Source organism: Melospiza georgiana, chromosome W (assembly GCF_028018845.1).
Source record: "Melospiza georgiana isolate bMelGeo1 chromosome W, bMelGeo1.pri, whole genome shotgun sequence".
Classification (NCBI taxonomy): domain Eukaryota; kingdom Metazoa; phylum Chordata; class Aves; order Passeriformes; family Passerellidae; genus Melospiza; species Melospiza georgiana.
In genome coordinates this window covers 10,434,394-10,722,751 of record NC_080464.1, presented here as the reverse complement: position 1 = coordinate 10,722,751, position 288,358 = coordinate 10,434,394, and positions in this window count along the sequence as shown.

Below are 288,358 nucleotides of genomic sequence, written 5' to 3'. Positions count from 1 at the left end.
AACAGCAACCCGAGACCACACCTCCTGAGAAATGGAATAGGAGGAGTGTAATGGTTTTGGTTCGCCAATTTGAGATTTTCCAGCCAATGCACCAATCAGTGTGGTGGGTGCAGTGTTGGCCAACCACCAGTGCACTCCCTAGAATGTACTCACTCCCCTCCTGCTGTGAGACAGGATTAAGAGAAAGGCAAAGCAGGCTCAAAACTTTAGAAGGGTATTGTTACATGACTTGTGAGGGTTCCTCAGGGTGAAAGATAGACGAGAATCTTGCTTCATGATCAGAAGGCTGGATTTATTATGATATATAATACATTAAGACTATACTAAAAGGAATTGATAGAAAAGTTCAGAAGCTGCTAAGCTAAGAATAGAATAGGAATCTCCAACAAAGTTCTGTGTCCAGGCAGAAAGCAAGCAAGCAAGCTCTCCTGTGAATGGTCAGTAAATCCAAACACTCACAGAAGACCAATCACAGCTGTACCTGTTGCATTCCACACCAGCCGATAACAATTGTTTACATTCTTCTTCTGGGGCCCCAGCTTCCCAGAAGAGGAAAAATCCTAAAAGAAAGGATTTTCCACAAAAGATGTCTGTGACAGGGTATAAAGAAAAAATTATTAATAGTAACTAAAAGAAAGAGGAATAAGAATTAGAATAAAACTTTCAGGACACTTCTCCCCCTACAACCTTTTCTTCCTAATGATAATGTAAAGAGACAAAACCTAAATTTTTTTGTCAGTTTACCACTTCTAGCATAGTCTTTTTTTAATTGACTTAGGGAGACAAGTCTCTTTTATTAATATTATGGTGACTTCCCCACAAGAAAATAGTTCTCTCGTGGCTCTTAATTTCTACAAATAGCAGCTGCCCAGGGAAATCTGCAATTGTGAAATCCCTCCCATTTTCTACAAGCTTTTTCCCATAGTTGTGTTTATGGGCTATGTTAACTTATGGGGTACTGTTTTAAAGATGAGCTGTTCAGAGGTAAAGGTTCTCATTTGTAGCAGGCCCAGAGCCTGCAAGGGATCCCTGGCGGCCAGCAGCCTAAGATAGGAAATGCCAAGTCATGATGACTGGACCTTAGATGCCCCTTTCTTCTGCCTTCAAACCCTTGCTTATCTCTCTGTAAGACTATAGGTCACTTTCCTTTGACCCTTACTATTGGACAATTTCCAAAACCCCTGTACCCTATATAAAGAGTTACTTTTGCCCAGCTCAGCAGAAGACCTGTCCCTGAGACCTTCACAGAAGACTTAAATTAAGACATCGCTGTGGAGCATCATACATCCTTCTCCTCTCTCTCCCTGCCTCTTCCTGCCTGCAGCACCTAGCAAGCTAAGAGCTGAAATCACAATGAGCTGATAATCACTAAAGGAGCTGATATCACTTAAGCTTGCTAAGGTTGCCTGCAGCTAAGAACTGCTTGTGAACTCAGACAGGCGGACAGGCCTGTGCCAAGCAGGACTTCGCTATCCGGACCCCGTTGCAACCTGCTGGGGACCCCCCAAAACCCAGCTAAGGCTGCATTACTTATTGTCTATTTCTGAAATTATCTTCATCTCTAGGAATGGAGATCTTCTTCTCTTTCTGGGAGTATAGGATCTTCATCACTCTTCTCTCATTCTTTATTCAAACTTGTCACAGGATCACAGCTACTTTAATATCTGCTTACTTTAGCATAGAGACCTTTGCTCATTTTCTACAATTTGAGCACTTTCATCTCCCCATACCTTCATGCATTTTAGGGAAAAAAGAGTCTTTCTTCATATCTTTACAAGAGGATTTTAGCTTAAAACTAAAGACATCTCATCCCTCCCATCTGGGATTTGACTTTTTCCTTCATTGACCTCGGTGTTTTCATGTTGGTCCTCTATATGCCTGCATTTTATTCCTTTCTCTCACTCAAGGGAGGATTGAAGCACTGAAAGAGTTAACATCTTGCCTGGGCCTTGTAGATGGTCACCTGATCCCTACTGGACCAGGCTCAGTACCTCGTGGGTGGGAGTTGTGGCTGGTGGGGTGGTGGTTAGGATCTCAGCATCCAGGCCAGAACTCAGCAGTGGCACGCCAAGGGGGGTGCTGATGGCTTCTCCTCTCCCCTGCCCAGTGGTTGCGGGCAAATCTCAATGATGGTAGAATTTTGGCCGAGCTGGCTCTGTGCCTGGGCTGCTCCTGGGGCCCAGTGGACCCGGCTCAGCCACAGGCTGGTGGCGGGGCAGGGCTTAGCAGCAGCAAGATGTTGGAAATTGCAGCCATGGCCCACCTGGCCTGGCCCAGCCTCGGCCCCACAGTACTCCCCTCTCCCTGCCCGGCAGCCGACTGGGGCGGGAGGGGGCCCAGGCCTGCAGCAGAGATCGCCCAGCCCGGCCCCTGCTACCACTTTGCCAACCAGAAAACAAAGAGAGATTTCCCAGGATTTTTTGTTTTTTACATGGGTGTTCACAGAGGTGTATCAGCTTTCTCTTTGCATCTCTTCCCTGAGTGCCTCTCATGCAAAACCACTACAAGGAGGAAGAGGGAGGCTGGAGAATTTTCAGGGTTCTGTTTACAGGCTTGTTTCCTGTGGTGGATAGACCATATCTTGTCACAGCAAATAACAAGAAAGAAACCAGTTCCCTGCAAACCTTGTGTCAGGATCCGTCCTAGTGGACAGATGACCTGATGGTTCGTAGGAATGATCTCAGAGTGCAAAAACCAACACGGTACAAGGGGGTTTGCAGTGATAATCAAATCAAATGTGGTTTTATTGAAATAACTACAGCAAAAATGCGATAGAGGGATTAAGGGAGAGAAAAAGATAGAGAAAGAGAGAGAGAGAGAGGGGATATAGCTACCAATGCAGAGACGAAGTCCTTTGGTCCAGTCCAGCCAAGGGTCTGCCTGCTACGCTGGGGAGATCTCAAAAACCTCTGGCTAACTCAGAGGTTTTTATTACTGAAAATTGTGAGGGAGGGGGAAACAGATACAATAGGGAAAAGATGTAACAGGTAGTCTATGTTCTCAGCAGTAAATGAGCTTGATAGATGTAACAGGTAGTCTATGTTCTCAGCAGTAAGCGAGAGCCATTGTTTTCTTGCTCCAGTGGTCACAATCTGCAGGCAAACATCTCGCTTCGGTCAGCTTGTCTCCCCACACACCTCCCCCGGGCTGGGGGTTTCAGTCCCAGTCCTTGGAAGGAGCAGAGGGGCCTTTTAGGAGTTTCATGTCTCAGTCCTTGGTGGAGAATCTTCTCACATCTCCGTCTGTCTGTCACGGTGGTTGTAAAAGAGGCGAGAGTCTTCTGTGGGAGACCACCTGAGACTCAGGAGAAGTCCAGCCAGGCCGAGAGTGGGACAGCTTCCAGAGCTGCTATTGTTGCAAATGGGGCATGGTGCCCTCTTCTTAGCATACAGCAAACACTCCTGTGAAAACAATAGCTCAACACTGAGCTTTCAGGTCTCAGGGCCCATGGCACGTGACTTTTCTCCTTCAGAGCCAGATAAAGACAGGGAGGGGTCTTCTCTTCTGTGGTCTCCCCAGGACGATCGTGAGGCAGATGAGGGAAAATTCTGACAGACTCTCACACCTTGCAAATCAGAATTATATTTCACTCTCATCTAGAGGAGAAAAGCAGGAACACAAAGCAGATTTTTTCAGGAGAACCAGCTTCTACATGAGGAGAATCTGAGTTGGAGCTGTCTTTGCTCCACTCTGGCATTATCCCATCACTTGTGCCTTCTCTGGTTTCCCATTGCTTTCACCCTCTGCTGCTGTACCAACACATCCAAAAGAGGAAATACAGCTGTGCTATCTGGGATCCATCCCTTGGGAGGCGGGGCTTGGAGCAAAGGAGCAAGGCTGGGAAAATTCTGCACTACCACAGTCCCTCAATCTGAGGCTACAAATCAACCCCAGCTGGTGAAACGCTGTTTTCTTTCAGCACAAGCATAACCTGCTTTTTACGATATAAAATGTACTGCAGGCTTAATTTTCATTTTGAAAAACTACAAGCAAGCTAATGCAAATTCTTCTTCTTTTTTTTTTTTGTAATGATTTCTTTCTGATAAAAAAGCAGTTATATGCTGCGTAATGCTGAGCCTTTAAAATTATGAAAACTAGAGCAGTGACTGTTTTAAGTCCAGTTATGGTGTCTACTTAAAATGAAACTTGTAATCCAACCAACCTAATGCTTGCCAAAAGCTAAGGATCAGACAATTCAATAGTAGAATAAATTGCTTGATAGTGCCTGCATGGCTTGGAAGAAGATAAAAAAAAAATAATAAGGAAGAGGGTTTTGTTTTCCTCCCTTTGAGAGATAACAGGCATTTGCAGTAATGTTCACAGGACTCTGTGATCCCGTATAACCAAACAGGTGGAATTTGCACTTGTTCCAGTGGGTCTATAGAGCATGTTGTATATTGAAAGAAGACAGTTGGGCAGGTGGGACTGATTATATGATGTTGTACAGTGTAGTTATACAGCACAATTATATTATTAAATTTCACAAGGTGATAACATTTATGGCAGAGCAGGAATGTCCAGTCAGCCACACTTATACCCTACAATCCCAAGCTAAGGTTATGTAACTCTGCATAAATAAAAATAAGTAAATATTCCCAGTGCCTCATGATGTGGGAGTTCAATTTGATTTCTTTTTCAAAGGCCATCAAGCAGCACTGACTGAAATTGTAAGAGACCCAAGAGAGGTACTTCTTACAGCAGCTTTGGAAGGGCCACCCTTGTATTTTAGTGTCCCGCTTTAGTGTACATGGCCACAACTTAGGAAGCCTCCCAAATGTGCTGATTAATGCTGCAGCTGACTCTGTGTAATTAACCATTGCCTAATTGTTTTCTGTGCTGCTTTTGTTTATCTTGAAACTTTCCTTAAAGGCAGAGAGAATAGGGTTTGTTCAGCCTCGAGAAGAGAAGCTTTGGAGTGACCTCATTGTGGCCTTGCAATGCCTGAAGGAGCTGCAGGAAAGATGGAGAGAGACAATTGACAAGGGATGGAGGGACAGGACACAGGAAATGGCCTCCCACTTCCAGAGGGCAGGGATTAATGGGATTTTGGGAAGGAATTTTCTGTGTGGGTGAGGAGGCCCTGGCACAGGTTCCTCAGAGCAGCTGTGGCTGCCCCTAGATCCCTGGCAGTGTCCAAGGCCAGGTTGGACATTGGGGCTTGGAGCAGCCTGGGACAGTGGAAGGGTGTCCCTGCCCATGGCAGAGGGTGGCACTGGATGGGCTTTAAGGTCCCTTCCCATTGCAGCAGCTCTCTGGTCACAGACAGCAACAGACAAATTTCCCAGGCATCGTTTTGGGAAAGGCTGTGAGAAGATTAGAGAAAAGAATGAGAAACAATTCTTATCTTGCTGTACCTGGTGTTGTGAACATGTGGAATGTGTTTTGGAGATTTGTTTACCAAAGGGCGGTTTCTTAATTAGCCAATGGTGATGATGTTTTAATTAAAAGACCAATCAGGTTCACTTGTAGTGAAGTAGGGCATAAAAACATGGGTTTCATAATAGAGATTATTAGCTTTCTGTGAATATCTTGAGAGTCTATGTCACTTGTTGCCAGGTCCAGACCCGTTGCACTGACATCTGGTGGACCCTGAACATGTTTGCAGCCGAGACTGACGAACCAGGGGTCAGGTGGACCTCGATTCTCAGTGCATCCTGGGCTGAAGAAACAGGAACACACTTGTCCTGGTTTAGAGCAAATTTGGGAGAGAATCCCCAAAGGGGCTCTGGTAGGAAAGCAGATTAAATCGGCCCCTCCCCCCAACTGGTCCGGGAGAAAATACCTCCTTGGAGAAAAGTGGAATAAAACTGTTTATTAAACAATAAAACCTAAACAATATCAAACAATAAAACCCCTTGCCACTCCAAAAGAGATGACAAACTGAGAAAACCCCGTCCCCGGGTTGCAGCTCAGCTCACTCAGTCTCTTATCAGTCCCTCTGGTGCTGGAAATGTCGCAGGCCAGGCCCAGCCCGGTGGGCCACAGATGTGAGCTGCCGGTGCTCCCCTGGGTGTTCAGTCCAGGGCAGGTTTAAACAGGTCAAAGAAAAGGGAAAAAACCACAGTCCAGGAAACTTCTTTGCCTCAGCTAGCTAAACTAACTAAAAACAAAAAAGAGCTCTGTCCCGCTGTCTGTCCATTCGCAGACAACACAGTCCAGGAGCAGGAATGTGTAGGAGTGAGAGCAGTGTCTGAAAAAAAACTGTTTGCTTCTTGTCTCCCCCCGTTCACTCTCTGGAACAAGTCTTAACGGTGCAAAACTTATTATTCAGCATAAACAAAACGAGATGATTTGGGATTAAAGCATCATATAGTCAACCCAGGACATGCTCACAGACAAGGCTGAAGACGAGGGGGTCTGGTGACCACTCATGGAAATTGCATCCGGCAACCCTTTGTGGAGTTGCAGGATGGGTGGGGATGCCTTGGACCCTCGCCAGGACTCTGCAGGGCCACACATCCCTCTCACATCTGGACACCTTCTGTTCTCCTGGAAAGGTAACAGTGACCTTTCCCCACGTCTTCCTGGAGAAGATATGTTCCTTCGGGACAACGAGTTTGCCCTCATAGCCTACGAGCTGGAGTGGGGAAGAGATATCCCAACATAACACTGCCTGCATCCTGGGGTAGGTTTGCAGTAGTTGGCAAAAGTTGCCTTCAAAATGGGCAACCGAATTTCTATGCCAGAACATGTAACCCTTACAGTGTAGGGACAAATGATCCTTCATAAGGGACTTCCTGTGTCAGAAGATGCTCTCCACAAGCTTTTAAGTTGAGCCAAAATTTATGGCTTCCCCGTAGATGTGTAAACTGCCTTGAACCCCCGGGCCTGGGACACCTAGGTTACCGTCTGTGGGAGGAACTTAATAGGGGAGATGTGATCGTGCCTCGACTAATACTGATTTGGAGAGTCCTTTCCAGAGCAATACGGGGCTGGACCCCAAGGGAAAGCAAATCCACCTCAGTAGGCACGTCCCAATCAGACATGGAGGAGCGCCTCCCACTGCACAGGTGGGCCCTGGCCTCTCCTGCACTGCAGAGAGCAGCAGGAGTACCCCTGCCACAGCCAGTGGATCGGGCTTTCCCTGCTGCATACGTAGTTGCTGGCGAGCCTTTGCCACAGTTGGCACTGCTCCGGTCACTGGTGATACCCTTCTCTGCTCCCCGAGCAGTGGCAGGCGAGCCTTTGTCTCAGCTGGTCCTGGTCCGATTGCCGATGCTGGCGTTCCCTGTTCCATAAGCCGATTGGCCCTGCATGCCGACCCCACTCCCCTCTCTGCTGCGGCCAGCCACGGAGCGACCTTCTTCCAGACAGCCACTGCTGGTTCCTTCTCCCCCGCAGCGGGGTGAGGAGGGCATCACCCAGAGGGCAACCAGCAGCGCTCTCGCCCAGCTTCCCGACACATATGCAAGAAGGACCAACAGATCCTTCATTGCCAGTCATGGAGTCCCTGCCGGTTGCATCCCCCTTGTCAGAAACAGCTGCTCCTACAACCGTCGCGCCAGGGCCCAGCCCCCCCGTGTCACCGACATCTTTTCATAAAAATCCTTTCTTTAGGATTTTCCCTTCTGGGAAGCTGAGGCCTCAGAAAAAGGATGTAAACAATGGTTATCTTCTGCTGTGGAATGTAACAGGTGCACCTGTGATTGGCCCATGTTGGATGTGTATAGTTAGTGGCCAATCCAGGACCGAGCTCTCTCTGGGACAGAATCAGAGAGAGCTTCTTTGTTATTTCATTCCTTTTCTATTCTTAGCTTAGCTAGCTTCTGAGAACTTTCTCTCTATTCTTTTTAGTATAGATATAATGTAATATATATCATAAAATAATAAATCAAGCCTTCTGAACATGAGGTCAACATTCTCGTCTCTCTCTTCACCCTGAAAACCCTTGCAAGCTCTGTAACACCCCTTGTGCTGGAGCTTGCAACTAGCCCCTTTGTTCTGCAGCATGCAGCCAGTTCCGCGCCAGCAACACTTGCAGGGCCGACCAGGGATGACCCCCACTGGCACCACTGCCTCCAGCCGGCCCTGGTCCCATCCCAGACACAAGCTGTAATGATGAAGAACATCCACAGCCCGCCTTGCCGCTCCCAGCTGGCCCACCCTCACTGCTTCCCTTAGGTTGTCATGGGACACGGACAGGGACAGCAGAGAACACCAACATCCTGTCCCTCAGTGGGGGCATGCCCTCGCAGCTGAGCCCTGGCACAGCCCTGCTGCAAAATCTGAAGATCAGCACTTTTCTGGGATTAGCGCCTTCCCTGAGACAGGGTCCCCCTTGCTCTGTGGGGTCCCCACCATGCCTCAGAGAGCCCCGTGTGGCTCACTCTCATCCACGGGGCGGAAGGAGTGGGGTCCCAGAAGGCTGCGTCTTGTTCTATGCCCGAGAGGGGTGGGGGATAGCCAGAACGCCGAGGAGATGTCTGAGACATCGGCTGCGTGGTGAGGGCAGGCAGTGAAGGAGAAAGTGGGAGTCACTTGCTCATCCTGGGATGGGCGCAGGCCGTCCCAGGGACCCCAGATCCAGGGCTCCACATGATACCAGTGCAAAACTGGGGGAATGGACCAAACCACAGGGATCTGGGCTCAGCGGGACGGAGCAGTGGCATCTGCGTCACCACCCTGCTGCTTGTCTTAAAAAAAAAAAAAAAATAGGATAGAAGTGATAGAGGTACAAAGACTCACTGTTTCACTAATGGCTCAAAGTACTGGAAGGCCACGAGTCAGGCTCAGCCCAATTGGTTGAGTTAAAAGCTATGGCTATGGCATTCCAGAGATTTTCTCAGGTACCTCTGCATTTGGGCACAGGTTTACACAGAAACACAGGCAGAAAAGGTAATCCTGCAAATCCAACCAGCAGGAAGCCCAGAGGGCACATATACAGAAATAAGATAAAGGATATCTGAACCATTTATTCACTTAAAACAGTTATTCTTAAGAGCCTTGTTTAAAATGTGTTAAGTGACACCGACCAATTAGAGCTTGGACTGTGGCCAGGCCCTGACTCTACCTGGATGTGGGATGATTGACAATCAACACAGATGTTTTCTGTATCCAAAGTATTCAAGTCATTTTGGCTTGGCAATTTGACCATACATGACGTATCGCCCTGGTCGCGGGAAATGACTGGCATGCCCGCCAGGAGGGCCTGCGCCCCATCTTAGCCGCCGGCAGGCGGTACGGTCACAGTACGGTTGGGGTCCCTAAAACTGCCAGACGCGGCTGTTAAGTGTGGACCTTATGCCGAAGGATTGAGGTAAAGGAAAAAAGGAAAGATTCTCTGCTTGTTTCTCTGAGCTGCTTTATTTCTTTCCCACGTGGAAACAGTGTTGGGGTGGCACCACTTGGAACCAGTAGCGTGGTACAGGAGTTATTCTTTCCCGCGGCAGGAACAGCACCAGAGTGAGGCAGATGACGCAACACTCACGGGCAGCGACAGCGGCAGTGGCGGCAGGAGTGTCACCCCTCACGTGGCGGGACTGCGCGGGCACCGGCAGCAGCCGCGCGGTCTCTCTCTCTTGGCTGAAGCAGCATCTGCGCGGGCAGCACTGGAGGAGTGCTGGGGAAGGTGTGCAGGAGTGACGGCAGCTCCGGCAGAGTGGGCAGGAGCAGCGCCAGTGCCGCAGGGTGGTGGGTGCTGCAGATTGCGGGTGCCAGCCAGGGTGTGGGAGCCACAGCACCCACGCCCCACTGGGGCTCGAAGGGGGGGGGCAGTGGCAGACAACAGTGTAATATATGTTAGAAATAATTAATGCTATAAAAAAATGTATTTTATAAAGATTGTGAAATCCAAACAAGTCTCTGACCACAAGCAGCCCAGGGACAGATGTCTACTTTGGAATGTTGAAATTCCTGAAGGCAGCAAGAGAACAATACTCCTTTTACCTATGAATAGATGTGGCCAGCAAGATGATGATCCATGATCATTGTCCTCCAGGGTAATCAGGAGTAATCATTGCTCGACTGATACCATCAATCAAGTTAACAGAAGTCGCCAGAAGGATACATCTGAATATGCGACTTCCCCTGACATGATCAGCACCTGCCACTGCTCAGGAAATAGAAATTGTCCAGCCCAGCACAGTGAAAGAAACTCTCATGCATATGCAGGGTTACAAAGGAAAGCAGGGCACCTCTGCCTCAGGCATAAAAAACTGTATAAAATAGCCTCACTGCAAACAGCATGTGTGAACAGAGGGGGATCCAATGTGATAGAGGTCAGATCTGTGTTCACCCAGCGCCGATCCTGGGCTCGACGCTGTCTCTTTGGCTGTGGTGGTTTTGAGGACCATATTTTGGTCACAGAAAAAAGATAAATAAAATATTTTTGCATTTTTTATAATTTGGCTTTTCAATTGATCATTTATAAAAACAGGAAAAAGAGGAAAACAGAGGCTTTTATGCAGGAGGGGGGGTGGCCGACTAACTGTAAACATAACCTGAAGTGGGAAGGACCTAGACCAATAGCAGAAAGGAAAAATCACAACTGACACCGAACTCTCCAGACAAAGGGGTTTCTACAGGGGCAAGACCTTCAAGGATAGACAGGGAGAAATCTGGAATTATTAATTGCCACGGTTAGACAGGGGGCAAGCAACCCCAGACAGAGACCAAACATCTTAAAACCACTAACCTCACAGGCAGGGAGACACTAAACATCAAATACTCACTGTGACACATACATATATGGCAGGTGAGCCTACTTTCAAAGGGAGTTTGGTAACCCATGATCTGGACATGATTTCCAACTCTCTGCTAATTTGAGGTTTATCAGCTGTTGAAGACTCTGGCATGACAGTGAGTGCTATAGTGCCTGATAACTATAAGTGAAAAATGCGTATTTTATGATTAGCTTTTCCCAAATATTAAAATGAATATTATATATGTTATGTTAGAAAGTAATGCTGTGTTAATTCTCTTAAGTAGTGTGTTAAATATAGTTTTAGGTTATAACATAATGTTAAAATAGAAACTATGCTATGTAGGATACTGTTTTTTCTAAAGAAAGGACTCGCACCCAGATAGTGGTCACAGGACACCTAAATCTTTCATAGAAAGAGAATTTATTGCCCCATTATCAGGGGAAACGAACTTCTTCCCACCTTGCTCAGCCAGGACGACGCCGTTAGGATTATGAGGAAGAAGTTGACAAGCAGACAGAATTCGGTGTTTGAATGGAATTTATGTGTCGCACATCCTGGCTAGATGGTGACAGTGGGGGGGGCGACAGTCCCCCTCTTTCAGGGCTCAACAGAATCCCAGCTACCAGCAGAGGTGCAGCACGGAACAAAAAGGCACAGCACAGGCCTGGGTGGCACTGGGTTACTTTATTTGATGTTACACTCCCCAAGTCTCGGGGTCCCAGGCGATAAGCTGGGGGCAAACAACAGCTTATAAAGGGGGGGCAGGTCTCAAGGGAGGATACAATGTTCAACTAATCAAAAGCACTGGGGGTGGAACACAAGGGCGAGGGATACAAGGGAGGAAAACTGCTTGGGACAGGAAGGGTTAACAAGTGGATGTGGGAGGAAGGGGTTTGAAACTTGGCATAAAAGTAGCTAAGTAGCAAAGAGATGAACCGACACCTGGCTCAACTGAATAACAAAGACAAGTCTGTGTCACTCTAAAAGCAGGGGGGAGAAAAGCCCAAAAAACTACCAAACAACAAATCAAACAATAACCTGCAAAATAAAAACACACTGCAACATTTATGCATCATGTATGAGGTGTATTGTTCTGGTCTCTGAGTACTGCCGAGTCCCTCTGAGTGCCACTGAGGGAACCCCAGCCAGCCCTGAGATGGTGAACAGCGGGGGGGAGGGGGGCGAGGGCACTCTCTCATGCCCCAGAGGGTAAAGAAGGCAGCTAGGCTGATCACCTGCATCAGAGGAGACACTGGAACAACAGCGGAAGATGAAGAGGTCGACTCTTAGCAGAGGTTAATCCAAGGTTTATTTCAGGAGCTCCAGGGAGCCCCTACCACCTCAGGGGCCTCCTGCTGAGAGCCCAGGGAGATGTGTCAAGGTTACATTTAAAGGGAGGTGGAAACCGAAAGTAGAAAACATTTTACTAACCAATAAGTGGCTCTAAGGGATGGATACTGGGGCATAGATATATAGGACAGCATATGGGGTAACACTTGGGGGGTTGACCACTAGTCTCTGGCTAATCACTTGATGTCCTGGACCAAAGCTTCTAGATGGAGGGGATGGGATGCTGAGCGATTGACAGAGAGCCAGGGGGGGATTTGGGGATGATCTCAGCAAAGGAAAGGGATTGCACAAGTAAAGGGAGGGGGTAAAATCTGGGGTAAACCATTTGGGAAAAATACAGGGATACAAAAACAAAACTATTACAAAATATTACAAAGTATAAAAAACACACGACAACCTCTCCCTCTTTTAATTTAAATAAAAAGGGAGAGGCACTTAGATCTAAAAAATTTAAAACTCAGCTTGGGCTGGTCTCAAGCATCGGCAAACCAAGGCTGTTTTATGAACACTGCAGGGGTTCCTGTTTCTTCCTCGGGAGCGGTGGGAACAGCCACCTGATTGATCTCTAAAGGAGAAGTAGCTTTCGATAATTATTTGGCCAAGATGTGCTTGATGATCCCAGAGTTGATCAAAATAACAAAAAAGAACAAGCAAAACTGAAAATACAGACTTTAGTATGGATCTGACCCAGCCTGAGAGTTCCCATCCTTGGAAAAGTCCGTCTATCCAGTCTGCTGTTTCCTGCTTGATGTCCTGGACCATCTGTTGCATCTTTCCAACGATTTTGTGGACATCCTCAGTCTTGGATGACCGGTTCAGTGAACAAAGAGCCTCAAACTCCTCACACCAATGATTATGTAGTATGTCATGGACATATTTTATGAAAAATACTTTTGCTAGGATTTTTCTCCTGAGAAGCTGGAGGCCTCAGAAATGAAATGTAAACAATAATTATCTGCTGTTGGGGAATGCAACAGGTGCATCTTTGATTGGACTCATGTGGTTGTTTTTATTAATGGCCAATCATGGTCCAGCTGTCTTGGATTCTCTGGTCAGTCACAAGATTTTATCATCATTCCTTTCTATTCCTTTCAAGCCTTCTGATGAAATCTTTTCTTCTATTCGTTAGTATAGTTTTAATATATCATTGTCTTTCAATATAATATATATCATAAAATAATAATCAACCTTCTGAAACATGGAATCAAGATTCTCATCTCTTCCCATGTCGGGGTTGCCTTCAAATTCCACATTACTATGAGAAAAAAAATCAATTGCGGCACGATTTTGTAGAGTGTCTTGCCTTGTTGTTTGGTTGTCTGCAAGGAGGTCAGAAAGTGCAGCTGATGTAATATTGGCCTGTTTAGCAACCTATTACTCTAGGTGTGATAATTCACCTACAGCCTTGGCTGCAGACACCCATGGCAAAAATACAGTGATTGCAACACCTTTTGGTTTTGACCAATGTACAATTTCAGAATCACAATTTGGGTCTAAATTCCTTAAATCTCTCTTTTTGCAGGTCGAATTGTGGGTGTTGGTTTTGGTTTGCCAATCCATGATTTGGGTCTTGTTGGGTGTAAACAGGCTCAGCTTTCCAATGGTGCATGGACCTCTGGTTAGAGGAGAGGGGATGCCTGCCCATGCTCTGTCACCACAAATGAGGAAAACCCCTTCAGGGAGGGCACGGGGCTTATTATCGGAGGTGGACGACATCTCCACGTGGGAAATTTTCTTACACCAAATTTTTGCTGTGTAGTTTTCTTTAACCTGTTTGACTTTCTGATGCTAATTTACCTGGCCTTTCGGTTTAAACATAAACTGAACACAATAGAATGCTTTTGCAGAACCGAGGAGCTCGGATTCTTGGGGTTCCTTTTCTGTTATTGCTTGTCTATCAATTAATTTTGACCAAGAGGTTAACGGATTATATACTGGAAAAATGGGGGTTACCAATGTTGCTGGAAATTCACTATATTTAGATGGGATCCCCACAAGGCAAGTAGACATTGGGTCAGACACAGAGGAGGCGGACAGGCAAATGTGATCTTGGTTGAGGACTCTGGCAAGGGTGGTCCATACATTTGCCTGAGGCTGAGAAATGATCCACAGCTGACTTGGATGGACGGCTGACAACAGGGCCAGCAGAAGGATGGGCCTCATTCTGATGGTACGGGGACTGAGTTCAGATCAAGGGGAAACACTGAAAAAACTGAAGATAAAAAAATTTAAGAATAAGGTTCAATTAATAGCAACTTTACTTTAAAGAGTCTGACGATGCTTCCTCCTCCAGCAGACCTCGGCTACCTGTTCCGTGGCTTTATCTTTCGTCACTCTCGGAATGTATGGTCTTACCCACTTGGAGGGGATCCATCTCAAGCCTGAGGGAGTGGTTACGCACCCATATCGCCTACCCCAGCTCATGAGCTCATAGGACCCCTCTGTTTTTCAAGTCTCAGGGTCTTTTATGAGCACGGGTGGCTGGGATTTCAGGTTGTGCTGACCGTTCTCTTTAAAGTGCCTTATGAAGGGTGGTTTAAGGTTTTCATAGGTGCAATTTAAAAACTTCAGTGTTAACAATGCTTTGGACCGCTGGAATTGAGGGGACTCCACCTTCATGGCCTGTTATTGTTGGTGTAGAAGCTTTTTTAGGCTCTGGTGGGCCCTCTCCACCATGGCTTGGCCTTTTGGGGAATAGGGAATGCCTGTCTTATGTTCTATTCCCCATTGCTGCAGGTAGCTCTGAAACTCTTTGGACTTGTACGCTGGGCCATTATCTGTTCTGATGACCTTAGGGATTCCTAATGTGGAGAAGGCTTGCACGAGATTTTTTTCATGATGGAGACCTTCTCCCCTGTGTGGGCAGAAGTGTAGATGGCACCAGAGAAAGTATCCACGGAGACATGGACATATTTAAATTTGCCGAATGATGGGATGTGGGCTACATCTGTCTGCCACACCGCTCAGCTAAGCAAATCCCTAGGGTTTGCCCCTGTACTTGAGGAGGGTAGTGAGGGGTGTTGACAAGAAGGGCACGTGGCTACGATGGCTTGGGCTTGTTCGCGCGTTGTGACGGTGGTCACAGGGGTCTTAGGATGAGGGAAGCGATGAGCATCTGAATCCATATTTCAGAAGGCTTGATTTATTATTTTATGATATATATTACATTAAAACTATACTGAAAGAATAGAAGAAAAGGTTTCATCTCAGAAGGCTAGCTAAGTTAAGAAGATAAAGGAATGAATAACAAAGGTTTGTGGCTCAGACACTGTGTGCAAGCCAGCTGGACTGTAATTAGCCATTATTTCCAAACATCCACATGAGACCAATCACAGATGCACCTGCTACATTTCACAGCAGCAGACAATCATTGTTTACATTCTGTCCCTGAGGCCTCTCAGCTTCTCAGGAGGAAAAAATCCTAAGGAAAGGATTTTCATAAAAAGATGCCTGCGACAGCACGTCAGGTGGAATTGCTGAACCAAGCCGGGTGCATTTTGATGGAAAACCTGGTGACTGATCTTTGCCTGTTGGAATATGTCTGGGAGCGGAGCCATCTCAGCTGGTGCCAGAAGGGCATCAGCCCTACGGTTACCTTCTGGAATGAACCTCGGCAGGTCTGTGTATGACCTGACATGCATCACATAAAAGGGTTGTTCCCAGTGGGAGATTATTTTTACTAATTTTGAGAGCCATTCATACAAAGGAATGTTGGAGACTTCTTGCCACACAACATTCTCTGCTCTGGACACTACACCTGCCACATAAGCTGAATCAGTAACTAAATTAAAAGGCTCGTAGAACCACTCAAAGACTCTGACGATGGCGGCCAACTCAGCAATTTGGGGTGATCGCTCCACCTTGGCAATATCTGCCTCCCACTGCTGAGTTTGAGGATCTTTCCAAGTCACCACTGAGTTGTGCGACGCTCCAGACGCATCAGTGAAAACTGTCAGTGCCTTTAGAGGCGTCCTGCTCTGAATACTTGTCAATGATAAAGAAAACTGAATGTCCAAAATAAAAATTTTGTGGGCTGGTTGCTGGATCGAAATTTGGCCTGTGTAGCTGTCTAGCGCAAATTGCAGGGCTTCATTCTCTTGAAGCAATGGTTCTTACATTACTTTAGTTAGTTGGCCCAATTTCAAATCTAAGGAGATGTGGATGCAGTCCAAGTCACACCCTGCCAATTCCCTGATCTGAATCCTTGTTTTCCGGATCAGTTCTGCCATCAGGTCCTGTGGCCTTGTCATCCTTTTGGACCTGTTGTGACTGAGGAAGACCCATTCTATGATTAAAAGTGGGTCCTTCTTGTCCTGGTCGCTTTTCCCTGCCTGGGCAGTTTCCCACTGGAAGGTCACCCCACGGAGGTGTGGCAATTTACCCAAGATGATGAACTTGAAGGGCAGGCCCTGCTGGCACCTGTGGGCCTGCCTGGCAGACATAGTCTCCTGAACTTTCTCCAGTGCAGTTCTCGCCTCCTGGGTGAGGGTCCTAGGTGAACTAAGGTCCTCTCCAGCTTTCAACAAATTGAAAAGAGGGGCTAGGTCCTCGGTGGAAATGCCTAGCCAAGGTCTTACCCAGTTTAAAGACCCACACAGTTGATGGAGATCTGCTAAGGTTTTGATGTTGTTCTTGATAGCTAATTTTTGCGGCACAATGGTCCGCTTTCCAATTTCGAGACCCAGGTACTTCCAAGGTGGCATCTTTTGAATCTTTTCTTCCTGGAGCTCGAACCCTGCAGCAACCAATGCGTTGATTGTCAGGTCAAGTGTGTGAGTAAGCATGTCATCGGTTGAGGCATGCACCAGGATGTCATCCATGTAGTGTAGGATGATGGAATCTCTTGCAGCTACATGGACTGGGGACAGCAAGGAAGAGACATACCGCTGGCAAATCACAGGACTCACTTTGAGACCCTGTGGGAATACTTTCCAGTGGTATCTCTTCATTGTACTACAAAGTAGAAAAAACACACTACAACAGTGTATGAATATGCAACACGTTATTTATTTTAAGGGTTAATCCTCTGTTAACATGTGTCCTTTTTCGTGCTTATGCTGCCCAGGAAAAGGTACCCGGACATCCAGAAATCTTTGTTTCTATTGTCTCATATTGTCCTAATTCAAATTGTCCAATGTCGCTGCTGGCTATTTGTCTCAGTGCAGGGAAGGCTTGTGACCCTCAATATGAGTGTTTAGCAAGCTTCGTTTATTGCAAAGAGCATCAAACTTTTATACACAACAAGTAATAAGCTCATGCATATTCTGTAATTAGCAGTCTATTGGTTATATATAGATATCAGCTTCTTCATTCCAAAGGAGTTACATTTGCTTTTTCTCATGTCTCTAGTCTCTCAACTACAGCACTTGTTATGGTAACACAGCTATGCTCAAGGACAGTGTCCTTTCAGGTGCAGAACTTAGATTAGCTGGGTTCTTATCATGTAGCTATTTCTCTACAGTCCAAAATTTTTATTACTCTAATTATATTGCTATTTTTATAACCATTTTATTACTATTAAACTATTAATATTTTAAAAACAAGTGATTGGCATTTTTCACAAATATAATATCACATGTGTTATTGATTATGTGCATTATCTGATTAATTCCCAAGTGCATGGTTTTGCTCTGAGGTTTCCTCATGCTCATAACCGAGACACACCTGTGTCTGGAAACGTATAGAAACAATTAATCAAAGACACTTTTGTCATCACCATAGTGTGATGTCCCTATTAACCTTCTTCAGCTGTTTCCTGCTTCAGGATAAGAAAGACCTTCAGTGATGTTGTCCTGGTTTGGAATTTGTTATAAATGATCAAATCGCGAGCCAAAATTATCATAAATTTCAAAAATATTTATTAATCTATCTGCGCGACCCAATTTCTGTCTCTGAGACCACCATAGCCAGAGAGACAGCGGATCGGCACTGGGTGAACCTGGACCCGACCCTTAGAGTGTCAGAGCCTCCCCCATTCACAAATGCTGCTTCTTGCAACCAGATTTTATACAGTTTATTGTGCCAGAGGCAAAGATGTCCAAATTGCCTTTGTAACTTCACATGCATCACTGTTCCTTTCAATGTGCAGAGCTGGACAAAAGCCGGTTCCAGGTGTGTAGTCAGCATCAATGGGCTCCTAGGAAGCCATGTATTCAGATGTATCAGGTTGGCGCTGCTGACTATCTTGATAGATGCAATCGGCAAGGTGATAATCGGTCTTGGGTGGCTCCCAACAACTCGGGATACGGTGATCATTGCCCTGGAAGCTTCTATTCTTACATTAAGGTGTCGATCGTTATCTTAACTTGTGTCTGGGAATTTGTTGTAATCTGAATAGACAGCTGCTCCCAGCCGGGATGGTCAGAGACATAGTTTGGATTTTACAATATTTTATACCATACATTCATAGCATGGATTATCCCTACCATATATTACAGAATGGGAGGAAATTCAGGGAAGTGATGCAAAGCTTTTTGTGTAACTGACAGTCTGTGGAACCACTGAGAAGCTGGACACACCTCTGTGAAACACACATGTTAAAAATGGAAAACCCTGGGAACTCCCTCTTTCCTTTCCGGTCGGTGAGGAGGTGGCGGCCGGGCCGGGCTGGAGGGTCCTGCGGCGGGCCGGGGCCCTTCTCCCTCCCTGGGCTGCCCACCGGCCACCCCCCCTCCCGCCCCCCCCCCATTGGCGCCGGGTCTAGCCAAGACAGGCTCCAGCAGCTGCTGAGCAGGAAGGTGGGGGAGGCTGCAGAGCCCAGGCCGGAGCAGGTCTGACTGTGGCTGTGAAGATCTTATTATCAAATCCCTTTCCCCAAGCACGGCTGAGACCAGAGACCTCTGCAGACTGTGCAAAAATCCAAAGACCAACCATGAGGCCGATCCTGACACAGCCCAGCCGCAGCTCCAGGCCACAAGTTACTGGCGGGTCAGTGTCCTGGTTCAGGAGAGACATCCCAAAGGGGCTCCTCTAGGAAAGCAGATTCAATCAGCCCCTCCCCTCAACTGGTCCGGGAGAAAATACCTCCTGGGAGAAAAGTGGAATAAAACTGTTTATTAAACAAAAAACCCTAAGCAATATTAAACAATAAAACCCCTTGCTGCTCCAAAAGAAATTACAAACTCAGAAAGTGCCCTCCCCAGGTTGCAGTTCAGCTCACTCAGTCTCTTATCAGTCCCTCTGGTGCTGGAAATTATGCGGCCCAGGCCCAGCCCAGTGGGCCACAGATGTGAGCTGCTAGTGTTCCCCTGGGTGTTCAGTCCAGGGCAGGTTTAAACAGGTCAAAGAAAAGGGAAAAAAAACCCACAGTCCAGGGAACTTCTTTGCCTCAGCTAGCTAAACTAACTAAAAGCAAAGGAGAGCTCTGTCTCGCTGTCTGTCCATCCGCAGACAATACGGTCCAGGAGCAGAAATGTGTAGGAGTGAGTGCAGTTTATGAAAACAAACTGTGTGCTTCTTCTCTCCCCCGTTCACTCTCTGGAACAAGTCTTAAAGGTGCAAAAATTATTATTCAGCATAAACAGAACAAGATGATTTGGGATAAAAGCATCATATAGTCAACCTAAGACAGTCAGGTAGGCCTCCAGCATGATGTTAACTTTTTCAGTGCTTCAATCCTCCTTCGAGTGAGAGAAAGGAACAAGATGCAAGCATGTAAAGGAACAGCATGAAGACATTGAAGTCAGTAAGGAAGAAGTCAAGTCCCAGATGGGAGGGGGAGGAGATGCCTTGTTTTTGGAGCTGAAATCCTCTTGTAAGCTTTGGAGAAAAGACTTTTTCTTTATAACACATGAAACTATGGGGAGATGAAAGTGTTCAAATTGATATCAAGCAAAAGCCTCCATGCTGAGATAAGCAGATGTTGAAATAGCTGTGAACCCATGAAAAGTTTGAACAGAGGAAGAGAGAAGAGTAGTCCTGTGCTTCTAGGAGAAGAAGAGGATCTCTGTTCGCAGGGATGAAGATGATTTTAGAAATAGATAATGAAAACTTTTGCCTTTGAACAGCTCATCTTTAAAACAATACCCCATAAGTCGACATGGCCCATCGACAAGCTGTGGGAAGGCTTGTGGAAATGGGAAGGATTTCACAATGGCAGGGTTCCCCAGATGGCTGCTACTGAAGCCCCAAAACAGATAGTCTTCAAGAAATAATGAGTTAAAACATAGAATGTGAGGCATTTGAAGAAAGCATAGTATTAGGAAACACATAGAGCAATTAATCAGCTAAAACATGGAACACAATGACAGGAAAGAGATAGGGATAAGAAGAACTGGTGGGCTAAGCATGTTCAGAGCCAACAATGTCAAACTGACCCTAAGGACTTTGCCAAGCCATAGAGACCAAGCCAAGTACACCGGGAATTGACCAAATTAGGAAAGGAGTTCAAAAGTTTAAGGAGGAAGACTCATCAGGAGACCCCAGCCTATGATGAAGGCAACCGGAATGACCACCAAGATGATCCTCAAAAGAGGTGTCCCCGCCCACGCTCCACCTACACCACACCCCCTATGAATATGCATGCAAAGATATGATTATGTATATGATCTGATGTAATCCTATATTCAAAACTGTATAAAAGGCTTGCTTTGTTACGGGAAACTCAGAAATCCACTTTGTGATTTCTCCGACGCGTCGCAATAAAATACCTCCTGCTTATCTGACTTAGACTGAGTCTCTTAAGCAGTTATTCTCGCCTTTTTGGGGCAAAATTCGGCATCATTTCTGGCGACCCAGATGGGACCAGACAGGAGATCCAGGACTTGAGGGGTCCTCCCCGAGCCGGGTCCGGGGTCGGGACCCTCGGGCGCCCCTGACTAACTTTTGTCAGAAGAGACTCCCCCCCCCCGGACCAGTGCTTTCGGTGGATGAAGAGTACCCTGCATCTCCTGCTCCAATTAAGATGTATTTAAATTCTTTATTGGTTTTGGAATAAAGCGCTTTTATTGGGAAACGGGGGTCAGACGTGACCGCCCGAAGGGAAAGCTGGGGGACGCCCCAGTAAAGAATCCCAGCTGGGTTGAAATCCTAGCATTGGTTAGCTAGCATTGGTTTGCTAGCATTGGTTTTGCTGGGGTTAAAAATCCCACCTTCGGTTAAAATTGATTGGTTATTTGTTTATCTTGGTATCTTCGATCTGTTTTTTTTCTGTGTGGAAACTGTTTTGGTCTGTCAGCCGGAGATCCTTTTGTGTCTGTTCTATGTGCCTGTTGCGAAATCTTACAGGAAATATCTTGTCGCTCTCTCTGTAATCTTTTAGAAGAGAATAAGTTGATAGACGTCCGGCAAGAAATTTGTCACCTCCTGCAATTGTTATACCGTCTACAGTTGTGATTGCATGAGTCTGGCAAACCGGTATCTCGCGGTCAGTAGGCGACCTCTCGTGACCAAACCTGGTAAAACAGTCCGTTCTGATATAGACCATAAGGTAGGAACTATTTCGTAAAGGTGTGGGTATGAGTGAGAGTGAATGAGACGCAGCATCGCTGCGAAGCGAGAGGGAGTCCCACTCCGCATTTCCTGTTCTTCGCGAGAAGCCAGGTCGGAAAAGGACGAAGCGTTTGTAGATTGTGTGTATGAAGTGTTAAAATAAATTAGTAACAGTACATACGAGACAACAGAGACTGATCTGGTTAGACAAACACAGGGAATAGCAATGGGAGGCCAACAGAGTAAGGACATAAATATGAAAACCCCCTTAGGATGTATCCTAAAGCACTGGAAGGACTTGGGAGGGATCCCGGGGGGAAACATAAGTAAAAAGGCACTCCTTAAATATTGTACACAGTGGTGGCCATTGTACAAGTTAGATGACAATGAGAAATGGCCGCCGGAGGGAACAACTAATTATAACACTATTTTGCAATTGATGCTTTTCCTCCGCCGATTTAATAAATGGGACGAAGTGATGTATGCTGACATGTTCTTTACCCTAAGAAATAAACCGGAGTGGCAAAAAGAGTGCGGGGTAAACGTAGCACCTCAGGACCCCTTAGTACTAGCCCTGGAAAAAGATAAAGGTTCAAAGCCTAAAGAACGTTGCTGTGATGCATGTAGCATTGGGCAACAATGTCTTAAATTAACAAGAAGGGATAGTGGAAAGGAGAGCGAAATAAGCCTATGGGAATACCATCCATTCGCCCCAGGACGGGAAGGGCCTCTTCCCAGGCCAAAGGAGGAACAAGGGGACCCTAGCCCATTAAAGGAGCTGGAACGATGGTGGAAATCTAAGTTTGGGCACAGCCCTCAGAAACTAGACAACACTTGGGAGGAGGATAGCCCATTAAAATCGGGGATTGACAAGAGGGAAAGCAGTCCACAGGGACCAGATAGTCCACAGGGGTTGGGGACATATAGGGATGCTGACAGCCCACCTAGACTAGAAGTGGAAAGGGAAGAAGACAGTCCACACGAAGCAGAGAGTCGAGGGGAGACACGCAGCCTGCCCGAACTAAGTCCATATGGGGATAGTAGCACACCCAGAAATGGGGGTTTTAGGAAATCAGGTACCTGTAGAATAGAAACCAGCACACCGAGGACTGGGGATAAAAGTAACTCACTAGGTGGCGACATCTCTAAGTTGAAGTATAGTGAGAAGAATGACAATGAGATATGTGAAAGGGAGGCAGAGAGTAACTCACAAAAGCTGAATATAGTAATTCAGATAGAGGATAAGAGAGATGGAAGGGGAATAGAAGATGAGGACAGTAGCCCGGAACAGGATAGGCGCCGGCAAATGCAGGAAGAGAGGCGACAGATACAGAGTGAGAGGCGGTTGGACTGTGTAAACCATGTTAGGGGAGTAGTAGGAAAAGAATTAACAGAAATAGAAGGAGAAGATGAAGAACAGGGAAAGGGAAAGAGAAAGGAGAAGAGAAAGAATAGAGAAGACATTGAGGCACAGGAGGAAGATCCCGGGGAAGGGACCAGTCATTCGTATTATACCAGATCTGTGGCACAGAGGGAAGCAAAGCAAAAAGAAGGGAATCATACAATAGCTCCTCTCCGACAACTTATGCCAATGGTAGGAGAAAGGACTAGGGTAAAGGTGCCGTTCTCCACGAGTGATCTGAACAATTGGAGGGACGAGGCAAGGAACTTCAGGAGGAATCCAGAGGGAGTAGCGAAGAGGTTTGAGTTAATGGCGAAGAATTTAGATATTGATTGGGAAGATATAGAGGTGATGCTGTCAGAACTGACAGATACAGAAAGGGAACTCGTATTGGAAACAGGAAAACGACATGCTCAAGTATTGTCAGGGAGACTAGAGGATAATTTCCCCAGCAGTAAACCAGAATGGGACCCGGGCAACGAAGAACACTATCGACGACTGGTGCAGTATAGAAAGCTGATCGCGATGGGCTTGCGTAATGCGATCCCTAAGGCTATCAATTGGTCGATGCTATATGACATTAGGCAGGGAAAGGATGAGACCCCGTCAGAGTTTTTGGATAGACTTAGGGCAGCCATGAGACAATACACACCCCTGGACCCAGCAACGGAAGAAGGAAAACAACACCTGTTGGGATTAATGATGGGACAGAGTAACCCAGACATTAGGAAGAAATTGCAAAAACTTGAACATCCAGAAAATAAAAACCTGGAGGCCTTGCTGAATGAGGCATGGAAGGTATATAATAATAGAGAAGTTGAGGAGAAGAAAAGAGAGGACAGGAGGATAGCTCGAGTAGTGGCTGTGGCAGTAGCAGCTCAGAAGACAGGTTACCCAGAACCTGGAGCCAGGGGTAGGGGCAGAGGTTACCCAGTGAGAGGGGGAGGGAGGTTCCAACCCCACCCAGCTAGAGTAGGGCCAGATCAATGTGCATACTGCCTACAGACTGGGCACTGGAAACAAGAATGCCCCCAGTTAAAGAAAAGGCTAATGGCCACTACTACCACCACACAGCAAGAAAGTGAATGAGGGGGACCGGTGGGCCGTACCCTAGCAGACCCACTGGTTAAAATGGAGCTAGGGGAAGGTAAACAGGAATTGGACTTTTTGATTGATACGGGAGCAACTTTTTCGGTTTTAAATCAACAACTGGTACCTAAAAGTGATGAATTTGTACAAGTTGTGGGAGCAACAGGCCAACCAGAAAAAGCTTACTTTTTGAAACCTATCAAATACAAAATTGGGAAACAAATGGGAATTCACCAGTTCCTGTATTTGCCAAATTCACCAAAGCCTCTATTAGGGAGAGATTTATTGGAGAACTTGGGAGCCACAATAAAATTCAATAAGGACAGATTGGAATTTCAAGTAAAAGAAGAACAACTGATTACAGCCTTAAGCCTAACAATCAGTTGTGTGGAACCTAAATTTGAGAATCACAATTCTGAGCGAATCATGAGCGAGGCATACCCATTAGTATGGGCTACTGATGTACCTGGAAAATCAAAACAAGCAGCACCGATTGTTGTGGAACTTAAAAACGGGGCAAGACCAGTGGTAAGAAAACAATACCCTTTGAGAATAGAAGACAGGAAGGGGATTGAGCCCATAATCAAAAGGTTTCTGGAACTGGGGTTATTGGTAGAATGTGAATCAGATTTTAATACACCAATCCTGCCAGTAAAGAAACCTAATGGAACATATAGGCTAGTCCAGGATTTGAGAGCAGTAAACGAAATAACCAAGACATTACATCCTTTAGTTGCTAATCCATACACGCTTTTAACTAGACTCAAAGATAATTTGGCCTGGTTCACCGTATTAGATTTGAAAGACGCATTCTTCTGCCTTCCCTTAGCTCCCGAGAGTCAAAAGATTTTTGCCTTTGAATGGGAATCTGTAGATAGAGGAAGAAAGACCCAACTTACCTGGACGGTACTCCCCCAAGGATGGACAAATTCTCCTACAATATTTGGGAATCAGTTAGCCAAAGAATTAGAACAGTGGGAAAGGCCGCTGGGAGATGGCACCCTTCTGCAATACGTAGACGACCTCCTAATAGCAACAGTGACAGAGGAAGAATGCATTGAATGGACTATTTCCTTGCTAAATTTCCTGGGTTTAAGTGGATATCGAGTCTCTCAACAGAAGGCACAGCTGGTGCAGAAAGAAGTGGTGTACCTGGGATACGAAGTCTCCAGAGGACAGCGTTCCCTGGGAGCAGCTAGAAAAGAGGCCATCTGTCAGATGCCTAAACCAGAAACAGTGAGAGATCTGCGCGCCTTTCTGGGGATGACAGGTTGGTGTCGGCTATGGATCTATCAGTACGGGATACTCGCTAAACCACTGTATGATTTGTTGAAAGAAACTAAGGACATTCTAGTTTGGACCCCCGAGGCAGAAGGGGCCTTCAAAAAGTTGAAGCTGGAGCTAATGAGAGCACCGGCCTTAGGTCTTCCAGATGTATCAAAACCATTCTGGCTGTTCTCCCATGAACGACAAGGGATGGCCCTGGGAGTCCTAGCACAGCAGTTGGGAACACACAAGAGAGCTGTGGCCTACTTCTCCAAGCGATTGGATGAAGTAAGTAAAGGATGGCCAGGCTGTCTGAGGGCAGTGGCTGCAGTGATAATTAACATAGAAGAGGCCAGAAAGCTCACGCTGGGCCAAAAGATGACTGTGTTAGTATCTCACACTGTATCGGCCGTGCTGGAACAGAAAGGCAACCACTGGTTGTCGCCTTCCAGATTCTTAAAATACCAGGCCATCCTGGCCGAATCAGATGATGTAACCATTCAAGTAACTAACATTGTGAATCCAGCTTCATTTTTAGAAGGGAGAGCCCCGTCAGAACCCATCGAACACGACTGCCTGGAAACAATTGAAGCCGTCTACTCCAGTCGCCCAGATCTCAAAGAAGAGCCGCTCGAAGGTGCGGACAACTGGTTTTCAGATGGCAGCAGCTTCGTGAAGCAAGGAGTAAGAATGGCTGGCTATGCAGTCACTACTACAGAAAGGGTAATTGAGTCAAACCCCTTGCCTGCAGGGACTTCAGCCCAAAAGGCAGAGCTGATAGCTCTGACTCGAGCCCTGGAATTGGCGGAAAACATGCAAATTAATATATGGACAGACTCTAAATATGCCTTCTCCGTTGTACATGCTCATGGGGCCATCTGGAAAGAAAGAGGACTATTGACTACACAAGGAAAAACAGTCAAACATGCTGAAGAGATTCTGCGATTGCTAGAGGCGGTCCAACTCCCAGCACAAGTGGCCATAATGCATTGTAAAGGACATCTGAAAGGTAACACTATCCCAGAAATAGGGAACAGGAAGGCAGATACGGAAGCTAAATTGGCTGCCACTAGGACTAGAGAAGTAGAAATAGTAGCCCTAATACCAGGAGAGCTGGATACTGATATCAAGCCAGAATACCAGGAATCAGATCACAGATGGATCCAAAGGAATAAAGGTAAACTGTTAGACAGTGGATGGGGACAATTAGAGACAGGACAATTGATAATACCAGGGAACCTAATGTGGCAGATTGTGAAAACAGAGCATGAAAAGGCCCATTGGGGCCTAGATCCACTTTACCAACATTTGCGAGCTAGGATAGCAGGACCAAAATTATTTACTACTGTAAAACACGTTACATCCCAGTGCGAGCGGTGTCTGAAAAATAACCCGAATACGGGAACCAAGGTACACCAAGGAGCCATAAATCGAGGTAAATTTCCAGGTGAAGTATGGCAAATTGATTTTTCTGAGCTCCCAAGAAAAGGGGGGTTTCGGTATTTGTTGGTATTAACTGATACATTTTCTGGGTGGCCTGAAGCATTCCCTTGTAGGACAAATAAGGAAAGAGAGGTGACTAAAGTACTGTTGAATGAAATTATTCCACGGTTTGGGGTACCGAAAAGCATTTCTTCGGATAGAGGTACACATTTTTGTGCAAAAGTGGTGAGAGCAATAAGCAAAGCATTACAAATCAAATGGCAACTACACACACCTTATCGTCCACAGGCCAGTGGGCAAGTGGAAAAGATGAATCATCTCATCAAACAGCAAATTGCCAAAATATGCCAGGAGACTAATTTGCAGTGGTATCAGGCTTTGCCTATTGCTCTGCTCAGACTGAGAGTCAAACCAAGATCAAAAGAAAAGTTAAGTCCATTTGAAATTCTGTATGGTAGACCCTATGCTATGCAAGTTGTAAATGGGGACGCAATAGACCAAATCGGTAATCAGTACATTTATGATTATATAATTACGGTGGGGAAACAGTTCGATAAGAATGCTACTGTGGTGATAGGGCACCAACCTAAACAACCTGATTGTAAGTTGCATCCGTTTAATCCCGGTGATTGGGTGTATGTTAAGAATCTTTTAGGAAAACCCCTACAAGAAAAGTGGGACGGACCTTTCCAAGTGCTGCTGACTACCTTCACCGCGGTTCGGATCAAGGAGCGACCTACGTGGATCCACTATTCACGGGTCAAGAAAGCTCCGGAGAACAAACAAGAGGAGCAGACATCATGATCCTGACTCCGCCTCAAACCTTCACAACTCTGATCATTGGACTCTCGATAAGTATAGCTCTTCCCCAAGACTCTTCCCCAATAGACCCATGGTCTCATGCACACCAGTGTATCCACCCGGAGTTGGGAATGAGCGGACCCTATTTCGAGGTTTATGCCTTACGTAATAATCAGCCATACGCAAGTGAAGTATGGGATCAGCCCTCCATGATAGCATACAAGGGAGACCAAATCCAAATTGGGTGTCGAGAGCTTGACCCAGTAGAAGGAAGAGAAGGAAAAACAAGGCGGCTGGTATTAACAATTCAACCCTCGATGCCAGCCTCCGAACATAACCTAATTACCTTTAGTCTAGTGAAAATGGGCAAGCTCACTGCCTGGACACAGCAAAAGGGCCCAATTTCATGTCAGTGGAGTGACTTCAGGGAAGATCCACCTGGATCACAACCCCGAAACTCGGTGATTTATAGAAAAGATTCGCTTGGGGAGCTACACCCTCAAAACATAACCTATAACCCTCACCCCCTTCTCTACCCTGCGGGAAAGATCGTAGCATCTAGTGGTCCTGAGGAAGGAAAAGCACAGTGTGAGATGGCATTTAGATTGGATCAGTCAGTGACGTTCACATGTGAAAGGGAGTTGAAAACACTGGGACGGGGTTTTAGCTTCCCCGGGCGTGCTGTCGAATATAGGATAGAATTACCAGGAGACGTGATCCCATTGTATCCAGATCTAGACTTGCCCCAAGAAACCACCCTACCAGTGGAATGTAAAGCAGTACATAACCTAACCTTTATAGGGCCTCAGGTGATAAGAAAATCTAACGAACTAAAATTATTGTTAGACCCCACTTATTCCCTGAAAAAGGTGCAAATGAACATTCACACCGATATTACTTATTTGCAAAAGGATTGCCGACCATTTATACAGCAAAGCCTTAAGGGATGGAATGCATGGCTAGCGACAAGGTCTCATCACAGAAGAACAAAAAGAGATCTAAGTGGGTGGATTGGCACCGGATTTGGCATAGTAAACACAATAGATCAAGAGGTATTAGTAAACAAATAAGGTACCGTCACGTCGAGCTTAGGAAAGCTTAAGATGCCCCTCAGTTCATCCATGCTTACATTAGCTGAAACACAATCGCTAGTGGTGAAATTACTAACCATGGTAGCAAACCATACTGCAGAGGATTTTGTAAAGCTCACTGACTACACAGGGGAACTTAGCAGAGACATTGCACTCGCTATCCAATGCTCTCAGACGCAACAATGGGTACAATCAGCAGCGGCAGGAATAATGAGAGAAGGAACGTCAGGTATATTACCTCAAGAAATAAGGGAAACAATATTAAAGGACAATCATACTACACAATTTGAGAGGGACCATCAGGCTTGGTGGCAATTAGTGAACTTCACTTATGAGCCTCAACAAGAACACATTGAAGCTTATGTCCTCACCATTAGTGCGGCAGAGGAAAGAGCTATCTTTCCCATCCTCACTCTAGGGACAATACACCAAGATGTCATTGTCAGGCCAATAGACCATAACGTCTGGGCCAGTTATGATTGCACCAAAAATAGGTGGCAATCGGTTAGCACAGAAGCATGTATCCCTAGAGGACAATTAGGCTATGTTTGCGAAAATGCTGTGGTAGAAGCCGAAGATTTATGCTTAGATGCTGAAAATAGTGTATGTACCTTAGAAATGCTTCCGCATGATAGAACACAATCACAAGTTTACTATATAGGAAATGGGTGTGCTTGCGTAAGGACAGCTTGTGACAACGTCACTATAGATAATTGCCAAGAAGAGACTAACAATACTAACTTTTGTGTATGCAACTTTACCAAGATCGTAGGTTGTGATTTTCATTACACTGTCCCAATAACTACCCAACAGCTAATTAACGCAAATTTCAACCTATATCAAGAGATACCGAAATTACAAATAGGGATGGACGTCAAGATTCTCAAAGCAATGCTCGCACATCCCAAAGTAAAGGAATTGGTGCAAAAGGTAAATCAAACAACTAAACGAATGGTATGGCAGGTAGAACATAATTCAGAAAAGATAAAGAGTGTCCTGACCAAAGTAGAACAAGTGGGCCAGCATCATTGGTGGGATATCTTTACAGGATACTCCCCAACAGCTACACAGGTCTTCAACTACCTGGTGCACCCAATGCTAATAGTAATAGTAGTTCTGTTACTATTAACTTTCACAAATATTTGTATGTGGTGGAAACTAAGAGTCATAATGAAAAGGACCCAAATGGTTTGGGCTATGGTACGAGCGTATCAGCGTCCTATAGGATCAGAACTTGACGAAAGAATTCGTAAGTTATAAGAAAAAGGGGGGAATGAAGCCCCAAAACAGATAGTCTTCAAGAAATAATGAGTTAAAACATAGAATGTGAGGCATTTGAAGAAAGCATAGTATTAGGAAACACATAGAGCAATTAATCAGCTAAAACATGGAACACAATGACAGGAAAGAGATAGGGATAAGAAGAACTGGTGGGCTAAGCATGTTCAGAGCCAACAATGTCAAACTGACCCTAAGGACTTTGCCAAGCCATAGAGACCAAGCCAAGTACACCGGGAATTGACCAAATTAGGAAAGGAGTTCAAAAGTTTAAGGAGGAAGACTCATCAGGAGACCCCAGCCTATGATGAAGGCAACCGGAACGACCACCAAGATGATCCTCAAAAGAGGTGTCCCCGCCCACGCTCCACCTACACCACACCCCCTATGAATATGCATGCAAAGATATGATTATGTATATGATCTGATGTAATCCTATATTCAAAACTGTATAAAAGGCTTGCTTTGTTACGGGAAACTCAGAAATCCACTTTGTGATTTCTCCGACGCGTCGCAATAAAATACCTCCTGCTTATCTGACTTAGACTGAGTCTCTTAAGCAGTTATTCTCGCCTTTTTGGGGCAAAATTCGGCATCACTACTCATGATGAAATTGAGAGCCACAAGAGAACTGTTTTTTTCTTCCTGTGGAGAAGTCTCCATAATCTTAACAAGAGGGACTTCTCTCCCTCAGTGAACTGAAGAAAGACTATTTTAGAAGTGGTAAACTGACTGAAAATCTTGGGTGTGGTTTCTTTACATTGTCAGTCGGAAAGACAAGGTTGTGGGGGGAGAAGTGTTCTAAAGGGTTTGTTTTGATTCTTACTACTTTTTTTTCCCCTTCTAGTTACTTTTAATAAAATCTTCTTTACACCCTTTTAAAGTTTTGAGCCTGCTTTGCCTTGCTCCTAATCCTATCTCATAGCAGGGAGTGTATTGGTGATTGGCCAGCACTGAACCTGCCACATTCTTTGGTGCGTTGTCCGGGAAAATCTCAAAATTAGGGAAATCTTAAATTGGCAAACCAAAACCACTACAGATGTAAAGATCAACATTTCCAGCTAATGGACCTTCTCCTGAGATTCAGCTGTTTGGACTTTAAAACAATGGTCACTCATTGTGTTTTCCTAAGAGACATTAGACATTGTTATTTGGTTTTCTCATACTGTAAACCCTGTATCAATGATATGATAGAGATTTCTATTCTACAGGTAGAGAATCTCTCTGACTATCCTAAGCTAGCATCTGATTGACAACCAGCAAGTTGCTAAGGAAACCTCTTGAGCTGTGTTTGTTCTCCTTCCTGCAAAGGGCCCTGCAGGGGACTACAAATGCTGGCTTCTTCTTTAAACACAAAAGGAGGACCTGTGGTGGCAGCTCCCTGGTCCGAGTGAGAGAAGCTAGATAAGCTTTCCCATGAGTCAGCCTGGGAAGCTTTAGGGAGCTGGAGAGAAAGAATTCTAAACAATCTACACCTGGTGTTTTGTAATAAGCTGTTTTGCCCATAAGGTTGTTTACCAAAGGGTGGTTTCTTTTCTTAATTAGCCAATGGTGATGGTGTTTTAATTAAAGGACCAATCAGGTCAGGTCCACCTGTAGCAAACTAGGGTATAAAAAGCAATGGGTTTCTTAATAAAGTGAATTAGCCTTCTGTGAATGCCTTGGGAGTTTATGTCATTTATTGCCTGGTCTTGACCCGTTACACCAACACAGGGTGGTGGTAGCAGTCCCATTAAATGGTGGCTGCAATCCTCTTGAAGTGATAAATGGGGTTTTCTTGAAATGGTGATCTTGTTGAAGGGTCTGGTCTTCCTCTGAAGGTCCAGTAGTAGTTATGTAGCTCTTGTCCTCTGGGAATCCAGTAGTGTTTCAAACCTCAGATTATATCCAGGTAAGAAAGCTTGGTTCCTCCCACTGGATGGAGCATCTCACAATGGGATGATGTAATTGTACGAGTCATGCAGTGAGACTTGATGGCCCATTAACAGAAGATATTCCCCTGGAGGGAGTTATCAGGGATGGGGCATGGAAGAGATAAAGAACACTGCCTCACTTGGTTTTAACAGCTTATGGAGATGGTAATAGAATACATACTTTTGGTTACCTTACACTGTAACCTAAGACACCCTATTAAATGGTCTTTATCTCAACCCATGAGTTTTCTCACTTTTACCCTTCCAAATTGCTCCATTATCCTACTGGTGGTGGAGTGAACAAGCGGCTATAAGGGGCATGGCTGCTGGCTAGGGTTAAACCACAACACCCGGTTAGTCCTGGAATTGGAAAGAAATCACTGACACTCTTTGTGTTGGGGCATTACAGCTTGTGATTCATGGCCCCACTCCAGCAGCTGACACCAAGACCCTCACTCACTTTACTCACCCTGGCTCCCCAATGTGATGGTGGTCACAAGGGTTGCAGGTGAAGAGAGAGAGACGAGAATGTTTACCTCATGTTCAGAAGGCTGGATTTATTAATTTATGATATATATACTACATTATAACTATACTAAAAGAATAGAAGGAAAAGTTCTCAGAAGGCTAGCTAAGCTAAGAATAGAAAAGAATGAATAACAAACATCTGTGTCTCAGAAGAGAGCGAGAGCCAGCTCTGTCGTGAGTGGTCAGTAAATCCAAACATCCACAGGAGACGAATCACGGATCCACCTGTTGCATTCCACAGCAGCAGATAACCATTGTTTACATTTGTTGCTGAAACTTCTCAGCTTCAGCAGGAAAAATCCTAACGAAAGGATTTTAATGAAAAGATGTCTGTGACATCACCTTTTTAATTTAATTAAAAAGAAAAGTGCTTTTCTCTGCTGTGCACATGCAGAGGAAAGAACAAACACTTGACAGGTTATCTGTTGCCAATCAAAATCTCACTCAAGTTCTGGTGGGGAATGAACAGGGAATTTCTTCACCTGTAGAACATAAAATTGTATCATATCACTAAAACAAGCTTACAATATAAGAAAATGCAAAAACAATGCAAAGAAAGTCCAAGTCCAAACAGCTGAGTTTCAGGAAAAAGTCCATGGACTGAAGATGTTCCTCTTTTCCATCTCTGAAAGTCCTTTTTGGTCCTGCAACAAGCTTGCTGCAGAAAAGTCCATCAATAGTCCATAGTCCATTGACAGTCACAAAACAATTTCAAAAAATTTTGAGACAACTTCTGGAATGTCCTGGCCACAGCCCTTTTGAACAACTTGGGCTGAAGCTAATTTTTGGCCCTTCAATGATTCAGAGCTGCTGCCAGCTATTTCAACTCTTTTTATTTAATTTAATTTTTTTTTCTTCGATCTAAAAGAGCAGCAGCAGCAGAGCAGCCCAAGACCCAAGAGAGGCCCTGGGGGGCCCTGGCCCACAGAAAGGCGGCCCAGGGCTGGAAGGGGAAAGCAAAACCCTCAAAGCCATCAGGAGGCCGGGAGGTGGCCCTAGCCCAGAGACCAGAGCCAAACAGTCCAGACCCAACCTGCCAGGCAGGCTTTGCATTCCCATAGCCTGGCACCACCCTGCCAGCACAATGGCAGAACAGGTAACCAAACACTTCCTTTCCACAAAATCACCAAGGCATGCCAGCAGCAGGGAAATAGAAGACATCCTAAGAACCCTCATCTCGGGTCTAGGAATGTTCGTTCTCCACAGCAAGCAAGCCATGATCGCTTCCCACTGTGCCCTCTGTCTCTGCAATGCAAATGCAGAAGATGTCTCCCATCTGCCTCACGGCACCACCCCCTCCGGGCTGGGGACCAAAGGCAGAACTCTCGGGACCCACCTGCCCCTCGCTGCTGGGGCGTGTGAGGGGCGGCAGAGATGGCAACCTCCAAGGGGCAATCCCCGACCAAACACCCCCCAACCCACCGAGAACGCTGATTTTGAATGCAGGCAGACGGGCTGTACCCACAGCCAGCTGGCGAGCCACGCCTCCTCCATGGGAAGAGAGGTCAGCCACCGGGGCCACTGCTGCAAGGGCAAACGGCTAGGGATGGTCCAAGCTCGAACATGCCGCCGGTTCCAGGGCAGCCTCTGACGCAGACACGGAGGACAAAGTCCCCGACGGCAGTAGAACTGCCGGGGCAGCTGGTGGAGGCAGCAGGGTTGGAGAGAATGTGTCCCCCGCTGAGCGGGAAGCAGCAGCCGCGTTGTTGTCGCCTAGCAACAGCTGCTCAGCAGCGGGAAACAGTGTTTCTGAGCTCGCAGGTGGGGAAGCTGCGCCCACAGGCTCTGCTGGAGGGACCGCCACGGGAGAGGCCGCACGAAGAAGTGCCCGCACCGGCGGGGCGGGTTGAGGCGGTGCTCGCAGTGCTCGCGGGGCTGGCCGGGGCGGTGCTCGTGGTGCAGGCTGGGGTGGCACCGCCCACTCTTCACTCCCCGGAGAGAGAGAAGGGGTAGAGAAAGACTGCTCCATCTGAGCATGCTCTGAAGACACAGAGAAAAAACTTTTTCGGCTCCGGGCAAAATTTTGCCCCCCCGCCCGGATGCAGGGGGGCTGGAAAGCAGCAGATTGTCCCCCTCCAAAGGGTCTTCTCCCGCGGGAGTCAGGGGAAATGGGGCGAGCCCGTTGCAGTTAGCAATCCAGGGAAAAACAGCTGCTCTCCGCTTCAAGACTGGAAAGAGCATTCTAAATGCTGGATAAATCCGGAGGTATCCAAACCCACGGTCCAAAATGAATTGAAAAATGGAGTCCATGCACTCCCATACGAACACATCCAGGGCATACAGCACATTTGTAAAGAACCCAAAAAGCTTTGCCCATCAAAAAAACTAATACAAATCTTTCTCCAACAGGAGAATTCTGTCCTCTTCACCCCATTTTTGCCAGAGGGCAATAAGCTTCTCCTCTGAAGGGGAGAATGGAGCCTCTTCCTCTATGGGGGAAGTCCTCCACATCCGCAGCCACAAACTACCAAGAGCCACATTTTCAGGAAGGGAAAAGCCAACAGTACCTGACATAGTCCAGCATGCTCTGGCCATCTGTACAGTGCTGCTAGGCTCTCCGAACATCTTCCTGGAGGCTTTTCAGAAGGTTCTCTTTGTGGTCAGCCTTGCTGTGAACTCTGTCCAAATCAGGATCTTCAGTTCTTCACCTCCTGGCTAGAATCCACTTCTGTGGTCACTTGTGAAGCAATCATCAATGCCACACATTTGGGGTTTACCCAGTGCAGCACATGCTCCTCTGGACGTCTCACCAAGTGATGATTTGCTCTTCTGATGAGGGGTCACCAATTGATGATTTGTCCTCCTCAGTCACTCGGGGTTCACCAATTGTGACGGTGGTCACAAGGGTTGCAGGTGAAGAGAGAAACGAGAATGCTGACCTCATGTTCAGAAGGCTGGATTTATTATTTTATGATATATATACTACATTATAACTATACTAAAATGAATAGAAGGAAAAGTTCTGAGAAGGCTAGCTAAGCTAAGAATAGAAAAGAATGAATAAAAAAGGTCTATGTCTCAGCAGAGAGCAAGAGCCAGCTCTGCCCTGAGTGGTCAGTAAATCCAAACATCCACAGGAGACCAGTCACAGATCCACCTGTTGCATTCCACAGCAGCAGATAACCATTGTTTACACTTTGTTGCTGAAACTTCTCAGCTTCAGCAGGAAAAATCCTAATGAAAGGATTTTAATGAAAAGATGTCTCTGACATCCCCAACACACACTGGACTTGTTCCAGTGTCTGGAATTGAGATCCTCACCTGCTCTAGTTGCCAGTACCATCACCCCCCTTCTGAGTTCAATTGCTGGCCCTGAATGCACTTGCACCAGTCTCCCCTCCTCCAGTATCTGGAATCCCAGACACACACTCCTAAGATCCAAGGATACACAGGCCTAAGACCCATGGCCCCTCAAAATCCTAATTCTGAGAGTTCCATCCACTCCAGTTGCTAAACCTAAGACTCCCACTCATTTCAGCTGCTGACACCACAGGCCATGGGGTGCCTACACCCCTGGTCTGACTCCATTTGCTGGCACCAAACTCACTCATGTCCATCTCACCAGTAGCTAGCACTTAGTCCTTGCAGCACAATACATGCAAAGTAGACAGAGAGATAGCTAAGAAAGGACTTAATAAGAAAATAATACAGACTGGTGATCAGACACAGGGCTTTTCAGACAAGTGCACTGACCAACAATGGTTTACATGTGACTGGCCCTCTTATATCCCTTGCTCTCTATTTCTCCCCTTTGTTCTTTTCCTAACCCTTTCCCTTAAACATTCTTTAATAAGTTGTGCATAGTCCCACAAGACTCTCTAAAAATATCCCATCAATCAGTGATTGAAAACTTCTTTTGGTCTTTGGTGTGGTCTCTGTTATCCCTTTTCTATCAGATTTGTTTCTGTGTGATCTTTACCTCTTTCCCCTTAATTATCATCTGGTTAGCATTGTAAAGGTCCTTGTTTGGGTAACCTTAATAAAACAGATGCTCTTATGTTCCACATAGCCTTACACACATCTCCTCATTTCAAAAAACAAACATCTAATGGTGGATAAGCATAATCTTACTAAGAGAAAGTTATTGTCCTTTTTAAGATGAGGTGAGACAGAGTGGAAATTTTCCAGAGTAGAAATCCATTTTGATTTATGTGAAGTGTACATCTTTAAGTCTGTAGCTTGCTGTTTAGTCTGACTGCCTGTTCTTGCAAAAAACCCATGCTCGGAGAAACTGCTTCAGCCAAAGGACAAGAGATAACGGGGGGGGGGGGGCAGACAGAGCAGGGGGGCAACCTGACCCAGGAGTTCTTTCTGATAAAGAAGAATTAGCGGTCAATGTCATGCGAAATCAGTAGAATATGTATGAACCTATTGTGAAATTGCATGCATATGTATTTGAGAGGGAGATAAAAAAGGATTGTGAGTTCCCAGAGGTACGCATGTCATGTTAGGGGAATTGTCCCCTACATGCATCCAGCGCTGTAATAAACATACTGGCTTTACAACTTTCACAAAAGTTGTGGAGTTTGTTTGCTTCCGCAAATCGGGGAAAACCCCTCCTTTTAAAGGCTACTTCTTCCACATGTCAAACTATTTTACTTACTAGGAAGTGATATTTTTGAGTGCAGTATCCTCACAAAATTACATTATGAAAGTTGGAGATTACTGGACGTTAGGTTATAGCACAGATTCCCTTTTAACCCTACAAGCAACATGTCAGAGACCCACAAAATCAATTCCTACTTATGTATTCAGACTAGGACTTGTTTAGATGGCAAAAGAGCTGTTACAACTTAGAAAATACCTCACATCTGAGATATATTGTGCTGAAAAATTATTTTTAAGACTTGGTTTAACCTCCTGGTTAAATTCTAAAAGGAATTCACATCTGTAGTGAAGTACTTCAACTGTTTTGTCAATGTTTTGAGGAGACACCGCTTTTCAAAGAGGTCTGAGAAACTGTTTAAAGTAAACCATACTGCTTGCATGGATGTATATGACCTGAAATTGCTCTTCTCTGACAACCTGTGCTTTTGATGGATGAAAATATAATGCCAGAGATTACTATATTTGATATTTTTAAATCAAACCAAGCCATTTTACCTATAAATGCTTTAGTTTTATATTTTATTACTCTTCTCACCATTCTGGGGTATGTTAAATATTATAATTTGGGTTCTGTTATGGTCTCAACAATTCTGTCATTTCATTAACATCTTCATTAAAAACACTTTGTGTTGGAAGGGACCTTAAAGGTCATCCAGTTTCAATTTCCCTGCTGTGGGCAGGGACACTTTTCACTAGACCAGATTGTTCAAAGCCCCATCCAACCTGGCCTTGAACACTTCCAGGGATGAGACAGACATGACTTCTTTGGGAAACGTGTGACAGTGTCTCACCACCCTCACAGGGAAGAATTTCTTTATAGAATCACACAATCAATTAGATTGAAAAAGACCTCTGAGATCACTGAGTCCAACCTAAGACCTAACATCACCTTGTCAACTAGACAATGGCATTAGTGCCACATCCAGTCTTTTCTTAAACACCTCCAGGGATGATGACTCCACTGATGCCTTGGAGACGCTACCTAGAACAGAGACTAGACAGTTAGAAAATAAAGTCAGTATTTATTGAAAGGTCTTCAAAGGGTACACCTTGGGCGGTGCAGGAGCCTCGCAGAAGCTACACCCAAGATGAACAATAGTCACCAATTTTTCAGACATATAAGCTTGGTCTCTTTCTATATCAGAGGTTAATTGTTCAATTACAGCTTCAGATAATGAAGTCACATTCATTTGATTCACTTGTTTATACTTTTTGGGCCTGAGGCTGAGATGACCTTGGCTCCCATCTGGGAAAGGATTGTTTGGTCTGACCAAAATATGAAGAGAACTTAGTAACACTCTATATGAAGTTCAGAGTTATACACTAATGCAGTACAGGATCTGAAAAATATAAAAGCTAAAACTTAAGGCATCATTCCCCCCCTTCAGAGGCTTGACAAGGCCTCTACCTTGTTGAGTCTCTATTCTAAATGGTTACTAATAATATGTATTTAATAATAGCAAATATCTAACAACAGTAGTGTTTTGCAGTCAGCTATCATGCAAAGAAGAATTATTATAACTATTATGAACAGTTTTTTAGGCACAGAAGAAGAATCATTTAAATCACGTTCTTGTCCGCGTCAGTCTGTTTTTACATTTGTTTCAGGAGCAGAAGCCTTCTTAACTCTGGTGTTTTGTGGAGATAGCCAAAAACTCCACAACTTTGTGAAAGTTGTAAAGCCGATATGTTTATTATTACAGCACTGGACGCATTCGGAGATCACTCTCCTTAAAAGACATGCATACCTCTGGGAACTTCAGGTCCCTTTTTATCTCCCTCTCAAATACATATGCATACAATTTCACAATAGGTTCATACATATTCATTTTTACTAATTTTGCGTGACATTTGCCGCTAGTTCTTCTTTATCACAAAGAATTCCTAGGACAGGTTGACCGTCTCTCACAGCAGTATCTCTGTCTCTCGCTCTCACCCTCTGTCTCCCCTTCCCTTATCTCTGTCCTTCATTGAATCAGTATCCCTGAGCCTAGGCCTTGCAGTCAGGCTAAAGAGCTATGTTTTCTTAACCACAGACTCAAAGATGTACATTTCACCTAAATCAAAATGGATTTCTACTCTGGAGAATTTCTACTAAGTCTCATTTGCCCACTTTTGTAGAAAATAAGTAAATTCTTTTTACTTATTGCAAACCCCTATGACAAGAAGTGCCTCTTAATGCTTTACCATGTATGTTTGATAAGGAGGTTAGCACAGCTACTCGGTGTAGTATTCTCCAATTCCAAATTAGCAATATAAAGGACAACCCGAAACTTATTCCAACTAATGTTAATAAAACCACAATGGGATGACACAACTTATTAAAGATTCCATTTGCTGTTGGTGACCACCCAAAGATCACATCCCACCAGTGATGATCCACATTTTGTTGAATTCTTTGTAGAACTCCGGTTATTCCTTTTGTATCATGTTGGACAGTAATTAAGGTTTTCTTTCCACTTTCTTGGATTTCCTTCAAGATCTCCAGTAGGTCTTGGTGCTTAATTAATTGTTTTACTAATGTAAGCGTCATCCCAATAGGGGTAGGTGATAGTCTGTGATACATTGTATAATTTGTTTTAATCAGCTGGTGGGATGTCACTGGTGCCGAGTACGAAAAATCACACCCGATAATCTTAAGAAAATTACAAATACAGAAATTAGAACGATTTCTACTAGACAGAATAACATCATTGCTATCAATTTTTACAGCAGCACAGGCAGTTCTCAGGCACACACAACCTTTTCCAGTATATACGAGCACAGTTTTCTGGTCAGTGACTGGATGAATTTCAAAGTGGCAAATACTCTGTTCAGTGTCTAGACACACATCTTGGGCATTAATAGCATTGCTTTCACAAATGAATACCATCGGTTCTCTAGTAATGCAGGCTTCTAAGTTTACTGTTTGCCACTTTTCATTCATCTTTCGTGCCCACACTCTATGTTCTGAAGGGTAGAGTACTGTTTTTTCATGGTTTAATCCTAGGGCAATGATGGGATGGATAACATAAACAGTGGCATTACGTATGGTAAGCACAAAGGCAGTGGCCACATTAGAAGCAGGATCATAGGTGAAATTCACCATAGTCCACCAGGACTGAAACTTCCTTTCAAAATCAGTTGCATTATCCCACACAATTTTCTGAATTTCAGCTGGAAAATTACCTTCACCCCCTTCCCGTATGATCAGAGCTGCTGTTGCCTGCATCCATAACTGTGCTTGTATACAACTGAAAGCTAAAGACACATTATCTTGAACTGTACTAAGTGCTTCTACTATTAACTTGTGGTCTTGGTCCCCGGCCGTTTCCCACTTTGGCAGTACTTTTGAAATCTGCCACTGGCTAGTTCCTAATGCCAGTAGAGATGACTGTAAAGGCTGCTTCAATTTCATTAGGTTACCTGCTGCAGTGGCCAGTTTATTCATCAGTATTTCTGATTAAATTCTATTTAAAACTCCTAATCCTGTCCCTAATATCCCAGTTAGACCCTTTCTTATTCTGCTCCTGAGGAATACTTGTCTTTGTAACCACGTTGTCCAGCCCTCAAAGGATGATCTTAGGAAAGAGGAGCAGGTTGGTTGGATTTTTGAGATGTTAATTTGCATTAGCAACTCAACACGTTTGAGAGACCATTCTGGATTGAACAATAATTGTTGTTCACCCACATTCCTCACTATGTAGGGGCCTATTTCATACACCTCAGGTTCAAGTTTGGGTTGAGTCTGAACTATTTGAGTACCAGTGTGGGTTATATAAGGTCCTGCAGTGGTGAAAAGTGTAGTGTCTACTTTGAATTTAAATGAAAGTCCGATAGCATCCTGAGCCCAAAGGCAAGTCACTTGTACAGGCTGTATCAAGGTGAAATTACACCAACAGTCTGATTCACTTAGGCTATCACAAACTTCCTGGTGTTCGTATACACCAGGAGAGGTTACAACACTAATTTCATCTGGTCTCTCATAAGCCGTCTCATTTATCATCCGGCACCCTACCTTGATTTCTTCTCCTCTGATCCCTTGAAGTGTCCACAGTTCCCGTTCCTGCCATTCCTGCTCCTCATATACTTGATCCCCATTAATTACTACAGTGCATAGGTTTAAATATTTTATCTCAGAAAGTTCTCCCATGGATCCAGTATACCGATTAAATGCCTGGGACCAAGGCCATTCAGCATTGCTTTGGATAGAGGTACTCTACTTCTAAAACTTCAGTTATATTTACATACAAAACAATTCTGTAAGTGAAAGTATGAACTACTCCTGGCTGCAATATACTCATTTTCCTCGAGTAAGTTTTAATCTCAGTTCATTGTCTCCTGGTCTCGCTCTCCAAGGGGCTTCTGGGGCCTTCTTCACTGGAGAGTGCTGGATCCAAGCATTCTGCTCCTTGATTTTGATTGCAGTGAAGGTGATGAGAAGCACATGCAGTGGTACATCCCACTGTGGTTCCAAAGTCTTTTCTGCAAGAGGCTTAACATATACATAATCTCCAGGCTGCATGTTATGTACTGGTCCATCTAACTCCCTGTTTCGAGTTCCAGCCAAGTGTTTCTCTGTTTCTCTGAGCTGTTTGCTTAAAGCCACCATGTAGGTGGCCAGTGTTACCTCTCCAATGTGGGTGGACATTCCTTTTTGTATTCCATATGGTCTTCTGCAGAAAGCATGGTTCCCTGGGCTTTATATAAGTCCAACCCGCCTAGTTTGAACCCTTAGCCCACACGAACTGCATAGACGGAGGATAAAAGACCAGAAGCGCTCTTTGCCATGTGGATACGAGTATCCAGTTTATTAGCTTGTGACCGGAAACTTCTGTGGCAGAGACCACCCAAGTAGCAAAGAGGGTATGGCCCTTACCTGCTGGGGTTTTATACCCAGGGGAAAGGGGGTGGGGAAAGAGGACTGTGGCCAATGAGATGTCATTAGGGTGGGGCGAGAGGAGGGGCCACCTGTGGGACAGACCACCAAGGAAAGGGGGGTATGGGGACAAACCATGTGATGGAAAAAAGGGAATAAATCAGGGTAAAACCACCAACTAAATAAGCTATTTAGTGCACTACAGCACCTCCATCTTTTCTGTTAACTAAAATTAGAAGGAAATGCATTGGACTGTTTCTGCTGCTGATTATGAATTTGTCCACCACTCATGGTTTGCAGGCCTGCCAATTTGCTTTAGTTCCACAAACTCTGAGCGGTTGACTTCAGCAGTACTGGGACCAACCCGTTGATAGCCTTTAGAAGTATGCGATGTAGAATCCCAAATGCTAACATGACTATGAAAAGAACAACAAAAACCAGCAAAATTGTCCTAATAATAGAGGTCGACTACCCAGAGAGTCCCCAGTCCTTGAACAGTCTGCTGAACCAGTCCTCAGATTCCTGCTTGACTCGTCCTATCAGGCTTTTCACTCGGAGAGCTGCGTGGACGTTGGGTGCTTTTGATGTTAGGTTCATGCAGCACAGTTTCTCAAATTCCTGGCACTCGTGTTCATGCAGCAGCAGGAGGAAATCTATGGCTACACGATTTCGGAATGTGGCCTGCCTGGTAATCTCCTCGTCCTCTAGGAGGGAGCTGATGGCCGTGGATGTCAAGTTTGCCTGTTTGACTACCCAGCCCTCTAGGTGACCCAATTCACCTAGAGCTTTGGCTGCTGCAACCCATGGAAGGAACAGGGATACAGCAATTCTTTTTACTTGGCCCAATGAAAGATTTCTGCATCACAATTTGGGTCCAAATTGTCTATGCTTCTCTTATGAATTTTGCTGACTGAATTGTTCCTTTAAGTCCATTCGCCAATCATGGTTTGGTTGGATGCCAACAGAGACAACCACTCGATTGTACATGGCCCTCCTAAAAGCCGAGAAGGGATTCCTGCCCATGCCCAGTCCCCACAAATTAAAAACAGACCTTTTGGGAGGCTTTTGGGATGTGAATGGTATGGATTGTCTGCTACAACATGGCTTAAAACCTTACACCACCTTTTGGCAGTGAAGTCCTCTCGATATTGTTTAATGTTGTTAAAAGGTTTGGTGTTGGAACGTGGGATGATGAAGAAGTGTATGCAGTATGGTGCAGGGGAGGAGCCTAACAGCTCTAACTCTTGAGGCTCCTGAGCAGCTCTGGGTAACTTTGGAAGCCACTCCTCTATGGGGTTTTTAATCGTTGCAGCTCACTGGTGACGGATATTGTGTGGTTGTATGTGATTTGGTTTGGGACTTGGGTGAGGTATAGGCATATCTAATTTGTCTGTGAACTCTCCAGCTTGCAATGGAATCCCTACCAGGCAGGTAGACATTGGGTCTTTCGCTGCTGCTGTGGACAGGCATATATTTTCCTGTTGGAGCGTCTGTGCCAGGGTCACCCAGATGTTTTGACGTGGCTGAGGAATGATCCACGCAGCTGTCAGACTGCTCAGCGCGAACAGGATGACAACTCGGACAGGGCTCATCGTGAGGTTAGTTGGGAGGTAGATTTTCTTTTCTACAAAGGAAAACAAACTTTTTTTAAAAAAACACATACAAGTTCATGGGTCTGCCGGAATGCAGCTAACTTTCTTAGGAAGATTCGTCCTTTTTCCAGTGGCGTCTTGTCTTGGAGGCGACAGTTGCTTGCTTCTTATCCCTGTCTGCTGGAGCTGGATTTTTGGGGACGAAAGGTTTTACCCACTTTTGGGGTATTCATCGAGGGCCTGAAGGGGTGGATACACACGCATAACCACACCCCCAGGTGACCATGATCATAACGACCCTTGGTTTCCCAAGTTTCTGGGTCGCTAATGAGAACTGGCAGACGCTGTGACAACTTAAATCGATTGTTATTGTTGAAATGACATATTACTGGAGGATTCACATTTTCAAATTAACAATTCAGAAAATTAATGGTAAACAAGGCTTTTCAGAGCTTTTGTTGTGGAGCCATCCACTCCGCGGAATTGCCCTGCCTAGCCAGGACTTCTTTGAGTGTGTGATGGGCATGCTCGATCACAGCTTGACCTGTGGGGGAATGGGGAATGCCTGTCTTATGCTCCATTCCCCACTGCTGGACAAACTCTAGGAACTCCTTGGAGGCATACGCTGGGCCATTGTCAGTTTTAATTTCCCTAGGGACCCCCAATACTGAAAAGGCTTGCAGCAAGTGTTGTTTGGCATGCACAGCCCTTTCCCCTGTGTGGGCAGAGGCATAAACTGCACCTGAGCATGTATCTATGCTGACATGCACATATTTCATGTGACCAAAACTGGGAATGTGTGTGTCTGTCTGCCACACTTCACAGCTCCCAAGGCCTCGGGGGTTAACCCCAACACCCAGGGATGGCACTGCCTGAAGCTGGCAATTGGGACAGGTGGCCACAATGGCTCGAGCCTGACTGCGTGTTAACTGGAACTGACGGATTAGACCTGGAACGTTTTAATGGTATTGCTGGTGACTTAGCTTTGCCTGTTGAAAGATGTCTGGAAGGTGGGCCATTTCTGCTGGAGCAGCAAGGGAATCTGTTTTGCGATTACCTTCTGCGATCTCGCCTGGCAAATCAGTGTGTGACCTCACGTGCATCACATAGAAAGGGTGCTCCCACTGTGAAATCAAATGAATTAGTCTTGAGAGCAACCTGTGGAGATGTCCATCCTTGATCTCTTTGAGAACTGCCTGCTCCGCCCTGGACACTACTCCCACCACATAGGCTGAATGGGTAAGCAAATTAATTGGCTCCGAAAACTTCTCAAAGGCTCTTACGACTGCAGCTAGTTCAGCAATCTGGGGCGACCCCTCACCAAACTCAACATTAGCTTCCCAATGTTGGGTCTGGGGATTTCTCCAAGTCATCACCAACTTGTGGGATGCTCCGGATGCGTCAGTGTACACTGTAAGTGCCTTGAGTGGCCTATGACTCCTTTTCTCAGGAGCAACGAGGTGGAATTCCTCGTTGAACAGCTTGTGTGATGGGGCCTGGACTGATACCTGTCCAGTGTAGCTGTCCAGGGATAGCTGGAGACTGGCATTGCTCTGGAGCAGGTCGTTGAACCTCTTGTTGGTCAACCTCTCGGGAGAGCTCTTTCCCTCCTTAGCAAGGTGGACTGGAAGGTGAATACACTGAAAGTCACAACCGGCCAGCTCACGCAATCTTAACCTGGCCTTCCAGATCAGCTGAGCTATTAGCTCCTGTGGCTGTGTGATGGTTTTGGATTGCTGATGGGAGAGGAAAACCCACTCTATGATTAGAAGTGGATCTTTTAGTACTTCCAACCACTGGAATATCAACCGGTGTATGTGTGGTAACTTCCCCAAAACAATGAATTCAAAAGGCAGCTGGGGCTTATAACGATGAGCCAGCCTCTCAGCCAAAGCCTTCTGCACTTTTTGGAGGGTGATTTTTGCCTCTGGGGTCAGTTCCCTGGGAGAGGCTAGCTCTCTCTCTCCCTTCAGTAAATTGAGAAGGGGAGCTAGGTCCCTGTTGGTGAGACCCAGCCAAGGCCTGACCCAGTTCAAAGACCCACACAAGGAATGAAGATCTGCTAGGGTTTTGGGATCAGTCTTAATTTTTAATTTTTGCGGAACGATTGTCTGCCCAGTGATTTGCAAGCCCAAGTAATTCCAATGTGGCATCCTCTGAACCTTGTCTTCCTGCAGTTGGAATCCAGCAGTGGTTACAAATTTAACCACTAGGTCAAGTGTGTCTTGGAGTATTATGTCATCGGGGATACACGCAAGCACATCATCCATGTAGTGTAGGGTGATTGCCTCTTTTTTCTAGGCGCGCACTGGGGACAGCAATGAAGCCACATACCACTGGCAGATGGATGGACTGCATTTCATTCCCTGAGGCAATACCTTCCAGTGGTAGTGCTTCATTGGGGCTTTTCGATTGGTGGTAGGAACCGAGAAGGCAAACCGTGGTGCATCTTCCGGGTGTAGGGGATTATGGAAGGAACAGTCCTTGATGTCTAGGACAGCCAATTGCCAATTTTGGGGGATCATCATCGGGGAGGGCATCCCTGGTTGGAGAGACCCCATGTCTACAATTCTCTTGTTTATTTCTCTTAAATCATGGAGGAGCCGCCACTTATCCTTCCCTGGCTTTTTTATTACAAAGACTGGGGAATTCCAGCAGCTAGTTGACTCTTCAATGTGTCCTTTAGCCAATTGTTCTGCCACAAGCTCCTCGAGTGCCTCTGTCTTTTCATGACTTAGTGGCCACTGTTTTACCCAGACTGGGTCATTTTTCACCCATGTTAACTTGTGGGCGAGGTGCTCGACAGTGGTCGCTTCTAAAAATCCTGGGGTGTCTTAGGGATGACCAATTTGACTCTCCACTGGGACATGGTGTCTCTACCCCACAAGGGAGCTTTGTAATTAGTAACAAATGGACAGACACTGGCCAATTTAACGTCTGGTCCCTCAATTTGCACGATGCTCTTTGATATCTTTGCCAATGTGAATCCTCCTACACCTTGAATTTGGCCAGCCACGAGCTGCAAATCCCAATGTGACGGCCACAACTTTTCAGGTATGATTGTCACATCTGCCCCTGTGTCAAGCAACCCTTCCACGTGGAGATGTTCTGTTCCACACTTTAGGTTGCATCCCATAATGGGTTTGTCCTCGTCAACCACTTCTGCTCAGTATACACCTGGTGTCTTGTCATCTACTGAAATTTCTGCTGGAACAGGAATGGCCTGGGTGATGATTTGCCCCTTGGCCAAATAGAAGGGTGGCTGTGGACAGTGTGCCAGGAGAATGAGGTTAGGTATGTCCTCTTTGATGGTCATGGGAGCCACCTCAATCTCCATGGGTGTGTATGCAGTGTCCCCAATAACAAAGTACTCACTGTCCAATTGTGTGGGATCTTTTATCAAGTTCTGCCAGCCCTCTGGCAGGTCCACTCCAATGACCGTCCACTGGGTAGACCTGAAAGCAAAATCTTTGGTGATCACAAGCTTGAAACGTTTGTGAGACCACCAGATTTTATCCTTTAAATGCTTATTTTGTGTCCCTGCATGCCGCTTCCCTTCCTCCCCCTTTTGTTTTGAGGGAGGTTTCCCCTTCAGGGAAGCCCGCTGCATTTATGTCATGGTGCCGGGCGGGTGGGCGCTGGCATTGGGGTTTTTTTGGTGTGAATGGTGCCTTTTGTTGCTGGCTTTGGGGGCAGTTCCAGGCAAAGTGTCCTGGTTTTTTGCATATGAAGCAAATGACATGTTGAAGTTGTTCTGGTGACATCTGTTCCCTCCTGACTCCTGGAGATACAGCTGCCACTGTCTCTGGGTTTGTCGGCCTTGACCACGCCTCCCGTGCAGCAAACAGTTCCGCCTTCCTAGCACAGGCTTCCATCATCTCTGTCAGTGTAGGTGGGGGGTTGAGAGGCAGTCCCAGGAGCACCCTGCTGCAGACTTCATTTGCAATCCTCTGCGCCATCTCTTTCACTATCTCCATCTGTGTCTTCGGATCCCGTACTTGTCTTTCAACCTGTGCACGGAGCCGGTCAACAAACTGCAAGAAACTTTCTGAAGGAGACTGTTTAATGTCAAGGAAACTACCACTAGTTTCAGCAGTTGGTAGCTGGTTAAAAGCCTTATCTGCAGCATTTGAAAACTGATCTAGAATGAATTTTGACAACACCTGAGCTTGGTCCTCAGGCTTAGCCCACTCCCCCTCACTGCACAAATGTTCATAAGTAATGTTAGCATTTTCTAAATCTTTGGCACCTTGAGGGGTTTGTTAAAGTTCTTCCACGAGATCTCTGAGAGATCTTTTCCAGGAGCTTTCCCATAGATCAAACTCTGACTGGGTAAGCAGGCACCGGAAAAGATCTACAATGTCAGTAGGGAGAAATTCAAGGGATGTTAATGTAGCTTTCATCATGTTTCTAAAAATTTCACTATTTCTGCCAAATTCCAATTGACTTTTACATAACTCACGCTTTGAGTGATATGAGAAGGGCTGATAGGTTCTAGGACCAGTCCTACCACCTGTGTATTGAACAGGGGCTACCAAGGGGATGACTTCTTCCTCCCGGTTTTGGACTCCAGGATTTCTCCCTTCAGCCCCATCCCCGTGGGACCCAGCAGGGGGACCACCCCCTCCCCCAGCCCCACTGCCTTGGGAAGCAGGTGGGGAAACACCCCTCACCCCATCGCCATGGAGGCTGGGAGGGAGTACACCCCCTGCCTCTGCCCCTCCCACTCCAGCGCCTTGGTAACTGGGAGGAGGGACATCCCCTCCCCCTGCCCCACCCCGTGGGAACTGGGCAGGGGCCCATCCCCCCAGACCTCGGCACCATCCTCCCAGCCCTCTGCCCCATCCTCTTGTGACCCAGGCAAGGGGGCGTGGGGAGCAGGCAGGGAGGCAGGGGGGCGGGGCAACCGTGGCAACCAGGGGCGGGGTCACAGGATGACTAAACGGGGGGGGGGGGGGGGGACGACGGGGGACACAAAGGGAGGGGGAGGAGTGTCCAAGGGAAGGAAGGGGTTGTGAGACCAGAAGGGGTCAGGGGAGGAGACAGGTGGGCGAAAGGGATTGTGGGGAGAAGAAGGGTAAGTGGAGGGCTGAAACACATGGATGCCACCATTTTGGGCTCCGGCCATGCGGTCAGCAGTATCCTGGATGCAAACCATGTGGTCGCAGCCATTTTGGGAATGAGGGGAGTCAACACGGAAACAGGGTAATAGGGATCAGGTTAGAGGGGTGCAGGGAAGATGCTCTGTCAGCCTGCGCACAACTGCCAGGGCCAGGGTACTGGGAGAGAGGTGGGGGGCCAGGGAAGCAGTGACAGGTACCCTGAAATGGCCAGGAAGCCTCACTCCTCTCTCTCAGTTCAGGGGCAGAGGGTTTGAGGGGGAGGGTAGGGGAAGCCACAGGAGGTGAGATTTGCTCTGGCTGTCCTTTCAAATCCCTCTTCAGGACTGCTTAATGAATCACCAGGAACACAGGAAAAAACTGAGATGCTGTCCCATCTCCCTGTTCCGCTTTAGCTGTTAACAAGGTAGCAATTTTGTCCCAGGCAGAGACAGAATTAACATTCTGCTGGGTAAACTGAGGGAAATGAAAAGATATCCAGCGAACAAATAGTTTCAAAACTGCTTTGGAGACCGTAACGTTTACACTACTTTGGGTTTCTCAAATTAGGGTATAAATGCTTCTCTGTGCCGCAGAAAACTTAGCAGGCATGTTTGTTCTCTGCAGCACTCAATCTACTTTCCTTACAGCTAGTACAAACAAAAACTGAAATCACTTAGTCCACAGCCAGTTCTGGAAAAGAAACCGGGCAGCCTCCGCTCCCCCCCCCTCCAGGGGAAACGAAAGTGCTTGTGTAAGACTGCGCAGTTTTTAAAATGGCAGGCAGCAGCTGCCGGCCTCCCCAATGCCACGTGGCTGCTCAGAGCCACTCTCCGCTGCCTGCCGCGTGCTGCCTCTGCACAGGCACGTCCACTCCCTGCAAAAAGCAAGTCACAGACACTCTGCCCATGCTGCCGCAGTGCCGGAACCCACGCGCAGCACAGAGTTTGCCATAAAACCCGCCTGCGCCGCTGAATCGCGCTGCGTGTAAGCCTGCCGCCACTCCCGGCAAAAGCGTGAGCCGCAGGAACACGCTGCTGGCCCTGAACTAGCGCACAGGCAGTGCCAAAGCTCTGCTGTGCAGAAAATGCAAACCATCTTTAGGACCGGATTTTCCATTCACCAGGAGCTACCCCCACCCTCTGAGGCCCCCCCCAGGGTGCCACTAAGTCGTGCGGGGAAGACTCACCCCGCTTTGGGGACCTGGCTGGCTGGAACAAATGTAAAGAAGTCCTCGTCTGGGAATCGGTCCGCCAGGTGCTGGCGGGGTTCCGATCCCACCCTCTAGGCGTCCTTGCTGACTAAAACACAATGAAGAAGTCAGAGGAAGGTGGAAGTCCAAAAGCTAACTTAATCCATGCATGGAAATACCAGCTCCTTCGTGGCCGTCGTGGGAGACAAACACTTGGGCGCCACCTGCAGAAAGCCTGGTTCTCTGGGCTTTATATAAGTCCGACCCGGCTAGTTTGAACCCTTAGCCCACACGAACTGCATAGACGGAGGATAAAAGACCAGAAGCGCTCTTTGCCATGTGGAGACACGTATCCAGTTCATTAGCTTGTGACAGGACATTTCTGTGGCAGAGACCAACCAAGTAGCAAAGAGGGTATGGCCCTTACCTGCTGGGGGTTTTATACCCAGGGGAAAAGGGGGAAGGGAAAGAGGACTGTGGCCAATGAGATGTCATTAGGGTGGGGCGAGGGGAGGGGCCACCCGTGGGAAGGACCACCAAGGAAAGGCGGATATGGGGACAAACCATGTGACGCGAAAAGGGGAATAAACCAGGGTAAAAACACCAACTAAATAAGCTATTTAGTGCACTACAACAGCCTTCCATAAAGTATTTCAAAAGGACTCAGCTTTTCCTTAGCTCAAGGTTTAGTTCAAATTTGCAATAGTGGCAGTGGAAGAGCTTGGGGCCAGGGTAGATTAACTTCCTGACCCAGTCTTACAATTTGCTGCTTAATCAAATGATTCATTTTCTCCACCTGGCCACTTAATTGCAGGCGATATGGGGTGTGAAGTTCCCAGTCTATGTCCAGGTGGCTAGTAATCTGTTGCACTATTTTGGAAATGAAATGTGATCTTCTATCCGAGGATATTGTGGCTGGAACTCCGAAGCGTGGTATTATTTCTTGTAATAACACCCTGGTCACTTCTCTAGCTTTGACAGTTCTGGTGGGGAATGCTTCTGGCCACCCTGAAAATGTATCTGTCAATACCAGTAAATACCAATAGCCCCCTTTCCTTGGGAGTTCTGAAAAGTCAATTTGCCATTGCTGTCCAGGCCCATGGCCTCTCCCAATCTGACCGAGTTTTGGCCTGGGATTATTTTTGGGGTTAGTCTGGAGGCAAAGATCACACTGTTGGGTCACTTGAGTAATAGTGGCATATAAATCCCTAGCAACGATTGTTTCAATCAAGTAGGTGTATAGGGCATCTATTCCCCAGTATGCTTTCTGGTGTTCTTCCCTTACTAGTGACCACAATAAATGAGAAGGGATTACCAGCTTCTTTTCAATGGTAGCCCACACTTCTTGGTTATACATCTCTCTTTGATCTTCAATTAATTTTATGTCTCTCTTATTATATTCTGGCTCACCTTCAAGGGAAATTTGTCCATCTGGAATTAGGGGTCCTTCAGTAGTTACTTCACCTTTTGAGGCTTCTTTTGCCTCTCTATTCGCCAGCTAGTTTCTTTCTTCCAATTCTGAGCTCACTCTTTGGTGTGCCTTAATATGCATAATTGCTACCTTTTCAGGCAGCTGAACTGCTTCCAGCAGCTGGATTATCTCTTGTGCATGTTTGATGTTCTTTCCCCGTGAGGTCAGCAGTCCCCTCTCTTTCCAGATGGCCCCATGTGCATGTATGACTCCGAATGCATACCTCAAGTCTGTATAGATGTTTATTCTCTTTCCTTTTGCCATTTCCAAGGCACGGGTCAAGGCAATTATCTCAGCCTTCTGCACAGAGGTACCTGTTGGTAAGGGTCCAGATTCTATTACGTTTCTGCAGGTGGTCACTGCATACCCAGCATGTCGCTTTCCATTGGCAATGTAGCAACTCCTGTCAGTGAACTAGGTCTCTGCATCATCCAAAGGAGTGTCCTTTTAAGTCTGGGCGACTGGAGTAAGTGACTTCAATGGTCTCCAGGCAATTGTGGTGTACTGCTTCTCCTTGATTTCCACTGAGAAAAGAAGCTGGGTTGACAATATTAGTTACCACTATTTCTACATCATCTTGCTCTACCATGATGGCCTGGCATTTCAGGAACCTCTGTGGTGAAAGCCAGTGGCCACCCTTTACTTCCAGTACTGCAGACACTGTGTGGGACACTAGCACGGTCATTTTTTCTCCCAGGGTAAACTTGTGTGCCTCTTGAATATTCAGCACAACTGCTGCTACAGCTCTGAGGCAACCTGGCTATCTTTTTGGCTGTTGCATCTAGTTTCTTGGAGAAGTAAGCAACTGCTCTCTGGTATGGACCCAAGTCATGAGCCAGTATTCCCAGGGCAATTCCCTGTCTTTCATGGGAAAATAGGAAGAATGGTTTACTCACATCTGGAAGTCCCAAAGCTGGAGCTGACATGAGGGCACTCTTTAGCTGGTGAAAGGCCTGTGAGGCTTCCTTTGTCCACTGGAGATTTCTGTTTCCATTGGCAATAGGAGCATAGAGGAGTCTGACAAGCAGTCCATAATTATAAACCCAGAGCCGGCACCACCTTGCCATGCCTAAGAAGGTTCAGAGTTCCTTTATTGTCTGGGGTTTTGGGATTTGGCATATGGCTTCCTTGCAAGCCTGCCCTAAAGTCCATTGACCAGCACTCACCTCATACCCCAGGTAGATTACTTTCTGTTTCACTACTTGTGCCTTTTTCTTTGATACTCTGTACCCTTGCAGTCCTAGGAAATTCTAAAGGCTTACTGTCCAGGCCACACAAGCTTTCCTCGTCCGAGTGGCTACTAGAAGATCATCCAGGTACTGCAATAACCTTCCTTCTTCCTGTGGAGCTTCTCAGGACTCCAGAACTTTTTCAAGTTGCTCCCCAAACACAGTGGGGGAATTTTTGAAACTTTGGGGCAATGTTGACCATGTGAGCTGGGGTTTGTGCCCACTTTTAGGGCTTTCCCATTCAAATGCAAAAATTTCTGGCTGTCTTTGTGGATAGGGAGGCAAAAGAAGGCATCTCTCAGGTCTGAAACAGTAAACCAGGTGATTATAATGGGACTGTAAAGAGAGAAAAAAAAAGTTGAAGGGTACCCTAAAAAATGAGTGACGGCAGCAGGGACACTGCGAAGGTCCAGACCTAATTCAGACGTCTGATTTGAGGTGAGCAATTGGGAAAAATAATGGGAAATAATTTATCAAAGGTGGAAATGACTGTTTTGTCCGCGTGGAAAACTTTATTGAAAAGAAAAAATGCTCAAACTTCAGATTATGCGCTTCGAAGTTTACTGATATGGTGCAAATCACAGGACTTTGAAGCTGATGTCGACACTGCCTTCAGTGTCCAGGCATGGAAAAAAGTTGGGAAGAGACTATGGGAAGTGATATCGAAGGGGGATAAGACCGTTGTTTATTTGGCTGCTACTTGGAGGCTGTTGTATGAGGCATTGAAGGAATGGAAAGTAGAACAAGATAGAGAGGAGGAGTTGGAGGAGCAGGAATTGGAGCAAGAAACTGGAGTAGAGGAACAGGAGGAAGATGAGGCTGAGCCTGTCGATGTATTACCCCTGAGGAGGTTGCGGCAGCTGCTGTGGAGCTTCCCCCAGGGTTTGCTATCGTGAGAATTAAACGGCAGGCTGGGACTGTTCCTCAGTATTTATCTCCTAAAGACTGAAATAAACAGGGCAGGAGACTTTTTCTCCTTTTAATGCCTTTATTAAAAGTGATCAGCTCAGGATTGGAAACTCGACGGGGCTGCAGTCTCCGTCGTCTCTCCCAGGGTGACTCAGAGGAAGAGGATATGCATAGCTTTGTCCACTAGGGGCAGAGCTAGGGGTCCAGTCCTCGTGGGAGCTGGTTTGGGCGTGACCCAGATGTTGATGACCGCTCCATTTCTCTCCGGGTCCCAGTTTCGGGATGACTTTCGTGCTCAGGGTGAGGGACCACAAAGGTTTTCAGCACCTCTGCAGGCTCAGCACCCTGTTCCTCACATTCAGACATCACTCCAATTTCCCAACTCTATATTAGCTCGTTGTTTTGGGGGTCTTTTCAGTACGTTTGGAGTAGTTGCCTCTCATGGCATGCTGGTCCTGAGGCTATTTTGAATGGCCCCCTCCTATGTCTTGTCCCTTCTCCTCACTGTCTGGGGAGGTCCCTGCCCTTCACTGTCTCGGGAGAAGAGCCATAAAGTAGCCCCAGCCAGGGCCTTTACTAATACAAAAAAAGAACCATTAACAACAACTACTTGTAATTATCATAACAAACAGGTAGCACTTTAGCAGCAACAGTGGTCTGATTAGTTTTTGTAACCTTTTTCTTAACAAAAAAAAATTGGCCGCTTTTTGTTTAGAACAAAGACTATGTTGGACCTGTGTGTACTTCGCCTGCTCAACAGTTGGCAGAGTTGAGTGCTAGACCAAAATATCTCACACCTGCACAGCAACTAGCAAAAATGAAGTCACAGAAGAAGCAACATGAAAAACAGGCTGGGTCACCAGCCCTTCCGTCTCTTCCTGGGCTCTTTGCTCCCCCCTCCCCCTCTGGTCGGCTGCTCCCCCCTCCCCCTCCACTTGGTTGCCTGCTGCCCCCTTCCCCTCCCCTCGGTCGGCTGCTCCCCCCGCACCTTCCCACGGGTCAGCTGCCCCTTCCGTGCCCATCCCTGGGTCGCCTGTTCCTCCCTCACCCTCCCGTGGATCGGCTGCTCCCCCCCCCACCGCTTTCCCTTGAGCCGTCTGCCCCGCCCCTGCCCTCCTTCCAGTCATCTGCATTCTCCTCATGTTCCCTTGAGTCAACCACCCCCTCTCTGCCCCCCTTTGAGCTCTCTGCCTCCGCTCCACTCCCCGTTGAGCCATCTGCGCCCCCCCTCCTTCCTGAACTAGTCAAACAAATGCAATCCTTTACATTGTGTCCTGCCCTGTCTAGTGACAGCTCTGATGATGAACTGCCAGTTATGAGTACATCTAAAAAGACACAGGAGTTCGTTTCTGTTAAACCTTGTAGGAGATCCAGGCCTGCTGTTTCTTGGACTCTGCCTCCCTGCCAGGTGGCTGTGACTCCTCGACATCCTCTGAACTTTTGGGAGCACGTAAGAATGAAAGCAGCTGACGTAGGAGATTGGAATTTGTTAGAAAAAATAGGTCCACCTAGAAGGATGGGGATGACTGCTGCTGCTTCTGGTGGGCCTGTGGCTTTTCCTGTTTTCAAAGCTACTCCTAATTCAGGACAAGAAGACAGCCATCAGATTTTTTCATGGAGGGTTGTACAGGACCTTCAGTCCAAAGTAGACCAGTATGGTGCTAACTCTTAGCAGGTGATGCAAGTGATTAGTGTTTTAAATGCTGATGTACTTGCACCTTATGATATTGTTCACCTTGCTATGGTTCTGTTTCAACCAGTGCAGTATGGTGTGTTTCAAGCTACCTGGAAGCAAATGGTTGAAAGGGTAGCTTTGGACAATATGCAGGTTCCTCAGCAGGATCTATGTCACGCTGTGGGAGTTGATGCCTTGCTGGGCAATGGACCATTTTCTAACCTGGATTTGCAAGCAAGATGGGACCCCCTGGTTCTTGCACAGGCCCAGCAGCTGGGTATGAGTGCCTTGCTTAAGACAATGGAAATGGCAGCTCCTAAACCAAGGTATATTACCATCCAGCAAGGGGTGAAGGAACCTTTTCCACAGTTTGTGGAGAGGGTTGCTGCAGCCCTTGAGAAGCAAGTAGAAGATGATAAGTTGAGGCAAATTTTATGCAGACAGCTAGCACCAGAAAATGCGAATGACGATTGTAGGAGAATTATTGATTTATTGATTCTTTACCAGGAGAACCCTCGCTGTCTGATCTTGTAGTTGCTTGCTCAAAGGTTGGTTCGGTTGAACATAAAATGGCTGCTTTAGCAAGAGTCATGAAGTCCTAACCTTGATGTTCTGCTTGTGAAGAATCAGGACATGTGAAGACCCAATGCCCTCAAACTGCTGGACGATGTGCACACTCTAGGGTAGTTTGGGCCAGTAGAGTGCCTTGTTATCGTTGTGGTAACTCTGGCCATATTGCTAAATTTTGTAAGTTAAGATCTTTTTCAGGTGGTCGACAAGCGCAGGGAAACTGGAAGCAGAACGTGAAGGGGCGCGTGGAGACACAAATACCCCGACGACAATCACGAGCCCTGCCAGCGCTGCAAAGCTCTCCAATTGTGACCGACACACAGGGGCCACAAGAGGCTCAGCAGGGATTGATATACCGGTAGCTGAAACAGTGACTATTTTGACAAGAGGTATATGTAAAGTGTCACAGACATCTTTTCATTAAAATCCTTTCGTTAGGATTTTTCCTGCTGAAGCTGAGAAGTTTCAGCAACAAATGTAAACAATGGTTATCTGCTGCTGTGGAATGCAACAGGTGGATCCGTGATTCGTCTCCTGTGGATGTTTGGATTTACTGACCACTCACTGCAGAGCTGTTCCCGCTTTCTGCTGGGACACAGAACTTTGTTATTCATTCCTTTTCTATTCTTTGCTTAGCTAGCCTTCTGAGAACTTTCTCTCTATTCTTTTTAGTATAGTTATAATGTAATATATATATCATAAAATAATAAATCAAGCCTTCTGAACATGAGGTCAACATTCTTGTCTCTCTCTTCATCCTGCAACCCTTGCAAGCCCTGTGACAATTGGTGACCCCCAAGTGAGAAGGACAAAAACCATCAGTTGGTGACCCCCCAGAGGAGCATGTGCTGCAGTGGGTAAATCCCGAATGTGTGGCATTGGTGGTTGCTTCACAGGTGACCACAGAAGTGGATTCTAGCCAGGAGCTGAAGAACTGAAGATCTTGATTTGGACAGAGTTCACAGCAAGGCTGACCACAAGGAGAACCTTCTGAAAAGCCTCCAGGAAGATGTTCGGACAGCCTAGCAGCACCATGGAGCTGGCCAGAGCATGCTGGACTCTTTCAAAAGGTACTGTTGGCTTTTCCCTTCCTGACGATCCTGGCCTTCGCAGGTTATGGCTGCAAAGGTGGTGGGGCATTCCCACCGGGGCCGAGGTTCCTTTCTCCCCTTCAGAGGAGAAGCTTATTGTCCTCTGGCAAAAATGGGGTGAAGAGGATGAAATTCTTGGAATTTTCCTGTCAGAAAGACATTTCTATGAGTTTTTTCGATGGGCAAAGCTTTTTGGGTTCTTTACAAATATGCTATATGCCCTAGATGTTTTTGTATGGGAGTGCATGGAATCCATTTTCCAAGTCCTTTTGGACCGTGGATTCGCCCCCCCCCTAATTTACCTAACATTTAAGGCACTCTTTCCGGTCTTGGAACAAAGAGCAGTTGTTTTTCCCTGGATTGCTAACTGCAGTGGGCTTGCTCCATTTCCCCCAACTTCAGCGGGGGAAGACCATTTGGAGGAAGACGATCCGTTGTTTCCCAGCCCCCCTGCATCCCGGCAGGGGGGCAAAGTTTCAACTGGAGCCGAAGTTTTTTTCTCTGTGTCTTCTGAGCATGCTCAGATGGAGCCATCTCTTCCCCCCTTCTCTCTCTCCGGGGGGATGGGAGTGGCCTGCACTGCCCCTGGCAGCCCTGTTGGCCCCGCCTCAGCCGGCCTCCTGGACCCTGCTCCGCTCAGAGATGGGGGCAGCACTTGTCTCTGAGGCCCCCCTTGCTGGGCCGGTGCGGCCGCCTCCCGGACGGGCCCCGCGGCCGCCTCCCCGGGCGGTCCCGCTGGTGGCTCCGCCGGCTTCCATGCCTGCGCCTGAGAGCTCAGAAACACTGCTCCCTGTAGCTGCGCCTGGGTTGCTGGGAGACGCCCTCGGCGACAGCAGCGACTCGGCGCCGCCCCCCCGTCTGTACTGCCACCTCCGCTAGCCCCCTCTTCGGCCTTGCCGGCTCCACAGCTGATTCCGGAGCCGGCAGAAGACGTTGCCAACCCTGCGCCATGCTCGGCACGCTCTCCCGCAAAGGCAGAGCAGCCTGCGATCCCGCTGCTCCCGGCAGCAGCTGCCGCAGCGGCTCCTGCACCCAGCGCGATTTTTCCCCCTAGTTTTTCGGGTTGTCCCGGGGCTGCCCCTGCGGGGGGAGCTGGGACATGGGAAGAGGACGCCAGTCTCTCCTTCCGTGGAGGAGGTGGGGCTCGCCAGCTGGCTGTGGGTGCAGCCCGTCTGCCTGCGTTCAAAATCAGCGTTCTTGGTGGGCTGGGGCTGTTTGGTCAGTTGCTGCCCCTTGGAGGTTGCCATCTCTGCCGCCCCTCATGTGCCCCAGCGGCGAGGGGCAGGTGGGTCCCGAGAGTTCTGCCTTTGGTCCCCAGCCCGGAGGGGGTGGTGCCATGAGGCAGATGGGAGACACACCTGTTGCATTTGCATTGTAGAGGCAGAGGGCACAGCTGGAAGAGATCATGGCTTGTTTGCTGTGGGGAAGAAACATTCCTAGACCCGAGATGAGGGTTCTTGGGGCTGCTTCTATTCCATCACTGCTGGAATGCCTCGGTGATTTTGGGGAAAAGAAGCATCTCACCATCCATTCTGCCATTGTACTGGCAGCAGGGTGCAGGCCTGTGGCAAGGCATAGCCTGCCTCGTGGGTTGGGCCTGGGCTGTTGGGCTGAGGTCCCTGGACAAGGGCCAACCCCCGGCCTCCTGATGGGTTTGGGGGTTTTGCTTTCCCCTACCAGTCCTGGCCCGCCTTTTTGTGGGCCAGATCTGGGGTTCCTGGTCCCTCTCCATGGGCTAGGGCCCCCCAGGGCCTTTCTCTGGCTGCTCTGCTGCTGCTGCTCTTTTTGATCACAAAAAAAAAAAAAAAAAATTATTTAAATAAAGAGAGTTGAAATAGCTGGCAGCAGCTCTGAAGCATTAAAGGGACAAAAATTAGCTTCAGCCCAAAGTTGTTCAATAAAGGGCTGTGGCCAGGACATTCCAGAAGTTTTCTCAAATTGTTTGAAATTGTTTGATGACTGTCAATGGCTTTTGATAACTATTGATGGACTTTTCTGCAGCAAGCCTGTTTCAGGACCAAAAGGGGCTTTCAGAGATGGAAAAGAGGAAGATCTTCAGCCAGTGGACTGTTCCTGAAACTCAGCTGCTTGGACTTGGACTTTCTTTGCATTGTTTTTTGCATTTTCTTATATTGTAAGCTTGTTTTAGTGTTATGTTAGTATTGTATGTTCTACAGGTGAAGAAATTCTCTGTTCATTTCACACCAGCATTTGATTGAGATTTGGATTGGCAACAGATAACCTTTCAAGTGTTTGTTCTTTCCTCTGCATGTGCACGGCAGAGAAAATTACAAACACTTTTCTTTCTAATTTAAATAAATAAAAGGAAGGTGACATGTCACAGACATCTTTTCATTAAAATCCTTTCGTTAGGATTTTTCCTGCTGAAGCTGAGAAGTTTCAGCAACAAATGTAAACAATGGTTATCTGCTACTGTGGAATGCAACAGGTGGATCCATGATTGGTCCCCTGTGGATGTTTGGATTTACTGACCACTCACGGCAGAGCTGTTCTCGCTTTCTGCTGGGACACAGAACTTTGTTATTCATTCCTTTTCTATTCTTTGCTTAGCTAGCCTTCTGAGAACTTTCTCTCTATTCTTTTTAGTATAGTTATAATGTAATATATATATCATAAAATAATAAATCAAGCCTTCTGAACATGAGGTCAACATTCTTGTCTCTCTTCATCCTGCAACCCTTGCAAGCCCTGTAACAGTAAAGTGCCTCTTGATCCTTATGGTCCTATAGGTCAAGGTTTGAGTGCTTTTTGATGGGAAGATTTAATAGCACTATTCAAGGTATTAATGTCCATTTGGGTCTTATCGATTCTGATTATGTGGGACAAAGTCAGGCTATGGTATCTGTTAGTGAACCTCCTGTTGTTATTCAAAAAGGTACTTGTATTGCTCAACTTGTTCCCTTTATGGGTTCTGTTCTAACTGTAGTGGACCGGAGTCGTGGCACTGGAGGTTTTGCACCTCCAGGACCACTTCAGGTTCTCTGGACTCAAAAGGTGACAGATGAGCATCCGGTAATACGTTTGGTTACTACTAAGGGATATGACCCAGAAACTACAACAATATCAGGCTTACTTGACACAGGAGCAGATGTAACTATAATTTCACAGCTTGTTTGGCCTCCAACATGGCCCCTCACTCAATCAACCTTTGGAGTTGTTGGGTTAGGTGGGTCAACTGCTGGTGCTTTATCTGCAATCGCAATCACTGTAACACATCCGGAAGGCCAACAAGCTTCCATCAGACCATATGTTACTAATGCTCAGCCTAATTTATGGGGACATGATTGCTTAACCCAATGGAGTGTTAAAATTACCACGGATTTTAGTGGGGGCCACTGGGATGCAGGGCTTTAAATGTCTGGTTGTGTCCCTGACACCGCTGACAGATAAGCCTGTCTGGATTGATCAGTGGCCCCTGCCTACTGAAAAGCTTCTTGCCCTGAAAAGCTTAGTGAAAGAACAATTACTAGCTGGACATATTGAAAACTCATTTAGCCCATGGAATACACCTGTGTTTGTAATAAAAAAGAAATCTGGTAAATGGAGACTTTTGCACAATTTGCAGTGGATAAACGCTGTGATGGCCGCAATGGGTGCTTTACAATCAGGTCTCCCAACACCTACAATGATTCCACAAGGATGGGAAATAATTATCATTGATCTGAAAGATTGCTTTTTTACAATTCCATTGGCTGATCAGGATAAGGAAAAATTTGCCTTTACCGTGCCTTCTTTAAATCATGAGGAACCAGCCCAAAGATATCAGTGGACAGTTTTGCCTTAATGAATGAAAAATTCTCAGAATATTTGTCAATGGTTTGTGGCACCAGCTTTATCTAAGGTCTGAGACCAATTTAGCAATTGTTATTGCTATCATTATATGGATGATATCTTGTTGGCGTCCGAAAATAAACATCAATTGTTGGCTCTCGAACAACGTGCTGTGAAAAATTTAGAAGCCTTTGGTTTGGTTATGGCCCCGGAGAAAGTTCAAAGACAGATGCCTTGGAGATATTTGGGGTTGATAATCACCAATACACAAATTGTGCCTCAACCTATAAAATTGGACATTGATATTAAAACTGCTGTTGACGTGCGGAAATTGGTTGTTGCAATATGTTGACTTAGGCCATACTTGGGGATAGCCAATCATCAGCTGCAAACTTTGCATGACTTATTATCGGGGATAATTTCCTCTACCGATGAGAGACATTTGACTGCTGCAGCAAAAAAGGCTGTAGAAGAAATTGAGTTGGCCTTAACATCTAAATTTGTTCTAAGGATAGATGTTTCTGTTGGTGTGCAATTATTAATTTTGAGAGATAATGAAATACCATGCGGATTGTTATGTCAATGGAATGACAAATGGGAAGATAAATTGCATATTTTGGAGTGGATGATTTTGTCTTTCAGGTCCCGAAAAACCACTCCAGGTCTGTATGAGCTTTTTGCAGACATCATTATCAAAGGTCGCAGACGCTGCCATGAAATCTTAGATCGTGGTCCAGTAACTATTGTCATACCAGTACAACAATGGTATTTTGAGTGGTGTTTTCGAAATAATCATGAGCTGCAATCTGCTTTATCTTCTTTTACAGGTGAAATAGCATATAATTTACCATCTCATCCTATTTTGAATTTCACTAAGGAGATTCCTTTTCAGGGGAAACAACTTTGCTCTTCAGCACCAGTGGAAGGCACAACAGTTTTTACAGATGGATATGGAAGAACTGGAAAGGCTGCTGTAGCCTGGAAGAAAGATGGCCGCCGGGAACATGAAGTAATGGTTCAACAAGGGTGTCCTCAGTTAACTGAACTTTCTGCTGTATTTTTGGCATTTACCTTATTTCCTAGTTCCGTAAATATAGTTACTGACTGTTTATGTTATTAATTTAGTGAAGCAGTTGGATCAAGCTGTGTTGTATCATGTAAAGGAGAAACCATTATTTGTCATCTTGTTGAAATTGTGGACTGTTATTAGTAACCAAAAGCATTCTTATTTTATTATGCATATTCGTAGCCATACATCACTACCTGGATTCTTTGTTTAAGGTAACACCTATGTGGATTCCCTTGTGGCTGCCTCAGCTGTAAAAACGGTGCCTAATGTGTTACAGCAATCTGTTCTATCTCACCAATTTTTTCATCAGGGTGCTCAGGCACTATGGCAGCAATTTAAATTATCACATAGTGAAGCAAAGTCATTTTATTCTTCTTGCCCTGATTGTCATATGTTTCATGTTTCACAATATTAGCGCACTAATCCTAGAGACTTACTCCTTTTGCAAGAATGGCAAACAGATGTTACAAAAATGCCTGAATTTGGCCATTTAAAGTATGTTCACATCACAATTGACACCTTTTCTCATGCCATGGTTGCCTCAGCATTGGCAGGTGAAACAGTCCGGGATGTTATTCATCATTTTTGCCTCGCCTTTTCCATCTTAGGCGTTCCATCACATGTAAAGACGGATAACGGCCCGGCATATGTTTCAAAGAGATTGCAAGTGTTTTTTTGTGCCTGAGGTGTTGGTCATTCTACTGGTATCCCTCATGCTTCCACAGGCCAAGCAATTATTAAACGTGCTCATGGTGTGTTGAAGCACCAGGTAGAAAGACAAAATGGGGGAATGCAGAGGGAGTCACTGCAAGTGAGATTAGACAAAGTCATTTATGTCTTAAACTTTTTGTGTCCTTTACCTGACTTACAAGTCTCTCCTATATTCTACCATTTTTCATCTTTGAATTCAAACCAGTCAAACTTTAAGAAAGGTATTAAGGTTTGGCTAAAAGATTTAATTACAGGAAAATGGACTGGCCCAGTAGAATTAGTAACATGGGGAAGAGGATATGCATGTGTTTTAACAGAAAATGGCCCTCGATGGGTCTCTGCCCATTGTGTCAAACCTTATTTGGAGCAGAAAGAAAAGGACAGGATGAGTGGTTCTACAGTGAGAGCAAAATGAATAGGTAATTGCATTGGTTATTAGGTAGATGGAAGCATGGACCCTCAAGGAATGTGTGGTAAAGATGGTAATTCAAGACAGAGTAAAGGTAGTTATAGGCTTACACTGAAATTCCAGAAGTTAGTGGATGTTACTTTTGCTTCGTTCCCTTGAACTCTCTTATAGAGAGGTTGGTAGTACTGAGAAGTGTGTCTTGTACCATCTCCTTTTGCAGGGCACCGACGGTCCCAAAATAGGGGAAGTTGATGTACCTAAGGGAGAAGTGTTGCCTTTGCATAGGAGTTGAACTAGTAGCTGAAGTCCATACTTTGAGCAACTAGGTTGGTTGCCCATTATGATAGCAGCAACCCGTTCCAAGGTTAAGTGGATGCTACTTAGTTCTGAGTGGTGACTAGGCAGATGACTTGGTCTCTGATTCTGTGTGGAAGAAAGTTAATTGATTAGAGGTGAAGGTATCATTCTGCTACAAATGTGTCATCTGGAAATTGCGAGGTCCATAACGGTGTTTGAAGATCTGTCTTTATGTGCTTTGTTTGTATATGAACCTTAAGATTGTGAGGGTGTGTGTGTGTTGTGGAGTTGGTAGAAGTTGGTTATCTGTAAGTGAATGAAGAATGGATCCTCCATCTGCTTGGATTTTTGCAAGGGCCCTGCAGAAGTCCTTAGCAGATGTATTTGCTGGTCAAATACAAAAAGGGGGAATAGTGGAAAAGACATTCTGTGCTGTCCCTGTGAGCTAGCAAAGGCTTCCTGAAGATAAGAAGCCCCATATCTCTCCTGAAGGAACACCAAGGTCGTTACCATGGAGACCAGAGGAAGGAGAGAAAGTTGGGAGATATGGACTCTCACTGGCTCAAGAGTGACGTGGCTCCCTGGTTGTCTGCTGGAAACTTTGTTTCTCTTTTATGGCCAATGGACACTGTATATGTGTTAGATGGATGCCAATACCTGGAAAAACTATAAAAGCTACGTTGGTTTAATAAAAATCTCTCTCTTGCACCCTTCTGACGGAGTTGTGTATTATTGTACTGTGTCAAGCTCTATAGCGACACCCTGGTACATCAGAGGCCAATACCCCAGGAAATACCTGACTTACTATTTCTTCATCAATTTCTTCCTTGATTTCAATAGCTGCTAAGGTTAAACTTAATAACTCTATGTACTTTTGATCATTCACCTCCAGAGTAACCTCTCAATTTTTTAATGTAATGGTTGCTTGCAACTGCTCTAATAAATCTCTTCCTAAAAATGCCTTTGGTGAATTTGGCATGTACAAGAATTTATGAATACCCCATTGTTTTCCCAATTTATACCTCAAAGGTTTGCAAAAATATGCCCTTTCAGACTGGCCAGTTGCCCCCTTGCACTACAACATAATCATTTTCCACAGGTACTAAAGCTTTATTTAAAACTGAATATGTAGCCCCTGTATCAACCAAAAATTCCACCCTTTTCCTTTCTTCCCCAAGGCTCATTGTTATAACCAGTGGATCTGCTGGGGCAGAATCCCTCGTTCCTCCTCAGTTGTTTTGTATGTGTGCAGCCACTTGTTGGTGTCGTGGTTTCACTGACAGGAAGTAGGGGTTTTTTTGGGATATGCTGTGGTTACCAATAGGTGCTCAGATTTTAATATTGGCACCTGATGTAGCCACTGAGGTTCAGACATGCCTCTGAGAACACACAGGGGTTAAAAGCAGAGCTGCTCCCCTGGGAAGGTCTCTTTGGATTTCTGGCAGGAAAGGCTTTGGATCTCTCCCCCTGTCCCAGCTGCCGGCTGGGCGGGGGAGGGGAAAAGCCACATGGCCATGAGGTAGGCCCGGCCCAAGGGTGGAGGAGAGGGAGAAGCACAGGGAGTTTTTACAGCCATGTACCAGGCAGTTCCCCCTCAGAGAGAGAGAGAGGAGAGAGCCATGCTGGGGACTGTTATCTCGAAATTTGATATCCTGTGCTGGTCGCACAGCCCACCAGCAGAGAAGGGGGGGGGATGCCGCTTGGAGGAGTTTTTAACCATTTTGTGGATAATGAAAACTTATCAGAGCATTAACCTTCCCCTGGAGAAGATATGAATTTAGAGGATGAAGAAGGAACTGAGTAAAGGAGAGGAAGGTCTGAGCAAGAGAGAGAGAAAGAAGAACCCCAGGGGGTGGAAAGGGTGATGGAGTAGCATGTTGCTGGACGCTTTTTGTATAGCTATGGACTGTTTCCGTGCGATGCAGAGACTGTATTCGAGGGGGAGCCCGGGCCTCAGAACCAGAAGGAGTGCAGTGTGGATACCCCTCGGCCCCAGGGGGTGCTAAAAATATGGGAGGGACAGATGTCCCAAAAGGAGAGACTGTGCCTTTTGGAGTGGGACGATGCATCCTTAAAAGACAACCCTCGAGACAGTTTGGTTCCAAGTTCGGTGGTGAGAGCACTGAACATGGAAAGGAAGAAGACACCATGGCTACAAGAAGGACTCCTCCCTTTTGGATGAACTGAGAATTGGGCATTTTAAAGGATGCTGCCAGACTAAGAGTTAGTGATTTTGGAAGATGTATGGTATTGGGAATTTCGTGGGGGGAGGAGGAGAATGCTTTTGTAAGGTTTTCATTTTTCCTTGTGTGTTTTTCTTTCACTTGTAGTCTGGTTAATAAACTTTTTCTTTCTTTTTAATCAAGCGCCTGTGTTTCTTATTCCTGGTCAGGTCACATCTCACAGAGGATACCAGGGAGAAGGTATTTTCATGGGGGCACTGGCATTGTGCCAGGGTCAAACCATGACAGTTGGTAACCCAGTCTCCGTTCTGGGCATTGATCTTTCCAATGACCAGTTCTTTTGCAGATTGCACACTGCTTCCTGCACAGCTGAGGTGATCCTTGTCTCGGTGGTCCCTGGTTGTGTTATCTTTGCTTTTACTCCTGTACCACTGCCACAAACTTTTTCATTCCTTGTTTATATGCTTCTTCCCAGTTACTAAATAACCTCCAGGCTTCCTCTAGCAAGGCTTCGAGATTTCTCCCTTCCGGTCCCCAAATTTTCTGAAGTTTATGTCTAATATCTCCAGCAGACTGCCCCAAGAATGAATTAACTAGTTGATTCATCCCTATCTCAGACCACGGATCCAATGATGTATGATGTCACATAGCATCCCTTAAATGCTCTAGAAATTCAGATGGAGTCTCAGAAGGCCCCTGCTTAAGGGAATATAAGGCAGACCAATTTATGGTTTTTGGAATAGCTCTTTCCACCCCTGTTGCTATCCACTCTTGATACTCTGCTAATTTCTTTACCCCTGCTGATACATTAGGATCCCATTCTGGGTCTTGGAGGGGGAAATATTCATTTAAATCTAGCTGCTTGCTCTTGCAGTAATCCTCTGCCAAAGCCCCTGCTGTCTTTAAGACCATCTGTTTTTCCATTTCAGTCAAAGCATCCAGTAGTAACTGGATGTCAGGCCAATCTAGGTTGTGTTGCTTGATAACATATCGCAGACGTTTGACAGTAAGTATCGGATCAATACAATAATTCCTAGCAATCCTTTCCCATGGCTCTAAATCAAGAGTGGTAAATGGCACTTTAATCATTAATCTCCCTCCTTCTGGTCCCACTGCCTCTCACAAAGGTGACTGTAGCACTGCTTGCCTCCTAGTTCTAGATGCAACTGGACTGTCGGGGGGGTGTATTGTACTGGATGTGCCTTCCCAGCCTGAGTGCTCCTCCTTTTTGGAGAAGTCCCTCTTCATTCTCATCCTCAACCTACCTCCTCCTAGGAGGAGTTTTCATATATTCAAATGTATCTCTTTCTTGCCCCTCAGAATGATAAACCTTGTCTGATCTCATACACTGCTGTCTTATACTGCATGCTCAACAACAACATTTGATTTGCCCTCTCTTTGCTTTGTTTTCCTTTTCAAGGGCTAACATCCATGGGTGAGAGGGAGCTCTGAGCCCACAGTCCCTTTGCCATTCTTGGTGATTTCTTAAAACAAAAAACATATCAGCCTACAAAACCTCATCCCATTTACCTTCCCGTCTTAAAAACAACATTGACTGCAGTAAGGTGTCATAATCTAGGGTTCCAGTGGGCGACCATTTGTCTACGTCCTCTAACCTGTATAATGGCTGCCAGCGCGTGCAATATTGGATTAGATCTTTTTTATTCTCAGAGCCCCCCCTACTGGTGACTTCCTTCCAGTGGGCCAAGATGCACCCCAAGGGGCTAGTCCGAAGAACTTCCTTGCTTTGGTTAGTTCCTATTGTCTCCTTCTCCTTGCTATATCTCACTTCCACCCAAACTTCTCTTCACAGAGCTTCACAGTCATTTCTCAGTCTTCCTCCCACACACAGCTCCAGGTGGCAGGTATCAGATGTGATTTCCCACACACAAGCTTTAAGATCTTAGGTTCTGAATCACCTTGATCAGGAAACTTTACATTTGGGGCATGTGCCCTGACACTTATTTGAACAGCAATACCAGCGTCTCTCACAAACTCTGCACTGCGATAATACCTACGCTGCGTGCCAGCCTCTTGATGCATCAAAGGCTCTCAGGTATTGCCCGCAGAGGCTGGCTGTTCTGTTTATCACTCCAGGGAATTCTAAATCGTCTACGGCAGATTGTTCCAAATCCAGACTTAGATTACCAGGTGAAGTCTGGTAAAGCCCCTCTAAATGAACTCGTCCATCTCCTCTATCTATCCAATAATTCACAGGATTCACAAACTCCCAGGGGTCGAGTCCAAATCACCGGGGCAGAGGAACCCCTTGGGTTCATCTAGCCATGGTGAAAGTGTGCACAATTTACACCACAATTCACCACCTTTACTTAATGAACATCCTCACCACGCTTCTCCACTACTTGCTCTACTTCTCTTCCGTGCACACCCTGCCTCCACAGTCTGCCCTGGCCGGTGCCTCAGGCCTCACTGGGCCCCTTCAGTCGTGGGTAGAACCCTCCCCCCCACACTGTAGATATACTCTTTTTTATACACCATGCACTTGCACGATTACAAACACAATGCATTAACCACACAATGCATTAACCACACAATGATATAGTGTCCGGACACCACACACACACACACACACACACAGGTTCACTCGACCCACCCCCAGGGTCGCTGGCAGCTGCTTTATCAGACAGTTTACCCCTGTCCCTAGTTTAGCCGCTTGATCAGCTGCAACCACAGGCCAAGCACTCAGACATCTCTGAGTGACTTAGCCATCCTATCTCTCTTTTCCCCCAGTGGCCCCTCAGTACATACCGTATCCTCCACAGGCCAGCAGGTCCTTGTCTGTCTTCGCAGGAGGCAAGCCTAGACTAGCGGAGCCCCTCCAGGAAAATCCCGGGGTGCACCTAGGAGTCCGTCTGTTCTCCCCTGCCTCTGCGGGGACAGAGATGGTTCCTCCTGGCTGGCTCACCAGAATGTTTTGCGGAGATAGCCAAAAACTCCACAACTTTGTGAAAGTTGTAAAGCCGGTATGTTTATTATTACAGCACTGGACACATGCGGAGATTACTCTCCTTAAAAGACATGCGTACCTCTGGGAACTTCAGGTCCCTTTTTATCCCCCTCTGAAATACATATGCATACAATTTCACAATAGGTTCATACATATTCATTTTTATGAATTTCGCAGGACATTTGCTGCTAATTCTTCTTTATCAGAAAGAATTCCTAGGTCAGCTTGACCTGCTTTCATAGCAGTCTCTCTGTCTCTCTCTCTCACCCTCTGTCTTCCCTCCCCTTATCTCTGTCCTTCATTGAATCAGTATCCCTGAGCCTAGGCCTTGCAGTCAGGCTAAATAGCTATGTTTTCTAACCACAGACTCAAAGATGTACATTTCACCTAAATCAAAATGGATTTCTACTCTGGAGAATTTCTACTCTGTCTCACTGGAGTAGTGAATCCAGGGTCCTTTGCTAGTGACTTTGACAATGGTGAGGGTAGTCAGCAGGACTTGGAATGGTCCTCTCCACTTGGCTTGCAGAGGATCACTGTCCCACCACTTAACATAGACCCAGTCTCCAGGTCAGAACAGATATGCACATGTGCCGAGTCCTATAGGTCTGGATAGCACGATGTAATTCTGGAGCTTCTGCAAAGTGGAACCTAAAGCCATTAGATCTCTCTGTGAATCAAGTTTCCCTTTCATCTGAATTTCTCCTCGAACATGCAGAATCTGATATGGTCTGCCATACAATATTTCATAGGGGCTGATGTAATCCCTCTGCCTTGGCTGTATGTGGATCCTCAGAAAAGCTATAGGCAAGGCCTGAACCCATGTCATGGATGTTTCTTGACAAATATTGCTAATTTGTGTTTTAAGGGATCCATTCATACGTTCTACTTTGCCACTTGCTTAGGGTCTATAAAGGTGTATGCAAATCCCAAGTAATTCCCAAAATCCGACTAACTTCCTTAACCACTGTTGAAACAAAATCTGATGACATCCCCAAGGGAACCCCAAACCTTGGAATTATATGATTGAGCAAAACTTTCACCACTTCCTTGGCTGTGCTAGTGCGACAGGGGTAAGCTTCAGGCCATCCACTGAAGGTGTCGAATGATACCAGTATGTACCGGTATCACTCTTTGCGTGATAACTCAGCAAAGTAATCTCCAGTAATTTGCCAGTAATCTCCAGGAAGAAACCCTGCCTTTGTGTCCTGGGGCGACTGTATGGTCCAGTGTCCCCATCATCTGGGGGGGGATGTTTTTTGCAGCTTGTATTCAAAACAGAGATAAGAGTTCGGTTCTCTCAGAGCTCGCAGCAATGCAGAGCGAGAGAGACACTGGGAGATTTTCTTTACTTTTTTTGCTGGTTTTCCTCATTAGTCAAGGCAAGAAAAGTTTTCCCAGGACTGTGGGTTTGGTTTTTTTTCTTCTGGAACTGTTCAGTTTTCCTCTGGTCCGGGACACCAGGACAGTTGCCAGGGGCCACCCCCCGTGAAGCTGCATGCTGGGCCTGGACACCAGGTCGAGCCCCGGAGAGACTGAGCCACAACCACAGGACTCTCTCTGAACCACAGGAGGACTCTGAATTTGCCATGCCTTCAGAGTAATGAGAGGCTTCATTGTTTATTATTATTCTTTTTTTTTTTCATGTTTTTGAATACTTTGCTTGTGAAATAAAATGTTTTTCCACTTTTCTCCAAGGAAATTATGTCCTGAAGCAGTTAGGGGAGGGGCTGCTGGAATCTGCTTTTAGAGAAGACCTCTTCAGGAAGTTTTCTCCTAAATTTTGTCTCAAACTGGGACACTGTTACTCCTAACCCAACTCTTTTCCTCGTATCAGGGTTGTTTTTACAGCAGATTTCATATTTGCTCACTACTGATTCTACAATATCAGTCATTCCCTTTCCTATTACTACCTGTTTTAGATGTTTCAGAAGATTTTCAACCCTGAAATGTGTGTTTTCATGTTCTCTCTGAGCTAGCTCCTGAAGGATCAGGGGTGGGACTAGAACTTGGTTCGCTGGCATAACAGCCCATACAGTTTCTGTGATCTCAACCTTAAGGAACTTAATTAGCTTGTGATCTGCCCAATCATACTTTGAGATAAACCCCGACAAATCAATCTCCTTTTCGTGGAATTACTGCGAGAAGACCTTTTTCTGCAATTCCTCTTGCTGCTTTATCAGCAAAGCGATTTCTCAATTATGGAGTAGTTTTCCCTTTTTGGTGACTCCTACAAAGCATGATACTTACTTCTGTAGATTTTTTTAATGCTCTCTAAGAGGGCAAGTATTTGTTCAGCATGTTTGATTTGATTACCCTCAGCATTCAGAAGTCCCCTCTCCTTCCAGACGGCTCCATGGGTGTGGACAACACTAAATGTATATTGTGGAGAGCCTGGTTCAAGCATGGCTTAAAGAAAGAGGCCATGAAGGTATACAGCTGATGGGAAAGTAAAAGGTAGCTGTAAAGCAGCAGTTCCCAGGCTTGATTCTGTAAATAACTAGGTTCTCAGGCACCTTTTCTATAAACAGCAGGATTCTCAGACAGTCTTCTCATAACAATCCTTGGCTGATCTGGGAACAGATATGAAGGTTTTGAGAACTTTTCATATCACAGTGAGAACACTAATTTTGGTTTCAATAAACAACCACAGGTATTGTAAAACAAAAGGAGGGGTTAGAGTTTTCTCTGTAGCCCATCGTGAGCTCAGATTTTGCAATATGCATGAAGTTAATTAACACTATTATAAAGTGGCTGATTTGATCAATAAATCGGAGTCGATGCTAATCAACAACAAGATGGGTTGTCTCCCTTCGCTTTCAACAGTATATTTAGAGTCAGTCCATATAATTACCTTCTTTCCCTTGCTCATGTCTAGGGCTCTCATCAGTGCAATCTGTTCAGCTTTCTGTGATGACACATCTGCTGTCAGGGCCTTTGCCTTGATCACTTTGCCGTGGATGGTCACTGCATAGACTGTCATTCTTTTACCATTTCTCATGAAGTTACTCCCATCTGTAAAAAGCTCCCAATCTGGATTTTCTAGGTGCACGTCCTTCAGGCCTGGTCAGCTGGAATAGACTTCCTCAATTGTCTGCAAACAGTCATGCTCAGGCACATCATCAATTAAGATGGAGGACAGAAACATGGCAGGGTTAACAACAGAAGTTGTTTTCAAGGTAGCATCATCTTGTTCTAACAACCATGATTGATATTTAAGCATCCAGTTGTTGGACAGCTATTACCGCACCTGAGTGGGTCGCAGCTGGTGATAGAGAGACGGTGAATCTTGTATCTTGATCAGAAGGCTTGATTTATTAAGATATTATATATAATACATTATGACTATACTAAATAGAATATAGAGAGAGGTTTGCAGAGCTGCTAGCTAAGCTAAGAATAGAGAAGAAAGAAATCTATAACAAAGTTGTGGCCAAGGACTCAGTCCCCTGGCTTGCACTGGTGATTGGCCCTTAATTATAAACATAGGAAATGAGCCAATCAAGGTGTCCCTGTTGCATTCCACAGCAGCTGATAATAATTGTTTACCTTCTCTTCGGAGGCCTCTGGCCTCCTGAAGATGCAGAAATCCGAAAGAAAGATTTCTGTGGAGAAATGTCTGCGACATCTCACCTTTCTAAATTGTATAAAATAAAAAAAATGTTGATGTGGAATGAGCAGGAAATTCCTTCACCTATAAAATATAGAATACTAACAATTCACTAAAACAATCCTACAATATAAGAAAATTGCAAGAAACAATGCAAAGAGAATTCAAGTCCATGCAGCTGAGTTTCAGGAACAGTCCAAGAGCTGAAGTTGTTTCCCTTGGAATATCTGAGAGTCCTTTTGGTCCTGAAACAGACTTCTGCAAAAGAGTTCCATCAATAGTTATCAAAAACCATTGACAGTCTTAATACAATTTTAAACAATTTAAAACAATTTAGAACAACTTGAACAATTTTGGAATGTCCTTTCTGGCCCTTCAGTGTTTCAGCGCTTCAGAGCTGCTGCCCGCTATTTTCAATCTTTTTTATTTAATTTTTTTTTTTTTTTTTTGATTGAAAGCAAAAGAGCAGCAGCCAGGCAGAGCAGTGCCAGAGAAGGAAAGGCCCTGGGGGCCCTGGCCCATGCTGGACCAGGAACCCCAAAACTGGCTCACAAAGGCGGACCAGCACCAGTAGGAAAAACCAGAATCCCCAAAAACATCAGGAGGCCTCGCAGTGGGCCCGGACCAGAAATTTCCTGAGCCAAACGGCCCAGGCCAAACCCATAAGGAAGGCTCTGCATATCCACAGGCCTGAACCCTGCTGCCAGCACAATGGCAGCACGGGTAGTGAGACGCTTCCTTTCCCCTAAACCACTGAGGCATGCCAGCAGCAGGGAAATAGAAGCCTTCCCCAGCAATCCCATCTAGGGTCTGGAGATGTTTGTTTCCCACAGCAAACCAGCTATGGTCTCCTCCAACTGTGCCCTCTCCCTCTGCAATGCATCGGGTTTGTCTCTCATCCGCCCCGTGGCATCATCCCCATCCCCTCCGGGCTGGGGATCAGAGGCAGAACTCTCTGGATGCACCTGCCCCCCCATGCCACTAGGGCACAAGAGAGGCAGCGGCCTCCATGGCACAATCCCCGAAAAACCACCCCCCAAACCTCAGAGAATGCTGATCTTAAAAACAGGCAGCTGGACTGCCTCCACAGAGAGCTGGCGGGCAGCCCCCGCTCCACGGAAGGAGATACCCCCCGCCAGGGCGGCTGCTGGGGCAGCCGGTCCGGGATGGTCCGAGTTCAAACAAGCCGCCGGTTCCAGGGCAGTGTCTGACGCCGACACGGAGGGCAGAGCCTCTGACAACGGCAGAGCCGCTGGGACGGCCAGTGAAAGCAGCGGGGGGGAGCCGGAACTAGGGAGGGAACCGCGTTGTACGTGGGATCCGCCCCGGGCTGCTCCGAGGGTCCCGCGGATTCAGTGGCGTTTTCTGCCGCTGACTCCGGGGTCCGCTGCGGAGGCGCATTCGCAGTCTCCGTCGCAGCGCAAATAGGCAGCAGCGGAGCTTGGAGAAGCGGCGGAGCGTCGCTGTTGCTTAGCAACAGGTCAATCGCCGAAAGTGCTGTCTCTTCTGCCTTCTCCGACACAGGCTCTGGCGGGGGCGGGGAGGCCGGTGAAACCGCGGGCAGGACCTCCTGGAGAGGCGGAGACGGGATCTCCTGGAGTGACGGCTCTGGCAGGGGCGTGGAGGAAGCCTCAGAGACTGGTCCCGCCCCCATGTCTGAAGGCAGAGTCTGAGAGGCCGGCGCTGGCTTGAGCGGCCACTCCCATCCTCCCGGAGAGAGAGAAGGGGGGAAAGGAGAAAACTCCATCTGAGCATGCTCTGGAGCAAGAGTAAAAAAAACTTCTTCGCGCCGCGAAGTTTCAGCCCCCCCCGCCGCGAAGCAGGGGGGGGAAAAAACCCAAAGTCATCACCCACGGGGTCTTCTGCCAAAGGTGGTGGAAACGGAGCTTGGCCATAACAGTTAGAGATCCATTGAAAACAAGCTGCTCTGCGTTTCAGGACTGGGAAAAGCTTTATAAATGCTGGGTAGATAGAAGGCAGGACACGTCCCTGGCTCCCGACGAACTGGAGAATGGAGTCCATGCACTCCCAGACAAAAACATCTAAAGCGTACAGGACATCAGTAAAGAACCCAAAAAGTTTTGCCCATCGAAAGAATCCATAGATATCTTTTTCTGACAAAAGGAAACCGTCTTCCCTGCACCAATGTTTCCAGAGGGCCATAACGTTCTCCTCTGAAGGGGAGAATTGAATCTCTTCTGGCAAGGCATGGGTCTGCCATACGAACAGCCACAAGCTACGAAGGGCTGGTTCATCAGGGATAGAAAAGTGAAGAGTACCTTTTGAAAGAGTCCAGCTTGCTCTGGCAAGCTACACAGGTCTGCTGCGCTTTTCCATCATCTTTCCTGATGGTTTTCCAGAAGAAGGTTCTGTTGTGGTCAGCCTTGGCTGTGAACTCTGTCCAAATCAGGATCTTCAGTTCTTCAGCTCCTGGCTTGAATTCACTTTTGTGGTCACTTCAAAGCAACCATCAAATGCTACACATACAGGATTTTTACCCAGTGCAGCAATTTGCTCCTCTGGTCTTATTACATTAATTTTTGCTCTTACACGAGGGGTCACCAGATATTACAGCGACCTGAGTGGGTCGCAGCTGGTGATAGAGAGACGGTGAATCTTGTATCTTGATCAGAAGGCTTGATTTATTAAGATATTATATATAATACACTATGACTATACTAAATAGAATATAGAGAGAGGTTTGCAGAGCTGCTAGCTAAGCTAAGAATAGAGAAGAAAGAAATCTATAACAAAGTTGTGGCCAAGGACTCAGTCCCCTGGCTTGCACTGGTGATTGGCCCTTAATTATAAACATAGGAAATGAGCCAATCAAGGTGTCCCTGTTGCATTCCACAGCAGCTGATAATAATTGTTTACCTTCTCTTCGGAGGCCTCTGGCCTCCTGAAGATGCAGAAATCCGAAAGAAAGGATTTCTGTGGAGAAATGTCTGCGACAGACAGCCAATGTCCTTTTTGGTCGAGTATGGCTACTACAGCATGGGGTATGTACACTACAATGTGTTGCCCAAGGGTGAGTTTTCGGGCTTCCTGGATCAAGATGACAGTGGCTGCCGGAGCCTTCAGGCACCCTGGCCAGCCTTGGACAACACTGTCTAGCTGTTTGGAAAAGTAGGCCACAGCCCTCCATTGGTTCCCAAGATGCTGAGCTGGTACTCCCAAAGCCATATTCAGTCTCCTGTAAAGACTTCAAAAGGTTTAGTGAAGTCTGGCATTCTCAGTGCTGGAGTTGTCATTAGAGAGTGTTTCAGCTGTTTAAAAGCTGCTCTAGTGTTTTCAGTCCATATGATAATTCCTTTTTCCGCTGCTTTTAATGCTCCATATAGGGGTTTTACCAGCAGTCCATAATTTGCTATCCACAAATGACAGCAACCTACCATTCCCAGGAAGGCTTGCATCTCTCTCAGGGTGTGGGGCTCTGGGAGTCAACAGATGGCTTCTTTCCATTCCTTGCTAAACTGTCAGTGTCCAGGGAAGATCTCAAGCCCCCAGTAAACTATTCCTTCTTTGGCAATCTGTGCCTTGTCTTTAGAAACTCTGTATCCTCTCAGTCCGAAGAAGTTTAATAAACTTAGGGTAAATTTTATACAGCCACCTCTGGCTCTAGCTGCAATCAGGATGCTATCCACATACTGAAGAATAACTCATTCTGGCTCTTGTCTCCTCCAATCTTCCAATTTCTTTGCTATCTGGTTTCCAAATATTGAGGGGCTATTCTTGAAACCTTGGGGAAAAACTGTCCAAGCAAGTTGACTTTTCCTCCCTGCCTCAGGATTTTCCCACTCAAAAGCAAAGAGCTCTTGGCTGTTTTTGTGCACAGGAATGCAGAAAAAGGCATCTTTCAGGTCTACAACAGTAAACCACCCTAATTCGTCTGCCAGCGTGGTCAAAAGGGTGTGGGGATTGGCTAACACTGCATGTAGGTCCTCTGTAATTTTGTTAATTGCTCTTAAATCTTGCACTAATCAATAACTCTTATCATCTGCTTTCTCAACAGCAAGTATGGGGGTGCTGTATTTGGACTCGCACTGCACCAATAAACTATGTTTTAGGAATTTTTCAATTAGAGATGCCAATCCCTTACAGTTCTCTAATTTCAAAGGGTATTGGTTTTGCCTTACTGGTGTGGGTCCTGGTTTGAGTGCAAGTCTCAGTGGTTCTGCTCGTTTGGATCTTACTGGGATATCACTGGCCCAAACTATTGGGTTCACAGCATTTTCAACTTCATTGGGGATTTCACCACATTTGTCCTATATAAAAAAATGCAGCAACTTGGACAAATTTAGATTCAGGAATTACAACTCCTGCACTCCTTCCCTTTTTAAATTTAATCTCTGCTTTCAATTTTTCTAGGAAAACTCTCCCTAGAAATAGTTTGGGGCAATTAGGCATATAGAGGAATTGATGAGTTACCTAGTGCTTCTCCAGTTTTAATTTTAAAGGTTGGAAGAAACACTGTGTTTCACTTACCCCTTTTGCTCCAATAACATGTGCAGTATCTTGACTCAGTTTTCCTTCAAAAGTATTTAATAGAGAAAATGATACTCTGGTGTCATCTTTCCTCAGCTTAGCTATACCGAAGGCCCTGCTGGGGGAAAAGCCTTCAGTCCCCATCATTCTGAGCATGAGTCTTGTCCCACTGTGAGTTGGGGAACTGGGGATTTCTTCTTCAGCAGTGGGCTATCATTTTTCCAACGTCCCCATTTCTTACAATGGACACACTGATCTTTCTACGTAGGGTACATTTTCTGGAATGACTTCTCCTGAGTAGCCTTCTTACTAGGTTGGCGTCTAACTCTGTCACTTGGGCCTCTGTCCCAATATACCTATCAGGCCACTTCTAGTAATATATCTATATCTCAAACCCTGTCTAGCTTTTGCACCTTTCTTCTTATATAATTTTTATATCATTTGTAGCTAGAGCCATGAACAACAGAACTAGATGTGCTTTCCCATCAGCTGATTCAGGATCTAGTTGTGTATATTTGATGGCAGTTTCTTGTAATCTATTTTAAAAAATCAGTGGGTCATTAATCATAATTTTGCTTTACTTTGTAAAGCTTTGACCAATTTAGAGCTTTAGGGACACCATATCTTAACACATACACTATGAAATTCTGATAGTGTTTAACCTTGTGTCCTGGTTCAGGGCAAATTTGGCAGAGAACCCAGAAGGGGCTCCTCTAGGAAAGCAGATTCAATTGGCCCCTCTCCCCAACTGGTCCAGGAGAAAATACCTCCTTGGAGAAAAGTGGAAAAAAACTGTCTATTAAACAATACAACCTAGACAATATTAAACAATAAAACCCCTTGCCACTCCAAAAGAGATGACAAACTGACAAAGTCCCCTCCCCAGGTTGCAGCTCAGCTGACTCAGTCTCTTATCAGTCCCTCCGGTGCTGGAAATGACGTGGCCCAGGCCTGGCCCGGTGGGCCACAGGTACAAGCTGCTGGTGTTCTTCTGGGTGTTCAGTCCAGAGCAGGTTTAAACAGGTCCAAAGAAAAAGGAAAAAAACCCACAGTCCAGGGAACTTCTTCGCGTCAGCTAGCTAAAACTAAAAGCAAAGGAGAGCTCTGTCCCACTGTCTGTCCATCCACAGACAACACAGTCCAGGAGCAGGAATGTGGAGGAGTGAATGCAGTGTCTGAAAAAAAACTGCGCACTTCTCTCCCCCCGTTCACTCTCTGGAACAAGTCTTAAAGGTGCAAAACTTATTATTCAGCATAAACAGAACACGATGATTGAGGATAAAAGCATCATATAGTCAACCTAGGACACCTTGCCATCTGTTCTGGCACATTAGGGTCACACCCAGGGTTATCTAATGGAGATAACTCCACTAAATCAGCCTCCTCCTGGGTTCAAGGTGTTCCCAGCAGGCTGCACGGGTCTGGATAGCGCAGTCCTATTCATGACAGACTGACCGAATTCCTAAGCAGTTCTCAGCTGCAGGCAACCTTAGCAAGCTTAAGTGATATCAGCTCTTTAGTGATTATCAGCTCATTGTGATTTCAGCTCTTAGCTTGCTATGTGCCTAGGAAGGCAGATGGAGGGAGAGAGAGGAGAAGGCCATTTGGAGTTCCACAGCGATGTCTTTATTGAATCTTCTGAGAAGGGTTCCAGTGACAACTCGTCTACTAGAACTGGGCTAAAAGAGCCCTTTATATAGGTAACAGAGGGATCAGAAATGGTCCAATGGCAAGGCTTAAAGGAAAGTGACCTATAGGGTTACAGAGAGATAAGCAGGGGTCCAAAGGAGAAATAGGGGCTTCTAGCCTATTCACCAGGACTTTGTTGCCCGATTGATAAATGACACAAAACTCGGATAAGTTTTGTGGGTGCTTTATTAAGGGTCCGGGGAACCGGGGGACTCACGTCTCAAAATCCGAGTCCCTAAATTCACGTATGGGTGCTTCCCTCTTATACATGCGATTCACAACAAAGTCTCCAAAAAACAGTTTCCCGTTCCCCTTGCCTAGTCTCTAAGAAACAGTTCCCCGTTCCCCTTGCCTGGTCACAGACCCCTTATGATACATTCCTTGGTTCACAAACAAGATCATTAATCCTCTGCTTATCTTATTCTAAGAGCATTGTATGCTGCCTCTAGACAGGTTAGCATTCTTACTTTCCTGCACCTAGTTTAATTATTTATTAAATCCCTAAGACTACCTGCTAGGTTACACACAAAACTCAACACACTTTTCAACGGCTACAAAACTACTTTTTAACAAACCAGTTCACACACAACTCACTATAATTAAATATTTTGCTAAATTTCATTTCTTTTCCAACATTTCCCCCCTTTTGAGCATCCTTCAGTCCTGCTGCAAGGATGCTCAATCAACAGTATTGACAGTAACATCTTCATAACGAGGTGGGGAGTGTTCTTCATTCTGCCGCACGCGGGTCATCACCTTCAGCAGCCGGAGAGATCGCCTCTTTTCCTATTCCATCACACCTAAGAGGCATCTATATACAATCCATATAGTCACTAGAAATACTAAAAACATTAGTACATATTGTATAGCAGACATAATCCAGCCAGACAGGTGAAGCCCCAAAGAATCAAATACTGCTCCTATCCAATTATGCTGTGCTTCCTTTTCAATTTCCTTGGTTTTTGTTTCCACTTCTGCCAGTTGAGAAATATCTTTCTCAGCTTCAAGTGTAACATTTGGAATGTTTACACAGCAATGATCTATTCTCCTACTCAGGTAACCACAAACTCCATGTTCTTTTAACAGTAGCAAATCCAATGCCATTCTATTTTGTAGGGTCATTCTTGATGTAGCTTGCAATTGCAAATTTAGATCTTTAAATCCCTTCTTAGTAGCTGCTGCCAACCTTTCTGTCTGTCCTAACAAATTGTTGAGCATTTCCCTGTTTCGATATGTCGCTACCGGAGGGAATAATGACTCCAATATCCATCCAAATTGTACTCCTGAGCCAGGTTCATGCCACTGCGCCTCTAGGGATTCTTCCCTCTTTCTGAGTCCTTTCCTTTGGATCAATCTATTCTGTTTCCAGTATGGACACAATGTGGGAACCCCTAGGGTGATTTGTGTTACTGATCCATCTAGAGGTAAATGTGTGGTCCACTGTCTGTGTCTCAACACTCAGACTAGATTTCCAGGACTGTGCACAGTAGTATATCTGCAATCTATAGGTCCATCCATGGACTCTCTGCTAACTGTGTGATCATACCCCCTACACTCGCATCCCCACTTTAATGCCATTTTCACCGGTACCAATCCGATTCGGTCTTCCAGTGTATCACATGTAAAAACCTCAGTACAATTCCAATCCTCCTTCTGCAGTCTGAACTCTCGGGAAGATGTAGACATGATAAGGGCCCTATAATATGACTGATTCTTTACTCCTGACCATTGGATGCACCATTGTACTTCCCCAAGGTAATTATAGTGTTCCAAAACACTAGGTCCCCATAATGTCTTCCAACTATTCCAGGTGTCAAAATTCTGTGTGACATTCTGACAACTCATCTCATTTCGTTGGGATTTCGTTCTTATTCGTACTGTATTGCATGGCTCATCTATTGGGGTTGCAATTAAACACCTCCTGGTATTTTGAATCCAACCATAATGACTGGATTTCTTTTCACATTCCTCTCTAGTCATAGCCCGAATGGTCATACACAAATCCCTCCATACATCTACTGGTTTGGGAACTGACTGGCAGGACCATGAAACATTCTTGAATGTTTCAGGCATTTTGGTTACCGGTATTATTCCCCAGGGAATTGGTTCACCTGCAGCCTGTGGTAATGGCAGGCAAGCTATTATTTCAGTCACATTCTGCATGATCCCAAAATCTGATTAATCCTACCACTAAGTTTTCCTGCTCAGTATTTCGTTCTATTGTATCATTAACCTCCCGTCTACTCCTTCTACCGTGTCTCTGTAAGGATAACATCATTCTGTCATGCCTCCACCATGCATTTCCTATTCTAGGATTAGTGACACTCGACCACCCACAACCTTTGCCTTCTTTCCCCCACCAACTGGTCCCGTCCTCTATTCTGTCCCAGGTCAGTTCCCTATTTTGCTTCCACCATTTGACCCAAAGGTTCCTTTGATATCTTGATCTTACTAGGAAGGAACAATTTACTCTGAGAGGTGGCCCATCCCACATGTCCAGTGCCGTTGATACTGGATTAACCTTTATGTTTTCAGCACGATCCCCTGTCCATGGAAAAACCCTCATACTCACTCTTTTGTAATGAAAACTATCCCGTATTTTGACCAAACATGTATATTCTCCCGTATCATTTGTGGTTACCTTGGTAAGATTCAGTACCGTGTTTCCTTGTTGTTTATCCTGATCCCAACCGACTCCTATCTTGCCTCGGCTTCTTTCAGCCCCCCGTTGCCATATTGCAATAACTTCACCGGCCTCAACTCTCTGGCTGTCAAAGATAACACAAGTTAATTGAACATCTATCTCTTCCATGACTGTAACCTTTGTTTCTTCAACCTGTACAAGAGTAGACCCTTGAACGGGTACTAGTCTCATGATCACTAGCAGTAATATAATTAAGAAGGCGGCTTTGCGCGGAAGATCATCCGGGTTGGAGACACTATCTGGGTTTCCCACTGGAACGGTGCCTTCTTTACCCTGGTGTAATGGATCCAAGCATCCATCCCCTGGACCTTCACCGCCGTGTAGGTCGTCATCATCACCTGGTGGGGTCCGCTCCATGATTCCCGTAGCGGATCCGTGATCCACTTCTTGACATACACCTGGTCCCCAGGCTGGATGTCGTGGACAGAATTCTCCAGCGTGAGCGGTCTATTCCACTGTAACGTATTTCTTAAAGAATTCAAGATCTTATTAAGTGACATAACATACTCTGCAATCGCCTGGTCCCCACTCACATGTACCTCCCCTTTTAATACAGTTGCATGATATGGTTTGCCATATAATATCTCATATGGACTTACGCCTACCTTTTCCCTTGGTTTAATTCGAATCCTGAGTAGGGCCAAAGGCAAAGCTTGAGGCCAGTGCAGTTTAGCTTCCTGGCAAATCTTTTTGATTTGTCCTTTCAGGGTTTGATTCATCCTTTCCACCTGCTCACTAGACTGAGGTCTCCAGGGGGTATGCAAATTCCAGGTTATATCTAACCTTCGTGCTAATTCCTGCACTACCCCAGCTATAAAATGCGGACCCCTATCTGATGACAATCCTAAAGGTACTCCAAATCTTGGTATTATTTCTTTTAACAAGGTTTTTACCACCTCCTTAGCCTGATTAGTTCTACATGGAAAAGCTTCCGGCCACCCTGAGAATGTACATACGTACACTAACAAGTATCTGTATCCCTGTGCCCTAGGCAGTTCAGAAAAATCAACTTGCCAGTAATCTCCTGGTTGTGGCCCGACTTGCAACTTTCCCATTTGTATTTGTCTCCTAACTACTGGATTATTTTTCAAACATACCGGGCACATTGCATTAACTCTTTTTGCCATTGTTAACATCTGATTAGAGATTATCTCATTCTTCAAAAATTTTACCAATACTTCTGCCCCCCAATGACATTTATTATGTTCTGATTCCAAAATAAATTTCATTATGTGGGTAGGTACCACTATTTGTCCCACTGGTGTAACGTACCACCCAAGTTGATTCTTCTGTGCCCCTAGCAAGTTTATTAGTTTTCCATCTTCTATTGAATATTTGGGCTCCTGATTCAGGTATGGGGTAGCTGGATTTGTTCTTACCGGTACCAATGCCATTTGAGTCCATACTTCCCGTGCCACTTGCCGTGCTGTAACATCAGCAAATCGATTTCCTCTGTAAACGTCTCCTTCCGCAGTCTGATGTCCTCTAACATGCATTACTGCAACTGCTTTGGGACTGTGTATCACATCCAGTAGCTGTAGCACTTCTTCCCAGTGCTTGATGTTGGTTCCCTGTGAATTCAAAAGCCCCCTTTCCTTCCATAACGCCCCATGTACATGAACCACACCAAAGGCATATTTAGAATCTGTCCAGATATTAACCCTTTTCTCCTTGCTCAAATACAGGGCTCTGGTGAGTCCAATCACCTCTGCCTTCTGGGCCGAAGTTCCAGGTAACAAAGCCTTTGCTTCTATTACCCGATCCAATGTTACCACTGCATACCTGGCATAGCGAGTCCCATTCTCGACAAAACTGGATCCATCAGTGTATAGTTCCCATTCAGGTTCTTCCAATGGTTCATCCTTTAGGTCGGGTCTGCTGGCATATACTTGTTCAATTACCTCTACACAATCGTGCACCAGTCCCCCAGCCTCCTGGTCACTGCGTAAAAACTCTGCTGGATTAACATGATTAGTAGTCCTTATTTCAATATCATCCTGTTCTCTCAGGATGGCCTGGTATTGCAACATTCGACTGGATGATAGCCAGTGACCCCCCTTTTGCTCCAAAACGGCCATGACCATATGGGGAACAAACACTTTCATTTTTGCCCCCAAAGTCAATTTCCGGGCCTCTTGAATAAGAATTATTGTTGCCGCCACAGCTTGCAAACACGAGGGCCACCCGGAACTTACCGAATCCAGTTGTTTAGAGAAGTATCCCACTGGCCTCTTCCAGGATCCCACCTCCTGGGTGAGGACCCCCAATGCCAGTTTTTGCCTCTCATTCACGTACAACTGCAATTCCTTGGTCAGGTCAGGGAGTCCTAGGGCTGGGGCCTCCTTTAGTGCCTGCTTCAATTCCTGGAAGGCCTTCTTTTGCTGTGTCGTCCACTCCAACCGATGCTGCTTCAAGGCCTCATACAGTGGCTTGGCTAGGAGACCGAAATTCATGATCCACAGTCGATACCATCCCACCATTCCTAGAAAAGATCTCAATTCCTGATGGCTACGAGGCAAAGGAATAGCACATATTGCCTCTATTCGGTTTACTCCCAAATGTCTCTGCCCTTGTGTGATCTCACAACCGAGGTAAATAACGCTATTTTTGACCAATTGAGCTTTTTCCTTAGAAACCCGATACCCTGCTTGGCCAAGCATGTTGAGTAATTTAATTGTTAATTCCACACACATTTCCGTTTCCTTAGTAGCCAGAAAAATGTCGTCCACGTACTGCAGGACTACATACAAGGATGGGGATATTGTTACCTGGGTTATCTTCCATTCCTCCAGCTCCTTGGCCAGTTGGTTTCCAAAAATAGTAGGGGAGTTTTTAAATCCCTATGGGATTCTGGTCCACATAAGCTGCTTCTTTCTCCCAAAATCAGGACTCTCCCACTCGAAGGCAAAATATTTCCTACTCTCTACTGCCAGTGGGATGCAGAAGAAGGCATCTTTAAGGTCAATCACTGAGAACCATTTAAACTCCTCCGATACAGATGTTAACAAGGTATAAGGATTAGCAACAACTGGATGTATGTCTTTCACTATTTCATTAATAGCCCTTAAGTCCTGTACCAAACGGTACTTACCATTAGGTTTCTTTACTGGAAAAATTGGAGTATTATACTCTGATTCACATTCCTGTAATATTCCTTGAGCCAAAAATTGTTTAATTAACAGGGCTACTCCCCTCCTTGCCTCAAGCTTCAAGGGGTATTGCTTTATCCTCACTGGTCGGGCCCCTTCCTTTAGTTCCACCTTTACTGGCTGCGCAGCTTTAGATTTTCCGGGGACCCCTGACTCCCATACCCAGGGTACTACAGCCTGCTCAATTTCTTCTGCAATAGGAGAGGCATCTACTTCCTTGATCACAAAAATGCCTGCTATTTGTTCCTCAGGTGTCGCCCTGGTTTTTTGAGATTTTCTAAGCCTTCTGATGTTGACATTCTTGTAGTGAACTTTCTCACACTCTTTATGTAAATAACTCATTGTTTTTCATTCCTTTATGGAGGAGGAGAGAGTTGATGGACTGTTGGTTTGACCTGTGTCATTGCAGAGGTGTTACTGTCACCTTCCAATCCACTGTCACTTTTGTAAAACTATAAATATTGGAGTCAGAGAATAAAACTTCCCTTTTTTCCTTCACCTTGAGAGAGGTGGTGTGCTTGTGTTCTTTTGTGTCTTTCAGCGACATCTGGTGACCGCCGAAGTGTATTGCAGCCTAGGCTGAAACACTGACAGCGGATTGCGGTGAGGTTTTCCCCTCCTCCTTTTGGTGCTTTGCCTGCTGTTCTCGGGCAATGGAAACCTCTGTGGCTTTCTGGGACGATTCCCTCATTTTGGATCTCTGGAGGGTGGTTCTGGAGTGGAAACAGGTGTCTGTTTCCTGGGATGGTTTGGAGAGATTGATTCTGTGGGCCCGAGAGCGAGGTTTTTTTTCGGACATTGCGAAGGTGTTCGATAGGCAGGAGTGGTCTCGCTTGGGGGACCACCTTATGGAGGCCCTCTTTGATGATTGCACTGTAGATGTGGGACCGCTGCTGCTGCAGTGGAGGCAATGTGAGGAGCTTTGGCGGGGGTCCAGTTCTTGTACCCCTCGGAGCTCCCAGGGAAGCCCTTCTATTTCAGATGTGGATGAGGAGGAGATTGAGCTCCTGTATGATGTGGACCCCCCCTCCCCGCCTCATGACGGTGTGCTGGGGAGTGGCCATTATCCGCCTGGGGTGGATTGGGCTCACAGCCAAGCTGTCCCGGGTCCAGGGGGCTCTCTGGATTCGGCGGGCCGTCCTCGCCCCGCCTCGCCCTGTGTGGGTGGCGGGGCGGGGGACGGGTTGCCCTCTCTGTGTGCCTTCCCGGCCTTTAAGGGTCAGCCTCCGCCCCGACTTGAGGCTGCTGCGGTGACTACCTGTTGTCCGAACTGCGGTGTGTCCACCACGTTTCCCCTGAGCGAGGTGGGGGTGGGTTCTCCCACCTCCGAATCGGGTTCCTCAGCGGGGGGAGCGATTTCGCCCTCCTCCGCGTCTGTGCAGCCTGCTGGGCATGCTCAGCCGGTGGAGGCAGTCGGGGGCGGGACGTTGCCCGCCTCTGGATCTGCGCAGCCAGTGAAGGCAGTCGGGGGCGGGACGTTGCCCGCCTCTGTGTCTGCGCAGCCGGTGAAGGCAGCTGGGGGCGGGGCGTTGGTCGGTGCTCCGCCCAGCCCCGCTCCGGTGGGCGGGCAGCCCGTCCCTCTCCGTTCGGTGGGGGCCGTGCCCGCTACGGGATCTTGCAGATTGGGGCGGGCTCTCATAGGGGGCCTGCCCGGCTCCCTTGTGCCGCCCCACAGTGACGCGGCTCCGCGGGCTGGGCCTCCCTCGGCATTCCACCCCGCCCCCGTATCGGGGGATGGGGGCCCCGCGCCGGCTGCGTCTGGCGCTGTGCCAGATGTGCGGGCCGTGCCGGCAGCTGCGGCTGCCGAGGCGGCCCCTGCCAGAGCTGCAGCACAGCAGGGGACTGGGGTGTTTACCTTTAGTGCAACTGCTGACACGATCGGAGGGAGGCCGGCGGGTGCCCGGGGCCATGGCCCTTTCTCGTCAGGTCTTTGGACGCTTCCTGCGTGCCAGGTGACTGTGCGTCCGAGGCACCCTGAATGTTTCTGGCCAGAGGCAAAAACCAACACTGACGAGATGAATGAACATCTCTCCTAAAGGCATCTGCAGGGTTGGGGGGTGGATTCCTTTGGCTCTGCCGGTGCTGCAGGGGGCGCAGGGATGAGTGGTGTTGCCCCGGCTCCCAGTCAATCAATCCCTCCTGTCTCTGGGGGGCCCAAGGATCGGGGCACAGCAGGTGCGGTGGCTTTGCCAGGGGGTCCCCAGGCTTTCCCTGTGCTCAGGGGCGTCACTCATAACACTTATGAACCCCTTGTGTATAAGCTGGAGAAGGAACTCCGTGAAGCGGTTGCTCAGCATGGTTTGGGGTCTGCTGAGGTTATGCACATTCTTCGGAGGCTTGATCAGGATGTGCTGACACCTCACGATGTCCGTTGTGTGGCACATTCTCTTTTTGACCCTGTGCAATTTGGTGTTTTTGAGACCAAGTGGGCTCATCTGGCAGCCCAAGCGGTGAGGCAGAATGCTGAGCTGGCGCCGGAGGACCCCAGGCGTGGAGTTGTTGTTGACATGCTGATGGGGACAGGGCATTATGAGAATGTTCAGGGGCAGGTTGGATATGATCCCCTTGTGCTTCAGCAATGCAACACTCTGGGCATGGGAGCGATTGTGCAGACCCTGGAAATGGCTGCTCCGAAGCAGCCGTTCTCAACTGTTGTCCAGGGGGATGATGAGCCTTTTATGGTATTTGCGGCGAGGTTGATTGCGTCTGTGGAGAGGCAGGTGCCTGATCCTGTGGCGAGGGACGTTACAATTGCAAACCTTGTCAAGTGCAATTGTAATGACGCTTGTAATAAGGTTATAGCGGCTATGCCTGGTGATCCTAGTATCTGGGAGATGGCAGAAGCCTGTGCGAACATCATTCCCTCACGTCGGAAGTTGGCCGCTGTGGCTGCCGCTGTGCAGCCCGTCTGGGCAGCACCGCAGGGCGGGCAGCCGCAGCAGACGAATGCACAGACTAGCAGGAAGCGGGGGAAGAAGGTTCAGAAGGTCAAATTCCCCATGTTCTTGTGCGGTCGGTGTGGTAGGCCGAATCACATGGCTAACGTTTGTAAGGCGACTGTTGATGCTAATGGCCAGGCGTTGCCAGGTTCGGGAAACGTGAGACGGAGCGCGCAGCAGGAGGGGCGCGCTCAGACACAAGCTTCCCTCCAGACCCAGGTGCCGATGGAGGTCTCCTTTGCCGGCTTGCAGCCAGCACCCGCGGATCAGCAGGCGTGGACGTCTGCACCGCAGCAACAGTTGTCTTAGATTCGTCTGAGATACGCAAGGTTCCCCTGGATGCCTTTGGTCCCTTGGGTGGGGGCATGAGTGCTCTCCTTATGGGGAGGTCCAGTGCCACCCTTCAGGGCATCATTGTGCACCTGGGGCTCATTGATGCAGATTTTACAGGGTAGATTTGTGCCATGGTCTCCACACTCACTCCCCCTGTCACAATCCCAAAAGGGACACGGCTTGCTCAACTTGTGCCTTTTAAGTCTTCTGTTCGCAGGACAGCTGACCGGTCACGTGGAGCTGGTGGCTTTGGATCCACTGGGCCGCCTCAGGTTCACTGGACTGCTGTCCTGACCAAGGACCGGCCCGAGATGCTGTGTACCCTGTCTGTTCCTGGTGCGACACCGTCGGAAATCCACCTCTGCGGGCTTCTCGACAGCGGTGCTGACATCACTGTTCTCTCCCTTGCCGCCTGGCCCTCGGAGTGGCCCCTGGATCCAGTGGGGACATCTGTCGCGGGCCTGGGAGGGACGGCACAATGCTACGTGGCCCAGCAGCCCGTGCTGGTCACCAACCCGGAGGGACAGATGGCCTGGGTTAGGCCTCATGTTACTTCTACTCCTGTCAACCTTTGGGGGAGGGATGTTCTGTCTGCCTGGGGGGTGCGTATCGGGACAGATTTTTAATGCGGGCCACTGCAGTGAAGGGCGCAGAGTGTCTTACGCCTCCTATATGGTGGCTGGTGGACAAACCCGTTTGGGAGAAGCAGTGGTCCCTCCCTGATGATAAATTAGTCGCCCTTCGGAATTTGGTGCAGGAGCAGTTGGACCAGGGTCATCTGGAGCCTTCTAACAGTCCTTGGAACACTCCTGTCTTCTGTATCAAAAAGAAATCTGGGAAATGGAGGTTGTTGCAAGACCTCCGGAAGGTCAATGCCGTGATGGAAAGCATGGGACCATTGCAGGGGGGCATGCCATCGCCTACCATGCTTCCTGCAGGCTGGCCGGTCCTCATTGTGGATCTGAAGGATTGTTTCTTTTCAATTCCTTTGCATCCCGATGACAGACCGAAGTTTGCCTTCTCGGTGCCAGCGATTAACAAGGCTGAGCCCGCACAGAGATATCAATGGAGGACATTGCCTCAGGGCATGCGCAATTCCCCTGCCATATGCCAGTGGTATGTGGCCCGTGCCTTGTCTGGAGTTCGCAAGCAGTTTCCTGATGCGCGTCTGTATCATTATATGGACGACATTTTGGTGGCCGCATCCACCCAGGATGAGCTGCTGAGGATTCAGCCTCGGTTGCTCGATGCTTTGCATGCTCATGGACTGCAGGTGGCTGCAGAAAAGGTTCAACAAAAACCACCCTGGAAGTACTTGGGGGTCAAAATTTTGGAACGGACAATCTGTCACCAGGAGGTGCAATTTGTGCATTCTGTGAAGACACTGAATGATGCTCAGAAATTGATAGGTGTCATCACTTGGTTACGTCCTTATTTGGGACTAACCAACGCACAGCTGTCTCCTCTGTATGATTTGTTGAAAGGAGACTCTGATCTGAAGTCGCCTCGCACACTGACCCCTGAGGCGCGTAAGGCGTTGGAGGTGGTTCAGCAAGCTGTTTCAACTTGTCAGGTTTATCGCATTGATCCCTCCGTTGATGTCACTGTGTTCATTACCACTCCAGATTCGCATCCCACAGGTATCATTGGTCAATGGAGTGACAAATGGTCTGATTCCTTGCACGTTCTGGAATAGGTTTTCCTGCCCCATCAGCCGCAGAAGACGGCAACTACATTGCTTGAGCTGATTGCTCGCTTGATAATCAAATGCCGACAACGGTGTTTGCAATTGATGGGTGCGGATCCTGCAAAGATCATACTCCCGGTGCAACGGGAGGATTTTGACTGGAGCTTTGCAAACAGTGTGTCTCTGCAGAGTGCTCTGGAAAATTTTTCAGGGCAGATCACTTATCTGCCCAGCCATAGGCTGTTGCATATGGCGAAATCCACACAAATTTCTTTGCGGCCCAAGAATAGTCAGGAACCCGTGCAAGGACCCACCGTCTTCACTGACGGTTCAGGAAGGACAGGAAAGGCCATTGTTACCTGGAGGGATGGGTCTGAGTGGCAGGTTCTGGAAGGCCATGAGAATGGGTCAGCTCAATTGGTTGAACTGAGGGCTGCTGTCATGGCATTTGAGAAATTTTCCCAGGAACCTTTCAACTTGGTCACGGATCCCGCCTATGTGGCTGATATCGCACAGTGGTTGGGTCATTCGGTTTTGAAGGAGGTCAGTAATCCTGCCTTGTTTCATTTACTGAAGACCTTGTGGTGTGCCATTCAGGCCTGAGTTCATCCATTTTATGTTCTACATGTGAGGAGTCACACCAATTTGCCAGGTTTTATAGTGGAAGGTAATGCGAGGGCTGACAAGTTGGCTAACCCAGCATGGGTAGCGCCTCAGCCTGATACACTCGCACAGGCCAAGGCATCGCATGGGTTTTTCCACCAGAACGCACATACCTTGCAGAAGCAGTTTCAGCTGACGCCAACTGAGGCTCGTGACATTGTCGAGTCATGTGATGACTGCCATGCACTTGCTCCGCCTCTGCCAGCAAGGGTAAATCCCAGAGGCCTTAGGGCCTTGGAGCTTTGGCAGACCGATGTCACCCAGGTTGCCGAGTTTGGCCGGTTCAAGTATGTGCATGTCACTGTGGACACGTTCTCTTCTGCGATGTGGGCTTTGGCTCACACTGGGGAGAAGGCCCGTGATGTCCTTGCCCACTGGAGGCAGACCTTTGCCGTTCTGGGCATACCTTCTGCTGTGAAAACCGACAATGGTCCTGCTTACGCATCGCAAAAGGTGCGGCAGTTCCTGCAGTTGTGGGGTGTCTCGCACAAGTTTGGTATCCCTCATTCTCCGACTGGTCAAGCTATTGTAGAACGCGCTCATGGTACTCTGAAGCAGGTTCTTCAAAAACAAAAACGGGGAATGCAGGGTGAAACCCCGCACAGTCGGTTGGCAAAAGCTTTGTGCACAATCAATCATCTCACTGTGCCACAGAACTCAAATAACCCTGTCATTTTGAATCACCATCTCTCATTGCAGGCGGCAGACGAGGCACATCAGCCTCGAGCGAAGGTTCGGGTGCAGAATTTAGTCACCAAACAGTGGGAAGGCCCCTATGACCTTATCGCTTCGGGGCGCGGGTATGCTTGTGTATCCACAGATACTGGGGTACGTTGGGTACCTTCCAAATGTGTTCACCCTGATCTGCGACCGCAGAGACAGAATCCAGCTAATGAGCAAGATGGAAACTGTGACCAACCTGAACGGCATCAAGCGGGGGAATCATTGAGTGATGATTCGGATGCAGACGTTGAGAGTGATCACTCCAATGATTCCTCTGCAAGTGGACACTGAGTGTTGTTCCTATTTTCCTTTTCACATTGTTCATTTTTCCTTTTTTCTTTTTTTAAACGGAAAAGGGTGAGATGTTGCCCTGGTTTTTTGAGATTTTCTAAGCCTTCTGATGTTGACATTCTTGTAGTGAACTTTCTCACACACTTTCTGTAAATAACTCATTGTTTTTCATTCCTTTATGGAGGAGGAGAGAGTTGATGGACTGTTGGTATGACCTGTGTCATTGCAGAGGTGTTACTGTCACCTTCCAATCCACTGTCACTTTTGTAAAACTATAAATATTGGAGTCAGAGAATAAAACTTCTCTTTTTTCCTTCACCTTGAGAGAGGTGGTGTGCTTGTGTTCTTTTGTGTCTGTCAGCGACACTCAGGTATTTCCAATTTCACCCTTCCCCCTTCAAATATTATTTTCACATTAAGTCGGGACAACAAATCTCTGCCAAGAAGGGGTGTGGGGCAGTTTGGCATATACAAAAATTGGTGATCTAATTCCTTCCCCCCAAACCTAAGATTTAAAGGTTGTAAAAATGGTTGTTCCTCTAGCTTCCCTGTTGCCCCCACCACCTGTACCATTGTGTCACTCAAAGGTCCCAATCATCTATTGAGTACAGAATAAGTAGCTCCAGTGTCTACCATAAATTCTTGATCCTTTCCATCTATCTCTAAAACTACCCTTAAATCCTTTTCTAGTCAGCTTTGATTCTGATAGTTTCCCAAAACTAGTGCTTGAGCGACTTCTGCTGGTCCTCCCGTGAATCCTCCCACAGGAGCATTCCCCATTGGACCTGTCCTTAATCCCATGTTTCCCATGCCCATACCTCCTCTAACCGGGCATTCATTTTTCCAGTGTCCCAATTGTCGGCAAAACGCACACTGGTTTAGATCCAACCTCCCCATGTTAGGTGCAAACCCAAATCCTCCCCGACCTCTTGCCAACCCCCTTTGTCCGCGATTAGTTCCTCCCCGACCTCGACCCCTAATGGGTCTTCCTCCTGCCCCTGTCTGTTGCATTACAGCCAGAATACTAGCTTGTTGTCTTTTTGCAGTTTCTTTTTCACTCTTGTTGTATACCTTCCACGCTACCTCCAGCATTTTATCCAAACTCCTAGTATCCTCTCCTTCCAGCTTTTGTAACTTTTTCCTAATATCCTCTTGTGATTGCCCCATAAACAACAATGCCAATTGAAGTTTTCCTGATTGATCCTCTACATCTAAATTAGTAAACTTCCGAGCCATGTCTTTTAATCGTTCTAAAGAGGCAGACGGAGAATCATTCTTGTCCTGCTTGACCGAATACAACTTAGACCAGTTCATAGTCTTAGGTATTCCTGTCCTAATTCCTTCCACCAACAATTCCTGATATCGTTTTACAGCCCTTATTCCTCCCGTAGAGTTTGGGTCCCACTTAGGTTCTTCACTTGGTACCAATTCATCAACTGTCTCATTTAGTTGTCTCAACCGAATTTCCTCACGAGCCTTTTCTCTAGTGGCTCTAATAACCACTTCCTTTTCTGTGGAATCCATTATAGTATCTAATAATACCTGTAAATCATTCCAGTCCGGATTCTGAGTCTTTATTACCATTTTAACCACCCTTGCCACCCTTTCAGGATCCTCCCGATAACTCCCCGCTGATTGCTTCCATATTACCAAGTCCCCGGGGGAGAAAGGCACCTTTATAAGTATCCTTTCTCCCTGTGGTCCCACAGCTTCCCTTAACGGCGCAATTAACTGTGGCCCCTTCTGCCCCTTCCTTCCCTTGCGAGTCCGCCCTGCTAACGGAGTTCTTTTAACACTCTCATTCTTTTCACCATCACCACCATCACTATCACTCTCACTAGATCCCGTTTTTATAGCTATATCCGCAGGGGGAGCAGGGGGCACATTAGGAGCAACCGGAACCCTCGGAGGTGCTATACAATAAGACAAATCTTCCTCGACTGAAGGATACAAATTACGCTCCTTTCTTTCTTTACATCCCACACACTCCCTTTCATCATTCACTTCTAAAACCAAGATACCACATTCCTTTTGCCATTCCTCTTTCCGATATAAAATGAAAAACAAATCCAAATATGGTATTTCATCCCATTTCTCATTTCTCCTTAAAAATCGCATCAAAGATTCCATTATCCCCAATTCCAGTGTACCATTCACCGGCCATCCCGCTTCCCCAATCTCATATTCAGGCCACCAATGATTACAATAATCTATCATTTTGCTTTTATCCAATTCTTGATAATAATACCCCTCACTTTTCCACCGTTTCAATATACAACCTAATGGTGTATTTCCAGGTATTTTACCATTGGCTTGCACTAAGGTTTTAAAAGTTTTAAAAGACATCATATTACAACCTTTAATTCCACCTTTAATCCCAATAAACCAATATACCTTAAACCAATATACCTTCTCGCCGTCCTTCCCTAAAACAAACAGGAGGCGAGTTGCGGTCCTGCGTCCTTAGACGTCCTATGGCCGGAGTCTAGGCTTTTTTTACCAACCACCAAATCCAAATCCAATTATCACCTTTTTCCAATATAAAGCACCTTCGGGCTTACCTTGGCAGTTGTCCAACAGGCGCGGGGTGTCGGGCACGACCGATTACTCCCCGAGAAGTGCTCGGTGCCGGCTTGGAGTGGATCAGGACGCGAACCGCCCCAGCAGCCCTTGGAGTCCTGCCGCGGTCGTCAGAAAACTGTTGCCCAATTGATAAATGACACAAAACTCGGATAAGTTTTGTGGGTGCTTTATTAAGGGCCCGGGGAACTGGGGGACTCACGTCCCAAAATCCGAGTCCCTAAATTCACGTATGGGTGCTTCCCTCTTATACATGCGATTCACAACAAAGTCTCCAAGAAACAGTTTCCCATTCCCCTTGCCTAGTCTCTAAGAAACAGTTCCCCGTTCCCCTTGCCTGGTCACAGACCCCTTATGATACATTCCTTGGTTCACAAACAAGATCATTAATCCTCTGCTTATCTTATTCTAAGAGCATTGTATGCTGCCTCCAGACAGGTTAGCATTCTTACTTTCCTGCACTAGTTTAATTATTTATTAAATCCCTAAGACTACCTGCTAGGTTACACACAAAACTCAACACACTTTTCAACGGCTACAAAACTACTTTTTAACAAACCAGTTCACACACAACTCACTATAATTAAATATTTTGCTAAATTTCATTTCTTTTCCAACAACTTGGCATTTCCTATCTTTAGGCTTCTGCTTGCCATGGGGGCCTTGCAGGCCCAGGGCTCGCTACACTCCGCAACTGTGCCCTGGATTAAACCACCTGCTGTCAGTTTTTCTACAGAAGTTATAAGAGTCTTATTAACTATCTGTCTCTCAGTGGTTTCAAGCAATGTGTTCATCATAGATTTCAAATAAGCCCAGTCAGGGTTTTGTGTGTTAATTGCCCTTTCTACTAAATTTGTTATTTATTTGAGTTTTCTTTATATTTTCCCACAGTGGTGTTTCACTGTTCTAACTTGACAAGGGAGTATGGAACTTTTATATATATTGGCCCCTGATTGCCAACTCTTTTCCCTAACAGGGCTTGCAGAACCAGTTCTTCCCTTTTTTGTGGATGGTAATAGTAGAGTTGAGTGATTATGGGTAAGAATCAGGGGAAGGCCAACAGGGCAGTCTCATTGACTGCTGGGAGCTAAGATTGTCTAGGAACTGAATTTAGACATCTAAGTTGGACAGAAAGTGTGTATTCATAATGCGGCTGTGCTGGGGTTCAGGGTGTCCCCAGCAGGCTGCAATGGGGTCCGGATAGCTCTGACCTGCTTGGCACAGCTGTCCAAGCAGTTCTTAGCCGCAGGCCACCTCAGCAAGCTTAAGTGATATCAGCTCTTTAGTGATTATCAGCTCATAGTGATTTCAGCTCTCAGCTTGCTAGGGGCCGCAGGCAGGCAGATGCAGGGAGAGAGAGGAAAAGGCCATATGGGGTTCCACAGCGATGTCTTTATTGAATCTTCTGCAAAGCTTCCCAGTGACAGCTCTTCTGCCGAGCTGGGCAAAAGCAGCTCTTTATATAGGGTTCTGGGGTTTTGGAAATTGTTCAATAGCAAGGGTTAAAGGAAGGTGACCTATAGTCTTACAGACAGATAAGCAAGGGGTACGAAGTCAGAAGAGAGGGCCTTCTAAGGTTTCAGTCACCATGACTTGGCATTTCCTATCTTAGGCTTCTGAATGCTAGGGAATTCTTGCAGGCTCTGGGCCTGCTACATATTCACACTGTTTATATTCCTGATTAATTAGAAGATCTGGGAAATTAAAGTCTATATTTTGCGTATTTCAGAGTTGCAAAGCATTTAATGGGGCATAGCCTTTTCTCTGTTTTAGGATCACGTAAGATAAAACTTTAAAGAGATTGTTTGCCATAGGCAAGAAGATATTCTTAGCTTTATTACAGGGAAAAATGCGAGTGAGAAAGAGCACCAAAAAGAAACTTTTATATACTGTGCCTTTTCAGTGGGAGGAAGAGTCTGGAGTAAAGAAGGAAAGCTGGGCATGAGAAAGGGGGAAGGAAAGGTGGTGTTTTAATGTTTGTCATTGTTCCTCATGACCTGAATTAATTTTAATTGGCAATACAGTAAATTTAATTAATTTTCCCCAATTTGAGTTAGTTTTGCCTGTGACCATAACTGGTAAGCAATCTCCCTGTCTTTACCTTAGTGCAGGAGTTTGCTCATCCTAGTTTCTCCCTGTGTCATGATGTGAAAGGGGAGGGAGTGAATGAGGGAGTGACTGGGTAAGCATTTGGTTCTTAACAAAGGTTAACATACCACAGTATTTTTGGGAGAAGAGTTCTTTATTTCATCTGCCAGTAGAGATAGTGCTTTTCATCTAAGTGTCCTAGGTTACAATATAAAAATGTATTCTATTCCCATCCTCAAGAGCTGCTGAAACCAGGAGACGCATTGTTTTTTCTTCATCTCCTGTTAATGGGCCCATCAATGTCTTACCACATGGTTCAGAAATAACTCCCTTCAGGAGCCATTTCTGTTTAATGGGTAATCAAGGACCCAACGCATGACTCAGAATGATATCAGTCCATTGTGAGATGCTCCGCCCAGGGGAGAGGAGCTAAGCATCCCCATCTGGATATAATCTGGGTTTTGAGACACAGCAGTCAGTCTTTCCACTGGATTCCCAGATGAATAGCCACCCTTACCCAGTGGTTTCCAGAGGACAAGACCTACCAGATCATTTCTACAGGATCACCATGTCAACAAGACCATTTCATCTGGATTGCTACCACCACCCTAACTAGCCGGGTGTCAGGTTGTATTCTGACTCTGTCAGTGGTTTTTCTTTTGTATTATTGTATGTATCTGGGGGGGGTTTCCTTTTTCCTAATAAATTGTATTTCTGACTTGGAAGCTCTCACTGGTTTTGCTTTCACACCAGAACACTAAGCTGTGCCTCAAAGAAGGTGGCATTCTAGGCTTCAAATGACTTCTTTATTCTACAGGGGCACAACTTTTATCTGTATTCATCTATGATTTTTAACACAATGTCTGAAAATTGTTTAAATCTGAACTACTAGTTTTCTAAGCTTTCTTCATAAAATCATATCCAAGAAGGTAAATAACTTTACAAAGATGTCACCTTTGCACCCCTGAGGAATGGACTCATACTTGATGCATCCTGTGCTGCCAGCCCAGTAGCTGGATGCAGACTAATCACAGAGGAGGCTGCTTTACTAGGAGTAGATGGAGGTTTTGATGCCTGCAGGGCCACTTCTTAGCAGCATCAAACCCAGTTTCACTGTTTCTCTCTTGCCATTTATTTTTCCAGATTTGCAAAATTTTACTGCTTCATTTTTACATCTTGAAATAAGCCCCCTCTTTCTGCCAAGTCTGTTTTGTAATTTCCTGGTTGCTGTTTAATCCAGCTGATGGTCATCATCCTCTTAATTGTAATCAGTTTGGGGCAAATGCCCTCTCAGAGAGGTGTGGGTGTCCCATTCACACCCACTGTTACACTCAAATCCCTATCCTATCAGTGTTTGTTATCCTGGCCTTGTTGCCAGGAGGATGCCTTACAGACAGGCCCACAGTAGTATTATTCTTTGGGTTATGTTGTTATCTAGATTTCCTCAAGAGCCTAGTAGAAGACAAACAGTGGGGTGTGTGTGGGGGGGAGTGTTTAGAATGTTTATACAATTATATTATTTGACTTATATTGTTTTTGTTGTCCCAAACGTGGGCTCATTACCCAGTGCACAGTGCCTATTCACACACTGAGGAGAGGTATTTCTAGTTTTTTATTCTAGTTTGTGCAAAGTAGGGAGCCAGGTGGTAACCCCTGAAAGGCTGGCTCACTGATCATCAGAATTTTACACAATTTATTCATTTTAACAAAGGCATCAGCATTCATTGGTTACAAATTGCATAGCTTTTGCATTAATTAGTACTTAAACCCCTATTTTCTAGTTATAGATCTGGCTTCTCATGCTAATTAGTGTACAGGCACAGTTATTCTCTTCAGTTGAGTCGAGGGTCTGTTTTAAATAGATGGTCAATGGATTGGTGGTTGTGATCTCCAACTTCTGCAATTACCTTTCCCCCAGTTACTGCTCAGTCCTGCTGACTTCATTCCTGGTGGTTCTTGCCCAGACAGCCCATTCATCTTGGGCTTTTGTTTCCTTTTCCTTAAAACCAAAGATTAGCCAAGACTACAAGGTTCACAATGCAATTGCTTAATCATAACTGCCTGGATATAGCTACCGATTAACAACTAAATTTTAAAAAATTCCAACATTTGGTTCAAATCTTGAGTGGCAGGATATCATTTTGACACTGGCCAAATAGAGATGTAGGTTTTTAGAATTTGATGCTCTGGAGGTGTTGGAGGTTAGGGATTTTTCCTGTTGTTTTTCTTTCCCTTAGGAATTTTTTCCCCATTTTGTTGCTAAGGGACAATAACAACCGGGTACTAAAGAGAGACAAAAGAAGTAGCCACAGCTCGGGGGAAGGGTCCAGCTGGCTACTCTATTTTTACCTGGGGTTTTCTGGGAAGGTCAGAGATGCCATGAGAATTGGGATAGGGAAAAGGGGTTGGGTGCAGCTCCTACCCTCTTGCGGCATTCGAAGGAGAAGGAGGCTGTAGTTGCTGTGGGAAGAATTCATCACCACTGTGGGATTCTGTCTTCTGCTGCCTTCTACTGTGAGTGGAGCTCTGCTCATAAGAGCAGCCATTGCACTGGGACCTTATTAACACCCTACCTCACTAAAAAAGGTACTTTTCACCATCTGCTCATGTGACAGCTGCAGCTGGTCTGTAAACTGCACAGATAAAATTTGCTATAACAGACCCCCAACTCGACTATCCTAGTTCATTAAAAAGTAGAAGTAAACGAATCCCCGGATATGATAATGATAGGTTGGATTGGAACTCACATGGGGTACCCCAGCCAATCCAAATCAATCCTGAATGCAGACATCTAATTGGCCAGTGAGCTGGACGGTGTTGAGACCTTGACCAATGAGGTGTTCAAGTGTGGGAATTTTGAAGCCCCTATAAAAGGGGGCGCCCATCAATAAATGTGGGCTGTTGTCACATGAACTCGGTGTGTTCAGTCATGTGCCTGTCTCCAAAACTGCATAAAGTGCGACATGCTCGGGTGCCTCAGGGGAAAACCCTGGGATCCTGAGCCCTCTCCCCCTCCCATGGAGCCTTTTCCCTGCCCTGCTCTGAGCCGAGCTGCCGCTGCCCCCACCCCGCCATTTGGTTTTTTTTACCACTGCTCCAGGTTTTCACTACACTGTAGCTCTGCACTCCCTGCCCCTCTGCCCTGCTGGAATACCCTGCCATTCCAGCTATATTTGCAGGGTATCTGCCACCTCTTGCTTGGGAGCCCGCCCTTCCATTCCAGCCACTGCTCCAAAGATCCTGGTGGAGCCCATCTTTGCCATTCAGCCCGTCCGCCATTACCATGTAGTCCCTGAGCTCACACCGGAGTGCCCACTGGGACCCTGACAGCAACCCTGCCAGCTCTGACCATAACTACACCAAAGGGGAAAGTGCCTGACAGACGAGAAGGCTGTTACTGGGTTTCTGGTTCTGTTTGTTTTTGCTGCCATAGTTGTTGTTTGCCTTGTTATACATACCAGTAAAGAACTATTATACCTTTTCCCATATTTTTGCCTGAAAGTCCTTTGATTTTAAAGGTATAATAATTCAGAGAGAGAGGGGTCATATTTGCCCTTCCAAGGGAGGTTCCTGCCTTCCTTAGCAGATGTCTGTCTTTCAAACCAAGACAGAAGGGTAGATTAGTGGTTCACCTCTTGTAAACACTGTTCTCAGTATTTTGCACTATATGTTTCTGGTTTTAAAATACACTTTTTGTCTGTGGTGTTTCTGAAATTTTTTGCTGCTGGATAAGGTTTGTAGGAATGTGTCCTAAAAAATGTGACTGTTCATAAACAAAGTTGTAGTATATTTGCAATTGACAATTTTGACAATTATTGTTTTGTAAAGAGAATAAGAAAAGGAATTTGGACAAATCATTTCAAAGTATGATTAAGTAGATGAAAGCACAGAAAGAGATGTTAATTTCAGCTTAGGCTATCTACACCTATTGGATACCGTATTTTCATTTTATCATCACAACTGCTCTATTTTTTGTTGTTGTTGTTATATAAATATCCTGAAGCCATATTGACTACTCTTGATTAATTTTATGTCTTTATTGTGCCTGGAAATGGTTTCCAGGATTAGCTGCTCTATCACCTTCACAGGGATCAAGGTCAGGCTGACCAGTCCATAGTTCCCTGGGTCCTCCTTCCTGCCCTTCTTGAAGATAAGAGGAACATTTTTTTTTCTCCAGTCATCATGTGCCTCTTCCAGTCACCATGATAAATCAAAGATTATAAAGAATGGTCTCATAATGACATCATCCAGGTCCCTCAGCCCTTGAGTGTGTATCCCATTGATGCCCATGAACTTATGTATGCAGAGTTTGCTTAAGTAGGCCCTGACCTGATCATCTTCCACCAAACTTACATCTTCCTTGCTCCAGATTTCCCCCCAGTCTCTGAGAAATGGGATTCCTGAAATCCCTTAGTTATAAATATGCTATAGTTAAGTGTAGGTGAGTTTGCAATGGTTTTGGTTGCAAAAATAAAGCTATTAAGCAATGTTCTGCCCAGCAGAAAATGACCTGGAGGTGCTGGTCAATAGCAGCTGAACATGAGCTAGCAGTGTGACCAAGTGAGCGAGAAAGCCAATGGCATCCTGGTTTGTGTCAGAAATACTGTGTCCAGCAGGACCAGGGAAGTGATTCTTCTCCTTTACTCAGCACTGGTGAGGCCACACCTTGAGTACTGTATCCAGTTCTGGGCCTCTAAGTTGAGGAAGGTCATTGATGTGTTGGAATGAGTCCAGAGAAGGGCAACAAAGCTGGTGAAGGGTCTAGAGGATAGGTCCTGTGAGAAGAAGCTGAGGGAGCTTGGGTTGTTTAGACTGGAGAAGAGGAGGCTCTGGGGAGACCTTACCACTCTCTACAACTACCTGAAAGGAGGTTGTAGCTGGATGGGGGTCAGCCTCTTCTCCCAGGCAGCATGTGACAGGATGAGAAGACATAGCTCAAGCTGCACTAGGGGAAGTTTAGGCTGCATATTAGGAGCAATTTGTTCACAGAAAGGGTGATTAAACATTGAAATGGGCTGCCCAAGGAGGTGGTAGACTAACTGTCCCTGGAGGTATTTAAGAAAAGACTGGACATAGCACTTAGTGCCATGGTCTAGTTTACAAGGTAGTGTTAGGTCTTAGGTTGGACTCAATGATCTCAGAGGTCTTTTCCAACCTAATTGGTTCTGTGATTCTGTCTCCAGTTTGTTTTGCTGATTGCTATTAAATCTAAGACTTTCTACCTCTCTACTTATACAATAAATGTGCATTTTTTAATTCTAAATAAAAACAACAACAAAAAAAGAACAAAAATATTTTCAAAAGTAAAAGAAGAAAATAACTTTCTTTCTCTCCTTCCTCTTAATGAGTGTTAGAGAAGAGAGCAAATACTGAACAGGCATCAAATAGAACTCTGAAACTGGAGCTATTCTTTCCAGGTCATGTTGTGGTTGTATTAGTAGGGCAACATGGAGAATGTGGATCAAACAATAAAACTTGTGTGAGAAGGGAGCAAGGCAAAAAGCAGGATCACAGCCCTGGACTTCAAGAGAGCAGACTTGGACCTCTTCAGGGATCTGCTTGGAAGAATCACATTGAATAAGATCCCAAAGCGAAGGGGAATCTAGGAGAGCTTGTTGGGGTTTTTTTCAGGAATCACTCCCTCCAAGGTCAAGAATGGTCCATTCCAATGAGCAGGAAATTGAGGAAAGGTGGCAAAAGGCCTGCATGGATGAACAAGGAGCTCTTGACTAAACTCAAGGATGAAAAGTTGTATCAGGGAAAGGAGACTTAAGAGGAAAATGGAATCACTGTTTGAGTGTTCAGGGATGAGGTTAGGAAAGCCAAAGCCTGCTTGGAGTTGAATCTGGCAAGGCATGTGAAGGATAAACGTCACTGATGGAGTGACATGCTTCACTTGTAAGAGAAAAGTAGTAATATGTTTATTGATATAAACCAGGGATTTAACAAAGTTTGATGTAGGAGTAAAAAAAGTAGCATATGCAACAGTTGTTTAACAAGATTTGATGGCAAGATGCACTTAATTATTTACTGCATAGAGGACAGAGTAAGACAAAACTGTCAGGGAACCCCTCCTGTTAAATCATGAGGTTTGGAAAGGGCCTCCTTGCATTCTAAACTCCTTTCTCAGGGTAGTTTAGGTGTGACTGGATCCAGACTTAGTCCAAGACTTGGTCAATGGTTTATGTCTAAAAGATTATATGTGCACAATCAGCCCTTTATATCACTTAACAAAGTTTATAAAGTTTCAGCACACTTATTCACAGTTCCAAGTATCTGATGCAATAAGGATTCTCTCAGGCTTAAGGAGTAACCCTGAGAGGTGTCCCTACACAAGGGGACATCCTGGCATGCATCCTGCTGTCATGCAGGAGAGCTCAATAGGCCCTGGGCTGTCCACTATTTTTGGAGTAAGATGATTGACTTATAGTCATATTTACATGGTAGTCACCTCTTGCCTCTATGCCATAAATAGCATATTAATAGTTTCTGCATTTGTAGATTGACAGTAAGTAGATAGCGAAGCATTGCTATTTGTTAATTTGTATGTTTTGGGTGGTCGAATTGAGGTTATTTATAAGCAATAGACACATTAGAGTTAATAAAATCATAACTGGGTGAAGCATAAGATTAAACATTCTGTTGCTGTTCGTGACCATCTACAAAGACTTTCCTGCCAATGGTGTTCTCCAGCCTTCTTCAATCTTTCCAAGACATGGCATATCTCCTCTGTATCATGATGAGCAGTGATTAGGGTTTTATGTCCATGGGTTTGGATACATTCTAGTAGTTGACACAGGTTACTGCCCTGAATCAGTCTCTTCACCAATGAAAGATTTATTCCAATGTGTGGCAGCAGCTCTCTGGCTACAGGGAGCAACACAACTTTCCCAGGCATTGTCCCAGGAAAGGCTGTGAGAAGAGCAGAGAAAAGAATGAGAAAAAATTCTTATCTTCACTTGCTGCACCTGTTGTTGTGAACACATGGAATGTGTTATGGAGATTTGTTTACCAAAGAGTGGTTTCTTAATTAGCCAATGGTGATGGTGTTTGGACTGGAGGACCAATTAGGTCCACCTGTATCGTAACTGTCTATAAAAGCAATGGGTTTCTTAATAAGTATAGTATAATAAAGTCATTGATCAGCCTTCTGTGAATCATGGAGTCAATGCTAATTATTACCTGGCTGGGGGCCTGTGATGGCACCAATGGAAGCAGGAAACAGATCTTGACTCAATGTATAATTAAACTGTAACAACTGATAAGACGTTACAGGGGCTGAATAATTAAAGTTGCATCCCATAATTTCAGTAAAGTTAAAAACACAAGTGTTTGAATGATTACTTGTATCCATAGTAATGTTATCTACAAATATAAAATCTCAAAGGGTTCTCATACAAACACATCCTTTTCCAATATCTTGAAGTAGTTTCAGGGGTTTCATTGGGATCTACTTCAGAATGTAAAGACAAATGTCAGTGTCACACTCACAAACAAACCCTTGCTCTTCCCGTATAATGCATATACCAGCATCAACAGTTTGCCATTTGTTTCTGCCATCTTAGGCCCACACTCTGTGTTCCAATGGATAGAACATTATTGTGATTTAATCCCAGTGCTATGATTTTGCATATGGTGTATAATAAAGCATTGTGCATTGTAGAGACAAAAGCTATTGGTCCTATTGTTGATAGGGTCATAAGTAAAATGTACTAAATAGCACCAGAATTGGAATTCTTTTTCACATTTAGTTGCATTATCCCAAATCACCTTTTGAATTTCAGTGGGCTAGGTGCCATCTTCACCCTCTCTTATGATGCTGCTACCATAGATGGCATCCACAGTTGAGCCTGGACACAACCAAGAGTTAGAAAAATATTATTTTGGGCTGCACCAAGTGCATCCACAATCAATTGGTGGTCCCTTTCATTAATTCTTTCCCTCTGAGGCAGTATATCAGATAAGGGCCATTGTTCAGTTCTCGGTGTTAACAGAGAAGACCACAATGGGTGTTCTAATTTGTTTAAACCACTTGTACTCAGTTTATAGTAATATGAATACAGCATTTTCTTTTGCCATCCTGTGGGGTGCTGTAAGAGAAAAATAGGGACTTGTTTTAGCATGGACAGATTGTGGGAGGACATCCCCCCTACCACAGAAGAGCTTATCTGCAGCTGGTGCGACAGCTCCAGGCATTCTCCACCCCACATGAAATGATGAGATAACCCAGGCCAGCTCTCTGACTAGTAAATTGTCACAAGCTAGTGAGTCATTTCTTCCTCTGTCACCAGAACTCCCAATAAACACCTGGGGGTGAGAACAGAAGTGGGGAGATAAGCTAGGGATTCTGGACTGAGAGACATTACTTTTACAACTATAAAAGCTACACAAAATTCCACTGACGAAAAAAGCCTCTTACACTCACCCAGGAAACATGCAGGGGACTTCTCCCTGGAGTTTGGATGCAAATTCCATGGTTACTTTTCTGGGAATTGAGAGGCAGAATTTTATGTGTACCTGGTCATCAATTTGGTGGTAAGTTACATTGAATCCTTATCTATACTATTTCTTTGATAGCTGTAATATAGGTACCTTTATCGTGCACTGTATTTTATCTACTAGTAGTTATTTTTTGTTTTATGCCTGTGTAGTAAGTAGTCTGTTGAAATCTCATGTCTGTTAAATTCCTTTTGTAATAGACCTAATTGGCCATTATTAAGAACTTGTGAGCGAGCGAGAGCAATCTGGGGTGCAGGCCACCCCAAACAGAGCTACTGCCAGAAATCTGAGTTCAAGGCAGGACTTGTCTAAGCTCTTCCCTTCCCATTCGTAACAACAGGACAGAATGTGAAGAATGTGCTCTACACTGCAGCTGGGGAGAATGGTCCTTCCTGGAGCCTCTGGCAAAAAGTACCTGGGCAGACTCAAGTATGAGCACTGGGGTTCTGGAGTTGGGGATACAAAGGATCTAAGGCCTGTTACACCCCAACCAAAAAAGAGATCCTGTCACCTTATGAAGGGGTTCGAGCTGCCTCAGAAGTGACTGGCACCAAAGCATAGCTCCTCCTGGGACTTTGACTATCAGTGCTGGGCTGGATGTTCAAAGGGAAAGTTCCTTCTACACATCATGCCACTGATGCTACGTGGAGTAAGTGGACTGTGCTGATCATACAGCAAGCTAAAATAGGAAACCCCAATTATCACCATTGAGTTAGAAATTACATGGATAAAGAGTGACACACTCCATGCATTTTCAGAAGGCTAATAACAATTTTGTTAGGAACCCATTCCTTTTTATACTCTATTGTGATACAGGTGGACCTGATTGGTCCTTTACTCAAAACACCATCACCATTGGCTAATTAAGAAACCACCCTTTTGGTAAAACATCCTTATGGGAAAACAGCTTGTTAAAAACACCACCTGAGGATTGTTTCCATTTGATTATCATTATCTCTCTCCAGCTCCCTAAAGCCTCCCAGACCAACACATGGAAAAGCCTATCTAGCTTTCTCTCTCTCTGACCAGACTGTCACATCCACACCCAATCACCCAGGGATCTTGGAAGTCATCATGAACTGGCCTCAAGGTGATAATTTTGGACTATCATGAGAAAGGGAAGAGGACCAGGTGACATGCTGAGAAGGCCCCACCATGTAATCAACTACCAGAAAATGAAAATCAGCATGTGCTCTTCAATTATGGTTCTGGCTGTATTGTAGGGAAAAATAGAAAATGGAAAGCTGCCATATGGAGTCCTACGCTGTGAGTTGCAGAAGTGATTGAGAGATGAGGTGGATCAAGTCAGGTTGCAGTTAGACAGAGTGGAAATTTTCCAGAGTAGAAATCCATTTTGATTTAGGTGAAGTGTACATCTTTGAGTTAAGTCTGTAGCTTGAAAACATAGCTGTTTAGTCTGACTGCCTGTTCTCGTAAAAAGCCTGTACTCGGAGAAACTGCTGCCACCGAAGGACCAGAGATAAGGGGGGGCAGACAGAGAGACTGTTACAGAGAGAGGGCAACCTGACCCAGGAATTCTTTCTGATAAAGAAGAATTAGTGGCAAATGTCAAGAGAAAACAGTAGAATGAATATGTATGAACCTACTGTGAAATTGCATGCATATGTATTTGAGAGAGAGATAAAAAGGATCTGGAGTTCCCAGAGGTACGCATGTATTTTGAGGGGAGTAGTCCCCACATTCATCCAGCACTGCAATAAACATACCGGCTTTATAACTTTCACAAAAGTTGTGCAGTTTGTTTGCTTCCACAAATCATTTTGGTAAAGCCAGCCAGGAGACTGTCTCTGTCCCCGCAGGGGCAGAGGGAAGACGGACCTCCTGAGGTGCACCCTGGGATTTTCCTGAAGGAGCTCTGCTCGTCTCGAATTGCCTCTTACGGAGACAGACAAGGACCTGCTGGTGTGCAGAGATAAACGGTATGTATTGAGGGGCCCTGGGGGAGAGAGAGAAATAGGACTGCTGAAAAAGTCACTCAGAGATGTCTGAGTGGACAGCCTCGTTCCTGTACCTGCAGGCAGACCTGTTGATAGATTGAATAGACTAGAAACGGGGGTTCAGTGTTTGATAGAGCGACCGGTAGTGACTCTGGGGGTGGGTCGAGTGAACCCGTGTGTGTATTTGTGGTGTCCAGATATTGTATGGTTAATGCATTGCATGGTTAATGTTAGTGTGACTGCGTGGTGTATAAAAGAGAGCGAGCGAGTGAGTATACCTACAGTGCAGGGGGGTTTCTACCCACGACTGAAGCGGCCAAGTGAGGCCTGAGGTGCCAACTGAGGCAGGCTGTGGGGGCAGGGACTGCCCGGCAGAGAAGTGGAGCAAGTGGAGAAGTGTGGGTGAGGACATGTTTTGTGTTCAAAGGTGGTGATTTGTGTAGATTGTGCACACTTTACCCATGGCTAGACGAACTCAAGGGATTCCTCTGCCCCAGTAGTTTGAACTCGACCCCTGGGAGTTTGTGAGTCCTGTGAATTATTGGATAGATAGAGGAGATGGACGAGTTCATTTAGAGGGGCTTTACCAGACTTCAGCTGGTAATCTAGTAAGTCTGGATTGGGAACAACCTGCTGTAGATGATTTAGAATTCCCTGGAGTGATAAACAGAACAGCCTGCCTCTGCGGGCAATTCCTGAGAGCCTTTGGTGCATTGAGAGGCTGGCACCGTGCGTGGGCATTATTGCAGTGCGGAGTTTGTGAGAGACGCTGGTATTGCTGTTCTAATAAGCGTCAGGGCATATGCCCCGAGTGTAAATTAAAGTTTCCTGATCAAGCTGATTCAGAACCTAAGATCTTAAAGCTTGTGTGTGGAAGATCACAACTGATACCTACCACCTGGGGGTGTGTGTGGGAGGAAGACTGGGAAATGACTGTGAAGCTCTGTGAAGAGAAGTTTGGGTGGAAGCGAGATAGAGCAAGGAGAAGGAGATAATAGGAACTAACCAAAACAAGGAAGTCTCTCGGGCTAGCCCCTTGGGGTGCATCTTGGCCCACTGGAAGGAAGTCACCAGTAGGGGGGGCTCTGAGAATAAAAAAGATCTAATCCAGTACTGCACACGCCATTACACAGGTTAGAGGACGGAACAAAATGGTCACCCACTGGAACTTTAGATTATGATACCTTACTGCAGTTAATGTTGTTTTTAAGACGAGAAGGTAAATGGGATGAGGTTTTGTATGCTGATATGTTTTTTGTTTTAAGAAATCACCAAGAATGGCAAAGGGACTGTGGGCTCAGAGCTCCCTCTCACCCATGGATGTTAGCCCTTGAAAAGGAAAACAAAGCAAAGAGAGGGCAAATCTAACGTTGTTGTTCAGCATGCAGTATAGGACAGCAGTGTATGAGATCAGACAAGGTTTATCATTCTGAGGGACAAGAACAAGATACATTTGATTTGATAAAAGCTCCTCCTAGGAGAAGGGAGGTTGAGAATGAGGATGATGAGGAAGGGGACTTCCCCAACAAGGAGGAGGACTCAGGCTGGGAAGGCACATCCACTAGAACCCACCCCCCTCCTGACAGTCCAGTTGCATCTAGAACTAGGAGACAAGCAGTGTTACAGGCCCCTCTGCGAGAGGCAGTGGGACCAGAAGGAGGGAAATTAATGATTAAAGTGCCATTTACCACTCTTGATTTAGAGGCATGGGAAAGGATTGCTAGGAATTATTGTATTGATCTGATACTTACTGTCAAACGTCTGTGATGTGTTATCAAGCAACACAACCTAGATTGGCCTGACATCCAGTTACTACTGGATGCTTTGACTGAAACGGAAAAACAGATGGTCTTAAAGACAGCAGGGGCTTTGGCAGAGGATTACTGCAAGAGCAAGCAGCTAGATTTAAATGAATATTTCCCCCTCCAAGACCCAGAATGGGATCCTAATATATCAGCAGGGGTAAAGAAATTAGCAGAGTATCAAGAGTGGATAGCAACAGGGGTGGAAAGAGCTATTCCAAAAACCATAAATTGGTCTGCCTTATATTCCCTTAAGCAGGGGCCTTCTGAGACTCCATCTGAGTTTCTAGAGCGTTTAAGGGACGCTATGTGTCGTCATACATCATTGGATCCGTGGTCTGAGATAGGGATGAATCAACTAGTTAATTAATTTTTGGGACAGTCTGCTGGAGATACTAGACTTAAACTTCAGAAAATCCAGGGGCCGGAAGGGAGAAACCTCGAAGTCTTGCTAGAAGAGGCCTGGAGGGTATGTAGTAACCAAGAAGAAGGATATAAACAAGGAATGAAAAAGTTGGTTGCAGTGGCACAGGAAGAAAGGCAAGGAAAACGCAATCAGGGACCACCCAGACAAGGACCACCTTGGCTGGGCAGAAACTAGTGTGCAATCTGCAAAAGAACTGGTCACTGGAAAAATCAATGCCCAGAACGGAGATGAGGTGACTGACAAGCGGCTGCACACGTACAAAACAACTGAGGAGGAACGAGGGATTCTGCCCCAGCAGATCCACTGGTTATAACAATGAGGCTGGGGGAAGAAAGGAAAAAGGCGGAATTTTTGGTTGATACAGGAGCCACGTATTCAGTTTTAAATAAAGCTTTAGTACCTGTGGAAAATGATTATATTGTAGTGCAAGGGGCAACTGGCCAGTCTGAAAAGGAATATTTTTGCAAACCTTTGAGATACAAATTGGGAAAACAATGGGATATTCATAAATTCTTGTATATGCCCAATTCGCCAAAGGCACTTTTAGGCAGAGATTTATTAGAGCAGTTACAAGCAACCATTACATTCAAACATGGAGAGGTTACTCTGGAGGTGAATGATCAAAAGTACATAGAGGTATTAAGTTTAACCTTAACAGCTATTCAAATCAAGGACGAAATTGATGAAGAGATATTAAGTCAAGTATTTCCTGGGGTATGGGCCGCTGATGTACCAGGAAGGGCGAGAAAGGCCTCCCTCATAATAATTAAGCTTAAGGAAGGGACACAACCAGTGAGAATTAAGCAGTACCCCTTAAAAAAAAAGACAGGGAAGGAATCAGCCAAAAAGTAGAAAATTTTCTGTGGTTAGGATTACTGAAAGAATGCCAATCTGATTTCAATACTCCCATTTTACCCGTTCAGAAATGTGATGGGTCATACCAGATAGTACAGGATTTGAGGGCTGTGAATAAAGTAACAGAAGATTTGTATCCTGTGGTAGCAAATCCATATACTTTATTAACTTGTCTAACACCTGAGCTAAACTGGTTTACCATTTTATCCCTGAAAGATGCCTTCTTTTGCCTCCCTATCCACAAAGACAGCCAGAAAATTTTTGCAATCCAATGAGAAAGCCCTAAAAGCAGGTGCAAAACCCAACTCACATGGTCCGTGCTTCCTCAAGCTTCAAAAATTTCCCCATTCTGTTTGGGGAGCAACTTGCAAAAGATCTGGAGTCCTGGGAAGCTCCACAGGAAGAAGGAAGGTTATGGCAGTACGTGGATAATCTTCTAGTAGCCACTCGGACAAGGGAAGCATGTGTGGCCTGGATGATAAGCCTTTTGAATTTCCTTGGACTCCAAGGATATAGACTATCTAAGAAAAAGGCACAGGTAGTGAAACAGAAGGTAGTCTACCTGGGGTATGAGGTGAGTGCTGGTCAATGGACTTTAGGGCAGGCTCGCAAAGAAAGCCATATGCCAAACCCCAAAACCCCAGAAAATAAAGGAACTCTGAACCTTCTTAGGCATGGCAGGGTGGTGCCACCTGTGGGTTTATAATTATGGACTGCTTGTCAGACCCCTCTATGCTCTTATTGCCAATGGAAACAGAGATCTCCAGTGCACAAAAGAAGCCTCACAGGCCTTTCACTAGCTACAGAGTGCCCTCATGTCACCTCCAGCTTTGGGACTTCCAGATGTAAGTAAACCATTCTTTATATTTTCCCATGAAAGACAGGGAATTGCCCTGGGAATACTGGCTCAGGACTTGGGTCCACACCGGAGGGCAGTTGCTTACTTCTCCAAGAAACTAAATGCAACCACCAAGGGATGGCCAGGTTGCCTCAGAGCCGTAGCAGCAGTCGTGCTGAATATTCAAGAGGCACGCAAGTTTACCCTGGGACAAAAAATGACTGTACTAGTGTACCACACAGTGTCCGCAGTACTGGAAGTAAAGGGTGGCCACTGGCTTTCACCACAGAGGTTCCTGAAATGCCAGGCCATCATGGTAGAGAAAGATGATGTAGAAATAGTGGTAACTAATATTGTCAACCCAGCTTTTTTTCTCAGTGGAAATCAAGGAGAAGCAGTACACCATGATTGCCTAGAGACCATTGAAGCCACCTACTCCAGCCACCCAGACTTAAAGGACACTCCTTTGGATGATGCAGAGACCTGGTACACTGACGGGAGTAGCTATGTTGCCAATGGAAATATGCAGTGACTACATGCAGAGAGGTAATCGAATCTGGACTCTTATCAACAGGCATCTCTGCGCAGAAGGCCAAGATAATTGCACTGACCCGTGTCTTGGAAATGGCAAAAGGAAAGAGAATAAACATCTATACAGACTCGAGGTATGCATTCGGAGTCGTACATGCACATGGAGCCATCGGGAAAGAGAGGGGACTGCTGACCTCACAAGGAAAGAATATCAAACATGCACAAGAGATAATCTGGCTGCTGGAAGCAGTTTAGCTCCCTGAAAAGGTAGCAATTATGCATATTAAGATACACCAGAGAGTGAGCTCAGAATTGGAAGAAGGAAATGAGCTAGCAGATAGAGAGGCAAAAGAAGCAGCAAAAGGTGAGGTAACTACTGAAGGACCCCTAATTCCAGATGGACAAATTTCCCTTGAATGTGAGCCAGAATATAATCTGAGTGATAGAAAACTAATTGAAGATCAAAAAGGAACATATAACCAAGAAGGCTGGGCTACCACTGAAGGGAATCTGGTAGTCCCTTCCCATTTGTTGTGGTCACTAGTAAGGGAAGAACACCAGAAAGCACACTGGGGAATATATGCCCTAAACACCTGCTTGATTGCCAGGAATTTATATGCCACTATTACTCAAGTGACCCGACAGTGTGATCTTTGCCTCCAGACTAACCCCAAAAATACTCCCAGGCCGAAACTCGGTCAGATTGGGAGAGGCCATGGGCCTGGACAGCAATGGCAAATTGACTTTTCAGAACTCCCAAGGAAAGGAGGGTATCGGTATTTGCTGGTATTGACAGATACATTTTCAGGGTGGCCAGAAGCATTCCCCCACCAGAACTGTCAAGGCTCGAGAGGTGACCAGGGTATTATTACAAGAAATAATACCACGCTTCGGAGTTGCAGCCACAGTATCCTCAGATAGAGGATCACATTTCATTTCCAAAATAGTGCAACGGATTAGTTGCCACCTGGGCATAGATTGGGAACGTCATACTCCATACTGCCCTCAATCTAGCGGCCAGGTGGAGAAAATGAATCATTTGATTAAGCAGCAGATTCTAAGACTGGGGCAGGAAGTTAATCTACCCTGGGCCCGAGCTCTTCCACTGGCACTACTGCAAATTCAAACTAAACCTTCGGCTAAAGAAAAGCATGGTCCCTTTGAAATGCTTTATGGAAGACCATATGAAATACAAAAGAGAATGTCCACGCACATTGGGGAGGTAACATTGGCCACCTACATGGTGGCTTTAAGCAAAGAGCTGAGAGAAATTGAGAAACGTGGCTGGAACTCGGAGCAGGGAGCTAGATGGGCCAGTGCATAACATTCAGCCTGGGCATTATGCATATGTTGAGTGTCTTTCAGAAAAGACTTTGGAACCGCAGTGGGAAGAACCATTCCAGGTGCTTTTCACCACCTTCAGTGCAATCAAGATCAAGGAGCAGAATGCCTGGATCCAGCACTCTCAAGTGAAGAAGGCCCCAGAAGCCCTTTGGAGAGTGACACCAAGAGACAATGAACTGAGACTAAAACTTACTCAGGCAAAATGAGTATATTGCAGCCGGAGGTAGTTTGTAATTTCATTTCCAGAATTATTTTGTATATAATTATAACTGCAGTCTTAGTATTAGAGAGTACCGCTATTCAAAGCGATGCTGAATGGCCTTGGTCCCAGGCTTTTAATCAGTATACTGGATCCATGGAATAACCTTCTGAGATAAAAGATTTAAACCTATCCACTGTAGTGATCCACGGGGATCAGGTATATGAGGAGCAGGAATGGCAAGAACGGGAACTGTGGACACTTCAAGGGATCAGGGCAGAAGAAATCAAAATAGGGTGCCGGGTGGTCAATGGGGTGGCTCATGAGAGACCAGATGCAATTAGTGTCTCAACATCTCCTGTATACAAACACCAGGAAGTTTGTGATGGCCCAAGCAAATCAGGCTGTTGTGTCATTTCACCTTAAAACAGCCTGTAGAAGTTACTTGCCTGTTGCCTTCTGGATCAAGGCAGGCGACCTGGTTCTGAGGTACAGCTCGACAGCCCTCTCTCTAGGGCCGTTCGGGCCAATGACATACGCAGACACCAATGTGGTGGACGGTCAAAAGGCGTTTATTACTTCTTCTCATGGGGTCTTATAGTCTTAGGGGTCTCTACGTCAAAAAGGGGTTTGTCCTTCTTACCTATGGTTAGTAGGGGATGGAAAAGTACTGGGTAAGGGATGGAAAGTTACTGGCTTCAGTGGGGCAACATTCCTATTGTTAGTGGGACCACATTCCTATGTTAATTTCTTATCTATGAGTACCTGAGGGTCTTATCTATGGGGAACCGAAGGTCCTAGCTTCCCGTGACATCGCGAAATCTTCCGCAGCGCCTCTTCCCTAGCTACCACATCTCCCCCTCCCTTTTCACAAATGAATGAGGTAGTCGTGTACATAGATACTGAATTGAGGTATAAAGTTGTGACTTGACAAGGGAAAGGGATTTTGGGAAACTTGAGTAAGCTTTTGCCAGACAAGTTTTGAAAATCTTGTGACTGGCAGTGTTCTTTGGTTGAATTCTCTGGTTGAATTCACAGCAGTTGTCGTCGCCTTATGAACAGGATGTTGGTCCGTTCCAGGCGGCTCTGAACGAATGAGACCAGCTTGTTCAGCAGGCATGGTCCGAAGGTGACTGTTAGAAACAGCATCGCCAATGGACTTATCAGGGCAGAAATCAGAGTGGTTAGCCAAGGTGATTGATTGAACCAGGACTCGTACCAGCTCTGTTGGGCCTCCCTGTCTTTCTGCCTCTGAGCCAGTCTGTTCCGGAGTTCTGCCATGGAGTCTCTCACGACTCTCGTGTGGTCTGCATAGAAACAGCACTCCTCTTTCAAGGCGGCACACAGGCTCCCTTGCTGCATGAACAGGAGGTCCAGGCCTCGCCTGTTCTGCAAGACCCCTTCTGAGAGTGAGGAGACCGACTTCTCTAGATAGGAGATGGATTTCTCAATCCTCTGCAGGTCCTCGTCAATCGTTGCCTGCAGTTGGGACAGTCCTTGGTGCTGGGTCGCTAGGGCTGAGACACCCGTGGCCGTTCCTGCTGCTCCCAGGCCGAGCAGCATTGCGATAGTTATACCTGTCATTATTTCTCTTTTGTGGATCCAGCTGGGTCCCTCAAGAAGATGGTACATCTCTTCGTCTGAGTGGTACAAGACCCTAGGAACAATCAGAACTTGGACACAGAAGTCGTTAGAGTCATTGAATTTGGGAAGGAACACACAAGGACTCACTCCGGATCGCTGGCAAACCCACATCCCCGATGCGGATGGGACTGCCCACTTATTGTTTTTCCTGTTCAGCCTGCCAATTTTGGTGCAGATGTTACCTCCCCGCTTAGCTAGGGTTGAATTGCCAAAGCATCTGCCTCGGCCTGTGACTTGACTCAGGGTGATTCCTTTGCGAGGGGTGTCCCATCTGCACTGGTGAGGGGCGTCGGCTGTGGAATAACTGAAGGGAGTGTCTAAAGCGACTCCTTCGTAAAAGGGAGGTTTGACGTCGTAACAAAGCCAGCAGGATTCGGTTAGGTTAGGGTTGGATTCGTTCAGGGATACAAAGGTAGCCTCTAACATACGAAGGATTGGGTCTGCGTCTGACCCGGTTAAGCGACTCATCTGAAAGGTTTCCGCTTGACCGGTCGGGACATTGCTGACTCCTGTGGGTAAGGTTTTGGGGTAGGTTATGTTTCTCCCTTTCGGCACGCTTTTAATCACTTTGTTGGGTCCGACTGCTCGGGGTGCTGACGGTTGGAGCCTGATAATTTGCACATTCACCCTCTCTTTTGACCCTTGAAGGACCACTGTCCATGTTCTGCCTGTGGCCCAGCTAGGGTGGTCTGGCTGCAGGACCGTCATGTTGTAATCAGTGCATGCCCGAAAGTTAGGGATTTTAATTTGGTTTCGATGGGGGTTTTTGCGAAAGAAGAAGGGTATTTTGCAGCCGATGGGTGCCCAGGTGAACTGTAAGAATTTGTCTGGCTCTTGTGGATCCCACCCAGGCCCCGACGGTCTGGCATCTGTAACTATGGTTTCGCAGCCCCAGTGCCCACAATATCCCCACCCTGGGTGATTGCAGTAGCTTTTCCCAGGGTTTGAAGCTGGGCGCCAGTAGGATAGGTACGAGTGTTTGGCGTGTAGGGAATAGGGGTTTGCCCTAGGCTGTCCTGGAAACAGATCGGTGATGCGGAGCACGAAGGATGGGGTGTTCGGTGTGGTGATTTCTCTGAGTGCTCTGCCACTACCAAGGTGTCGCATGACCCACCTGAAGGGCCGATGGGGGTAGTGATCTGGGCTGGCTTGCCCTCTGGTGACAAGCCCCAACAGCAAAATCACACAGAAATACCCTTGGTGCTTGGGTCTCACCCGTGCGGGTCTCTCGGGTGCTGCCTGACGGCTTGGTGGTCTGTCACTTTCGTCTGGAACCGGGATGTACGCGTCACGAGGACGTCCCACGAGCAGGTCCTGTAAACAAAGACTCGCAATTCTCGTCGGTCTCATTCTGCTCGCTATGAAGGTCCGGTTTAATCGACTTAAGTGGACACCACCTGATTTTGCCGTCCTTTTTGACAGCCGCGTACCCTCGCCCCGTGAGCATCAGCCTCCAACCCCGTTCCCACTCGCCTAGCTCGTTTCTGATTACCACCTGTGGGCCCTCTTCTAGCGCTCGAGTGGCCCAGTGTTTTTGGACGGGACTGTTTGTTTCGTCTCCCCTAGGGAATTGATTCAGTGCCAGCAAAGAGGTTGCCAGCATACGTGCCTGATCTCTTGGGGGAATGGCATTGGCAAAGCCCTCTGCTTTTGCCAATACTTCTATCTTGGTTTTCAGGGTTTGGTTTGCTCTCTCAAATATGGCCTGCCCGGTACTGTTATATGGGATGCCTTGCACTAACGTGATGCCCCATTTCGCAGCGAATTCCTGTACTTGTTTAGAGATGAAATTGGAGCCATTGTCCGTTTTGATCTGCTTGGGGATACCCAGACAAGCCATGGCTGTCAGCCAGTGCTGAATTGTGTTTTTGGAGTTGGCTTTGGGGTGCTGTGTGGCTATGATCGTCCCGCTATAAATGTCTACCGTCACTGCAAGCCATGCTCGGGGCTTCAGATGTTGACATAAGGTGAAGTCCGACTGCCAGATTTCTGAGGGTTTGAGACCTCTTGGGTTGACTCCGTAGGTCCAAAGGGGTGACTTCTGGCAGTAAGGGCAAGTGGCTACCACATGTTTCGCGTCTGCCGTCGGGATTCCGCATCTCTTCGCCAGTGCTTTGACTCCGATGTGGAGCGACTCGTGCAGTTGACGAGCTCTTTGCAGGGTCCAAACGCCTTTCGCTGCGGCGTCCGCTTTATCATTGCTGGTCTGGAAGTAACCTTTGACTGGGTCATGGCTGTTGATGTGGATGACTGACACGGTGCCCTGTCGCGAGGAAAGCGCTTCTTCCAGCATTAGGGCTGCTGCTGATGTCGACACTCCTGGTCCTGCCATGGCTAGGCAGAGCCTTGCCACGAATATAGAGTCCGTTACGATGTTGAGGTGTTCTTCTTGGAAGAGTCCGCACGCCAAAACCACTGCTGCTGCCTCCAGTTGTTGCACTGACAGTGTGGGGTCACACGCTTTGACGCAGTGCCATTGCTCTCCTGCCTGCCACACTGCTGCTGCGGTTGAAGTCGTGGAGGAAGCGTCTGTGAAGACCGTTGGTCCCGGCTGCGGTCTGTCCTTGACCTTCGGTGGCATGTCCATGTCGACTATGGTCAGCAGCTTCGTCCAGGGTGGTTTGGAGGAGTAGGAGATTTCTCCTCCGAAGCCGGAGAGAGCAAGGGCCAGGTACTCCGATATTGTGGCTGACTCCGAGGTCGGCTGCTTGTGAAACGGAAGGTGGATGCTTGTCGGCTCTGTCCCTAGGTGTTTCAAGGCGAGTTTCCTGCCTTTCATGATGAGGCTGGCGGTGCATTCGATTCCCGAGGAAAATGCACGAGCGGGTCTTCCGAGGACCACCCATTGGATTGGTCGGGCCTTTTCAGAAGGCCCTTGGGCCAGTGCTCCCACTCCCCCCTTCAGTGTAAAGTGGACATACAGGTCCAGTGGCATGGCTGGGTTCCACCTGGCAAGTCTGCCAGTGGACATCTGGTTTTCGATGAAGTCGAGGGAGCTCGTTGCCTGCGGCGTCAGCTCCTTGGGTTCCCAGGGGTTCTTCCCTTTCAGGAGGTCGTACAGAGGGTCCATGACCTCGGGGGGAATCAGGACAATGTTGCGAAGCCACTGCAGCGATCCCACCAGGCGTTGCACGTCGTGGAGCGTCTTGACGTCTCGGTTGACTTTCATCTCGGGGGGTGTCACGTAGGAGCTTGTGATTCCTACTCCCAGGAAGGTCACGCAGGGTCCTCTCTTGATCTTTGCGCTCGCGATCTCGAAGCCGTTGGCCTGAAGGGTCTCCGTGATTGTGGTCACCAGGTCATCTACTTGGCTTGTTGATGGTGCTGCAACCAGGATGTCGTCCATGTACTGGATGATGGTTGCGGTGGGATTGGAGTGTCGGACCGGCGTCAGTGCTTTGTCCACGGTGATCTGGCATATGGTCGGGCTGTCGACTAGGCCTTGTGGAAGCACTCTCCATTGGAAGCGAAGGTTGGGCCGCTCGCCGTTCCGAAACGCCACGGAAAAGGCAAATCGTTCTCTGTCCTCAGGGTGCAGGGGTATTGAAAAGAAACAGTCCTTGATGTCCAGTACTGCGCACGGCTGCCCTTCGGGGATGGCTGAATTCGCGGGTAGCAGTGTCTGGACTGGACCCAGGGGTCGGATCGTCTTGTTCACCTCTCTCAGGTCGTGGACGAGACGATAGCCTTGTCCGGACCTCTTGGGGATCATGAAAACAGGGGTGTTCCATGGGCTGGTGGAGGGTTCTATGTGACCCTTTTGCAGTTCGCGGTCGACCAGTTCCAGCAAGGCTGCCATTCGAGGCTCTGTCAGGGGCCACTGCTCAACCCATACAGGGTCTGATGACTTCCAAGTCAATTTGATTGGCAGCAGAGGGTGTACGGCAGTGGTCTTCATGATAAATTTTTAATCCGAAATCCGAGCATGGAAAGGACGTCCCGTTTCCCCGGGGCCGGGATGCTTGGAGTGAGGGTGCTGCCAGGGAAAGCTGTGCCGGCTGGGGACAGCTCGCTGAGTTGTTGCCCTTCCTCGGAAGCCTGGACTAACGCGGTCGTCCTGCCATTCCTGCTTAAATACAGTCCGCCCCGCCCCATCAAAAAGCATGCGGCTTATTTGCGTAATATCAAAAGTGAGCAGATCGTTATTGCTAGAAAGGTCATCCTCAAGAGTGTGTACTACAGCTGAGTTGATCCCTATTTCTGAAATCGCTTTGGCTTCTTTTGGGTTAACCGGAGTATATGCCCTTTGTTGGTTCCCCCGCGCGCCGGCAACCCCCCCCGGGAAAGCGTGCATGGAGGCTGCCGGTGCCCGGTCCCCACAGGCTGCTTTTATTTTTCCCCAATCGCTGAGTTTGTGTTGCGATTGTTTCTCGATATTGTTTAAAGCTTTATTCGGTTTCGCTCGAAACCGCATTAATTCTGCTCTCTCGGTTTCCGAGTCCCAGCCGGACTCGGTCAGCTCTTCCGAGCTGTCTGAGCAGCTGTTACTTGGCTCTGAGGCGGAAGCTGACTGCCGGTACACTTCCGGCGCTCCGTGCCGTTTTGTGCGGCTTCGACCTCGCTCCTCCCTTCGGGGGTGGTGCTGCTCCCTCCCCCTGGGCTCCCCCCTCCTCCTGCCGGGGGAGGTCCTTACCCTACAAGGACCTAATTTGAATAGAGCGCTCTGGTTGTTCTTACGCTCCTCTGCGGGGGCCGCCCCGTCTCCCCGCTCGCCCGCGCATGCGTTGTTAAGCAGGCTGACTCCGTTTCCGCCCCCCGCCTCCTCCCTTCCGCCCTCGCCATGTGGTTCGGCGCCATTTTTAAACGCACATGGCGGGGACGAGTTTTTACCGATCCCGGCGGGGTCCGACAATCCGGCCTTGTTCCGCGCCTCCTCCGCGAGTCCCTGCCAGAAGCATCGCGCGCGCTGCTCTGCTTCTTGCGCCGGACCGGCGGCCGGCGGGGAAGAGACGGATAGAGAAACCGCGGCTTTTTCGGACGGTTCCGCGGGGGGGCTAGGACCCGGCGGGCTCCGCGGGAAGGTCGGGGGGTCCCCTGGGGGTTCCGGGGGGTCTCCTGGGGGCTCTGGGGGGTCTGGGCTTGGGCTCGGGAAGGGGTGGAACGCGCCCGGCCCCCGAGTATTCCCGCCTTCAATCCGATCGCTCTCAGAGGCGGTCTGCGTCGCGGCCCCCACTCCCGGCTTTGGTGTAGCTAATAAACGTGTACACGCGGCTTTCCGCGTCTCCTGTTCTTCTAACGTCTTGCGTAGGGCCTTTTCTACTTTCCCCCACGCTTTCAGGTTTTTACCACTGCCTGCGGACTTAGAGTCCTCTGCTGAGGCGGCAGTGCACTTCTCCCGCGCTTCCCAATATAATATATTTACCGGACGTTCGATCGTCCCCAGCTCTAGGAGCCTTGCAATAGCAAGATTAGAGTTCCTGAGCTCACCTTTAATTCCCCATTGCTCATGAGCCTGACTTACGACCTTCGCTGTGGATTCCATTGTCCAAGCTGGTCCGGGGGGCGTCCCCCCCCCCCCGCTGCGGTCAGTCCTGCTGCCGCAGCCGCCGTCCTCGTTCCAGGAGTGTTCCCCGTTCCCCGGGCGCAAGCCGCTGTCCCGGGTTTCCGGCACCAAATGTTGCCTTCTGGATCAAGGCAGGCGACCTGGTTCTGAGGTACAGCTCGACAGCCCTCTCTCTAGGGCCGTTCGGGCCAATGACATACGCAGACACCAATGTGGTGGACGGTCAAAAGGCGTTTATTACTTCTTCTCATGGGGTCTTATAGTCTTAGGGGTCTCTACGTCAAAAAGGGGTTTGTCCTTCTTACCTATGGTTAGTAGGGGATGGAAAAGTACTGGGTAAGGGATGGAAAGTTACTGGCTTCAGTGGGGCAACATTCCTATTGTTAGTGGGACCACATTCCTATGTTAATTTCTTATCTATGAGTACCTGAGGGTCTTATCTATGGGGAACCGAAGGTCCTAGCTTCCCGTGACATCGCGAAATCTTCCGCAGCGCCTCTTCCCTAGCTACCACACTTGCCTTCGGGCTTGTGATGCTATCGGGCTCTCATTTAAATTTAAAATAGATACTACACTTTTTACAATGGCTGGACCTTATACAACTCACACTAGTACTCAAGCAGTTCTGATCCAACCCAAGCTTAAACCTGAAGTGTATGAAATAAGCCCATACATAGTGAGGAATGTGAGTGAACAACTGTGATTCAATCCAGAATGGTCTCTCAAACATGTTGAGTTGTTTATGCAAATTAACATCTCAAAAATCCAACCAGCCTGCTCCTCTTTCCTAAGAACATCCTTTGAGGGCTGGACAACATGGTTACAAAGACAGGTATATGTTGTATTGCACTAGGTATTTAGTTGGTTGCACTGGGTGTTGGGAAAAAATGTTATTGGGTCACGTGGATGGTATGTTCCTTCCTCACACCCCTGGTCTCTGTATCCCTGGTGGTCTGTCCCACGGATGGTCCCTCCCCTCACCCCTCCCGGATGTGGTCCTCTTTCCCCACCCCCACCACCGGGGCATAAAACCCCACCGCAGGTGAGGCACGCCCTCTTTGCTGCCCGGGTGGTCGCCTGCACCAGAGGTGATCTGTCCCCCACGAATAAACGGGACACTTTGACCCACATGGCAGGGAGCGCTTTTCGTCTTTTATCTCGTTCATGCGTTTCTGTGTGGGCTTGGGTCCTGAGTGAGCCGAGTTTGGACTCATATAAGCCCAGAGAACACGGATACTGCAGGTATACCTCAGGAGCAGAATAAGAAAGTGTCTAACTGGGATATTAGGGACAGGATTGGGAGTTTTAAATGGAATTGATTCAGAAATACGGATGAATAAGCTGGCCACTGCAGCAGGTGGCCTAACAAAATGGGAGCAGCCTTTGCAGTCATCTCTATTGGCATTAGGAACTAGCCAGTGGCAGATTTCAAAAGTACAGCTGTAGTGAAACCATCAACTTTAGCCAGGGCCCCGTGGAGAATCTGAATGCTGACACAGCAGCAAAGAAGCTTCCTGACTCCAGGGACATCCGTCCTATAACCTATCCCTACAGCCATGTAAGGCAATATCTTGTTAACCCTACTACTGGTCACTTATGGTCCTTCTAACCTCTTGCCATTGGTCAGGATTGGAACCGGGCCAAGGGTATAAAAGTAGCATACTGTACCCCTACTAACTCAGAAGAAGAAGTGCCGAGACCCTTCACAGACCCCTCCAATAAAACCATACTCGTGGAACAGCCAGCGTCTGCTCCTCTCTCTACCGTCTGCTGGAGCCTCAAGCCAAGGGAAAGCTACCTAGCAAGCAAAGCTGAAATCATAAGAGCTGGCTAATCACTAAGAGCTGAATATTCCCTGCTTGCTAGGGGCTGACCCGTGGCCTTGGTCTGAGCGAGCTGGCTTATGGCACTCAGTTGCCTTGGGGGCTGAGCTCTGGATCTGTAATAGCTTGCCCTAGGATAAGACCAATTATGGCTCATTTATACAGCCAAAGTGGGAAAAGGCCAGGGACCAAGACCACAAGCTAATAGTAGAAGCACTTAGTACAGTTCAACATAATGTGTCTTTAGCTTTCAGTTGTATACAAGCACAGTTATGGATGCAGGCAACAGCATTTTTGATCATATGGGAAGGAGGTAAAGGTGATTTTCCAGCTGAAATTGGGAAGTGTGATAAAGAAATTCACTGAATTTAAGAATAGCATAATTATCTTTATTATTATGCAAGCGAGAGTAAGCAAGGTTCAGCACTGGGCGGCCAGGAGTCTCCGCTCCGCAACTTTTCCTCCCCAAGGTTTGCCTTTTATTGACTTCTTCTCCCGGATTCCTGGATGACATGGTCTGTCTTCTGTGCTTGCTCCTCCAGTTGCTAGGGGGTCTTTTTTCTGCCTTTTGGTGGTCGTGGGATGAAGGCTCCAAGTCTTCCTCTTTGGCCGCTGGGTGAACCTTTCTTTATAAGGCATATCTATAAGGCGAAATTTTACAAGCCAAGCAATTCTTGCGAGGTTAAGGATTGTTACCATATGTGGCTGTATCTAGTTACATAGGGTATCCTATACCTATAAAGTGGAATTTGCACGCCAAGCAATTCTTGCAAAGTTAAGGATTGTTACCATATGTGACTGCACATAGGTACATATTATATCCTGCTGAACAAGCGGTTTTAGCTGTTTAGCTATTGCTTTTATAAATTAAATTATCTAACTATTGATTTAACTAATGAACAAACGTATTGCTACTTATTACAATCCCCCATTTCTCTTTCTTTACCAATTTTGTTCATTAAATCTTTTTAGTTCCTTCCTAGCAAGCGTTAAATGAGCTGCTTCATCAGTTAAGCTCTGTGCACTAATTATAGATGCTAATTTCTTTAGCCTTTTCATCATATTCCAATTCATAATGAATTGGACTGCTGACAAAATAAACCCTAGCACAATCAGAATTAAAAGAACAACAGTGGGATGGCATATACTGTTTAGGACACCTGTGGCAGTAGGTGAGCACCCAAACAGGGTATCCCACCACCTATGCTTGCTATCTTGCTTTACCCTTTCTATAACCTGGTGTATTTTCCCTACGTCATGATGAACAGTCACTAGGGTCTTCTGTCCACTTTTCTTGATTTTCTCAAGAATTTTGATCAGGTCCTGATTGTTCCAATTGGGATTTTGCAAGGGCCATTTCACATCAGCCGCAGGACCTTGAACATGTTGGGTGTCCCAAATCCTCGTTCCTGCCCTTCTAATCATCCCTCTCTCCTCTGTTGTAAATAGCATGCCTAGAATAGACTGTATCTCTACCCAAGTATATATGTTTGGTCCTAGGAACTGATCCACCCTTTCTGCTACTCCTATAGGGTCTTCTAATAATTTTCCGATCTCTTTCTTAAACTCACAGACATCTCCTGAGTTTAAGGGGACAGTGACAAACCCCATCCCAGCTTGAGGTCCCCCTAATGCTATTTCCCTGAGAGGGAACAACCCACTGCTCTCTCCTTCCTCAATTACTGTCCTCATCTGACTCCAAGTATGCCTCCTGTAATCCGAGGAGTCCGTGACCTGCTGTCTATCAGGGGCTGATGCCGGAGGTACGTTTGGAAGGGGTACAGGAGGGGCTGGTGCTGGTACATACGGGGGAGGATAAATAGGAATCTCTTCCTCCAACTGAGACTTTTTCTTTCTGTCTTCCTCCCCTTGACTTCCCTTAAGGGGGAACAATCTAGTCATTTGCTCATTACTTCCTACCAACCATAATTAAGCATAAGCACGCTCTTCCAGGTTCTCTGGCTCTTTGGAATTCACATAGATATTCAGGGCTTGACAGACCCAATCCTCGGAGGATCCGAAAACGGGCCAATATATATTTCCTGAATCCAGTTTCTTACCCCCCCATACTACCATGCAATACTTTATCATTTTTGCCTTATCCTTCCCCTTTCTGGAGGGAAAATCATCCCAATACTTAATCATTAATCCTAACGGACTATCCTTAGGTATTGGGGGTAACCGGGGGCCCTCCCCCATAGGATCAGAAGGCTTGCTTTCCTTCTGCCCCATCTTCCAAGGCACCTCCACACACACACACACACACACACACACAAAACCCCTTGGTCGTGGCTCGCTCCCTCGCGGGCTACCAGAACCGCACTACTAGAGGGTCCCTTTTGCTTCGTCCGCAGTTGGATGTCTCATTCACTGTGCCCTGGGATTCCAACCCTAACCGAGCAGTTCACCCGTATACTCACGCATCCTGCGTCGTCGCTCGGATCTTTGTGCACAAAGTTTACAGGGTTACCGGTGTTTTCCTTGCTTATTCTCGATTTTAGGTTCGTCGGTCCAGATGAAGGGGTCGGGTGAGAAGACCAGGGCCACCTAAGGGGTGGGGCACCTCCCCCGAATTCTCAAACCAACCCTGTTTTCTGGATCCGAGTCAAGGCACCAAATTGTGATAAACGAATTCACTGAATTTAAGAATCGCATAATTATCATTATTATAATGCAAGCGAGAGTAAGCAAAGTTCAGCGCTGGGCGGCCAGGAGTCTCCGCTCCTCTTAGGCGTGCAACTTTTCTCCCCCAAGGTTTGCCTTTTATTGACTTCTTCTCCCGGATTTCTGGATGACGTGGTCTGTCTTCTGCGCTTGCTCCTCCAGTCGCTAGGGGGGTCTTTTTTCTGCCTTCTGGTGGTTGTGGGATGAAGGCTCCAAGTCTTCCTCTTTGGCCACTGGGTGAACCTTTCCTTATAAGGCATATCTATAAGGCGAAATTTTACAAGCCAAGCAATTCTTGCGAGGTTAAGGATTGTTACCATATGTGGCTGTATCTAGTTACATAGGGTATCCTATACCTATAAAGTGGAATTTGCACGCCAAGCAATTCTTGCAAAGTTAAGGATTGTTACCATATGTGACTGCACATAGGTACATATTATATCCTGCTGAACAAGCGGTTTTAGCTGTTTAGCTATTGCTTTTATAAATTAAATTATCTAACTGTTCATTTAATTAATGAACAAACGTATTGCTACTTATTAAAGGAAGGTTGTCTGATGTGGTATTCACATGCCTTCTGAACAGAGAGAAGCTGTGAAACAAGCAGAGAAGAAGGAAAACACAATTCTTATCTCGCTTGCTGTGCCTGTGTATTACAGCGCCCTGTATGGGGTCGCTGGAGGTGGTGAGAGAGAGACAAGAATCTTGTTTCTTGATCAGAAGGCTGGATTTATTGATATATGATATATAATACATTATGACTATACTAAATAGGATAAAGAGAGAAGTTGCAGAGCTGCTAGCTAAGCTAAGAATAGAAAGAAAGAATCTATAACAAAGTTGTGTCCAGGGACTCTGTCCCCAGCTTGCTTCTGTGATTGGCCGTTAATTATAAACAAGCACATGAGACCAATCACTGAGGCCCCTTTTGCATTCCACAGCAGCTGATAATAATTGTTTACATTCTTTTTCTGAGGCACTTACTTCCCAGAAAATGCAGAAATCTGAAAGAAAAGATTTCTGTGAAAAAATGTCTGCAACACCTGTGTTGTGCTAAAGTAGAATGCAATATGGAGATTGTTTACCCAAAGTGAGGATGTTTTGTTCCCTTGGCCTATCAGGGCCAAGAAGTGTGTGTGTGTCAGACTGTCATGGGACAGTCATGAGAGAATCAGAGATGAGTGCAGTGTGAGGAGATGTGAGCAAGAGTGAGTGCATTGAAGATTCAGTTTAGATACAATGTACATAGTATAATAAAGTAATTCTTTAGCCTTCTGATGATGGAGTCATGCATCATTGTCTCTCCCCTTTTTCCGAGTCGCCTTTGATTTACAATAATCTGGGATAATGCAGTTGATTTTGAAAGGAAGTTTCAATCCTGGTGGACTATGGTAAATTTCAGCTATGGTTCTGCTTCTAATGTGGCCACTGCCTTTGTGCTTACCATACGTAATGCCACTCTTTATGTTATCCACCCCATCATTGCACTAGGATTAAATAATGAAAAAACAGTGCTCTGCCCTTCAGAACATAGGGTGTGGGCACAAAAGGTGAATGAAAAGTGGCAAACAGCAAAGCTAGAATCCTGTATTACTAGAGAACAACTAGGATTCATTTGTGAAAGCAATACCATTAATGCCCAAGATGTGTGTTTAGACACTGAACAGAGTATTTGCCACTTCGAGATTCATCCAGTCACTGATAAGAAAACTGTGCTTGTATATACTGGTAAACGTTGTGTGTGCTTGAGAACTGCTTGTGCTACTGTAAAAATTGATAACAACGATTTTATTTTGTCTAGTAGAAATAATTCTAATTTTTGTATTTTTAATTTTGTTAAGATTATCGAGTGAGATTTTTCGAACACGGCCCCAGTGACATCCCACCAGTTAATTAAAACCAGTTACACAATGTATCACAGACTATCACCTACTCCTATTAGAATAGACCTTACATTAGTAAAACAATTAATTAAGCACCAAGATCTACTGGAAATCCTGAAGAAAATTCAAGAAAGTGGAGAGAAAATCCCAATTACTGTCCAACATGATACAAAAGAAATAACCAGAATTCTGCAAAGAATAAAACAAAATGCAGATCATCACTGATGGAATGTAATCTTTGGGTGGTCACCAACTTCAAATGGGATCTTTAATAACTTGTTTCATCCCATTGTAGTTTTATTAATATTAGTTGGAGTAAGTTTTGGGTTATCCTTTATATTGCTAATTTGGAATTGGAGAATACTACAGCAAGTAGCTGTGTTAACCTCCTTATCAAACGTACATGGTAAAACACTAAGAAACACTTATTGTCATAGGGATTTGCATTAAGTAAAAGAATTTACTTATTTTTAGGAAAGGGGGAGAAATGAGATGTAGTGGAAATTTTCCAGAGTAGAAATCCATGTTGATTTAGGTGAAATGTACATCTTTGAGTTAAGTCTGTAGCTTGCAAACATAGCTGTTTAGTCTGACTGCCTGTTCTCGTAAAAAGCCTATGCTCGGAGAAACTGCTGCCGCCAAAGGACCAGAGATAAGGGGGGGCAGACAGAGGGATTGTTACAGAGAGAGGGCAACCTGACCCAGGAATTCTTTCTGATGAAGAAGAATTAGTGGCAAATGTCATGCGACAACAGTAGAATGAATATGTATGAACCTATTGTGAAATTGCATGCATATGTATTTGAGAGAGAGATAAAAAAGGATTGTGAGATCCCAGAAGTAGGCATGTATTTTGAGGGGAGTGACCCCACATGCGTTCAGTGCTATAATATACATATCAGCTTTATAACTCACAAAAGTTGTGGAGTTTGTTTCCTCAAGTCAGCAGAGCTGAAAGCCATCCAGCTGGCTTTATATATCACTGAATGTTAGAAATGGCCAGCACTCTACCTCCACACTTACTTGTGGATGGTAGCAAATGCTCTGTGAGGGTGGCTGGACTGATGAAAAAAGGCTAATTGGCAGCACAGAGGGAAATCCATCTGGACTTCTGAATTGTGGCAAGACATCACTGCCCAGTGTCTGGAATGAGTGTGCTTGAGATCGCTCAAAAAATCACCAGCAAGGGTATGAGCAAAAATCAGATCTAATATTAAACTACCAAGCACAAGAGATGCATTAGCAAGATTCACTCTACTTTCAAAGGGCAACTAAGGCACAACAGAGAAAGCAAGCAACAACAAAACCAAACAAAATCCAGGCAATCAAAGCAAAAATTAATTTAAACTACCTAGGTAGGGGTGTGTGTGTGTGTGTGTGTGTCTGTGCAAAGACAGCGTAAACCATGATGAAAAGGAATGTGGCCTAAAGTTTTACAACACTTAAACTTAACAGTACTTTATATTAACTTTTACCATTATTTATAGCTTAAGCTTAACAATCTAACAGAGAAATAACACTTAACAGCATTTAGCCTAAATTATAACTAGAACTTAGCCTAACTTCCAGATTTGCTTTAGCATATGCTCAAAGGGTATGCACACAGACAAAAATAGTCAGTGCAAGATAAGGTACATGTGGAAAAATTTCCCTCAGAGGTCAGTGAAAATAGTCACATTGGATGCTTTTGCATCTTCTAACAGGCAAAGGATCGGGCCTCGAGGAGTAAGGGTATCAGCCCAGGACACATCAGGGTTCAGCAATCCTCTGGGTATGGCAGACCTGAGGGTTTGCTGACTCTGAGAGGCATCCCACTCAGAGGGAGGTTGCTGGTTGCAGGTCTGCTGCAGTCCAGGAGAGCTCAAAGGACCCTATTTTGGACCGCGGTTTATAGGGTTGCAAGAGAATGAGCTTTAGTCATAATGGTGTTTCATGCTGGCCACAATTAGGGTTGGCCCTTTCTTTGAAAGTGTGAGAATAGGAATGTTATGCCATTCAGGCCAGAGAAATACTTTTCAAGGCTGATCATGAGAAAAAGAGGAGCTCGTTAGGAATTCCTGAGAGCAGACAGCAATTTTTGATAAGCTCAGAAAGAGCTGAGCCCAGGTGGTGTTTTCAAGGACCAGGCCCAATAAACATTTTCTCAGATCACACTGCAGCCTGGAAAGGAGTGGGGGGCGAGGGGGGGGAGGATGCACCACCACACCTAAGCAGAGAATCTGGTGGCAAAAATACGTCATGTAAATGTAGATGTACCCAAGAGTTGGGCTACCAAAGAGCGTCGCAACAATGGACAGGTAGATCAAGTTGCCAAGATTAAAGTGGCACTGGTAGATATGGACTGGCAACACAAGGGTGAGTTATTTCTGGCTCAATAGACCCATGAGGCCTCAGGTCATAAGGGAAAAAGTGCAACATACAGACGGGCTCATAATCAAGGGGTGGACTTAACTATGGACACTACATCCCAGATTATCCATAACTGTGAAACATGTTCTGCATTTAAGCAGGCCAAGTGCGTAAAGCCCCTGTGGTATGGGGGTCAATGGTCAAAATATAAGTATGGGGATGCCTGGCAGATTAATCACATCACACTCCTACAAATACACCAAGGCAAGTGCTATGTACTGACAATGGTGGAAACAACCACTGAACAGCTGGAGACATACTCTGTGCCTCATGCCACCGCCTGGAACACCATCCTGGGCCTTGACAAGCAAGTCCTGCGGTGACACAGCACCCACCCCTGAAAGAATTGAATCAGACAATGGGACTAATTTAATAAATAACCTCATAGACGCCTGGGCCAAAGAGCACGGGATTAGGTTGGGTCTATCACGTGAGAAACAACTGCTCACTTTAAAATTTCAAAGGTTTATTAAACCTTAACAAATACAACAAAGGACTGAATAAGGAAAAAGAGCAGTGCTGGGAGTTTGTGACAGTCTACCATGTGCTTGCCCACAAAATGACTGCTCCACCTTTTATACCCCTGGTGTTTCATCAGGCAACTCTGGCCCCTCCCAAAGTCTGTCAGTCAACTTCTTCGCCGTCCATTGGTGGAGACTACTTTCTTGCAACTTGATTGGAGGCCAGGTATTGCTATGCCGTGCCTCTCTAGTAACAAGCCTTCCCCAACAACTAATGCTGTCCAATGGCAACAATACAGAGGGGGAAAGGGAACTATGGGGAGAATGGAGGATGTCTAAACAACAAACAATAACATAACCATACATCAATGTCATGGTTTAGGCCTGGCAAAGCCAGAACCCCCATGAAAATACACTTTCCCTGGTGTCTGCTGTGAGATGTGACCAGGAATAAGCAAAGCAAGCTCCAGCTTAAACATAAAGAAAAGTTTATTAACTAAACTACACAAACAATTACTAAACTAGACACAAAAGAAAAAAGGAAAACACAAGGAAAATGAAAACCTCACAAAAACACTCTCCTCCTCCTCCCCCCTAAATTCCCAATACAATACATCTTCCAAAATCACCAGTTCTGGGTCCAGCACCACCCTTTAGAATGCTCAACTTTCAGTTCCTCAAGAGGAGAGGGAGTCCTTCCATGTGTCGTGGTGGCCTTTTCCGTCCTTGTTCCGGTGCTCTCACCACCGAACACGGATCAGGACTGCTTCCAGGGTTGTCTGTTTAAGGATGCTTTGTCCAGTTCCAGAAAAGCACAGTATCTCACCTTCCCACCTTTGGGACATCTTTCCCCCCCATATTTTATATACCCCCTGGGGCCGAGGGGTACCCACACTGAATCTTCTTTGGCTCTGGGACATTTCTCCCCCTGGACTCAGTCTCTGTATCACATGGAAACATGGCTCTGTCCATGACTACACAAAAGAGTCCAGCATAAAATGCCACTCCATCTTCTCCATCTTTCCAACATCTCTCACTCTCTCTCTCTCTCGTCCAGACCTTCATCACTCATCTAGGAAGGGTTAATGTTCTGTAAGGTTTTCATTGTCCAAAAAGGGTTAAAAACTCCTCCAGGCAGCTGGACTCCTGGCTGCACCCCCCCATCTCCTCAGCCGGGCTGCCTGCTGCCAGCACATGTTTACTGAATTTTCAAGGTAACGGCACACAAACACAGGCTGCACTCTCTCTCTCTCTGTCTGTCACCAAGGGGGGGGGGGGGGGGGATGGCTGCCCGATGTCTCTTGGGGCTCCTCCACCCTTCCATCCTCCAAGGCCTCCTCACCTCCCATCTCTGTCCAGGCCCAGGCCTACCACATGGCTGCCCCTCCCCCGCCCAGCAGCAGCGGCTGGACGGGGGAAGGGAGATCCAACCTCCGTCCCTCGAAGTCCCAAGAGACCCTCCCAGGGCCGAAGCTCTGCTTTTAACCCCTGTGTGTTCTCGGAGGTGTGTCCAAAACCCCACTGGCTACACCAGGTGCCAATATCAAAATCCAAGCACCCATTGGTTTGACCACAGCATCTCAGAATTCCCACTTGTTCCTGGTCAAACCACCACAATCAATAAACTTCTCTTAACATACACACAATATTCATCCCTTAATTGCAAGAGCCAATTATCACATTACCCATCTATAACAATCATATTCCCTATCATGGACCGGCCTCTGGGAAAATGAAATGGTACAGTGGACTGTAAAAAACCACATTGAAAGCAATGGGTGATGGGACCTTCAAACATTGGGATCTGCATTTAGTGTAGACCACCTGGTTAGTTAACACTAGATGTTCTTACAATTGAGCTTGCCTTGCCCAATCAGAACCCCTGTATACCACAGAAGGAGATAAAGTCCCCATGGTGCATTTGTGAAGTGTGTTATGGAAGACAGTTTAGATTAGTCCTGCCACAAGCAAGAGTAAACCCATCTGCAGGATTGTTTTTGCTCAAGGACTCGGGTGTACTTGGTAGGCAATGCAGAGATATGAGAAAATATGTGTATCTCAAAGGGATTTGATTTTTTGGGTGAAAACAGTCTGTAATGTCGAATTACATATGAAATATTATTTGCTTAATGTCAGTGTCCTGGTTTAGGGGAAATTTGTCAGAAAACCTCCAAAAGGGTTCCCCCCAGAAAGCAAACCCACACGGCCCCTCCCCCCAACCGGTTCGGGAAAAATTTCCTCAGAGAGAAGTGGAAAAAACCTGTTTATTTAACAGGCAAAGCACTCCCCAGCACAAAAAATGAACAATACCAGATGACAAAACTCATTCACTGCTCTGAAGAGATGACAAATTCAGAAAATCTCTCTGATGGGTGATCACTCTGTTATCAGTCCATCCATCACTGGGAAAGGCTGCTGCCCAGAGTAGGCCCCCGTGGGCCACAAAGTGCAAGCTCTCGGTGCTCCCTCCGGGTCCCAGTCCGGAGCAGGTTCTAACCATTCCAAGAAAAGCGAAAGAAAAAAACAGTCTAGGGAAAACTTCTCTGCCTCAGCTAACTAAACTAATTAAAAAGTAAAGGAGCGCTCTGTTCTGCTCTGTCCGTGCCCAGACAGCAGAGTCCCCGGGCAGAAAGTGGAGGAGTGAGTGCAGTCTCTCATAACAAACTCCATGCTTTTTCTTCTCCCTGCCTTCTCTCTCAGAACCAGTCTTGAAGGCACAGAATATAATATCCAGCATAAAGGGAACAGATGATTGGGGATACAAGCATCATAATGTCACCCTAAGACACACTGCCATTGTATATCATAAATACCAGAGGCAATGAGTATGGACTGCTTCAGATAAACCAGTCATAGACTAAATGAACTCAATAAACATCTTGGGGGGATTACCAGTGACTATTGAAATAATAGCTGTGCTTCAGCATAGGTACGTGTGTATGTATTTGTATATGTATATAGTTGAAAGGTATAAAATCTGGGCATGGATAGATGGTATAGAATAAGGGGTGGGAATGTCATGGTTATAGAGAAAAGGGGCAGAGTTTCTAGCACTGCTTACTTCCATACACCCACATCATGGTAGAGGTGTGGTTTCAGCAGGAAGAAGTTGGGGTGGAAACGGAAGGGTTGCCATCTTTTGCTGAGGCCTGGGGAGGAGGGGTATACAAACATCAGGTCACCTGGGCAGAGCTAGACCCTTTCTGCCACCGGCAGTTCTTTTTCCCATTCCTCTGAGCCACAGCTTTTCTGGTTTGGTGCTGAAAGACATTGCCAGTGAGTCCAAGATGCCACTTAAAGAAAAAGAAAAGAGAGAGAGCAGCGGTGACACAGAGTAGAGCACAGCTGAGCTGCATGGACCCCAATCCACAGCTGCAGTGAATGCAGAACCCACTGTAGCCGCAGCCAGAACCACCAGGCATTTCAGTCCCACTCCTGCAAAGTCAGGCCCAGGAGAAGGGTCCACTGACCTGTTCCAAAACCTTGTCAAGTCCTACTAGGTTTTATGTTGTCCCTGTTGTACATAAAATCACACTATGAAAAACCAGTGTCCATGAAGGAGACAGAGGAGTCCTTCAACTTGATTGTAATAAAGGGACAGAGTCCACTGGGGCACACGCCCATGGGGTTTTCTTTCTCAAGGTTTTGGAGGGCGCAGCCTCCTTTTATCCTAAACTCCTGGCTGCATGTTGCCTTCTTCCTTTCCCCATTGGCTGAGATACTAGTGAAACCTAACTGGTGTGTAACAAAAGGTTAACCACAAGTAACATTGTAACAAGATGTGCAGGTAAAACAAGCAAGATAGCAAAGAAAGCAAGACAGAAGGGCAAGTGAGATAAGTGCCATCAAGAGCAAGATGGCAAGTTTTAATGAATCATACAAACTGCAAAATTAGCTACAAACAAGTTAGACTGAAAAACAGGAAGCACCAGGCATGTGCTGAAGGCAGAGCTAAAAAGTTCAAACATGAGGAAGACTGCAGAAGTCTTCATCAAAAGACCACCAGAAGACTGATGACCACCACAGAAGGAACTGACGCTTGAGTGAAAGCAATAAACGTTGTAAAACCATGATACAGCTTTATGCAAATATTAGTATGCTAATGATATGTTGTAATTGTGTCATTGTGTTGAGGGAGGACTTTTAAAATGCAACTGAAGGCTAAAGATGATTGAGTTTTTGGCGGAGAGATCCCCCTCACTCCCAGTGCTGAATAAACAAATACCTGCTCTGTAGCCCTCTGACTATAGAGTTTTATTTTCTTGCCCAGTTTTGGACATCACTGGGAAGGTACAGCCTTCCCAAACCACCTACCATATATCCCCCCTGAAACCCGTGATTTTACAAAGTTTGAAAACACTTTGGGGTGAAAAATGAAAACCCCAAACTTTTTCAGTAGTTGCCAGTCCTGTTTGTCACCTTTCTCAGTCACCCTCTTCCATCCTATGTGTAGCCCAAGGTGTAAATGTGGCAGTGTCCTCCATTGGTAACAGCAATAACCAGATCAGTGACAGCTGCTACTTGTGCCTTTCACTTGCCAGCACAAAACCGCAGCATTTTCTCTTGTCAGGAGAGAAGCCCATGCTACTGGCACATCTCCACAGACTAGAGGGGCAGACACCCAAGTCTTGCCAGCGCCAACAAGCCTGGAGCATCCTGGAGACACTGAGAACCAAAAATTGGTGGGGGATGTGTCTAAGCTGGTGAACATTGCTGCTGCAAGAAATCAGAGCCTGGATAAATCCACCTGTTTATTGGAGAAAAACTACTTGTGCTTTTGGAGTTTTTTATGCTGATGGCTTTCTTTTTTCATGTAAGCTCAACCAGGATAACTGCAGTGTCGCTGCCAGATGTGATGGCCAGGTGACACCTGCCTGCAATGGTCCATAAGCCAGCATTGCAGTTCTGGCCAGGCCAGCAAGAAGACTGCCTGACCTCTGCTGCTTCTCCTCTTCAGAATACTCTCTAAGACAGAATTAAGAAGCCCAGTGAAAAAAAAAAACCCAAAGAATAAACCATAACATCCAAACTGGGTGAGAGGTAACCAGAAAAGCCCCCAAGATGTCCAAAAAGTAGACTCAAGCTTCTGCCATCCAACTCAAAGATTTTTAAGTAACACTTTGGGCAGGGTATCTAAATCCTATTGATTATTGATGTTATTTTCCTATTTTAATGGATGAGGATTGCAAGTGTCAGTTGAGGGGAAGTACACGGGGAACAGAGAGAAGTGCTGGGGTGGTTCGCTTGGGAATTGACAAGTAGAGTAAGACAGGAACTAGAGGGCAAGACTGAGTTGTCCCCTGTGCTTGCCACCCAGAAAATTTTATAGCCCTGCTGTGGGCAGCAACCCCTTAGGCATGGTAAGGTGGGAACAAGGAAGCTATATCGGACCTCTATCATTCCTCAATTGTCTTTTCCCTCTAGAATCCAATATGGGTACAACTGACAAGGGGAGTACAACAGGGACTAGAGGGCCAGACTGAGTTGGCCTCTGTACTCATCACCAAGATACACCTACTATGGGTAGCAACAATATGGGCGTGGTAGATGGGGGTAAAAAGTAGTCAGTATAGTAGTTAATAAGTAGTTAATATATATCTAGAACTACCTGTTTTCAAAGATGGGTTTTTTAAATATTTCATTAGAAGTTTCAAGTAAGAGACAAATATATATTGTAGGAAACCCAAATAAGTCCAATAACTTAGTAGTGGGAGAAAAAAGATGGATTTTTTTAATGGAAGCTCTGAAGAAACAGTTATTTTACTGAAAGAACAAATATAGAAATCTGAAGATTTTGCACATAACTTTTCCTGTAAAAAAGTGAAACATCAATTATTTATAAAAATAATAAATGCTGTCCTCTGTATACTTTGCTTTAAAGAAATCTTTGCAATTGCAAATAGTGTCAACAGTCCTGGTTGCTTTAGAATAAATTTAAAAATCTTTACGTATTTTGTGTTGACATAAAACAAGAAAAAATAAATGGTAGTTATAATCCAACATTTAAAATAGCATATTCACAAGTTTTCTGAAATATGACTATCACTGTTACAAGTCTAATAAGAAATTGGATGCTGTTTCTTTCTTCAAGATTTTAAAATTATTCCTCTCTTACCTGTCAAAGTAGAAAAGAAGTTTATCACATAGATGGTAAGTAAGCTTAGTAAATTCTGTAAGAAGTGAAGAGTTTTATTAAAATTGCCTGCAAATTCTTTGATGGAGCACTTGGCAGAGAAAAACAGGATTATGGCATATTGAGTTGGGATGTTCATCAATCATCAACTTGTGCAATTTGCCTCATGGAGTGCAATTCTCATTTACTTCATAACATGTCAGCAATTGTAAAGTGTCATTGTTCTTTTGTTAGCTTTTTTTAAACTGAGTAGATCAAGGACTGGTCAGAATTGGGATCTAAAAAAACAATACTATGCCTTGATTGTATATGAAAATAAAGCTTTGTGGCGATTTAACCACAGCCAGCAGCTAAGTACCATGCAGCCACTCGCTCGCTCCTCCCCGCCTCCTCAGTGGGGAGAAGAATTGGAAACAAAAAGTAAATTCAGTGGGTTAAAAACAATTTAAAAATTGAAACAAAATATACTCATGATAGTAATGGTAATAATATACTGTCTTGGTTTAAGACAATATAGAGAACAACACTCTAAAATGAGTTCTCCCCCTTTGTTTTAACCAATCCCTTTCCACCAATAAGGAGAAATGAAATACGAGTAGATATAAGTGAAAAAATAACAATTTACTAACAAGTGTAACTGCAACAGGCTAAAAAAATAATAGTAAATAATTGCTAGGGACAAAATTGCTAAATCTCACAAACCCCCCAAGAACAAAGACACACCCAAATGATGGAAATACTTTTTCCAAGATGGCACCTGCCAGGAGTGACCACCTGTAGGGAGACAAAGAGAAAGGCTGGTGGTAAACCAAGCAGTGATAAGCATTTAGAGGTAACTCTCACAGTTTATATACTGATGTTGTGGTTTAACCCCAGCCAGCAACTGAGCCTCATGCAGCCACTTGTTTACTTCCCCACCAGTAAGATCAGAGAGAGAATTGGAAGGGTAAAAGCAAGAGAACTCATAGGTTGAGATAAAAACAGTTTAAAAGTGAAAACAAAACCTGAGCACACAAGCAAAGCAAAACAAGGAATTAATTCACTGCTTCCCATGGGCAGGCAGGTGTTCACACATCTCTAGGAGAGCATGGCCCCCATCACGCATAATGGTTACTTGGGAAGACAAACACCATCACTCCAAATGTTGCCCCTTCCTCCTTCTTCCCCCTATCTGTATACTGAGCATGATATCGTATGGCCTGAAAAATCTCTTTGGTCAGTTTGGGTCACCTGTCCCGGCTGTGTCCCCTCCCAAGCTCCCATGCACCCTCAACTTCCTTGCTAGCATGGCAGTATGAAAAGCAAAAAAGGACTTGGCTCTCTGTAAGCCCTGCTCAGGTATAACAGAAAAATCTCTATATTATCAACCCTATGTTCAGCACAAATCCAAAACACAGCCCCATAGCAGCCCCTGGGAAGAAAATGAACTCTACCCCAGCTAAAATGAGCACAACTGAACATGATGTTCTGTGGTATGACCTTTGACATTTCAGGTCACCTTTTCTGGCTGTGCTCCCTCCCAGCTTCTCATGCATCTGTCAGAGCATGAAACACTGCAAAGTCCTTGACTCAGGGTAAGCACTGCTAAGCAACAGCCAAAACATCCGTGTGTTATCAACACTATTCTTGTACTGAATACAAAACACAGCAGCTGTACCATCTACTAAGAATAAAATTAACCCTGTCCCAGTTGAAATCAGGACAAACTTAAATAACAGATCTCAATAATCTTACTGATAGTATTTTTAACTTTTAACCTATTACTGGTGACTTGGGATGCTGCGCCCTGCCCCCCTTCCCCCCCAAGTAAGCAAGGAAATAAACTCTTTTCAACTGTGATTTCAAGTTATTTCTTAAAAAGAAAAGTATGTATCACACAAATATTGTTTTTCTATAGCAGCTGTGATGGGCACAAATTTTTGGACAAAATTTTCTGTGTCTACCTTGATTGCTTCATTAGAGTACAGAAGATGGAAAATCCTTTAAAGAAGGGTAATGGCAAATCTTGTTGTGAAGAATTGCTATGAAGAAATATTCAGAAAAAACCTGTGAGGTTTGATAGAAAGTATAACGACTAAGTGTGTTCTCAGTGGCAAATACTTAATTCTAGTGTTGTAGCGAATGAGGGCACAGACACTTGTTTCCAGTGAAGAGAATTGTTTATTACAATCATGCAAGGCCTTTTATACTGTACAGCTATGCAAGGCTTTTTTGTACTATGCTAAAAATACTCAGCCTATTCTTGTTAACTAAACAAATACACACTGGGCACATGCCACATCCATTATCACCTCCTGTGTTGCTGTTCACACACTCCCTTGGCCAATTAGCACTCTGATCTGGCATTGTCCTCTTGAAAGCTTACATAACTTGTTCTTGTCTACATGTCGGCTGTACATTTCCCAAAATGCTTTTTGTGAATCATCAGTGAACAGAAGTTGTTAAAAGTAAAAATCTGCCAATTTAAAAAAAAAAAAAGAAGTTACAGAGTGAACAAGTTAAACCAGTTGCTGCCAAAGTGGAGTTCTACCTGTTTGTTATTGTAATCATCAGTCGTTTTCGTTAATGACTCCTTTTGTATCAGGACCGTCTGTTACATGGCTTTGCAAGGGTTCCTCAGGGTGAGAGAGATAGACGAGAATCTTGCTTCATGATCAGAAGGCTGGATTTATTATTTTATGATATATAATACATTATGACTATACTAATAGAAAATAGAGAGAAAAGTTCAGAAGCTGCTAAGCTAAGAATAGAATAGGAATCTAAAAACAAGAGAGCTCTCTGTGAATCTGTCCCAGAGAAAGCTCAGTCTCTGATTGGCCCTTAATTGTAAACATGGAACATGGGCCAATCACAGATGCACCTGTTACATTCCACAGCAGCAGATAATAATTGTTTACATTCTTCTTCTGGGGCCTCAGCTTCCCAGAGGGGAAAAAATCCCAAAGAAAGGATTTTCCACAAAAGATGTCTGTGACAACTGTCCTGCCTAAAAGCCAGGTTGATAACCCTTCTCACAGTGAAAGGAGGGGACATGAAGGGGGGACATCAGAGGGCATGCAAAATAGCTTCGGAACCAGCATGCCATGGGGAAGTCACCCCATCAAACTTACCAAAAGACCCCCAAAACAATGAGCCAACACAGAATTAAGAGAGCAGAGTGATGTCTGGACATGAGGAACAAAGTACCAAGCCTGCAGAGATGCTGAGAACCTTTGTTGCCCCTTGCCCTGAGCAAAGACATCAGCTGGAGCCAAGACCCCGAGACTGCATGACCCGAAAGTTGTAACAGGATATATCCCCACTGCTCTCGTGAGGACAGGACCCCCAGCTCTGCCCCCTAGGGGACAAAGCTGCACATTCGTCCTCCTCCGAGTCGCCCTGGGAGCCAGGTGTCCACTCAGACGCTCTATCACTCCCTTTCCTACTGGTACAGGGGAGAGAATAAGATGGAGAATGACCAGCAGGGTGAGATAAGGCAGTTTTATTACAGCAAAAAGAAAGAAACAAGCAGAGATCTGTGCCCACAAGAGCTAAAGAGGAAAAAAAGATCAGTCTTTACTTCCCATAAGCTGCGATGTTCGGACACTTCCTGGGAAGCAGGGCTTCAGCACGCGTCAAGATTCCTCCAGAAGGCAAACGTTGAAAACTCACTAATGCCCCCCCTTCCTCCTCTCTCCCTTAGCTTATATATGTTTTAGTTCTTACAGACTTATGAACATCAGTGGCTTAATATAGAAGATGCAAAAATAAAAGCATTATGATGAAAAGGTAGGGAGGACTGCTGTTGTATAGGGTTTGGCCAACAGACTTGCCAGTATTGTACGTTGAGGAATACATTTAATGCAAGTAGCTCAGTCTACGGCTGCAGTGTGAGCTGCAGATTGACCTCTGAATGGTGGGAAATGGTGGAAGCTGGAGGCAAGAGGCTGTGAACTCGCACTGTCCCTTTGCTCAGCAAAGAGACCTGTGGTGCTAGCCAGGTGACTGGATGCTGAGAGACACAACAGGAGCCGAGGACTCAAGAAGAAGAGCCAAGACTTGCACACTCTTAGAATGTGAGGGTATAAAAACTCAAGGGTTCCTTTGTTCAGGGTCCCTCCTCGGAGTCACCAGCTTGAGCTGTTATTATGTTGCTGTACCATGATTAAATTAATTAAAAGAACCATATGTCTGAGACTCTGCTATGGGGAACTGAGGGTCAAGCCAGTAAGGAAACCTGGTTTGACTGTGAGTGAGGTGTGCAGGGAGTCAAGCAGGGCACCCATCAGCTCACTGGAGCTGCCCCTTTTGATGGGGCTTTAGTCGCAGCAGTGAAAGTCTCTGGTGGTTGGGAGCATGATGACCAGAGTGTCTCCTGAATGGTCTGACAGAAAAGTTTCTTTAACATGTACACTGCCTGACAAGTCACGTGTAACTCTGGACTTATGTATAGTATGTACTGTCTCTTGTGTGAAAAATGTGTATTTTATGATTGGCTTTTCGCAAATATTAAAATGCATATTATATGTGTTATGTTAAAAAGTTGTATTAATCATTTTCAGTAGTGTGTTAAATATAGACTATAACACAATATTAAAATAAAAATTATACAATGTAAGATACTTTTTCTAACTAGCTCAAGAAATTTGTCGCACAGAGATAACAGCAACAAGACACCAAAATCCCCAAGAGGCCTCCTTATCAGAAAAGACACTTTATTCCACCTCCTTCTCGTCTTTGAGGGCCAACAGGATTAAGGAGGAAAGTTGACAATAATCAGAGAAATCCCTAGTTTGAAAGGAATGTATGCATCATGTATGAGATATATGAATATGCAACAGGCTATTGCTTTTAAGGGTTAATCCTTTGTTGGCGAGCCATGCTTTTCAAGAGGAAAGCATTCGAGCGTTCATAATTCTTTGCTTTTATTGTCCTTTGTTGGCCTAACTGATTGTCCAAATTCTTATTAGTCTCATTTGTATTACTATTTTTATAACCATTTTATTGCTATTAAACTTTTAAAGTTTTAAAACAAGTGATTAGCATATTTCACACTTGACTAATGGAGTTGCCAGCAGAAGTGAGGAAAACTGATGAGGCAGGATGGGTGGGCCCCACAGGGGACCCACACTAAAGCAGTCCATATCTGAAGGACTGCAACCTGTGGAATGTGCCTATGCTGGAGCAGTTGTTGAAGAACTACATCCTGCAGGAAGGACCCACGTTTGAGAAGTTCATGAAGGACTGTATCCCATGGATGGGACCCCATGCTGGGGCAGGAGAAGAGTGTGAGGAGGAAGCAGCGGCAGAGATGAAGCATTATGATCTCACTGCAACCTCCTATTTCCCATCCGCCTGGGCTGCTTGGGCAGAGCAGTTAGAGAAGTTGGGAGTCAAGTTGAGCTTGGGAAAATAGGAGGAATAAGGGGAAGATATGTATAGTCTCCTGATTTATTAAGTCTGGACCTTTTCAGTGTGTTGGGGGTTAGGTTTCTTCAGGGAATTTTCTTCCCATTTGTCGTCATGGAAATGGCAAATGGGCCTCGATGAGACAAAAGATGCAGGCAATGCCTTGGCATACCTTTGGAATGGTTCTGGGGAAGGAGGGGAGGGAAGAGGACTGGTTTTGGCAGTTTCTTAGCTAGATGTGGGAGATGCTTGTGGTGCTTCGTGCTGGACTTCTCCTGCCCAGAGGACTCGCTGCTGCAGAAATTTCCTTGATGTTTCTCCTTACTGTTGGCAAGCCACTGCTTGCAAAAGTAGCTGGTAGAATGGGACTTTTCAGCACCTGGGAGAGACCCTCACCATCTGCATGGATGTTTCAAGGTAAAATCGGGCCTCCACCTCTGCCCTCTCTCTGGAGAGAGCCCCTCTCAGCGGCAGATTGGAACCTTGGCTGCTGCCATCACTAGGACACTGCACTGGACACGAGAGCCAGGGTGTCACCCTGTTTTTTTAAGATTTTCTAAGCCTTCTGATGTTGACATTCTTGTAGTGAACTTTCTCACACACTTTCTGTAAATAACTCATTGTTTTGCATTCCTTTATGGAGGAGGAGAGAGTTGATGGACTGTTGGTTTGACCAGTGTCATTGGAGAGGTGGCACTGTCACCCTCCAATCTGCTGTCACTTTTGGAAAACTATAAATGTTGGAGTCAGAAAATAAACTTCCCTTTTTTCCTTCACCTTGAGAACAGTGGTGTGTGCTTGTGTTCTTTCGTGTCCTAGAGTGACACCAGAGGAAAACTTCAACCCCCCCCCTCCACTATCTATCTCTCTCCCCGAGGCTGCCATTACCCTCTGGGGAAGCTCAGGGCTTGCATTGGCCACCTTCTGAAGCCACCTAATCAATAGCCATTGGGGGAGTCACTGCAGCCTCTGTGCCTTGACATGAGCCAACAGTGCCCTCCTTCCAGTTGTGATTGCAACTACACCAGAGGAAATTGCTTGATGGGCAGGCTGTTATTCAGTTTTCTGGGAGTTGTTGTTGGTCTTTCTTGTTTAATCTATATATATATATATATATATTCTAGTAAAGAACTGCTGTTTTTTTTCCCATACCTTTTCCTGAAAACCCCATAATTTCAAAGATATAATAATTTTTAGGGAAGGGGTCATCTTTTCCATTCCAGGAAGGTTCCTCCCTTGCCTTAGCAGACACCTGTCTTTTAAACTAGGACAGCCCCACTTTGTCAGATGGATCCTTTACCTGCTCAGCAGTTGTTGTTCCTTAAAGTGAGTCTCATGGTCCTAAAAATGAAAGCCCTACAACAGCATCCATTTATACTGGAGTCATCTTCCTTCACTGGAGGAATTGAGGAGAATACCTCTGTTTCTCACAGAGACCTAAGTCTCTGGCAAGCGCTGAAACCTCCCTCGTGGGTCCCCCTGATGGGGAGACCCCTAAAAAGTTCTGTGCCAGGAATGAGAGATGGACGGGACTCTTGGTTTTTGGGTCTTCAGGTTGTTGTTTATTTTTTCTCTTATCAGAAGTTCAGCACGCTGTCTACATGCTAGACTTAGCGTACAAAGAGAATGCAACAGTCAGCAGCCTTAAAATAATGTCCGTCCGGCTAGCAGGGCGGCCACTGCCCTACTGCATAGGTGGGGAGCTAATCCTGGTGGCAGGGCCCCAGGATCACTCCTACGGATGCCCCTCAGTGGCAGAAGGCTTCGGGCTGCGTCAGTGTGGACGAGATCACGCTGAGTAGGTAGGCAGGCTGCGAGAAGACGGTGAGACCAAGAGACGGACACTCTCTGGGGACGGTCAGGTTTATTGCCTAGATGGAGGCCAGCCAGGGAGTGACAATCTGGCTTGCACCTAACATAAGTCCAACAGGGAGTGACCACGAACAAGGAGTGCAACAGAGTTATAAAGGGGGGAGGAATCCAGGGGAGGGGTTCAAGCAGAACCAATCCAGGGCATAGAGGGAGTGAACTTATGATAATAGACAGTAAAGGGAGACCAATCGATACATAACAAAGGAGGGGCCCCGGTCCCACAGCCAATCATAACTCCCAAAGTGAGGAACCTTCTAGAAAATAAGGTGGAGTAGGGAGTGACTGGCAGGGCCCAGGGTGGGAGGAGTATGCTCTATGTAAGGAAACAAGGGGAGGGGAACTGGGAGTTACCCAGGGGATTGACATAACTCAAGGCGGGAGTAACCAAGGCAACAGAATGACTGGCAACACAGTGGCGGGAAAAACAGTTGAGGGCAGAACCATCATACAAAATGGGGGAGCAATTAAACAAACTAACCTAACACACTACAACAAGAGAAGGCATCAAAAATCACAAGACACACAGATTCAACGTCTTTTAAAGCTATTTTGTCCAAATAACTCTTAGAACATACTTTATTTCTACCTTTCTACCAATAACTAATCATTTTTCTGTCCACGCAACATCTGCATTGCAGTTCTTTCTAACCAATCACCCTGTGCTCCCAACACTGCAGAAAGTGGAATAGATGATGAACAAGAAGGAGATCAGACAATGCTCAAAATCCTCCATCTTTTCTCTTATCTACCTCCATACTAAAACCCCAAAATTCTACATTTTTCACCCTGTGATAAACTATACTACTATCTATTTCACACACTCATAGATTTCAATTCATCCCAAAGTCTTCGAAGCTTTCTCCATGGATGAAGGTTAAACACAGTGTTCTCCTGGTGATCAGGACATCTCAGGACAGGCAAAGAAATATTCTCTGTGCCCTGGGTTTCAACAGGCAAGCAACAAAACTGCCAAGACATCAAGTCAGATCTACAAATAGTCACCTTCATCCCCTGCAGAAAGACAGCCTCCAGCAATTACCACCCTCTGATCTATGTGTGGACAGTTGATTAAAGCTCAGCTGCCTTCCCTGAAGGTGTTGCCATTTTCTTAACCTGGAAATGAAACTCGAGATAATTTTAGTAAGGAGGTAGTATAAAAGGGAATCTTTAGTTGAAGGCCTGCAGAGGCAGTTATGGAAAGATGTCCACAAAGCCCCTCCCCCCCCCCCCTCACCCCCTGGGGTGATTACATTTTATAGGTTTTATAAAATTAGCATAATTGATAAAAAGCACCAGTTAGCAGGACAAGTGGTGATGCAATTCCCCCCAGGTAAAGACCCTTCTCTGGAGCCCCCCCTTCAGCACTAGTTGTACTTTGTCCATGAAAATGTATCTCAAATAGTTGTTCTTGGCCTTGGTTCCCAGGAAGAACCAAGGTAGTATGGAGCCTGGTACGTCCCTGGTCTTGGAGCTCTGGAATTTGTTTTGTCTTTTTACTTAAGGAAAGGCCATGGAAATGAACTGGGAAAACTAGCTACTAATACAATAGACTACAGAGCTACAAATATATGTGTGAAGAATACAGAGAACATATTAAAAAAAAAAAAGGTAAAACCTAAATGGCATCAAAGGGAGGTGATCTTCCTCACTTGTTTCTCATGCAAATATTCTGTCAGAGCTTCCACAGTAGTCTGATATTTAAATGTTGTTTAGTTTTTCAGTATGTGTCCTTATACTCGCATGAGTGCTAAAAGTCTGTAACTACTTTGACTATTAATTTAAAGTTTAAAAGGATTTTTCATTATAATCTTTTGGAATATATTTTTTCTTTGAAGAATACTAAAGAACAGTTAATAGCTTCTGAATTAATCAATACTGATACATTACAATAAAATCATTCTGTCATAGAATGTCAGTATGCCTATGACAATGTGACAGCAGCTCCTTTTTATCTAGTTGGTATATATGACTGTTAGGTGTCTGATATGACAACTTTATTACTGTACTAAGTCAACAAGTAACAGGTGATAATGCCTCATTTACTAAATTATACTAATATCAATTACATCTATAAACGTGCTATGTATGACATAGACACATGTGCACTTCCTGCTTGGAGTGATGATTTTAGCAACAGCAGAGATTTTGCTACTAGCCCCATTTATACTTTTGTTACCAGGATCTTCCCTCTTCCTCTGGCAAAGCCCTTTTACACACTATAGGTGAGAAAAATACTTGGATTTTACTTCGTGCAGCTAAAAACTTTGAAAAGTTTTTAATGACAATTCATTTCATTTTAGAGAAACATCATTCGTTGCTTTCAAGAGAACAGTCTCCCAGTAGCTGTATTAGACTGGTTGTCTTGTCTATTATAATATGGAAGAACAAAAGCTAAAGGACCCTGTAATCTTGCTGATTTGGAATGCAAACTTCCATTCTTTCTGTAAAATGTCATTCTATTTTTTTTCCTCAAATAAATGAAGGGGGTCTGTTTTAGTCACACTGCCTACTTTCTCTTCCTAGGTCTCACTCCCCTTTTCTCTTTCTCACTTTGTCTCCCCTCTTTCTTGCCTTCCCTCTCTCACTTCTTGCTTTCCCTTAGTCTACTTCTCACCCCTTCTCTCACCTATTTTTGCCCTCTCTCTTCCCTGCCTTCTCTCCCTTACCATGTCTCTCAGTTTGGCTGTCTTGCCATCCCCACCTCTCTCACTCTCACGGTTCCCCCCAAAGGCCTGCACGAGTACCATTTTTTCCCTTACACTCTCATGCTTTCTTTCCCTTAATTCTGTTTTTATTTACATTTTCTCTCTTTAATTGGATGCTGTATCACTACATCAGGTCCTTTTCTCATGAATGAAAAATTAGTTGTTTTGATTCTGGACACAATAAGGATCCTTAGATAAGACCTACAAATCTGTTAGACCAAATGTTTTAGAAACTGAGATTTGTTATCCATTCATGTCAGATGATTGTTATTGAAGTAAATAATTTACATTTTGACTTTGTAATGCTATGATTTGGAAACTCAAATTTATTCCAGATTAAAAGCTTTTAGAAATTAGATTTTTTTTAATGAACAAAATAAATAAAAATAATTAATTCATCAAGTGCTGTTGCTCAGGTTTTTGAGGCCTACCTACATTACCTTTCCTTACCTGGAAGAACTAATCTTGGTTTTGATAAGTTTGAAATTAATACTTTGTTAGTACTTGAGACAGCTTTTCAAAGTACAATTTCTGTCAAGTGATAAAGGATGGTTTTACATTTTGAAACATGTATATGAGCTGGTACAGATTTTTTTAGCTTGTTTTAAAGATGGATTTGAAAACTATGCCAAATTAGGGTGCTTCCTATTGCCTCTGAATTATCTTTGTATTTCATAATGAATGTGTATATAAATATAGTGATATACATATAAATGTGGATTCTAGGGCAACAGATTAAAGACTTGACTCTTCCTGATGTTAACCTGATTGGAGAGCATTCTGATACTGCAGAGCTTGGGAGAATGCTTCAGCTTATTTTGGAATGTACTATGAATTGTGAACAGAAGCAAGGTATTAAATTTTGAAAGTATGTTTTGCTTACAGGGCAGTTAATGAAAATCGAAATTGGTTTTTAAATCATTGAGAGAGATATGAAAGGCGACTATGAGAGACAAATTTACTTTTTCTAAATCATAACACTATTTCATAGACAGTAAGTTCTATTATAGGCTTTAATAAGTTTGCAGGCCAAAAATGTGGAATGATTTTTGCTATCAACCTGCATATTTTTAGTTTGGGTTCCCTGATCTGAAAACGGGTTTCACAAATGAAAATTCTTGTCCCCAAAATTTAACTGTTCATGTGTGGATATGTGTGTGGGGAAAGTGAACTCCATCCCAGCCAGACCAAATACAGGTATGTTGCTGGCTCATGTTCAACCCGGTGTCCACCAGGACCCCCAGGCCCTTTCTGCCATGCTGCTTTCCAGCATGTTGGCCCCCAGCATGTACGGGTGCATGGGGTTGTTTCTTCCCAGGTGCAGGACTCTGCTCTTCCCTTGTTGAATTGCATGAGGTTCCTGTCAGCCCATTCCTCCACCTTGTTGAAGTCCCTCTGGATGACAGCATGACCTCTGGCATATTGGCCACTTCTGTGCCATCAGCAAACTTGCTGAGGTACACTCTGCCCCATCATCCAGATCATTAATGAAGATGTTGAACACGACTGGATCCAGTATTAACCCCTGGGGTACACAGCTAATCATTGGTGTCCAACTGCACTTTGTGACAGTGATCACCACCCTCTGGGCCCAGTCATTCAGCCAGTTTTCAATCCACTTCACTGTCTGCTCATCCAGCCCATAAAGTTTCTTTACAAGATCCATACAGGATCTTGTGGGAGACAGTGTCAAAAGCCTTACTCAAGTCAAGGTAGTCAATATCCACTGGTCACCCTTCATCTACCAGGCCAGTCATTTCATCACAGATATTTATGAAGTTGGTGAAGCCATGCTGACAAATCCTGATGATCTTTTTGTCCTTCACATGCCTGGAATTGGTTTCCAGGATTAGCTGCTCCATCACCTTCACAGGGATCAAGGTGAGGCTGACCAATCCAAAGTTCCCTGGGTCCTCCTTCCTGCCTTTCTTGGAGATAAGAGGGACATTTGTTTTCCTCCAGTTCTCAGGTGCTTCTCCCAATCACCATGATTGGTCAAGGATTATCAAGAGTGGTCTTGTAATGATGTCATCTGAGTCTCTCAACCCTTGTGGGTGCATGCCATTGATGCCCATGGACTTATTTATGTTCTGTATGCTTAAGTAGTCCCTGATCTGCTCCTCTTCCTCACAGGGTACATCTTCCTTGTTCCAGATTTCCCCTCTGGTCTCTGGGAAATGGGATTCCTGAAGTCTAGTCTTGCTGTAAAAGACTAAGGGAAAGAAGGCATTCAGTATCTCCACCTTTCTTATGTCCACTGTCACTTGGTCTCCTGCCCCATTAAGCAGTGGTTCCATAATTTCTCGTCTTCCTTTTGCCACTAGATTCTTTGAGAACCCCTTCTTTTTGCCTTTGCCATCCATTGCCAGGTTCAAATCCATTTGGACTTCAGTTTTTCTGCCCTCATTCCTGGATGTTCAGACAATATCTCTGTATTCCTCCCAAGATACCTGTCTCTTCTTTTACCTTCTGTGTATTTTGGTTTTGTGTTTGTTTTCTCAGGAGCTCCTCATTCATCCATACAGTCCTCCTGGAATTTTTGCTTGACTTCATATTCATTGGGATGAAGCTCTTTTGACCTTGTAGGAAACAATCAGTATCAACCAACTTTCTTGGCCCCTGTTTCCTTCCATATTACATGGGACTCAACCAAGCAGATCCCTGAAGAGGCCATAGTCTGCTCTCATGAAGTCCAGTATTGTAATCTTGTTTTTTACCCTTCTCTGTCCTTAATTCCACCATCTCATGATCACTTCAGCTATGGCTGTCTTTAACCTACATCCTCCACAAGCCCATCCTTGTTTTTGAGTATGAGATATAGCAGAGCATCTCTCATTGTTTCTTCTATCACTGGAGTCAGGAAGTTGTCATCAATGCACTCCAGGAACCTCCTGGATTGCTTATGTCCTGTTGTGTTGTCCCTCCAGCAGATATTGGGGTAAGCTGCAAGAATCTTCATAAAAGATGTAGGTGGAAAGAAAAAGTAAAAGAAAAAGCTATGCTTACTGTATTTACACTAAGGTTCTATCAAAGGCTGTCTCTCCCTAATACATCTTACTATTGTAAATCAAAGGCAACTCCGATGAAGGGGAGAGAGAATGATGCATCTGACTCCATTATCAGAAGGCTAAAGAATAACTTTATTATACTATACTATGTACATTTCATCTAAAATGAATCTGCCATGAACTCACTCTTGCTCACAACTACTCACAATGCACTCATCTCTGATTCTCTCGTGACAGTCCGACACACACATACTTCTTGGCCCTGATAGGCCAAGGGAACAAAACATCCTCACTATGGGTAAATGTGGAGAGCTTTGTTCAGACATGGCTTATAGAAAAAGGCCATGATCATATACAGCTGGTTAAAAAGTAAAAGGCAGCTGTAAGCAGCAAGTTCTCAGGCTTTTTCCTTAAACAGTAAATACCATGTCCTTGGCTAAGTGATGAGAAAAACATGGTGAAAAAAATTGAGTCCTTGAAAGGGTGCTCAATAACAAGTCAACAACGGGATGAGAAAAACAAGTATTAGCCTCAACAAGAAACCGCAGGTATTGACAACAAAGGAGGGGTTGGCGTGTAATCTGTAACCAATGATGAGCTCGGGTTTTGCAATATATATGAACTTAATTAACATTACTATAAAAGTGTGTAAGCTGGATCAATAAATCTGAGATCGATGCTCATCAATCGGATGTGTGCTCATTCTCCCTTCACTTTCATCAAATGGTGAACCCCGATCGTGATACTGCGACCCACCACGGAGAAGTGAAGAACCGGGTTGGGTCCTGAAGCAGCCGGGACGGCAGAAAAGGGCAGAGAAAAAAAAAAGGGGAGAAAAAAGAAGCTGAGACGCATCGTGCCTCGGGCGATCGTAAAGGCGAGCCTGACCGAATACGTGCTGCCGCGACTTTGCAGAGCTGCAATCAGCGCTGACGATTTAGGTATGGAAAGGCAAGCAGCATATGATTTCTTTACTGCCTTTTTACAAAAAAGACAGGTTAAGGGAATAGATTTTCAAAAGGATTTACCAGGGCTATTGGCTTATGGCTACGATAGGGGAGTTTTTATTAACCCCCATATGGTTCACGAGTTAACGGAGTGGCGTAAATTCGGTGATTTATTGTGGGACGTCACTTTAGAGGACGATAAAACTGCCAAGAAGTTAGGTAAATTATGGAGGGTGATTCATAATGAATTACTGCAGCACCAGGCCGAGAGAAAGGCTGCCGAGCAGGCAACAGCTGCTAATGGGCGTAATAAAGATTACGATCAGGAGACGGGAACACCACTAGCTCCTGCAATGAGGACGGTTTTCTTACCTGCTTCTCCGCCCTGCTCTGCTTCAGCAAGCCAGGCTATACAGCGCGCTTCTGAGGCTTCCGCACCCCCTGAACAACAGGAGCCGTGGCCAAGACCACCCGATAGGCTCCCGCAAAGTAATGAGCTGATCCCTGGGGCGGAAAAAGACCTAGCAGAGGCTATTGCGAGGGGGCGATGGGAGGCGTGTGCTGCGCTTGCAAGAGAAGCTGTGGAAAAGGGGGATGAGGAAGTTATGAGCGCTGCTACCCAGCTGGCTTGTCCTGCTGTATTCAATCCGCAGGAGGGAGGGGGCATGCAGGCTACCATTACAGCCCTTGATTGGAAATTGTTGTCTCAGCTGAGGTCTACTGTTAGTCAATTTGGAGTGAAAAGTGAGCCAGCCAAACAGATGTTAGACTATATTTTTGATACCAGTCTTCTTTTGGTGAATGATTGTCATGGGATAGCTAAATTGATCTTTACCCAACATCAGCAGTTGTTATTTAATGCTCATTGGCAAGGGCTTGTGAATGAATGTGTGGCAGTACAGAGGCAGCCGGGAGACCGTCTCCATGGTATAACTGTTAATGAGCTTATGGGCCTGGGACCTTTTCTTCGTACCGAGGCACAAGCTTTGCTAGGGCAAGAGAAGTGCCGAGAGGCTTTGAGGTTGGTCAGGCTCGCTATAGAGAGGGTAAAAGAGCCGGGAGGAGTACCCATGTATATGGGAATAAAGCAAGGGAGAGAAGAATCATTCGGCTCATTTATTGATAAAGCTGCTGCTGCAATCAAAAGGGCCGAGGTGCCAGAATATATGAGGGGGGCTTTACTTAAGCAGTGCAGCCTTCAAAATTGTAATTCTACTACTAGGATCGTGCTTAATACTCTGGGTGCCAATTGGACTATGGAGGAGGCATTAGAGAGTATGGCTTTGATGCCAATACAACCGCAAGCTTTTGTAGTAGATGCGATCAAACAATTAGGAATAGGCTTACAAGAACAGGCAAAGTCCTCTCAAAGTCAGGTGTTAGCTGCTCTTGCACCGCCTAAAGCATCAGCTGCACTGGCACCAACAAGTAGAGGGAACCGCATGAAATGTTATCGATGCGGAGGCATGGGTCATATGCGCCGGGAATGCCAAGCCACAGGACTTTGGTGCCAAAAATGTCGCTCGGATACTCACAATACAGGCGCTTGCAGACGGAAATCGGGAAACTTCCCCAGGAGCGCGCACCGCAGCGACAGCGCCCCGACACAAGTCGTTGCTGCAGCAGCGACAGCACCCCCTCCTGCCTCCAACCCGCCACAACAAGGAGCCTCGTCCTGGACCTGGCAGCCGCAGTAGATGTTATGTTGATGACCCCGCACCACGCAAAAAATTCCGACAGGGATTCATGGACCTATTGTTATACAGGATAAAGAGGTGGGTGCGTTGCTTTTCGGAAGATCATCTGCATCTATGTTGGGATTATTTGTTTTGCCTAAGGGATTGCAGCCTATAAAAGGACAAGAGAGGGGGGAAAGTGGTTTTGGTTCTACTGCAGGACTTACCTTGTTGACTTTAAACCTTTCTGAGAGACCCAAGAAAAGGGTAGAAGTAGAATTCAAAGGCCAAAAAAGGTCATTGTCAGGTCTGCTGGATGCTGGAGCAGATTCCAGCATCATTAGCCCTAGCTGCTGGCCTCAACACTGGCCTTTGCAGCCAGCAGCCACCACAGTGACCGGGGTTGGAGGATTTACCCTGGCTAGCCGTTCGCCCCCTCTACAGGTTCACATAGATGGAAAACAGCTGACAGCTATTTTTTCAGTATTCCAATTACCACCTGCCATGCAAAGCCTTATAGGGCAGGACATTATGGCTCAGTTGGGGGTGGTCTTATCTAATGAACACCCTTTGGAGTAAAAGCCATTGCTTGGACTTTCCCAATTCCCATTACCTGGATTGTTGACACCCCGGTATGGGTTAAGCAATGGCCCTTGAAAGATGAAAGTCTTCAACACGCACATCAGCTGATATCGGAACAATTTCAACAGGGACACCTGCGGTTATCTACCAGTCCTTGGAATACTCCAATTTTTGTAATAAAGAAAAAATCTGGGAAGTACAGGTTGCTTGGTTGCTCCACAATTTGTGTGCTGTTAATGATCAAATGGAGCCTATGGGCGCATTACAACCTGGATTACCTAACCCTTCCATGATTCCAATGGATTGGCCTCTGCTAATCATTGACCTGAAGGATTGTTTTTTCACTATTGTCCTTTATGCACAGGATATGCGATGGTTTGCCTTTACATTGCCTGCGATTAACAGAAACGGGCCTGATCAAAGGTTCGAGTGGACCGTACTTCCGCGGGGAATGCGCAACAGCCCCACCTTGTGTCAGCTTTATGTTAATGCAGCATTGCAGCCGCTTAGGAAACAATGGCCAAGCACAGTGATATATCATTACATGGATGATGTCTTGTTTGCTCAGCCCGTGCCTTTTACAGAACAACAAATCCAGAAAAAAAGGACCACGCTGGCACAGTATTCTTTGGTAATAGCTCCTGAGAAAATTCAAACAGCCCCCTGGAAATATCTCGGAAGGTCCATGTCAGAGCAAACCGTAAAACCTCAGAAATTGCAGTTGAAAACAAAGGTGGCAACTTTAAATGATGCTCAAAAACTTTTAGGTGATTTGCAGTGGTTAAAACCAATAGTGGGAATACCCAACGAACTACTAAATGAGTTGCGCCCGCTACTAAAAGGAACTGACCCAACCTGCCTGGTGCGAGTCACTGACAAACAACAGCGGGTCATCCAGCAAATTCTGGACTATGTTACACATGGACAAGTTTATCGAAGGGATCCAGAACTACACATAGACTTGACCATTTGGAATGGTCCACAATATCTTCTTGGAGCGCTAACGCAATTTAAAAAGAAAACGAGGGAGACACGGATACTAGATTGGATTTCCCCTCCGCTACAGCAAACTAAAACTCTTTTTCAAAAAGTTGAAATGCTAGCTGATCTAATAAAAAAAGGCTGAGAAAGGATGTTACAGGTGGCTGGGGCGGAACCAGATATCATCAAGATGCCAATGACAAAGGGCACTTTGGATTGGTACCTGAACAACTCAAAAGAACTGCAGGAAGCTCTTTTAGGTGCATGTTGCCCAATTGAAACGGACAAGCTTCAACCAGCTCTGGTTCAGTGGATAGGGGACTGGGAGTGGATAACTTGCCCAAAGTGAGAAAACTCCCCTATACCAGATGCTATTACTGCATTCACAGATGCTGGCAGGAAGTCAAGAACTGCTGCAATAACTTGGCAAGAAAAGGGAGTGTGGAAACATCACATTCTGCAAGCAGAGGCAGTGGACAGCCTACAAACCATGGAACTGTTAGAAGTGGTATGGGCAATGGCACAGCTTAAGGAACCGTTGAATGTTGTTACAGACTCTTTGTATGTTGCAGGAATTGTAGCAAGAATTGAAGATGCCTCCATAAAGGAGGTACAAAATCAGAGACTGTATGAACTGTTAATGCAGTTGAAGAGGGCTACAAGATCAAGGGAGCACGCTTATGCCATAATTCATGTTAGGAGCCACAAATGGAATGTTGTCTTAGGAGAAGGGAATGATAGGGCGGATAAATTGGTTACTATAACCCAAAACCCACCCCTGTCAAATCATCAATTAGCACGAGAAGCTCACTCAATGTTTCACCAAAATGCAAAAGGCTTAAGTATAGAATTTAAGGTAACACTCGCAGAAGCAAAAGCCATTGTGAGGGCCAGTCCAACTTGTAGTCACCATAATGGGGGTAGTGGTTTAGGCCTAGGAGTAAACCCACAAGGCCTGCAAACAAACAAGTTATGGCAAATGGATGTCACACACATCCCTAGTTTTGGCAGGCTAAAATACATACATGTGTCTATTGATACCTATAGCAAATATATTTGGGCAACGGCTCAGACAGGAGAAAGAGCTATACACGTGGAAAGGCATTTGTACAGTTGCTTTGCAGTGATGGGTACACCAAAAAGAATTAAAACGGATAATGGTTCTGCCTATATCAGCCAGAGCATAGGGAGATTCTTAAGAAATTGGGAAATCGAACATATTACAGGTATCCCAAACTCCCCGACAGGGCAAGCCATCATCGAAAGGGCAAATGGTACCTTGAAAAAGTACTTAGCCAAGCATGAGGAAGTAACTGACCCCCAGGCGAGGTTGCTGAAAAGTTTGTTTGTGATCAATCACTTGTGTGTATTTGGGGATGCAGGGCAACCCCCGGCGGAATTGCATTATAAGCCACAAGAGGTTGCTGAGCAGAAAAAAGAAATATGGGTAAGATAAAGGGACCCCAAGACAGGGTTGTGGAAGGATCCTGCTAAGGTCCTGTTCTGGGGAAGGGGATATCTCTGTATTTCCACCCCTGCAGGAGCACTGTGGGTACCTGCCAAGTGGACTAAACCTGTTCTTGATGCAGCGATTGGTGAACCACCTCACGGAAGGGGACAAGGAACGTCTGGAGAAGAAACTGCCCCTGATCCTGCGACCACTACTGCTACAGCTGAAGGGACATTCGAAAGCGGTTGACAGGGCCGTGACACGCCGCTGCTGGACGGTCAAGGAACTGGTTGGCATCATCGAATCATTATCATCTTTCCACATAAGGGGACCGGCAGAGAACTGCCTTGACTGCCGCAGCCTGAATTGTGCCGCTTGGGTCGCACTATATTGTAGGGGTTGTGGTAGGACCTTTTGGGTGGAACAGTCATTGCTTTGGCGTTTGTGGTGTAACACCTGTGACCATAAAAACACATGGGGCCATGATTGGAAATGGGAACTACGGAGACAGACAGGGCTAAATACAGCTCCAGCCTTAGATCTTTATGAGTCTCACAAGCAGAAAATCTTGACTTACTATCGGTGGGAGGTACAGTGTATTCTGAAAAGGGTTAATGCTCAAAGTAAGTCATTCACAGCCTCTGCAAGGTGTAGAAAGTTGGTGCCCATAACACAGCGTTCTGTTGTAGGACCCGTTAAAGGAAATCCTGATAAGGCATTAGATCACTGCATTAAGAGACTACAGGGGTGGAGACTACAAGTGTCAGGAGTGTGTGGTAGCTAGGGAAGAGGCGCTGCGGAAGATTTCGCGATGTCACGGGAAGCTAGGACCTTCGGTTCCCCATAGATAAGACCCTCAGGTACTCATAGATAAGAAATTAACATAGGAATGTGGTCCCACTAACAATAGGAATGTTGCCCCACTGAAGCCAGTAACTTTCCATCCCTTACCCAGTACTTTTCCATCCCCTACTAACCATAGGTAAGAAGGACAAACCCCTTTTTGACGTAGAGACCCCTAAGACTATAAGACCCCATGAGAAGAAGTAATAAACGCCTTTTGACCGTCCACCACATTGGTGTCTGCGTATGTCATTGGCCCGAACGGCCCTAGAGAGAGGGCTATCGAGCTGTACCTCAGAACCAGGTCGCCTGCCTTGGTCTAGAAGGCAACATTTGGTGCCCGAAACCCGGGACAGCGGCTTGCGCCCGGGGAACGGGGAACACTCCTGAACGAGGACGGCGGCTGCGACAGCGGGACTGATCGCAGCGGGGGGGGACGCCTCCCGGACCAGCTTGGACCATGGAATCCACAGCGAAGGTCGTAAGTCAGGCTCATGAGCAATGGGGAATTAAAGGTGAGCTCAGGAATTCTACTCTTGCTATTGCAAGGCTCCTAGAGCTGGGGACGATCGAACGTCCGGTAAATATATTATATTGAGAAGCGCGGGAGAAGTGCACTGCCGCCTCAGCAGAGGGCTCAAAGTCCGCAGGCAGTGGTAAAAACCTCAAAGCGTGGGGGAAAGTAGAAGAGGCCCCACGCAAGACGTTAGAAGAACAGGAGACGCGGGAAGCAGCGCGTATACGTTTATTAGCTACACCAAAGCCGGGGGTGGGGGCCGCGACGCAGACCGCCTCTGAGAGCGATCGGATTGAAGGCGGGAATATTCGGGGGCCGGGCGCGTTCCACCCCTTCCCGAGCCCGAGCCCAGACCCCCCGGAGCCCCCAGGAGACCCCCCGGAACCCCCAGGGGAGCCCCCGACCTTCCCGCGGAGCCCGCCGGGTCCTAGCCCCCCCGCGGAACCGTCCGAAAAAGCCGCGGTTTCTCTATCCGTCTCTTCCCCGCCGGCCGCCGGTCCGGCGCAAGAAGCAGAGCAGCGCGCGCGATGCTTCTGGCAGGGACTCGCGGAGGAGGCGCGGAACGAGGCCAGATTGTCGGACCCCGCTGGGATCGGTAAAAACTCGGCCCCGCCATGTGCGTTTAAAAATGGCGCCGAACCACATGGCGAGGGCGGAAGGGAGGAGGCGGGGGGCGGAAACGGAGTCAGCCTGCTTAACAACGCATGCGCGGGCGAGCGGGGAGACGGGGCGGCCCCCGCGGAGGAGCGTAAGACCAATCAGAGCGCTCTATTCAAATTAGGTCCTTGTAGGGTAAGGACCTCCCCCGGCAGGAGGCGGGGGGAGCCCAGGGGGAGGGAACAGCACCACCCCCGAAGGGAGGAGCGAGGTCGAAGCCGAACAAAACGGCACGGAGCGCCGGAAGTGTACCGGCAGTCAGCTTCCGGCTCAGAGTCAAGTAACAGCTGCTCAGACAGCTCGGAAGAGCCGACCGAGCCCGGCTGGGACTCGGAAACCGAGAGAGCAGAATTAATGCGGTTTCGAGCGAAACCGAATAAAGATTTAAACAATATCGAGAAACAATCGCAACACAAACTCAGCGATTGGGGAAAAATAAAAGCAGCCTGTGGGGACCGGGCACCGGCAGCCTCCATGCACACTTTCCCGGGGGGGGTTGCCGGAGCGCGGGGGAACCAACAAAGGGCATATACTCCGGTTAACCCAAAAGAAGCCAAAGCGATTTCAGAAATAGGGATCAACTCAGCTGTAGTACCCACTCTCGAGGATGACCTTTCTAGCAATAACGATCTGCTCACTTTTGATATTATGCAAATAAGCCGCATGCTTTTTGATGGGTCGGGGCGGACTGTATTTAAGCAGGAATGGCAGGACGACCGCGTTAGCCCAGGCTTCCGAGGAAGGGCAACAACTCAGCGAGCTGTCCCCAGCCGGCACAGCTTTCCCTGCCAGCACCCTCACTCCAAGCATCCCGGCCCCGGGGAAACGGGACGTCCTTTCCATGCTCGGATTTCGGATTACAAACCTATCCTGAAAGCCACTGCCGTGCACCCCCTGCTGCCAATCAAATTGACTTGGAAATCATCAGACCCTGTATGGGTTGAGCAGTGGCCCCTGACAGAGCCTCGAATGGCAGCCTTGCTGGAACTGGTCGACCGCGAACTGCAAAAGGGTCACATAGAACCCTCCACCAGCCCATGGAACACCCCTGTATTCGTGATCCCCAAGAGGTCCGGACAAGGCTATCGTCTCGTCCACGACCTGAGAGAGGTGAACAAGACAATCCGACCCCTGAGTCTGGTCCAGACGCTGCTACCCACAAACTCAGCCATCCCCACAGGGCAGCCATGCGCAGTACTGGATATCAAGGACTGCTTCTTTTCAATACCCCTGCACCCTGAAGACAGAGAACGATTTGCCTTTTCCGTGGCGTTTCGGAACGGCGAGCGGCCCAACCTTCGCTTCCAATGGAGAGTGCTTCCACAAGGCCTAGTCGACAGCCCGACCATATGCCAGATCACTGTGGACAAAGCACTGACGCCGGTCCGACACTCCAATCCCACCGCAACCATCATCCAGTACATGGACGACATCCTGGTTGCAGCACCATCAACAAGCCAAGTAGATGACCTGGTGACCACAATCACAGAGACCCTTCAGGCCAACGGCTTCGAGATCGCGAGCGCAAAGATCAAGAGAGGACCCTGCGTGACCTTCCTGGGAGTAGGAATCACAAGCTCCTACGTGACACCCCCCGAGATGAAGGTCAACCGAGACGTCAAGACGCTCCACGACGTGCAACGCCTGGTGGGATCGCTGCAGTGGCTTCGCAACGTTGTCCTGATTCCTCCCGAAGTCATGGACCCTCTGTACGAACTCCTGAAAGGGAAGAACCCCTGGGATCCCAAGGAGCTGACACCGCAAGCAACGAGCTCCCTCGACTTCATCGAAAACCAGATGTCCACTGGCACGCTTGCCAGGTGGAACCCAGCCATGCCACTGGACTTGTACGTCCACTTTACACCGAAGGGAGGAGTGGGAGCACTGGCTCAAGGACTCGCTGAAAAAGCCCGACCAATCCAATGGGTGGTCCTCGGAAGACCCGCTCGTGCATTTTCCCCGGGAATCGAATGCATCGCCAGCCTCATCATGAAAGGCAGGAGACTCGCCTTGAAACACCTAGGGACAGAGCCGACAAGCATCCACCTTCCGTTTCGCAAGCAGCCGACCTCGGAGTCAGCCACAATATCAGAGTACCCAGTCAAAGGCTACTTCCAGACCAGCAACGATAAAGCGGACGCCGCAGCGAAAGGCGTTTGGACCCTGCAAAGAGCTCGTCAACTGCACGAGTCGCTCCACATCGGAGTCAAAGCACTGGCGAAGAGATGCGGAATCCCGACGGCAGACGCGAAACATGTGGTAGCCACCTGCCCTCATTGCCAGAAGTCACCCCTTTGGACCTACAGAGTCAACCCGAGAGGTCTCAAGCCCTCAGAAATCTGGTAGTCAGACTTCACCTGGTGCGAACTGATGAAGCCCCGAGCATGGCTTGCAGTGACGGTAGACACTTACAGCGGGACGATCATAGCTACACAGCACCCAAAAACCAACTCCAAAAACACAATTCAGCACTGGTTGACAGCCATGGCTTGGCTTGGTATCCCCAAGCAGATCAAAACAGACAATGGCTCCAATTTCACCTCCAAACAAGTACAAGAATTCGCTGCAAAATGGGGCATCACGTTAGTGCAAGGCATCCCACACAACAGTACCGGGCAGGCCATAGTTGAGAGAGCAAACCAGACCCTGAAAACCAAGATAGAAGTATTGGCAAAAGCAGAGGGCTTTGCCAATGCCATTCCCCCAGGAGATCAGGCACGTATGCTGGCAACCGCTTTGCTGGCACTGAATCAATTCCCTAGGGGAGACGAAACAAACAGTCCCGTCCAAAAACATTGGGCCACTCGAGCGCTAGAAGAGGGCCCACAGGTGGTGATCAGAAACGAGCTAGGCGAGTGGGAATGGGGCTGGAGGCTGATGCTCACGGGGAGAGGGTACGCAGCTGTCAAAAAGGGCGGCAAAATCAGGTGGTGTCCACTTAAGTCGATTAAACCGGACCTTCATAGCGAGCAGAATGAGACTGACGAGAATTGCGAGTCTTTGTTTACAGGACCTGCTCGTGGGACGTCCTCGTGACGCGTACATCCCGGTTCCAGACGAAAGTTACCGACCACCAAGCCGTCAGGCAGCACCCGAGAGACCCGCACGGGTGAGACCCAAGCACCAAGGGTGTTTCTGTGTGATTTTGCTGTTGGGGCTTGTCACCAGAGGGCAAGCCAGCCCAGACCACTACCCCCATCAGCCCTTCAGGTGGGTCATGCGACACCTTGGTAATGGCAAAGCACTCAGAGAAATCACCACACCGAACACTCCATCCTTCGTGCTCCGCATCACCGACCTGTTTCCAGGACAGCCAAGGGCAAACCCCTATTCCCTACACGCCAAACACTCGTACCTATCCTACTGGTGCCCAGCTTCAAACCCTGGGAAAAGCTACTGCAATCACCCAGGGTGGGGATATTGTGGGCACTGGGGCTGCGAAACCATAGTTACAGATGCCAGACCGTCGGGGCCTGGGTGGGATCCACAAGAGCCAGACAAATTCTTACAGTTCACCTGGGCACCCATCGGCTGCAAAATACCCTTCTTCTTTCGCGAAAACCCCCATCGAAACCAAATTAAAATCCCTAACTTTCGGGCATGCACTGATTACAACATGACGGTCCTGCAGCCAGACCACCCTAGCTGGGCCACAGGCAGAACATGGACAGTGGTCCTTCAAGGGTCAAAAGAGAGGGTGAACGTGCAAATTATCAGGCTCCAGCCGTCAGCACCCCGAGCAGTCGGACCCAACAAAGTGATTAAAAGCGTGCCGAAAGGGAGAAACATAACCTACCCCAAAACCTTACCCACAGGGGTCAGCAATGTCCCGACCGGTCAAGCGGAAACCTTCCAGATGAGTCGCTTAACCGGGTCAGACGCAGACCCAATCCTTCGTATGTTAGAGGCTACCTTTGTATCCCTGAACGAATCCAACCCTAACCTAACCGAATCCTGCTGGCTTTGTTACGATGTCAAACCCCCCTTTTACGAAGGAGTCGCTTTAGACACTCCCTTCAGTTATTCCACAGCCGACGCCCCTCACCAGTGCAGATGGGACACCCCTCGCAAAGGAATCACCCTGAGTCAAGTTACAGGCCGAGGCAGATGCTTTGGCAATTCAACCCTAGCTAAGCAGGGAGGTAACATCTGCACCAAAATTGGCAGGCTGAACAGGAAAAACAATAAGTGGGCAGTCCCATCCGCATCGAGGATGTGGGTTTGCCAGCGATCCGGAGTGAGTCCTTGTGTGTTCCTTCCCAAATTCAATGACTCTAACGACTTCTGTGTCCAAGTTCTGATTGTTCCTAGGGTCTTGTACCACTCAGATGAAGAGATGTACCATCTTCTTGAGGGACCCAGCCGGATCCACAAAAGAGAAATAATGACAAGTATAACTATTGCAATGCTGCTCGGCCTGGGAGCAGCAGGAACGGCCACGGGTGTCTCAGCCCTAGCGACGCAGCACCAAGGACTGTCACAACTGCAGGCAACGATTGACGAAGACCTGCAGAGGATTGAGAAATCCATCTCCTATCTAGAGAAGTCAGTCTCCTCACTCTCAGAAGTGGTCTTGCAGAACAGGCGGGGCCTGGACCTCCTGTTCATGCAGCAAGGGGGCCTGTGTGCCGCCTTGAAAGAAGAGTGCTGTTTCTATGCAGACCACACGGGAGTCGTGAGAGACTCCATGGCAGAACTCCGGAACAGACTGGCCCAGAGGCAGAAAGACAGGGAGGCCCAACAGAGCTGGTACGAGTCCTGGTTCAATCAATCACCTTGGCTAACCACTCTGATTTCTGCCCTGGTAGGTCCATTGGCGATGCTGTTTCTAACAGTCACCTTCGGACCATGCCTGCTGAACAAGCTGGTCTCATTCGTTCAGAGCCGCCTGGAACGGACCAACATCCTGTTCATAGGGCGACGACAACTGCTGTGAATTCAACCAGGGAATTCAACCAAAGAACACTGCCAGTCACAAGATTTTCAAAACTTGTCTGGCAAAAGCTTACTCAGGTTTCCCAAAATCCCTTTCCCTTGTCAAGTCACAACTTTATACCTCAATTCAGTATCCATGTACACGACTACCTCATTCATTTGTGAAAAGGGAGGGGGAGATGTGGTAGCTAGGGAAGAGGCGCTGCGGAAGATTTCGCGATGTCACGGGAAGCTAGGACCTTCGGTTCCCCATAGATAAGACCCTCAGGTACTCATAGATAAGAAATTAACATAGGAATGTGGTCCCACTAACAATAGGAATGTTGCCCCACTGAAGCCAGTAACTTTCCATCCCTTACCCAGTACTTTTCCATCCCCTACTAACCATAGGTAAGAAGGACAAACCCCTTTTTGACGTAGAGACCCCTAAGACTATAAGACCCCATGAGAAGAAGTAATAAACGCCTTTTGACCGTCCACCACATTGGTGTCTGCGTATGTCATTGGCCCGAACGGCCCTAGAGAGAGGGCTGTCGAGCTGTACCTCAGAACCAGGTCGCCTGCCTTGGTCTAGAAGGCAACAGGAGTGGTAAAGTTAAAGACTGATAAGAAAAAGAAAGCAAGAGAGAGAACAGAAAAATGAGGCTTTTTTGGTTATACTGCTTAGTGCAATGGTGGCTGGAGTAGTAGGGGTAACACGCTTTAATCAACCAAGAGATAATATATGGATAACGCTTGCTAATCAAATTAACCAATCAGCGCTTTGTCTCAGCCTTGGAGGGGTTACTAACCCATTTCGAACATGCTTGGTGGGACTCCCAGTGTGGTCTCCTCGGGAATTTTGCAGTCTGATCAATAACCAAACTCAATGGATGCGTAATATGACAAACATTAGATTACCCACACAGCAAGGGTATACTGCCAGTCAAAGTGACGGCTACCCCCAATGCTTAATAATTCGATCACTTAATACTCCTTTGCACTCTCCTCCAGAAGAATTGGATCTTTTTGGAAGTGCAAACGCCAGTATGACTAACACCTCAAATGGCGGATGGTTCAGTTTTGATCCTTTAGATCTTCAGAAGTTGAATCAGCATAGAGGAACATGGGCTCCCTTAGATTCATCCCTGAGTCTGGGCACAGTGTCTCGGCAGCTTTACAGCCAATGTAATGGCAATAACATCGTGACGCCGATGAAGTTACCCACAGGGATATTTTTAATTTGTGGGGAAAGAGCCTGGAACGGTATACCAGCCCAGCCACAGGGTGGACCTTGTTATTTGGGAAAATTGTCATTATTTCACCCCAATGTATCTATATTAATACAACTAAACCAAAATGCAAGCAGAAGGAGGCGTAGCCTACATGACTTAGACTGCAGTCAGATAGGAGACCCACGGTTCTGGAGTGAGCTGAAACAAGTAGTGGTTTCAACTATCTTGCCAGGAGGTGCTGCAAACAAAACTATCAAGTTAGCAAAACAACTAGGGTGCTGGGCGAAGGGTGAATTGAATAAGACGTCACAAATTTTAGATATGCTAACTGCAGATGTACAAAGTGTTAATCATGCTGTTTTGCAAAATAGAGCCGCTATAGATTTTTTGCTTTTAGCACAAGGCCACGGGTGTGAAGAGTTTGAAGGGATGTGCTGCACGAATTTGTCTGATCACTCTGTATCTATTCATGCTAAGATAAAAGAATTGCAGCAGGGACTTCACAATCTCAAAGAAGAAGAAGGACTGGGAATTGATGAATGGCTTAAAAGTTTGGGACTTGGGCTGTGGCTGAGGAACCTTGTGACATCTGCTATAGGGATATTAGGTGTGCTTTTAATGCTTTTGCTTATTTTACCTTGTATTTGTAATTGTATTCAAAATATGATCAGTAGAAGGATAGAAAGAACTTGGCAGACTAACCTCCTTGCGCAAAAAGAAAAAAACGGGGCAAGTGTGGAGAGCTTTGTTCAGACACGGCTTATAGAAAAAGGCCATGATCATATACAGCTGGTTAAAAAGTAAAAGGCAGCTGTAAACAGCAAGTTCTCAGGCTTTTTTCTTAAACAGTAAATACCATGTCCTTGGCTAAGTGATGAGAAAAACATGGTGGAAAACATGGAGTCCTTGAAAGGGTGCTCAATAACAAGTCAACAACAGGATGAGAAAAACAAGTATTAGCCTCAACAAGAAACCACAGGTATTGACAACAAAGGAGGGGTTGGCGTGTAATCTGTAACCAATGATGAGCTCGGGTTTTGCAATATGTATGAACTTAATTAACATTACTATAAAAGTGTGTAAGTTGGATCAATAAATCTGAGATCGATGCTCATCAATCGAATGTGTGCTCGTTCTCCCTTCACTTTCATCAGGTAAACAATCTCCATATTGCATTCTACTTTAGCGCAACACAGGCACAGCGAGATAAGAATTGTGTTTTCCTTCTTCTCTGCTTGTCTCACAGCTTCTCTCTGTTCAGAAGGCATGTGAATACCACATCTTACTGCTCTTTCCTTTCTGGCAAAATGGCAGCTTGGTTTTCAAACCTTTGTCTTCCTCAGGTGATGAGTATCTTAGATTCTAAGTTAGTTTCCCCTTTACAGTTTTCTTAGGGTTCTAAATTGCTTTAATCCCTCATCTTGAAACTACTTTTATTCTTCCCTTAAGCAGGAGACAGTCTGGCCACCTTCTTATTTAGAATACAAGTGTTTTCACTTCCGTAAGTACATAAATACCTATTAATTTAAGCCACCTTTCTTCCACTTGACTGTTAACATCTCTAAAGTTTTCAGAGCCAAATGCTCTTTGATCAAGTTCTTTTAGATATTGCACATGAGGAGGATTTAATATTTAATATAAAATTTAATTTTTTGAAGCTATTTGAAGTTGCATGAGATTTTGATTTAGCAGTGACACAGCAATATACTGAAACCAGAATTCAAGGATAATATAGCAATTGCAAGATACAGTTGCTCTCTTCAAGTTCATTTTATTAGTTGTTCAGTTTTTCTACTTTATGTTGGGCTGAGGCACATATACATTTCCCCCCATGCTAGTCTGGTTAGCTCAGGAAGCCAATATTCTATTAATTATCTCAGTGAAGGCTGTTTATACAACCTGATGACCCATTGGTACAGCCCTAAAGCTAAAATAAAGGCTACCCTTCAGTTCTCTTTGTGTTGAGATAATTTCAGCTTTCCTTACAATAATTTGCAATCATTCCTTATATTCGTCCCTGAGCTCAGCATTCTTGCAGCATTAGGTTTGTAGTTGGACTCTGATGTTAAAGATCTTTTCCAGCCTAAATGTATATATGATTCCTCTGAACCTTCTTCCACTGTGTGGGCATGCTGTTTTGCGGAGAAAAGAAGAAACCTCACAACTTTATTAAAGTTGTAAAGCTTGGTATGTTTATTTACGGCGCCGGACGCATGCAGAGAAAATTCTCCTCAAAAGGCATGCGTACCCCTGAAGATCTCAGGTCTCCTTTTATCCCCCTTCAAAATGCATATGCATACAGTTTCATAATAGGTTCATACATATTCATTCCGCGTGACATTTATCGACAGTTCTTCTTTATCAAAGGAATTCCTAGGTGGGGGGCAAATTGACCTCGTGGTCTTTTCTGTTTTTCTTTCTCTGTTTCCTTGCTGTCTCCGGTATGCGAGTTTTTCCTTCAGCTTTGGCCTCACAGACTTTTCACCTCTCCTAGACACTTCACCTAATTCAGAATGGATCTCTACTCTGTCTCATTCCCCCCTTTCCTAGGAAATAAGTAAATTCTTTTACTTAATGAAAACCCTCATGACAATAAGTGTCATTTAATGCTCCACAATGTACGTTTGATAAAGAGGTTAATACAGCTATTCGTTGTAGTATTCTCCAGTTCCAAATTAACAATATACTAGATAATCCTAAGCTTATCCCAACTAATATTAGTAAAACTACAATGGGGTGGCACAACTTATTAAAGATTCCATTTGCAGTTGGTGACCACCCAAAGATCACATCCCACCAGTGATGATGCATATTTTGTTTTATTCTTTGTAGAACTCTGGTTATCTCCTTTGTATCATGTTGGACAGTAATTAAGGTTTTCTTTCCACTTTCTTGGATTTCCTTTAAGATCTCCAATAGGCCTTGGTGCTTAATTAATTGTTTTACTAATGTAGGGTTCATCCCAATAGGAGTAGGTGGTAGTCTGTGATACATCGTGTAGTTAGCTTTAATCAGCTGGTGGGATGTCACTGGGGCCAAGTACGAAGAATCACACCCGATAATCTTAACAGAATAACAAATGCAGAAATTAGAATGATTTCTACTAGACAGAATAAAACCATTGCTATCAATTTTTACAGCAGCACAGGCAGCTCTCAGACATATACACCCTTTTCCAGTATATACGAGCACAGTTTTCTTGTCAGTGACTGGATGAATTTCAAAGTGACAAATACTCTGTTCAGTGTCCAAACACACATCCTGAGCATTAATAGTATTGCTTTCACAAATGAATCCCATCTGTTCTCTAGTAATGCAGGATTCTAAGTTTACTGTCTGCCACTTTTCATTCATCTTTCGTGACCACACTCTATGTTCTGAAGGATAGAGTATTGTTTTTTCATGGTTTAATCCTAGGGCAATGATGGGATGGATAACATAAACAGTGGCATTATGTATGGTAAGCACAAAGGCAGTGGCCACATTAGAAACAGGATCATAGGTGAAATTCACCATAGTCCACCAGGATTGAAACTTCCTTTCAAAATCAATTGCATTATCCCACACAATTTTCCGAATTTCAGCTGGAAAATTACCTTCACCCTCTTCCCGTATGATCAGAGCTGCTGTTGCTTGCATCTATAACTGTGCTTGTATACAACTGAAAGCTAAACACACATTATCTTGAACTGTACTAAGTGCTTCTACTATCAACTTGTGGTCTTGGTCCCTGGCCTTTTCATACTTCCTTACTTTGGCAGTACTTTGGAATCTGCCACTGGCTAGTTCCTAATGCCAATAGATTACTATAAAGGCTGCTTCAATTTTGTTCGGCTACCTGCTGCAGTGGCCAGTCTATTCATCAGTATTTCTGAATCAATTCCATTTAAAACTCCTAATCCTGTCCCTAATATGCCAGTTCGATGTTTGTAATGGGGAACAGGAACTGCTTTCTGTCCATGACCATCCCTGCCAGAGGGATGTGCTAGGCTCACACTGCAAATTCAGACACACTTCACAAGTGTATCTGACATAGGTTTAGGTCACACTTGAAGCAGATGTTTGTTCTGAAATGTAGAGACCTCAGGGAATCTAACCTCTCCTTCTTCCCCCAAATCACCTGATTTCCCAGATGTGTGGCAAGCAGGAATGTCTCTCCTGATCTACAAAACTTCACCCACCTTGCCCCTAGCTAAGATCAAGCTGTGGACTGTGTTCAGGGCAGGTCCAAGCCTTAAGTAAATAATGAAGGGGAAATCTGAGAGAAGAGCCTAAATTCATTGCAGTGCCTCAGAAGACACTGGGATCAGGTTTCTGCTACTTGAAACACTCAGCACAAAAGTGATGCTCAAAATCCTACAGCCTGCTGCTGAGCTCTGAGGGGGGGGTCTCTCTCTACCTCTTTTAAGCAGAATCCAACTGCCTCAGACTGGGAGAATCACTGATCCAAATCTCAGTAGGAAAAGGGATAGCTATAAATAAAGAAAATCACCTTCCTTGCTTGGGTTAATTCACCACCTGCAGTTCAGCACCCTTTACCAGCCATTGCCTGGGTGTTCAGCCAACCAGCTTAGAAAATGACTTAAGGAAACTGATTTCTTGGTGTTCCTGGTTTTAGGCACCAGGACAGCTGGCTCCTTCCTTTCCTATTCTGCTCCTGAGATATGCCTGTTTTTGTAACCATGTTGTCCAGCTCTCAAAGGAAGTTTATAGGAAGGATGGGCAGGCTGGTTGGATTTTTGAGATGTTAATTTGCATTATCAACTCTACACGTTTGAGAGACCATTCTGGGTTGAATAATAGCTGTTGTTCACTCACATTCTTTACTACGTAGGGCCTATTTCATACACTTCGGGTTCAAGTTTGGGTAGAGTCTGAACTAGTATGGGGTGTATAAGGCCCTGCTGTGGTAAAAGGTGCAGTGTCTGCTTTGAATTTAAATGAAAGTGTGATAGCAACTCGAGCTCAAAGGCCGGTCACTTCTACAGGCTGTATCAAGGTGAAATTACACCAACAGTCTGATTCACTTAGGCTATCACAGACTTCCTGGTGTTCATATACACCAGGGGAGGTTCAGACACTAATTACATCTGGTCTCTCATAAGCCATCCTATTGATGACCCAGCACTTTACTTTGATTTCTTCTCCTCTGATTCCTTGAAGTGTTCACAGTTCCTGTTCCTGCTATTCTTGCTCCTCACATACCTGATTCTCATGGATTACTACAGTAGATATGTTTAAATCTTTTATCTCAGAAGGTTTTCCCATGGATCCAGTATACTGATTAAATGCCAGGGACCAAGGCCATTCAGCATTGCTTTGGATAGAGGTACTCTCTAGTTCTAAAACTTCAGTTATAATTACATACAAAACAATTCTGTACACTAAAGTATGAGCTACTCCCGACCGCAATATACTCATTTTGCCCGAGTAAGTTTTAGTCTCAGTTCATTGTCTCCTGGTGTCACTCCTGAAGGGGCTTCTGGGCCTTCTTCACCCGAGAGTGATGGATCCAGGCATTCTGCTCCTTGATTTTGATTGCAGTGAAGGTGGCGAGAAGTACTTGCAGTGGTCTCTCCCACTGTGGTTCCGAAGTATTCTCTGTAAGACACTTAACATATACATCATCCCCAGGCTATCTAACTCCCTGCTCCGAGTTCCAGCCACATGTTTCTCAATTACTCTGAGCTGTTTGCTTAATGCCACCATGTAGGTGGACATTCTGGACATTCCCTTTGTATTCTATATGGTCTCCTATAAGGCATTCCAAAAGGATTCAGCATTCCTTTAGCTCAAGGTTTAGTTTGAATTTGCAATAGTGCTAGTGGAAGAGCTTGGGCTAGGGTAGATTAACTTCTTGCCCCAGTCTTATTAATTCTCTCCACCTGGCCGCTTGATTGGGGGCGGTATGGGTTGTGAAGTTCCTAATCTATGCCCAGATGGCTACTAATCTGTTGCACTATTTTGGAAATGAAATGTGATTCTTTATCTGAGGACATCGTGGCTGGAACTCTGAAGCGTGGTATTATTTCTTGTAAAAATAATCTGGTCACCTCTTGAGCTTTGACAGTTCTGGTGGGGAATGTTTCTGGCCACCCTGAAAATGTATCTATCAATACCAGTAAATACTGATACCCCCCCTTTCCTTGGGAGTTCTGAAAAGTTAATTTGCCACTGCTGTACAGGCTCATGGCCTCTCCCAGTCTGACCGAGTTTCGGCCGGGGGGTATTTTGGGGTTAGTCTGGAGGCAAGGATCACATTAACGGCTTACCTGAGTGATAGTGGCATATAAATTCCTGACAACGATACAACGATTGTTTCAATCAGATGTGTGTTCTAGAAAGCCTGTGGAAATTACTGCTTCAAAGTCAACACTTCATTTCAATGCACTCTGTATCACTGGCAGCCTTGGTCATTTTGAGAAAGGAGCCACACTCTATAAAAGGCTTTTGAGTAGTTAGGCCCTAGTGTGTTTTCTGGTGCCCTTCCTTCACTAGTAACCACGAAAATGGGAAGGGATTACTATCTCTCTTTCAATGGTAGCCCACCCCTTGCAGTTGTACGTCTCTTTTGATTAGTATTATTGTATAATGGCTTACCTTCAAGGAGAATCTGTACCTCACCCTTTGCTGCTTTCTTTGCCTCTCCATCCGCCAGCTCATTTCTTTCCTCCAATTTTAAGCTCACTCTCTAGTGTGCCTTAATAGGCTTTTTCAGGTAGCTGAACTGCTTCCAGCAGCTGGATTGTCTCTTCTTTGCCTGTGAGGTCAGCAGTCCCCTCTCCTTCCAGATGGCTCCATGTGCATGTATGACTCCAAATGCATTCCTTAGGTCTGTGTAGATGGTTAATCTCCTCCCTTTTGCCCTTTCCAGGGCACGGGTCAGGGCAATTATCTCAGCCTTCTGCGCAGAGGTCCCTGTTGGTAAGGGTCCAGACTTGATTACCTCTCTGCAGGTAGTCACTGTGTACTTTGCATGTCGCTTTCCACTGGCAACGTAGCTGGTCCTGTCAGTGAACTAGGTCTCTGCATCATCCAAAGGAGTGTCCTTTAGGTCTGGGCGGCGGGAGTAGGTAGATTCAATGGTCTCTAGGCAATCATGGTGTACTGCTTCTCCTTAATTTCCACTGAGAAAAGAAGCTGGGTTGACAATATTAGTCACCACTATCTCTACATCATCTTGCTCTACCATGATGGCCTGGTATTTCAGAAACCTCTGTGGTGAAAGCCAGTGGCCACCCTTTACTTCCAGTACTGCGGACACTGTGTGGGACACTAGCACAGTCATTTTTGTCCCAGGGTAAACTTGCGTGCCTCTTGAATATTCAGCACAACTGCTGCTACGGCTCTGAGGCAACCTGGCCATCCTTTGGCTGTTGCATCTAGTTGCTTGGAGAAGTAAGCAAGTGCCTTCTGGTATGGACCGAAGTCCTGAGCTAATATTCCCAGGGCAATTCCTTGTGTGGAAAAATAGAAAGAATGTTTTACTTACATCTGGAAGTTTCAAAGCTGGAGCAAACATGAGGGCACTCTCTAGCTGGTGAAAAGCCCGTGTGGCGTCTCTTGTCCACTGGAGATCTCTGTTTCCAACGGCAATAAGAGCATAGAGAAGTCTGGCGAACAGTCCATAATTATAAACCCACAGCTGGCACTACCCTGCCATGCCTAAGAAGGTTCGGAGTTCTTTCGTTGTCTGGGGTTTCAGGGTTTGGCATAGGGCTTCCTTGCCCTAAAGTCTGCTGCTCCGCACTCACTTCTTACCCCAGGTAGATTACCTTCTGTTTCACTACCTGTGCCTTTTTCTTTGAGACTCTGCGTCCTTGGAGTCCTAGGAAATTCAAAAGGCTTACCGTCCAGGCTTCTCTTACTTCCCTCGTCCGAGTGGCTTCTAGAAGATCACCCACATACTGCAACAGCCTCCTTTCCTCTTGTGGAGCTTCCCGGGACTCTGGGTCTTTGCAAGCTGTTGTCCAATCGGAGTGGGGAATTTTGAAGCCTTCAGGCACATGGACTATGTGAGCTTGAGTTTGAATGCAAAAATTTTCTGGCTGGCTTCGTGGATAGGGAGGCAAAAGAAGGCATCTCTTAGGCCTAAAACAGTGAACCAGGTTAGCTCAGGTGTTAAAAAAGTCAGTAAGGTATATGGATTTGCTACCACAGGGTATAAATTCTGTGTCATCTTGTTAACAGCCTTTAATCCAGTACTATCAATTATTGGGCTGATTCCTTCCTTATCTTCCTTTTGAGGGTACTACTCAGTTCTCACTCGTTGTGTTCTTTCCTTAAGCTTGATTACCATGGGGGGGCATCTTTCATTCTCCCTGGTACAGCAGAGGCCCATACCCTTGAAAACACTTATTTACTTATTCTAATATCTCCTACTAGTGTCTTTAATTTCAGTGTCTGTTAATGTTAAGCCTAACATCTTTATATCATTTGCCTCCAGAGTAACCTTTCTCATTTGAGAATGTTTAGCAAATTGAGCGAATTGTACAAAAGCTTTTAGGTACACATAGTACACGTGTTACTTTAAAGGTTTGCAAAAGTATGCCTTCTCAGACTGGCCAGTTGTTCAGTTGTTCCCCACACTACAACATAAACATTCTCCACAGGTACTAAAGCTTTATTAAAAACTGAATATATGGCCCTTGTGTCAGCAAAAATTCTTCCCTTTTGGGGAGGTCTTCTTTATCCTCCCTCCCTTACCTTGGGACCTTAACAAATCATATGTACTCATTTTGTGAACTGTGATTGCTTTGCATTTCAGCATGATAATCTTTGTTTGACCTCATACATTGCTATCCTATGCTGTATGCTGAACAAAACGTTTGATTTACTTTCTCTTTGCCTTGTTCTCCTTTTCAAGGGCCAAGACCAGAGGGCGGTCTGATCTCACAGTCTCTTTGCCATTCTGGGTGATTTCTTAAAACAAAAAGACATTTCAGCATACAAAATCCCCATCCCATTTATCTTCCTATTTTAAAACAGTACTAACTGCAATGAAGTAATATAAATCTTTTTATTTTCTGAGCTGCTCCTACTGGCAGCCTTCTCCCAGTGAGCCCCTCCCAAAAGGGGCTAATTTAGGAACCTCTTTGCTCTTGTCAGTTCTCATTACCTCTTTCTCCCTGGCCTATCTCGCTTCCACTCAAACCTCTTTTCACAGACCTTCACAGTAGTTTCTCAGTTTTCCTCCTACACACACAGCTCCAGGTGGCAGGTATCAGATGTGATTCCCACACACAAGCTCTAAGACCTTAGGTTCTGAATCCGCTTGATCAGAAATCTCTAATTTGCACTCGGGGCATGTGCCCTGACGCTTATTAGAACTAGCGTTTCTCACAAACACCGCGCTGCAATAATACCTGCACATCCAGCTTTTGCCCACAGGTCATTCCTGTGTTCCCTGGGGAGACAGGGCAGCCAGAGCTGTCCCTGTGCCCAGGGGACAGCCACTGTCACCTCATGCAGCGTGCCAGCCTCTTGATGCACCAAAGGCTCCCCGAAATCGCCCACAAAGGCAGGCTCTTCTGTTTGTTACAGAGAATTTTAAATCCCTACAGCAGACTATTCTCAGTCCAGACTTGATATGGTACCAGCTGAAGTCTCATTAACTAATTCATCTCTTCTATCTAAACTCTGTTTTACAAAATTAAGCACTGTGTCTACTTACACTTGTTTTACTGCCTTGCAAAAAAGGCTGTACTTGTCACAGCTGAAACTCTGATATGCCCACAGACACAGACACACGTGCACCCCCCCTTTTATCTCAAATTCACTAGAGTCAAGGCTTGAATTGCTGTGAGGGAGAGAATTCTTGGAATTCCTTTAACTCGCTTTATCGTACTTAAGCATAAATCACCGTACTATAGTTCTCCTGTGTAAGATGCTACTCTTGTTGCAACAAAATCTTAAAATCTCCACAAACGCCACTATACAATTTGAGAATCAAATTACCACAATGCAGCGGAAGAAAATCACCACACAAAACCACTGGGAAAGGGCATATCTCTCAAAGTGCTCGCTTTTCTCAACACAACACAGCATACCATAATTCAGCATTTACTCACATCAGTTTTTCCTGGACACAATCAAAATAACAGCACACAGTCTAGAGATCAAGTCCAAACATCCAAGGCAAAGGAACTCTCTGAGCTCATACTCATGGTTAAAATGTACCAAATCTACACAAATCACTACATTTAAACACAATAAATACCATCACTGACGTTCCTCCACTCGCTTCTCCGCGGGGCACTTTTCTCCCTGCCCCCGCAGCCTGCTGCAGCCGGTGCCTCAGGCCTCACTCGGCTGCTTCAAACATGGGTAGTACTCACCCCCCGCACTGTAGGGCACTGTAGATTTACTCTCTTTTATATACCATACACTTATACACTTGCACGATTAGAAACACAGTGCACTGACCACACAATGCATTGACCATACAGCGACACAGTGTCCGGACATCACACTCACACACAAACAAAACACACACAGGCTCAGCAGTTATGCTCTATGAGAACAATGAACCCCCAATACACACATACATGGGTTCACCCGGCCCACCCCCAGAGCCACTAGCGGTTCCACTCTATGAGAACGATGAACCCTGTCTCTAATACAGCTGCTCCATCAGCTATACCCAGACATCTCTGGGTGGTTTACTCCCTTGCTTTCCTTTCCCTCCCCTGGGGGGCCCTCAGTACATACCGTATTCTCCTCTGCAGGCCAGCAGGTCGTTGTCTGTCTCCGCAGGTGGCAAGCGAGACGAGCGGAGCCCCACCAGGAAAAAAATCCTGGGGCGCGCCTTGGAGGTCCATCTATCCCCCCTGCCCCTGCGGGGACAGAGAACTCCTGGCTGGCTCGCCAAAATGTTTTTCAGAGAAAAGAAGAAACCTCACAACTTTATTAAAGTTGTAAAGCTCGGTATGTTTATTTACGGCGCCGGACGCATGCAGAGAAAATTCTCCTCAAAAGGCATGCGTACCCCTGAAGATCTCAGGTCTCCTTTTATCCCCCTTCAAAATGCATATGCATACAGTTTCACAATAGATTCATACATATTCATTCCGCGTGACATTTATCTACAGTTCTTCTTTATCAAAGGAATTCCTAGGTCGGGGGCAAATTGACCTCGTGGTCTTTTCTGTTTTTCTTTCTCTGTCTCCTTGCTGTCTCCAGTATGCGAGTTTTTCCTTCAGCTTTGGCCTCACAGACTTTTCACCTGTCCTAGACACTTCACCTAATTCAGAATGGATCTCTACTCTGTCCCAATGCCATTTTGTCACAGAAGTGTAAATTTCTCATTCTTTATTTTGGTAATTTCTTGGCATTGATTAGTGAGGAACATATCTTTCTCTGAACTTCATGTTCTGTCCGTCTAAACATTAAAAACACTTGGGATACAGACATCTAAACAGTCTAGTTATATGTAGTTTGATTATTTACTGTTGTATCACTCCTAAATTACTTGGAGGTGGCTGATTCCCATCTTCCTCTTAGACAAATCGTAACAATCATAAGAATCGCATTTGAGGGGGAAAAAACGTCATGACACCGTACCTGGCTTGGATGCATATGATATTGGACAACTCACAAACTTTGGATCAGTCTAAACATCAGAATCTGACATTCTAACCACTCAGTCTTCTTACAGCATGCTTCCAATACAGGTCACATCTATATATAGAAAAAGAATACAAAATGTGGAGAGGATTTATATTATTCTTAGTACTGTGCTTTCTCAAGACCTCATATGGAAATTCTGTAGAAAGGCAGGACATGGATTTTTATTGATGACATGCAGAAGGGTATTCAATCTATCACTAGTAAATTTACAGATGACACTACGCTGGGAGCATGTGTCAATCTGTTGGGAAGGTTGGAGGGCTGGAATGGTTAGAGAGATGGGCAGAGTCCGATAAGATGAAGTTTAACAAGTCTAAGTGCCGAGTCCTGCATTTTGGCCACAATAACCCCCTGCAAGACTATAGGCTGCGGATGGTGTGGCTGGACAGTGATCAGATGGAAAGGGACCTGGGAAGACTGGTCTAAAGCCGAGTGAACATGAGCCAGCATTGTGCCCTGGTGGCCAAGAAGGCCAACGGTATCCTGGCCTGTATCAGGAATAGTGTGGCCAGCAGGACCAGGGAGGTCATTCTTCCCCTGTACTTGGCACTAATGAGGCCACACCTTGAGTATTGTGTCCAGTTCTGGGCCCCTCAGTTTAGGAAGGACGTTGAGATGCTTGAACGTGTCTAGAGGAGTGCAACAAGGCTGGTGAGGGGTTTGGAACACAATGATGCCTTGAGAGGCTATCTAGAACAGAGGCTAGACAGTGTTAAAGGAACAAAGTAGGTATTTATTAAAAAGGCCTTCAAAGAATACATCTTGGGCAGTACAAGAGCCTGGCCAAGGCTACACCCAAGATAGATGACAGATCACATGTTTTCACACTTTTACAAGTTTTGGTCCATTTACACATTGGGCCAAATTGTCCAACCACAGCCTCAGGCCATGAAGTCCCATGCCCCCAGCTCGCTCCCCCCAACCCACCATCATCTACACTTTTTGGGCCTGAAGCTGCAATAGCATCCCTGGTTCTTGGCCCAGAAAAAAGACTGCCTTGTCTAACCAAACTGCAAGGAGAACTTGCCAACACTTTATATGAAGTTCAGAGCCACACACCAATGCAGTACAGAATCTGGACAACACAAAAACCAAAACTCAAGACATCAACAAGCCCTATGAAGAACCACTGAGGGAGCTGAGGTTGTTTAGCCTGGAGAAAAGGAGACTCAGAAGTGACTGTATCACTCCCTACAACTACATGAAAGGTGGTTGTTGTCAGGTGGGGGTTGGTCTCTTTTGCCAGGCAGCAACTGACAGAACGAGAGGACACAGTCTTAAGCTGCACCAAGGGAAATTTAGGTTGGGTGTTAGGAAAAAATTTTTTACTGAAAGAGTAATAAAGTACTGGAATGGTCAGCCTGGGGAGGTGGTGGAGTCATCATCCCTGGATGTGTTTAGAAAAAGATTGGATCTGGCACTCAGTGCCATGGTTTAGTTGAGGTGTTAGGGCATGGGCTGGAGTTGATGATCTTAAAGGTCTTTTCCAACCTTGTGATTCTGTGAAGGAGTCAAAGTTATGGAAAAATACAACCCATCCTAGGACCCTTTTCTTCTATTGCCTGGATAATTCAGGAACAAAGGGAGAAAAGCACTTGGAGAGTAGACAGTTCTTTTGGGAGGTAATGAGGAAGAAAAAAATGGCCATCATAGGCAGAACCCCTCCACCCTAATGTGTTGCAGTGTTCCAGTGAGACTTATGTTTGAATAGACTTTTTCCTCTCCACCCTAATGTGTTGCAGTGTTCCAGTGAGACTTATGTTTGAATAGACTTTTTCCTTATAATGTGTTCATGAGTTTGCTGTCCAGAAACTTGAAAGGTAATTACAAATTTCAGTTTTATCTACATCACTTGCTCAGCTTGTAGAAGTAAGACTAATGATCTCATATTCTGTGTGACAAATCTAAAAACACCTTTATCGTAGCATGGCATCCCTAGCCAGGTAATAATTAGCATTGACTCCATGATTCCAGAAGGCTGATCAATCGCTTTATTGTACTGTACTATACTATACTATTAAGAAAAACCCATCGCTCTTGCGGACAGTCTGATACATCTCTGACCTAATTGGTCAATTGAAATCCAAACACCATCACCAGTGACCAATTAAGAAATCACTCCTTGGTAAACAAATCTCCCTAACACATTCCACATGTTCACAATAACAGGTGCAGCAAGTGAAGATAAGAATTGTTTCTCATTCTTTTCTCTGATCTTCTCACAGCCTTCCCCAGTAAAATGCCTGGGAAAGTTGTGCCTGGTGCTCTCTGTGGGGAGAGCTGCAGCCACAATTCACCCATTTGTGTTTAAAGAAAAAGGCAGTGTTTGTAGTCCTCGGCAGGGCCCTTTGCAGGAAGGAGAACAAACACAGCTCAAATGGTTCCCTTAGCAATTTTCTGGTTGTCAATCAGAACCTCAGTCAGATGCTGACGTAGAATGATTAGGGAGATTCTTTACCTGCAGAATATCTACTTCTATCATATCATTAAAACAAGGTCTACAATATTAGAAAACCAAACAACAATGCAAAAATTGATCATTGTTTCAAAGTCCAAACAGCTGAGTTTCAGGAGAAGGTCCATTAGCTGGAGATGTTGATCTTTGACATCCCTGAATGTCCTTCTTGGTCCTGAAACAGAGATCAGCTGAAGAAACTATTAGAAATCAATCAGATAATGCACATAATCAATAACACATGTGACATTATATAATTATCAGGCACTATAGCACTGACTGTCATCCCAGAGTCTGCAATAGCTGATAAACCTCAAATCAGCACAGTTGGAAATCATGTCCGGATCATGATTTTCCGAACTCCCTTTGAGAGCAGCCTCAGCTGCCATATATATGTGGTCAAATTGCCAAGCCAAAATTACTTGAATCCTTTGGATGAAGAAAACATCTGGGTTGATTGTCAATCTTCCCCATCCAGGTAGAGTAAGGACCTGGCCACAGCCCAAGCTCTAATTGGATGGTTTGCAGGATTACCTTTTCTGTGTTAAACTATTATCAAATTCAGAGGTACTGAGAAAATCTTGGGAATGCCATGGCCACAGCCCTTAATCCAACCACTTGGGCTGAGGCTGACTCGTGGCCTTCCAGCACATTGACCTGTCAGGGAAGACAGTAGCTCTTTCCACTTTTTTTCTTTTTTTTTTTTTTTTCTTTTTTTTTTTTTCTTTTTTTTTTTTTTTCTTCAGAAGGCCAGCAGCGGTGGCAGGCCATAGGACCCAGCCATGGTGGGCGGGGCAGGGGACCCTGCCCCGGTGGGCAGGCCAAGGGACCCAGACCTGGCAGGCGGGGCAGCGACACCCCCACTGCTGAGCCCAAATTCATTCAGCTTGTTCCCTTCCCCCAGCTTTGCACTGGTGTCACCTGGAGCCCCTGGATCTGGAGTTCCTGGGACAGCCGATGCCCATCCCCAGATGGGCGATTCGCTTCCGCCTTCTCTTTCACTGCCCGCCCCCACCACACTGCCAATGTCTCGGCATTCCCTCCGGCGTTTCACCCTTCCCCCGCGCCTCCTGGGCATGGACCAAGCCACAGCCTCTCAGGACCCCGCTCCTCCCGCCCCGTGAACGAGAGCAGGATACACGGGGCAAGGCACAGCAGGGAAGGGGTTGTCCCCAGAGGAATGTTGATCTTCAGATTTCGTGGCACGGCCGACCGGCACCCAGCTGTGAGGGCACGCCCCCGCCGGGGGACAGGCTGTTGATGCTCACTGCTGTCGCTGTCTGTGTTCCCGGGCAACCCAAGGGAAACAGCAGGGCGTGGGGCAGCCGGGAGCAGCAAGGCGGGCTGGGGATCTTCTTGAGCGCCATAGCCCACATCCTGGATGGGAGCTGGGCTGGCTGGAGGCGGCGGAGCATCCCCAGCTGGCGCTGAGGGCACCGCTGCCCATGAACCAGCTTCAGGCTGAGGTGCAGGAGGGCTGGATGTGCTCTTCAGCGCAGGGCTGCCAGCTGCTGTCGCGGAACTGGCTGCCTCCCTTGTTTGTGGCGGAGGCGGCTCTGCCCCCTCCTGCGGTGCGGGGGTGGAGGGGGAACCCTGCGGCGGGGCCCATCCACACGCCGCACGAGGAGGAGAAGGAGGCAATGGTCCCTCTTGCGCTGGCAAAGGCAAAGGGGCAGGAGCGACCGCGGTTCCAGTTGGAATAATTGCTGACTGTGAAAGTGGAGCTGCTGAAGGTTTTGCTCCTTCCTGCACGTGTGCCGGGAAGCCAGGAGAGTGCTGCTCCTAGTGCTCTGTGGGCAATGCCGCCTGCCCCCATGGTGCGGGGGAGAAGGAACCAGCAGCGGCTGTCCGTAAATGGATCAGTCCCCGGCTGGCCGCTGTGGAGAGGCTGATTGCCACCTGCCCGGGGAGAGGCACTCCCAAGTTGGACGTGTCCACCAAGGTGGATTTGCTTTCCCTTGGGGTCCAGCCCCTTACTACTCTGGAAAGTAGTGACCAAATCGGTAACAGTTGAGGTATTTGCACACCTCACCTGAGTTTCCCCAAAAGACAGAGACCCAGTGAATCCCAGGCCCACGGATCCAGGGAGGATTCCCCACCCACAGGGAAACCATGAATTTTTGCCCAACTGAAAAACCTGTGGAGAGCCTCATCTAACACAGGGAGTCTGTGATGACGAATCAGAAGTTTCCACACATCAAGGGTGTCCTCTTCTGACACAAAAAATCAGATGCTCATCTCTGCAGGCATCTCTTCCCAACTGCAAGCCCACCCCAGGTTGCGGGCAGTGCTATTGTTGGGAGATCTGTTCCCCACCCCAGCCTGTAGGCTACGGGGCCAAAACACAGTCCCAAGATACAAATCCTCTCCAGGAAGCTTCAGGGAAAGGTCAGTGTTACCTTTCCAGGGAAGCAGAAGGTGTCTGATGTCATGCCACGATCACGGGAGGAGTGGTGGCACCGGTCACCCGCGTGCTCTGAACTCCTTTCACTCTCAGCACACATGCACCAGGGGTGGCCGCATTCTGGCTCCACCGCAGGCAAGCAGGAATCGTGTTTCGGCCACTGGCATGGATCCAAACCACTGGGAGCGGCCGATAAACGTGGACCCTACGTCTAAGGAGGGAGGCGAAGGAAAAAGAAAAGGCTTTTTGCTTAATCTCCAAGCTGCCTTTATTTCTTTCCCGCGCCGCAGTGGTGCCGGGGCAGTGCCACATGGGATTTGTTATTGTTTCCCTCAACAGGAGCAGCGTTGGTGTGAGACAGGTGGTGCAACCTCGCAGCCAGCAGCAGAGCCGGCGGTGGCAGTCTTTCTCGTGGGCAGGAGCCACACAGGCAGCAGCAGCCCGCAGCAGAAGCAGCAGCACGGGGCAGCGGCTCGAGGGATGGTGGAACTTTCCCATGGCTGGAACAAGACAGCAGCAGTTTGGGTGGCAGCGGAGCCCCTCCGTCGCTGGAACGAGACAGCAGCTGCTGCACCGCACAGGCATTTTTCCGTCTCACAGCGGAGAGTCGGATCGTAGCTGCTGGCTTTGGCGCTGCGCCAGGTGGGACACAGGAACGTGGGACTTGAAGAGGGGAACAGCAACAAAAAAGCAGGAAAGCGGAGAAAACAGAGGGGAACAGCAACAAAAAAGCAGGAAAGCGGAGAAAACAGTGGCTTTTATATAGGAGGGGAGCGGGAAAATGAGAGGGGACTGTCTGGCTAGCCAGAACGGCAACTTGTAAATATAACCTGGACATAGACCAGTTGCAAAAAGGAAAAATCCTAACTGACAGGCAACTCTCCAGACAGAGAGGCAGGATCTTTGGGGATAAACGGAGAAAAATCTGAAATAAGTCTAACTGCCATGGCGAGACATGGAACAAACAACCCCAGACATAGACCAAACATCTTAAAACTGCCACAGGTATGGAGAGACCAAGCATCTTCAAATCCCCACTGCCACAGGGGTCCAGTTACAAGTGGGCTGTGTGGGCACCACAAGGTCCTAGTGAGGGTCCAACGGCGTCCTGGAGAAATCCTGAAGGAATCCCAGCGGAGTTCTGGCGGGGTCCCAGAGGTGTCTGCGTGGCCCCACCCATCCCGTGACTTCACGAAGGGTTGCCAGACGCAATTTCTGTGAGGGGTCAGCAGGCACCCCCATGTTCAGCCTCGGCTGCAAACTCGGCTGGATCCATTAGGGTCCTGGTTCTTCAGCCTAGGCTGCACCCAATGTACGAGTTCACCACTTATCATAGCATGGTGTTGTTTTACGAAGATAACCAAAAACTCCACAACTTTGTGAAAGTTGTAAAGTCGGTATGTTTATTACAGCGCTGGACACGTGGAGATTACTCTCCTTAAAAGACATGCGTACTTCTGAGAACTTCAGGTCCGTTTTTATCCCCCTCTCAAATACATATGCATACAATTTCACAATAGGTTCATACATATTCATTTTTATGAATTTCGCGTGACATTTGCCGCTAGTTCTTCTTTATCAGAAAGAATTCCTAGGTCAGGTTGACCTGCTCTCACAGCAGTCTCTCTGTCTCTCTCTATCACCCTCTGTCTCCCCCTCCTTATCTCTGTCCTTCACTGAAGCAGTTTCTCTGAGCCTAGGCTTTTGCAGTCAGGCTAAATAGCTATGTTTTCTAACCACAGACTCAACTAAAAGATGTACATTTCACCTAAATCAAAATGGATTTCTACCCTGGAAAATTTCCACTCTGCCTCAGTGTCCCCAGCTGGGTAATAGTTAGCATTGACTCCATGATTGCAGAAGGCTGATAAATCGCTTTATTGCACTATACTATACTATTAAGAAAAACACATCGATCTAGTGACACTGCATCCCGATCACGGGAGGAGGGGCGGCGCCGGTCGCCCATGCACTCTGATCCCCTTTCGCTCTCCGCGCACATCAGGAGTGGCCACGCCCCTCCTCAGCCACCAGCAGGCAGGATTGGGGTTCAGCCACTGGCTGGGGTCCCATACCACCAGAAGCGGCCAATAAATGTGGACCCATGTTGAAGGACCGGAGTAAAGGAAGAAGGAAGGACTCCTTGCTTGCATCTCTGAGCTGTCTTTATTCTTTTCCATGACAGGAGCGGTGCAGGTGCTGCAGCGCAGAGGCTCGAAGGGGAGCAACGGCAAAAGAGCGCGAAACAAAGAAAAATGACTGCTAAAGGGGGGGGAGAATGAGGGTGGTCTCCTGGGGGAAGACCGTCTAACAAATCAAGGGCTAGATAGGAGGGGTATGGGAGGATAAATGTAAACATAAAACCAATAGAGAAGGGAAAGGGAAAGGTGCATACCAATGAGTGAAGGGAAATATCATAACTGACAGCGAAGCTTCTGGATAAATGGATGTAGCAAATTATGACAGACAAGCTGCAGGGGCAGGATTTTGGAGGATAGACAGGGAAGGATCTGGAATTATCGTAACTGCCACAGAGAAAAGGTGGGAAGGCAGGTGGTAAACAACTTTAGGGAGAGACTAAACATTTGATCTTCAAAACCCCACTTCCACAACTCCCCCTTTTTTGTTTCATTTTTATGATAGCGTTGAGGAGATGATAGCAGTGGCAGTTAAACTTCAGACTCTTCCCACCACCGCTGAGGGGGAAAAGGTTCTTGGCTGGAGCTGGTAACAGTTTTAACAAACAGTTTTTCACAAATGCCAATAAGAAGATAAATTAAAAACACAATTTAAACAACTAAACAAATGTCTTTGATGACAGATGACATCCATCCGGACAAACCCCATTCTTTAAAGATGTTAGAAAACCAGTCTCCAGTGTCTTCTATTATCTCTTGCACAAGGTCTCTCATCTTATTGATCGAGGCGTGGACGCTTTGGCTTTTGTCGGTGATGTTGAAGCAGCACAGTCCCTCAAACTCTTGGCACCCATGCCCATGTGCCAGCACCAAAAAATCAATGGCTGCCCGATTCTATAAAGTCACCTTCCTAGTCGCCTCCTCCTCATCTAGGAGGCTGCTGATCACTGTCGATGTTAAGTTGGCCTGTTTTACCACGCAGCACTCAAGATGCCCCAATTCTCTGAGTGCTTTTGCAGCTACTACCCACGGCAAAAATATAGATACAGCTGTTTTCATTGGTTTGGACCAGGTTTCTACTTTTGGATCACAGTTCTCATCTAATTGTATTGCACTGCGTTTAATTTTTAGAGGGGCCAAATTATTCAATTTAGATTTCCAATTAACAATTTGGGTCTGGTTGGGGGAAAACAGGGACAGCTGACCAAGAGTACAAGGACCTCCTATAAGATAAGAGGGGATTCCCGCCCAGGCTCTTTGCCCACAAAAAAAGAAAATTCCCTTTGGGAGTTTCAGGGGTACGAGGTGCCCACTGGAATAGGAGAAAGGTAGCTGGATAGTAGGTTTACACCACAAGGCTGCTTGAAATTCTTTATGGTAAATCTAAACAGAAATATAAGTTTTGGGGTCAAAATGGGGCTTATAAGGGAAGTAAACACAAAAAGGGGGTATCGTCGAACCTAACAACTCAAATTCTATGGGCTCTCTTTCCAGTTGGGGCAAACTAGAGAATCATTTGTCCCACAAAACTGAAAGATTGTTAATAGGGAGGTATTTCTTGAGATTTGGGGGAGGGTTTTAGTTTGTATTGTTTACAAGGGACTGGAGATGTGAAGGGTACTGATCTAACAAAAGTGGGACCCCTACTAGGCAGGTCAACATCATGTCATCATCTGAAGCCATTGATAGATGTAGATGGTCTCGCTGCAGCACACAAGCAAGGGTTATGTTGGGAGAGTAGCTAAGAATTGGAAAAGTATAATGCCGTAGCTAATTCCAAGTCCTGCACCTGCAAGATAGTGTGTCCTTGGGCCTAGCTGTAGTATGATAACAAATAGTGAAAGAGACATAAGAAAAGGGAGATGTAACCCCTAAGGAATGGGGAAGACCTGATGTTGTGGTGTGGCCAATGGACGGTGTAAATTACAGAATATTCATGAGCTTATTACTTGCTGTATAAGTGTCTGATGCTCTCTTCAATAAACGGAGCTTGCTGAACACTCATATTGAGGGTCTCGAGCCTTCCCTGCACTGAGACAAATGGCCAGCTGTGACAGGTTACCCAAACATTTTGCCTTGGTTGAGGGACAATCCATGCCTCAAAAATCCAGGACTGGAGGATCACCAGGAGTAATCTGAGCAGCTGTCTCCACGTGTTGTCTGGTATGGATACCACTTGAACATAAAAGAAGAAAAACACATTAGGGAAACTCAACAATGACTTTCATCAGAAAATAAAGAAAAGAAATATGGGAGTTCTGAGTCCTCTTGTTCCCTTCTCCTCTTTTGGTTGGAGGCTACAGCAACATCAGCTGTGTCCTCCAACGGCAATGCAGTGATAGTTTGGCAGTCTTTTTCAGTCAACAGGTATGGCCCGACCCATTTGCGTGGGATCCACTTTGGATCAGACGTCACAGACACGCAAGCGTACCCACGCCCCCAAGTGATTCAATTGTAGGGCCCTTGGATCTGCTGTGACTTGGGATCTTTTATTAGCACTGGTGGTTTTTCTTTGAACTTTAACATATGGTTTTGGTTAAAGTGTCTCACTACTGGTGGGTTTAGACTTTCAAAGGAACAGTTCAAGAAGTTGAGAGTGAACAGTACCTTTGAAAGCCTGAGCTGAGGGGATAACACTTTGGCATCGGCCCTCTGATGTTCTAGGGTTCGTTTCAGGTTCTGATGAGTCCTCTATTATTGCTTGGATGATGGGGGAGTATGGAATTTCAGTTTGATGTTCGATTCCCCATTCAAGCAGGAAATTACTGAATGCCCTGGAGACATAGGCTGTCGCAGACACTTTTTCACATAAATCCTTTCTTTCAGATTTCTGCGTCTTCTGGAAGGCAGAGGCCTCAGAAGGAAATGTAAACAATTGTTATCAGCTGCTGAGCATGTAATGGGATGCACCTTGATTGGCTCGTGCTTCTATGTTTATAATTAAGGGCCAATCACCAGTGCAAGCTGGGGACTGAGTCCTTGGACACAACTTTGTTATAGATTCTTTCCTTCTATTCTTAGCATGGCCGAGCAGCTCTGCAACTTGTCTCTTTATTCTATTTAGTATAGTCATAATGTATTATATATCATATATCAATAAATCCAGCCTTCTGATCTAGAAACAAGATTCACCATCTCTCTCTCACCAGCAGCGACCCACTCAGGACGCAGTAATATCTGGTGACCCCTCGTGTCAGAGCAGAAATTAATTTGATAAGACCAGAGGAGCAAAATTGCTGCACTGGGTAAAAATCCTGTATGTGTAGCATTTGATGGTTGCTTTGAAGTGACCACAGAAGTGGATTCAAGCCAGGAGCTGAAGAACTGAAGATCCTGATTTGGACAGAGTTCACAGCCAAGGCTGACCACAAAGAGAACCTTCTTCTGGAAAGCCTTCAGGAAAGATGGTAGACAAGAGCAGCATACCTGCAGAGCTGGCCAGAGCAAGCTGGACATTTGAAAAAGGTACTGTTCACTTTTCTATCCCTGAGGGTTCAGCCGTGAGAAAATTATGGCTGTTCGTATGGGGGAGATACCCTTTGAAGTATGTGGTTCGTTTTACTCCTTCAGAGAATAAACTTATTGCCCTCTGGCAACACTGGTAACACTGGTGTAGAGAAGATGGATTTCTTCTGGAAAAAAACAGATCTCTATGAGTTCTTTCGATGGGCAAAGCTTTTTGGGTTCTTTACTGATGTCCTGTACGCTTTGGATGTTTTTGTCTGGGAGTGCATGGACTCGATTAACCAGTTCGTCTACAGTCAGGGAGGTCCTTTTCCTTCTATCTACCCAGCATTTATAAAGCTCTTCCCAGTTTTGAGACGCAGAGCAGCCGCCTTTCAATGGATTTCTAACTGTTATGGGCAGGCTCTGTTTCCACTGCCCCTGGCAGAAGACTCGGTGGGTGATGACTTTGGGCTTCCCAGCCCCCCCTGCTTCACGGTGGGGGGGGGGCGAAACTGCGCCGCGTGAAGAAGTTTTTTTTACTCTTTCTCCGGAGCATGCTCAGATGGAGTTTTCTCCTCCCCCCCCTTCTCTCTCTCCGGGGGGATGGGAGGAGGCCGCGCCGCTCAAGCCACAGCTGGCCTCTCAGACTCTGCCTTCAGACATGGGGGCGGCACTGGTCTCTGAGGTTTCCCCGCCCCTGCCAGCTCCGTCTCTCCAGGAGATCCCGTCTCCGCCTCTCCAGGCGGTCCTGCCCACGGCTTCACCGGCCTCCCCGCCCCTGCCAGTGCCTGTGTCGGAGACTGTAGAAGAGGCACTTCCGGTGGTTGAGCTGTTGCTAGGCAATGACGAGGATGCGTCTCCAGCTTCCGGCTCAGCGGAGGAGGAGATCTCATCGGCCCCTTCAGCCCCTGTTGGCTCATGTTCAGCTGACTGTCAACCAGCACCCCCAGGTCCCTTTCCACCTGATCACTGTCCAGCCACACTGTCCCCAGCCTATAGTCTTGCAGGAGGTTATTGTGGCCAAAATGCAGGACTCGGCACTTGGACTTGTTAAACTTCATCTTATCAGACTCTGCCCATCTCTCCAACCATTCCAGGTGTCTCTGCAGAGCTCTCCTACCTTCCAACAGATTGACACATGCTCCCAGCTTATGTTGTCTGAAAATTTACTAATGAAAGACTCAATACCCTCATCCATGTCATCAATAAAAATACTGAACAGAACTGGCCCCAGCACAGGCTCCTGAGGAACACCACCAGTGACTGGCTGCAAGCTGGATGCAGCACCATTCATCACCACTCTCTGGGCTCGGCCATCCAGCCAGTTCTTTACCAACAGAGTGCTCCTGTCCAAGCTGTGGGCTGCCAGCTTCTCCAGGAGTATGCTGTTGGAGACACTGTCAAAGGCCTTGCTTAAGTCCAAATAGACAATATCCACAACATTTCCCGCATCCACCAGGCGGGTCACTGTAGCAGGCTACGGCCCTGCTAGGGCCCCGTGGAGAGCAGAGGCTTAAAGATAGGAAATGCCAAGTCATCCAAAGAAGCCCCTGTCTTCCACCTTTCGGACTCCTGCTTATCTCTCTGAAACCCCATAGGTCACTTTCCCTTAACCCCTGCTATTGGACAATTTCTGATCCCCCTATACCCTATATAATGGGCTGTTTTAGCCCATTCTGGTTAGAAGAGCCATCACTGGAACCCTTCACAGACCCCCAATAAAGCCATTGCGGTGGAACTCCAGCTGCCTTCTCCTCTCTTGCATCTGCTTTTCGGTAGACCTGCAGCGGTTCCTTAGGAAGCAAAGAGCTGAAATTATAAAAGAGGTGATATTCACTAAAGAGCTGATATCCCTTAAGCTTGCTAAGGTTGCCTGCAGCTAAGAGCAGCTTGGGTACTCGGGCAGTCTGTCCCCATAAGAGGACTGAGCTATCCAGCCTGTGCAGCCTGCCCGGGGGCAAACCGGCCCAGCAGGAGACCGGGAAACGTGGTGCACTGAACAGAAGGAGAACACCTCAGGAGACCAGCATTTTCTTTGGAAAATTGTAACTGCCTTTCGGAACACCACGTCCTTGTGGAGACAGCTCTTCGTTTTAGCAGAACTCCTCTGCAGGGGATATCAGATCAACCCTCAGAAACTGACATCTGAACAAAACTGTTCGAGGAGTCTGACAAAGCAGACCACCTTCCAAGCAGACTTCGGACCTCACACAGCTGAAGAAAAGTAAGTTTTAAAACAGCCTCTACAGCACGCTATTTTTCTTTTGGGTCCTCCCTTTTCGTTTTTGTTTTTTTTTTTTTCCTTTTTTTTCTCGTCTTTGTTTACTGGAAGGGACACGATAATATGGGATCAAAACTTAGTACTTTGAAACAAATCCAGAACGAGAGAGATTTATATTTACTAATCCTAGAAATCTTATCTTGTAACAACTTTTCTTTCTCTAAAGGTAAACTTTTTAAAACTAACCTACAAAAATTTATAAAATGGATTTTTTCTCAGTTTCCTGATACTTACAAAGAAATTATCACTAAAGATTTCTTTTGGGACAAAGTTGGAACTGCAGTATATAATTTGCAAACTAACCAAGACTTCTCTGTAACTCAGTATATGCCTTTATTTCACATAATAACTAAAACTGTAGAGAAAGACAACAGAGATAAAACACATGCCAGGCAGCCTGTCGAAACAGACACAGACAATCTCCCTTCAAATGCTAATTACACTGATAACGATCCTTCGGAATGGAGTCCCCTGGTCTCAGGTTCCCTGGGTCCTAGTGCCGCCGCAGCCCCTACCCCTCTCCCTGTACAGCCCACATCGTGTCCCCCCAAGCCCCCCGTGCCTGAGGGGTCTGCGCCGTCCTTTCTTCCCCCGCCCAACCCCACGAACGTGGCAAATATGAATTCCGTAGCCTTATCTACAACTCCAACTGTACCCTTTTCCGCCGGCTCTGGTCCCCCCACCGCCCCCGCCCTTCCCCCCACCCCTGCTGCCCTCCCCCCCACCCATATCGTCGTTTCCCCCATCCCCTCTGCCTCCCTCCGCCCGGCACTGGCTCTGCCTCCCTCCGCTGCGGCTTCCCCCACCCCCCTTCCCGCCCCCCTCCCCCCATCCCCGCCCCAATTCTCCTCAACCCGCCGCCAGTTCCCCAATCCCAGCCCCCACCCCTGCTGCCACCTCTCTCCTGCCCGCGTGCACCCCCACCCCTTGCAGCCTGCTTGCCACAGCAGCCTGTCCCCCTGTGTGCCACCATGCCACAGCTCCAGCACGACACGTTGTACCCGAGGCACTCCAGACTGGTCTCAATGCCCCCTCTCCTCCGCTCCCCCCATGCCCCCACCCCCAGTCTTCCCAGTCCCCAACCCACCCTCAATGTCACCCAAATGGAATCCCAGAGACCCCCCACGGTGCCACCCCTCTCCCCCAGTCCTGTGCATGCTGTGCTGCCACGCCAGCCCCACCGCTGCCTCCCTCTGGCCAAGCTATGCCATGTGCCTCTTCACAGCCCCCAAAGCCCCTGAAAAATCCTGCTCCTACACACCACAAAAAGCATAGGACATGGGCTACTTGCTCTCACTCCTCCTCAGAGGACAACAGCAGTTCCAGTGACTCTGATTCTGATACAGTGGACATTGAGCCATGGGCTCTAATTAAGATAGAAGAGACTAAGGCGGGTGATTGGCAGATGGTGCAGAAAATTACCGCTTTCCGGGTTGTCATGGTTCGACCCTGGCACAATGCCAGTGCCCCCATGAGAATACCCTCTCCCTGGTGTCTGCTGTGAGATGTGACCAGGAATAAGCAAAGCAGGCTCCAGCTTAGAAGTAAAGAAAACTTTATTAATGAAACTACAAGAAAAGAAGGAAAAAAACCATAAGGGAAAAAATGAAAACCTTACAAAAGCATTTTCCTCCTCCCACCCACCAAATTTCCCAATGCAATACATTCCCCCAAATCACCAACTCTCAGTCCGGCACCACCCTTTAGAATACTCAATCTTCAGTTCATCAAGAGGAGAGGAGTCCTTCTTGCACCATAGGCTTCCCCTGGAAACACCATTGAAACCTCGTGTGCTTCCATGTCACTCAGCACCGCCCGGAAAATCCTTTGCCATCATGACATCTTCCTTCCATGCCCAGTGCTCTCACCACTGTGCATGGACCAGAGCTGCTTCTAGGGTTGTCTTTCAAGGATGCCTTGTCTCACTCCAAAAAAGGCACAGTCTCTCCTTCGGGACATCTGTCCTTCCCAAATTTTTCCACCCCCTGGGGCCGAGGGGTACCCACACTGAACCCTCCTGGTTCTGAGGCACTGCCTCCCCCTAAATGCAGTCTCTGTGTCACAGGGAAAAAAAAAACTGGTTCAGTCTATGGCCACACAAGAAAAGTCCAGCCAAAAGGCCACTCCATCATCTCTTCCCCCACTCAAGAGTCTTCTGCACTTCCCTCGTGGTCCATACCCTCTTATCTCTTATCTCTCTTCTCATTCAGCTCCAGGAGGATCAGCATTTGCAAGGTTTCGAACATGCAAGAAAAAGTGTTAAATATCTCAGTCTCATGCCTGTCCGGATCTCTGGAACTCCCACGCTGCCCTGCCAGGCAGCTTCTCGCCCCGCACCCCCCCCTCCTTCTCCTCCTGGGCTGGCCGCTATCAAATTCAGACGCCAGCTCTCCTTCTCTCTCCCCTGGGGGGGAAAAAGGCTGCCCGATGTCTCTTGGTGCTCCTCCACTCTTCCATCCTTGGGCCGGGCCTACCTCATGGCCACGTGGCTTTTCCCCTCCCCCCGCCCAGCCGGCAGCTGGGACAGGGGGAGAGATCTGAAGCCTTTCCCGACGGAAGTCCAAAAAGAGCTTGCCAGGGGAGCAGCTCTGGTTTTTAACCCCTGTGTGTTCTCAGAGGCGTGTCCGAACATCAGTGGCTACATCAGGTGCCAATATTAAAATCTGAACACCTATTGGTGGCCACAGCATATCCAAAAAATAAAATCTACTTGTTGTCAATGTCTCAAACGACGACAGGGGTAGATTATAAAAAGGGAAAAAAAGGCAGGGAATCTACTATAAAGATGTGGGAACCAAACTCAAATAAGGAACTCATACAATTAAGAAATATAGCCAAAGAACATGGCAGAAGCTCACATATTTTTAGAAATTTCCTAGAAGCTATGTTCTCGGCACATGCTTTAGTTCCCCACGATATTAAAAATATTGCCCACTGCCTCCTTTCTCCAGCAGAACATATGTTATGGGAAAGGCATTGGAAAAAACAATTAAAAACATTATCAGACTCATATTCTGCAGATGCTGATAAGACAGATTTTACTGTCGAACAGCTGGCTTGGGAAGGGGATTTACAGAAACCCTCTGAACAAGTTGACAAACTGTCTAAGGAGGCACTGCAAGATGTGGCACTTGCAGCAAAAACCTCTTTACTTCTTGTTCACGATGACTCAATACCCAGTATGCATTTCTCTACTATTAAACAAGGAGTAGATGAAAGCTTTATCAAATCTGTGGACAGAATTAAAGATGCTCTGGAAAAGCAGATAGAGAGCTCAGAGGCAAGAAAGGAACTCTTATGTAAGCTTGCCATGAGTAACTCAAATGAACAATGCAAAGCGATTCTGAGGTCTCTACCCTTGAATACAGACCCTAGCATAGAGCAAATGCTGGAATGCTGTACACGTCACTTGTCCACTGAAAATACAGTCGCCCAAGCAGTTGCTAAGGGTATTGCTGAAGGAGTTTCTGGTGCATATGCAGTAATGGCTTCTAAAGACCAGGCCCGCTGCTTTCACTGTGGAGATTTTGGACATTTTATAAAGGACTGTCCAGACAGGCCACCTCCCCAATACCCTCGTAACACCTATCAAAGACCTCAGAATCAGCAGCGCTACCAGCAGCATTCGGGAAACGCCTCGCGCAGCCCAGTGGAGCTCCGGGCTATGACAACAAATCAAAGGCCACCCAGACCCAGCCACACACCATCCCAGGAGGTTCTGGACCACAAGAAGAGAATCCAACACATGGGGCGATACAGATGGGAACCCGCTGCCAACTGGTAACTGCTCTGTACATTGACTTAAATAATGAGAATGTTTATCATGTTCCCACAGGCAAATATGGGCCAAAAGGTGGTCCTTCTGACATCTTAATTATAGGTGACACTCTCCAAAACCCAAAGGAAATCTTTGTTGTTCCAGAAGTAGAAACAGTGCACCTGGGACAAGAGATTTTTGTCCAGGTGTACTGCATAGACTTACCATTTTTCCTTTCAAAGGGAACTCCAATCGCACAAGCCTTTCTACTCCCAAAGAACCACAGGGAACAGATTCCTCTCAACCCTACAGCGATGCGGGCACAAGTTGTGGGACCAAGCAAGCCTACCATCGAGTGCAGTCTTACCTGCAGAGGAGAGAAGATCCACCTACCAGGGATGCTGGACACCGTTGCTGACATGACCATCATCACTCGCTCCGAATGGCCAGCACGCTGGGATCTACAACCTGTTGCAGGCATGATTTCAGAGATTGGTGGAGCTACAGTATCCATGCGAAGCAAGAACAACATCCTCGTCGAAGGGCCTGAAGGCAAGCTGGCAACCATCTGCCCATTTGTGGTAAGGGCCCCCATCACCCTTTGAGGCAGAGACGTTCTATCCCAGTGGGGAGCTTCCCTACGTGTTCCCACTCGGGATTTCTAATTGGGACCACTGAGGAGCATGCACTGCCAGATACCCCTCGTCTCACCTGGAAATGCCATGACCCGATCTGGATTGAACAGTGGCCCCTCTCTAAAGCCAAGCTGCACGCATGACAAGCCCTCATGGAAGAACAGCTTGCCAAAGGCCACATCGTCGAGACCACCAGCCCTTGGAACTCTCCAGTCTTCGTACTACCAAAGCCTGGAACGAACAGGTGGAGGCTTCTCCAGGACCTTCGCAAAATCAACGAGATCATCGAGGACATGGGCCCCCTTCAGCCTGGCCTGCCCTCCCCATCGATGCTGCCTAGAGACTGGACACTTGCTATCATAGATATTAAGGACTGTTTCTTCAGCATTCCACTGCACTCCCAGGACGCTCCACGGTTTGCTTTCTCCGTTCCCTCTCTTAACAGAGAGGCCCCACTCAAAAGATATCATAGGCATTTTCTTCCCCAAGGACTAAAAAACTTGCCCACTATTTGCTCACATCCTGTCTCCCGTTCTGAAATTATTTCCAAATGCTATCATCCACCACTATATGCATGATATCCTAGTTTGTGCATCAGATAAAGCTTGCTTAGACAAAGCAGTTAAAAGGACCACTGAAACCATAGAAAACGCAGGATTTGAGATCCGTGAAGACAAAATCCAGTACACTGAGCCATGGACTTACCTTGGAGTCCAGATCCAGGAAAGGACCATCGTACCCCAGCAGCTCACAATAAGAGATGACCCAAAAACCCTGAGAGACTTACACAGCCTGTGCAGATCCATCAACTGGGTATGTCCACTGCTAGGAATTACAACAGAGGACCTCGCTCCCCTGTTCAACCTTCTTCATGGAAATGAAGACCTGGACTCTCCATGCACTCTCACAACAGAAGCCAAAGGTGCCATTGCCAATGTCCAAGAAGCCCTGTCTTCACGCAAAGCCCATCGCTTCAAGCCCAGCCTGCCTTTCCAGTTCGTCATCCTGGGAAAAGCACCCTGGTTCTATGGACTGATTTTCCAATGGGACACTCAGCTTCGAGACCCTTTGCTGATACTGGAATGGATTTTTACAAACAACCAACTTACAAAGACAATTACCACCTTCCAGGAAATCATGGCACATTTAATAAAAAAGGCTAGAACTTGCCTTCGCTCTCTTGCATGGTGTGAGTTCACATGCATATACTTGCCACTGACCACTGGGGACTTGGAGAATTTGCTCCAGACCGATGAAAATCTCCAGTTTGCCCCAGATAGCTATACAGGCCAAATTTCAGTTCATATCCCAAAACACAAACTTTTTAATCATGAAGTAACCTTTCATCTGACCCCAAAATTAGTCCAAAGTCAAGCATCTCTCAAAGCTCTAACCATCTTTACAGATGGCTCAGGGTCTTCCCATAAGTCTAATGACATGGAAAGACCCTTGGACACAAAAATGGGAACCTGACATCCAAATAGTGGAGGGATCTCCACATATTACAAAGTTAGCAGCTGCTGTCAGAGCCTTTGAAAAGTTCAAAAACGAACCCTTTAATCTGGTCACAGATTCAGCTTATGTTGCTGGTATAGCTATGAGAGCAGAACATGCTCTTCTCAAAGAGGTTTCCAATCCAAAGTTATACAAATTGATTTCTAAATTAATACACCTAATCTCCCACAGAAAGCAACCTTACCATATAATGCATGTGGGGTCACACCCTGACCTCCCAAGTGTCATCGCAAAAGGGAACAGGAAAGCGGATGCATTAGCCATGACAGCAGAAACTGCTAATGTTCTTAACATCTTTGCCCAGGAAAAGTTGTCGCACGTGTTTTTTCATCAAAATGTACCTGCTCTTATCAGAATGTTCAAGCTTTCAAAAGATCAGGCAAAAGCTATTGTTGCTACATGCCCGAACTGTCAAAACTATCAGATACCATCTATGGGGACGGGAGTCAATCCCCGAGGTCTGAACAGCTGTCAGCTGTGGCAGACAGATGTAACTCACTTCACACCTTTTAGACGGTCAAAATACGTGCATGTATCGGTCGACACGTTCTCAGGAGCAGTATTTGCATCATCACATCCAGGAGAAACTTTGCATCACACAATAAAACACTTCCTCCTCACCTTTGCCACCCTAGGATTACCAAAGGAGATCAAAACAGATAATGGACCTGCCTATACCTCCTGCAAGTTAAAGGAATTCTTCAGTGAATGGGGAATAGCACACAAGACAGGCATACCTGCAAACCCCACAGGACAATCCATCGTGGAAAGGACACATCAAACCCTCAAAAGAGTCCTCAATCAACAGAACAAAGACACAAGAATCACATCTCCAGTGGAAAAACTTTGCCAGGTTTTCTGTCATCAACTTCCTGAACTGTACAGCATCAGAGCCTGACGCACCAATACTTCGCCACTTTGCAAATACCACACAAGCAAAGCTCACTGAGAAACCACCCCTGGTCATGAAGGACCCCGAAACACACCAAATTTCTTGGCCTTTCCAGTATATTACCTGGGGCAGAGGATATGCATGTGTGCTACTACCATCTGGTCCAAGATGGTACCCAGGAAAAAACATAAAACCATACCTAGGCACTGCAAACACTACAAACATTGACAAGAATTCTCCTGAGTCAAACACAAGACCTCCACAAAACCAAACCAGTTCTGCCTGGAGACAAAGACATCACCGAATACCCACAAACAGAAGAAGAGACCCCACCATGCAACAGCAGACAAAATAGAAAGCGGAATAGCATTCTACTGCATCAAAACATAGGCCAAAGATAGCCTGAACACAAAATTCTTCTCTGAATTATATGTTGTCACCCCTTTTCTACCCCAAAAAACCCTATTATTCCCTTTTCCTAACTCTTTTCAAAATCCCTTAACCTGATACCCACTCTCCCTCCTTTAGCTTAGATATAAAAAGAAAAAAAAAAAAAAAGAGGGGGGAGGAGGGGAAGGAACAGAGAAAAGAACAAGGGAGAAAACCCTCCCATCATAAAGATAACAAATTTTGCTTGTATTCCCTATCAGAAGCCCCATTCCTGTCCAAAGATGAAAAATATCTCTGTTGGTGCTGTCCTCACTACTGCCTGGGTGTTCTTCACTGTACCGCATGCCTTCGGCTGGATTAGCCTCACAGCCTAGCCATACTGTTTGGGTAACCTTAGCAAAGACATTAAAACAGGATAACATGTGCTTATCCATGGGAAGCATTGATAACCTACTTTCCTCATGTCTAGTAGGAATTCCCTTCGTAGCAGATCATTGGCCCGTCTATAACTCAGAGCTCCTCTGCACCACAGGTAAGAAACTCAACATGGTAGATACTTGGGACGAGCGGACAAAAATGCTGCCCAATGCTCTAGAGGAACCCCAAGAATTGGACCTATTGGGGTCCTCCAATGCCACATACTGTGTCAAATTTTACTTTAGACATCCGATAAACAATTGGCCAGAAATTGACCAGGCAAAAAACACATCCCGAAAAGACATATCACCCATTAACAAAGGCTATAACTATCCTGATCGGTGTAATTACACGGCTCGTGTGACCTCTGTGTCCTCTCTCCACCCCAAAGTATTACCCAAGGGAACGTTTCTCATCTGTGGTGACAGACTATGGGCTGGGATCCCCTCCCGACTCCAGGAAAGTCCCTGTACCCTTGGAAAACTTTCTACCCTCACTCCAAATATCATCCTGTTACATAATTGGAAAAAAGAAAGTGAATTAAAACGCTACAAAAGGTCCTGTTGTATTGCACTAAATAGTTTATTTAGTTGTTGTTTTGCACTGGGTGATTGGAAATTTGTACTGAGTATGTTATGCCATGTAGATTGTTATTTCCCTTCTCCCATCACATGGTCTTTCCCTCATGCACCCCTCTGCTATACTCCATGGTGGTTTAGCCCCTGGTTACCCCTCCCCTCGCCCCTCCTCAATGTCATCCCATTGTCTACAGTCCTCTTCCCCCGCCCCCATCCCCTCGGGTATAAAAGTCCACTGCAAGAAGGTCACACCGTCTTTTCCACCTGGGTGGTCTCCGGAGCCAAACTTGTCTCTTCCCAAGCCAATAAACAGGACACTCATCCCCACATGGAGAAGAGCGTTTCTCGTCTTTTGCTTTGTCCATGTAAGACCGTGTGGGCTAGGGTCTATAGCTAGCTGGAGTGGACTCAAACAATAGCCCGAGAAACACGGATTCTTACAAGGTCCTACACTGAATTTGATGAAAATTGTGACCCCAAATTATACGATTGGAACAAACCCAAAAAGATAGCTGTCTCCCTATTCTTACCATGGGTAGCTGTCACAGACATCTTTTCATTAAAAATCTTTCCTTAAGATGTTTTCTTCCTAAGAAGCTGAGAGGCTTCAGGAACAAAATGTAAAAAATGGTTATCTGCTGCTGTGGAATGCAACAGGTCCATCTGTGATTGGTCTCATCTGCTTGTTTGTAATTAATGGCCAATCACAGCAGAGCTGACTCAGACAGAGAGTCTGAGGCAGCTGCCTTTGTTATCGTTCTTTTCTATTCTTAGCTTAGCTAGCCTTCTGAGATGAAACCTTTTCTTCTATTCTTTTTAGTATAGTGTTAATGTAATGCATATCATAAAATAATAAATCAAGCCTTTTGAACATGGAGTCACCATTCTCGTCTCTTCCCACACCTGAAAACCCCTGTGAACACTGTCACAGGTAGCTGCAGCTAAAACCCTTGGTGAAATAAATCACCTTGGGTTCTGGCTCAGTGAACAAGCTAACGCTACATCTGCTGCCCTGAACGATCTGTTAAAGGAAGAAGAAATCACAAGACATGCTTCACCTCAAAATCGAGCTGCAATTGACTTCTTGCTGCTTGCCCACGGACACGGCTGTGAAGACTTCGAAGGGATGTGCTTTTTCAATCTCTCTTCACGCTTGGAATACATCCATGTGAACATCCAGAAACTGAAAGGACTCGTGAAGAACTTGAAAGTAGAAAAAACCCCAGACTGGGTCAATGACCTTTTCGGTCAATGGGGATTAACAGGATGGGTTGCATCCTTGGTTAAGGAAATGTTGTGGATTCTCCTTGTAGTTGTTATTGTGTTAGCTATGTTCTTGTGCCTTGTTCACTGTTTCAAAAGAACTATAGGGAACGCCTTTTTTCTAAAACCCGAAAGTGGAATTGTAGCAGGGTCCGGGCCTGCTAGGGCCCCGTGGAGAGCATAGGCTTAAAGATAGGAAATGCCAAGTCATAGCAAAGAAGCCCCTGTCTTCCACCTTTCGGACTCCTGCTTATCTCTCTGAAACCCCATAGGTCACTTTCCCTTAACCCCTGCTATTGGACAATTTCTGATCCCCCTATACCCTATATAATGGGCTGTTTTAGCCCATTCTGGTTAGAAGAGCCATCACTGGAACCCTTCACAGACCCCCAATAAAGCCATCGCTGTGGAACTCCAGCTGTCTTCTCCTCTCTTGCATCTGCTTTTCGGTTGACCTGTAGTGGCGCCTTAGCAAGCAAAGAGCTGAAATTATAAGAGGGGATATTCACTAAAGAGCTGATATCCCTTAAGCTTGCTAAGGTTGCCTGCAGCTAAGAGCGGCTTGGGTACTCGGGCAGTCTGTCCCCATAAGAGGACTGAGCTATCCCGCCCGCGCAGCCTGCCCGGGGGCAAACCGACCCAGCAGGAGACCAGGACAGGTCACTTGATCATAAAAGGAGACCAGGTTGGTCAAGCACAACAAATGCCTCCTAAACCCCTGCTGGCTGGGTCTGATACCCTGGCCATCCTTTAAGTGCTGCGTGATGAGACAGAGTAAAGATCCATTCTGAATTAGGTGAAGTGTCTAAGAGAGGTGAAAAGTCTGTGAGGCCAAAGCTGAAGGAAGTACTTGCATGCCGAGACAGCAAGGAGACAGAGAAAGAAAAACAGAAAAGACCACAAGGTCGATTTGCCCCCGACTTAGAAATTCCTTTGATAAAGAAGAACTGGTGCTAAATGTAACACGGAATGAATATGTATGAACTTATTGTGAAACTGTATGCATATGCATTTGGAAGGGGGATAAAAGAAGACCCGAGGTCTTCAGAAGTACGCATGCCTTGTTGGGGGACTTGCGTCCAGCGCGTCGTAATAAAGGCATACCGGGCTTTACAACTTTTACAAAGTTGTGAGGTTTCTTCTTTTCTCCGCAAAACATTATGGCGAGCCAGCCGGGAGTTCTCTGTCCCCGCAGGGGCAGGGGGGATAGACGGAACTTCAAGGCGCGCCCTAGGATTTTTTTTCCTGGTGGGGCTCCGCTCATCTCAACTTGCCCCCTGTGAGGACAGACAAGGACCTGCTGGCCTGCGGAGGAAGATACGGTATGTACTGAGGGGCCCCGGGGGGGGGGAAAGGAGAGCAAGGGAGTAAACCACCCAGAGACGTCTGGGTCCAGCTGATAGAGCAGCTGTATTAGAGATGGGGTTCATCGTTCTGATAGAGCAGACCGCAAGCGGTTCTGGGGGTGAGCCGGGTGAACCCATGTATGTGTGTTGGGGGTTCATAGTTCTGATAGAGCAGAACTGTTGAGCCCGTGTGTGTTTTGTCTGTATGTGTATGTGATGTCCGGACACTGTGTTGCTGTATGGTTAATGTGTGCATTGTGTGGTCAGTGCACTGTGTTTCTAATCGTGCAAGTGTATAAGTGTATGGTGTATAAAAGAGAATAAATCTACAGTGCGGGGGGGTCAGTACTACCCGTGTTTGAAGCAGCCGAGTGAGGCCTGAGGCGCCTGCTGCAGCAGGCTGCAGGGGCAGGGACAGAAGTGCCCCGCAGAGAAGCGAGTGGAAGAATGTCAGTGATGGTATTTATCGTGTTTAAATGTAGTGATTTGTGTAGATCTGGTACATTTTAACCATGAGTATGAGCTCAGAGAGTTCCTTTGCCTTGGATGTTTGATTTTGATCTCTAGACTGTATGCTGTTATTTTGATTGTGTCCAAGAAAATTGATGAGAGTAAATGCTGAATTATGGTATGCTGTGTTGTGTTGAGAAAAGCGAGCACTTTGAGAGATATGCCCTTTCCCAGTGGTTTTGTGTGGTGATTTTCTTCCGCTGCATTATGGTAATTTGATTCTCAAATTGTATTGTAGTGTTTGTGGAGATTTTAAGATTTTGTTGCAACAAGAGTGGCATTTTACACAGGAGAACTATAGTACGGTGATTTATGCTTAACTACGATAAAGCGACTTAAAGGAATTCCAATAATTCCCCCCCTCACAGCAATTCAAGCCTTGGCTCTAGCGAATTTGAGATAAAGGGGGGGTGCGAGTGCGAGTGTTTGTGTCTGTGGGCATATCAGAGTTTCGGCTGTGACTAGCACAGCCTTTTTGCAAAGCAGTAAAACAAGTGTAAGTAGACACAGGGCTTAATTAGATTGTGCAAGAAGAGAACTAGAAAAGACTGATATTTTGTTTGATCAGAATATAGTGTCTATGTCACGTTTTTGATTAGCATGCTGTGTGAGGTGACAGTGGCTGTGCCCTGGGCACAGGGACAGCTCTGGCTGCCCCGTCTCCCCAGGGAACACGGGAATGGCCTGTGAGCAAAAGCTGGATGTGCAGTTATTATTGCAGTGCGGTGTTTATGAGAAACACTGGTTTTGCTGTTCTAATAAGTGTCAGGGCACATGTAAATTAGAGGTTTCTGGTCAAGCGGATTCAGAACCTAAGGTCTTAGAACTTGTGTGTGGGAACCACATCTGATACCTGCCACCTGGAGCTGTGTGTATAGGAGGAAAGTTGAGAAACTACTGTGAAGGTCTGTAAAAAGGTTTGAGTGGAAGTGAGATAGGGCAAGGAGAAAAAAATAATGAGAACTGACCAGAGCAAAGAGGTTCCTAAATTAGCCCCTTTTGGGAGGGGCTCACTGGGAGAAGGCTGCCAGTAGGAGCAGCTCAGAAAATAAAAAGATTTATAACACTTCATTGCTGTTAGTACTGTTTTAAAATAGGAGGATGAATGGGATAGAGTTTTGTATGCTGAAATGTCTTTGTGTTTTAAGAAATCACCCAGAATGGCAAAGAGACTGTAAGATCAGACCGCCCTCTGGTCTTGGCCCTTGAAAAAGGAAAACAAGGCAAAGAGAAAGCAAATCAAACATGTTGTTCAGCATGCAGCATAAGATAGCAACGTATGAAATCAGGCAAGGATTATCATGCTGAAATGCAAAACAATCACAGTTCACAAAATGAGTACATATGATTTGCTAAACGCTCCTCCCAAGGTAAGGGAGGAAGGGTAAAGAAGACCTCCCCAAAAGGGAAGAATTTTTGCTGACACAAGGGCCATATATTCAGTTTTTAATAAAGCTTTAGTACCTGTGGAGAATGTTTATGTTGTAGTGTGGGGAACAACTGAACAACTGGCCAGTCTGAGAAGGCATACTTTTGCAAACCTTTAAAGTAACACGTGTACTATGTGTACCTAAAAGCTTTTGTACAATTCGCTCAATTTGCTAAACATTCTCAAATGAGAAAGGTTACTCTGGAGGCAAATGATATAAAGATGTTAGGCTTAACATTAACAGACACTGAAATTAAAGACACTAGTAGGAGATATTAGAATAAGTAAATAAGTGTTTTCAAGGGTATGGGCCTCTGCTGTACCAGGGAGAATGAAAGATGCCCCCCCATGGTAATCAAGCTTAAGGAAAGAACACAACGAGTGAGAACTGAGTAGTACCCTCAAAAGGAAGATAAGGAAGGAATCAGCCCAATAATTGATAGTACTGGATTAAAGGCTGTTAACAAGATGACACAGAATTTATACCCTGTGGTAGCAAATCCATATACCTTACTGACTTTTTTAACACCTGAGCTAACCTGGTTCACTGTTTTAGGCCTAAGAGATGCCTTCTTTTGCCTCCCTATCCACGAAGCCAGCCAGAAAATTTTTGCATTCAAACTCAAGCTCACATAGTCCATGTGCCTGAAGGCTTCAAAATTCCCCACTCCGATTGGACAACAGCTTGCAAAGACCCAGAGTCCCGGGAAGCTCCACAAGAGGAAAGGAGGCTGTTGCAGTATGTGGGTGATCTTCTAGAAGCCACTCGGACGAGGGAAGTAAGAGAAGCCTGGACGGTAAGCCTTTTGAATTTCCTAGGACTCCAAGGACGCAGAGTCTCAAAGAAAAAGGCACAGGTAGTGAAACAGAAGGTAATCTACCTGGGGTAAGAAGTGAGTGCGGAGCAGCAGACTTTAGGGCAAGGAAGCCCTATGCCAAACCCTGAAACCCCAGACAACGAAAGAATTCCGAACCTTCTTAGGCATGGCAGGGTAGTGCCAGCTGTGGGTTTATAATTATGGACTGTTCGCCAGACTTCTCTATGCTCTTATTGCCGTTGGAAACAGAGATCTCCAGTGGACAAGAGACGCCACACGGGCTTTTCACCAGCTAGAGAGTGCCCTCATGTTTGCTCCAGCTTTGAAACTTCCAGATGTAAGTAAAACATTCTTTCTATTTTTCCACACAAGGAATTGCCCTGGGAATATTAGCTCAGGACTTCGGTCCATACCAGAAGGCACTTGCTTACTTCTCCAAGCAACTAGATGCAACAGCCAAAGGATGGCCAGGTTGCCTCAGAGCCGTAGCAGCAGTTGTGCTGAATATTCAAGAGGCACGCAAGTTTACCCTGGGACAAAAATGACTGTGCTAGTGTCCCACACAGTGTCCGCAGTACTGGAAGTAAAGGGTGGCCACTGGCTTTCACCACAGAGGTTTCTGAAATACCAGGCCATCATGGTAGAGCAAGATGATGTAGAGATAGTGGTGACTAATATTGTCAACCCAGCTTCTTTTCTCAGTGGAAATTAAGGAGAAGCAGTACACCATGATTGCCTAGAGACCATTGAATCTACCTACTCCCGCCGCCCAGACCTAAAGGACACTCCTTTGGATGATGCAGAGACCTAGTTCACTGACAGGACCAGCTACGTTGCCAGTGGAAAGCGACATGCAAAGTACACAGTGACTACCTGCAGAGAGGTAATCAAGTCTGGACCCTTACCAACAGGGACCTCTGCGCAGAAGGCTGAGATAATTGCCCTGACCCGTGCCCTGGAAAGGGCAAAAGGGAGGAGATTAACCATCTACACAGACCTAAGGAATGCATTTGGAGTCATACATGCACATGGAGCCATCTGGAAGGAGAGGGGACTGCTGACCTCACAGGCAAAGAAGAGACAATCCAGCTGCTGGAAGCAGTTCAGCTACCTGAAAAAGCCTATTAAGGCACACTAGAGAGTGAGCTTAAAATTGGAGGAAAGAAATGAGCTGGCGGATGGAGAGGAAAAGAAAGCAGCAAAGGGTGAGGTACAGATTTTCCTCGAAGGTAAGCCATAATACAATAATACTAACCAAAAGAGACGTACAACTGCAAGGGGTGGGCTACCATTGAAAGAGAGATAGTAATCCCTTCCCATTTTCGTGGTTACTAGTGAAGGAAGGGCACTAGAAAACACACTAGGGCCTAACTACTTAAAAGCCTTTTATAGAGTGTGGCTCCTTTCTCAAAATGACCAAGGCTGCCAGTGATACAGAGTGCATTGAAATGAAGTGTTGACTTTGAAGCAGTAATTTCCACAGGCTTTCTAGAACACACATCTGATTGAAACAATCGTTGTATCGTTGTCAGGAATTTATATGCCACTATCACTCAGGTAAGCCGACAATGTGATCCTTGCCTCCAGACTAACCCCAAAATACCGCCCGGCCAAAACTCGGTCAGACTGGGAGAGGCCATGGGCCTGTACAGCAGTGGCAAATTAACTTTTCAGAACTCCCAAGGAAAGGGGGGTATCAGTATTTACTAGTATTGATAGATACATTTCCAGGGTGGCCAGAAACATTCCCCACCAGAACTGTCAAAGCTCAAGAGGTGACCAGATTATTTTTACAAGAAATAATACCACGCTTCAGAGTTCCAGCCACGATGTCCTCAGATAAAGAATCACATTTCATTTCCAAAATAGTGCAACAGATTAGTAGCCATCTGGGCACAGATTAGGAACTTCACACCCCATACCACCCCCAATCAAGCGGCCAGGTGGAGAGAATGAATAAGACTGGGGCAAGAAGTTAATCTACCCTAGCCCAAGCTCTTCCACTAGCACTATTGCAAATTCAAACTAAACCTTGAGCTAAAGGAATGCTGAGTCCTTTTGGAATGCCTTATAGAAGACCAAATAGAATACAAAGGGAATGTCCAGAATGTCCACCTACATGGTGGCATTAAGCAAACAGCTCAGAGTAATTGAGAAACATGTGGCTGGAACTCGGAGCAGGGAGTTAGATAGCCTGGGGATGATGTATATGTTAAGTCTCTTACAGAGAAGACTTCGGAACCACAGTGGGACAGGCCACTGCGAGTACTTCTCACCACCTTCAGTGCAATCAAAATCAAGGAGCAGAATGCCTGGATCCATCACTCTCGGGTGAAGAAGGCCCAGAAACCCCTTAAGGAGTGACGCCAGGAGACAATGAACTGAGATTAAAACTTACTCGGGCAAAATGAGTATATTGCGGTCGGGAGTAGCTCATACTTTAGTGTACAGAATTGTTTTGTATGTAATTATAACTGAAGTTTTAGAACTAGAGAGTACCTCTATCCAAAGCAATGCTGAATGGCCTTGGTCCCTGGCATTTAATCAGTATACTGGATCCATAGGAAAACCTTCTGAGATAAAAGATTTAAACATATCTACTGTAGTAATCCACGAGAATCAGGTATGTGAGGATAAAGAATGGCAAGAACAGGAACTGTGGACTCTTCAAGGAATCAGAGGAGAAGAAATCAAAGTAGGGTGCCAGGTCATCAATAAGTTAGCTTATGAGAGACCAGATGTAATTAGTGTCTGAACCTCCCCTGGTGTATATGAACACCAGGAAGTCTGTGATAACCTAAGTGAATCAGACTGTTGGTGTAATTTCACCTTGATACAGCCTGTAGAAGTGACCTGCCTTTGAGCTCGAATTACTATCAGACTTTCATTTGAATTCAAAGTGGACACTGCACTTTTACCACAGCAGGGCCTTATACACCCCATAGTAGTTCAGACTCTACCCAAACTCCAAACTTGAACCTAACGTAGTAAAGAATGTGACTGAACAACAGCTATTATTCAATCCAGAATGGTCTCTCAAATGTGTGGAGTTGATAATGCAAATTAACATCTCAAAAATCCAACCAGCCTGCTCCTCCTTCCAAAAAAAATTCCTTTGAGGGCTGGACAAAAACAGGCATATCTCAGGAGCAGAACAAGAAAGGAAGGAGCCAGCTCTCCTGGTGCCTAAAACCAGGAACACCAAGAAATCAGTTTCCTTAGGTCATTTTCCAAGCCGGTTGGCTGAACACTCAGGCAATGACTGGTAAAGGGTGCTGAACTGCAGGTGGTAAATTAACCCAAGCAAGGAAGGTGATTTTCTTTATTTATAGCTATCCCTTTTCCTACTGAGATTTGGATCAGTGATTGTCCCAGTCTGAGGCAGTTGGATTCTGCTTAGATTCCTGAGGTCTCTACATTTCAGAACAAACATCTGCCTCAAATATGACCTAAACCTCTGTCAGATACACTTGTGAAGTGTGTCTGAATTTGCAGTGTGAGCCTAGCACATCCCTCTGGCAGGGAGGGATGGTCATAAACAGAAAGCAGTTCCTGTTCCCCATTACAAACATCTCACTGGCATATTAGGGACAAGATTAGGAGTTTTAAATGGAATTGATTCAGAAATACTGGTGAATAAACTGGCCACTGCAGCAGGTAGCCGAACAAAATTGAAGCAGCCTTTATAGTAATCTCTATTGGCATTAGGAGCTAGCCAGTGACAGATTTCAAAAGTACTGCCAAAGTAAGGAAGTATGAAAAGGCCGGGGACCAAGACCACAAGTTGATAGTAGAAGCACTTAGTATAGTACAAGATAACGTGCCTTTAGCTTTCAGTTGTATACAAGCACAGTTATGGATACAAGCAACAGCAGCTCTGATCATATGGGAAAGGGGTGAAGGTAATTTTCCAGCTGAAATTCAAGAAATTGTGTGGGATAATGCAATTGATGTTGAAAGGAAGTTTCAATCCTGGCGGACTATGGTGAATTTCACCTATGATCCTGTTTCTAATGTGGCAACTGCCTTTGTGCTTACCATATGTAATGCCACTGTTTATGTTATCCATCCCATCGTTGCTCTAGGATTAAACCATGAAAAAACAATACTCTGTCCTTCAGAACATGGAGTGTGGGCACGAAAGATGAATGGGAAGTGGCAGACAGTAAACTTAGAATCCTGCACTGCTAGAGAACAGATGGGATTCATTTGTGAAAGCAATACTATTAATGCTCAGGATGTGTGTTTGGACACTGAGCAGAGTATTTGTCACTTCAAAATTCATCCAGTCACTGACCAGAAAACTGTGCTCGTATATACTGGAAAAGGGGGTGTGCTTGAGAACTGCTTGTGCTGCTGTACAAATTGATAGCAATGATGTTATTCTGTCTAGTAGAAACCATTCTAATCTCTGTATATGTAATTTTGTTAAGATTATTGGATGTGAACTTTGGGTGGTCACCAACTGCAAATGGAATCTTTAATAAGTTGTGCCACCCCATTGTAGTTTTACTACTATTAGTTGGGGTAAGTTTAGGATTATCTATTATATTGTTAATTTGGAACTGGAGAATGCTACAACGAATAGCTGTACTAACATCTTTGTCAAAAGCACATGGTGAAGCACTAAAAGACAATTACTGTTGTGAAGGTTTTCATTAAGTAAAAGAATTTACTTATTTCCTAGGAAAGGGGGGAATGAGACAGAGTAAAGATCCATTCTGAATTAGGTGAAGTGTCTAAGAGAGGTGAAAAGTCTGTGAGGCCAAAGCTGAAGGAAGAACTTGCATGCCGAGACAGCAAGGAGACAGAGAAAGAAAAACAGAAAAGATCACAAGATCGATTTGCCCCCGACTTAGAAATTCCTTTGATAAAGAAGAACTGGTGCTAAATGTAACACGGAATGAATATGTATGAACTTATTGTGCAACTGTATGCATATGCATTTTGAAGGGGGATAAAAGGAGACCCAAGGTCTTCAGAAGTACGCATGCCTTGTTGGGGGACTTGCGTCCGGCGTGTCGTAATAAAGGCATACCGGGCTTTACAACTTTTACAAAGTTCTGAGGTTTCTTCTTTTCTCCGCAAAACAGTGATGACACTCAATATAAACTGTTCCATTACCTTACCAGGTACTGAGGTCAGGCTAACTGGCCTATAATTACCTGGATCCTCCTTCCCACCCCTTTTGTGAATGGTTATCACATTGGCCAGCTTCCAGTCATCTGGAACCTCACCAGTGATCCAGGACTGTGCGTAAATGATGGAGAGCAGCTTTGCAAGCTCATCTGCCAGCTCCCTCATCACCCTGGGATGGATCTCATCTGGTCCCAGAAATTTATGAACATCCAAGCGGCTCAACAGTTCTCTGACTGCCTCCTCCTGGATAACTGTCACAGACATCTTTTTGTGAAAATCCTTTTCTTTAGGATTTTTCTCTTCTGAGGAGCTGAGGCCTCAGAAACAAAATGTAAACAATGATTATCTGCTGCTGTGGAATGCAACAGGTGGATCCATGATTGGTCTCCTGTGGATGTTTTGATTTAGTGACCACTCACGGCAGAGCTGGCTCTCGCTCTCTGTCGGAGCCAGCTGCCTTTGTTATCATTCTTTTCTATTCTTAGCTTAGCTAGCCTTCTGGAAACTTTTCCTTTTATTTCTTTTTAGTATAGTTATAATGTAATATATATATATATCATAAAATAATAAATCAAGCCTTCTGAACATGTAGTCAACATTCTCGTCTCTTCCCTCATCCAAGAACCCTTGTGACCGCTGTCACATATAACGGGGACTATTCTGCTCCCTGACACCATCTACTATCCCAGGAGGACAGTTGTCCTGAGGACAAGCCTCTTTCCCACTAAACACCAAGGCAAAGAAAGCATTAAGCATTTCTGCCTTCTCCTCATCTGCAGTTACTAAGTTCCCTCCCACATCCAGTAGAGAACAAAGGTTGGTCTTACCTTGTTGCAGTAGATAGCATTGCTAGCAGATTCCAACTACTCACAGACTCTGACTGCAGGCTTCCCTTGCAGACTTATGTTCCAGCAGCGGCTCCATCAGTGGCCCCTCACAACAGACTCCAACTCCTCACTGTGGGGCCACCAAAGAAAAGGGAAAAAAGAACAAAACCCAACCTCCCCCCCAAAAAAAAAAACCCCTTGCAATTCTTTCCCTTCTCTGTGCCTTGCCTTCTCCATGCCTCCCCCTTGAACAGCTAACCTACTCTTTTGTAATACCCATCTGCATTGGACACATTAGAGGCAAGGCTGTTCCTCCTCTTTGGTAATTAGTACAGCTGTAACTCATCAGGGATGAGGTTGCTTGCAATACATTCTCCTACATTACCATTCCTTTTGCCGTTAATATATTTGTAAAAACATTTTTTATTATCCTTCACAGAAGTTGCCAAATAAGATTCGAACTGAACTTTGGCCTCCCTAATTTTTTTCCTACATGCCCTAGCAATCCCCTTTAATATTTCCTGAGAGACCTGACCCTCCTTCCAAAGATGATACATCCTCTTTTTATTTATATGTTCCTTCAAAACCTCCTTGCCCATCCAGGTTGGATGTTTGCCTGGTCAACTCATCTTTTGGCATACAGGAAGAATCTGTTCCTGTGCCCTCAAGATCTCTGTTTTGAAGCACACCCACCTTTCCTGTACTCCTTTGTTTTTAAGGGCTGCTTCCCAAGGAAGTCTCTGAATAAGTCTCCTAAATAGGCCAATAAGTCTCCTAAATAGGCCTGTCTCTGAAAAGTAAAAGGCCCATCTAAAATTTATTGCGTGTATTAAAATATATATGCATGCATTATGTGCATATTTTATCAGACCAATTTTCTTGTAGATATTTCTTTATTTCCCTGACTATATTCATACAGAAACTTGGAAGATATGTATTTTAATTTTTATACTGTTCCTTAAAGAGATGTAACTGAATATTTCCACACTGCCTATAAGATTCAGTGTCTTTTTCAGACGGATAGGTTTCTCCATCACCATATTGATTGTTACCTTTATTGTACAGTAAGAGTATTTCCCAGTGATTAGACAGGTTTTACCTCATTTGTTTGTTCATGTATTCTACCTGCCAATCTTTTGTGTCCTTGAAAAGTATATTAAGAATTCAAATAACGTATTCTTTGCATGCATTAAGAAAAGTGGTGTTGGTGCCTTTTTTTCAGTGTACAGAGCCAATAGATTCTTTATAGCTAAGCTGTTTAGTTTTGGGGAACCTCAGTTTACAGAATAAATGTGATAGCTTCAATGTTTTGTTTCAAGACTTAGTTATGCAAATTAAACAATGATTACAATTGCTAAGTTGTTTCATCATAGAAGCAGAATTGTGTTTTTTCCCCCAAACTTCAATAATACACGAATGTAAAAAAATACTATCATATAAGTCATAATTTTGTTATATAATTTATATAGATATATGATTATTAAACTAAAAAAATATTGTTGTTTATGATAGTTAAAGAAAACTAAAGAAGAATTTAATGAATCTCTCTGTACTGGTTTGAAAGCAAACCAGTGGGAGGAATTAACCCCACACAAACACCTTGCAAGAGATTTCAAGTCAGAGCTACAATTTAATAGGAAAATTACAATAAAGGCAATAGTACAGAAACACTGGCTTAAACTGACAAAGTCAGAGTACAAGCTGACACACTGGTTGTCAGGGTGGTGGTAGCAGTCTGGTTAAATGGTGGTTGCAGTCCTGTTGGAGTGATGGATGTGGTCCTGTGGAAAGATCTGGTCCTTGATTGGATGTCCACTGGTGTTAGTTGTGTCCCAGTCCCCAAACTCCCAGATTAAATACTCTCCAGCTCCAGACAGGAATGTTCAGTACCTCCCCCAGGGTGGGGAGTTTCACCATGAAATGATGTAATCCTATGAGTCATAAGATATTTTGGGGAATCCTTGATGGCTCATTGTCAGAAATGACCCCCCTTAGGCTGGGTGTAGTTGTTGTGAAGACAAAAAGAGAACACTACACCCAGCTCACGGCTGTTACAAACTACTCAGCCATTAACAGTTCATCAGGAATAATGTAGATGGGTGTGGAATACATAGTTTGACTACATCCATACTGGTACTCTTTCTTCTGTAACCACAACACTAACAACAAAAGAAATTGCCCAGAGATATCAGGAGTTAGATATGGAGGTAGGATATCTGAAGAAAGGGGTTACTGTGGAAATCTACATTTATATTTAAAAAATAAATAAATCTTCAGTTGCTGTATTTCTTTACCCATGTTAGCAGAGCAAAAAGTGCATGCCCATCTTTATTGATTCAATTATGTCAGCATTAAGGTGATTGGTACTGACAAAGCTTTTGCATTCAAAAAAGAAATGAACAGCACTGCTCACCTACAGGACAATTAGAGAAATCAAAAGCAAGTTACAGAAATCTCAGGAGGAGTTTTGCTGGTATAATGAATTCAATAAAAAGTTACAACCAAATCAAAGTAAAACTTAGTTTTACTGTAAACAGACCACATTTTATTTGGAAGGCATCAACAGACTAAACCTCTACCCCAAAAGGACCATTTCAATCAATTCCTGTTTTGATGTATAATTTGGCTGTTAGCCAAGCAGTAATGAATGGAATTAATAAAGCCTTGTGCCTTATTGATTTGTGTTTGATGGCTGTTCAATTTTGTTGTGTTGGATGCAAGTTCTGATTAAAACTTTCCTTTCTTTTGAGATATTTATATTTTTTTTCCTTTCCTACTTTCATTTTGATTGCATAGTGCCTAATAATATGAGCTTATGCTTCCGACATTCTTTGTGCCATAGCATTTTGGCTTCTCTGCCCCACTGTGTGTTTTCACACAGTTGTAATACATTTAATCATCTATTGGACCTTTGTTCTTGATTCAAGTCCATTAGCCATCGGATTAAAAAATTTCTTGAGGAGGCATGGCCATGAGGAACTTGAATATTCTCTATGATTATATAAGCATTGTTTCCTTTGGAAAGCATGTAAAAACCTTACTATGGGGTGCAAGTGTGGGAGCATGGGGTGGTGGTGCTTGAAAAATAGCAAGACTTCAATACAGTGGGAACCTTCTTTGATAACAAAGATATTTTTCTGTAGTTTTTTCTGAGAAATAAAGGTAAGAACACTATTTTACTCATGTCAAATCCTGTCCCTAATACTGTACATTGGGTACATTACATATCAAATGAAAAAGTATTGATGTTACAAGTTCTTGTGAAATAGTTTAATGAATTTTGGTGTTTCCAGTTATGAGTTGTAATAATGTTTTGCTGTGCACACAAAAAAAAATTGTTCTTTACAAAACTGACAGGTCCATTATTCCAGTCTGTTCTTTTATTACATCAGGTTGCAAAATTTCAAGAGGAGATAAGCATTTTACTGGTTGAAAACTGTTGTGGTGTGATGTAATAGCCTGTCTCAGTTATCCCGGTTCTTTCCCCAGGTGTGCCAATAACCTCTTCCTGCCCCTCCCCTGTGCAATGGCACGGCGCCGGCTCGGCTTTCAGGCTCTCTCGGCATGGGGAAGGGCGACTTGTGTGGCTTGGGTTTTGGGTTTGCCGCGGGGTGCGAGTGAGGGAGGCTCTGTCTGTCCCCCAGCACGGCGTGGCAAGTTCCGATTCCGTGCGGCTGCCGGTGGCACTTTTAAAAGCAGTACAAGCAGCTGCATTGTGAAGGGCTAAACATCTGCGTGTTTTTGCTTCTTAACTACAATTTTTTGGAAATCGGTAGCTGATTTGGTTTTTGTTTTCGGTCAGTGGGAGATTGTACTGTGCCTTTTACATCTAAAATGGGCTCTTAAGTTAAGCACAGCACAAAAAGGAGTGTATTATCAGACTGTTGGAATTTTAGTTAGTGGAAATGTAACATTCTCTAAAGGAAAATTGAAATGGTTTATAAGGTGGCTTTTCCTACACTTCCCACAAATTTCTCCTGAAGAAGTCCACAGTATTCAATTCTGGGACAAAGCAGGGCATGAATTGATAACCTTGGGAAAGTCTGGGAATATCTCTTCAGCTGAATTCGTGTTCTGGAGTTTACAAATTCGAGCAGCCTTGCTCAAACAAAGGGAAATGGAGAAAAAGCCAAATAACAAGGAATGTACCTCTGCTCTTCCTGTTTCTCTTCCCTCCCCAGCTCTGAACCCTGTACCCCAAAACTTGGTATTTTAAGGAGAGCAGACTCTGCTCATGCCCAGGGAAGCTGGCTCCCTAAGCACCTTAAAATGCCTGAGTTCCTTTGTCCACAACTTCCTGGCCAGACCGTGTGGAACCTTTCCCAAAACCCTGTGTCTCCTGCTCTGAAACCCAGAGCACATGTTAGCTTTTCAGAGAGCAGTGACCCCCAAAATGGCTCCCAGTCCCCAGGGGATCAAGAAGATGGAGGATAACATGTGGTACCATGCCATACCTGGTCTCCTTCTTCCCATGATTCCCCTAAGCATCCCAAAAATCCCTCCTCACCCTCCACCGCTCCTGATCCTCGTGACACCTTCCCTCCCCCCAGCTTACCTGCCATACCCTCAGCTCCGCCCCTCTATCCCTCCCAGGAGGCATCTGCCGACGTGATGTCACCAGGTGTCCCCTCCCTCTGCCTACCCCCTGTCCCCCTGCCCCCCTTGTTCCCACGGTATCCCCGCACCCTGCCAATGCCCTGTCCCCGCCCCCTGTTCCCATGGTGTCCCCGCCCCCTCCCCGGGTTCCCACGGTGGGGGCACGCTCACTGCTTGTCCCCACAGCTGCACCTGTGATCCCAATGCTTCCAATTCAACGGATACAGGGCAGGGAACCTCAGACCCAATACAGGGTCCCACTTTGTAATTCACCCTTGTTATGTATCAGTATGCAGGGCAAGGGGGAGGAGCCTCAATTGCTAATTGGAAAGCTTTTGGACGAGAAATTATAAGAGAAATTTGCAAAACCCACAAAGTCTATGGCTTACATAGCCCATACTTCTGTGGTCTTTTAAATGCTGAACTGGGTAGGACTGTAGTAGTCCCACATGATTTAAAACAGCTTTTTTCGTGCCTCATGACCTCTACAGAATTCAAATTATGGGAATTGGCGTGGAAACAACTGCTAAAAGAAGCTCTCCCAGACTTGCATGATGATCCAAACACAGCAAAAGATGCCAATGGCATGCCAATTACCATTGACCATCTCTCCGGTGAGGGCCAATGGTCCTTAGCCTCAGTCCAAGCTGCAGTAATTCCTGTAGAAGCACTTGAGAGAGTCAAAGAAGCAGCTGATAAGGCCTTCTTTTCCCTCCAACCTGAAGGCCCATTTGAGCCTTATAGTAAGATCAAGCAGCTGCCATCAGAGCCTTTTTTGAAATTTGTAGAAAGGTTAACTAGAGCTATTGAAATCCGAGTTAAAAAAGAGAATGCAAGGGAAGAGGTTTTAGAGGAAATAGCATTTACAAAATGCAAATGAACAGTGTCGAGCGGCAATTTTAAGCCTACCTCTAGAACCCCACCAACACTAAAAGATATGCTTCTAGTTTGTAACAGGAAAGTGCCTCTGATGAGTGTGGCTGAAGACATCAGACCAAAGCTGCTGCCAAGACTACCTCAGCAAGTCGCTGTTGCCAGCCCTCCGCCCATTCCCTCAGCACAGCAGCACACTGGGCAGCAGCGAAGATCAGCAATGGTTGACTGACGATGTGAAGGGAGACGACCATCTGATTGATGAGCATTGAACTCCGATTTATTGATCCAACATGCACATTTTATAACCATGTTAATTAAGTTCATACATATTGCAAAACCCGAGCTCATCATTGGCTACAGATTACACACCAACCCCTCCTTTTGTTTTCAATACCTGTGGTTTGTTATTGAGACCAAGACTTGTTTTTCTCATCCTGTTATGAACGGTTCTCAAGGCCTCCATGTTTGTCACTCTGCTTTCCCATCACTATCCAAGGACAAGGTATTTACTTGTTATTAAAAAACAAGCCTGAGAACTCTGCTGTTTACAGGAACTTGCCTGAGAATTTTGTTGTTTACAGGAACAGGCTTGAGAATTTGCTGCTTACAGCTGCCTTTTACTTTTCCATCAGCTGTATATTTTCATGGCCTCTTTCTATAAGCCATGTTTGAACAAAGCTCTCCACACTTCCCCCCTTTCTTTCTTTTTGCACAAGGAGGTTAGTTTGCCAAGTTTTCTCTATCATCCTACCAACCATATTTTGAATACAATTACAAAGACAAGGTAAAATAAGTAAAAGCATTAAAAGCACACCTAATATCCCTATAGCATATATCACAAGGTTCCTCAGCCATGGTCCAAGTCCTAAACTTTTAAGCCATTCATCAATTCCCAATCCTTCTTCCTTGAGATTGTGAAGTCCTTGCTGTAACTCTTTTATCTTAGCATGAATAGATACAGAGTGATCAGATAAATTCATACAGCACATCCTTTCAAACTCTTCACACCCATGGCCTTGTGCTAAAAGCAGAAAATCTATAGCGGCTCTATTTTGCAAAACAGCATGATTATCACTTTGTACATCTGCAGTTAACATATCTAATATTTGTGGCATCTTATTCAATTCACCCTTAGCCCAGCACCCTAGTTGTTTTGCTAAGTTCATAGCTTTGCTTGCAGCACCTCCTGGCAGGATAGTTGAGACCTATTACCGCGCCTGAGTGGGTCGCAGCTGGTGAGAGAGAGACGGTGAATCTTGTTTCTTGATCAGAAGGCTTGATTTATTAAGATATTATATATAATACATTATTAATATACTAATAAGAATAAAGAGAGAGGTTTGCAGAGCTGCGAGGCTAGTCCAAGAATAGATTGAAAGAATCTATAACAAAGTTGTGTTCAAGGACTCAGTCCCCTAGCTTGCACTGGTGATTGGCCCTTAATTATAAACATAAAAAATGAGCCAATCAAGGTGTCCCTGTTGCATTCCACAGCATCTGATAATAATTGTTTACCTTGTCTTCTGAGGCCTCTGGCCTCCAGAAGACGCTGAAATCTGAAAGAAAGGATTTCTGTGAAGAAATGTCTGCGACAGAGACCCCTACTTGTTTCAGCTCACTCCAGAACCATGGATCTCCTATCTGACTACAGTCTAAGTCATGTAAGCTATACCTCTGTCTGCTTGCATTTTGGCTTAGTTGCATTAGTATAGATATATTGGGGTGAAATAATGACAATTTACCCAAGTAACAAGGTCCACCCTGTGGCTGGGCTGGTATACCATTCCAGGCTCTATCCCCACAAATTAAAAATATCCCTGTGGGTAATTTCATAGGTGTCATGATACTAGAGCCTTTACATTGGTTGTAAAGTTGCTGGGACACTGTGTCCAGACTTAGGGATGAATCTAGAGTAGCCCATGTCCCTCTATGCTGATTAACTTTTTGAAGATTTAAAGAATCAAAGCTGAACCATCCACCATTTGAAGTGTTGGTCATACTGGCGTTTGCACTTCCGAAAAGATCCAATTCCTCAGGAGGGGAGTGCAAAGGAGTATTAAGTGATTGGATTAGTAAGCATTGGCAGTAGCTGTCACTCTGACTTGCAGTATACCCTTGTTGTGCGGGCAATTTAATGTTCGTCATATTGCGCATGCAGAGAGTTCGGTTATTAATTAGACTGCAAAATTCTCGAGGAGACCATACTGGAAGTCCTACAAAGCATGTTCGAAATGGGTTAGTAACCCCTCCAAGGCTGAGACAAAGCAATGATTGGTTAATTTGATTAGCAAGCGTTATCCATATATTATCTTTAGGTTGATTAAAGTGTGTTACCCTTACCTCTCCAGCCACCACTGCACTAAGCAGTATAACAAAAACGAGCCTCATTTTTCTGTTCTTTCTCTTACCTTCTTTTTCTTATCAGTCTTTAACCTTACTGTTCCCGTCACTTGTAGTCTACACCCCTGTAATCTCCTAAGGCAGTGATCTAATGCCTTATTAGGATCTCCTCTAATGGGTCCTACAACAAAATGCTGTGTTAAGGGCACCAGTTTTCTACACCGTGCAGAGGCTATGTATGACTTACTTACTTTGAGCCTTAACTCTCTTCAAAATACACTGTACCTCCCACCGATAGTAGGCCAAGATTTTCTGCTCATGAGATTCATAAAGATCTAAAGCTGAGGCTGTATTTAGCCCTGTCTGACTCCGTAGTGCCCATTCCCAATCATGGTCCCATGTGTGTTTATGGTTACAGGGGCTACACCACAAACGCCAAAACGACGACTGTTCCACCCAAAAGGTCCTACCACAACCCCCACAATACAGTGCAACCCAAGCAGCACAATCTGGGCTGCGGCACTCAAGCACTCAAGGCAGTTCTCTCTTGCTGGTCCTCTTATGTGGAAAGATGATAATGATTCGACAATGTCAATCAGTTCCCTGGCCGTCCGGCAGTGGCATGTTACGGCCCTGTCAATTGCTTTTGAGTGTCCCTTCAGCTGTAGCAGTAGTGGTCGCAGGATCAGGGGCAGTTTCTTCTCCAGACGTTCCTTGTCCCCTTCTGTGAGGTGGTCCACCAATCGCTGCATCAAGAACAGGTTTAGTCCACTTGGCAGGTACCCACAGTGCTCCTGCAGGGGTGGAAATACAGAGATATCCCCTTCCCCAGAACAGGACCTTAGCAGGATCCTTCCATAACCCTGTCTTGGGGTCCCGGTACCTTACCCATATTTCCCTTTTCTGCTCAACAGTCTCTTGTGGCTTATAGTGCAGTTCTGCTGAGGGTTGCCCTACATCTCCCAATACACACAAGTGATTAATCACAAATAGACTTTTTAACAATCTTGCCTGAGGGTCAGTTACTCCCTCATGCTTGGCTAAGTACTTTTTCAAGGTACCATTTGCCCTTTCGATGATGGCTTGCCCTGTTGGGGAATTTGGGATACCTGTAAAATGTTCAATTCCCCAACTTCTTAAGAATCTCCCTATGCTCTGACTGATATAGGCAGAACCATTATCCGTTTTAATTCTTTTTGGTGTACCCATCACTGCAAAGCAACTGTACAAATGCCTTTCCACGTGTATAGCTCTTTCTCCTGTCTGAGCCGTTGCCCATATATATTTGCTCTAAGTATCAACAGACACATGTACGTATTTTAGCCTGCCAAAACTAGGGACGTGTGTGACATCCATTTGCCATAACTCGTTTGTTTGCAGGCCTTGTAGGTTTACTCCTAGGCCTAAACCACTTCCCCCATTATGGTGACGACAAGTCGGGCAGGCCCTCACAATGTCTTTTGCTTCTGCGAGTGTTATCTAAAATTCTCTACTTAAGCCTTTTGCATTTTGGTGAAACATTGAGTGAGCTTCTCGTGCCAATTGGTGACTTGAGAGGGGTGTGCTTTGGGTGATGGTTACCAATCTATCTGCCCTATCATTCCCTTCTCCTAAACCAGAATTCCATTTGTGGCTTCTAACATGAATTACGGCATAAGCATGCTCCCTTGATCTTGTAGCCCTCTTCAACTGCATTAACAGTTCATACAGCCTTTGATTTTGCACCTCCTTTATGGAGGCATCTTCAATTCTTGCTACAACTCCTGCAACATACAAAGAGTCTGTAACAACTTTCAAAGGTTCCTTAAGCTGTGCCATTGCCCATACCACTTCTAACAGTTCCATGGTTTGTAGGCTGTCCACTGCTTCTGCTTGCAGGATGTGATGTTTCCATACTCCCTTTTCCTGCCAAGTTATTGCAGCAGTTCTTGACTTCCTGCCAGCATCTGTAAATGCAGTAATGGCATCTGATATAGGGGAATTTTCTCGCTTTGGGCGATTTATCCAGTCCCAGTCCCCTATCCACTGAACCAGAGCTGGTCGAAGCTGATCTGTTTCAATTGGGCAACATGCACCTAAGAGAGCTTCCTGCAGTTCTTTTGAATTAGTTAAATACCAGTCCAAAGTATCCTTTTTCATTGGCATCCTGATGGTAGCTGGTTCCGCCCCAGCCACCTATAACATCCTTTCTCTGCCTTTCTTTATTAGATCCACTAACATTTCAATTTTTTGAAAAAGAGTCTTAGTTTGCTGTAGCGGAGGGGAGATCCATTCTAATATCCGTGTCTCCCCCGTTTTTTCTTTAACGTGCGTAAGTGCTCCCAAAAGATATTGTGGGCCATTCCAAATGGTCAAGTCTATGGGTAAGTCTGGATCCCTTCGATAAACGTGCCCATATGTAACACAGTCCAAAATTTGCTGAATGATCCGCTGTTGTTTGTCAGTGATAGGCACCGGATAAGTTGGGTCAGTTCCCTTTAACAGCGGGCACAACTCATTGAGTAGTTCATTGGGTATTCCCACTATTGGTTTTAACCACTGCAAATCACCCAAAAGTTTTTGAACATCATTAAAATGGTCATCTTTGTTTTCAATTGTAATTTCTGAGGTTTTACGGTTTGTTCTGTCATGGACCATCCCAGATATTTCCAGGGGGCTGTTGTTTGAATTTTCTCAGGAGCTATTACTAGAGAATATTGTGCCAGTGTGGTCCTTATTTTCTGGATTTGTTTTTGTGTAAAAGGCATAGGCTGAGCAAATAATACATCATCCATATAATGATATATCACTGTGCTTGGCCATTGTTTCCTAAGCGGCTGCAATGCTGCATTAACATAAAGCTGACACAAAGTGGGGCTGTTGCGCATTCCTTGTGCAAGTACAGTCCACTCGAACCTTTGATCAGGCCCGTTTCTGTTAATCGCAGGCAATGTTAAGGCAAACCATCGCATATCCTGTGGATGAAGGGCAATAGCGAAAAAACAATCCTTCAGGTCAATGATTAGCAGAGGCCAATCCATTGGAATCATGGCCAGGTTAGGTAATCCAGGTTGCAATGAGCCCATAGGTTTCATTTGATCATTTACAGCACGCAAATCGTGGAGCAACCTGTATTTTCCAGACTTCTTCTTTATTACAAAAATTGGAGTATTCCAAGGACTGGTAGATAACCGCAAGTGTCCCTGTTGAAATTGTTCTGAGACGAGCTGATGTGCGTGTTGAAGACTTTCCCCTTTCAAGGGCCATTGCTTAACCCATACCGGGGTGTCAACAATCCAGGTAATGGGAATTGGGAAAGTCCAAGCAATGGCTTTTACTCCAAAGGGTGTTCATTAGTTAAGACCACCCCCAACTGAGCCATAATGTCCTGCCCTATAAGGCATTGCACGGTAGGTAGTAACTGGACCACTGAAAAAATAGCTGTTAGCTGTTTCCCGTCTATGCAAACTCGGAGAGGAGGCGAACGGCTACCTAGGGTAAATCCTCCAACCCTGGTCACTGTAGTGGCTGCTGGCTGCAAAGGCCAGTGTTGAGGCCAACAGCTAGGGCTGATGATGTTGGAATCTGCTCCAGTATCCAGTAGGCCTGAGAATGACCTTTTTTGGCCTTTGAACTCAACTTCTACCCTTTTCTTGGGTCTTTCAGAAAGGTTTAAAGTCAACAAGGTAAGGCCTCCCATAGAGCCAAAACCACTTCCCCCCCCTCTTGACCTTTTATGGGTTGCATTCCCTTAGTCATTTGCTCAAGTGGTACCACCTTAGCAATCCTTTGTCCCTTATTAATCTGAAGTGGGGGAAAAGGGGTATATGCCATCACCGTAATCTCTCCCGTGTAGTCCGCATCAATGACGCCAGGCAAAACAAATAATCCCAACATGGATGCAGATGATCTTCCGAAGAGCAAAGCACCCACCGCTTTATCCTGTATGATAATAGGTCCTTGAATCCCTGTCCGGATTTTTTGCGGGCGCAGAGTCAACAACGTAACATGTACTGCTGCTGCCAAGTCCATGCCGAGGCTCCCTGCTGTGGCGGGTTGGAGGCAGGAGGGGTTGCTGTTGCTGCTGCAGCGGCGACTTTTGTCTGGGCGTGGCCGCTGTGATTCGCGCTCCTGGGGAAGTTTCCCGATTTCCGTCTTCAAGCGCCCGAATTATGAGCGTCCGAACGGCATCTCTGGCACCAGAGTCCTGCAGTCTGGCATTCCCAGCACATGTGACCCATGCCTCCGCATCGGTAACATTTCATGCGGCCACCTCTATTTGCTGGTGCCAGTGCAGCTGACGCTTGGAGCGGTGCAAGAGCAGCTAACACCTGACTCTGAGAGGACTTTGCCTGTTCTTGTAAGCCTATTCCTAACTGTTTGATCACATCTACCACAAAAGCCTGCTGTCCAGTTGGCATTAAGGCCATCCTCTCTAATGCCTCTTCTATAGTCCAATTGGCACCTAAGGCATTAAGCACGCTCCTAGTAGCAGAATTACACTTTTGAAGAGCGCACTGTTTAAGTAACACTCCCCTCATATATTCTGGTACCCCTGCTCTTCCAATTGCAGCAGCAGCTTTATCGATAAATTAGCCGAACTATTCTTCTCTGCCTTGTTTAATTCCCATATACACGGGTACCCCTCCTGGTTCCTTTACCCTCTCTATAGCGAGTCTAACTAACCTCAAAGCCTCCCGGCACTTCTCCTGGCCCAACAAAGCTTGTGCCTCGGTACGAAGAAAAGGTCCCAGGCCCATAAGCTCATTTACAGTTATGCCATGGAGAGGGTCACCCGGCTGCCTCTGAACCGCCACACACTCGTTAACAAGCCCTTGCCAATGAGCATTAAATAACAACTGCTGATGTTGAGTAAAGATCAATTTAGCTAATCCATGACAATCGTTAACGAGAAGGAGGCTAGTATCAAAAATATAGTCTAACATTTGTTTGGCTGGCTCACTGTTAACTCCAAACTGACTAACAGTAGATCGCAGTTGAGACAGCAATTTCCAATCAAGAGCTGTAATAGTAGCCTGCATGCCCCCTCCCTCCTGAGGATTGAATACAACCAGGCAAGCCAGTTTAGTAGCAGTGCTTATTATATCCTGATCTCCCTTTTCCATTGCATCTCTTGCCAGGGCAGCCCAAGTCTCCCGTCACTCCCTCGCAATAGCCCCAGGGATCGGCTGATTGATTTTCGGGAGCTGATCGGGCGGTCTCGGCCATGGCTGCTGTTGTTCAGGGGGTGCGGGAGCCTCAGAAGCGCTCTGTGTAGCGTGGCTTGCTGAAGAGGGCGGCAAAGCAAGTAATAAAACCGTCCTCATTGCGGGGGCCAATGGGATTCCCCTCTCCTGATTGTATTCTCTATCTTGATCGTAATCTTTATTACGGTCATGAGCGGCGGTAGCCTGCTGAGCAGCCTTTTTTTCAGTCTGAAACTGCAGCAATTCATTGTGAATGACCCGTCATAAATTACCCAACTTTTTGGCAGTTTTATCGTCCTCTAAAGTAGCCTGCCATAATATATCACCAAATTTACGCCACTCCGTTAACTCGTGAACCGTATGGGGGTTAAGGAAAACTCTCCTATCATAGCCATAAGATAAAAGCCCTGGTAAATCCTTCTGCAAATCTATCCCCTTAACCTGCCTTTTCTGTAAAAAAGCAATAAATAAATCATAGGCTGCTTGCCTCTCCATACCTAAATCGTAAGCGCTTTTGCAGCTCCTCAAGGTCGTGGCAGCACGTCTCGGCCAGGCTCGCCTTTACGATCACCCAGAGCACGGCGCGTCTCAGCTTCTTTTTTCTCCGCTTTTTTTTCCTCTGCGCTTTCTGCTGTCCCGGCTGCTACGGAACCCGACCCGATTCTTCACTCCTCCGTGGTGCGTCGCAGTATCACGATCGGGTGTCACCATTTGACGAAGTGAAAGGAGACGACCATCCGATTGATGAGCATCGAACTCCAATTTATTGATCCAACATGCACATTTTATAACCATGTTAATTAAGTTCATACATATTGCAAAACCCGAGCTCATCATTGGCTACAGATTACACACCAACCCCTCCTTTTGTTTTCAATACCTGTGGTTTGTTATTGAGACCAAGACTTGTTTTTCTCATCCTGTTATGAACGGTTCTCAAGGCCTCCATGTTTGTCACTCTGCTTTCCCATCACTATCCAAGGACAAGGTATTTACTTGTTATTAAAAAACAAGCCTGAGAACTCTGCTGTTTACAGGAACTTGCCTGAGAATTTTGTTGTTTACAGGAACAGGCTTGAGAATTTGCTGCTTACAGCTGCCTTTTACTTTTCCATCAGCTGTATATTTTCATGGCCTCTTTCTACAAGCCATGTTTGAACAAAGCTCTCCACAGTTGACCCCACAAAGCCATGCCTTCTTTGCAATAACCTTGGGCACTGGAGTAACCAGTGCCCCCTGAAAAAGCAATTCAACGAATTTAGAAATAGCAGGGGAGGAGAACTACAAGCCCTCCCGGGTGCTCAACAACAACAAAAAAACTGAATGGGGACCGCCAGCCTGCCAGGGGTTCAGACACAAAAAGAGCAGGCCAAGGGAAAGAGGGAAGCAAAAAAGACCAAGCGCACAGTAACATTCCTATTTCTGCAAGTGAAGCAGATGCTTCAAAGACCACAACTGCTGGCCCACTGCTGAAAGTGAAACAAAATAACTTTTACTATAACTTAGGTGAACCTATGTTAACCACAACTTCTGTCAATGAGCCTTACAGTTTGCGGCAGACAGAACCACTCCACCTGAAAGACACTGACTGGCATTTTGTGTCCGTCAACCCATAACAGCAGGGTACTTGGCACCAAATTCCCTGTAAGTACATCGTCATTGGGGACACCAAACACACACCACAAGAGATCAAAATTGCTCCAGGAATGACAACATCAGATCCTGAGCAATTCATTTTCGGGCTGCACTTTTTCCACCCACCCCTGTTTCTTCCCAAAGGACAAATGGTTGCACAAGCTATCCCAGTGCCGTGTTTACCTGAAGGCACCAAAAAACAAGGGCTCACAGTCGCCCGAGTCCAAGCTATTGGGGGAGGACAAACCCAAAATCTGGTGTAATGTCAGTGGGGGTGGGGAGTCAAAATACATTGAGATGCTTGTAGACACAGGTGCAGACTGCGCAGTAATCCCAGCCCAGCAGTGACCAGCACATTGGCCTTTTCAAAACATGGCTGGTCACGTTCGAGGTGTAGGGGGCATGCAATTGGCAAGACAATCCAAGAGCGTCATCCAAATCAAGGGACCAAACGGACAATTGGCAAATATCCATCCATTTGTGTTAGATTATCCAGAACCATTGTTAGGGAGAGATTTAATGTCTCAGTGGGGAGTCACAATTGACATTCCAGACTTCCCGCAGGATTTTTGTGCAGCGTTCACTGAACAGCGCCGTACCCAAAAATTGAATTGGAAGACTGACACACCAGTTTGGGTAGCACAGTGGCTGCTCAGTAAACAAAAAATAAAGGCGCTTGAGGAGCTAGTGGAAGAGCAACTGAAAAAGGGTCACATTGTGGAGACCATGTTCACGTGGAATTCTCCAGTGTTTGTCATCCAGAAGGCTGACAAAAAGAGATGGCGGCTCCTCCAAAACCTCCAACAAATTAATAATGTCATTGAAGATATGGGCTCTCTCCAACCTGGTATGCCATCCCCAGCGATGCTTCCCCAGGATTGGAAATTGGCTGTTATTGATATAAAAGATTGTTTTTTCCAAATCCCCTACATCCTGGTGATGCCCTGCGTTTCGCATTCTCGGTCCCCACCATCAACATGAAAGCCCCAATGAAAAGGTACCATTGGAAAGTTCTTCCTCAAGGACTAAAGGTCTTGCCAGTGATCTGCCAATGGTATGTCTCTTCCCTGCTGTCTCCGGTGCGTGCAGCAGCAGAAAAGGCCATCATCTATCATTATGCCCCCAATGATGATTTTCTCACCCACGCACTTGACCTAAGAATCAATGCATTGATTGTTGCAGGGTTCAAGCTCCAGGAAAAGAAAATTCAAAAGATGCCACCTTGGAAGTATTTAGGCTTAGAAATTGGAAATAGGACCACTGTTCCTCAAAAATTAGAAATCAATACAAAGATCAAGACCCTTGCGGATGTCCACAAGTTGTGTGGGTCTTTAAATTGGGTAAGGCCCTGGCTGGGTCTGACTAACAAAAACCTTGCCCCTCTTTCAATTTATTGAAAGGGGGAGAGGACCTGGGTTCTCCTAGGGCTATTACCCCAGAGGCACAGAAAGCTCTAGAAAAAGTTCAGACAGCAATGTCCCCAAGACAGGCCAACCGATGTCAGCCTGACCTGCCATTCAAATTTATCATCTCAGGTAATTTGCCACACCTCCATGGAATCATTTTCCAGTGGGAGGAAAAACAAACACCTAAGGCAAAGGAAACACCTAAAAAGGGCCAAGACCAGAGGGACCCTCTCTTGATCATAGAGTGGGTTTTCCTCAGTCACCAAAGGTCCAAGAGAATTACACCGCCCCAAGAGCTGGTAGCAGAACTTATCTGGAAAGCTAGGACCAAGATCAGGGAGCTAGCAGGATGTGACTTTGAGTGCATTCACATTCCAATAGAGTTAAAATTGGGCCAAAATACTAAGAAAACATTGGAATAATTGCTTCAGGAAAATAAAGCGTTGCAGTTTGCTCTAGATTCCTACTCAGGACAAATTTCTATCCATCGGCCTGCCCACAAAATTTTCCAACACAACATTCAATTTACTCTAAAATTGAGAAATGTTCAAAGTAGGAGACTATACTAGGAGTCCTAGTAAAATATATGTATTTTATAAGTGGCCTTGCCCCAATCCTAGTTGTTCTAAATGGGCTGCAGCTGTGATGCCCTTAATTGGGTGACAGCTGTGGCTAATGAAGATAACTGGAATAAAAGGGGATGGGTTGGCCGGTCAGGGAGAGCCTTGGAGGAACCCTGACGAAGAAGCAGGAGCAACACTGCTGTGAAGAGCTGCGTGTGAGAAAACCACTCAGAAGGTATGGGACTCTAGAAATATGATAACAACAATATGAATACAACAGGAGACCTTTAAAAAAGGGCTCTGACCGTCTTTACAGATGCGTCCAGGAGGTCCCACAAGTCCATTATGACTTGGAACGATCCTCAAACCCAGCAGTGGGAGACAGACATTGCTGAGGTGGAAGGTTCACCTCCGGTTGCTGAGTTGGCTGCAGTTGTTAGGGCCTTTGAAAGGTTCTCAGAACCATTCAATCTGATTACAGACTCTGCATATGTGGCAGGAGTAGTATCCAGGGCAGATCAAGTGATACTGCAAGAAGTGGCTAACATCGCACTTTTCGAATTGCTCTCAAAACTTGTAACGTTAGTCTCCCACCAAGAGCAACCATTTTATGTGATGCACGTCAGGTCACACACCGACTTGCCAGGGTTTATCGCTGAGGGCAACAGAAGGGCAGATGCTCTTGCTGTGCCTGCAGAGATGGCCACTCTCCCAAATGTTTTTGAACAGGCAAAAATCAGCCACCAGCTTTTCCACCAAAATGCACCTGGCCTGGTTCGTCCGTTTAACATCACTCGAGAACAGGCCAAAGCTATTGTGGCCACATGCCCAAATTGCCAACAACATGCACTCCCTACAGTGAGTGCGGGAGCAAACCCAAGGGGGTTGAACAGTTGTGAACTGGGGCAAACAGACGTAACACACATACAGTCTTTTGGACGGCAGAAATATGTTCACGTTAGTGTAGATACCTTTTCTGGAGTGGTCTATTCCTCTGCCCACACAGGAGAATCATTTTCTGATGCCATAAAGCACCTCTTACAGGCTTTTTTTTTCATGGACATCCCCAAGGAGTTGAAAACTGATAATGGGCCTGCTTATAAATCCAAGGAATTCAGGAGCTTCTGGCAGCAATGGGGAGTAGAGCACAAAACAGGCATCCCCTACTCCCCTACAGGTCAAGCCATAGTAGAAAGGACTCACCATGATATCAAGAGTCTTGGTCCAGAAACATCAGGTCCTGAAAGTAGAACCTCCCCACATCCGGTTATCCAGAGCACTGTTCACAATCAATTTTCTGAACTGTTCCTTTGACAGCCTGAATCCGCCCATCCTATGCCACTTTGGGGGGAACCATCAGATGTCGATGAAAGAAAAGCCTCTGGCCTTAGTAAAGGACCCTGAGATTTGGAAGACGGTGGTACCTTACAAATTGGTTACATGGGGATGTGGATACGCCCGTGTGTCCACCCCCTCTGGTTTAAAGTGGATTCCCTCCAAATGGGTAAGGCCCTATGTCCCCAGGGTCTCAGGGAAATCCACAGAAGTGCCCCAGGTTGGTAATGCTGCCTGGAGAAGGAAATGCCACATGTGTTCCCTGGAGGAAATTCCATTTAAGCCTCCTATCTGGAATAGTTTGTAATATATGTTTGTCTTAAGTTCCTTGTACCAGTTTAGATCCTGCTGTTCGTGTGCAGTCTCAAGACACCATGAGACCGAGTCTGCTCCTCGTCCTACTCACGATCATTCCACCAGTGATCTCCTAGATAGCCCCTCAGCCCAAAGCAACGTATGGACCACCTTGGCAAAAGCCCTTGGACAAGATCACATCTGTCTCTCCACAGACAAGATGAAAACCACGGTGAACAACATCAAGAGAGAAACTGACGACTGGCTGAGTGGACTGTTCAAGGGCTGGGGACTCTCAGGCTGGTTGGGATCTATTCTGAAAACTGTATTTTTAGTATTGTTTATTTTAGTTATTGTTATTGTAGTTATCATTGTTTTTGGACTAATCAAACACATGGTTCACAAGTTAATTTCAAGCTCATCTCCCTCTCCTGAAGTCTACCATTGGGAAGCCCTTAGTGCTCCAATGGATGACATGGAAGCCTCAGTGGAAAACACTGACCCTCCTGAAGAGGAGGATCCAATTTACCAATCATGGTCTGGCAAGCATTCTGCGCCACAAACCCAGTCCTCTTCATTTTAAACAAAGCAAGGGGGAGATGTTGTGGTGTGATGTAATAGCCTGTCTCAGTTATCCCGGTTCTTTCCCCAGGTGTGCCAATAACCTCTTCCTTCCCCTCCTTTGCTCCCAGCTGAGTGCTGTCCATCAATCTTGGCATTCCAGAAAGGGCGTCGTGTGATTAGCAAAGTTCAAAAGATGCCTCTCAGCCCTGGGGACATTGGACCATCCAGGTGTCATTTGTCCCCTGAGGCTCCCCCCCCCCTTACTTGGTTGGTGGGATCCCTACCCCTTCCCTCCCCCTCTCCCCAGGGTTTTAAAAGACACGGCAACCACGCAGTTCGGGGTTCTGTTAGAGCTGTTGCTGGATTCAGAGGCCTGTGTGCCAGGAATAAAGCTCTGGATCGAAACCCTGTAGCAGAACTGACTCCTTTCCTTGACCTCGCCTTGAAGCCTCTCTGCCAGAGGTAAACCTGAGGTCCTGCATGCCTGGACTTGTCCCAAGCGCCCAGCTTCAATATCCAGCTAGCCAAAGGTGTCTCTGATGTGAAACCACCACAGCTGCTGCCTTTGGTCAAGCAGCAAGAGCCAGATGAGCCCAGGCACGTTCCATCCAGCTATACTGGTATTTAATTCCAATAGAAAACCAAATTTGATGGAACATTTGAATCAATCTGATTCAATAGAAGATTCCAACAGCCCTCCAAGTCATAAGCACTTGAAGTTACAGACCCATTTAGAGCATTTCCAAGAGGAAACATTCAGGTAAAAAAGTCACAAGTGGATAAACTGTAGTTGGCAGCCAATATGACTTGTAACCTTTTGGTTCTGCTGGTATTTGTGTTAAATTATTATCATGAGTGGCATAATAATCACAGTAGTGAAGTTTATATTATGATCTACCTGTTTATAAGCCCAGACTTTAAAAAATGTGGAATTTAAAAAAAAGCATATTGAAAGCTGCATCCACTCCTCTGGAATTCATAGCAATTCCTAGCTGAAAGTTTGATATGGAGTGTTCTACAGATGGTATTTTTAATAGCAAAGTATTTAATTTTATAACTTTGAAAATCACTGAGTGCTAGTGGGATCCCTCAATCTGCTCCATGAGGTGTCAGCTAAAACGAACCACACCTAAAATATTTCTATACCAATGCACACAGCATGAGGAACAAACAAGACGAGCTCAAGGCTTTGGCCCAGTCTCAGAGATTTTACATTATTGGCATAGGTGAAACATGGTGGGATGAGTCCTGTGACTGGTGTGCCCTGATGGATTGTTACAGGCTCGTCAGGACCGATAGGCAAGGCAGGAGAGGCAGAGGGATGGCATATGTGATGGAGGGGCTGGAATGTATGGAGCTCACATTTGGTAATGGCACAGCTGAGAGAGCCTATAGGTAAGAATCAAGGGATGAAAAAGTAAAGCAGAAGTCATTGTGGGAGTCTACTACAGACCTCCTAGCCAGGATGATGACACCGATAAAATATTCCTCAAGGAACTAAGGGATACCTCCAAGCCCACTGCCCTTATCCTTATGGGGGACTTCAACTTGACAGAAATTACTGGGAACACCACATAGCTGGTACAAGCCAGGCCAGAAGATTCTTAAAAAGCTAGATGACAACTTTATGGTACAGGTACTAAGGGAACCAACTAGGAAAGATGCCCTCCTTGATATGCTGCTTGTCAACAGAGAGGATCTCGTGAGTGAAGTTGTGATTGGCAGTCATCTTGGCCACAGCAACCACAAAGCAATCGAGTTTAAAACCTCTGGTGACAGGAGGAAAAGTGCCACCAAAACCTCATCCCTGGACATGAGGAGAGCAGACTTCAGGCTGCTCAGGGAGCTAGTGAGTAAAGTTCCTTGGGAAAATGTTTTTAAAGGTGCTGGACTGTCACAGTTGAGACGGACATGACACAACACACAGAGGTTCATGCGGCAATAGCAGAACTTTATTATTCACCACTTGCTTTTATATGGTTGACCCCAATTGGCTAGAATCTTGGTGCCACCCAGTTCACTGACCAATAGCTTCCTGCCTACGTGCTCGTCAGGGATTGACTGGCATCCATTCTCTGCAGCCATGTCCCTCTGCCTCTCAGTGCCCTCTCCACCAAAGATGTTTCCTTTCTATCACAGGTATAGGCTGATTGAGTTAAGGTCAGGGTTACTTGTGCCTGTGAGGCCTCCAGGCCAGCTGATGGCTGTCACACTGGAGTCTATCAGTAACGGTCACATTTTAAGTACCATCTCCTAAAGGCACAGGAACAGGCAATTCCCAAATGTTGGAAGTCAAGCAGGCGAGGCAGAAGGCCAGCTTGTCTGAGCAGGGATCTTCTTTTAGAGCTAAGGCCAAAAAGGAAGGTATATGGTCAGTGGAGGCAAGGTCAGGTGACAAGGGAGAAATACAGAGATGCTGGTCACCACTGTAGGGAGAAAATTCATGCAGTCAAAGCTCAACTGGAGTTGAAGTTGCCAGAACTGTTGGGGACAACAAAAGGAGGTTTTCTAAATATGTCAATAACAAAAGGCAGTGCAAAAATAACATTGACCTGTTATAAGATGAGGATGGTCACCTCACAAACAGGGACAAAGGCAGGCAAATATGTTTGATACTTTCTTTGTCTCTGTCTTCAACCCTGATGATGGGGTCTGTTGAATCAAGGGTTTAAAGAAACTGGGAGAGTTAAGAGTTTAGATAGATTTCGTTAGGGGGGAAGAGTATAAAAAGAAGAATAGAAATAATAAGGGATAGTTAATTATTAGCAGATAAAGTAGTTAAGGCTAGGGTAATATATCACCTGCCGGTCCTTACTATGTTTAAAGAAGCAAGATGAGATGTGAAAAAGGACTGTAGCCTGCACCTGGGCCCCAAAACTTGAGCTATAGCCAAGGAGTCGGAAAGCCTGCCAACAGGTCATAAGTAAAGAGGTCAAATTGAGGAAGATGTCTTTGCCTTCATCAGGACATCACTCACCATTTTAAAACCCACTGACCCATTTGAAATTAAAGACTGCGCATGCGTGAAGGAACTTTGGACTCAATTATAATACATTTTAATAGGAAGCAGGGGTAGGCAGGGTTAGATAATGAATATATATTAGGCGTTTTGGGAATTATATGAATATGTAAGGCTTTTTAGAGAAATAGAGAGCTGGAGCTTGTGATTCTGTGCACATGCCTTTGGAAAATATTCTGCTTGTGCCTGGCGCTGTCAATAAACATATCCCTTTCTAACTTTAACTAATTGGAGAGTTCTATTCCATGCTTCATTTGGCGGCTGTGGCACAACAGCTTCTCTGCCCCTGTGAGAACGACCGGGCTGTGGACACCTCTGGGTGCCGCCGGGACATTCCTGGACAGACCTCTGCTCTTGGCTGTTCATCGCAGAGACAGACAAGAACTGCTGGGACTGCAGATAAAGGGTATGTTTAAATATGTATAAAGTAACCCGTAAGGCATACGCAGGGGGAAGGGCTGTTGATAAGCCGCAGGAGATGTCCTGCGCACAACGTAAGCCTGAACAGTTTCAGTTTGGGTCTGGTTGCCGGCTGAAGAATTTGCTGTGTCAATAAGGACCTGCTAACAATTCTGGGAGTGAATTGAGCAAATTCTGGTTTATTGCTGCTATTTGATTGTGTGTTGCTGTTTTGATTTTGTCCTGATTTGTGTGAATGGTTGATGAGCTGACTGGTGAGACATACTTAAGTACGAGGCGAGAGGGAGCCCAAATTTGTGTTTCCATTCTTGGGAGACCGAAACGGCCAAAGACGGGTGAACATGAATGTGGGTGGATGCTAAAGCACTGTATGCTGTGTGATGTGTTGAGAAAAGGTGAGCACTTTTTCCCCTAATAAAGAGATACCACTCCCCCAGTGATTTTGTTTGTGTGGACTTTTAGTTGCAGGGAATGGTATTCCCTGTAATACCTGGTGTTTGAGTTTAACCGGTCCCCTGCCAATGCTTTGTGTTCAGGTTTAATCAATTCCCTGCCCATGGAACTTGAGAGACAAGGGTCAGATGCTATTAATAACACAGTGTCTTTGTGGTCCCCTTTTGTGGGGTTTGCGAACCACCTTTATTTCTTGAATTTATTTGGTGTAAGGTTTCGCGGGTCATTGTGTATTTTTGAGACAATGTTGCCATCTTGTGTCAAAAGTTATAATTGCAACAAACTGGTAATTTTTGTTTTGTGTCAGCTGTGTTGTTAGTTGAGTGTTGTTAGCTATTTTGTGGTGGCATTTGAAGTTTGAGCCCGAACTGAAGGGGCAAGCCCTTTTAGAAGAATCGAGCTCCAACCGGTGTTTGTGGATTGTTAGAGTTGTAACAGTCTTGACTCTCGGGAATTTGAGGAATTTGAGATACGGGGGTTGTGTTTGTCGACTGTCAGAGATTTTGTCTTCAACAGGAGCAGCATTTCATGCCGCTCAGCCTTGACTCTTGGAAATTTGAGATACAGGGGTTGTGTCAGAGGGATATTTTTGTGTTTTTGCTTTCAACATTTTGCTGCCATAGAGGCAGCATTTTGAGTTGTGCTTGTGGAATATGTCAACATTTTTGAAGGGGCAGCATTTTAGGTGAGAATTATAGCATGAGATTTGTGTAAAGTGCAGACTGAGCAAGGGTAATTTGTTCACGACCCTGAGATTTAAAGCTTGTGTGAAGGGAAAACCGAGAAAGTTTGGTGTAAGTGGTTGAAGTGCTTTATGAGTAGAAATAGAAATTGGAGGAGATCAAGTTTGGTAGAGGTTTCTTGTCTGAAGGGCTGCCCTAATGAACCCTGGGGTTTTTTCACTGTATTCAGTGTGAAGAGTTGTGATATAGACATATATTTAGGTGAAGGAGGCCGAGACAGGCACTTTGTCATTTGTGTTATTCTAAGGAAACAAAGGCTACTCAGAGAGCTATAAGGATTTTAGTGGAAACCGGTTGCGAGGAGCAAGGAAGTAACAGGGTGTTTGAATTATTGGAAAAGGGAGTTTCAGGTAATTTGGGAAAGCCAGAGAAGTAATTAGAGCTGACTGTGTTCAGCCTATTTTTATACTCCAAGACTTTCAAATTAACGCAAAGAGTTGGGATAAAGTAAAGAACCACTGGGAAAAGAAAAATGGGAACTAACCTGTCGCTGTTCAATAAGAAATTACACAGAGTCGTCAGAAGGCTAAGTGGCATAAGCGCCTCTCGTCTTTACAGAACCGCTTCTTTTATACACTCGTCTGATACAGGTGGACCTGATTGGTCATTTAATCAATACATTTCACCTGATTGGCTAATTAACAAGACGCCCATTTGTAAACAATCTTATGAGAATAACAAGAAAACAGATATTAGAAAAACACCACCTGCAGGTTGTGTATAATAACTGGATATCATTGTTTATCTCCAGCTCCCTAAAGTCTCCCAGGCTGATTCTGGGAAAACTCATCTAGCTTTCTTGCTCTCCAACCAGGCTGTTACATCCACAGGTCCCCCTTTTTGTTTTAAAGGTGGAGGCGGTGTTTGTAATCCTCTGCAGGGCCCCTTGCAAAAAGGAGAACAAACGCAGATCCAGAGGTTCCTCTAGTAGTTGCCAGTTACCAACCAGAACCTCAATTGGATGCCAAAATGAAATGGTCAGAGAGATCAAATCTTATGGTTTCCTCTCACAAGAAATACACTGTTAATCCTAAAATCAGTTACAATCCAAATGCTTGGTTATCTCTGCAACATAGGCAGAATCAGTGACCAAGTTCAGAGGCACCTGAGAAAATTTCTGGAATGCCATGGCAACAGCCTTTAACTCAATCAGTAGGGCCAAGCCTCACTCATGGCCCTCCAGCATTTGCCACCCAGATTCATCCTTCCAAGTAACAATGGCTTTCCCCATTTTTCTGGAACTGTCAGTAAGGATGGTGGGTCCTTGCACTGGCACCCGACTACTTTTTGGCCACAAAGACAGGTTGGTTGATTTTGCCAACTGCAATAACTTATGACTGAGCTGATGATAGGCAATCTGCCCTGAAAAGTTTTGCAGCACACTTTGCAAAGGAGCACTGTTAACGAAGCTCCATTCAAAGTCTTCGTGTTATACTGGAAGAATGATTTTTGCGGGATCAGGTGCCATTAATTGCAAACACTATTGATGGCAATTGATTATCAAATGAGAGATCAAATAATGTGGGTGCTGTCTTTTTTGGTTGATGGGGCAAGAAGACCCATTTCAAAGTGTGCAAGGGATCAGACCATTTGTCACTCCATTGGCCAATGCTACCCGTAAGATGAAAATCCAGATTGGTAATGAAGACAGTGATATCAATGGAAAGATCTACTCAATGAACCTGACAAGCAGAAACAGTCTTTTGCACTTCCTCCAGTGCTCGTCACATGTAAAAGACAGTCTGAAGTTCCCCTCATTTGCCTCACGACCATCCCAAGGACAGACATCAGGACCCTGAGGACCCTGATCGGAATTCTGGCCTGCTGGTGGTGGATGAACGCCAAGATCCTGAGGCCCCTGAGCAGAGTTGGCCTGCCAAGTGATTGTTCGCCGCTGTGCCCACAGTGACTGCTTCTAGCAGGGCTTGCCAGGGGGCGACATGCCCTATATGCTTTCACCTGCTTCATGACAATAGCCCATGAATTTTCTCACCTCTTGGCCAAATGAACCTGCTGGGGCAACTTTGGTAGTCCCCCCCTACCCCAGAAAATCCTTCATCTGCTCCACTACCACTGTGATGGACAGAGATTGAAGCCCCCCTACCAAGGACTGAGACCCCTATAATCGTGATACAGGGAGTGCTGGCCTGACTGAAGCGGGATGCCTACTAAGTGTTGCCTGCAGATGTGTTCACTGGACCTAGACTGGTTTCCCATAGAAACCAGTCCTGAAACAATGGGTCCCACTCACTGCTGATATTGACTTATCCTGCTGAGAACATGGAGTGTCTGTACCCGTCTTCAATACCTTTTTCCCCCTCAGCGATTTCAATAGACTTATTCTTTATTGTATCTGTTCCCCCTCGGTGATTTCAAGATCTGTTTCCCCCGCCTCAGCAATGGACTATAATAGAACCCTGAATTAACCAGGACTTTGAAATCTTCCCAACATGACTGGGAGAACTCCATCGAGTGGACCACGAGGACTTCGTCTCTCTACGTTTGGTAGCTATACCCTCTCCCTTTCTCCCTCTCTTTCTCTATTCTTTTCCTTTTCCCTAATTCCTTTAACACATTTGCTGTGGTCATTCAATAAAAGGTCCATTTGTTTTGATTGATATTTTAATCACCTTTCCGTGTTGTTTTTGCAGTCTGAGATCAGCTAGCGAACCATCACATCTTCTGTTCGTATGAATGGATCGTTACATTGTGCCTCAGGAGTCAATTTCCGAGGTGATTCCAGGTCAGGGTTCCCCTTTAGACTATCATACAGTGGGGACAGTTGTTTTGAGGTTAGTCCCAAGTAGAGACGCAACCAACTGATGACACCCAGCAATTTCTGGGCATCGTTCAAGGTCTTAATAGAATCCATGAATTGCACCTCCTGATGCTGAACGGTTTGGTCCAGAATTTTGACTCTCAGATAGTTCCAAGGAGGATGCTGTTGAACCTTCTCTGGAGCCACTTGCAGCCCATAAGAATGCAGAGCAACAAACAGCTGAGGCTGTATCCTCAGCAACTCATCCTGGGTGGATGCTGCCACCAGGATGTCGTCCATGTAGTGATAGCAATATGCGTCAGGAAACTGCTCGTGGACTCCGGACAAGGCCTGAGCCACATACCACTGACAAATAGTCAGGCTATTGTGACAGCCCTGTGGCAAAACTTTCCATTGATATCTCTGCACAGGTTCAGCATTGTAATTGAAGTCACTGTAAAGGCAAACTTTGGTTTGTCATCAGGATGCAAAGGAATTGTGAAAAAACAATCCTTCAAATCAAAATTTCCCATCCTGTGGGGAGCGTGGTGGGTGAGGGCATACCAGGCTGCAATGCCCCCATACTTTCCATCACTGCATTAATTTTCTGGAGGTCCTGTAAAAGCCTCCATTTCCCAGATTTTTTCTTTCTCACCAAGACAGGAGTATTCCAGGGACTAGTAGAAGGCTCAATGTGTCCCTGTTGAAGTTGTTACTGAACCAATTCACAAAGGACAATCAATTTTTCTTTTGTCAGGGGCCACTGGTGTACCCAAGTGGATCTGTCCACCAACCACTGTAAAGGCAGCATAAGGATATTTTCCGCCCTTTAGCGCAGTGGCCCCAATTAAAAATCCATCCCAATTCATACTCCCCAGGCTGCCAATACATCCTGCCCCCAGAGATTTATCAGAGTTGTAGTGACATAGGGCCGAACTGCAGCTGTGTGCCCACCCATGTTTTTGATCAGCACAGACCATTGGCTTACAAAGGTCTGTGCTGCACCTCCCAACCCCTTGATGGCCAACCCTATGGAAGCCAAAGGCCACGTAGGAGGCCACGCAGAGAAGGAGATGACTGTCACATCTTCCCCTGTGTCAATCAAACCTCAAAGCCAGATCTTTGGTGTGCAGGCAGCCGGTAGGATCAGGGTACATATCATCTGGGGTTGCTGAGCAGAAATATCTGCAGACCAGAAGACTTGTGGCGGTCCTGTGGATTCGAAGCCACCATCCCCATGAGTCTGCTGGTCAGTCCTGAGGACACATGACTGAAAAGGCACAAGTTGAGCAATCTGAGTCCAGGCCACAAGACTGATGGTGGGGTGGGCATGAAAACCGTGGCACAAATTTGACCCAAAAAGCCAGAGTAAATGACACGTGTTCACTAAGATTCCTTGGAGGGTGGCACTAGATCTTCCCACAAGCAGTGTGCTGAGTCCTTGTCCTAAAGGTCCAAACACATCCAAAGGAACCTTACATACATGACAGGATTCTAAGATGACTGTGGTTGCGGTATGAACATCCACCCCAGTTGAGCTGTGGGTGCTGCCCCTGAGCTGGCTGAGCAGGCCTGTGCCGGTGCCGTGCCCCGAGGAATCACTTGTGTCACAGCGCAGTTCCCCTGAACTCTCATCCTCCCGTTTCCCCGGCCTACCAAAGGCTGGCTGTAGCCACATTTTTCTTCATGGAGAAAAGCAAGGCATGACTTCCCAAGAACATTTCTGAGATTCACATTCTCTGAACCTCAGGGAAAGGAAAAACAATTCTTATCTCATTTGCTGTGCCTGTGTTTGTGCAAAAGTAGAATGCAATATGGAGATTGTTTACCCAAAGTGATGGTGTTTTGTTTCCTTGGCCTATCAGGGCCAAGTGTGTGTGTGAGTCAGGACTGTCGGCTGACAGTCATGAGAACTGTGCAGTTGTGTGCAGTTGAGTGCTGGGCAGATTCAGTTTAGATGTAATGTAATATAGTGTAATATAGGATAGAATAATATAGCATATAAAAAAGTAATTAATTAGCCTTCTGATAAGATGGAGTCCTCCTCATCATTCCTCTCCCTCGTCGGGGGGAAAATATCTACTATAGCTGGCCATTGGCATGATATTTAGAGTTACATTGGGTTGCAAAATGACCTGCGTTTAGACGCTTAGAGCACAAGAAACAGGTATTCGTTTCTGTCTGCTTGTGTGTTCCCTGCTTTTTCTTGCCTTCTTTCTGTTGTCCACCCCCTGAGGATTTCTGGCCTGGATGCAAAGCAGCTGCCAGAGTAGACATTTTGTAGTCTACAGTACCTACTTTGGAACATGCTTGGACCATGTCTGTTAGCATCAGGTCACCTGGAAGAGCATCTATGATCTTCTGGCAATCATTGTTTGCATTGTCCTGCACTAAATGCTTGCATAAAACCTGCCTCGAGTTGTCATCCCCAACCTGCTTTTCCAGGGCTGCTGCAACCTTCTCAACAAATGGTAGAAATTACTATTTTGTTCCTTGAGTTATTGTCGCATATCGTGGATTGGGAGCGGCCATTTATATTGTTTTTAGCAATGCTAAAAACCCTATCCTTTGTCTCTGCTCAAGAACAGCAGGGTCCCAGGTAGCCTGAAAATCAGGATTGGAAAAGACATGTTCTCCCATGAGAACATCCACTCCCACGTAATACCTAGGATCTCTCTGAGGCAATTGCATGTTCTCTGTTGCAACCCTTTGAGTGAGCTGCCTCCAGTTGTCCTGAAAAACTAAATTGCACAGGTTGGAACAATACTTGAGCTATATGTCTAATATCGAATGGAGCAAGTAAGTCTGTGTTTAGCACCCTGATAACTTGCATAACTTGTGTAGAGCCACGGCCATATTTTGCTACCTTATCCTGCACATCTTGGACAACCTGCCAGACAATCACGTCGTGCCTGTCAGCTTGTCCTGTATTTGGGATAGCTTTATACATGGGAAAGGCTTGAATTCCCCCTTGTGGTGGAACACTGTCTCCCTGAACCTCCTGTCTCCCCTCCTCAGGTGCTAGATTAACTGTTTGACTGTCATCTGTGCCTCCTTCCCCCAGGTCTGGTGTGGTGGCAAGTCCACACTGGCATTCCCACCTTTTCTATCAGGTCCCAATCTCCATTCTCTAAACCTCGCATCTTAACTGATTCCCAAAAGCGGCCAGGGTTCGTGGGTTGCATGGTCACCTGACAAAGAGGCAAAGTCCAGAGATTACTCAGGGACGATGACGCCGCCTGTCGGTGCTGACGTCCTGCCGCCAGGGCACGCCCCCGCTGGGGGGCAGGCTGTTGGCATTCATCGCTGTCGCTGTTCCCATCCTGGGATGGGGAGGACAGCCTGCGGGCAGCAGGGAGTGGTGGGTTGGCCAGAGGCTCCGAAGTCGAGGAACCAACTGAGGACTGTGGAGCCGAGGGGTTGATTGCAAGCACTGATGACGGGGTGCCGGCCGCCAGCAGTGCCTCGGCCAGGGTCCCAGCCGTGGATGCCACGGCCGGCGGTGCGGCGGCACGGCTACCGCCGCTGCGGGGGCCACTGGAGCAGGTGCCACAGGTGCGGGCACCGCAGGAGTGGCCACCACTGGCGCAAGGGCCACCAGCGCAGGGGTCGCAGGCGTGGACAGCAATGGTAGAGCTGAAAAAGACATTAAGTCAGCTGAATGACCCACTGCGCAGGTAAGAGGAGGAGGCAGTTGTTCCGCACCTAAAGGAGGGGGGGCTAAAGGGATCATAGCCCCTGTTGAGTCATTTACCGTTAGGAGAGACGCTGCCGGTGCCACTGTCGCTGTCATCTGTGCAGCCGCCATGGAAGAGGGAGGAAGAGCCAACAGGGGATGCGACATTAGCTGGAACAAATGCTCGCCGGCAGGCACTGACGATGGCAGAGGGTGTGGCCAGTACATCTGCGCAGGCTCCATAGCTGATGACAAGGAAGCTGATGGAGTGATCTGTTCGGCTGTGGTGCCCGCCGATGACGGAGGCAGTTCCACCCTCACCCACGGTGTGTGGGGGGAATCAGCGGCGGGGGCAGCAGCTCCTGCCGTCCGCGAAGGAGTCGATCCCCAGCCCGCTGCAGAGGAGGGGAGAGCGGGGCTGTCAGGTAGGGCCAAGCAGCTTGTGAACCAATTAAAGGCAGTCTCACCGGGCGGGGCGAGGCTGGCCGAAACGCAGAAATGTCCGCTGCTTCCCGGGGAGCAAAGGCGAGCATTGCTGGTGGCTGGAGGAGGGCCAGCTGTCGCAGCAGCTCGCTAGCCGCTCTTTGCGGGACAGGGAAAACTCGATCTGTTGACCACGGCGGCGACACTGCCTTCGGCGCTGGAGGGGCTGAAAATGGCACAAACGGAGAGGGGCCGTACTCCAGGTGTGGCCAGGATGCGGCTATCGCACTCAGAGGTGCTAGTTTTGCAGGAGGAGGATATGTCGGCCTCACAAAATCATAGGGATGAGGACATTTTGGCGGAACATAATCTCTAGGAGACAGATAGGTTCCGCGGGGGGCCCCCACGTCCTCCATGGGTCCGCGCGAAGCCGGGGAAAAGCCAGCAGCTGCCTGGCCCACCCATTTTCCCCCGGGGTATTGGTGCTCACAGAGGCAACATCTTCACCCTCCGAGGTCCCCATTTCTGATTCTCTGATTCGCTTCCTCTTGGGGTCAGGCCTCGCAGGGTTCTGGACAGGACACCCCATACAGGTATAAGTTGAGGCACGGTGGTGTCCCCACTAGCAACCTCTTCCCACAGCCAGTAGCCCAATATGTCCCATGTCAGTGGACTAAAAGCAGTGTCTACATCTACTTGAAAATCATGAGATTTGGCCCAGGCAAGCAGAGTGCAGAGAATCATCTGACACAGAGATTCCAATAAAAGGAATCATGTCCCTCCACACAGAAATAATTGCATGTTCTTCTGTAGAGAGGTGACTTCCCATCATGAAGGCACTGTCCCCCAAACTCTAGCAAGACTACCTCGAGGTACCGACTGTCTGCTTTGCTGGGGAACTCATTCCTGCCCTAGCTTTTAAGCTATTAGGGCAAAAACCGCAATCCCAGTCCTTTCCAGGAGGACGCAGGGAAAGTGTGGAGAGTTTAGTTCAGGCATGGCTTGAAGAAAAAGGCCACGAAGCCATGAAACTGAGAGAAAAGTAACAGGTAGCTGTGAAGCAGTTCCCAGCCTGACTTCTATAAACAATTAGACTCTTTCAGGCATCATTGTATAAACAATAAAGTTCTCAGGCAGTCTTCTCATAACAAGTGTAACACTCTCTCTGGGAAAAGATGGCACCCTGAGAACAGATGTGGAAGTTTTGGGAACCGTTCGCATCACAGTGAGAACACTGGTTTTGTTTTGTGTAAACAATCAACGGTGTAGTAAAGCAAAAGGTGTGGTTAGAGTTTTCTCTGTTAGCCTATCATAAACCTGTATTACAGAATATGCATGAAGTTCGTTAACACTATTATTTAAGCTGACTGATCGATCAATAAATTGAGTTCGATGCATCACAGGATGGTCGTTCTCCCCTCACTTCAACAAATGGTGACCACCCGGACGTGATAGCGGACACGACCATCACGACCACCACGGGGATTGCGAACACCACGAGAAGTGAGGACTGGTTCAGGCTCCGAAGCAGCGGGAGCGGCAAATAAGTGCGAAACCAAAGCGGAGGAAAAAAAAAGCCGCCGATACGCGCCGTGCCCTGGCGACCATATTAGATGGGTCCAGCTGATACGTGTGGCCGATGTCTGGAAATCGCTGCTAGGTAAAAGTGCGCACTTAAAAAGAGGTATGGAAAGGCAAGCCACATATGAACTTTTTATTATGTTTTTGCAAAAAAGGCAAATTAAGGGAATAGACTTACGGAAGGAATTGCAAGGTCTTTTGGCTTATGGTCTGGAATGGGGAGTCTTCGTGAATCCCCACACAGTTTACGAGTTAACGGAATTGCGTGAATTCGGTGATTTATTGTCAGAGGCTGCTTTAGAGAGTGGTAAAACTGCCAAGAAGCTAAGCAAGCCATGGCGAGTGATATATGGTGCACTGTTTTACTATCTATCTGAGTGCAAGACAGCGGCCGCAGCCCGTGGAGCTTGCGAGTCTGTGCTACTCCGAACTCGGCACGGGCGCTCCGCCATGGCGAGCAGCCGCGGCGAGCGACGCGGGAGCGGAGGCAGCGGCGGGGAGAGCGGAGCCGCAGCCGCGGGAGCCAAGCCGCGCCGCCCCGGGAGAGAGCGAAGCCGCTGCGGGGGGAGCCGCCGTGGGTGCAGCGGTGGCTGCAGCAGAGTCAGCCGGCCGGCGAGTAAACAGAGAGCCGAGCGCAGCGGGGGGGTTTCGCCCGCTCCGACACACGCGCCGCGGGACTGGAGCGCTTTTTGCAGCGGGAGCGTTTCTCCCTCCCCCCACAGCCGGCAAAAACTTCAGTTTAAGACCTAACAGCCTAATGGATGCCTCGGTCTAGGACCTAACAGCCTAATGGATGTAACTTTTGTCAACAAAAGGAAAAGATCCCTGTTGAAATTAAGAAACAAGTGATGGTAAACAAGGAAAGTTAAAGGCACTTTTGTTCTTCCTGGCAGAGACTATGAAACAGGAATCAGCGTACTGTATGCATGGGTCAAATTTCGGCCGATTTGGCTCGGCATTGGTTATGCTGTTTTGAAATCACCTGCATTAACGTAGACTTTAACATCAGAAGCCCGGATGGTTCAGTCAGTGGAACATCAGACTCTAAAATTATATTTTGAAAAGTTTAAAAATGTTAAGATGTGTTGGATTGATTGTATGAGTGAGATGTTGTGAGTGTGCTTTTTGGTATAGAAATGCTATAGCAAACACATGAAAAAAGTTATTTTAGCTTAATATTTTAGAATCAGGCCTGTAAGTAAGTTATAGTAAATGCTATATTTTATTTCTATAGTAAGTTTTATCCGTTGCTAAGTAGTTTAAGTTGAATTATCTATTAAGTGCCGTTAAATGTTAAATACTGTTAAGGTTTAGTTTTGTTAAGTTGATCTCCTGTTAAGTTTAAGTGTTATTAAGTTTAAATAAAGCTAGATTCTGTTTAAATTATATTAGGTTTAGGTTAAGTTAGATTCTGTTAAGTTTGATCTTACATTATTTACAAATAAGTCTGTTATTTAAAGTCAGTTTAGTTTTCTTATAGTTAAGTTTTGTTAGAATTAAGAGATTTTACATGTAAGTTCTGTTGATTTAAAAATCTATTAAGTTTAAGTAAAGATAAGTTTAAGTAATGTTAAGATCTATTAAGCTTAAATATTTTAAGTTTAAGTATTTTAAGTATAAGTGCTATTAAGTTTAAGTGATGTTAGATAGATTTATGCTTTTACGATAGGCGTTTATTTTATGGCTTGTGTGCAAAGTGTTGTTGTGAACTTCAGAGAAACCTTGCTAGCTGAAAATACTATTTAATTATTAGAATTGCCTATTCTTATGTTGCAAAGAGTGTAATACAGCTAGCCCATAGAATTTTGAAGCCAGTTAAGTTCTGTTAATTTACAAATAAGTCTGCTAAGTTAAATATTTTAAGTGCTTTAAGTGTATACTATTTTCTCACCACTCCAAATCAACAAAGGACTGAGAATCGCCCAGCTGATGCCATTTCAGCCAAATGACTAAAGGATTACAGACTGTAAAACTGATTTTGAACTTTTCTGAGAGGCCCAGGGAAGGGGTGGATGTGAAAATCTCAAGGACAAAAAGGATTGTTTTCAGACTTGCCGTTCACCTCCTCTCCAGGTTCGCATGAATGAAAACAGCTAACAGCTGTCTTTTCTTAGTCCAATTACCATCTACCTTGCAATGCCTGATAAGGCCGGACATTGTGGCTCAGCTGAGGGTGGGTTTAACCCTTTGGGATAAAACGCCGTTGCCGGAGGACCAGAGAACTGATTGACATTATTGAATCATTATCATCTTTCCATATAAAAGGACCGGCAAGAGAGAATTGTCTTGAATGTCACAGCCCAAATTGTGCCGCTTGGGTTGCACTGTGTTGTGGGGGTTGTGACAGGACCTTTTGGATGGATCAGTGGTCACTTTTTCAATTATGGTGTAATACCTGTAATTATGAACATAACTGGGAACATAATTGGGAGTGGGCACTACGGAATGAAACAGGACTAAACACTGCCTCAGCTTTAGGTCTTTATGAGTCACATGAGCAGAAAATCTTAGCTTATTATCGGTGGGAGGTACAGTGTATTTTGAAAAGGGTTAAAGCTCAAAGTGCATCATATATAACCTCTGTAAGGTGTAAAAAACTGGTGCCTTTAACACAACATTCCGTTGTAGGGCCTATAAAAGGAGATCCCAATCAGGCATTAGACAACTGCATTAGAAGGTTACAAAGGTGTGGTCTTCGGGCCTCGGGAACAGTAAGGTTAAAAACTGATAAGAAGAAGAAGGTCAAAGTAAAACCAGAAAAATGAGGTTTCCTTTTATTATATTACTTGGTGTAGTGGTAGCTGAAGAATTAAAAGTAACACATTTTAGTCAATCTAGAGATAATGTATGGTTAACACTTGCTAGGCAGATTAATCAGTCGTCGCTTTGTCTCAGCATTGGAGGAGTTACTAACACTTTTCGAACATGTTTGGTAGGACTTCCAGTGTGGTCTCCTCAAGAATTCTGCAGTTTTATTAATAACCGTGCCTTATGTATGCGCAGTATGGTAAATATTAAATTGCCTAAAGGGTATACTGCCAGTCAGAGTGACGGCTACCATCAATGCCTGTTAATTCAATCACTTAATATTCCTTTGCATTCTCCACCTGAGGAATTGGAGCTTTTCGGGAGTGCAAATGCTAGCATGACCAGCACTTCCGGCGGTGGGTGGTTTAGCTTTGATTATTCTAATCCTCAAAAGATGAATCCACATACACAAACGTGGGCTACCCTGGATTCAGCTCTAAAGCCAAACATAGTGTCTAAACAACTCTACAATCATTGTAAAGGCTCTAGCATCATGACACCTAAGAAATTACCTACAGGCATATTTCTAATTTGCGGAGATAGAGCCTGGAATGGTATACCTGCCCAGCCTCAGTGTGGACCTTGTTATTTAGGCAAGTTATCACTATTCCACCCTAATATATCTGTGCTAATGCAATTAAGTCATAAGATAAGCAGGCAAAAGTGTAGCTTACATAATTTAGACTGTAGTCAAATAGGAGATCTATGGTTCTAGAGTAAATTTAAGCAAGTGATGGTTTCAGCTTTCCTACCATGGGGTGCTGCAAGCAAAGCATTGACTCTAGCAAAACAAATAAGGTGTTGGGCTAAAGGTGAACTGAATAAAACTTCACAGATATTAGATATGCTAACTTCAGATGTACAAAGTGTTAATCACGCTGTTCTACAAAATAGAGCTGCTATAGATTTCTTATTATTAGCACAAGGCCATGGGTGTGAAGAGTTTGAAGGAATGTGTTGCATGAACTTATCTGATCATTCTGTATCTATTCATGCTAAGTTAAAAGAGCTATGGCTAGGATTTAACAAACTTAAGGAAGAAGAAGGATTAGGTATTGATGAGTGGCTGAAAAGTTTCGGATTGGGACCCTGGCTAAGAAACCTTATAACATATGCTATAGGGGTATTAGGGGTACTCTTATTACTTTTACTTATATTACCTTGTTTCTGTAGCTGTATCCAAAAGATGGTTAATAGGATGATAGAGAAAACCTGGCAGGCTAACCTCCTTTCTCAAAAAGAAAAAAGCGGGGGAAATGTCGGGAGTTTAGTTCAAGCATGGCTTAAAGAAAAAGGCCATGAACATGGCTTAAAAGAAAAAGGCCATGAAGCCATACAATTGAGAGAAAAGTAACAGGTAGCTGTGAAGCAGTTCCCAGCCTGACTTCTATAAACAATTAAAACAATTAGACTCTTTCAGGCATCATTGTATAAACAATAAAGTTCTCAGGCAGTCTTCTCATAACAAGTGTAACACTCTCTCTGGGAAAAGATGGCACCCTGAGAACAGATGTGGAAGTTTTGGGAACCGTTCATATCACAGTGAGAACACTGGTTTTGTTTTGTGTAAACAATCAACGGTGTAGTAAAACAAAAGGTGTGGTTAGAGTTTTCTCTGTTAGCCTATCATAAACCTGTATTACAGAATATGCATGAAGTTCGTTAACACTATTATTTAAGCTGACTGATCGATCAATAAATCGAGTTCGATGCATCACAGGATGGTCGTTCTCCCCTCACTTCAACAGGAAAGGTCACTGTTACCTCTCCGGGGAAACAGAGGGTATCCAGACGCGAGCAGGCTGCGCTGGCACCACAGGGTCCCAGCGGGGTTTGAGGCATCTTTGTCCATCCCACAACCCACGAAGGGTTGATAGATGTAATGCTATGGCATGGTCATCAAATGTCACTGTTCAATAAGAAATGACAGAGAGTTGTCAGAAGGCTAAGTGGCATAAGCGCCTCTCGTCTTTACAGAACCGCTTCTTTTATACACTCGTCTGATACAGGTGGACCTGATTGGTCATTTAATCAATACATTTCACCTGATTGGCTAATTAACAAGACGCCCATTTGTAAACAATCTTATGAGAATAACAAGAAAACAGATATTAGAAAAACACCACCTGCAGGTTGTGTATAATAATTGGCTATCACTGTTTATCTCCAGCTCCCTAAAGTCTCCCAGGCTGATTCTGGGAAAACTTATCTAGCTTTCTTGCACTCTGACCAGGCTGTCACATCCACACTAACCAGAGTAAAGAAATTTCTAAGGCCAGTCCCTTGGGTTGTATTTTGGCACACTGGTAAGAGCTGGTGGGCTATGGGGGGGTTGAGAACAAAAGGAATTTAATTTCGTTCTTTACCCAATGGTGGCCACCTTATAGGCTAGAAGGAGGTGTTATATAGGCACCAGCTGGAACCTTAGACTATGAGACCTTATTGCAGCTGATGTTATTTTTAAGAAAGGAACAGAAATGGGAGGAAGTACTGATATGGAAGGAATGCTGATATGTTCTTTTGTTGCCAGAATCAGCCTGAATGGCAGAAAGATTGGGGTCTTGGACGTCCCTCTGATTCCCTGGTATTGGCCCTCGAGAAAGATCATAAAGTTAATTGGGGGAAACTTAAACAGTGTTGCAGTACTTGTTCAATGAATCAGCATTGTACCCATCCTGACAAAGTTTATCACAAGGAGGCACAAGAACAGGAATTAGTTGTCCTGTTCAGGCCTCCCCCTAGAATTGCCCCTAAAAGACAAGAGAGATCAGGAGAGGATAGACTCGGAGGGGTCAATGACCCTAATTCTGACTCCAGGTCCTTCTCCCCGACATAGCATCCTGGACTAGGAAGCAAGTAAAGAAAGTGTTAAAGAAACAAGCTGAGCTGTCTGCTCCTCCACCTACTATTGAATCACATAAACCATCATTAGCATTATATCCTCCATTACCTAGTAGTGACAGTGAAGATGAGGAGCCCTCCCCAAATGGTCCCATAGCATCCCGGACCAGAAAACAGACAAAAGAAATAATACAAGCACCTTTACAGGAGACAGTAGGACCTGAAGGAAGGAGGGTGTTAGTTAAAATCCCTTTTTCTACAATTGATTTAGAAGCATGGGAAAGGGTTGCCAAGAACTACCAGAGCGATCCAATAGGCACTGCTAAACTATTAAAATATATGATGAAACAACATAACTCAGATTGGACTGACATTCAATTATTGTTCGATGCTTTGACTGAGACGGAAAAGCAGTTAATTTTGAAAACAGCAGGGAACTTAGTAGAAGGCACTTGTAGACCAGCTAAACTTGATACTAAGGGATTTTTCCCCCTTCAGGACCACAATCCAAATATACAAGAGGATTTGACAAAATTGGAATATTATCAGGACATTATAATAAAAGGAATGGAAAGGACAATCCCTAAAACCATCAACTGGGTGGCACTATATACAGTGAGACAAGGCCCTTCTGAAAGTCCTTCTGAATTTTTAGACCACTTGCGCAAGGCAATGCGTCGTTATACATCTTTAGATGCTGATTCTCAGGACGGGATACAACAGTTACTAAATTTGTTTTTGGGACAGTCCACAGGGGACATTAGGCGTAAGCTTCAGAAGATTCGGGGGCCAATGGGGTGAAATTTAGAAACCTTAATAGAAGAGGCATGGAGAGGTTTTAGCAATTGAGAGGAAGGATACAAACAAGGGATGAGAAAATTGGTAGCAGTAGTAAAAGAAGAGGAAAAAGGGAGACAACAAGGACCATCCAGACAAGATCCACTGTGGTGGTGTTCACAGGGGTCCCAGGATGAGGGAAGAGATGAGAATGTTGACTCCATATTTCAGAAGGCTTGATTTATTATTTTATTATATATATTATATTAAAACTATACTAAAAGAATAGAAGAAAGGATTTCATCAGAAGGCTAGCTAAGAATAGAAAAGAATGATAACAAAGGCTTGTGTCTCACCGAGAGTCTGAAACAGCTGGACTGTGATTGGCCATTAATTAGAAACAACCACATGAGACCAATCACAGATCCACCTGTTGCATTCCACAGCAGCAGATAATCATTGTTTACATTTTGTTCCTGAGGCCTCTCAGATTCTCAGGAGAAAAAATCCTAAGGAAAGGATTTTTCATAAAACATGTCTGTGACAATCCACACCAGATAGGAAAAGACCAATGTGCATATTGTAAGAATCATGGCCACTGGAAAAAACAGTGTCCGGAATGAAGAAAAGGTGACAATCAGAGGAGACAGAACAGGAGAAGGGGTGGTTGCACATGTTAAGAAAGACTGAAGAGGACTAGAGGATCTCACCCTGGTGGACCCTCTGGTTATAATTAAGCTAGGGGACAAAGAAAAGAAAATTGAATTTTTGGCAGACACAGGGGCAACATACTTGGTGTTAAGTAAAGCCTTGATGCCTATAACAGATGATTATATAATGGTAAGGGGGACAACTGGTCAATCTGAAAAAGCATATTTTGCAAACCATTGAAATATAAATTTGGAAATCAAGCGGGGATTCATAGGTTTTTGTATATGCCTGTCAGTGATGGAGAGAGACGGGGAGACTGACCTGGTGATCAGAATTCGATTTTATTGTGGGATACAAACACTTAGATACTATTTCAGGGAGACTGCTAATGTGTACTACAATGATTAGGTTAAAGTCACATACACAAACTTATGCATATAACAACATCTCTTTCTTGCAGAGTTTAATAGTATTTTCTTTTTCTCATAAACCTGTCTGATTAAAGTTTCTTGCTAGCTAGATCTAATTTTCAAAGTTCCATTTGCTTCTGCCAAGGCATTTTGTCTATCAAATCTGTTATGCTAATAAGGTCCAAAGTACTCTCTGTCTTGTGCACCCCAGCATCTCCCCCTTCTGTGTCAACAATAAACACTCCTTTAATGGTCTTATTAATTAATCTCTGCACACATTGAAGCAAGCAAGGTATCATGATTAATATAATTATCAAAATCACTACATGCATACCTATCCTAAAAAATCTTTTAGCCAGGGAGCTAAACCCCAGCCACTAAACAGGCTATCTAGCCAAGATCCAGATTCTACTCTTAGTTTAAACACACTATCCTTCAGCTGTTGTATGCTTTTATGGATAGATTCCAAGTGATCAGAAAGGTTCATGCAACACATTCCATCAAAATCTTCACAGCCATGACCTTGTGCTAAAAGCAAAAAAAATCTATTGAAGCTCTATTTTGCAAAGTAGCATGCCTTACACTATCAACATCCATTAATAGGTTTGACAAAGCAGAGCTTGCTGGCATTTGTCTGTGTTGCCAGCCAGCAAGCTATCTTATTTAATTGGGTTAAGGCATTTTTTGCAGCCATTTTTGGCAAAAGCAAAGAGGCCAAATTCGTTTGGGTCTCAGACCATGGAGACAATTCATCATTGCAGTATTTATCAAATGCATGTAAACTACGCCTTATTCTGCGGGCATATTTGTGCTGTAAAATCATGGATGTGTTAGGTGTTAGCACAGTCAATCGTCCCAAACTACAGGGACCTCCTTTTATGTGTGAAGGGATAGCAGCCCAGGCTCGATCTCCACAAACCAAAAACATTCCTGATGGCAGCCTTAGAGGGGCATTGCTGGATTTAGAGTGGCTGCCAGAAATATAATTGCACTAAAAGGTTTGATTCTTATACACAGGGTGATAGGGAGAAACATCCCAAGCTTTAGACTGATTTCTTCCTGTGTATTTAAAATTACCCCAAAAATCCATTTTTACAGAACCCAGGAGCTCTAATTCTTGGGGCTCCAAGGATGCTTCAAGAAGGTAGGGGGTCCACTGATCCCATGCATCAACAGGATTTGAGCTCTGCACCACGCTTTCAGTATCTTTTGGTATTGGCCAATTGTCTAATGGTAAGCCAACTAGACAGGTTGAAAATGGATTTTCTGGGGATGCAGTGGCCAAGCATAGGGTATCTTGTTTTGTTGCATTAGCTAGAGTTATCCAAACATTTGGTTTGGGTTGGTAAACAGGCCAGGCTGTGCTAGTAAAACTAAGCAACTCTAATAAGCCTAAGCATAGCATCCATTTTAACTCCTTTTTTTTTTTTTTTTTTTTTTAACTATGTTGTAGCAAAAAAACCCTTTTTGGATTTTAGCTTCCAAGCATATCTTTTAGCACATTCTCTTTTTGTCCTTTCCCAAGCTTGTTCAGAGACTGGTCAGATATAAGGCACTAAATTGTTTTGTTTGTACTCTACTTTGCAAATATGGGTATTTCCAACTTCCCTCAAAACTTCCCTCCTGAGAATAAGGAGGTGAGGGCTGTCCCTTTCCTCATGGCCTACAACAATTAAAAATTCAATGGCCTTACACCTTATTTGTAACTCCACATCATAACATGATGCACACCTTGCTTTTGCCAAAAGGACTCTGCGATACCACCGATCTCCACACTTTTTACACTGACATAAAATCCAAGGTTCACAGTTTCCTTTGCAGGTGGGACAGAAGATGTTGGTCATGAACTGCAGTCTCTGTGTGGTTCCTCCTCACCCTCCTCTTCTGAGAGCTGGGTAGCAGCCTGGTCTCTGTCAGGTGCTGGTAGAGGTTCCTGGAACAGTTTCACATTTCTTGCGGGAATCCAGAGAGGTCCCTTTTCTGTGGAAATACAAGCAAATCCCCTTCTCCAAGTGATCAAAGGGTAAGGGCCAAGGATTTTGCCAGATTCTAGGTTACACATCAGTACCAATGGTTTCTCCTTGCAGGAAAGCGATGTGGATGATCCAAAATGCCTAGTCATAGGGGAATTTAAATCCATCATGGAGCAGTTCATAAAATTAAAAACATATAGGGTTTTCTGTAGTCTTGCAGCAGGTGTATCTCCAGCTCCTCCCTTCTGTTGGGCCAGAAGATGCTTGAGGGAGCCATGGGCTTGCTCTATAATGGACTGCCCGGTGAGTGAGTGGGGTATGGCTGTCTTGTGGGTAATTCCCCAAAAGGAGAAAAAATTTGCGACTTTATAGGAAATGTATGCGGGGCCATTATCTGTCTTAATCTGTTATAGATGGATAATGAGATTATTTGCTCTCGCAATTAAGGGATGACTATTGTGAGAATATTAAGAAAAGCTTTAATGATATAAAGTTATGTTATTATAGTTTAGATGTCCTCTGTTCTCCCCATGGTTCCCTTCCCCCTCCTCCTCCCATTTTGTCGCCATCAGACAGACTGGGTTGTCCAGGACAGGTAGAAAGAAAGCGTGCACATGTGGCCCTTGCATGGGGCAGTTGGGAATGGAAAAGCTTGTTGCTAAAGGGGCATGGCATGACAACACCTGACCTCCAATCAAGTTGCAGGAGAGCGGTCTCCACCAATAAACAGCAGAGAAGAGCTGACTGACAGACTTTGGGAAGGGCCAGGGTTGGCTGATGCAACCCCCAGGAGTATAAAAGACTGAACATCAGTCTTGAAGTCGAACTGGCCATGTAGTGTGCACGTGGGCAGTTCCCAGCGCTGTAACTTTTTCCTTATGTAGTCCTTTTGTTGTATTTTTGTCAAGGTTTAATAAACCTTTTAAATTTTCAAAGTGAGCGGTTGTTTCTCACAGATCTGTTGTGGAATTCCTAATGTGGCAAAGGCAGCAGTGAAATGACAACAAGCGTCCTTTGCTGTTTCTCCTGTGTGGACTGAAGCAAACAGAGCACCTGAAAAGGTATCAATGGAAGCATGCACAAATTTCAAACGGCCAAATTCAGGAAAGTGTGTCACGTCTATTTACCAAATTTGTAGGCTCTGTAGACCTCTCGGGTGGATCCCTGTGTTCACATTAGGAAGAGAGCAACACTGACAATCAGGACATGTAGCAATAATACTAGAAGCTTGTGCTGGAGTAAGCTCAAAAAGCCTTACTAAAACCCCAGCATTCTGGTGAAAAAATGAGTGAGTCACCCGAGCCTGCTCTATTTTGTTTGGTAAAACTTGTTGCACCGGTAGGGTTAACAAGTCTGCCTGGGCATTGCCTTCTGTAAGAAACCCAGGCAAATTGGAATGCGACCTTATATGCATAACAAAATAAGGAGCAGTCCTTTGATTCAAAAGAAAAACTAGTAGTTTCAACCAATAAAAAAGAACATTATTTCTAACTTAAAACAGAGGCTTCTGCTCTAGACACAATTCCAACTACGTAGGCAGAGTCTGTTATTAGATTAAAAGGTGAACTGAATTTCTGAAACACTCTGACCAGAACAGCTAATTCTACAATTTGTGGAGACCCTTCAACAACAGCAATATCAGATTGCCAGGTTCCGGTATCAGAATCCCTCCATACAATCACTGATTTATGGGTTTTCCCAGAACCATCCGTGTATACTGTCATAGTTTGCAAAGGAATCTTACTTCTCCGTGGCATCGGGAGCAAAGTAAAAGAACAGCCTAACATTTTGTGTTTAGTCACATAGATATATATCTGCCCTGGGTAATCTGCTAAAGCAATTTGCAATTTCACAGATTTCTGTAGCAACCAATCCAAATAGAACATTGTAAGAGGTAAAAAGATATGATCAAAATCCCTTCCAGCCAAGGAGGTTAGTCGTTGATAAGCTTTGACAATTAACACGGCCATAAATTCATCTTGCATGGAAATAGTCTTGGGCATATTGTTAGGCAAAAAGACCCATTCGATAATTACCAGAGGGTCTGTTTTTTCTGAATCCCACTGAAATATCAAGGCATGTGGTTGCCTGTCAGGGTTTAAAATTATTAACCAAAGTGATAACTCTGAAGCCCAGCGAGCTGACTGTCTCTGTGAGAGAGCATCAGCTACTTTTTGAAGCACAGCTTGTGCCTTTGTGTCCAAATGTCTAGGTGATAAGAGGTCAGGCTCTCCCTTTAGCAGGGCAAACAATGGTTCTGTAATATATGGTAGGGATAATTCATGCTATTAATGTATGGTATAAAATATTGTGAAATCCAAACCATGTCTTTTGACCACCCCGGCCGGGAGCAGCTGTCTATTTAGATTCAACTAGTTCCGGGACGCAAGTTAAGATAACAATCGACGTAAGAATAGAAGCTTCCAGGACGATGATCGTAGGTTTCCCGAGTTGTCGGGAGCCACCCGAGAGCGATTAGAGAGCGATTATCCGATTATCGCCTTGCCGATTGCATCTATCAAGATAGTCAGTGACCCACCCTGATACATCTGAATACACAGCTCCTCCGAAGCCCATTGACATCAGTGGCACACCTGGACTGGGCTTTTGTCCAGCTCTGCACATGGAAAGCAACAGTGATGCATGTGAAGAGACACAAAGAAAATTTGATCATCTTTGCCTTGGGCAGAATAAACTGTATAAAACCTGGCCACGTGAAGCTGTGAGCGTGAACCAAGGGGGAGACTCTGAAACTCTGGAGGTCAGATCCAAGTTCACCCGGCGTTGACCCCGGGCTCGACGCTGTATCTTTGGCTTTGGTGGTTTTGAAGATAGAACTTCGGTCTCGCAGACAAATTAATAAATCTTTGCTAAATTTTTGATAATTTTGGCTCACAATTTGATCATTTATAACAGTTCCAATTCTGCATTTGAAATTCCAAGCAAGGGACAAACCCAGTTTATAGCCCTTAGTAGCTTTTGTACATCGTGCAGAGTTTTGAGTTCAGCTAAAATTTGCAATGGTTGTGCTGAAATAGAGTGCATTCCAATGTGCCAGCCCAGATATTTCCATGGGGATATCTTTTGAACCTTTTCAGAAGCAATGGTCAGACCTGCTGATGTGACAACCTGGCTGATGGCCAGCACTGCTTCTTCCATTCAAATCACAGTTTCTGCAGAGATCAGAATATCATCCATGTAATGATACAAGAGAACATCAGGCTTACGTTCCCGGATTGGACTTAGGGTCCTTGCAACATACCATTGACAAATACTTGGACTGTTGCGCATGCCTTGCGTCAATACCGCCCACTGATTGTGGGATCTCAGCACCTCAGGACTGATGTGCAGAGAGGCTGAGACCACCCTTGGGGGGCTCGGGAGTCCTGGAACGTTGCCAGAAGTGTCTGGTGGCTGGACTTTGATCCTGCAAGGGAGATGACACCTGTATGAGGATGGGAGGATTTCACTGGGGTAAATGGTGAAGGGATAAGTTAATTAGAGTGTGAGACACAGGGTTTAGGATTTCTGTACAGGGGGGTTTAGAGAAGTAAGATGGAGGAATTGGGGCGTGTCCTGTCCTTCTTCTTCTTCTTCTTCGCCTCCATCTTCTGTGGTGATGTTGGCGCTTTGGGATTGGTTATTACTAGAAGTGCACTGGTCAATAAGGGTGACAAGTATTGGAGGGAAAAGGTAAATATTGTATACGTAACTTTGAGTATAAAGATAGGTGACCGCCCTGGGGGCTCTCAGTGTGTTCATGGCTGACATGCTGTGCAGACCTCTGTCGGGACGAGAGAAAATCTTTTAGATAAACAACTAATAAATACTGAAGATCAAGAAAAAACCTGAAGCCTCTTCTCGTCCTTTGAAGCACGGGCTGTCCAAGGCTATCTCCGGCCATAAATCAGCCGGGAGAAATCTGGCAACTGATATCGAATTAGTGGTTCCTGCATATTAATGCTTGGTACAGAAAAGCTGAATTTTGGTGCATTGTCTGGATGCAGTGGAATATCAAAGAAACAATCTTTTAAATCAATCACTGTCAAATGCCAATTTCTGGGGATCATAGAAGGGGAAGTGAGCCCCGGCTGGAGGGCTCCCATTTCTCCTATAACTTCATTTATTTTCTGCAAATCATGCAATAGCCTCCACCCCCCAGATTGCTTTCTGATCACAAACACAGGGGAATTCCAAGGGCTATTAGACAGGACTATATGTCCCTTTTCCAGCTGTATCTGTACAAGTTCTTGTAATATGCGTAGTTTGTCTAATGACAGGGGCCACTGGTTCACCCAAACAGGATCAGAGGTTTTCCAAGTCAGTTTGGGGGTGTCGCGCATCCCAATGACCCCTATATAAAAATTTGAATATATAAAAATTTGAATGTATAAAAATCCTCCACTGTGTTAACACATCCCTCCACCACAAAACCAGGGGAACAGAAAGCACAAAAGGTTTTACTGTGGCTATCCGCCCATCTGGCCCTGTTATTTGCATCAAGTGTTGGCTCTGCAGGCTTTCAGGATTCCCACCCATGCCTGAGAGTACCTGAGGCACAATCATTAGTGGCCATTCACTGGGCTGTTGGCTTTTTGAGATAACAGTCACATCAGCTCCTGTATCAATAGGTCCCATCAGGACTATGTTTTTACCTTTTAGAGTCACTTTGTTGTGTCCATAAAATCTGTGGTACCCCTGCAGAACCGACATCCCCCTCCCTCTTTTCAGCTATCAGGAGTGCAGACAGGGGTGCTGCAGGAAAGGGTATAAGTTGAGCTATATTGATCCCAGCTGGGACTACAGAGGGCAGATGGGGGGGTCCAAGCCATGATCTTTATTTCCCCAAGGGAATCAGAGTCTATAGCCCCAGGGAGAACAAACAACCCTGTTATCAGGTGGAAGATCTGCCTACAATCAAAGCGTACATATTCTGTCCTGGTGATATGTAAACTCCTGTGGGAAGCAAATGGACATGTGAAAAATGCGTATTTTATGATTGGCTTTTTGCAAATATTAAAATGAATATTATATGTGTTATGTTAGAAAGTAATGCTGTATTAATTTTCTTAAGTAGTGTGTTAAATATAGTTTTAGGTTATAACATAATGTTAAAATAGAAACTATGCTATGTAAGATACTTTTTTTTAAGAGAGGACTTGCACCAAAATAGCAGCCACAGGACACCTGACTCTTTCACAGAAAAGAATTTATTGCTCTCTTATCGAGTTCTTCCCGCATCGCTCAGCCCTGAAGACGCTCAGCCCTGAAGACGCCATCAGGATTCAGAGGAAGAAGTTGACACTGATCAGACAGAATCCTTTGTTTGAATGGAATTTATGCATCATGTATGAGGTGTATGAATATGCAACAGGCTATTGTTTTTAAGGGTTAATCCTCTGTTACCGTGTGTCCTTTATCGGGCTTATTTTGCCCAGAAAGAGGTACCTGGACCGTCCGTAACTCTTTGTTCTTATTGTCTCATATTGTCTTAAATTCTAATTGTCCAAATCTTTATTACTCTAATTTTATTACTGTTTTTTATAACCATATTATTACTATTAAACTTTTAAAATTTTAAAAACAAGGGATTGGCATTTTTCACAATTATGCTAGCAGAGGATGGTTACTAACACCTCACTGACGGTGCTTTAGGAGAGTCAGGGTGAGGAAGGTGTGCCCTGCCCGATTAGGCAGCCTTACTCTGTTTCCCCTTGTGTGACCGACAGACTCAGGTTAAGATCGATGGACAAAAGGAGGCAATAAAACAGAGAAAAGGGAAAAAGGCTACCTAAAACTGCGGTAATTGGCCCCCTAAGACTAGTCGTGCACACAAAGAACCCAGAAAGGAAAAAGGATATGTAAGTACTTTTCAGGGGGGAAAGTACGGGGGAATAAATATGTGTGTGAATGAGAGGCGGGCTGGTTGTCCCAGACCTGCTACCTTAGTGAGGAGTGTCCCATGCTGCATTTCCGTCTTTTCGCGAGAAAAGCGGCCAGTAAAGAGACTAAGCGAGAGATAAAAGGAGTGAGAGAATCCCCTGGGGTAACTGGGACTGGGTCTCAGGGAGGGATTGGACCCCTCAGAGGAAGGGAGCACAGGAGTTTCCTAGCCCAATCCACTAGGAAACAGGACAAAAGGAAGGGGCCCCTAAAAATTCTGCTGGATTGAGGGATAAGAGTGCCCAAGAGCATCCAGAATTAAAAACCTGCTGGGGTGAGGGATTAACATTCCAAGAGCATCTAGGGTTGAGCAAAATTCTGCCGGATTGAGGATATGCCCAAGAGCATCCGGGGTAGGACAACATGGCTGGATTGAGGAATAAATAAATGCCCAAGAGCATCTGGGGTTGGACAACACAGCTGGGTTGAGGGATATCCAATAGCACTGGGACTGGCCAGTAACACCTAAAATTGTAATAGGTGATGTGAAAGTAAAAGGTACCTTATTGTTGTCTCATTGTGTGTGTGAGAGTGAGTCAAATACAAAATCAGCCTCAACTTCCCAGGCAGGTGGGAAGGGGAAGGCTGTGGAAAGGGGTGTATGTGACCCGCAAACAAGTCATTGTCCCCCAGGTGGGTGGGGGCTGTGGCATAAGGTATAGGTGACCTGCAAACAGGCCATTGTTCTCCTGGGCGTGTGGAGAGAGCCTTGGCTAAAGAGTGTGAGTGACATGCAGAGAGCCTCACAGGTGAATGGGCACCAGAGGCAATCAGAGTCAGGGCCCTTCCAGGAGGCCCAGTGATACTGAAACCTGGAGGCCAACCCCAAGGTGAGGAGGGGCCCCAGGGACCCACGATTCTCTGGCAACAGGGGTCTGCTTTGTGTCCTGAGGGTGTGAAAAAATGTATGAAAGTGAATGAGAAATAAAAGTGAGTGAATGTAGATGAATGAAAGTATATGTAATGTAGATTGTGCATTTTAAGCTTCACTATATCTCCTTGGAGGGAGGTGTATTGTTTTGGAAAGTAGTGTGAAAAAAGTTTTTTTTTATTTTTGTGTGTGTGTAGTTGAAAGAATAGTGGTTATTTAGGTTGTTAGTGAAAGTGAGAAACAGAGACTGGATGAAAAGATAAGATCTTGAAAAATGGGACAGAAAACCAGTAAGTTGGATACAGGGGAAAAAAATGGGGGAATAAAAGCGTGCTAGCAGAGATACCCCAAAATAGCCCTTTGGGAGTTATGTTAGCAAACAGAAACACAACTCCTTGCAAAAGGAAAAATACAGGTATGCAGTAGTTAATGGGAAAAACATGCAAACTATGGGAAAAGGGAAATTAACCTTAAACTAGTAAGCTCAAACTTGTGAGTTATATACTTTAAAAAGAGCATTAGAATATAGGGAAAAATGCATGTATTTTATGATTGGCTTTTCACAAATATTAAAATAAATGTTATATGTGTTGTGTTAGAAAGTAATGCTGTATTAATTCTCTTAAGTACTGTGTTAAATATTGTTTTAGGTTATAAAAATTGTTAAAATAGAAACGATGCTATGTAAGATACTTTTTTTAAAGAAAGGACTCACAGCGAGATAGCAGCCACAGGACACCTAAATCTTTCAAGGAAAAGAATTTATTACCTTCTTATCAGAAGAAACGCACTTCTTCCCGCCTTGAAGGCGCTGTTAGGATTAGAAGGAAGAAGTTGACAATGATCAGACAAAATCCTGTGTTTGAATGGAATTTATGCATCATGTATGAAGTGTATGAATATGCAACGAGCTATTGTTCTTAATGGTTAATCCTTTGTTAGCAGGGGTCCTTTTTTCGGGCTCATGATGCCCAGGAAAATGTACCCGGACATCCATAACTCTTTGTTTTTATTGTCCTAACCATTTTATTACTATTAAACTTTTAAAAATTTTAAAAACAAGTGATTGGCGTTGTGCTGGTTTGACCAGGAAGTGGGAATTCTGGGATGCTGTGGTCAAACCAATGGGTGCTCAGATTTTGATACTGGCACCTGAGGTGGCCAGTGGGGTTTGGACACACCTCTGAGAACACACAGGGGTTAAAAACCAGAGCTTCGTCCCTGGGAGGCTCTCTTTGGACTTCTGTCGGGAAAGACTTTGGATCTCTCCCCCTGTCCCAGCTGCCGGCTGGGCGGGGGGAGGGGAAAAGCCACGCGGCCATGAGGTAGGCCCAGCCCAAGGATGGAAGGGTGGAAGAGACCAAGAGACATCGGGCAGCCACTCCCCCCTTCCCCCCCAGGAGAGAGAGGGGGAGAGCTGGCGTCAGCACTGGCCCAGGAGAAGCGTGGGAGTTACGGAGCTCTGAGACAGGCAGAGACTGGAATTTTTAACCCTTTTCTTGCATGATTGATACCTTGCAAAAATGCTGATCCTCCTGGAGCTGAATAAGAAGAGACATAAGAAATGAGATAACAAGGGATAGGCCCGAGGGAAGTGGAGAAGACTGGCTGAGTGGGGGGAGAGATGACGGAGTGGCCTTCTGGCTGGACTTTTCTTGTGTGGCCATAGACTGAACCAGTTTTTTTTCCTGTGACACAGAGACTGCATTTAGGGGGAGGCAGTACCTCAGAACCAAGAGGGTTCAGTGTGGGTTCCCCTCGGCCCCAGGGGGTGAAAAATTGGGGGGGACAGATGTCCCGAAGGAGAGACTGTGCCTTTTTGGAAGGAGACAAGGCATCCTTGAAAGACAGCCCTAGAAGCAGCTCTGGTCCATGCACAGTGGTGAGAGCACTGGGCATGGGAGGAAGGTGTCACGATGGCAAAGGACTTTCCGGGCGGTGCTGAGTGACATGGAAGCACACGAGGTTTCAACGTGTTTCCAGGTGAAGCCTATGGTGCAAGAAGGACTCCTCTCCTCTTGATGAACTGAAGATTGAGTATTCTAAAGGGTGGTGCCGGACTGAGAGTTGTTGATTTGGGGGAATGTATTGCATTGGGAAATTTTGGTGGGGGGGAGGAGGAAGGTGCTTTTGTAAGGTTTTCATTTTTTCCCTTATAGTTTTTTTCTTCTTTCCTTGTAGTTTAGTTAATAAATTTTTCTTTACTTCTAAGCTGGAGCCTGCTTTGCTTATTCCTGGTCACATCTCACAGCAGACACCAGGGAGAGGGTATTCTCATGGGGGCACTGGCTTTATGCCAGGGCTAAACCATGACAGGCGTTTTTCACAATTTGGTAGCAGAGGATGGTTACTAACACCTCACTGCTGGTGCTTTAGTAGAGTCAGGGTGAGGAAGGTGTGCCCTGCCCGATTAGGCAGCCTTACTCTGTTTCCCCTTGTGTGACCGACAGACTCAGGTTAAGATCGATGGACAAAAGGAGGCAATAAAACAGAGAAAAGGGAAAAAGGCTCCCTACAACTGCGGTAATTGGCCCCCTAAGACTAGTAGTGCGCACGAAGAACCCGGGAAGGAAAAAGGATTGGTAAGTATTTCTCAGGGGGGCAGGTACGGGGGGATGAATGTGTGTGAATGAGAGGCAGGCTGGTTGTCCCAGACCTGCCAAGTGAGTGCGGCGTCTCCCATGCTGCGTTTTCGTCTTTTCGCGATAAAAGCGGCCAGTAAAGAGATGAAGCGATTGATAAGAGAGTGAAAGAACCCCCCGGGGTAACTGGGACTGGGTCTCAGGGAGGGGTTGGACCCCTCGGAGATAGGGAGCAAGGTTTCCTAGCCCAATCCACTAGGAAATGGGACAGGAGGGGCCCCTAAAACCTGCTGGGGTGAGGGATTTATATTCCAAGAGCATCCAAGAGCAGGGTTGAACAGAATTCTATCGGAGTAAGGATATGCCCAAGAACACTCAGGGTGGGACAACACAGCTAGATTGAGGGATGAAAATTTTGCCAAACAGCATCCGGGTTTGGACAACACAGCCAGACTGAGGGATGAAAAAATGCCCAAGAACATCCAGGGTTGGACAACACAGCAAAACAAATTTAATGCCCAAGAGCATCTGTAGTTGTACCACACCGCTGGGTTGACGGACAGAAAATGCCCAAGAGCATCTGGGGTTGAACAACACAGCTGGATTGAGGGAAAATTACCCGAGAGCATCTGAAGTTGGACAACACGGCAGGATTGAGGGAAAAATTGCCCAAGAGCATTAGGGGTTGGATAACACAGATGGGTTGAGGGATATCCAATAGCACCGGGACTGGCCAGTAATACCTAAACTTGTAATAGGTGATGTGAAAGTAAAAGGTACCTTATTGTTGTTTTGTGGTGTGTGAGAGTGAGACACACACAAAGTCAGCCTCAACTTCCCGGGCAGGTGGGAAGGTAGAAGCAGTGGAAAGAGGAGTGAGTGACCTGCACACCAGGCTGTAGCTCCCGGGTAGGTGGGGGTTTCTGGGCCGAAGAGGAGTGAGTGACCTGAACACCAGGCTGTAGCTCCCGGGTAGGTGGGGGCTTCTGGGCCGAAGGGTATGAGTGACCTACACACCAGGCCGTAGCTCCCGGGTAGGTGGGGGCTTCTGGGCCGAAGAAGAGTGAGTGACCTGCAAACCAAGCTAGCATTCCCTGGGCGTGTGAGGGGGCCGTAGCTGAAGAGTGTGAAAGACATGCAGACAGCCTCACAGGTGAACGGACACCAGAGGCAGCCAGAGTCAGGGCCCTTCTAGGGGGGCCTGGTGACACTGAGACCTGGAGGTAAACCTCAAAGTGAAAGAGGGGGCCACAAGGACCTGTGATTTTCTAGCAATAAGGATCCACTTTGTGTCTTGAGAGTGTGAAGGAATGAGTGAAAGTGAATAAGAAATAAAAGTGAGTGAATGTAGACGAATGAAAGTATAGGTAATGTAGATTGTGCATTTTAAGCCTTACCATATCTCCTTGGAGGGAAGTGGACTGTATTGAAAAGCAGTGTGAGAAAAAGGGGTTTTTTTGGGTGTAAGTAGTTTAAAGAAAAGTGGTATTTAAGTTGTTAGTAAAAAGTGAAAAATGGAAGCAGGGGAGGAATAGATAGAAAATTGAAAAATTAGACAGAAATCCAGTAAGGTGGATACAGGAAAAGAAAAGCGGGAGAAAAAAAAATCACCACCAGAAATACCCCAAGATAGCCCTTTGGGAGTTATGTTAACAAACAGAAATACAACTCCTTGCAAAATACAGGGTATGCAGAAGTTGATGAGAAAAAACCTGCAAACTTGTGAATTATATACTTTAAAAGAACATTAGAAAATTTAACACAAAAGAAAGGAGTTATATATTGATTCAAGGTATGCCTTTAGAGTAGCACATACCTTAAGAAAAATTTAAAATGAGAGATTACTTAATTAAAGAAGAAAAAGATTAGTACATGAGAAACTTATTTTCGAGGTTTTAGAGGCATTAAAATTACCTAAGAGAGATGGCAATAGTACATATTAAAGGACACCAAAAGGTAAAGACCCAGAAATAAGAAGAAATAATTTGGCAGATCAGGAAGCTAAAGATGCAGCAGAAAATAGAGATGAAAGAGTTAATATTAAACTCCAAATGGAGAAAAATTGGAAATTCCAAAGTTTAGAGAAGCAAAAAAGGGGAATTAAAACAACATAGGTGGCGAACAAGATGAATCAGGGAAATTGAAACATCTTGATGGAAGACAATTAGATAATAAAACGCTTACTAGGGAATAGCAGAGGACATGTATCAAAAAGCCCGGTGGGATACTCAGGCTTTGTGTGATCATTTTTTTAAGGCACTATGGGTGCACTGAGATTTTTAGAGTAGAAAAACAAGTACCTGAAACATGTATAATTTGCCAAAAGATAAATAAAAGGGTGATGAGAAAAACAATATGAGAATGTCGTGAGTTAGCTCGTCGACCATTTCAAAGTATCCAAGCAGAAGTTTAGATTTGTTAAGCTCTGGATTTATTTGTGAAAACCGTTTAATCCAGAAGAAAAAGAGTATACCACATGCTGGGGAGGGGGAAGGCTGTAAGAAAATAACATTTTTGGAAGGCAATAAAAGCAAAACGAGGAAAGTATAAAGCTGAGAACAAATTACCTTGTCCATTCCCGTTTGTACCCCCACTGTTCGCACCTTCCCTCCCAGCCCCTGTGCCGGCTCCGGCACAGTCCGTCTGCCTCAGTCCCAGCCGCCTGGCCCGCGGCCGCTCGGCAGTTCGTGCCGGGGGTGGGGATCTGTCCTGCCGTGTAGACCGTAGTTACCGGCTGACCGCACCGAGGGGGGGGTCCCGTCTGTCCCATCCTCGGCTGCCTTGACTCTGTCGGCTCCCGCCGCTGCAGCCAGGGTCAGTCGGCTGCTTTGTCTCGGCCAGATCAGCCACCATCAGCCATTTGGGGGCTATGCACGCTCCAGCTCAGTCTGCACCGGAACACCCCTTCGGGTGATTCCGCCTGCAGACTCCGCCTTTGGAGGACCAAGACTCAGAGTCATGCCGAGTCTCCCCGTCCTGCCCTGAGCTCCGTTCCCTTGGTAACCATAGCTCCGGCTGCTCAGGGAAACTCTTTAGATGAATCACTATCGAAACACTAAAAGTTCAGTTAGAAGAAAGCCTTCTCCTGATTCTTCCTAAAAATACGGGAGAAAGGCTATAGAATATAAAAATCCAAAAAGAATGGGATAAAGGGATTGGTCTATTTCCATTACGAGAAGTTCTCATAGGAGGAGACAGATCAGAGTTTGTAAATGCTCCTTTGACTTCGTCTGAGGTCTGAAATTTTAAATAAATAAAAGGGATATTTGGAGGATCCCATAGGCATAGCTGAACAATTAGACCAATTTTTAAGTCCAAACATTTATACTTGAGAAGAGATGCGGTCGGTAATGAAAATAATATTTTTCTCAAGAAGAAAGGCAATAAATCAGAGCAATTGAAATAAAAACTTAGGAAAAAGATAATCCGTGGGGACCCCCAGAGAAGACAAAATGCCAGCTGTACCTCCTGAGTGGTGTTAAAAAAATGAGGAGGTGAGTAAACACATGAATAGTTATCATAATTACATAACCAAGAGAATAAATGAGACAGCATATCAAAGGCAAAATGCGAAAACAAAAAGTTTTTGAGGGACAGTTTTTAGAGGGGAAGGAAGAAACTCCAACTAAATAAATAAACAAACTTGAGCGAAAAAGGGAAAGGGTCCTAAGTAAGCGGAAGATCTGAAAATCTTTAAAGAAATGGGCACATAAAAAAAATAAAGTCATAGGCTCTAATTTTTTTGGGGGGGACAAATACCATCTGGAGCCTGTGATAACTTTAAAAGTGAGTCCCCAAGAAGAAGAATTGGAATTTGTAATAGACACAGGTGCAGAGAGAACCTGCCTGTTAAATGTTCCAAAAGGTTACTGTGTGAGCAAACATATAGTGAAAGTAACAGGGGCAAAAAGAGAAAGTTTTACATTTCTAGTCATTAAAGATGTGGTAATTGAGGGAAGAAACTAAAATTTAGATGGGAGATGTGTTATTGGTCCCAGGGGCAGGTAGCAATTTATTGGGAAGAGTCTTACAAGTGCAATTAAGAACAGGAGTTATATCAGAAAATGGAAAAATGACAGCTAGAGTTTTGAAATTAGGCCAAAAAGATGAAGAAAAAAAAATCATCAAAGAAGTTTGGGCTGGAGAAAGAAATAGGGGAAGATTAAATATCGACCCCATAAGGGTTACAATTGAGAGAGAAGAAAGAGAGAAGTTGAAGTAGGGAAGTAGTTAGGAAACTCTAAGATGTTAGAATGTGAAGTGATGACATCTTGGTGCTAGAAGAGAACAGAAGTGTGAATGAAGATTTTGCATGAGGGGCAGAGAAGTGTCTTAACTCGTGGTTGTTAGGAGGTTATTCAATGCCACACTGGGGTCCAGAAAAGCCTTAGCAGAACGGGCCCTCCTTGAAGAGAAAAGAGGATAAGTTGACTAGAGAAAGAAAAATAATGTCAGGAGCACCTGGGGACGCCAAGTTTGAGATTGCCAAGGTTGGGAAGTGTCTGAGTGCTCCCTATGAGCAGCGGGGTCTCGGGGGCTGCGGCAGGGACCGATCCATGGAGGTGACCCGCGGCGGTGCTGGGAGTAGAGGACACAGGTTTGCCGGCCAGGAGCGGGCTGGCTCCGTGCTGGAACTGCCGGGGGGGCCTCCCAGACTGTCGGGGTCCCGAGTCCAGGATGGCAGCATCGGCCCCGGTAAGTGAGCCGAGAGAGAGAAGGAAAGAGAACGAGAGAGAAGAAGAGAGAGAGGGGTCAAAAGAGACCCAAGGCATATCCCTAGGGTCCCCATGCCCGTGGCTGTTCTCCCCTGCTCCGGCCCTGCAGCCAAGTGGCAGCAGCCGGGGAAGAGTGAAGAACAAAGCAAAGATTGATGACTCTCCAAACCTCACAAAGCGGTTTGTTTTCCTTAAGTAAGAAGTTTTTTGGTTTTTTCTTTTGTGTTTTGTTTGCCGTTAATGAGAAGATTTTTTCCTGAAGGAGAAGAGGATGCTCTAGAGAAAGCTTTTAGCTAAACCCAGAAAGTTTAGAAGGAAAGCAAATAGTAAAAGTTAATGCAGTATTATCTTTCTTTTATTACTATGCTATTAAGAAGTCCTTTCCAGGTACTACTGAAGCAACAATCAGAATCACGGAAAGAAGGTGAATTTCGTGCCAGCAGAATCAAAGGACTTGTGAAGAAACCTGAAAAATGGACTGTCACATTTAAACCAGGTGATACTGAACTGACTTTCCAATGGGGACTGAGTGGTAATAGTTTGGGAAAACCCAAATGATCCAAGAAATATACAAAGAATAACACTGAATTAAGAAATAAGATAATGCTTATATCACTAGTTTTGAGCACTGCCTGAATAAAACATCTCCTTGGGGGAGGAATACCTCAGATAGAAGGATCAAGACTGTTTTTGTATTCTGACCTTAGCCTGAGAATTGTACAGGGGAGAAGGGGACTTGCCATTTCCATTAGTAAACTTTATTTGATTCATTCCAATACCGGACATGCTAGCTGGGTTATAAGTAAATGCTTAAATTGTAAGAGTAATTAGTGTTGTGATTCGCAAAATTTATGCTCTTATTGCAAAAAAGTGTTAAAGTAATAACTTGGGTTTGTGGATGGGAATTATTAGTGCCTGTTGAATGAGAGATACCTGAGGAACAGTAAGAGACCACAGTCAAAGAGTGTCAAAAACAATTTGCCTAGAAATTAGTTAAGAGAAAGTGACAAGAAAATAGAGGGCAAGACCAGATTGGCCTCTGTATTTTGCCACCGAGAAGATCAAATAAACCTGCTGTGGGTTGCAACCTCACAGGCATGGGAGGTGGGAGTATAAGCCATACTGGACCTCTGTTATTCCTGTTTCTGGCACTCATTTGTTGTCTTTTCCCTTTCGGGATACCAGCAAGATCGTGTCACAAATGCTACAAAAAGCATCATACGGAAAGAAACCAAAGTTCCTCCTTTATTACACACACCTATGTCAACAGCCACTGTTATAACCCATCCAAATTAAGAACCTATAGGCAAAACGGAGTAAATTATTGGATTACAAGAAACTTAGGAAAAAGTGGTAATAGATTTAGAATTGAATGTCCAAAAGGAGAGAGATGGATTTGTTTTAAATTTAATCTTGAAGATACGGTTCAAGATTTGGTAAAAAAACAAATAATAAACGAAAGGGTAAAACCAGCACAGCAATCTAACTCTATATTGACTCCAAATTTTCTGTTGAATTGTATTACAAGACTCCAGGAAGTTATAGAAATGATAGCAAATAAGGCTGCCCAAGCATTAGAGTTAATATTAAGCCAGCTAAGCCAAACAAAACCTGTAGGGTATTAGAATAGGTTGGCTTTAGACTATTTATTGGCCAAAGAAGGGGGTGTTTGTGGAAAGTTCAATATATCAGATTGTTGAAAATTGATGACCACAGAAAAGTCATTCTAGCAAAAGCAAAAGAAATTAAAGAAGAAAAAAATATATATGCATATAATAACCCAGGTACCAGTCCAAAAATTTAAAAAAAAACAGTATTAAAACCTAGCTGGTGGCGTAATGTATTAGAGATAAGATAATAGAAGTAATTAAGAATTTTCCTTTTATGTGTTACAACTGTTTTGATATTTCTTCCTTGTGTAATCCCCTGTTTTATTTTGCCAGCATAGTCCAGAAGATGCAAGTAGACAAGAAATATTGCTCAAGACAAATGATTTACAAAGAATAAGAGTGGGGATTGTGAAAAATGTGTATTTTATGATTGGCTTTTTGCAAATATCAAAATGAATATTATATGTGTTATGTTAGAAAGTTATGCTGTATTAATTTTCTTGAGTAGTGTGTTAAATAGTTTTAGGTTATAACATAATGTTAAAATAGAAACCATGCTATGTAAGTGTCCTTACCATTGGACAATTTCCAAAAATCCTGTACCCTGTAAAAAGCCCTACTTTTGCCTAGCTTGGCAGAAGAGAGCTGTCCCTGAGACCTTTGCAGAAGACTTCAATAAAGACATCTCTGTGGAACCTTACACAGTGCTTCTTCTCTCTCTGTCCAGGCGTCTGCCAATGGCACTTAGCAAGCTAAAGAGCTGAAATCACTAATGAGCTGATAATCATGAAGAGCTGATCTCACGTAAGAGCTGAGCTTGCTAAGACTGCCTGTGGCTCTGGAGCCTGCCTGAGGGTCCTGGACAGGTCATGCTTAATTGGACTTCTCTGTTTTGGGCACCCACGGCAGCCGGGGTCGGGGAGACCCCGAAAACCCCAAGAGCCACCTCACTTAACAAATTACTAAAGTAGAGCGGCCCCAGTCCATATTCCGCAGCGGTACGGCGCAGTTCCTTAATTTCCGAGTGATCTAGAGGCTCCCATTGTGGATTTCCCCCCCTCAGGCCGAATTGCACGGGGAGCCGCAAAGATTTATACCACAGTGTCAAAGTCTCTGCCGTTAAGGGCTTTCCTTTTTATCCGTAACCAATTCTTACGCGTATCCGAAGGGAGTAAGCCCGCATCTTTTTCGGGGCCGGGGTCGAAAGAGTCCAACTCCCCTTCACTGCTAGAGTCAGTGTCTGCAGCATAAGCGATAAGCGTCCGGCAGTTCTGAGATTGCTGGCAGTGTGGCGGTGGGACTAGGGGTGGTGACTGGGCTCTATCCCTGGCGCTCGCTGGGGAGGATATGTGGATGGGGAATGGGGAATGGGACCTGTGCAGGTTTCAATCCAGCGCAGTTGCCAGGGCCATCTCAGCAGTAGCCTCATAGGTTGTAGCCTCTCAGGCTTCCCCACTCCCTCACTCTTTTTTAATTGTGTCCATGACCGCCCTCCAAGCAGGAAGTATTTGGAGCTCTGGCTCATGGCCAGGCAGCATGGTCAGGTCGTAGAGCATTACATCGACCTTGTCTCAGAAGCAGAGAGTAAATACAGAAGAAGGGGTAGTGTCGGGGATCATGCGTGACACCCATCATAAAAGTGACCTAAAGTCGTGCTTTGGGATGAGGGACCCATGCTTGCCCAGAAGGGCAAGCATGGTTTCATAGACGTCTCTCTCTTTGGACATGTCCTGTCCCATTCCTTTAGTTCCCCTGGCTCACCTATCAGTCGCAGCAGACAGGTGATTGTGGGCCCAAACGCAGTTCTCTCACCGTCACAATCAGTTCCAGGTGCTCGCCGATGGCCCGCCAGTCAGGCCAGGTTTTCTTCCTCCACAGAGGCACCAATTGTCGGTGATGGAGAGAGATAGGGAGAGTGACTTCGTGATCAGAATTCGATTTTATTGTGGGATACAAGCGCTTATATACTATTTTAGGGAGACTAGTAATGTGTACTACAATGATTAGGTTAAAATCACAAACACAAACTTATGCATATAACAACATCTCTTGCTTGCAGAGTTTAATAGGATTTTCTTTTTCCGGTAAACCTGTCTGATTAACTCTTCTTCCTATCTAGATCTAATTTTCAAAGTTCCATTTGCTTCTGCCAAGGCATTTTGTCTATCAAATCTCTTATGCTAATAAGGTCCAAAGTACACTCTGTCTCATGCACCCCAACATATGTCCAACTCTCCAAAGGCACTGTTGGGTAGAGATTTGTTGGAGCAGCTAGAAGCAAAGATCATATTTAAAGATAGGGAGATTATTTTGGAGGTAAAGGATGAACAATATGTAGAGATGCTAAGCTTAATGTTAACAATTAGTGAGACCAAAATTGAAAATGAGGATGAAATGAACAAGAAAACAATGGATCAGGTGTTTCCTTGGGAATGGGCCTCTAACATACCAGGGAGGGCAAAGAATGCAGCTCCTGTGCAAGTCAAGCTTAAGGAAGGAAAACAACCAGTTAGGGTCAAACAATACCCTTTGAGAAAGGAAGATAGAGAAGGGATTAGGTCAGTAATTGCGAACTTTTTGCAGTTGGGACTATTAAAAGAGTGTCAATCTGATTTTAATACTCCTATTTTACCTGTTAAAAAGCCTGATGAGTCGTGTCGAGTAATACAGGACCTGAGGGCTGTTAACAAGATTACTGAGGACCTGCACCCAGGGATGGCAAACCCATACACCTTGCTAACATATTTGACACCTAAACTAACCTGGTTTACTGTTTTAGATTTGAAAGATGCCTTTTTTCTGCCTCCCTCTCCATGAATCCAACCAGAAAATTTTTGCCTTCAAATGGGAGAATCCAAAGAGTGGGCGTAAGATTCAGCTCATATGGATGGCATTGCCCCAAGATTTTAAAAACAGCCCCATGACATTTGGAGAACAACTTGCAAGACATCTAGAGTCCTGGGAAGCTCCATCAGAAGAAAGACAACTGTTGCAGTATGTAGACGACCTCCTGATATCTACCCAAACCCAAGAGGCATGCATAGACTGGACTGTAAACCTCCTGAACTTTTTGGGTTTACAAGGGTATAGAGTATCTCAGAAAAAGGCTCAAGTGGTAAAGCAAACAGTTATCTACCTGGGTTATGGGGTCAGTGCTGAAAAAGGACTCTAGGGCAAGACCACAAAGAAGCCATATGCCAGACCCCAAAACCCCGGACAATAAAAGAACTGAGAACCTTTCTAGGGATGACTGGGTGGTGCAGACTGTGGGTTTACAATTATGGACTGTTGGTTAAACCCCTGTATACCCTAATTATAGAGGGAAACAGCGATTCCCAATGGACAAAAGAAGCTACATGCGCCTTCGACCAGTTAACAAAGGCCCTCATGTCAGCTCCAGCTTTGAGACTTCCAGACATGTGTAAACCATTTTTTCTGTTTCCTCATGATAAGCAGGAGATTGTTCTGGGAATACTAGCACAAGATTTGGGCCTGTATCGGAGGGCAGTTGCCTACTTTTCCAAGCAATTGGATGCAGCAGCTAAAGGATGGCCAGGGTGTGTCAGAGCCGTTGCTGCAGTGGTGCTGAATATCCAAGAAGCACGCAAGTTCACCCTGGGCCAGAAGATGACTGTGCTTGTGTCCCATACAGTGTCTGCAGTGCTGGAAGTAAAAGGCGGACACTGGCTTTCCCCACAGAGGTTCCTGAAGTACCAAGCCACAATGGTAGAACAACATGATGTAGAGATTGTAGTCACTAACCTTGTGAATCCAACTTCTTTTCTCAGTGAGGATACAGGAGAATCAGTGATCCATGATTGCCTGGAAACTATCGAGGCCACCTACTCCAGTTGTCCAGATTTGAAGGACACCCCCCTCAATAATGCAGAGACCCGGTTCACTGATGGGAGCAGTTATGTCATCAGTGGGAAAAGACATGCTGGGTATGCTGTCACCACTTGCAGAGAAGTAATAGAGTCTGGACTGCTACCAAAAAACGCCTCTGCACAAAAGGTTGAAATAATTGCTTTAACCTGGGCTTTAGAATTGGCAAAAGGAAGAGAAATCAACATTTATACAGACTCAAGGTATGCATTTGGGGTTGTGCATGCACATGGAGCGATTTGGAAAGAAAGAAGACTGTTGAATTCACAAGGGAAAAGTATTAAACATGAACAAGAGATAATAAAACTGTTGGAAGCAGTTCAGCTACCTGAGAAGGTAGCCATCATGCATATTAAGGCACACCAGAAACTGAGCTCTGAATTGGAAGAAGGGAATGAGCTGACGGACAGAGGCAAAAGAAGCAGCTAAAGGTGAGATACCCATTGATCTCAGGATCTTTTGCTGGTCGCTGTGACCCTGAGAAATGTTAAAAGTCTCTTTTCCCAGCCCAAGCACTTGAAGAATGAGTCGGAGATCTTCAGTTCTCGGTCTCAAGGTTGTTTATTGCGTCTTATCTATAAGAATTTTTCTCCTGGCCTGCCGAGGTCCGTCCAGCAGGACAGTTCCAGGCACACTGCCTGCCCCCTGGGCAGTGTTATGTCTTTATACTAAAAACTACATATGCAATGTTTACAATTACTTTCCAACACCTATCACCTATGTTAGACAGTGAGCTTCTACTCTAAACCAATCTAAAAGTGCCAACATCAAAGCAGAAGATGGAGGCCAAGAAGAAGAAAGAGAAAGGCTGGACATGCTCAGATCCCTCCATCTTACCTCCTGAACCTCCATTCTAGAAACCCCAAAATCTACTTTTTCACACCGTGATAACTTCACTATTATTCTACTTAAACTGTTGTGGCTTGCTGATCTTCATATAAGGTTGGTAATTTGCTCCACGGGTCAAAATCAAAACCACAGTTTTTTTGGGCTCCATGCCAGGGCTTCTGAGCCCCCTGACAGGGAACTTGGCCATTCTGGACAGCCAGAGGGATGTCCTGGGTTCTGACACATTGAGTCAGCCTTAATCCCAGATGGACAAATTTCCTTAGAAGTGTTTTGCAAAGATAAACAAAACGCCACAACTTTTGTGAAAGTTGTAAAGCTGGCATGTTTATTACAGCGCTGGATGCATGTGGGAATCATTCCTCTAAAATGGCATGCGTACTTCTGGGAACTTCAGGTCCCTTTTTATCCCCCTCTCAAATACATATGCATACAATTTCACAATAGGTTCATACATACTCATTCCACTGATTTTGCGTGACACTTGCCACTAATTCTTCAGAAGGAACTCCTGGGTCAGGTTGCCCTGCTCTGTCTGCCCCCCTCCTCCCCCCTTATCTCTCGTCCTTCAGCTGCCAAGCACAGGCAAGCTACATACTTAACTCAAAGATGTACATTCCACCTAAATCAAAATGGATTTCTACCCTGGAAAATTTCCACTCTGCCTCATTCCCCCCTTTCCTAAAAAAAAGAAGTAAATTCTTTTACTTCATGCAAATTCCTATGACAATAAGCGTACTTTAGTGCTTTACCATGTATGTTTGATAAGGAGGTTGACACAGCTACTTGCTGTAGTATACTCCAATTCCAAATTCGCAATATAATGGATAATCTTAAACTTATTCCAACTAATATTAACAAAACTACAATGGGATGACACAACTTATTAAAGATTCCATTTGCAGTTGGTGACAACCCAAAGATCACATCCCACCAGTGATGAACTGCATTTTGTTCTATTCTTTGCAGAATTCTGGTTATTTCTTTTGTATCATGCTGGACAGTAATTAGGGTTTTCTCTCTGCTTTCTTGGGTTTTCTTCAAGATCTCCAGTAGGTCCTTGGTGTTTAATTGATTGTTTTACAAATGTGAGGTCCATTCCAATAGTAGGTGACAATCTGTGATACATTGTGTAATTGGTTATAATTAATGGTGGGATGTCACTGGGGCCACGTACAAAAAATCACACTCGATAATCTTAATAAAATTAAAAATACAAAAATTAGAATGATTTCTACTAGACAAAATAACATTGTTATCAATTTTTACATCAGTACAAGCAGTTCTCAGGCACACACAACTTTTACTAGTATACACGGGCACAGTTTCTTGATCAGTGACTGGATGAATTTCGAAGTGGCAAATACTCTCTTCAGTGTCTAGACACACATCTTGGGCATTAATGGTATTGCTTTCACAAATGAATCTTAGTTGTTCTTTAGTAATGCAGGATTCTAAGCTTACTGTTTGCCACTTTTCATTCACCTTTTGTGCTTACACTCTATTTTCTGAAGGGTAGAGCACTGTCTTTTCATGATTTAATCCTAGTGCAATGATGGGATGGATAACGTAAACAGTGGCATTATGTATGTGTGGGATCTCAGCACCTCAGGACTGAGGTGCAGAGTGACCGAGACCACCCTTGGGGGGCTCGAAAGTCCTGGAATGTTGCCAGAAGTGTCTGGTGGCAGGACTTTGATCCTACATAGGAGATGACACCTGTATGAGGACTGGGAGGATTTCACTGGGGTGAATGGTGAAGGGATAAGTTAATTAGAGTGTAGAACACAGGGTTTAGGATTTCTGTACAGGGGGATCTAAAGAAGTAAGATGGAGGAATTGGGGCGTGTCCTGTCCTTCTTCTTCTTCTTCTTGGCCTCCATCTTCTGTGGTGATGGTGGCACTTTGGGATTGGTCTTTACTAGAAGTGCACCGGTTAATAAGGGTAGAAGGTATTGGGGAAAATAGGTAAATATTGTATATGTAATTTTGAGTATAAAGATAAGTGACCGCCCCGGGGGCTCTCAGTGTGCCCATGGCTGACTTGCTGTGCAGACCTCTGTCGGGCTGAAAGAAAATCTTTTAGATAAACAATTAATAAACACCGAGACCGAAACAAGATCAGAAGTCTCTCCTCGTCCTTTGAAGCGCCGGGCTGTCCAAGGCCACCCCGGGCCTTTCCAGGTCTTTGAAACAGCCGAGAAACCGAGCAAGTGGCATCCCTGAGCTATCTCCGGACATAAATCAGCAAAGAGAAACATGAAAATCTACATGTATGGTAAGCAGAAAGGCAGTGGCCACGTTAGAAGCAGGATCACAGGTGAAATTTACCATAGTTCACCAGGACTGAGACTTCTTTTCAAAATCAATTGAATTATTCCAGACAACTTTCCAAATTTCAGCTGGAAAATTACCTTCACCCCCTTCCCGTATGATCAGAGCTGCTGTTGCTTGCATCTATAACTGTGCTTATATGCAACTGAAAGCTAAAGACACATTATCTTGAACTGTACTAAGTGCTTCTACTATTAACTCATGGTCTTGATCCCTGGCCTTTTCTCACTTTGGCAGTATTTTTGAAATCTACCACTGGCTAGTTCCTAATGCCAATAGAGATGACTATAAAGGCTGCTTCAATTTTGTTAGGCTACCTGCTGCAGTGGCCAGTTTATTCATCAGTATTTCTAAATCAATTCCACTTAAAACTCCCAATCCTGTCCTTAATATCTCAGTTAGATCCTTTCTTATTCTGCTCTTGACGTATACCTCTCTGTAACCAGGTTGTCCAGCCCTCCTGTGAATTACTACAGTGGATAGGTTTAAATCTTTTATCTCAGAATGTTCTCCCACTGATCTAGTATACTGATTAAAAGCCTGGGACCAAGGCCATTCAGCATCACTTTGAATAGAGGTACTCTCTAATTCTAAGACTCCACTTATAATTATATACAAAACAATTCTATAAATGAAATTACAAACTACCCCTGGCGGCAATATACTCATTTTGCCTGAGTAAGTTTTAGTCTCAGTTAATTGTCTCCTGATGTCACTCTCCAAGGGGCTTCTGGGGCCTTCTTCACTCGAGAGTGCTGGATCCAGGCATTCTGCTCCTTGATCTTGATTGCAGTGAAGGTGGTGAGAAGCACTTGCAGTGGTCCTTCCCACTGTGGTTCTAAGGTCTTTTCTGCAAGAGTCTTAACATATACATAATCTCCAGACTGTATGTTATGTACTGATCCATCTAGCTCCCTGCTCAGAGTTCCAGCCACGTGTTTCTCAATTTCTCTGAGCTATTTGCTTAAAGCCACCATGTAAATGGCCAGTGTTACCTCCCCAATGTGGGTGGACATTCCCTTTTTTATTCTATATGGTCTTCCATAATGCATTTTAAAAGGACATAGCTTTTCCTTAGCTCGAGGTTTAGTTTGAATTCGCAATAGTTCCAGTGGAAGAGCTTGGGCCAGGGTAGATAAACTTCCTGCCCGAGTCTTACAATCTACTGCTTGATCAAATTATTCATTTTCTCTACCTGGCCACTTGATTGGGGCCGGTATGGAGTGTGAAGTTCCCAATCTATGCCCAGGTGGCTACTAATCTGTTGCACTATTTTGGAAATGAAATGTGATCTTCTATCCGAGGATATTGTGGCTGGAACTCTGAAGCGTGGTATTTTCTTGTAATAATACCCTGGTCACCTCTCAAGATTTAACAGTTCTGGTGGGGAACGCTTCTGGCTACCCTGAAAATGTATCTGTCAATACCAATAAATACCGATACCCCCCTTTCCTTGGAAGTTCTGAAAAGTCAATTTGCCACTGCTGTCCAGGCCCATGGCCTCTCCCAATCTGACTGAATTTTGGCCTGGGGTATTTTTGGGGTTAGTCTGGAGGCAAGGATCTCACTGTCGGTTTACCTGAGTAATAGTGGCATGTAAATTCCTGGTAACCATTCTTTCAATCAGATATGTGTTCTAGAAAGCCTGTGGAAACTACTACTTAAAAGTCAACACTTCATTTTGATGCACTCTGTATCACTGGCAGCCTTGGTCATTCTGGGAAAGGAGCCACACTTTATAAAAGCTTTTAAGTAGTTAGGCCCTAGTGTGTTTTCTAGTGCTCCTCTTTACTTATTCTAATGTCTTTACTAATGTCTTTCTTAATTTCAATGGCTGTTAATGTTAAGCCTATCATCTTTATATCATTTGCCTCCAGAATAACCTCCCCATTTGAGAATGTTTAGCGAATTGGACATATACAAAAGCTTCTAAATACACGTTACTTTAAAGCTTTGCAAAAGTATGCCTTCTCAGACTGGCCAGTTGTTCCCCACACTACAACATAAACATTCCCCACAGGTACTAAAGCTTGATTTAAAACTGAATATATGGCCCCTGTATCATCTAAAATTCCACCCTTTTCTTTTCTTCTGGTCTCGCTGCCTCTCGCAGAGGGGTCTGTTACCTCTTAGTTCTGGATGAAATTAGACTGCCAGGAGGGGGATGGGTGCGAATGGGTATATCTTTCGAGCCTGAGTCCTCTTCCCTTTTGGGGAGAGTCCTTCTTATCCTCCCTTTACCTTAGGAGGAGCCTTTAATAAATAATATGTACTCATTTTGCGAGTTGTAATCGCTTTGTGTTTCAGCATGATAAACTTTGTCTAACTTCATACTTTGCTATCTTATGCTGTATGCTGAACAACACGTTTGATTTGCCTTCTCTTTGCTTTGTTTTCTTTTTCAAGAGCTAACACCAGTAGGTCAGAGGGAGCTCTGAACCCACAGTTACTCTTCCATTCTGGGTGATTTCTTAAAGAAAAAACACATCAGCATACGGGACCTTATCTCATTTACCTTCTCATTTTAAAAGAGCATTAACTGCAATAAAGTATTATAAATATTTTTATTTTCTGAGCCACCCCTACTGGCAGCCTTCTCCTAGTGAGCCCCTCTTAAAAGGGGCTAGTTCAGGAACCTCTTTACTCTGGTTAGTTCTCATTATCTCCTTCTCCTTATACTATCTAGTTTCTACCTAAGCCTCACAGTGTCTTTTCTCAGTTTTTCCTCATACACAGACATCCAGGTGGCAGGTATCAGATGTGATCCTCCACACATAAGCTTTAAGATCTCAGGTTCTGAATTGGCTTGATCAGGACCCTTCAATTTACACCTGAGGCACAGAACAGCAAAACCAGCTCCTCTCACAAACTCTACATTGCACATAAGGTGCCAGCCTCTCAATGCACCAAAAGCTCTTGGGAATTGCCTGCAGGGTATTCTGTTTATCACTTCGCGTTTATCACTTAAGCTCTATGGTGGGTTGTTCTCAGTCCAAATTTACTCTATTGCCAGCTGAAGTCCCATAAACTCATTTGTCTCTTCTATCTAAACTTTGTTTTACAAAATCTCAGTCTTTTCTCTTCCTGCACAATCAAATTAAAGCATTGTTTCTACTGACACTCACTTTACTGCCTTGCAAAAGGCTGCGCTTGTTACAGCAAAAACTCTGATATGCCTACAAACACAGACACACACACACTCCCCCCCTTATCTCAAATTCTCAAGAGTCAGGGCTTGAATTGCTGTGGGGGGAATTCTTGGAATTCCTTTAATTTGTTTTACCACAGTTAAACATAAATAACCATACCATAGTTCTTCTGTGTAAAATGCTACCCTTGTTGCAAACAAAATCCTAAAATCTCCAAAAACACCACTATACAATCCGTGAATCAAATTACCACAATGCAGTGGAAGAACCACACAAACTCACAGGGAAAGTGCATATCTCTCAAAGTGCCCACTTTTCTCATCACAACAAAGCATACAATACTTCAGCATTTACCTACATCAGCTATCTCTGGTCTTTGAAATAAACAGGGCCAGGAGACTTCTTCTCCTTTTTAATGCCTTTATTAAAAGTGATCAGCTCAGGATTGGGCAGCTCGGCGTGGCTGCAGTCTCCCGTCTTCTCGTCTCTCCCAGGGCGACTCAGAGGAGGAGGATATGCGCAGCTTTGTCCACTAGGGGCAGAGCTGGGGATCAGGTCCTCGTGGGAGCCTTTAGGGCGTGGTGATCCCCTCCGATGTTACTTCTCCTGGCCCTGTCCCGCCCGGTCTCGGCGCTGGGGACGACTCTTGTGGTCAGGGCGAGAGGGACTCCGAAGGTGTTCCGCATCTCTGCAGGCTCAGCACTCGGCTCCTCACGTCCAGACATCACTCCAGTCTCTCAACTCTTAGGTGGCTCGTTGTTTTTGGGGTTTTCTCCGTGCATTTGGAATAGGGGTCCCACACAGCATGCTGGTCCTTGGAGTATTTTGCATATCCCTCCCCTCCAAAGTCTTTTCTCCTCACTGTTCGGGAGGTACTGCACCCTTTACTGTCCGAGAGAAGAGCTATTAACTCACCCCAGCCAGGGCTTTTACCGATACAAAAACAACTATTAACGACAATGACCTGTAATTACCATAACACAGGCAGCAGCCCAGCAGTAGTGGTAACTTTTTTCTCACAGAAAAAAATCAACTGAATTTTTGTTCATAACAGTCTTCACACACTCTGGACGCAATCAAAATAACAGCACACAGTAAAATTCCAGAGATCAAGTCCAAACTACCAGGGCAAAGTGTTGCCTTCTGGAGCAAGGCAGGCGACCTGGTTCTGAGGATCAGCACGGCGGCCCACTCTCCAGGGCCGCTCGGGCCAATGACACACGCAGACATTAATGTGATGGACGGTCAAAAGGCGTTTATTACTTCTTCTCGTGGGGTCTTATAGTCTAAGGGGTCTCTACGTCAAAAGGGGGTTTGTCCTTCTTATCTATGGTTAGTAGGGAATGGAAAAGTACTGGGTAAGGAATGGAAAGTTACTGGCATTACTGTTAGTGGGGCAACATTCCTAGGGTAATCTCTTATCTTAGAGGAACAAAGGGTCCTGGCTTTCTGTGACATCGCGTGATCTTCCACAGCGCCTTTTCCCTATCTACCACAGCAAAGGAACTCCCTAAACTCGTCCTCACAGTTAAAATGTTCCCAATCTACACAAATCACCACCTTTAAACACAATAAATATCTTCACCGAGGTTTCTCCACTTGTTCCACTTCTCCATGGGGCACTCCCTTCCCCCACAGCCTGCCCCAGGCGGTGCTTCAGATGCGGGTAGAACTCCCCTCCCCCACCAAACTTACTTGTTTGCTGTCTTTTTCATACACTAAGCACTCGCACGATTACAAACACATTAACATTAACCACCCTATTAACCACACTATGCATTAACCATACAATGTCCGGACAGGGACACGACACACACACACGGATTCAGTCGAATCCACCCCCAAGGTCGCTAGCAGCTGCTTTATTGGACAGTGAACCCCCATCTCCCAGTTGCTGTATCGACCGGTCTGTTGCCTGCAGGCACAGGCTGAGCATTCAGACATCTCTGAGTGACTTATTCAGCTGTCCTATCTCTCTTTTTCCCCAGGGGCCCCTCAATACATACCGTATCCTACACACACCAGCAGGTCCTTGTCTGTCTCCACAGGAGGCAAGCTGAGATGAGCGGAGCTCCTCCAGGAAAATCCCGGGGCGTGCCTCAGAGGTCCGTCCATCCCTCTGCTCCTGGGAAGACAGAGACGATCTCCTGGCTGGCTTCACCATAATGTTTTGTGGAGATAAACAAAACGCCACAACTTTTGTGAAAGTTGTAAAGCTGGCATGTTTATTACAGCGCTGGACGCATGTGGGAATTGTTCCTCTAAAATGGCACGCGTACTTCTGGGAACTTCAGGTCCCTTTTTATCCCCCTCTCAAATACATATGCATACAATTTCACAGTAGGTTAATACATATTCATTCCACTGATTTTGCGTGACAGTTGCCACTAATTCTTCAGAAGGAACTCCTCGGTCAGGTTGCCCTGCTCTGTCTGCCCCCTTCCTCCCTCCTTATCTCTTGTCCTTCAGCTGCCAAGCACAGGCTCTTCAGGCTCTTCGAGAGAATGGCAGTCAGACTAAATAGCAAGCTACATACTTAAAGTTGTACATTCCATCTAAATCAAAATGGATTTCTACCCTGGAAAATTTCCACTCTGCCTCAGGAGGTAAGCCAACGAATAACAAAAAAGACAAGAGGCTTACTCAGAATGAAAAAAGAAGTTATAACCAGGAAGGGTGGGCTGTTACAGAGGAAGGGAAAGTTTGTTATCCCCTGCTATTTGTTATTGTCACTAGTAAAAGAGGAACATTACAAAACACATTGAGGAGTCGATGCTTTGTATAACTATTTAAAGGACAGGATTGTTATAAATTATCAAATCAGAAGCCAAAATTATAAGAAAATTTAGCAATGATTTATTAGATTGTCAGTGAAACAGAATTTCGAGGAAAAAAAAAAAACACAACAGCCTCGGGCAGCATCGAACCCAGCATCTGCGCTGGGGGAACCTGGATCTGACCTGCAAAGTGTCAGAGTCACCCCCTCGGTTCACCCCGACTGCTTCATGCAGCGAGCTTATATACAGTTTATTCTGCCTGAGGCAGAGATGACCGAATGTTCCTTTGTGTCCCTTCACATGCAGAACTGGGGCCATACATTTGCAGGGATAGACAAAAGTGATTCCAGGTGTCTAGACATTGTCAGAACATTTTGGAGAAGTCCGCATTCACATGTAACAGGGTGGCGCAGGTGCTTGAGTGTAGTTTGTTGATCATCGCCCAGGAAGGTCCCATTCATATGTTAACAGACCTGATATTATCTGAATGTCGTCAGGGAACTAATTGAATAAAAATAAGACTCCTGCTCCCAGCTGGGGTGGTCAAAAGACATAGCTTGGATTTTGCAATATTTTATACATAAACAGCATGAATTATCTCTACCATATACTACAAGATTATGGCCAGAAGTTTGCAGAGTATTGTCGGTTTCTCGGCTGTTTTAATGACCTGGAAAGGCTTGGGGTGGCCTTGGGCAGCCCGCGCTCCAAAGGACGAAAAGAGGCTTCAGGTTTTTTCTCGGTCTTCAGTGTTTATTAGTTTTTTATTTAAAAGATTTTCTCTCGGCCCGACAGAGGTCTGCACAGCAAGCCAGCCATGAGCACACTGAGAGCCCCCGGGGCGGTCACTTATCTTTATACTCAAAATTACATATACAATATTTACCTATTTTCCCCCAATACCTTTTACCCTTATTGACCAGTGCACTTTTAGTAAGAACCAATCCCAAAGTGCCACCATCACCACAGAAGATGGAGGCCAAGAAGAAGAAGAAGAAGGACAGGACACGCCCCAATTCCTCCATCTTACTTCTTTAGACCCCCCTGTACAGAAATCTTAAACCCTGTGTTTCACACTCTAATTAACTTATCCCTTCACCATTTACGCCAGTGACATCCTCCCATCCTCATACAGGTGTCGTCTCCCGTGTAGGATCAAAGTCCAGCCACCAGACACTTCTGGCAACATTCCAGGACCTCCGAGCCCCCCAAGGGTGGTCTCGGTCACTCTGCACATCAGTCCTGAGGTGCTGAGATCCCACAGATTATGGCTGTAGCTGCCTGAATTGCTGCTAGTAAAGTCCAAGGTAAAGAAGCAAAAAGGGCCTTTGCATAATATCCACAGATGTTTAATTCAGCCGCACGATGAGATGTTCAGGTCCAAGGCACACACACATTCAGGGTCCAGCTTTCTCTCCCCAGGAGCCTGAGGGCTGACCCTGGTCTGGGGGAAGTAGAAAGATAAGGGCCAATCAGGGAGTAGGGAAGGAGTGGCTCAGGGGCATAGGAACACACACAAGAAAAGGGGAAGGAGCCAATGGGGTGTAACAGCTTTGAGGGAAGCTTCTTATGTTTCCCTAACTTAGGGGATGCCCCCCAGGGCCTCCACATATGGTTATTCAACTGACTCAACAATGTGGCCTCTGCCTCCAAACTAATCCCAAAAATATCCCCAAACCAAAGCTTGGACAAATTGGAAAAGGCTATGGGCCTGGACAACAGTGGCAAATTGATTTTTCAGAACTTCCCAGGAAAGGGGGATACCAATATTTATTGGTGTTAACAGATACCTTTTCAAGGGTGGCCAGAAGCTTTCCCTACCAGAACTTCCAAAGCAAGAGATTTGTTCCAAGAAATAATACCACGCTTTGGAGTCCCAGCCACAATATCCTCCGATAGAAGACCACACTTTATTTCAAAGATTGTTCAACAAATTAGCCGCCACTTAGGCATAGACTGGGAACTTCACACCCCATATCACCCTCAGTCAAGTGGCCAAGTGGAGAAAACTAATCATTTGATCAAGCCACAAATTATAACATTAGGGCAAGAAGCAAAATTACTTTGGCCCCAGGCTCTTCCTTAGCATTGCTGCAGATTCGGACTAAACCAAGGACAAAAGAAAAATTAAGTCCTTTTGAGATACTGAATGGAAGGCCAGATGGGGTGCAAGGGGGAACACCAACCCAAGTAGGAGAAGAAACCCTACATAAATACATGGTGGCCCCAAAAAAACAACTCAGAGAAATCAAAAAATATGTTGTTGGGGCTCGAAGCAGAGAATTTGATGGGCCAATACATGACATACAACCTGGAGATTATGTGTATATTAAGTCTTTTGCAGAAAAAATTTGAAGCCACAGTGGGAAGGACCATTCCAGGTGCTCCTCACCACCTTTACTGCAATCAAAATCAAAGAACAAAATGCCTGGATATTACCGCGCCTGAGTGGGCACTGCCGGTGATAGAGAGACGGTGAATCTTGTTTCTTGAATCAGAAGGCTTATTTATTAAGATATTATATATAATACATAATTATACTAAATAGAATATAGAGAGAGGTTTGCAGAGCAGCTAGGCTAGGCTAAGAATAGATCGAAAGAATCCGCAACAAAGCTGTGGCCAAGGACTCAGTCCCCTGGCTTGCACTGGTGATTAGCCCTTAATTATAAACATAGAATATGAACCAATCCCCAGTCAAACTAGGTGCCCCTGTTGCATTCCCCAGCAGCTGATAATAATTGTTTGTGTTCTCTTCTGAGGCCTCAGCCTTCCAGAAGACACAGAAATCCGAAAGAAAGGATTTCTGTGGAGAAATGTCTGCGATATCTCACCTTTCTAAATTGTATAAAATAAAAGAAAAATGCTGATGTGGAATGAACAGGAAATTTCTTCACCTATAAAATATAGAATACTCACAAATCACTAAAACAATCCTACAATATAAGAAAAATGCAAAATACAATGTAAAGCGAATTTGAGTCCATGCAGCTGAGTTTCAGGAACTGTCCAAGAGCCGAAGTTGTTTCCCTTGGAATATCTGAGAGTCCTTTTTGGTCCTGAAAAAAACTTGTTGCAAAAGGAATCCCATCAATAGTTACCAAAAACCATTGAAGGTCATAACACAATTTTTAAACAGTTTGTGGAATGTCCTTTCTGGCCCTTCAATGCTTCAGAGCTGCTGCCCGCTATTTTCAATCTTTTTTATTTAATTTTTAAATTTTTTTTTTTTTTGATCGAAAAGCAAAAGAGCAGCAGCCGAGCAGAGCAGTGCCAGAGAAGGAAAGGCCCTGGGGGCCCTGGCCCATGATGGACCAGGAACCCCAAAACTGGCTCACAAAGGGGGACCAGGACCGGTAGGAGAAACCAGAGTCCCTAAAAACATCAGGAAGCCACGCAGTGGGGCCAGCCCATAAGGCAGGCTATGCATTTCCACAGGCCTGAATCCTGCTGCCAGCACAATGGCAGCACGGGTAGTTAGACGCTTCCTTTCCCCAAAACCACTGAGGCATGCCAGCAGCAGGGAAATAGAAGCCTTCCCCAGCAATCCCATCTGGGGTCTGGAAATGTTTGTTTCCCCCAGCAAACCAGCTGTCTCCTCCAGCTTTGCCATCTCCCTCTGCAATGCATCGGGTTTATTTTCCATCCGCCCCATGGCTTCATCATCCACACCCCCTTCGGGCTGGGGATCAGAGGCAGGGCTCTCGGCAGAACCCACCTGCCCCTCACTACTAGGGTACAAGAGGGGTGGCAGAGATGGCAGCCTCCATGGGACAGCAACCGAAACACCACCCCCCAAACCGTCGAGCTTGAAACCCGGCAGCTGGGCTGCGCCTGCACTCAGCTGCCGAGCCACGCCTCCTCCACGGAAGGAAAGGCCGGCTGCTGGAGCCGCTGCCGCAAGGGCAAACGGCCCGGGACGGTCCGAGCTCGGACAAGCCGCGGGTGCCATGGCAGTCTCTGAAAACGGCAAAGCCGCTGGGACGTCCGGTGGAAGCAGCGGGGGGGAAGCCGGAACTGGGGAGGGAACCACGCTGATTGTAAGATCAGACGTGGGCTGCTCCGAGGGTCCCGCTGGTTCAGCGGCGTTTCCAACACCGTCCTGAACAGGGACTGTCTCGGCTTGAGGCGGCGGGGTTGCGCGGGAACCCGCCGCATACCCCGACCCTGAAAGCGGCGGCAGGCACGGCACGGGCCGGCGCTGTCCCCCGCCGCTGACTCCGGGATCCGCTGCGGAGGCACAGTCGCAGTCTCCGTCACAGCGCAAACAGGCAGCAGCCGAGCCGGGAGAAGCAGCGGAGCATCGCTGTTGCTTAGCAACAGGTCAATCGCCGGAAGTGCTGTCTTTTCTGCCTTCTCCGACGCTGAGCCGGAAGCTGGAGACGCATCCTCGTCGTTGCCTAGCAACAGCTCAGGGGGAGGGGAGGCCAGTGAAACCGCGGGCGGGACCGCCTGGAGAGGCGGAGACAGGATCTCCTGGAGTGACGGCTCTGGCAGGGACGTGGAGGAAACCTCAGAGACCGGTGCCGCCCCCATGTCTGAAGGCTGACTGTGGCTTGAGCGGCCACTCTCATCCCCCCGGAGAGAGAGAAGGGGGGGAAGGAGAAAACTCCATCTGAGCATGCTCCGGAGCAAGAGTAAAAAAAACTTCTTCGCCCGGCGAAATTTCGCCCCCCGCCCCCCGCCGTGAAGCAGGGGGGGCTGGGAAGAAAAATGTCCTCCCCCACCGCGTCTTCTGCCAAGGGGGGGGGAAACGGAGCCTGGCCATAACAATTAGAAATCCATTGAAAAGACGCTGCTCTGCATCTCAAAACTGGGAAAAGCTTTATAAATGCTGGGTAAATAGAAGGCAACACGCGTCCCTGACTGTAGACGCACTGGATAATCGAGTCCATGCACTCCCAGACAAAAACATCTAAAGTGTACAGGACATCAGTAAAAAACCCAAAAAGCTTTGCCCATTGAAAGAACTCATAGAGATCTGTTTTTTCCAAAAAAAACCCCATCTTCTCAAAACCAGTGTTTCCAGAGGGCAATGAGTTTCTTCTCTGAAGGAGTAAAACGTACCACGTACTTCAAAGGGTATCTCCCCCATATAAACAGCCATAATTTTCTCGCGGCTGAACCCTCAGGGATAGAAAAGTGAACAGTACCTTTTTCAGAAGTCCAGCTTGCTCTGGCCAGCTCTGCAGGTCTGCTGCTCTTGTCTACCATGTTTCCTGAAGGTTTTCCAGAAGAAGGTTCTGTTGTGGTCAGCCTTGGCTGTGAACTCTGTCCAAATCAGGATCTTCAGTTCTTCAGCTCCTGGCTTGAATCCACTTGTGTGGTCACTTCAAAGCAACCATCAAATGCTACACATACAGGATTTTTACCCAGTGCAGCAATTTTGCTCCTCTGGTCTTATCAGATTAATTTTTGCTCTGACACGTCGGGTCACCAGATATTACCGCACCTGAGTGGGCACTGCTGGTGATAGAGAGACGGTGAATCTTGTTTCTTGAATCAGAAGGCTTATTTATTAAGATATTATATATAATACATAATTATACTAAATAGAATATAGAGAGAGGTTTGCAGAGCAGCTAGGCTAGGCTAAGAATAGATCGAAAGAATCCGCAACAAAGCTGTGGCCAAGGACTCAGTCCCCTAGCTTGCACTGGTGATTGGCCCTTAATTATAAACATAGAACATGAACCAATCACCAATCAAACTAGGTGCCCCTGTTGCATTCCCCAGCAGCTGATAATAATTGTTTACCTTGTCTTCGGAGGCCTCTGGCCTCCAGAAGACACAGAAATCCGAAAGAAAGGATTTCTGTGAAGAAATGTCTGCAACACCTGGATTCACCATACGTGAGTGAAAAAGGCTCCTGAAGAGCCTTGGAAAGTGACACCGAGTGATAATGAACTGAAACTAAAATTTACTCGGGCAAAATGAGTGTCATGATTTGACATGGGAGGAATTTGGGGAAGTGGTGAAAAAGCTTTTTGTGTAATTGACTGTCTTTTGAACCACTGAGAAGCTGAACACGCCTCTGTGAAAGACACATGTTAAAGATGAAAGAAACCTGGGATCTTCTTGGTTTTCCGGCCAGCAAGAAGGTAGCACATCTCATGCCCCCCGTGTCGGCCAGACTGGTCCGAGTGGCTCTGCCGCGGGGGCCGGGCCCCCCTTTCACTCCCCTCCCCCCGGGGAGCCTGCTGGCCCCTCCATCGGCTCATCGGCTGCCAGGCAAGAGAGGGAGTGCTGCGAGGCCGGTCCTTTTCCAGGAAGCCCGCCAGGCCCCGTCCCGGACTGGGCCAGGCAGACTCTTCCATGGGGGAGGCTGGGCTCCTCTCCGTGGGGCCGGGGGGATGCCGAATCCCATTCTGGCCAGGCCAGGCCCCAGCAACTGCCAGGCAGGACGGCGGGGGAGACTGCAGAGCCCTGGCCAGAGTAGGGCTGATCACAGATGTTAAGATCTTGCCATCAGGCTCCCTCCACGCAGCGCGGCTGAGACCAAAGGTAGCCCTGCAGCCGTGCAGAGTGGCCCTGCGGCTAGAAGTGAATGCAGAGAGTTTTCTCTGCAAAGGCCAACCATAAAGCTGATCCTGACACAGCACAGCCCAGCTCCCGCCACAACTTACCAGATGGTCATGTTAGCGTCCAGAAACACATAATCATGAAAATGATTATGTCGGTGCTTTTATTAAGAGCTGTGGAAATTGGGGTATTACAACCCAAATCTGATTCCGACCATACAGTCGAGATGAACATGTTTTTATATTCTATTGTTTTATAACTTTCATGTTAATAATTAAACTTATATTGTTCTATTGTATACATAGATTTCAGCAAAGCATAGCCCCCCTTAAATTCCCAACATAGCTTCTTGTTATAGGTTAGTTGCAGTGGGGAATCAATCACCGACTAGTAAGTCCAAATAAAATGAAATTTATTAATTGATAGAGCAAGCGATAATAGGCAAAGTCAGCGCCCCAGGTGCACTGGGCGACAGGGGAGTCCCCGCTCCACCACTGCCACCCTCTTCTGGTATTTCGTGGAGTTTTTATACAGTCCTGCTTCCGGGTTGCTTTCAGGGTAGTACTCTGTGTCCCCTGCTGCTAGGTGGTCGTAGTCCGCCTCCCGAAGGTCTGAAGATGAAGGTCGGTATTTTCCTTATTTGATAGGTTTATCTGATTCCTGGAATTTTAGGCTCAATCTGCTGGGTTCCTGGAATCTTAGGTTTACTGAGCGGATAAGCTAATACTGTGCTATTAATCATAGCAAGCCCATCACCCATATTAACAGTTTACTAAGCAGATAAACAAATGTTTGTGAAACCCATTGTCTTTGGTTTCCACCTTCCTTATCCTTTTGAGTCTGGAAATTTATTAGGTAAACAAATGGAGGTGGTGCAAGAGTCTTACTGGAATAGCTTTGTCAGCTTTGATGAACAAACTTAAAGTTTTAACCCATTACATTCTCATGATTCTTCTTATGATTATATAATAATTATATTTAATTACTAAACAATCATCACATCTAACAATTATTTATTGTACTACTTACGCAGGTGCAGTTGATCTGGGAACACACAAAGCTTAACATTTTTAGATTCTATCTTTAACTTTTTCCAGGGCTCCGCTATCAGTCAGGTGACTATTTGGAGGGCCCAGGTGACATGTTAACCCTTTCAGTGCTTCAATGCTTCCTCTAGAGAAAGGAACAAGATGCAAGCATGTAAAGGAACAACATGAAGATATCATGGTCAGTGAAGGAGGAGTTAAGTTGCAGATGGGAGGGATGAAGGAGATGCCCTGATTTTGGAGCTGAAATCCTTTTGTAAGCTATGGAGAAAAGACTCTTTTCCCCTGTAATGCATAAAACTATGGGGAGATGAAAAGTTCAAATTTATATCGAGCAAAGGCCTCCATGCTAAAGTAAGCAGATGTTAAAGTAGCTGTGATCTCATGAGAAGTTTGAACAGAGAAAGAGAGAAGAGTGATGAGACCCTGTGCCCCCAGGGAGAAGATGAAGAAAATCTCTGTTCCCAGGGATGAAGATGATTTTAGAGATAGAAAATGAGAACTTTTGCCCTTGAACAGCTCATCTTTAAAACAGTACCACATAAGTTGACATGGCCCATCAACAAGATGTGGGAAGGCTTGTGGAAAATGAGAAGGGCTTCATGACAGCAGATTTTACCCCGGGCAGCTGCTAGTCATGAGAGAGCCACGAGAGAACTGGTTTTTTCCTCTTGTGGCGAAGTCTCCATAACCTTAACAAGAGGGACTTCTCTCCCTAAGTGAACTGAAGAAAGACTATTTTAGAGGTGGTTAACTGACTGGAAATTTTAGGGTTTTTTTCTTTACATTGTCAGTGGAAAAGAAAAGGTAGTGGGGGAAGGAGAAGGGTTTGTTTTGATTCTTACTACTTTTTTTCCTTCTAGTTACTGTTAATAAAATTTTCTTTATACCCTTTTAAGGTTTTGAGTCTGCTTTGCCTTTCTCCTAATCCTATCTCACAGCAGGAAGTGAATGCATTGGTGATTGACCAGCACCGAACCTGCCACACTCATTGGTGCATTAGCTGAGAAACCTCAAAATTGGTATAATCTCAAATTGGTGAACCAAAATCACTACACTGAGTATATTGCAGTTGGGAACATTTGTTGCACGTCCCGGCTAGATGGTGACCGGGGAGGAGGGGCGACAGTCCCCCTCTTTCAGGACTCTGCAGAATCCCAGCTACCAGTGGAAGCGCAATGCAGAAAAAAAGGGCCACAGCATGGACCTGGGGTGGCACTGGGTTACTTTATTTGATGGTAAACTCCCCAAGTCCCGGGGTCCCAGGCATCGAACTGGGGGCAAACAACAGCTTATAAAGGGGGGCAGGTCTCAAGGGAGGATACAATGTTCAACTAATCAGGAGAACTGGGAGTGGAACACAAGGCAGGGAATACAAGGGAGGAAAACTGCTTGGGACAGCAGGGGTTAACAACTGGATGTGGGAGGGAAGGGATTTGAAACTTGGCAGGGAAGTAGCTAAGTAACAAACAGATAAACTGACACCTGGCTCAATTGAATAACAAAGGCAGGTCCGTGTCACTCTAAAACAGAGGGACAAAAAACACAAAAGCACTACCAAACCACAAATCAAACAATAAACCTGCCAAATAAAAACACACTGCAACAAACATTAGTTTTGTTTATAGCTGTAGCAATAATTCAATAAAGTACTTCTATTCAGAACAATTTTGAATGCCCTTGGTCCAAAGCTTTTAATCAGGTCACTGGCCATATGGGAGACTATTCTGTTATAAAAGATCTGAATCTATCAACTGTAGTCATGCATGGGGACTGGGTGTATAAAAAGCATGAATGGCAACATGAAGAGTCAAGGTGGCACGTAGAATGGACACTTCAAGGAGTTATGGGAGAGGTCATCAAAGTAGGATGCTGGATGATCAATGGGACTACCCATGAGAAAGCAAGAGAAATCTGTTTCATCTGCTCCAGAAGACGGAATATGTAATAGTCATCCAAACGAATTGGAATGTTGGCCTAATTTTGCACTAACACAAACTGCTACAGTAGTGTACATTTGGGGCCAGAGTACCATGGGGTTCTCATTCAAATTTACAATATATGCCATACTTAGCACAATCACAACAACAACTACCAAATTGGCCACAAGCTCCCGCACCTCAACCATGCCATCCAAGCTTGAACCTAAAGTTTATGAAATTGGACCATATGTAATAGCAACAACTACTGTTTAACTCAGAATGGTCCCTCAAGCATGTTGAACTGTTTATGCAGATCAACATTTCAAAGATTCAACCAGCTTGTTCTCCTTTTCTAAAAACATCCTTTGAAGGTTGGACAATATGACTGCAAAAGCAAGCTCATTTTAAAGGCAGGATAAGAAGAGATTTGACTGGAATACTAGGTACAGGACTAGGGGTTTTGAATGGAATTGATTCAGAAATATTAATGAACAAACTGGCCACTGCAACCAATGATTTGGCAAAAATAAGGCAGCCTTTGCAGTCATCTTTATTGGCATTAGGGGATGACCAATGGCAAGTTTTGAAAGTCCTACCAGATTTAGAGGAAGCTGGAGACCAAGACCACAAATTAATAGTAAAGGCACTTAATATGGCTCAAAATAACGTCTTAACTTTTAGTTGCATACAAGCATAGTTGTGGATGCAGTCAACAGTTGCTTTAGTTTTAAGAGAAGGAAGTGAAGGCATTTTCCGAGTTGAAATTTGAAAGGCTGTTTGGGATAATGCCACGAGTCTAGAAAGAAGACTGCAGTCTTGGTGGACTGTGGTAAATTTTACTTATGACCCCATTACTAATGTGGCCACTGCCTTTGTACTTACCATATGTAGGTCTACAGTTCATGTTATGCACCCTATCATTGCATTAGGATTAAATCTTGAAAAGGCAGTACTTTACCCCTCTGAACATCGGGTATGGGCCAGAATGGTAGATAAGAAATGGCAGACTGTAAATGTAGAATCCTGTGTTACTTGATAACAGCAGCGATTTGTTTGTGAAAGTAATACTATTGATGCCCAAGACACATGTTTAGGTACTGAACAGGGTGTATGCCACTTTGAGATCCACCCAGACACCATTCAGAAAACAGTGCTTATATACATTGGTCAGGGCTGCATATGCTTGAGAACTGCCTGTGCCTCAGTGAAAAGAGACAATGAAAATAAATATTTGCCCATTGGAAACCACTCTAACTCTTGAATTTGTAATTTTGTTAATATTGTAGGGTGCGATTTTGCATATTCAGTACCAGTTGTCTCCCACCAAATGATAAAGGCCAACTACACAACATATTACCATTTATCACCTGCACCCATTGGCATGAACCTTACCTTGGTAAAGCAGTTAATGAAACATCAAGATCTGAGTGAGAACTTGTGATATAATGGTCTCCTCAAGCTGGGTCTTATAAGCTCTTGGAGATTTATATTACACCCAAAATAGCTCAGCCACCTCAGATGGCATAAAATCAGCAGGATGGCTTCTGGGGCAGTGTTGGAAACAGAAAAGTTTTAATAAAAAGCAAGATAACAAAAGAGAAAAACCAATCCAGGGCAAGAGGCTCTTGCTTCTGGTAAAACACTTCACAAAAGCGATTAGTTTCTTTGTTGTCTTCTTTTTCTAGTAAATTGCTTAGGTGGGACTTTTTAGCTTCTATCCAATTGGCTATCCTTAAGTTTGAGGTGAAGTCCCCAAGGTCCTATGAGGTGTCTTTTTACCTAATTGAAGAGAGAAACTTCTGGGCTTTTTTCCTTTTTAAGGAGACAAAGGATAATTTCGTCACTCCGTCAACAGGGGGCACATTCCTACAAACTTGAGAGAAAATAAAGCAGAGAAAAGGTTTTAATAACTGTTTGTCATTGACATGTTGATGTTCGTACATCTGAGATGTAACACGTGACAGACCTCTGTTGCTTCATCAGCCAAACAGCCTGTTTTATTGTTCGGGGCTTGCTTTTATAGGCAATTCAAAGCTCCCAGCTCTAAACAGTCATTGGTCTAATCTCCACACCTCCCAGACTCTGAACCAGTCAAATGCTTGTAATTTAGGAGAGTTGTTATTGGTTGAGACCTCTGTCAGTCAGCCTAGAGGCTGGTTTATGGAACTGGGCTGGGTTTCTTATTTATAACTGCATTAATGTTCAGCACAAGTCAGCTTGTACTGCAACACATCATGATGCAAATGAAATTAGCGGGATTTTGTAAAGAATAAAGCAAGGAGCAAGTCATCATTGGTGGGATGTACTTTTTGGATGGTGACCAAAAGCAACTGGTATACTTAATGCCCTAATCCATCCAATTATTGTTTTGCTCATTTTAGTTGGCATAAGCTTAATTTTGTCCATTGCAATACTTATTTGGAATTGGAGGATGCTACAGCAAATGGCTGTCTTGACTTCATTGTCAAGAGCATCTGGTATAGCCTTGAAAGATAACTTACCATATGACTTGGTTTGATGAGGAAGGATCTGTATTGTCCTAGATTTCAAGGCAATGTGTGTATTCTGTTTGCCACCTGTTAGAGGTGTGGCAGTTATCTTCTGTTAATTGAGCAGTTTTCTTTATCTCTTCCACAAACCAGTCCTCCCTCCGGGAAGACATCTGCTGTTAATGGGCTATTGAGCGTCACTACATGACTGATAAAAATTACAGCATCCCATTGTGAGATGCCCTGCCCCGAGAGAAGAGCCAAGCATTCCTAACTGGATATAATCTGAGTTTTTGGGACACCAGATCAGCCTTTCCGCTCTATTCCCAGAAGAACAGCTGCCTTTTCCACTAGATCTTCAGAGGAAGACTACACCTTTATACAGGATCACTGCTCCAACAGAACCACATCTGCCACTCCAAGAGGACTGCAGCCACCATTCCAATTAGACTGCTACCAACACCCTGAACAACAGGGTATCACATTGTATTCTGACTCTATCAGTAGTTTTTCTTTTGTATTATTTCATCTATTTTATTTTTTTTCCTTTTCCCTAATAAATTATATTTCTGACTTAGAGTCTCTCACTAGTTTTGCTTTCAAACCACAACAGCCCGATTTTCAAGGAGGGAAAGAAGAAGGACCCTGTAAACTACAGGCCTATCAGTGTCACTTCAGTGCCAAACACCTGGCATCCTGACCAAGATTAGAAAAAGAAAATGTTAACCCCAAGGGCCCTGCCAAATTGTGTTCTTGCTGAAGGATGATATGGAATCTCATTTCTTGTGGGAACACCGCCATATGAGTGTTACCCTGTGGCTTATCATGATTGAAAACAATCATATACATTAAATGCTTGAGGTGTGTTTTGTGTGTTACAAAATTAGCAAGAGGCCCTAGAGACCAATGAGAAGGCGATTGTTTATCTGTAAGGAGATTAAATAAAAGAGAGCTCACATGAGAAAGAAGGAGAGAGAGAGAAGGGGGAAAAGCAACACCTGCCGAGCCCAACACTAGAACACTGTATCAGTGTGTTTTCTTATCATCACCAATGTATATTTATTTTCGTATTTAGGTCTTTCTTTTAATTTAAACCCATCACCAACACAGGGGAGATTTAAGTTGGATATTTGAAAAAGGTTCTTCACCCAGAGGGTGGTTGGGAACTGGAACAGGCTCCCCAGGGAGGTGGTCACACCACCAAGCCTGACAGGGTTCAAGAAGAATTTTGACAATGCTCTCAGGCACATGGTGTGACTCTTGGGGATGGTCCTGTGCAGTGGTGAGTTGGACTTCGGTGATCCTTGTGGGTCCCTTCCAATTCAGCATATTCTGTGATGCAGTGATTTTGTAATGTGGCATCAGTAACACAGATATTGGGATTGAGTGCATCCTCAGAAGGTTTGTAGATGACATCAAGCTGAGTGGTGCAGTTGATTCTCTAGAGAGAGGAGATACCATTCAGAGGGCCTTTGACAGGCTTGAGAAATGAGCCCATGTGAACCTCATGAAGTACAAGGCCAAGTGCAAGTTCCTGCACCTGAGTAAGGTCAATCCCAGGTTTCAATACAAACTGGGAATGAATAGATTAAGAGCAGCCCTGCAGAGAAGGACTTGGGGATGCTGATAGATGAAGAATTGGACATGAGCTGTCATTGTGCGCTTGCAGCCCAGAAAGCCAATCCTGGGTTGCATCAAAAGAAGTGTGAGCAGCAGGCTGAGGGAGATGATTCAACCCCTCCAGCTGTGGGGTCCTCAGCACAGCAAAGACACAGACCTGTTAGAGCATGTCTGGAGGAGGGCCACAAAAATGATGAGT